The sequence below is a fragment of the Phyllobates terribilis genome, unplaced genomic scaffold (genome assembly GCF_046119375.1).
Source record: "Phyllobates terribilis strain yellow unplaced genomic scaffold, ASM4611937v1 Scaffold_2__4_contigs__length_985480577, whole genome shotgun sequence".
Classification (NCBI taxonomy): Eukaryota; Metazoa; Chordata; class Amphibia; order Anura; family Dendrobatidae; genus Phyllobates; species Phyllobates terribilis.
In genome coordinates this window covers 539,680,041-539,968,398 of record NW_027362762.1, presented here as the reverse complement: position 1 = coordinate 539,968,398, position 288,358 = coordinate 539,680,041, and the positions used below count along the sequence as shown (strand labels likewise).

Genomic DNA, 288,358 nt, shown 5'->3' with positions numbered 1-288,358 from the left:
CTGATGAGTCTTCCATGAGTTCGTCCTCCACTTCTCCACTTTAGTGCTGACGATAATGGCATCGTCAGCACTAAACATCTTCGTCGCCATTTCAAAACTGTGCAGAAGGGTGCATAGGTCCCTGATCTGAGACCACTCCTCCAGCGTGATTTGCCCCACCTCCGGATCTCGTTGGCCCAGGCTATACGTCAGAACGTATTGCACCAGGGCTTGTCGGTGCTGCCACAGTCGCTGCAACATGTGCAGAGTTGAATTCCACCGGGCAGGCACATCGCATTTTAGCCGGTGAAGTGGCAGGCCCAACGACTTCTGTAGAGATGTAAGTCGCTGAGCTGCGGGATGCGAACGGCGGAAGTGAGCACACAGCGACCGAGCCCTCTGCAGAAGGCCATCTAGTCTGGGATAGTGGGCTAAAAATTGCTGGACAACCAGGTTCAACACGTGAGCCATACAAGGCACGTGTGTGACATTGCCCCGGCGAAGGGCCGCACCCAGGTTTGCAGCATTGTCGCACACGGCCTTCCCTGGTTTCAGGTCCAGTGGAGACAACCATTCATGAAATTGGTTCTCCAGAGCTGACCACAACTCCTCAGCTGTGTGACTCACATTTCCCAGACATTTCAAAGTAAAAACCGCCTGATGACGTTGAGCCCTACTGCCAGCATAGTAAGGAGGTGTGCAGGATCCCTTCTGCGCAGTTAGAAAGCTTGTGGCATGACCAGACAGGCTTTGGGTGCAGGTGGAAGACCGAGAGGAGGTTGAGGAGGCAGAAGCAGTGGAGGAACTTTGACATAAAGAGGATTGACGCACAACTTGTGGGGACGGCAAGACTTGGACAGCAGCCCCTTGTCCTGCTGTCACCATAGTTACCCAGTGCCCAGTCAGCGACATGTAACGCCCCTGTCCATGCCTACTCGTCCAAGTGTCTGTGGTGAAATGCACCCTGTCACACACAGAGTTTCTCAAAGAAGTGGTGATGTTGTGTGCGACATGCTGGTGGAGCGCAGGCACACCTTTCTTTGAGAAGTAGTGCCGACTGGGCATCTGGTACTGGGGTACTGCGACGGACATAAGGTCTCGAAAATCCTCTGTGTCCACCAGGCGGAAAGGCAGCATTTCTGTAGCCAAGAGCTTGCAGATGGTGAAATTCAACCTCTTAGCTTTCTCATGGCTAGGAGGAAAAGGTCTTTCACTTGTCCACATCTGAGGGACCGAGGGCTGGCTATTGTGCTTAGACGGGGTTGATAAGGGTGTCCCCGGCAAACTGCCGATCTGTGAGGAAGATGCAGGCGGACATGTTAGGTTGCCTTGATCCAAAGGTGGTGCTATCGATGTCGGACAGCGCTCAACACCAGCTGGTGTTACCACCTCCAAAGAAAATGATGACCTGCCAATCACGCTGGCTGTTGCGGGTAAAGAGGTGGCAGGTCTGCGCCCCAAAACAGGTGTGACTGCTGTCCCCCCAGTCACAGAGGATGAAGAGGCCGCGGATGCACAAGATATGGCAGACGGTGGTTGGCCCGGCCGGCTAGGCCGCATTGTAGCACACTGAGCTTCCCACTGCAACTTATGCTTCATGTCCATGTGCCGGTTCATGCATGAAGTACTCAAACTATGTATTTTTTGGCCTCTACTTAACTTTTGCTGACAAATGTTACAGATAACACGAGTTGGGTCATCTTTATCGATCTGAAAAAATGCCCAGGCTATGCAAGGCTTAGCACCCATGCGACCTGAAGAGCCACCACGACTTGTGGTGAGAGGCAGAGTTGTGTTTGAGGATGCAGTTGTTGACGTGCTTCCAGTACTACGTCTCTGTCCAGGAAGGCGCAACCTGACCTCGTCATCACTAGCATCTTCCTCCACCTCCTCTGCTGACCTCATCTCTTGGCTGACTGTGGGTTGACAGTAAGTGGGATCTCCAACCTCATCATCATCACCCTGTGCGTTATCACACCCGTCGTCCTCAGAGCCAACCTGTTCCTGCCCTGACAAAAAACTAAAGTTGTCGCTCCAATCAGGTATTTGAGTCTCATCATCGTCTTCCTCATTGTCTCCACCACCAGGAGTTACAGTTTGGGAATGAGGGTCTACATTATGGTCAGAACCTTCTGCGTCTGGTCCTGGATCCGATTCATAAAGATTCTGGGCATCAGTGCAGATCATTTCCTCGTCTGGATTCACAGAAGCGCTGGAGTCGACCTCTGATTCCCAGGCTATAGTATGAGTAAACAGCTCTGCAGACTCAACCATCTGTTCTACCTCATACTCAGATGGGCAGCTGGAGATTTGGGAGCTGTGAGGAAGCAAGTGCGATTGGGGTGACACCTTTGAGGACTGGAGTATTTGTGATGTTGAAGTTGATGTGGAGGAGAGCCCACTTAAAGGAGCACTTGATATCCGTTGAAGCACCTGCTGTTTTTGTGCCTCATCTGGAATTTGTAGCGATTGGCGTGGCCGTAAGAAAGGGATCTTATCACATTGTCCGCTAAAAGAAGTAGACATTTTAGTTTGGCTGGAAGATGGTCTTTCTTCTGCAGATGTTACTGTTGCTTTAACACCTACCCCACGGACACAACCTTTTTTCCCCTTCCCAACACGCCTATTCCCCTTTCCACCAGCAGCAGGCCTTTTTCCACTCATTTTGGTGGTTAACTAATTCACAACTCTGGAGTTGTTTGCACAAAAAAACAATGGATGGGAACCGAGCAGAGCTGAGTGGCCAAACTGTGGTATTAGGCCAAAACTATTGGCTGGGTTAGATGCAGAAAAAAATTATATTCAATTTGCAACCTGATGGAGGTCAGTATAGATGGACTAATAGAACAAGTCCCACACACAGCTAGAAGGCCAAATATTTTTTCAGAGCTAGATGCAGACAAAAAATTATTTTTAATTTGCAACCTGATGGAGGTCAGTATAGATGGACTAATAGAGAAAGTCCCACACACTGCTAGAAGGCCAAATATTTTTTCAGAGCTAGATGCAGACAAAAAATTATTTTTAATTTGCAACCTGATGGAGGTCAGTATAGATGGACTAATAGAGAAAGTCCCACACACTGCTAGAAGGCCAAATATTTTTTCAGAGCAAGATGCAGATAAAAATTATTTTTAATTTGCAACCTGATGGAGGTCAGTATAGATGAACTAATAGAGAAAGTCCCACACACTGCTAGAAGGCCAAATATTTTTTCAGAGCTGGATGCAGATAAAAATTATTTTTAATTTGCAACCTGATGGAGGTCAGTATAGATGGACTAATAGAGAAAGTCCCACACACTGCTAGAAGGCCAAATATTTTTTCAGAGCTAGATGCAGAAAAAAATTATATTCAGTTTGCAACCTGATGGAGGTCAGTATAGATGGATTAATAGAACAAGTCCCACACACAGCTAGAAGCCCAATATTTTTTCAGAGGTAGATGCAGAAAAAAAATATATTCAGTTTGCAACCTGATGGAGGTCAGTATAGATGGACTAATAGAACAAGTCCCACACACTGCTAGAAGCCCAAATATTTTTTCAGAGGTAGATGCAGAAAAAAATTATATTCAGTTTGCAACCTGATGGAGGTCAGTATAGATGGACTAATAGAGAAAGTCCCACACACTGCTAGAAGCCCAAATATTTTTTCAGAGGTAGATGCAGAAAAAAATTATATTCAGTTTGCAACCTGATGGAGGTCTGTATAGATGGATTAATAGAACAAGTCCCACACACAGCTAGAAGCCCAATATTTTTTCAGAGGTAGATGCAGAAAAAAAATATATTCAGTTTGCAACCTGATGGAGGTCAGTATAGATGGACAAATAGAACAAGTCCCACACACTGCTAGAAGCCCAAATATTTTTTCAGAGGTAGATGCAGAAAAAAATTATATTCAGTTTGCAACCTGATGGAGGTCTGTATAGATGGATTAATAGAACAAGTCCCACACACAGCTAGAAGCCCAATATTTTTTTAGAGGTAGATGCAGAAAAAAAATATATTCAGTTTGCAACCTGATGGAGGTCTGTATAGATGGATTAATAGAACAAGTCCCACACACAGCTAGAAGCCCAATATTTTTTCAGAGGTAGATGCAGAAAAAAAATATATTCAGTTTGCAACCTGATGGAGGTCAGTATAGATGGACTAATAGAACAAGTCCCACACACTGCTAGAAGCCCAAATATTTTTTCAGAGGTAGATGCAGAAAAAAATTCTTTTTAATTTGCAATCTGATGGAGGTCAGTATAGATGGACTAATAGAGAAAGTCCCACACACTGCTAGAAGGCCAAATATTTTTTCAGAGCTAGATGCAGAAAAAAATTATATTCAGTTTGCAACCTGATGGAGGTCAGTATAGATGGACTAATAGAACAAGTCCCACACACAGCTAGAAGCCCAAATATTTTTTCAGAGGTAGATTCAGATAAAAATTATTTTTAATTTGCAACCTGATGGAGGTCAGTATAGATGGACTAATAGAGAAAGTCCCACACACTGCTAGAAGGCCAAATATTTTTTCAGAGCTAGATGCAGAAAAAAATTATATTCAGTTTGCAACCTGATGGAGGTCTGTATAGATGGATTAATAGAACAAGTCCCACACACAGCTAGAAGCCCAATATTTTTTCAGAGGTAGATGCAGAAAAAAAATATATTCAGTTTGCAACCTGATGGAGGTCAGTATAGATGGACTAATAGAACAAGTCCCACACACTGCTAGAAGCCCAAATATTTTTTCAGAGGTAGATGCAGAAAAAAATTATATTCAGTTTGCAACCTGATGGAGGTCAGTATAGATGGACTAATAGAACAAGTCCCACACACTGCTAGAAGCCCAAATATTTTTTCAGAGGTAGATGCAGAAAAAAATTATATTCAGTTTGCAACCTGATGGAGGTCTGTATAGATGGATTAATAGAACAAGTCCCACACACAGCTAGAAGCCCAATATTTTTTCATAGGTAGATGCAGAAAAAAAATATATTCAGTTTGCAACCTGATGGAGGTCTGTATAGATGGATTAATAGAACAAGTCCCACACACAGCTAGAAGCCCAATATTTTTTCAGAGGTAGATGCAGAAAAAAAATATATTCAGTTTGCAACCTGATGGAGGTCAGTATAGATGGACTAATAGAACAAGTCCCACACACTGCTAGAAGCCCAAATATTTTTTCAGAGGTAGATGCAGAAAAAAATTATATTCAGTTTGCAACCTGATGGAGGTCAGTATAGATGGACTAATAGAGAAAGTCCCACACACTGCTAGAAGGCCAAATATTTTTTCAGAGCTAGATGCAGACAAAAAAATTATTTTTAATTTGCAACCTGATGGAGGTCAGTATAGATGGACTAATAGAGAAAGTCCCACACACTGCTAGAAGGCCAAATATTTTTTCAGAGCAAGATGCAGATAAAAATTATTTTTAATTTGCAACCTGATGGAGGTCAGTATAGATGAACTAATAGAGAAAGTCCCACACACTGCTAGAAGGCCAAATATTTTTTCAGAGCTGGATGCAGATAAAAATTATTTTTAATTTGCAACCTGATGGAGGTCAGTATAGATGGACTAATAGAGAAAGTCCCACACACTGCTAGAAGGCCAAATATTTTTTCAGAGCTAGATGCAGAAAAAAATTATATTCAGTTTGCAACCTGATGGAGGTCAGTATAGATGGATTAATAGAACAAGTCCCACACACAGCTAGAAGCCCAATATTTTTTCAGAGGTAGATGCAGAAAAAAAATATATTCAGTTTGCAACCTGATGGAGGTCAGTATAGATGGACTAATAGAACAAGTCCCACACACTGCTAGAAGCCCAAATATTTTTTCAGAGGTAGATGCAGAAAAAAATTATATTCAGTTTGCAACCTGATGGAGGTCAGTATAGATGGACTAATAGAGAAAGTCCCACACACTGCTAGAAGCCCAAATATTTTTTCAGAGGTAGATGCAGAAAAAAATTATATTCAGTTTGCAACCTGATGGAGGTCTGTATAGATGGATTAATAGAACAAGTCCCACACACAGCTAGAAGCCCAATATTTTTTCAGAGGTAGATGCAGAAAAAAAATATATTCAGTTTGCAACCTGATGGAGGTCAGTATAGATGGACAAATAGAACAAGTCCCACACACTGCTAGAAGCCCAAATATTTTTTCAGAGGTAGATGCAGAAAAAAATTATATTCAGTTTGCAACCTGATGGAGGTCTGTATAGATGGATTAATAGAACAAGTCCCACACACAGCTAGAAGCCCAATATTTTTTTAGAGGTAGATGCAGAAAAAAAATATATTCAGTTTGCAACCTGATGGAGGTCTGTATAGATGGATTAATAGAACAAGTCCCACACACAGCTAGAAGCCCAATATTTTTTCAGAGGTAGATGCAGAAAAAAAATATATTCAGTTTGCAACCTGATGGAGGTCAGTATAGATGGACTAATAGAACAAGTCCCACACACTGCTAGAAGCCCAAATATTTTTTCAGAGGTAGATGCAGAAAAAAATTCTTTTTAATTTGCAATCTGATGGAGGTCAGTATAGATGGACTAATAGAGAAAGTCCCACACACTGCTAGAAGGCCAAATATTTTTTCAGAGCTAGATGCAGAAAAAAATTATATTCAGTTTGCAACCTGATGGAGGTCAGTATAGATGGACTAATAGAACAAGTCCCACACACAGCTAGAAGCCCAAATATTTTTTCAGAGGTAGATTCAGATAAAAATTATTTTTAATTTGCAACCTGATGGAGGTCAGTATAGATGGACTAATAGAGAAAGTCCCACACACTGCTAGAAGGCCAAATATTTTTTCAGAGCTAGATGCAGAAAAAAATTATATTCAGTTTGCAACCTGATGGAGGTCTGTATAGATGGATTAATAGAACAAGTCCCACACACAGCTAGAAGCCCAATATTTTTTCAGAGGTAGATGCAGAAAAAAAATATATTCAGTTTGCAACCTGATGGAGGTCAGTATAGATGGACTAATAGAACAAGTCCCACACACTGCTAGAAGCCCAAATATTTTTTCAGAGGTAGATGCAGAAAAAAATTATATTCAGTTTGCAACCTGATGGAGGTCAGTATAGATGGACTAATAGAACAAGTCCCACACACTGCTAGAAGCCCAAATATTTTTTCAGAGGTAGATGCAGAAAAAAATTATATTCAGTTTGCAACCTGATGGAGGTCTGTATAGATGGATTAATAGAACAAGTCCCACACACAGCTAGAAGCCCAATATTTTTTCAGAGGTAGATGCAGAAAAAAAATATATTCAGTTTGCAACCTGATGGAGGTCTGTATAGATGGATTAATAGAACAAGTCCCACACACAGCTAGAAGCCCAATATTTTTTCAGAGGTAGATGCAGAAAAAAAATATATTCAGTTTGCAACCTGATGGAGGTCAGTATAGATGGACTAATAGAACAAGTCCCACACACTGCTAGAAGCCCAAATATTTTTTCAGAGGTAGACGCAGAAAAAAATTATATTCAGTTTGCAACCTGATGGAGGTCTGTATAGATGGATTAATAGAACAAGTCCCACACACAGCTAGTAGCCCAATATTTTTTCAGAGGTAGATGCAGAAAAAAATATATTCAGTTTGCAACCTGATGGAGGTCAGTATAGATGGACTAATAGAATGATGCTATGCCCAAAAGATTTTACTTCACTAGGTGCAGTAAAAAAATTGGTATTCTATACACAGGTGGTATATCTTGCAACACAGATAGGCTACTCCACTGACTAACACACTCTGCAATAGGCCAAAAAGGATTAGCTTTGCTAGATTCAGCCAAATGCTGTGAAAAAAACTTGCACAGCACTGGCACAGACCTGCCTGGCAAAAACTGATAGGAACTGATCTAACTTAGTCCTGAAAGGACTGCAATTACAATTAGTCTTTACTCCCAACCTATCTATTTAAGAGCACAGACCTGCCTGATAAAAGTCATAGGAAATGCTGTAACCTAGTCCTTAAAAGGACTGCAATCACAACTATTCCCTACTCCCAAGCTATCTGTAGATTTGTGCAAAAATTGGCTTGAAATTAACAAGGTATAGCGCACACAGCAACAGCGGTGCCGTCTAACACGCAGCTGCAGCAGTGAGAAAATGGTGGCGACGGGGAAAATGGCTTGGTCTTATAGGGCAAGGACATGTGACATACACTGCCAATGACACATGCCCAAAACAGCTCGAATTTGAGATTGGCTTACAGTTCGAGTAGAACAACGCTCATCTCTAATTAGGAGGATAATATTCTCACCAGCCTTACATGTCAGTGAAGGTTGATTTCATGTCCTCATTATTCAAAGTACTAGCAACCCTGTCGGGCCTGATAGTAACTGTGACCCCTTTAGCTATGTTACTAATGTTGTTTTGGTAGTTTTAATTTCAATCAGTTATTCATAAAACTGACATTAGGCTCGAATCACACCAAAACCAGAAGTGGATTCAGAAGAAGTAGAAGTCCTTTCTCTATATCCATTTCTTTGAATCCACTTCTTTCTGCTAAATAAACTTCTGATTAATGTCTCAAAAACTGTATCACAAAGTTTTAAAAAAATGAATGTGTGATTCCAGCCTTATAATATTTTTAAAAAAGATTATTTTGATAAATTGTTAAGCATGTGTAAAAAATAAACATTTCCAGTAAAGTGAAACATTTCTGTATTTATTACACAATAATGTTATGTGGTTCACAGGAAACATACATAAAAATCTTACATGTTATGTTTTAAAATTTGCAAAAGCAAATTACACACACTATAGAATTGACTTAAGTCTGACCTTGTCTTGTGTCAGATGGCAAGCTTAAAAAAATCCAATATCCAACATAATCAATTCCAGTTGCGTAGGTTTGATATGAATAGGTTTCAAGTGGTTGTCACAAAATAAATGTTTTGGCACAGATTTCAAGAAAGTAATAAGTCCTACATGGAGTTATATAATTACTAATAAAAACAGCATAAGTGACATAATCTCCCTGACAACCATATTATTTCCAAAAAACTTCTGACAAACTGTCACAGATGGTTGTCATCAAATATGTCACTTTTTTAAGGGAGTATTCACAAAGCCCAAAGACATTTTGTAGGCAGAAATTTAGTCTCTGCTCACATCTGATCATTGTTTCCATATAATGACAATAATGTTCATCCAGGCCAAATGCGCTCCCAAGAAGCCAGTGAATACTGTGGTTATATATTCTTCAAACAATCTTTATTACTCAAGTAAATACAACGCGTTTCGACAAGATTATGTCTTCCTCAGGTATATTCTCAGAAATTTTTAAGATGCAACCGCTTCTTAAAGGAAGCAAAGGCATAGTTTTGGATGGGGGCTGTGTTCCACATAAACCAAATTCAATAATCAACTTCTTAGTAGAGATGAGCGTTGTTCGACTCGAACTGTTCGCCAATCTCAAATTCGAGCTGTTTTGGGCGGTGTTCGAGCCGTTCGGCGAACACGAACGATTTGAAAAAAATCCGGCTGTTCGAGGTTATGTTCGATAACTGTTCGTGCACCCAAATCATAACTGGATTTTTTCACAGTAATGCTGATAATCAATGTTAATACGCAGTTTGAGTGTACAGCGGGGCGGGGGAGGGGCAGGGGATGGATCTCTGCAGGAACAATGAAGATCTCCATTTTTTTTTCTCTTTCCCGCATTTGCAGTGGGGAGGTGCAATCTGTCAGCCTATCAGCAGTACACACATGCAGCGAAGTGCTATTTTTCACACAAGCAATGGCATGTGTCATTGGCAGTGTATGTCACATGTCCTTGCCCTATAAGACCCAGCCATTTTCCCCGTCGCCACCATTTTCTCACTGCTGCAGCTGCGTGTTAGACGGCACCGCTGTTGCTGTGTGCGCTATACTTTCAGTGTTAATTTCAAGCCAATTTTCTCTGAAATATACAGATAGCTTGGGAGTAGGGAATAGTTGTGATTGTAGTCCTTTTGAGGGCTAGATTACAGCATTTCCTACGACTTTTAGCAGGCAGGTCTGTGCTCTGAAATAGATAGGTTGGGAGTAGGGACTAATTGTAATTGCAGTCCTTTTGAGGACTAGGTTACAGCATTTCCTACGACTTTTAGCAGGCAGGTCTGTGCTCTGAAATAGATAGGTTGGGAGTAGGTACTAATTGTAATTGCAGTCCTTTTGAGGACTATTTTACAGCATTTCCTAGGACTTTTTGCCAGGCAGGTCTATGCCAGTGCTGTGCAAGTGTTTTTCACAGCATTTGGCTAAATCTAGCTAAGCAAATCCTTTTTGGCCTCTTGCAGTGTGTGTTAGTCAGTGGAGTAGCGTATCTGTGATGCAAGCTACACCACCTGTGTATAGAATACAATTTTTTTTTACTACACCTAGCCAAGTAAAACCTTTTGGGCATAGCATCATTCTATTAGGCCATCAATACTAAGCTCCACCAGCTTTCAAATTAGTAATAATTTTTATCTGCATCTAGCTCGGAAAAAAATGTTGGGCTTGTAGCAGTGTGTGGGACTTATTCTTAGTCCATCTATACAAAGCTCCTCCAGCTTGCAAATTACAAATAATTTTTATCTGCATCTAGCCTGGAAAATAATTGTGGGCATAGTAGTAGTGTGTGGTACGCATTGTATTAGGCCATCTATACCAAGCTCCACCAGTTTTGAAATTAATAATAATTTTTAGCTGCATCTTGCCTGGAAAATAATTTTGGGCATAGTAGCAGTGTGTGGTACTCATTGTATTAGGCCATCTATACCAAGCTCCACCAGTTTTGAAATTACTAATAATTTTTATCTGCATCTTGCCTGGAAAATAATTTTGGGCATAGTAGCAGTGTGTGGTACTCATTGTATTAGGCCATCTATACCAAGCTCCTCCAGTTTTGAAATTACTAATAATTTTTAGCTGCATCTTGCCTGGAAAATAATTTTGGGCATAGTAGCAGTGTGTGGTACTCATTATATTAGGCCATCTATACCAAGCTCCACCAGTTTTGAAATTAATAATAATTTTTAGCTGCATCTTGCCTGGAAAATAATTTTGGGCATAGTAGCAGTGTGTGGTACTCATTGCATTAGGCCATCTATACCAAGCTCCACCAGTTTTGAAATGAATAATAATTTTTAGCTGCATCTTGCCTGGAAAATAATTTTGGGCATAGTAGCAGTGTGTGGTACTCATTGTATTAGGCCATCTATACCAAGCTCCACCAGTTTTGAAATGAATAATAATTTTTAGCTGCATCTGGCCTGGAAAATAATTTTGGGCATAGTAGCAGTGTGTGGTACTCATTCTAACCAACCGTTTTAAGCAACTCTGGGGCAATTGATGCCACTTAAGTGGTGTCTGTGCCACAAATTTTTGGAAAAAATGGAGACTCTTTTTGGAGTCCCCTTGCTTCGTTTTACGTGACGTTGCCATCGTCAATTAGAGGTGGGTTGGGTCCCCCCCCCCCTTTTAACCGTAAGAAAATACATACACTATGGCTTGGGGTAACACAGATGGTTGAGTCTGAAGAGCTGTTTACTCAGAGGTGTGCTCCAAAGCTTCAGTGTCTGCTAGTCAGCATAGTAACCCAGCTGCGAAGCAAGCTGCACCGCCTGTGTATCTAATAATGATTTTTAAATGCATCTAGCCTAGGCAGACTGTGGGGACCCCTAACCAAACCCAGACGCTCAGCCCCCTAACGCCCCCCTTTCATTGACAATACAATCATGTAACTCTTACAACTGGATGGGTGAGGATCGGTCACAGCTTTATTAACTGTTTATACTCATTCCATTAGAAATGCATTTTATTTCTAAAATAATTCAGCTTGTTGCAGCATGCCCTGTGTCTCCAGTCTCCACAACGGCAAGTTGGCCAACAAGTGTAACTCTCCAACATGTCCTTTCTATTTTCAGGCCACGGAGGATCCTGCTTACTCGTATGCAGGACTCCGACCCCCATCCATCACTCTTAACGCTTGTTCCACTCCATCCTGGAGTTCTGACAGGAATGTGTCCAGTCCAATATCCATTAAGTGAACACCGTCGGGCCGTATGAGGCCTGCTTTATCTCCTTCCAGTTGTCGGTGTCGTATCACTACACAGCCTCTGTCTCTTATAAATTTTGCCATCCGAATATTTATTACCTGCCTTGTCCGTTCGATGGCCGTGATGTCTCACGCACCTTGCCATACCGTTCTCTGCACAATCTCTGACCATACTATAGTCAGTTTTGTGAAAAATTCTCTGAAGCGCTCAGTGTCTAGTTTCATTATTGCCATTAGTTATGCGCTCTTGTGATAAGCTATGTCGTTTCCCCCGGCCTGTATAACTAAGATGACCGGACCTCTTGCCTCTCTCCCTACCTTGATTACCTCCATTAGTACCTGTGGCCATTGCAGGCCTCTAATACCTCTCCAGTTCAAATATGTGTTATGAAACTCCAATTTCCTCCCGCCTGGGCGGACTTTCACCCTTCTTTCTGCACAATATATATACGAGTTTGCATAGCAAAAAAACAGCAAGGAAGTGGTATTTATATATCATGTCCTGCTATGCACCTGTTCAAGGCTGAGTTAATCAGAAATTTAAACACACATACCATGTTAAAATCGTATAGCATAGAAACAATGCATATAAATGTAAATAATCAAAAAGAAAAGAAGAAAAAAGTAACATATATAATAATAATCTATAAATGATCACTCATAATGATACATCAAATCATGTCTGATGTTTAAACCCGCTGGTACACGTGTATTTAAAGTATAAATCCACCAACTTTCTCTATTAAGGAGCTTTCTCCTATAATCATCCACCAAATCTCCACCAATCGCCACGGCCCACGGAGGGGCCACCACAGTCAGTGAATCCTTCCTTATTTAGTATAGAGTCTACCAATACTTTGGGCGTATTAGCCCAGCTGCGAAGCAAGCGGCACCGCCTGTGTATCTAATGAGAATTTTTAACTGCATCTAGCCTAGTCAGACTGTGGGGACCCCCAACCAAACCCAGACGCTCTGCATGTAACCCAGCCAATCATTTGATAGTATTGCTAGTAGCAGAGTCGCATGGGCTCTAAACCTTGCATAGCCTGTGCATTTTTTCCGATCGCTAAGGATGACCCAACTCGTGTTATCTGTAACATTTGTCACCAAAAGCTAAGTAGAGGCCAAAAAATCCATAGTTTGAGCACTTCATGCATGAACCATCACATGGATATGAAGCATAAGTTGCAGTGCGAAGCTCACTGTGCTACAATGCGGCCTAGCGGGCCGGGACAACCACCATCTGCCCCACCTATGTCATCCTGGGGAGACTAAAAGCTACTGCGTAGTCTTTTCCAAAAATTTGAGGGAATTACCACGGGAATGGTTTGGAAGAGGTATAAGGATGTTCATTTTTAGTATACTTATTCTGCCGAACCAGGAAAAATCCTTCACCGTCCAAAAAGTAAGATCTTTATGGAGTTGTTCAATAAAGGGCCCAAAATTAAGATAAAATAGACAGGAGAGGTCTCTATGAATACGAATTCCTAAGTATTTGATACCCTGTGAGGGCCAGGCAAAGGGAAAGTTGGACTGGATGGAAACCTGTATGGATTTGGGGAGGGAGACATCGAGGGCCTCAGACTTCGCTGCATTGATTTTAAAATTTGACCATGTAACAAAGTGATCTATTTCAGCCATAACAGCAGGGATGGATATATGTGATTGAGTGATATATACTAGGACATCATCAGCAAATGCAGAGCACTTGTACTCGGTGCCTCCCACCTCAATCCACCTAATATTGGGGTTATCGCGAATTGATGAGAGCAGGTGCTCCATCACTAGGATGTATAAGAGAGGGGACAGAGGACATCCCTGCCTTGTCCCATTGGTGATTATGAAAGGTGATGAAAATGTTCCATTTATCTTCAGCCTAGCTGACGGATTGCGATACAGGGCCATGATTTTGGCTATAAAAGGGTCCCCTAGACCCCTACCCCAAGCTTTTTAAGAGAATAATATATGGCGTGCCAGGAGACTCTATGGAATGCTTTCTCAGCATCCAATGAGAGTATCTAATTACAAATTTTTAACTGCATCTAGCCCAGGCAATACTTTGGGCCTAGAAGCAGTGTCTGCTAGTCAGCGAAGTAGCCACCGCCTGTAGATCTAATTACAAATTTTTAACTGCATCTAGCCCAGGAAATAATTTGGACCTAGCAGCAGTGTCTGCTAGTCAGCGGATTATCCCACCTGTTAAGCAAGCTACACCACCTGTAGTTTGGACACTTAATTTTTTCAAAGGAAATGCTTCGGGCCCCTGGGACACTCAGTGAAGAGCATCGGGGAGGCACCCCAAGGCACAGGGGCTGGGACTGGCGGTAGGACACCTTGCGGTGGACCGTCAAGCTCGATCCTTATAAAAGCTTTTTAACTGCAGCAGCTTTAGTGGACGCTACTGGAGCTGGAATTCCCACGGCTGCTGGCATCAGACTTGCCCTCCAATAGATCCTTGTAAAAGAATTTAAAGTGTACTCATTCAAATTACAGAGACAATTTAAATTAAAAAGCTTAGACCTGCCTCCACCGCAGGGGGTCTCGCTCGACCCACCAGCGGACAGGCACCAGTATTGGGAGAGGAGGGCTGGCCGTCAGGGTCTACCGCAGCTCTGGCACAAACCCGGCGACACAGAGGTCGCACGGGCAGGAACGGACTGGCCGTGTCAGCTTCGCACTTTTTTGGTTTTAGAAGGGCATGACATGCCTATATCTGTGTCTCCCCCTCCTTTTACTCCTCCACCTCTTTTCTTTTCGCATGACTATATGTACTTGTCACTTTTCCATGTGGAGAAATGGCAAAAAGCAATTAAGTATATTTATACTTCCACTATCAATGAATACTGTCACACCATGAATCTTATTTTAAACTAATATCTAGATGGTATTACTCTCTTACTAGACTACATTTGGTTTACTCTAACCATTCAGATTTATGTTGGTGGGGTTGTGGAATAAGAGCAAACCTTTATCATTTCTTTTGGGATTGTCCCAAAATTCGAGGTATATGGAAAGATGTTCATGATTTACTAATAAAAATTATAAATTCAACCATTCCGTTTGCTCCACATCTGCTTTTGCTATCTCTAGATAGATGGCTTTCCACCTAAGTCTAGATATATCATAATTCATATATCACAAGTTTTAAAAATTTTATTAGCTACTAATTGGAAATATATTAATATACCATCTATTGAAGATGTAACTGATAGAATTTCAACTCGCAACACCTTTGAACTCCCATTTGTGATAAGAAATAATTTGCTTCAGCATTATAACTGATGGTACTTGTGGAACAAAGAATTTCTCTCTAAGGGCACTTCCTCTGCCATACAAAATATGTAATCAAACTGGAAAACAATATGTATTGTTTTAATAGTCTTTTCAGCTTTATAACAGTTACATCTGTAAGGTAGCGCTATATACCCAGGTTTATATATTCTTTTGTGCACACAGGACCTGTGATGATGTCACAGTCACGTGATCAGTCACCTGAGGGGGGAGGTAAATGGTCAGCTAGAGCACACCCCCCGGACATTATAGCAATGCAGCAAGCCGCTTGTCACGGTCTCCACACTTTCCTTGTCTCTAGGTTACTATTGTGTGAAGGCTGTCAGTCTGATTTGGGTGTGCTGGGTTGTTTCTGCAATCATCTGTGTTCACTTCCCTTGATTAGTCTTCTACTTAACCATGCTAGCTCCTTCACCCAGTGTCAATTGTACACTTGGTATTGCCTGTGTAGGACTGATCTCTCTGTGCTCTGTGCCTGACCCAGTCTGACTATTTCCCTTACCTGGATTTTGACCATTTGCTTGTTATCAGACTACTCTTTTGTCTGCTCCCTTTGTACTGCGCCATCTTCCTGGACTTGACTTTGGATTGTTTGACCACCCTATATTTGTCTAGTAAGTAGCACTTACATTATATTTCTTTCAGTAATATTAGTCTCTTCTCTCCTCTTCTGAGACTGTTATTTCTGTAGTGACTCACGTCACACCGCTGCATTACATATCCCCCCACTCTGTTCAAACTTGTGGGGTTGAACACATAGCATACACAATCACATTATAACCCACGGTTCACACAGAGACAATGTACTTGACAATTGCGCTGCTCAGCCCCTGGAGCATTAGTCATTAACATTATCCCATTCCTTAGGGACCTACCATCTGTCATTGTCACTAACTTCGTCAAGTCACATTTCCAAGTAGTAACCTTGTCAGACCTATCCCGCTCCCAGCGGTCAGTCGTAACCTTGTCAGACCTCCCCCGCTCCCAGCGGTCAATACAGCAGTGTGACTTACTTGCCCTTGTATCTACGGTCAGGTCTGACTTCGTGCTCTCCCGTACTCTATTGGGTCATTTGTATGGGCCTCTCAGACCTGAGTTACTGGAGGGCTCACTACCTCTAAACCCATGGCAACTATCCTCAGGACATCTTGAAAGGTCTCTAACTTCTACTGTAGCCGTCCTATTATTTGAAGGGCCCTTTCTCTGTCTGGTCTCACAATTTATAGATGGCTGCCATCTTCTGCTGCTCAGACGATGCTGTCTTTCCATTCGCAGTCTGGCGAGATTCAACTGTTCTACCTCTCGCAGGTAGGTCACTCGGTACTCCATCAGCATGCGTATATATGCAAGATTTTCTTCCTTTCATACAGCGGAGAATGACACATGCCATCTTCATCTGGTATCCAGTCCTGATGATCACGTGGACTGCTTACTTTCATCACACCAGACTTCTTTATCATCATTTGCATGGCTTGGCCATTTCTACCAATGAGCTTTCTTACCAGACAATGAGGCACCCGGATGACTTCTTCCCGCAGACTTTGAGCTTTTCTTATAAGCTCCAATTGTCTAATGGCTTGTTCCGTCTTCAATCGGACAAACCGCTTCGTATGAATACATCGCCAGTGCATGTCACTTAGGATAGCCACCCTCTTCACTGTGACTTCGGTTGTGGACAGGACCACCAGCTGTTTAGCTTCTGAGGTCGAGTACACCTTACAGGCTCCCATGGCCTTCTTGAACTCTTCATGCACTGACTCTCTGGTGCATTCTTCTCTCAAATCTTTGGGTTCATCTATGAGACACTTGTACCGAGACGTTTCTGTCTCACCAGTGGTCTCCAAATGATCATCTGGCTCAGGTTTCAGGGACAACTGACTTTCAGCTTCTTCACCCTGTATGCTTCCCCTGAGCTAACTCACAGCTATGAACTCAAGAATTCTCATCTTGACCACCCCCATTTCATACTTATTTTCTTTCAACACTTTCTCAGCTCTCCTCAGGTCCACCTTCTCATGGCCCAAAGGACTGAGTGCATCTTGTTTGCCCTTCTCCTTCTCCAAGGAGGCCTCGTTCACTGATTGGTACTTTGCCAGGCAACCTTTGAGCTCGACAACTTCTTTCTCTAGCTCAGCTATTCGCCTCTCAGCAGCCCATCTCTGAAGCTCTTCTGGCTTCAACTGCTCCTTTATCAGCAGAATTTTCTCAGAGCTCTCTGTCTCCAATGCGCCCACTCGGCTCTCGACAGCCAGTCTCTCAAACTTCTCTTGCTTCAAATGGGCTTTTAGCGTCTCCTTGAGCTCCTTGATCTCGGCTCTTACATCCACCGAATCATCCAAGCTCACATTATTCGAAGAGGCATTTACTTCATACCTCCCTTCTCCGATGGACTCCTTCATCCTGCAGATTCTATCCTTAAGGCACATCTCTGCCCTCTGGAGAATCCCCAACAGAACGTCTGCAGCTCCTTCACCTGAGCTTCCAGACCTGGGATCTTTCTGCGGAGATCATCATTCTCATCACGAGTGTCCTGTAGAGTAGTCTCAATCACTAGGCGCATGTGCTCTGCATCAGTTTTATCATCCTCTAGTTTTTCCTTAACCTTGAGGAGATCCTCATAGTTTCTCTTGATTTGTTGCAGTCATTCTAGGTTTTGGTCACGTCCAGAAACTTCATCCTGCAGCGCCTCTTTTAAGGCAGATAGCTCCCTATCCCTCTGGCGTAGTCCCTCATCCAGCTTTTGCTTCACCTGCATCAGTTCTAAGTGTACCAGGGAGAACCGATCTTTCAACTCGCACAGCTCATCTTCAAACTCCGCTTTGTCAAGCTCCAACTGAAAAACCTCCTTTATTTTTCTGGAACTTTTCCTTCCAATTGTTGACTTCCTTGCTGCTTTCCTACAGTTCTTAACAACCTGGTTTATTTTCTGCCGTTCAGACTCCAGGCTCAGCTGGTTTGAGGACACATTCTCCAGGTTTTTCCTTAGTTGCTGCACGTCACTCTTATACTGCTGCCTGATAGGCTCCAGCTCTTGGTCATGACTGGCCGCCTCCTCTTTCAGGGCTGTCGGATCCTGATCCTTCTGTCTCAGTACTGTACCGGAGGTTGCTACTGGCAACGTCACCTCCTCTTCTGCTTCTAAAGGAGCTAACAGCATTGCATTTTCTTTATTTGCCCTTTCAGCAAAGGCTACAGGAGCAGTTTTTTTGTGGCCCTTGCGCCGTTGACGACGAGAGGGGGACTTTCTCACCTCGTCTAGCTCCTCCTGACTGAACTCTCTTTCTACTTTCGTAGTGTCACCGTCAGCTATGGGGTCTGTGTCACTCCCCATGGTGTTGTGGACCAACAAGTCACCTCCCACTTTGACGTCAACCACTTCTACTGGAGCTACCCCGTTATCAACGGTCAAATTGTCATTTTTAGGTGGTACCAACCCACACCCAGTAACCAATTTTGGTTTTCTATACTCCATGCTCTTTTGACACTCCGGCCCTTTTGAGACTCCGCGCCCTTTTGGACACCCACACCAGTAGGGGGATTTTTTTTAAAAAAACACCCAGTTCACAACATCTCTTACCACCTCCCCGGGCACTCTGGGACAATACCGGTGCCCCAGGAGAACTCACAGAATGGTCCGCTGCCGCCATTCTATACGGGGCCAACAGCTCCTGCCATTCCTGCACCATGTCCTGTTGCTATAAATTTAACAGGTACCTTTAACCGCTCAGCAGCTTCAGTCTCATCTGCTGCTCCCTTCACAGCCATTTTCATCTGCTCCTGCACCTCTTCAGAAAACTCTATTTTGCTGAAGCATGTTTGCAGCTGGTCATATAACCACTTCTCCATTCAGTCTGGGGCTACTGCTCCATTCATAGCCATCGCGGTACGCTGTTCACACTAGACACTTCACACTGCTCTCCCCGGAAAATTTTCATGGCCCCACCAAGCCACAGCAAACCAGGTTTGAGTGAGACGACAATTTTCGTAACCCCACCGAGTTACAGCCAGATGCTTTAATCTTCGTGACCCCGCCGAGCCACAGCAAGATGCTTGCATCCACAATCGTCGTCCTGTGCCGTTACCCCTAGCAACCAGGCTGACGTTGCCCGCATTCTCCAACCACATGTAAGGTAGCGCTATTCATCACTCTGGGGTACTCGCTTCACCGGGTCAATTAAAGCACACATGCAACGTTTTTCCGGTAATTCACAGTCCAGCAGTTTATTACATATCATAAACCGCTCATAACATAGTCCACCTCAGTGGCTCTCCGACATGTTACACATATAATATCCAAGAGCCTTTCTAGTGACAGATATGCCCACTTGGCTCCAGATACAGCCTTCAGCAAGGTAACAATATCAATGTCCACATCAAGCAGCGTTTTTACCTTTGCCGGGTCGTAGCTGCTTCAGTCAGCTCGGTTCTGCCCAGCTGTGGCTTTAAGGCTGTTAGAACTCTCCTGTTAGTATTTTTCTATTTTGGTCACGTGACCTGCTGCCTATTTATTCCAGCTCCGCCCTTCTGGCTTTGCTGGACTTCAGTGTTATTTTACTCTCTATCTAGCCAGGTGCTTTTGTACCTATCTCTCTAGTTCGTTTGGTCCTTTGGACCTCTAAGTACTTTTTGTCTGTTTGTCTTTTTGCTCCGCTGCAACATCTGCTAGGAGGTGTCCAATTTTGTCCCAGTCCTTAGTTCTTTTAGGGACACCTCCCTTTATTCTATAGGTCTGCGTTCAGACTAGCTGAGGACGAAGGCGGGTCTGTTCACAAGGAACAGATCGCCCGCTACAACGTAGGGAATAAGCTTAGTCTTATTGTAGGGACAGATTCCCTTTCTTTTCTTAGTTCTTGTAGCAGATCATAACAAAGGCTTCCCAGATGGGGCCTCCGGGCCACGTACCTTCCAAGGCTACTGGTATCTCAAACACAGGGGATCCAGCCTCTGCCTTCCAGGCTAGTGGAGTCCCACACAGGGACCAGGCCTCTCGCCCTCCAAGGCTACTGGTATCTCAAACACCGGGGATCCAGCCTCTGCCTTCCAGGCTTCACCAGTCCTCTCTCTCTAGGCCTCACCAGGCCACTCTTTCTCTCCCTGTTTCAAAACTACCCAGGTTTATATATCCTTTTGTGCACACAGGACCTGTGATGATGTCACACTCACGTGATCAGTCACCTGAGGGGGAGGTAAATGGTCAGCTGAAGCACACCCCCTGGACATTATAGCAATGCAGCAAGCCGCTGCATTACACATCTTATACAAGTTAGTAATGTAATTGAAGTAAACGTGCATTCTTAGTGACCTATATATCACCCTTTGCTCCTCTTTCCCTTTACATATCCTTCCTTCACCGGTTCCCCCTTCTTCCCCACTTACCTAACTTTTCCTCTCATTCCTCCCTTTCTATATATATTGTTTGCTTGATATATGCTGTTTTTTTGTTTTGTCTTTTGTCCCCCTTCACCTATTATTGTAAAATTTCCTTAATAAAAATAATCTGATGAAATGGTTAAATCAATCCAAGCACTATGCATTTTATGAATCTATGACTTCTATATATATATGCCCTTATAATATTGTACTTGAAGTGACTTTTTTGAGACATTTGTACATTATTTCAGACCTGATAAGCCTGTTAGCTACAAACAGAGATACCTGTATGCTAGAATTTTAATTCTATTTTATATATTTTGAAATATTAGTAAAGTTTATATTTTAATGATTTTAGTGTTGGTACCTTCCTATACAGGGACCTATTGTCTCTGGAAGTGTCATCCTATATACATATACATGCTATATACACTCATTGTTCCCTGATGTATGGTGTGTAGTGTTGAGCATTCCGATACTGAAATATCGGGTATCGGCCGATATTCGCGGTATCGGAATTCCAATACTTAATTCCAATACTTTTAGCATATCGTATACTGGAATCGGAAGTTCCCATAATGCAATGAGCCAGTTTCATTTTATTCAGCCAATGAGGATCCTAAGAAGTGTGGGCACATCCTGTTAGGCATGTAGGCATGTTGACTAATGGCATGGCTGTGATTGGCTGCTGAAATGATGTCATGATGCACTATAAAAGCCGCCGCCGCCATTTTGAGCTCACTCTGCTGTGAATTCAGTTAGGGATAGGACGCTGTTGTTCTGAGGGACAGTTTTAGCTACCTATTTGCTCTATTCTGCTTTACCCAAGCAACTTTATAAATCGCTGTGACTTGCAGCGCTAGTGCTCAGTTCTCTGTGCTGTTCACCGCTTTCTGCAAGGTCTGTGTGTGTGAGTGCAGCTCACCCTGTAGTGTGTGCTTCAGCCACGTCTGGTTGTAGTGCACTCAGTGTGCATCACTGCCTCATACATTATCCTTTTTTGCTAATTGATAATTTTTCCTGATTTCTCCTATTAGTGTGGTGGTTCCATCCGTATTCAGCTAAATTGGTTCCAAACACACTATATAGGAGTAGATAGAGATTTTTTTTTTTGTCTTGCAGCGCTAGTGCACAGTGCTCTGCATCTGCACTGTTCACCGCTGTCTGCAAGGTCTGTGTGTGTGAATGCAGCTCACGCTGTAGTGTGTGCTTCAGCCACGTCTGGTTGTAGTGCGCTCAGCGTGCGTCACTGCCTCATACATTATCCTTTTTTGCTAATTGATCATTTTTCCTGATTTCTCCTATTAGTGTGGTGGTTCCATCTGTATTCAGCTACATTGGTTCCAAACACACTATATAGGAGTAGATAGAGGAGCCTTTCTGCAGCATTGTGCCCTGCAGCCCCAGACAGATTAGTATTAGCCTATTTTTTGTAGCCTCATCTATTGCATTGTAGGTTACCTTCCTGCATTGTAATAGCTGCAAAAAGTTTGTGATACTATTGGTAATACATCTTTGGGCACATCCAGTGTCTTTTTGTGACAAAAAAAACATAAATAAAGTTCACCAAACACTCCACTTTACAGTTGTGTAGGCCACATTAGCTCATATTAAAGTCTAGTCCACACTTTATAAAATTAGTGTTTCTTATACCTGTTAGCAGCTGTTCAGGAATAAGCACACTAAGCCCTTAGTACTTTTCTGCCTATCTTTATCAGTCTACCAAGATGAAGAAGGCAGGGAGTAAGGCATGTGGGCGTGGGCGTGGAGTTTCTGCAGGGAGAGGACGTGAGGATTCTGTGCCTGCAGGGAGAGGACGTGGGGATTCTGTGCCTGCTGCGGGCACCAGTGACTCAGCATCCCCCAGTTTTACCAGGGAACAGTCCTTTATGCGCAGCTTTGTAGGAGCTAGCCGTACCCCACTGCTGCGGGAGGACCAAATTGAAGCCGTTGTCGGATGGATGGCCGCTAACGCATCGACTTCAATTAGTTACAGATCCTCTCAGGTCCTGAGCACTGAAGAGCACCCATCTGTCTCTTCACCACCTGCCAAATTGCCCAGGCAGTCAGAGAGCCCTGGACAGGAGCCATCTCTACTTCTGTTCTCTGAATCTCTTGGCTTGGAAAGAGGGGCCAACCAAGCAGAATTCGAGAATTTGAAGAAGAGGTAGTATGCAGTGATGTGCAACCGTTTTGTCTCTCTGAAGCTGAAGAGGCGGGTGGGCCAGTGCCTATGGTCAGCAGCACACCTCAGTACGCATCTGATATGAGACTCAGGTGCCACTTTCTGGTGCGTACTGTGCTGTCGAGACTACCCAGGAGAAGCAGTTGTTTGAAGAGGGTGGTGTAGATGATGAGGTCCTTGACCCATCATGGCGTGAGGGACAGGAAGGTGGTGGGAGCAGCTCTGAGGAAGAGATTCCCCGAACGGCCCAAAAAGGAGGGAGAGGGAGGGGGCAGACTTTGTTGCCTGTAGCCTCCACTTCGGCACCTATTAGGAGCATGGCTCTTCCAAAATCCAAAGCGGGCGCACCCAAGACTTGCAGTGCCTGGTCCTTTTTTGACACAGTTGCAGATGACATTTGCTTTGTCAAATGCAATCTGTGTAATCAGAAGGTGAAAAGAGGGAAAAGTGTCAGCAACCTCAATACCACAAATATGTGGAAACATGTGCAGACCAAGCACGTGGTGGAGTTACAAAAACACACTGAAGACCTAGGCCAACCTACAGCGCCACCTACCACCTTTTCAGCTCGTGTTGTAGCCTCTTCCTCCAGCTCACACACAGCTGGTTCGACTTCCTCACAGGATCGCCATGGAAGAACCTCTGGCACTGTTGTACAGAGACACAGTGTAATTCCACCCACAGCACCACTTTCCCTGTCATCCTCACACTCCCAGGCCAGTCTACAGCCATCATTAGCACAGGCATGGAAGAAAAGGCGCCCATACTCGGCAAACCACCCCCGAGCACAGGCTCTGAATGCTGGCATTGCTAAACTGCTGGCCCTTGAAATGCTATCATTCAGGCTGGTGGAGACTGACACCTTCCGTAACTTTATGACATTGGCAGTCCCACAATACAACGTGCCCAGCCGCGTTTATTTCAGCAGGCAAGCAGTCCCTGCCCTGCAACAGCATGTGGAGGGAAAAATTAAACATGCGCTACAAAACGCCGTCAGTAGCAAGGTCCACCTGACCACCGATGCATGGACAGGGACGATACCTTTCCCTCACTGCCCATTGGGTAAATGTTGTAGAGCCGGGTACAGATCTTGAGAGTGGCGCTGTACGTGTTCTGCCAACTCCAAGGATTGCAGGAATCCAGTCTGTACACATTGCCTCCTCCTCATACTCCAGTTCCTCTGAATCAGCGCTGCAGGAGCCGTCACGGTCTACCTCCACATCGACCCGTGAACGGTTACTTGTTATGATGACCGATATGAGCACAGCCGTGGCCAAACATCAACAGGCAGTATTAAAATTAATTTCTTTGGGGAATCGAAGCCACACAGCGCAGGAGCTCTGGAATGCCATCAAGCAGCAGAGCGACGTGTGGTTTGTGCCAGCGAATCTCCAGCCAGGCATGGTAGTGTGTGACAATGGCCGAAATCTGGTGGCAGCTCTGGGCCTAGGCAACCTCACTCACATCCCATGTCTGGCACATGTGCTCAACTTGGTCGTGCAGAGTTTTTTGAGGGACTATCCGGATCTTGATGCACTGCTTCTCAAGGTCCACATAGAGTGCGCTCACTTGCGGCTTTCCAGCAACGCAAGATCGCGCATTGCAGCTCTGCAGCACCGGTTACGTCTTCCGGAACATCGCATCATATGTGACCTACCCACCAGGTGGAATTCAACGTTACATATGTTGGAGAGGTTGTGTGAGCAGCAGGCAGCAGTAATGGAGTACCAGCTGCAGCAGGCGCAAACAAGTCGCAGTGCGCGCCGTTCACACTTCACCGGCACTGAATGGGCCTCTATGAAGGACATTTGCCACGTTTTGCGTGCCTTCGATTATTCCACGCGGATGGCGATTGCAGATGATGCACTAGTCAGCATGACTATCCCCCTTATCTGCCTGCTTGAAAAAACACTGCAAGCACTAAGGGACGAGGTTTTGGAAGAGGTGGAGGATGAGGGGTCACAAATGCCATCTGCTTCTGTACAGTCTGCGCAACGTGGTTCCTCACAAAGGCCTAGGCAGGGGACACTTTGTGAGGAGGATGAGGAGGAGTCAATGGAGGAGGAAGACATCTGTCCAGAGGAGGGAGGTACACAATGCTCTAGTAGTCAGTATCTAGAGCGAGGGTGGTGTGATGCAGAGCAGGCAGAGATCACGCCTCAAGCAGGGGACAGCGTTTCTTGGCCAGTTGGCAGTCTTCAGCACATGGTTGATTTCATGCTGCAGTGCCTGAGAAATGACCGCCGCATCGCCAACATTCTCAACACGGCTGATTATTCGGTGTCCACCCTCCTAGATCCTCGCTACAGGGACAACTTACAAAGCCTCATAACATCGTTGAACCGGGAGCGTAAAATGCAGGAGTACCAAGACGCACTGGTGCATTCCATCATGTTCTCCATTCCAACCGAGAGCAGTGCTGCTAGTGCTTTACAAAGCAGCTCAGTGCGTCGAGGCAGTGGAGGAAGCTCTGCACAAAGAGGGAGCAGAAGCAGCGCCTCAGCACAAGGCAAGACCAGTATGGCCCAAATGTGGCAAAGTTTTGTGTCCCCGCCGCCACAAATGTCTACACCATCACAGACGGCTCCAGTCAGCAGAAGGCAACGTTTCCGTCAGATGGTGACAGACTACATGTCTTGCCCTCTCAGTGTACTCCCAGACGGCTCTTCCCCCTTCAAGTTTTGGGTCTCTAAGCTGGATACATGGCCAGAGCTTAGCCAGTATGCATTGGAGGTGCTAGCTTGCCCTGCTGCTAGTGTATTATCGGAACGCGTCTTTAGTGCCGCAGGTGGTGTACTAACAGCCCGTCGCATGCGACTATCCTCCGATAACGTTGACCGACTTACTTTTCTTAAAAAATGAACAAGGCCTGGATCTCACATGAATTTGCCAGTCCTCTTCCAGAATAAATAATTGGTTGGCAACAGTATCCAGGTCTCCTGTTGTGTTCATGTTTCTACCACCTGAACTGTAATCCCTGAGCTCAAACACCGCCAGTTGCTGCTCAGAAGTGCCGTCTGCACAGTCAATGCTTGCTGCCATGTTATTGGGGTTCAGTAACGTCAGCTGTTCCCCTGCTGTGTGTCCGGTAAATTCTCCTGCTCTGTCCACATCCACTGTACTACAGATTTAAAACTTGCTCCGATTACACCTCTGGCTCCTCTGTTTTTAGTATTTACCCTGGGCTCCAACACCGCTAGTTGCTGCTCAGAAGTGCAGTCTGCACAGTCAATGCTTGTTCCAGTGTTATTGGGGTTCAGTAACGTCAGCTGATCCCCAGCTGTGTGTCCAGCAAATTCTCCTGCTCCATCCACATCCACTGTACTACAGATTTAAAACTTGCTCCAATTACACCTCTGGCTCCTCTGCTTTTAGTATTTACCCTAGGCTCCAACACCGCTAGTTGCTGCTCAGAAGTGCCGCCTGCACAGTCAACACTTGCTGCCGTGTTATTGGGGTTCAGTAACGTCAGCTGATCCCCTGCTGTGTGTCCGGCAAATTCTCCTGCTCTGTCCACATTCACACTACTACTGATTTTAAACTTGCTCCAATTAGGCCTCTGGCTCCACTCTGTTTTTAGTATTTACCCTGGGTTCCAGCACCGCCAGCTGTTTCCCAGCAGTGTCTTTGGCATGGGTACTCCCTCCTGCCCAGCCTGGTTCAAGCACGCTAGCTGTTTCCGGGTAGTGTCAACGTCACTTTGCCTCTAATGCGTTGTCCTGTCGTGTTGTGGTCGGGTTAGCCGACTCTATGGTGCCTGCAGTTTAGGTGACTCCTATGTGGGCTGCGGGATCTGGCAATGAAGGCTGGTTCCATAGTGCCAATAAGACAAGCACCCCCTATAGGACTGTGGGTTTCGGTAACTGTGGCCGGCTTGCGGCATTGCAACTTTTTTTTACATGGGTACCTTCTGCTACCCATCCTGGTTCCAGTAGCATCAGCTGGTTCTCGGCAGTGCCTTTGGCTTAGGTGCCTCCTTCTCGGTATCCAAGTTCCACCAACGTCTGTTGGTCCTTGGTAGTGCTTTCTGGAACAGGTACCTCCTGCTTAGTAACCGAGTTCCAGTACCGTCAGCTGGTCCTCGGTAGTTCCATTGGCTCTTGTACCTTCTGCTACCCATCCGAGTTCCAGTACCGTCAGCTGGTTCTCGGCAGTGTATTTGGCACGGGTGCTCCCTCCTGTCCAGCCTGGTTCCAGCATGCCAGCTGTTTCCGGGTAGTGTCAACGTCACTTTGCCTCTAATGCGTTGTCCTGTCGTGTTGCGGTCGGGTTAGCCGACTCTATGGTGCCTGCAGTTTAGGTGACTCCTATGTGGGCTGCGGGATCTGGCAATGAAGGCTGGTTCCATAGTGCCAATAAGACAAGCACCCCCTGTAGGACTGTGGGTTTCGGTGACTGCGGCCGGCTCGCGGCCTTGCAACTTTTTTTTACATGGGTACCTTCTGCTACCCATCCGGGTTCCAGTACCGTCAGCTGGCTCTCGGCAGTGCCTTTGGCTTAGGTGCCTCCTTCTCGGTATCCAAGTTCCACCAACGTCTGTTGGTCCTTGGTAGTGCTTTCTGGCACAGGTACCTCCTGCTTAGTAACCGAGTTCCAGTACCGTCAGCTGGTCCTCGGTAGTTCCATTGGCTCTTGTACCTTCTGCTACCCATCCAGGTTCTAGTACCGTCACCTGGTCCTCGGTAGTTCCATTTGCTCTTGTATCTTCTGCTACCCATCCGGGTTCCAGTACCGTCAGCTGTTTCTCGGCAGTGCCTTTGGCTTAGGTGCCTCCTTCTCGGTATCCAAGTTTCACCAACGTCTGCTGGTCCTTGGTAGTGCTTTCTGGCACAGGTACCTCCTGCTTAGTAACCGAGTTCCAGTACCGTCAGCTGGTCCTCGGTAGTTCCATTGGCTCTTGTACCTTCTGCTACCCATCCGGGTTCCAGTACCATCAGCTGGTTCTCGGCAGTTCCTCAGCCTTCTTGTACCTTCTGCTACATTTCCAAGTTCAAGCTTTTTGAAATGGTTCTTGGTAATCACTCTGGATCTCCCTGACGAGGACCCTGAAGACGAGGACCCTGAAGACCACCCCGAAGAAGAGGACCCCGAAGACGAGGACCCTGAAGACGAGGACCCTGAAGACCAACCCGAAGAAAACGACGACCCTGAAGACGACGACCCTGAAGACGACGACCCTGAAGACCACCCCGAAGAAGACGAGGACCCCAAAGACAAGGACCCTAAAGAAGAGGACCCTGAAGACCACCCCGAAGAAAACGAGTACCCCGAAGACGACGACCCTGAAGACGACGACCTTGAAGACCACCCCAAAGAAGACCAAGAAGATGACCCTGAAGAAGTTGACAAAGAACAAGAAGACAACCACCAAGATACAGAAGAACAAGAGACAGAAAACCAAGAAGCAGAAGTACAAGAAGCTGCAGAACAAAAAGCGGAAGAACATTAAGCATAAGACTAAAAATCAGAGCAAAAGATATTATCTAAATTATAAGCAGAAGATGACTAAGCAGTGTATGGGGGTGAGTCCGTTCCTCCTCGTGGTTCTCCTGGAAAAGACCTGCTGCTGCAGGCCAAACTGAATGCGGACAAATCCTGTTGTAAATCTTTTGTGACGAGCAGAACGAAAGGTGTAATGTTCAAACTTTTATAGATAACAACTACAGGAATGCCTGTCACAAATAAGAATATGATGAAGAAGAAGAATATGAAGAAGATGAAGAAGTAGAATATGGAGAAGAATAATAGTTGAATAAGAAGAATATGAAGAATGTAAAAAAAAAAGAATACGAAGAAGGTGAAGAAGAAGAAGATGAAGAAGGTGAAGAAGAAGTTGATGAAAAAGATGCTGAAGCTGAGGATGATGAAGGAGAAAGTGTGGGAGAAGTAAAAAAGAAGGTGAAGAGCATGGAAGTAGTGAAACATAAATATCTGACAAAATATAAAAAAACTTAACATAGTCAATATTTCCGTAACTCAGAACGTCTTAAAAAAAATATTAATTCCTGCTATTCCATTTGATTGGGCTAAACCTCTATGCCTTTATTGTCTCCCCCACCTCCCCCAATACATTCTACATTATTCTTAGTTGTTTTCCTTCATGTAGAATTAACCTACAAGGAAAGAAAGGGTTTATTTTTATTCCGATATTTCTGTCCCATTGACTTGCATTTGTTTCCGGTATCGGAATCGGCGATATCCGATACTTTTTGGGTATCGTTCCGATCCAATCCGATCCGATATTTCCCGATATCGGAAGGTATCGCTCAACACTAGTGGTGTGCCTGTAGTGCGGTGTGCCTGTAGTGCCACGTTCATACGTTCAGTATTTGTTCAGTATTTTACATAAGTATCTGTAAGCCAAAACCAGGAGTGGGTGAAAAATACAGAAGTGGTGACACGTTTCGTGTTTCATTCCTGATTTTGTCTTACATATACTGATGTAAAGTACTGACCAAATACTGAATATGTGAGCATGGCCTAAAAGACCTCATTCAGATATCAGTTTTTTTGACATATAAGAAAAACATACCAAGTTTCATCAGTGATTTTCATCAAAGTGTCATCAGAGTATCATCAGTTTCATCAGAGTGTCATTAGTGTTTGGTCAGAGTTTCATCTTTTTTTTTTCATTGATGAAAAAAAGAAAAAGTTTGTCTACCTTTTCCTGTTAGTGAAAAACAGATAACACATGGATGGCAAACAAATGCTGTCAGATTGGTTTACGGGTCCATAGACTTGCATTACTGGTATTGATCTGACACTCAGATCAATATTGGACATGCCTATATGATTTTGCACGGACCACTCTGTCCGAGGAAAAAATCTCACAAGTGAATAGCCCCATAAACTTTTATAGGTATAAATGCTAACCATGGAAAAAAAAACATATAGCACTCATACATGAAAAACTAATGTGTGGATGAGCCTGGGGGCTTTCTCACACTAGCGAATAACACAGCTGAGTACTTTATGATGTTTTATTCGATAGCACTCTGACCAATGTTATACTATGGGACGGTGCAGATCTGCGATTTTTTTTTTTCTCTTGCCAATACGGCAGAATCTAAACGTCCATTTATCACCGTTTCAGTAAAGACCGTAATGCGTGGACTGGCTGTAGAGTTTGGGTCAGGAGAATAACGACCAGCGTGTGCATCTCAGTCAATATATAGACTTCTGAGTTTGGCCAAAAACTTCAATTGCCTGTATACAAGGCACCCAGAGTGGTCTATGTAGCAAAACTCCATCCACTAACTTAAGCCTAATTGGCTTGTAGCTGCACTCTATTGTCTTCTGCTCCTCTGATCATTCGAAGGGTATATTACCACCCATGTTTGTAACAGCCAGTAGATTTTTCATCCTTCTGCCCACTACTTCATAACTGATATCCCCAGGGTCGGACTAGGGTGCCTAGGGCCCACCAGGGGAATTAACTCTAGGGGCCCACACGATAGCTACCATAAACAGTATTATTACTTGTTCATTTTTTTGCCTCTCTCAGTAAAACGTGGGCCTTTTATAAACTATGCAGTGTGAAAAAGAAGTGTAATGTGCACTGCACTATATCAAAGTGTTTCTTATTAAAATGGGAGAAACGTCAGATGACTGTCAATCTTCCTTGGTCTGGGGCTCCATGCAAGATCTCGCCTTGTGGGGTAAGGATGATTCTGAGAAAGGTCAGGAATCAGCCCGAACTACATGGGAGGACCTGGTCAATGACCTGAAGAGAGCTGGGACCATAATCTCAAACATTACCGTTAGTAAGACACTATGCCTTCAAGGATTAAAATCCTACAGGGCACGCAAAGTCCCCTTGCTCACACCAGCACATGTCAAGGCCTGTTTGAAGTTCACCAATGACCATCTGGATAATCCAGAGGAGGCATGGGAGAAGGTCATGTGGTCAGATGAGACCAAAAAAGAACTTTTTGGTATAAATTCCATTCGCCGTGTTTGGAGGAAAAAGGATGGGTACAACCCCAAGAACGCCACCCCAAACATGAAGCAAGGTGGGGGAAACAATACTTTAGAGGTGCTTTTCTGCAAAGGGGACAGGGCGACTGCACCGTATTGAAGGGAGGATGGATGGGGTCATGTATCGCAAAATTTTGGCCAACAACCTCCTTCCCTCAGAGCATTGAAGATGGGGATACAATAATCAAGATATTTAGATAGAACATAATATATATTTATTGGAATACAACTTTAGAACACAAAAAACTGTAATAAATTGTAAATATGTAATACACTATGTAATATCGATTATATATGTATATATATAACACTATGTAATAAACTATGTAAGTGGCAAAAAACAGTTTTCAACAAAAACATACTAAATAACATTTGTGCAATCTATGAATTTGTTCTAAGAAATAAAATTGCCTCCATCAGATCCTCCTTCGTAGATGACCTCAAATCTGACCTAATAATTTTAAGGCTAGAGAACAACCTCTCTACACTAACTAGGGTTGGAGGCAAAGCCGTAACCACATGGGCAACATCTCTAACAATTTCCGGGTATAAAGGAATTGCCTCATGCACAGTCAGTTTTGATGGACGGTTGAAATTTTCTATTTCTTTGAGAGCAAGTGAAACATTTTGCTGAAATATGGCCAATCTGCTTGCTACAGGAGACAGAGTGAAATCTTTTTCCTTGCGGCAATGCTTTGCCTGCTCCATGTCATCCAAATACTTGTCAAAGTCAAACTCCTCATCTGATGAGGATGAAGATATGGCAGCAGTAGCACTGTCAGGGCCCAAGTCCGCTTGCGCCTGGCAGTCCTCCTGTAGGCCACTCATCCTAACTGCTACCTCAGTCAGAGCTTCTTTTCCTTTAGTAAGCCGTTGATCATCAAGCAGTATACGATGACTTGGGTCCACATAAACAGCTGCCAAAATTTTTTTATTTTCCTATAGCTGTATCTCTCTCCGTTTCATAGAAGCAGAAAGGCCATCTGCGATTAAACCTCCTCTTTGGGACAGGCAAAATAACAAGTTCTTCCACTACCTTATGAAGATGCCAGGAGTTAAATCCTCAGCTTGTAATTTTTTAGTCACGGTAAATTCAGCCACCCGTGTCCATTGACCTTCATTTAGGGTTACCTGAGGGTTCGCCATATATATAAGAAACAGTTTTAGTTCAAGCAATCGCTCAATCATTAAATAAGTGCTGCCCCACCGAGTAGCTTGATCGACAATTGTCCCTTTTCCAGAGTGTCTCTTCAAGATGGAATCAATTTTAGGGGTTCTGGCGGCAATAACCAGTTTCCTCACTTTTCCAATCAGATTTCCAGCATGTCCCTCTTGCAGACTATCTGTCATTGCCAGCTGCAGCGTGTGCACAACACAGCGCATGTGATGAATAGGAAAGTGTTTTGAAGCAGCTTCAACAAAATCATCTATTTCTAAAGTATAATTTTGCTGTTCTTCTGTTGTAATATTGTTCCTCAGTTACATGAACAGCACTGTGGCCCTCCATCTCAAACATACTGAATCCTAAATTTTCTTCTAGCTGTTGTTCATTACTCTCATTCATCAGTTTAATTGTACTTATCATGTTTGAAGCATTGTCCATTACAATAGCAAGAACCTGTTCTTTTTTGAGTTCCTAATCTTGCAGAACTTTTTCCACTAAGGCCTGGAGAAACTCACTGGTGTGATGAGCTTTGGTGTCTTTTACTGCCAGTGTCTTGGTAACAATTTCTTTGTTGTCACAAACATATCGAACATTGATGGCAAAATAGTTCACTCTGTGACGTGTGCATCCCTCCCCCTCCTCTCTCTGGTGAAGACGGCAGAAGACAGAACAGAGGAGGGGAGATTGCCCCCTGCAGTCTGGACCCGGTGCAGGATGGGAGTGTAGCACCCTGAGGATTCGGCTGCTACAGGGGTATTGCACCTCAACCCAGAGGTGTGATATTCCACTCCCGGGTAAGGAAGGAGTGTGGAACTGAGCTCAGATAGACTGCATGCACTACATACATCCCATTCCAGAGGAGCAGGCCGACGGTACTCCCACTTAGAAATGTGCAGGTACAACCGAGCCTGTTCCTGGCTGGAGTGGGAGGGGGGTGGTACATCCCATGTAGTGTAGGGGCAGATAGGGGGAGCAGTCTGGGTAGTGATAGGAGCTCATTGGGTGCTGGTCACCTGAGCTCACACATAGAGGGTGTATATAAGGAGGGCACCAACTTAGATCAGGGTCAGACGCTGAGAACAAGTCAGTTGGAGAGGAGAGAGAAGGAAACAGCAGCCCTGGAGAGAGAGAGAGTGGAGCAGAGAAAGACCCAGAGGGGGAAGACTGAAGGGACCCAAGAACCCAAATTAGAGCACCGGGTGAGGAGTCAGCAAGAGGGTACCGGAACCCAAGCTGGTGGGGGCAAAGACATTCCCCAGCCAGAGACCGGAGACCGTGGGCAGTGTCTGTCACGGTCACCCACCACATTCACCCCGAAGGCACACCACATGAAGGGTCAGGGAACCCAGGGCCAAGGGTGTCCCAAAAGAAGGCCCGAGGGAGCTGGACCTAGGTGAATCACTGGTGGGGACGGCTGAAGAAAGGACAGAGGGAGAGCTCAGGGCCACGCTCTGGACTTGTTTGGGGGTTGGCCGGATCCAGGACCTGGTGGACGCAGCACGGCTCGGGTGGTCACTAGCAGCTGGAGTGACCAGTACAACATCAGCAGTAAGTAAACACCCTTAACTGCACAACCCGAGTCTGTCTTCATTGCCGGCTGCATCGCACCACCACAACCCCCATCCTCTGCGCCTGTCCCCTCTGAGGCTATACCCCTCCCGTTGGGGGTTATCTCACCAAGCTGCGCACCCACCATCAGCCTCAGCGGACCCTGCTGCAGCGGCGGCCACAGTGACCGCATCACAACGGGTGGCGTAGTCGACACAAAAGAACTTTAGTAACATCTGTAAAGCTGCCACATAACACTTAGTTTGACGCCCTGGGCACGGGACCGGGTCACAGCCGCTCGGAGACTACAACCCCCCCCATCTGATCCGGTGCCGGGTATTCCCCTCAAAAAGGAATATGTCCCAGGGGGCGCGTCAATTTTGGCGTAGTCGGCAGGATTACGTGCCCGCAACACCCGGGTACTGCGTGCCTGAAGAAAAGTGCAAGTTTACCTCAGAAAGAAGTCTCCCGCCGGTTCCGGAGGGTCCACGCCATCGGACTCCATCACCAGTCGTTTCCCGCCGATTGTCCGCCATTTCCAACTTGTTCCCGCCATCTGCAGAGTTTCCCGCCACTGGGCGACGCTTCCCGCCAAAACCGCAGATTTCCCGCCTTGGAAGAGCAGCGGACGCCATTATGGGCGTGCCAAAGGAGGGCAAGAGGCCACCTCCCATCGTGGGCCAGGACAGAAAATGGCGCCAAAAGTGGAAACCGCCCCCACCAACAGAGACTGTGATGCTGGAGGTGTCTGTCAGCGTGAAAGAACTCCCCCTGGAGCTGACAGTCACCGAGTTGCCCCGGGACCGCCCTCGAAGTGGGAGGAGACGAAAGAGAAGAACAAAGATGGGTGTCGCTTGGAGCAGTCTGGAGCGAGCGCACCCGGAGGCAAGAGGTCTAATGAGGAGTAGCGAAGGAGCTCACCCGGAGATGGAGAGAAAGCAGAACAGCACCGGCCCGCTGGCCAGGAGTCTGCTAGAGACCGAGGAAGGAGGGCAGAGCAGCACCGGCCCGCTGGCCAGGAGCCTGCCGGAAGCCGAGCAGAGCAGCACCGACCCGATGGTCAGGAGCCTGCTAGAGTCCACAACCCCGCTAGGTCTAGCGGAGATCTTAGCGCAGCTCCCCCGAGACCGGGAGTGTGCACAAACTGCCCTGGAGGGCCTCGCAAGGAGGATGGCCCGGGTACAGCGTGAGATACTGGCGGAGTGGAGCCGGGAGATGACCCAGCAAGCTGAGACCAGTCAACGGAGCACGCTACCCTGGAAGAGGAAGCAGACCGCCTCTGAGGATGGCGCGGGAGGACCCAAGGCCGGAGACGGCGCCGAGGAGGGAGCCGAACGCATGGAGGCAGGTAAAGGGGATGCCTATACCCCAAGCCGTGACACCGCTTACCTGCCCCAGCTCCCCGTCGCAGAGCCCGAAAGTCCCCCTGCTGTGCCCGTAGCCGCCATGTCACCGCTATGGACTAGGCCCCGACCGGAAGCCGCCGCAGCGACCCCTGTGACGTCACGCGCCTCGACCCGGAGCGTGACAAAGCAGGAAATACCACCAGCCTGGTCGCAAGGCCTAGTACCCCCGGGCGCCGCATCACCAACAGCGCCCCCTACCTCCGCGGAGCCTCCGGCCTGGCCGCAAGGCCAGGTAACCCAGGGCGCCGCCGTCCTAACGGTGCCCTTCACCTTCCAGGTGCCCCAGGCCTGGCCGCAAGGCCTGGGCAACCCGGGCACCATCACCACCGCGCCCGCGCCCGCAATACCAAGGGTGCCACACCTGGGGGAGGACCTCTTCAGCCAGCTCACATGGCCGGACGGGCAGCCCTTCATCTGGCCCGAAGGATACCATGAGCTGGGGCGGCAACAGAGACGAGGGCCCTTGTGTGAGCCCCTGATCCCGGCTCCGAAGCCCGTGACTCGGGTCTCGCCTCCTTTGGAAGACGCACAGTTTGAGTGGGACCCCACGGGAGAAGATTTGATGGGGTTCACCGGAGAAACTCGGGCAGCCGCAGCTGAACGTACAGAGTGTTGCCGTCAACAGCTGGCAGAGTTTAAGAGAGAACGGGAGGAGAGGCGGGTCAGAGAACAACAGGCCCAAATCCAGAGCGCGGAGCAGAAGAGCCGGACTAGGAGGAACCCCCGTGCAGCGCATTGTCCCCGCACCATCGGGACAGTGATAAAGTTCAACCCGCAGCATGGGTGGGGCTTTATTCGGGACCGTAACAACCGCGGTGACGTTTTTGTGACCCGCAGAGACGTCGAGTCCCACCTGCCGGAAGGTCACAAAGGCCGTGACCTCTACGTCGGAGACGAGGTCACTTTCACCCGGCACAAGTGTGCCAAAGGACCTTACGCCCTCCACGTACACCGCTTGACGGAGGAGGAGTTGCGGTACGGGGAGGAGGAGCCAGAGGACCCGGACGGGTCTGAAGAAACATCATATCAAGAAAGAGCAGGAGGAAGACGCCGTTGAGTGCGGCAGAGCAGGAGCTGTAAATAGTTACCCAATCGGGGTATATAGAAACTGAAACTGTTGCTGCTAAAATAGTCCCCGTTGGGACCAGTGAACTGTGTACCCGTTAACCCCTTCATCCTACAGGCTGAGGACTGTGAGCAGCCATTCCCTTTCCTCTAACTGGCCGAGGACTGAGAGCGGCCAACTTTCAACTTCCCCTGTATATAGTTGCGCGTCCTAAAGCGCCCCCTACCGGTTTTATAAGAAAACCAGAGTTTTTCTAAGAGACTGTCGCACTTTTCCCGGACACACGTTGCACAGTGTCCGGAGGAGGAACCAGAGACAAGAGAAGTCTACGAGAATGTTTATATAAAAAGTTTTATATATATATAATGTTTATATGTTTTATATGTTCATATAAAAATTTTGTATGTTTTGGTGTTTTATGTCTTACAGCCCGAGGACGTGCTGTGATTTACCAGGGGGGAATGTAGCACCCTGAGGATTCGGCTGCTACAGGGGTATTGCACCTCAACCCAGAGGTGTGATATTCCACTCCCGGGTAAGGAAGGAGTGTGGAACTGAGCTCAGATAGACTGCATGCACTACATACATCCCATTCCAGAGGAGCAGGCCGACGGTACTCCCACTTAGAAATGTGCAGGTACAACCGAGCCTGTTCCTGGCTGGAGTGGGAGGGGGGTGGTACATCCCATGTAGTGTAGGGGCAGATAGGGGGAGCAGTCTGGGTAGTGATAGGAGCTCATTGGGTGCTGGTCACCTGAGCTCACACATAGAGGGTGTATATAAGGAGGGCACCAACTTAGATCAGGGTCAGACGCTGAGAACAAGTCAGTTGGAGAGGAGAGAGAAGGAAACAGCAGCCCTGGAGAGAGAGAGAGTGGAGCAGAGAAAGACCCAGAGGGGGAAGACTGAAGGGACCCAAGAACCCAAATTAGAGCACCGGGTGAGGAGTCAGCAAGAGGGTACCGGAACCCAAGCTGGTGGGGGCAAAGACATTCCCCAGCCAGAGACCGGAGACCGTGGGCAGTGTCTGTCACGGTCACCCACCACATTCACCCCGAAGGCACACCACATGAAGGGTCAGGGAACCCAGGGCCAAGGGTGTCCCAAAAGAAGGCCCGAGGGAGCTGGACCTAGGTGAATCACTGGTGGGGACGGCTGAAGAAAGGACAGAGGGAGAGCTCAGGGCCACGCTCTGGACTTGTTTGGGGGTTGGCCGGATCCAGGACCTGGTGGACGCAGCACGGCTCGGGTGGTCACTAGCAGCTGGAGTGACCAGTACAACATCAGCAGTAAGTAAACACCCTTAACTGCACAACCCGAGTCTGTCTTCATTGCCGGCTGCATCGCACCACCACAACCCCCATCCTCTGCGCCTGTCCCCTCTGAGGCTATACCCCTCCCGTTGGGGGTTATCTCACCAAGCTGCGCACCCACCATCAGCCTCAGCGGACCCTGCTGCAGCGGCGGCCACAGTGACCGCATCACAACGGGTGGCGTAGTCGACACAAAAGAACTTTAGTAACATCTGTAAAGCTGCCACATAACACTTAGTTTGACGCCCTGGGCACGGGACCGGGTCACAGCCGCTCGGAGACTACAACCCCCCCCATCTGATCCGGTGCCGGGTATTCCCCTCAAAAAGGAATATGTCCCAGGGGGCGCGTCAGGAGCACTGCAGCATACAAGTGAGTTTTGATAGGTGCGTGCCCCTGCTTCTAGGGGGGCAGCTGCCCCCCCTGCCCCTCGCTGGCTAAGGCCATGATTCCCACACAGCGTTTTTGCGGTTCCGTTTTTTGCAGTAAAATGCAGTGTCTCTGGGCATCCCAGCTAAGTTAATAGGTTTCAAGATATGACATTCAGACACATCGTTTTGTGAGGATCCGTTTTTGGGCTCAAAAACGGATCCTCACAAAGAATGAGCATGTCAGTTTGTGCGGCGTTTTTCTAATCTGCTTTTGCTATTGAAAACATTATCTATGAGCTCAAAAACCTTTCAGGTGATGCAGTTTTTTAAAAAGCTGATTTGCATTTGCAGCTGAAAAACGTATCCTCAAAAAACGCAGCAAAAACGCTGAGTGTGAATGTAGCCTTAGATCAGGAATAGAACAGACATTTATAGGACATTTCATAACTTTCCCAAATTCCTATGAAAAAATATTCAGCACATTCTGCATTGAACTACTATACCCAATTTATTATATATTTTAGGAGTTGGAGTCGGTCCATTTTATACGGACTCCGACTCCACCAAAATGAGCACTGACTCCGACTCCGCAGCCCTGGTAATAATGTCCTGTCACCTTGATTGTGACATCGTCCAAGGAGTCCAACCTCAGGCTGCGCTTCATTGAATGACTAACATGGCAGCAACTCATGAAAACCCAGCAACAACCCGCAACTGCGTCACAGATGGCTGATGGGAGCAGGTGAGTGCATGCACCGACCATCTTGTTATCTAAATGCCGCTGTCAGAGATTGACCAGGGTTTTTAAATGCTTAAAACAGCAGCAATGAAAGCGCGCCCTCATTACTGCTGCTACAGGCAGACGCCAGCTACAGTGCTGGCCAAAAGTATTGGCACCCCAACAATTCTGTCAGGTAATACTCAGTTTCTTCCTGAAAATGATTGCAATCACAAATTCTTTGGTATTATCTTCATTTAATTTGTCTTCAATGAAAAAAACACAAAAATTGGCCTAAAGCCAAATTGGATATAATTCCATACCAAACCTAAAAAAGGGGGTGGACAAAAGTATTGGCACCCTTTGAAAAATCATGTGATGCTTTTCTAATTCGTGTAATTAACAGCACCTGTAACTTACCTGTGGCACCTAACAGGTGTTGGCAATAACTAAATCACACTTGCAGCCAGTTAACATGGATTAAAGTTTACTCAACCTCTGTCCTGTGTCCTTGTGTGTACCACATTGAGCATGGAGAAAAGAAAGACCAAAGAACTGTCTGAGGACTTGAGAAACCAAATTGTGAGGAAGCATGAGCAATCTCAAGGCTACAAGTCCATCTCCAAAGACCTGAATGTTCCTGTGTCTTCCGTGCGCAGTGTCATCAAGAAGTTTAAAGCCCATGGCACTGTGGTTAACCTCCCTAGATGTGGATGGAAAAGAAAAATTGACGAGAGATTTCAATGCAAGATTGTGCGGATGGTGGATAAAAAACCTCGACTAACATCCAAACAAGTTCAAGCTGCCCTGCAGTCCGAGGGTACAACAGTTTCAACCCGTACTATCCGTTGGCGTCCGAATGAAAAGGGACTGTATGGTAGGATACCCAGGAAGACCCCACTTCTTACCCCGAGACATAAAAAAGCCAGGCTGGAGTTTGCCAAAACTTACCTGAGAAAGCCAAAAACGTTTTGGAAGAATGTTCTGTGGTCAGATGAGACAAAAGTAGAGCTTCTTGGGCAAAAGCATCAACATAGAGTGTACAGGAAAAAAAGAGGCATTCAAAGAAAAGAACACGGTCCCTACAGTCAAACATGGTGGAGGTTCCCTGATGTTTTAGGGTTGCTTTGCTGCCTCTGGCACTGGACTGCTTGACCGTGTGCATGGCATTATGAAGTCTGAAGACTACCAACAAATTTGGCAGCATAATGTAGGGCCCAGTGTGAGAAAGCTGGGTCTCCCTCAGAGGTCATGGGTCTTCCAGCAGGACAATGATCCAAAGCACACTTCCAAAAGCACTATAAAATGGTTTTAGAGAAAGCACTGGAGACTTCTAAGGTGGCCAGCAATGAGTCCAGACCTGAATCCCATTGAACACCTGTGGAGAGATCTCAAAATGGCAGTTTGGAGAAGGCACCCTTCAAATATCAGGGACCTGGAGCAGTTTGCCAAAGAAGAATGGTCTACAATTCCAGCAGAGCATTGTAAGAAACTCATTGATGGTTACCGGAAGCGGTTGTTCGCAGTTATTTTGGCTAAAGGTTGTGCAACCAAGTATTAGGCTGAGGGTGCCAATACTTTTGCCGGCCCTTTTTTGGAGTTTTGTGTGAAATGATAAATGATTTGATTTTTGCTTCATTCTCTTTTGTGTTTTTTTCCTTGCAAGCAAATTAAATGAAGAGAATAATACCAAAGAATTTGTGATTGCAATCATTTTCAGGAAGAAACTGAGTATTATCTGACAGAATTGCAGGGGTGCCAATACTTTTGGCCAGCACTGTATGTATCACAGCCTCATCTGCCCAGTATGGAGCGGGCTCAGCTCCTGATCCAGCTCCATAAAAGCACACCCTAAGGTGACAGTTATGTCAAGGTTAGCAAATTTCACTTGTCTGTTCCTAAATGTGGAAAGACAAATGGAATTCCCTAACAATTTGGAATTCCCTTTCTTTGTGAAAGAAAATCTAATATATTTAGTAACTATGCCCCAATATGAATGTTATTACACACAACAATGCCCTATTACATGCACGCAAAGTACAAAAATACATATAATTCCAGATACGCAGACATGCACGCACACACACGCAGGCACGCACACACACACACGCAGCCATGCACACGCAGGCACACACACCAGTACATGAATACATCACATGAACCACCATCAGTACCTGGTACATCAATTGTAATGTCAGGTCAACCCCATATACCTTTGTATAGCATGAACCTACAACTCCCAGTATGTCCTTAAAAATGGAGATACTAGAAGTTGTTGTTACCACTCATCATCAGACTGCGGACTATAGAGAAACTACAGAACTGATGAGGCGCAGGCAGTATCACAAATAAAATTTACACCAATGTTTCTTACCGGAGAAATCTTCTTTGATTAGAGTCTTTCTCTTTCTTTTTGTCTCCATCTTGTCCAGACACCATGATGACTTTTTTCATCTACAGCTCGCCTCTGTAGCAGTACCGTAACTATAAACTTCGGGGCCCCGGGGCAAAACTTCATAGTGGGGCCCCTCAACATTTCAATCACTAGAGGTTGTGCGGAACGTGATGAAGCCTGCTACGCTTCACCACGTTCCACAAGAACTTTAATAGATTTTGTTGTTTATGATGCAAGTTTTAGAAGTTAAATATTCAGTGAATATGTTTGGAAAATTAATAAGGTGAATAATTCCAAATATTGCACAATTTTCAAATAACTGTATATGTTTATTAAATAGCAGGGCTTCTCACAGTTTGTCCCAGAGATATTTCTGTCTGCTGAGACTGTCTCCTCTCAATGATGGTGAGAGTTTGTTACAGTCAGTGTGCACTGTGCCTGCCTTGCCAACTCTCTGTGATCTCCAAACTAACATATTGTTACAAATCTTGTGCTATGAGACTCTCCAGGACAGTGCAGGTTTCCAGTCATTGACAGCTGGCAGAGCTCCTGGAAATTATTGAAATGATAGTCTCTCCTGTCCTCCCGGTGACATTGTCTGACAGGAATATAGGAGCTGGGTATTTTATGAGAAATTAAAGTATTAAAATACAATTTTTTACCATCAGTTTGGGGCCCCTTGGATGGTTGGGGCCCCGGGGCAGTGCCCCAGCTGCCCCGGTAGTAGTTACAGCCCTGCTCTGTAGACTTCCATCTTCTCCGGTCTTCTGCAGCACATCCCGACATGATGCCCTTAAAGATAGCAGTGCTCCCAAATAAAAATATCTGCCCCATGCTGAGCCCCTTAATACAATATTCACTCTCACAATGCTCCCTGCACAAAATATGACCCTCACACTCTACCCCTTTTATGGTACATGGCCTCCACACTGCCCTCATTTTCATAATGGGTCTCCTCTCCACACTGTCCTCTCACACGGTGTCCCCCCTATTCTGCCCAGTCTCTATACTGTGCCCCTTCATCACACTACACCACCTCAGCATACTGTTCTCTCCTTGCTGTGCCCTCACACTGTACCCCCATACTGACCTCTCTATACCTCCCCCCACACTACCTAGTCTCTGTTCTGTGTCCTCTCACACTTTTCTCCCCCCATGCTGTCTCCTCAAATCATTCTCCTCAAAAGTGTCCTCATACATCCCCCATCCCCATTCTGTTCCCTCACACATTCTTCCCACTTATAATAGATCTTCAGAAGAGCATGCAGACATGCACAAAGACACACACACAGACACACATAAGCACGCGTAAACGCATGTACACATACAAGTGTGTGCTGATAAGCACACACGCAGCGCAAACACACACGCACAGAAATGCAAACGCAGTCATGCACAGACACACGCCGCGCAGACAAACACATACACGTGCAGACACGCATACACATACAGACGCAGACAAGCACACACACAGAAATGCAAACGCAGTCATGCACACTCAGATACGCACATACATACACCGAAATGCATACGTAAACATAAACAGACATGCACACACACAGATAAATGTGCACGTGCACACACAAGCAGATATGCACACACAAGCAGATATACACATACACGCAGATATGCACATACATGCAGATATGCACACACACAGAAATGCACATGCACACCCAAGCAGACATGCACATACACAGACATGAAAGCGCAGACACACGCACGCAAGCGCACACTGAAATGCACACGTAAACACACGCAGACGTGTGCGTGTACACACTACACACATGCACATGACATTCACACCCAGGTAGATGCACACACACACACACACACAGACATGCACTGGCAAACATATATACGAAAACATACAGATTCATATAAACATATACAAATATTAGGGGTGTTAATATTATGACACTACCTTGGCTTGTTTCTTCTAGGGTGGGAAGCAGCAGTGCAGGGCGCACGGCGTGACATCACTTTTTGCAGACATGTACAGTCTGCTAACTGTGACGCGGCCGTGCGCCCAGGCGCTTCAAAAGGGCCCATGGTCGTGCGCACTCCCCCTGGCACCCCCGATTGTTGTGCTCTGTGCATGCACACAATCCCTGCTCCCCTGCCCATCCCACCACTGTCCTGAGGGTAACGCGCACCCCTGTATAAAGTATATACTTTATATAGGAGGTTGGCCGAGTGCGTTATATACATCATGTAGGCCCACACTCTAGGCCTCATATATGATGTATACCGCACTCTTGGCCTCCTATATGACATATACGTATATTATATAAGAGGCCAAGAGTGTAATCTATATTACATATAGGAGGCCTAGAGTGTGACGCATAATGTATAATTGATATTGTTGTTGGCCAATGCTGAGAACACTCACCCAGAAAAACTTTATTGCACTTTAGCAGCAGGGAGAGCTGTAGGTCTGCAGCCTTGTTTCCTGGGTGAGAAAGCAGAGTGCGTGTCACATCACCACATACCCGACCCAGGAGCCAGCGTTACAAGGCTAAGACACAAGAGAGCAGGAGTCGCCGAGCCTGGAGGGGAGAGAGCGGCATGTCACCTCCTGTCACCACTGCCAGCCAGCGTTACAGGCAGCAGGAAAGAAAGCACGGTACGTGCGTTCCTGCCCACAAAGAACACATTAACTTCCGTCCTCCTGTCCTGGCAGCTGATCATGTGAGAGCGTGCGACCCTGCATTTGCTTCGGCCGCGTTTGTAAAGGGCCCGCACTTCTAAAGGGCCTGCGCATCCAATTTTCTTCCTCTCTCATCGGGGTCCACCGGGGATTTCTCTGATATTCCGCCAGGCAAATCCGACCCTGGATATCCCATATATTGAGGGAGTGGAATGCAAAAAGCTAAACTGGGATCACTTCAGCTGCATCAAAAATCCTTACAAATTGGCAACATCTGCACTGCAAGTGTATTACAAAATGACTGTTTTTGAACATGGTTAGAACGGGCTTGGAATTAAAAGTTGGTCAATGTGCTCTCTGTATGCGATCGGTTTTGCATATGGATGGCATACGGACGATTAATAAGCTTGATATATTTCAGCACCTGTATTACAGTCATACGTTCTGGCCTGTTACATGGCACATTAATGAGGTGGATCAATTTATCATCAACAATAAATTGATTGCAAATCCATTGGCTATACTGTAACTGCTGACTCGGGTAGGATCGGTTCAAGGATCTTTTTTCTATAACTCACTAATGGTTTGAAGTGCACATATTTGAAACTTTTAACTATAGTTGTTGGGGAACTACATGAAGGCAAACATCCCCGAATTCCCACAGAGGTCTTACTGTACAGTATTTTTTTTACTGTGCTGTTGAATGATTATTTTTCATGCAGTTTATATTAAAAAAAAAACATTTTGCATATGAATGGAGATTGGACCTTGCTTGTCTGGCAGGTTAAGTTACCAATTTTTCTCTCATTTCCTCCATTAAAGATATCCTGTCGGCACGATTTAGCAATGTATAGTAAAGGTATGGCTATAATGTGACTGTTCTACTGAAAAAAATGATACCTTTGGTGAAGAAATACGCATGGTGATTCTTGTTTGATCAGCATTTGAAGTTTTCTTCTAATGAGATTTCTGTGCACAAAGACAGGACTAAGCATTGGGTCTACTCCTGCTCCGGCCCCCGCCTGCCTCCGGGGTTTTGATGACAGATTACTGATTTTTCAGCGACCTGACTCCTGTTTGAAATTTTGCATCGTACTTAGGGATGAATAGTTACTTAGGGATGAATGAGGGCACTATTCCCTCATCGCTCCTTTCACCCTTGACTGACTTCAACTCATCCCCCTTATCACTCCTGACTGAGCCTTTTCCCCTAAATCACCCCCCTGACCTGACAACAGCTCCTCCCCCATATCACCCCTGACTGCACCCCCTATCTGATCCCCATCCCCTATATTACCTGACTACACCCCTTCCCCCGTATCACCCCTGACTGCACCCCCTCCCTCATATCACCCCTGACAGCAACTCCTCTCTCATATCTCCCCTGGCTGCACCCCCCTCCATGTATCACCCCCTAACTGATCCCCATTCCACTATATTCCATCAACTGTAGCCCCTCCCTCGTATCACATCTAACTGCACCCCCTCCCCTATATCACACCTGACTGCACCCCCTCCCCCCTATATAACCAGACTGCACCCCTTTCCTGTATCACCCCTGACTGCACACCCTCCCTGTACCACCCCTGACTGCACTCCCTCTCCCATATCACCCCTAACTGATCCCCATCCCCTCTATATCACCCCTGACTGCACCCCCTTTGCACCCCCTTTCTGTATCACCCCTGACCTGAACCTCTCCCTGTATCATCCTCTACTGACTAAGCCCCCTCTACCTGTATCACCCTCTACTGACTGAGCCCCCTCTCTGTATCACCCCTGACTGCACCCTCTCTCCCTGTATCACTCCCGACTGACTGAGCATCTTCTCCCTGTATCACACCTGACTGGCTGAGCATCTTTTCCCTGTATCACCCCTAACTGCGCCCCCTCTCTATGTATCACCCCTGACTGGCTGAGCATCTTCTCCCTGTATCACCCCTGATTGGCTGAGCCCCCTCTCCCTGTATCACACTTGACTGACTGAACATCTTCTCCCTGTATCACCCCTGATCTGAACCCCTCTCCCTGCATCACCCCTCACTGACTGAGCTTCGGTCCCCTTTATCATCCCTCACTGAACCCCCTCACCCTGTATAACCCCTGACTGAGTTCGCTCCCCATGTATCACCCCTAACTTACTAAAAGTTTTCTTCCCCCACTACTAACAAAATGAGGCCCTTCATAAAAAGTTATGGCCTTAAATGTGGCAGAGTGAGTTCTGTAAAAAGTGTATGGGGGAATGTGAGGGAAAGCTCTTTTATGATATCACTAATAACGCCATACATACGTTATTTAGGGCCCCACATAATGCATTTGCTGCAAAATTTCTACAATGGAAATCCCACAGCAAATTAACAGCTTTAATATCCACACCGATATTGCTGTCTTTCCTGCTGGTGCACCTTTACCACTGAGGCTATGTTTCCATGTTCAGGATTCGCTGTGGTTTTGATGCTGTGTATTTATACAGCGTCAAACCCACAGTGGCCAGATGTTACAGGATAGTGGATGGGATTTCTAGAAATCCCATGTCCACTATGCGTACCTGGGCACCTGTGGATCACCAGCCGAACTGACATGCGGTGCGTCTTTCAGGAACGCAGCATGTCAATTTCTCTTGCAGGTCTGCATATGGACTTTCCCCATAGACTAACATCTAGTCTAGCATAATGAGGGCGAAAGTGCTGCGGCTCTTCTGCAGCGTCAGGGCCGCAGTGGTTTCACTCCGTGGGAACGTAGCCTGACTTGATACTTTTGAATTGCAAAGGATGAAATCGGTGGTGAATAGCCACAGCATAAATTGACACATTGTTCATGTGAAATCCACATCATCGGTCAGTTCATGCTGTGGATTTTCTCAGCGTACGGATGAGATGTCTCAAAATCTCATCCACTATGCTGGTGCTATAAAACATTGATTTAGTGGTTAATACACATCAGGGGACATTTATCATTGAATTTGCACCAAAATGTGGGCACCACCTCTTTCTATAACAAGAAGTGTGCTGCCTTATAATATACCCTGATATCCGTATGTGTTACCACACAATTGGTGGTCTTGTATTTATTTCTATGTAGCTACATAGTGGGCCCCAAGTATGATTTTCTCTGGTAGGCCCAAAGTACTCCAGTCCGACGCTGCTTGCAGCTGGTCTTTTGTTCTTCAATAAAATGGTGCCGAAGTGGCAGATTGAAATCTTGGCTCAATGAAGACGTCATTGAGCCGAGATTTTAATCTGTGCATGTGCCGCCTCCAGTATCTTTCGATTGAAGACCAGCCATGAAATCAAACAACGCATGTGCCACCCACACCAATGACGTCGGTTCAAAATTTCAAACAGGAGGCAGGTAACTGAAAAATTAGTAACCTGTCATTGAAGCACCAGAGGCAGGCAGGGGCCAGAGCAGGAGGAGACCAAGTGCACAGTTCCACCCTTGTGAACACAGATATCATTACAAGAAAGTTAACTGCAAATGCCAACTAAACAATAACCAGAGCGGATTTCTTCACAAAAGGTATCAATTTAATCTGTATAACAGCGCCATTATGGGCATGTCCTTACTGTATATTGCTAAAACCTGCTGACAGGATCTCTTTAAAAACCGCAATAGAGACATAGGATTCTTGTTATCATGATCAATGGAGGCTCCAGCAGTCAGACCCCTTAGATCAGGTGTAGAGTATATATTTTTCCAGCAACTCTAAAGGCCCCGTCACACTTAGTGACGCTGCAACGATCCCGACAACGATATGACCTGTCAGGGATCGTTGCTGCGTCGCTATGTGGTCGCTGGTGAGCTGTCAAACAGGCAGGCTCACCAACGATCAGGGGAGCAGCGACATCGTGGAAAGAATCTTTCCACGATGTCTTGCTCCTGGTTACCGGCCTGCTGAAGCAAGAGCAGGCTGGTAACCATGATAAACATCGGGTTACTAGGGGCACACGCGCACCTAGTAACCCGTTGTTTATCATGGTTACCACTCTGCTACGGTGAGCGGGAGATTACCGCTCACTTTAGCAGGCTCGTAACCATGATAAACAACGGGTTACTAGGGGCGCGTGTGCCCCTAGTAACCCGATGTTTATCATGGTTACCAGCCTGATCGCTGCTCCCGCTGGTCACACACAGCGATGTGTGCTGACCAGCGGGAGGGCAACGACCAAAAAATGGTCCAGGACACTTTGCAGCGATCAGCGACCTCACAGCAGGGGCCTGATCGCTGCAAAGTGTCACACATAGCGACATCGCTGGTGAGGTCGCTGTTGCGTCACCAAAACCGTGACACAGCAGCGATCTCGCTAGCGATCTCGCTATGTGAGACGGGGGCTTAAGGCTAGGTTCCCATGATGAGCTTTTAGTCCGTTTTTGATGTTGCAGAATTTATGCACCATTTCTGCACCTATTATTTAAATTAGTAGAGACAAGAGGAATTCCAGCAGCAGGCAGATCCGGTAAAAAATTCCAAAACTTTTCGGATACATATCCTTAATTATTGCACTGATTAAAGACATGTATCCGAAACACATCTGCCAGGCCTTTTAACCTTATAACCTTATAAGAGGTGGTGGGTGATGTTTGTTTGTGAATTTTATTGATTGACTGAATACATTTTTGGAATCTTTTAACGGATCTGCCTACTGCTGGAATTTCTCTCGTCTCTACTGAACTGACTTTAGAGTTTTCTCTGATGTTTTTTTATTATATAAATAAGGTTGCTAGCGTTTTTTCATTGCGTTTTTCTGTGCGTTTTTTCAACATGCATTTTTATCGCGTTTTTGACTCTGCGTTTTTTCTCTATTTGGTGTGTCATTCTTTAAATAAAGCTGCTTTATTTTTGATAGTTCTTGGTTTTTTACTTTGACAAAACTTTATTGCTATACTTAGGTGCAGCTTACATAATTTTTTTTATATGTTTCCGAGGCGGAAATGCACTAACAATGCATGTTTTGTTTTTTTTCGCAGCTGATTTTCCGCATCTAATGCAAGTCTATGGGGAAAATCCGCACAAAAAACTCAGCGTACCTGAAAGAGAAATTGACATGCTTCAAATTTGAAAACTGCAGGTCAATTTATGAAGTGTTAACAATCACAGAAGGCATGAGATTGCTATAGTTCCCATGCACTTTGCAAAAACTCGCAGCATCAAAAACTCACCAAAAATTTATTGTGGAAACATAGCCTCCGAGTTTATTCATATGTTGTAATTATGATGCATTTTCTGCTGTAATTTTTCATTGCAAATCACCACAAACATTTAAGAAATACTGTATGGCAAAACCATGAGAATAAACCTTTACATACATAGTTCCCTGTGTGTTTTTTCAGAAAAGCTACTTTCCATAAACAGGATATGTGTGATACATTTATACAGGGCAATATACCAGTACGTATTTAAAGTTTCAACAAAACATACAGGCAATGCATGTAAAAAAACACATCTCAACCTCAGAATTTTCACACAAATTATAGTGCGCCATGAACTTATTTTTAAAAAATGGACAATACCTATAAGTTAAGTCTATCCACAATTGAAAATAAAATAGTATCTATTTTTTACTCTACGGACCATATGACTGATTATGGCATTTCAAGCATCATTGGCTTACCCCTACTGTTTACAACATGCCAGTAGAGACCATATGTTTGCCAATTTATCATACCATGGTCAACCTTGCACAAATGTTGACTGAAAATGTACTTTCACAATGTCTAAACACACACGCATTTCATAAAGCTAAGAAGAAATGAGTATGGACTATGTGGAAAAAAATCAGAGATTTGCATAATGTAACAATCTCTCCTCTGTTATTATGTGATATGCTGTATATACGTGACACATGTAAAGCTAAGCATGAAAAAAGGACAAAAACGTAGAAATATATAATAATTTTTTATTCCTAATTTGTTATATGTTAAAAGACTAATTGGGGAATTTTATTAGCAGATTGGCTCTAATTTGATATGTGGGTATGTACACACAGTGATCCACATCAAAATAATAGCATGCTCGGCATATGGAGTGGCGTTATAAAAACAGTGGCCTGTTTCAAATATTTTTTATTCTATTCTAATCTCTCCTTTAAAGAGAATCTGTCACCAGGTTTTTGTTATCTAATCTGAGAGCAGCATAATGTAAAGACCCTGATTCAAGTGATGCATCAATTACTGGCCTTATTTGTGTAGTTTTCATAAAGTCACTATTTTATTAGTGTTACATCTGTCAGCGGCTACAGAATCAAAAAGTCTTCTTTGTACAGACTTGGCACGAACCAATCTGTCTGGCAGATTCTAGAGAAACCCAGACCTTCAGCCTTAAAGCCTTGTACAGGGATCTGGTCTTACAATGGGGTCCAGTGGATTGCTTCCATGGAAGGGCTGCAGTCTAGAAGAGAGAACCAGAAGCAGGAAGGGTTGCCAAGCATGGTCAAAGCCAAGAGTTTACCTCTGGAACAGAATTGAAAAACAAGAGGATAGTCAAAATTCACGCCGAAGTCCTAAAACAGGAGGAATCAGAAAAATACACCACAAGCAAGGACAGGAGCATAAGTCAGTAGCAAAACTAATTGACTGGAAGTGGAAGTCAGAGACCCAGGGGTTTAAATAGCAGGCAGCTTTACCCAAGGCTCTCAGATATAATTAATCAAAAAACAGACAATCCTATAGCTCCCTGATCTAGCGGCACCAAAAGTCCATGGAATTAAACAGGACTGATGCTGTAATGCATCCCCCGCAACAAAGGCGGGGCGCCGCCTAACAGCTGGAGCAGGAACAGAAGAGACAGGAACCGGCACATATGTTACTGTACATAGTAACATAGGGTGAATAAAGACCTAGGTCCATCAAGTTCAACCTTCCTTCCCCAATTCTACATTTTGTCTAATTCCAAAGTCTGACTGCTCTGACTGTAAAGAACCCTTTCCTGTTAAGGTGCTGGAATCATCTTTCTTCCACCCGTAATGAGTGCCCCCTGGTCCTTAGTATGGTCTTTGGAAGGAATAAGTCATGTGCCAGTCATTTGAACCGACCACACATATTTATACCCTCTGAGGCGTCATTTTTCTAAGCTAAACAAGCTCAACTTTTTCAACCTGTCATCATACGAGAGGCCTTCCAGCCATTGCAATTATCTAGTTGCCTGCCTTTGAACAGACTAACTTCTGAATATGCTTTCCAAAATGTGGAGCCCAAAACTGGATCCCATATTCTAGATGTGGCCTCACCAGTGATTTATAAATAGGTAGCAGTACGTTGGGCTCGCGGGATTTTATCTCTCTTTTTATACATCCTAAAATCTTGTTTGCTTTTGCGGCTGCTGCTTGACATGGAGTACTGCTGCTCAGCTTACTTGTAACTAGAATACCTAAGTCCTTCTCCTGTTACCGAGTATACTCCCATTTAATGTATATGCAGTAATAGGATTACTCCGTCCTAGGTGCATTACTCTACATTTATCTACATGAAACCTCATGTGCCAAGTGTTTGCCCATTCAGTCATGTTATCCAGATTGTTCTGCAATATCGTAATGTCAAGATCAGATTTTAATATCTTACATAGTTTGGTATCATCGGCAGAGACTGACACTTTACTCTCAATCCCATCCCCAAGGTCATTAATAAAGAGGTTAAAAAGAATCAGTCCTAGCACAGATCCCTGCGGCACCCCACTGCTGAATATACCCCATTTAGAGAATGTACTGACGCGCCCCCTGGGTCGTGGGGTACTCGGTGGCGGGCCGGTCGTTGCTTGGGGAGATGTCACAGTGGCGGTGACCGGTCCGTGACCCAGGGCGGTCAGTAAAAGGGGGATTTTATAGTTTTTATGTATGCAATTCGTGACGCCACCTGTAGTATGCGGCTATAGGTAGCCGCCGCTGCAGCACAGGTCCTCTGAAGCTGGTGTTTAATGCAGCAGAGTTGGTTTGGCTCTCCACAGGTAGAGCTTAGCTCCAGGGCAGTGTAGATGTTGTAATGAAGTAGGTGATGCTGGGCGGTGTAGTGCAAGGGTGATGGCACAGTTAATAATCAGTCCACAACTCAATGGCGGTTTCCTCTTATGTTTACTTGGTGATTAGGCATACCAGGACTTGGGTGCTGGCTAGAAGTGGAAGTCTGGGAAGCCTGGAAGGAAGTAAGGAATCCACCTCGCCAGGTGGAGTTGTGGGCCTTCCCTTTTGCACTAATCTCTCTCTTGCCCTGCTGCTTGTAGCTGTGCTGTGGCCCTCGTCTCTGAGTACAACGTCCTTGTGCTCACCCGTATGGCAGGCAGCTCGGGCCTTGCTGATGCGTCGCTCCCACGTGGTGGTGCTAGGCCCTGCGGTGCTGCTGAGCCTCCAGGCGTCTGGTGGGGCCAGGAGACCTGCAGTCTCCTGCCCTCCGGTTTCTGCTGCTGGGCATTCGGTGCCCCACAACCTCGGACTCTGGTGTCCGGTTCCTCTGTGCTGATTCCTTCTGGGGTGAACTGCCGCGCAGCTCCACTCCCCAGCTCCTCTCTCGTCGACGTCCTGACTTCAACTCCTCACACTAAGTCTCACTATCCCCGCCTCCAGATCCCAGTTGCCAAGGGGAGGAGCTCCTCTTGCTGGTCTGGAGCCAGGAAAGTGTTGCATGCTTAGCAAAACCTGATTAGGGGACCCCTGCTTGCTTCCAGGCATGGCATCACCTCTTGTGAGGGAGGCAATGCCACTGTGGCAACCGGACCCCTGGGGTGCCACAGTACCATTTATGATGACTCTTTGTTTCCTATCATTTAGCCAATTCCTTACCCATCTGCATATAGTTCACCCAAGTCCTTGCTTCTGTAGCTTCAGTATAAGGCTGCTATGTGGTATAGTATAAAGTGCCTTTGCAAAGTCCAGATAAATCACATCAACCGCATTACCAACATCCATATTTGCACTTACCTCCTTATAGAACCCCAAAATGTTGGTTAGACACAATCTATTTTTCATGAATCCGTGCTGATTATCATTTATATATTATTCTCTGCAATATATCTCTGCAGGTCATCTCTTATGATGCCCTCAAAAACTTTGCAGACCACCGAAGTCAGTCTTACTGTAGTTACCTGGATCCACCTTCTTACCTTTCTTAAATATCGGAACCACATCAGCTATTCTCCAATCCTGTGGCACCACCCCTGTTACAAGAGAGTCTAAGAACATCAGATACAGCGGTCTGTCAATTACTGAACTCAATTCCCTCAGTATTCGTGGATGAATGCAATCTGGACTGGGGGATTTGTCAATGTTTAATTTGCTCAGACGCAGGCATACTTCTTTTTGTAATACCTACAATATGACACCAAAGAGTCATGATAAGATCCAAAAAGAGTCAGTAGTTTTAAAGATATGCACAATTTTATTAAATATTAAACATACAAATACAGTAAGAGAACTGTGATCATTTGAACATCAGAGCAGGAGTAAAGTTACCCATAAAGTTTTAAAACCAGGTCCGGATAAAGGTTCCACAGAAAATGCAGTGCAAGTCTCAGTTGAGCAGGGAGGAAAGAGGAAAGGGGATTCAAAAGGCCTGATAAGTCACACAGTACTCAATATCTGCCATATACCCCACATCACAGTTGTGCCTATAAATTGCATATTGCATATATAATATTAAAGGGACTCAGAATATAGGCAGAAAACAGTTTCTATTAATAAAACATGAGTTACATACAGCATGCTATAAATGCCGGGTCCCAAACTCAAACTCAAAGATAGTTAAACATAATGCTAATCACTGGATGGAGAAATCTCCATATCACGTTTACCTACCCTGCGTGTCTGCACTGCTGATTCAAAATCCCATGCCCCTACGCACGTTTCGGTGCATATAGCACCATTTTCAAGGGGAAAGTGACCTGGTAGTGTTAGTGAAATGTGTTCATTATATGCTGCTAGCGCAGCTGTATAATCAATAGCCGGACCAAATTAGCGCGTGCGCGCCATCACAGACGCCGCATCGCGCACAGCATCCAGGATATCACAACGACGCGCGGGGGTCAGAGGGTGCACTTCCCCCGACCCCGTGTGCGCGCATCACGTGAACGCCGGAGACTGAACAGCGGCAAGAATGTACAGGCGCGCACGCGCAGGTCCAGCAATGACGGAGGACAAAACAAGGATCCACATATAACGCTATAGTAAGTGTGTACGTATGAAGAGTTTGAAGACTGTATTCAATCCACAGAGCAGAGTAAGGACAGGAGACAGGTATATCATGAAAGGAGGACAAAAGGAGTATAACATTATAACAGGTCATTGGTGAACAATGGCAATCAAAGTAGTAGTATGTGAATGGAATATGATTCCAGTAATAATAAAATGGATGCTAAATACACATCCAACCCATAAGGATTCCATTCATCACCAACAGTACCTAATTCAAACAGCCCCGAGTATGGTAACAGTCACAGACATGTGACAGAGACATAAGCTCCATATAGAAGGTCATACATGTGTATCAGAGCATAGATATATAGGCATCAACATGCACAATTGCACATGTCAAATTAAGATACCCTCATGTGTTAAATATTCATGCATTAATCACATATCCACTATGGAAATTAATATTCAAATAATCACACATCAGGACAATATGAGTCAGAATCTTCATTTCATTTTTCTGCGTCTGCCTCCCAGGATGAAAGGAAATACTGTTTATAGGTGTCTCTGCTCCACATCAACTCTTCAAATAATACATCACAAATAGCGTGTAGGGATACACCAATGTAGGTGTCACTCCGACATAGAGTGTAAAGAACTAAAATGAGAACAAAAAACACAACAATTAAAAATAAGAATGTTAAAAAGTCCAATGGGAGAGGAGGGATCATATTAAATGAAGGATGAGAAACTAAGTTTCTCATTCAGTCCCATGGGTGTCACTGTGTCAAGTGTGACAATCCAGCGACACTCCATTTGGGCAGGAGGCGTTTCATGTCGCCTCCCCTGATGCCACAGCGGACACGGTCAATGCCCCGGACCCTGAACGAAGAGGGATCACAGCCATGAAGGGCTCGGAAATGTCTGGGTATAGTCTTGAGACCCGACACATCCAGGGCATCCCTGGCTGCCAAGATGTCACGTATGTGCTCCCTTGTACAGATCCTGAGCTCCCTAGACGTGAGGCCAACATAGATTAAATTACAGGCACAAGTGGCGTAATACATCACATAAGTGGTACTGCATGAAATATGGTGAGTAATCTTAAATTGTTTAGTGCCATCCGATGATTGAAAATCGTGTGCCCTAATCATATTCCGGCAGCCTACACAATCGCCGCACGGAAAAAAGCCCCATCTGGGACCCCTGGATCCAAAAGGGGGAGCAGGTTGAGCCACATAGTGGCTCCTGACCAGCATGTCCCTGATGTTTCTATTGCGCCTTGAAGTCAAACATGGTCGGTCAGACAGAGTGGCGGCCAACGTGGAGTCAGTCCTCAAAATGTTCCAATGTCTTTCCAGGATACGGCAGATAATGTTCCTTTCGGAATTATATGTCGATATAAAACGTATGGAACTGTCCATCGATTTCCTTTCCATCTTTTTACTCAATAAGTGCACTCTGGGAGTATTCTTGGCTCTAATGTAACCCCTGTTGACGCATCTCCTGCTATAGCCCCGAGAGAGAAAACGTTCACTTAAATCAGAGGCCTGGTTCTCAAACCCGGCGTCAGAGGAACAATTTCTCCTCATCCGTAAAAACTGGCCAGTGGGTATGGCCCTAACAGTAGAGGGGTCATGTGCAGAGGATGCGTGCAACAGGGAATTTACAGACGTTTCTTTACGAAAAACGTCTGTTACAATATAGCCATCCGGTGCAGTACTGAGTTGTATATCCAGGAAATCGATGGATTTTTTGTGATATCGATGTGTGAGCCTAATGTTGGAATCATTGAGGTTCAGCCCGGCCATGAATTCACTGATCCCGGACTCAGGGCCCTGCCATATAATCAGTAGATCATCAATAAATCTATACCACCACTGCACATGGGAAGCGGCAGGAGCGCCGACGCCGAAAATCTCCCTCTCCCAGAAACCCAGGAAGAGATTAGCGTACGACGGCGCACATGCCGTGCCCATGGCAGTGCCACGTTTCTGAAGGTAGAAACGATCGTTGAAGGTAAAGAAATTATGTGTTAGAATGAACCGCAATAACTCCAAGAGAAGGTCACACAAGGATTGATCTAATCCACTCATACCCGGAAAGAATTGGGTGGCTCTAAGGCCATCGTTGTGATCAATACAGGTATAGAGGGACTCCACGTCGGCAACCACAAAGTACATGTCCGACTCCATACATATCCCATCCATTTTGGCCAAGACATCCATGGTGTCTCTGACATAGGAGGGCAAAGTCTCAACCATGGGGTGCAGATAATGTTCAAGGAACTTACATATTGGATCACAAAGCCCTCCAATGCCAGAGACAATAGGATGCCCTGGTGGTTCGTGCACACTCTTATGGACCTTTGGCAACAAGTAAAAAGTAGGTATCTTGGGTTGATTTGCCAAAAGTCCATCCAGAATGCGTCTTGGAATGGTGCCTCGCTCAACAGCTGTCTCAAGAATGTTGAGTAGCTCCCTGGTATAGACCAAAAGTGGATTATTAGGGAGTATGGTATATGTTTCTTTGTTCCTTAGTTGTTTAAATGCCTCCTTTTCATACAGGTGGGTGGGCCAGATAACGATGTTTCCCCCCTTGTCAGCTGGTTTTATAACAACATCCTTCATTGCTTGTAATTCCTTTAAGGCCTTCCGTTGTAATTTAGATAGATTATCCCCCCTCATTTTATTGGGGATTTGCCGAAATTCCTCCGTTACCATCCTAGTAAAGATCTCAATTTGTGGACACAGTGATAAGGGGGGAAAAGTCGTAGATCTGGGAAGGGCTGATCTTGGAAACCCACCTGCATGATCCAGGGTTTGCTCCTTCAACAAATCCTCAAGGGCCGATAAAGCCTCAAATTCCTCCCTTGTAGTAAAGCCCTGTTCAGTCCTTGATTTGTTATGGAGTTTGTGCAAAAGCAATTTTCTGGAAAAAAGATGTAAGTCCTTCATGGCTGTGAAAAAATTAAACCTATTAGTAGGAACAAAGTTCAGGCCCAGGCACAACAGCTCCCGCTGTGCATCAGACAAGACATGGGACGACAAATTAATTACCTCCATATTACTCCGTGTTTTCCTCTCGCGTTGCTGGGGTATGGGATTTTTTACTTTGCTAGTACTCTTTCCTTGTTTAGGTTTGAGATGTTTTAAAATTTGGCTAGTTTCTTGTAAATCACCTCCTCTCAGGCTCTCATCACATGATGAGGTAGAGGAAAAGGAACCGGATCTACTCATGGCTGGCCCTGTTTTTAAGTTTGGCCTTCTCCACTTATAGACGTGTTTATTCTGAAAATCAGTTACGACTCGCTGATATTTTTTAGTTTTAAAAGACAAAATTTCCTTCTCCCATTTCTTGATATCTCTATCTATTTCCATATTTAATGCTGCCAATGATTCAGTGGTAGATAACTTCTGAAGTTCCTCTTGTATTGAGTCAATCTCCCCATCTAGATCACTTATGGAGCCCTCATTCGATTTGATGAGGAGTTCCATATATCCTCTAGAGCAAGCTGATGATAGGGCCTCCCAATTAGTCCTAAAAACCTCATAATAGCCTGAAAGGAGGGAAAAACCTGAACATGTAAACCACGTGGTATCAAGCCTTTCACAACATATTTTTCAAGGAAAGATTTATTCCACCATAGGTGGATGCGTTTGTTCAATAATTCCTTCAATTTAGTGGTAAGATCCCTCATCTCCACATTGTTAGAATTTAAAACCAGGTTGGAACCGTCATTGAAGACCTCGTTGATTTGTTCAGCCCACGCTAATTCACGTGTTTTGAAGTCCATGAAGCCCAAAAACCTAACTGTGAAAACACACAGAATAATTAAATAGAACCAAAAATAGTTGAGGGCAACAGCTTTCATTGTGGATCAAGACTAGAGATGAGCGGTGTTCGACTTGAACTGTTCGCCAATCTCAAATTCGAGCTGTTTTGGGCGGTGTTCGAGCCGTTCGGCGAACACGAACGATTTGAAAAAAATTCGGCTGTTCGAGGTTATGTTCGATAACTGTTCGTGCACCAAAATCATAACTGGATTTTTTCTCAGTAATGATGAAAATTAATGTTAATACGCAGTTTGAGTGTACAGCGGGGCGGGGGGAGGGGCAGGGGTTGGATCTCTGCAGGAATAATGAAGATCTCCATTTTTTTTTCTCTTTCCCCCATTTACAGTGGGGAGGTGCAATCTGTCAGCCTATCAGCAGCGCACACACGGAGAGAAGTGCTTTTTTTCACACAAGCAAGGGCATGTGTCATTGGCAGTGTATGTCACATGTCCTTGCCCTATAAGACCCAGCCATTTTCCCCGTCGCCACCATTTTCTCACTGCTGCAGCTGCGTGTTAGACGGCACCGCTGTTGCTGTGTGCGCAATACCTTGTTAATTTCAAGCCAATTTTTGCACAAATCTACAGATAGCTTGGGAGTAGGGAATAGTTGTGATTGCAGTCCTTTTAAGGACTAAGTTACAGCATTTCCTACGACTTTTATCAGGCAGGTCTGTGCTCTTAAATAGATAGGTTGGGAGTAAAGACTAATTGTAATTGCAGTCCTTTCAGGACTAAGTTAGATCAGTTCCTATCAGTTTTTGCCAGGCAGGTCTGTGCCAGTGCTGTGCAAGTTTTTTTCACAGCATTTGACTAAATCTAGCAAAGCTAATCCTTTTTGGCCTATTGCAGAGTGTGTTACTCAGTGGAGTAGCCTATCTGTGTTGCAAGCTACACCACCTGTGTATAGAATACCAATTTTTTTACTGCACCTAGTGAAGTAAAACCTTTTGGGCATAGCATCATTCTATTAGTCCATCTATACTGACCTCCATAAGGTTGCAAATTGAATATAATTTTTTTCTGCATCTAGCTCTGAAAAAATATTTGGCCTTCTAGCAGTGTGTGGTACTTGTTCTATTAGTCCATCTATACTGACCTCCATAAGATTGCAAATTGAATATAATTTTTTTCTGCATCTACCTCTGAAAAAATATTTGGCCTTCTAGCACTGTGTGGGACTTGTTCTATTAATCCATCTATACTGACCTCCATCAGGTTGCAAATTAAATATAATTTTTTTCTGCATCTAGCTCTGAAAAAATATTTGGGCTTCTAGCAGTGTGTGGGACTTGTTCTATTAGTCCATCTATACTGACCTCCATCAGGTTGCAAATTGAATATTATTTTTTTATGCATCTAGCTCTGAAAAAATATTTGGGCTTCTAGCTGTGTGTGGGACTTGTTCTATTAGTCCATCTATACTGACCACCATCAGGTTGCAAACTGAATATAATTTTTTTCTGCATCTAGCTCTGAAAAAATATTTGGGCTTCTAGCTGTGTGTGGGACTTGTTCTATTAGTCCATCTATACTGACCTCCATCAGGTTGCAAATTGAATATAATTTTTTTCTGCATCTAGCTCTGAAAAAATATTTGGGCTTCTAGCTGTGTGTGGGACTTGTTTTATTAGTCCATCTATACTGACCTCCATCACGTTGCAAATTGAATATTATTTTTTTCTGCATCTAGCTCTGAAAAAATATTTGGGCTTCTAGCTGTGTGTGGGACTTGTTCTATTAGTCCATCTATACTGACCTCCATCAGGTTGCAAATTGAATATTATTTTTTTATGCATCTAGCTCTGAAAAAATATTTGGGCTTCTAGCTGTGTGTGGGACTTGTTCTATTAGTCCATCTATACTGACCACCATCAGGTTGCAAACTGAATATAATTTTTTTCTGCATCTAGCTCTGAAAAAATATTTGGGCTTCTAGCAGTGTGTGGGACTTGTTCTATTAGTCCATCTATACTGACCTCCATCAGGTTGCAAATTGAATATAATTTTTTTCTGCATCTACCTCTGAAAAAATATTTGGGCTTCTAGCTGTGTGTGGGACTTGTTCTATTAGTCCATCTATACTGACCTCCATCAGGTTGCAAATTGAATATAATATGTTTCTGCATCTAGCTCTGAAAAAATATTTGGCCTTCTAGCAGTGTGTGGGACTTGTTCTATTAGTCCATCTATACTGACCTCCATCAGGTTGCAAACTGAATATAATTTTTTTCTGCATCTACCTCTGAAAAAATATTTGGGCTTCTAGCTGTGTGTGGGACTTGTTCTATTAGTCCATCTATACTCACCTCCATCAGGTTGCAAATTGAATATAATTTTTTTCTGCATCTAGCTCTGAAAAAATATTTGGCCTTCTAGCAGTGTGTGGGACTTTTTCTATTAGTCCATCTATACTGACCTCCATCAGGTTGCAAATTGAATATAATTTTTTTCTGCATCTACCTCTGAAAAAATATTTGGGCTTCTAGCTGTGTGTGGGACTTGTTCTATTAGTCCATCTATACTGACCTCCATCAGGTTGCAAATTGAATATAATTTTTTTCTGCATCTACCTCTGAAAAAATATTTGGCCTTCAAGCAGTGTGTGGGACTTGTTCTATTAGTCCATCTATACTGGCCTCCATCAGGTTGCAAATTGAATATAATTTTTTTCTGCATCTAGCTCTGAAAAAATATTTGGCCTTCTAGCAGTGTGTGGGACTTGTTCTATTAGTCCATCTATACTGACCTCCATCAGGTTGCAAATTGAATATAATATTTTTCTGCATCTAGCTCTGAAAAAATATTTGGCCTTCTAGCAGTGTGTGGGACTTGTTCTATTAGTCCATCTATACTGACCTCCATCAGGTTGCAAATTGAATATAATTTTTTTCTGCATCTACCTCTGAAAAAATATTTGGGCTTCTAGCTGTGTGTGGGACTTGTTCTATTAGTCCATCTATACTGACCTCCATCAGGTTGCAAACTGAATATAATTTTTTTCTGCATCTAACCCCGACAATAGTTTTGGCCTAATACCACAGTTTGGCCACTCAGCTCTGCTCGGTTCCCATCCATTGTTTTTTTGTGCAAACAACTCCAGAGTTGTGAATTAGCTAACGACCAAAATGAGTGGAAAAAGGCCTGCTGCTGGTCGAAAGGGGAATAGGCGTGTCGGGAAGGGGTAAAAAGGTTGTGTCCGTGGGGTAGGTGTTAAAGCAACAGTAACATCTGCAGAAGAAAGACCATCTTCCAGCCAAACTAAAATGTCTACTTCTTTTAGCGGACAATGTGATAAGATCCCTTTCTTACGGCCACGCCAATCGCTACAAATTCCAGATGAGGCACAAAAACAGCAGGTGCTTCAACGGATATCAAGTGCTCCTTTAAGTGGGCTCTCCTCCACATCAACTTCAACATCACAAATACTCCAGTCCTCAGAGGTGTCACCCCAATCGCACTTGCTTCCTCACAGCTCCCAAATCTCCAGCTGCCCGTCTGAGTATGAGGTAGAACAGATGGTTGAGTCTGCAGAGCTGTTTACTCATACTATAGCCTGGGAATCAGAGGTCGGCTCCAGCGCTTCTGTGAATCCAGACGAGGAAATGATCTGCACTGATGCCCAGAATCTTTATGTGTCAGATCCAGGACCAGAAGCAGAAGGTTCTGACCATAATGTAGACCCTCATTCCCAAACTGTAACTCCTGTTGGTAGAGACAATGAGGAAGAAGATGAGGAGACTCAAATACCTGATTGGAGCAACAACTTTAGTTTTTTGTCTGGGCAGGAACAGGTTGGCTCTGAGGACGACAGGTGTGATAACACACAGGGTGATGATGATGAGGTTGGAGATCCCACTTACTGTCAACCCACAGTCAGCCAAGAGATGAGGTCAGCAGAGGAGGTGGAGGAGGATGCTAGTGATGACGAGGTCAGGTTGCGCCTTCCTTGACAGAGACGTAGTACTGGAAGCACGTCAACAACTGCATCCTCAAACACAACTCTGCCTCTGACCACAAGTCGTGGTGGCTCTTCAGGTCGCATGGGTGCTAAGCCTTGCATAGCCTGGGCATTTTTTCAGATCGATAAAGATGACCCAACTCGTGTTATCTGTAACATTTGTCAGCAAAAGCTAAGTAGAGGCCAAAAAATACATAGTTTGAGTGCTTCATGCATGAACCGGCACATGGACATGAAGCATAAGTTACAGTGGGAAGCTCACTGTGCTACAATGCGGCCTAGCCGGCCGGGCCAACCACCGTCTGCCACATCTTGTGCATCTGCGGCCTCTTCATCCTCTGTGACTGGGGGAACAGCAGTCACACCTGTTTTGGGACGCAGACCTGCCACCTCTTTACCCGCAACAGCCAGCGTGATTGGCAGGTCATCATTTTCTTTGGAGGTGGTAACACCAGCTGGTGTTCAGCGCTGTCCGACATCGATAGCACCACCTTTGGATCAAGGCAACCTAACATGTCTGCCTGCATCTTCCTCACAGACCGGCAGTTTGCCGGGGACACCCTTCTCAACCCCGTCTAAGCACAACAGCCAGCCCTCGGTCCCTCAGATGTGGACAAGTAAAAGACCATTTCCTCCTAGCCATAAGAAAGCTAAGAGGTTGAATTTCACCATCTGCAAGCTCTTGGCTACAGAAATGCTGCCTTTCCGCCTGGTGGACACAGAGGATTTTCGAGACCTTATGTCCGTCACAGTGCCCCAGTACCAGATGCCCAGTCGGTACTACTTCTCAAAGAAAGGTGTGCCTGCGCTCCACCAGCATGTCGCACACAACATCACCACTTCTTTGAGAAACTCTGTGTGTGACAGGGTGCATTTCACCACAGACACTTGGACGAGTAGACATGGACAGGGGCGTTACATGTCGCTGACTAGGCACTGGGTAACCATGGTGACAGCAGGACAAGGGGCTGCTGTCCAAGTCTTGCCGTCCCCACGAGTAGTGCGTCAATCCTCTTTATCTCAAAGTTCCTCCACTGCTTCTGCCTCCTCAACCTCCTCTCGGTCCTCCACCTGCACCCAAAGCCTGTCTGGTCATGCCACAAGCTTTCTAACTGCGCAGAAGGGATCCTGCACACCTCCTTACTATGCTGGCAGTAGGGCTCAACGTCATCAGGCGGTTTTTACTTTGAAATGTCTGGGAAATGTGAGTCACACAGCTGAGGAGTTGTGGTCAGCTCTGGAGAACCAATTTCATGAATGGTTGTCTCCACTGGACCTGAAACCAGGGAAGGCCATGTGCGACAATGCTGCAAACCTGGGTGCGGCCCTTCGCCGGGGCAATGTCACACACGTGCCTTGTATGGCTCACGTGTTGAACCTGGTTGTCCAGCAATTTTTAGCCCACTATCCCGGACTAGATGGCCTTCTGCAGAGGGCACGGTCGCTGTGTGCTCACTTCCGCCGTTCGCATCCCGCAGCTCAGCGACTTACATCTCTACAGAAGTCGTTGGGCCTGCCACTTCACTGGCTAAAATGCGATGTGCCTACCTGGTGGAATTCAACTCTGCACATGTTGCAGCGACTGTGGCAGCACCGACAAGCCCTGGTGCAATACATTCTGACGTATAGCCTGGGCCAACGGGATCCAAAGGTGGGGCAAATCACGCTGGAGGAGTGGTCTCAGATCAGGGACCTATGCACCCTTCTGCACAGTTTTGAAATGGCGACGAAGATGTTTAGTGGTGACGATGAGATTATCAGCATGACTATTCCGGTGATTTACATGCTGGAGCACATGTTAAACAGAATTCGGAGTTAGGTGGTGGCACAAGAGGAGGTGGAGGAAGTAGAGGAGGAGGAGTTGTATGCGGAAGGGCTTACATCTGCAAGGTCCAGACGGTCGGCAGCACCAAGGCGGCAGGCATGTGAGGGTGGGGGAGATGGTTTTACCAGGGCGCATGGTAGCAGCCAAACTAGTGAGGAAGGTGCAGGAGCCCAGGAAGGAGTGGAGGACGAACTGATGGAAGACTCATCAGATGAGGGAGACCTTGATCACATTTCTGTTGTGCGAGGTTGGGGGGAGAGGACAGCGGAAGGAAGCATGATTGTTACCTCGCCACCAACACAACAGGGACTTCGTGCTCCTGGATGCGCAAGACACATGAGTGCCTTCTTGCTGCACTACCTGCAACATGACCCTCGAATTGGGAGAATTAGAAATAATCCTGACTACTGGGTTGCCACACTGTTAGATCCCCAGTACAAAAGTAAATTTGCAGAAATAATTCCTGCCATAGAAAGGGATGCACGCATGCAGGAGTATCAGCAGAGACTGTTGCAGAATCTTACATGTGCTTTTCCACAAAAGACCAGTGGTGCACGTAGTGAATCTCACAGTTCCAACTTGCCAACCGTGGGACTGTCGAGTGTTCAGCACTCAAACCATAACAGAAACACAGTATCTGCTGGTAACATCAATTTTGCGGAATCATTTCACCACTTTTTTAGCTCATCCTTTGCAAGGCCACAGGAGACAAGAAGTCTGACACATAGTTAACGCCTAGAGACGATGGTACAGGAGTATCTCCAAGTAAACATTGAAGCCATGACTGTGTCTCTGGACCCTTGCTCCTTTTGGGCTTCCAATCTGGATAAATGGCCGGAGCTCGCCACTTACACCTTGGAGATCTTGTCATGCCCCGCAGCCAGCGTTCTGTCTGAACGTGTGTTCAGCGCTGCTGGTGGTGTGCTGACAGATAAGCGCACGCGGCTCTCCACTGATAATGTAGACAGACTCACGTTCATAAAGATGAACAAATCATGGATCCGAAACGACTTTTCTACCCCTGTGTCATCCTGGGGAGAGTAAAAGCTTGATGATTGGTTAAAATCACCTCACCAACCGTTTTAAGCTTTCAAATTACTAATCATGTTTATCTGTATCTTGGCTGGAAAATAATTTGGGCTTTGTAGCAGTGTGCAGTACTGATTCTATTAGGCCATCTATACTAAGCTCCACCAGATTTAAAATTAATAATAATTTTTAGCTGCATCTAGCCCGGAAAATAATTTTGGGGCTCCGAGATGCGCAAGACACATAAGTGCCTTCTTGCTGCACTACCTGCAATATGACCCTCAGATTGTCAGAATTCGAAGTAATCCTGACTACTGGGTTGCCACACTCTTAGATCCCCCACACTCTTCGATCAACCTTTTCATTTTAACAAAGACCAAAAAAATGGTCATTTTTGAAATTATAAGCATTAGCAGGTTATTAGAAACTGAAATCAAACAGTTTTCAACTCAAAACTTTATTCTAGGTGATGTTACATTTGCACATAGGACCCCTTGTTCGAAAGGAGCTTCTGAACTCTCTCGTCCATTGAATTTGTCAGGTTTTGGATGGTTTCTGCTTCAATTGTTTTGCATGAGGACAGAATACCCTCCCAGAGCTGTTGCTTAGATGTGAACTGCCTCCCGCCATCATAGACACTCCTTTTGATGATGCTCCAGAGGTTCTGAATGGGGTAGAGGTCAGGGGAGCATGGGGGTCACACCATAAGTTTGTCCCCTTTTATGCCCATATCAGCCAGAGATGCAGATGTGTTATGTGCAGCATGAGACGGTGCATTATCATGCATGAAAATGATCTTGCTGCGGAATACACGGTTCTTCTTCTTGAACCATGGCAGGAAGTGCTGTTTGAGAAACTCCACATACATTATGGAGTTCATCTTTACCCCTTCAGGGATCCTAAAGGGGCTGACAATCTCTCTCCCCATGATTCCAGCCCAAAACATTACTCCACCTCCTCCTTGTTGGCGCTGTAGCCATGTTTGCGTGGGGTGTCCATCAACCAGCCATCCTCCACTCCATCCATCTGGACCATCGAGCGTTGCACGGCACTCATCCGTGAACAAAACAGTTTTGAAATCAGTCTTCATGTAATGTTTGGCCCACTGGAGCCGTTTCTGCTTGTGTGCAGTGGATAGAGGAGGTCAACAGGATGGCGTACGCACAGCTGCAAACCTCTGAAGGACCCTGCATCTTGTTGTTCGGGGGACGTTGGAGGCACCAGCAGCTTCAAAAACTTGTCTGCTGCTATGACAAGGCTTTTTTGCCGCTGCTCTTTTAACCTGACGTAATTGCCTGTAGGAAAGAGTCCTCAATTTGCCCTTATCAGCTACATACTTCTTGATTGCCAAGACACTTCATCCTGATCATCGCACAATGATGATTGTAGTCATGCCTTGACCTAAACACTCCACAATTTGTTGCTTCTCAGCAGCCGACACATCCTTTTTCTTTCCCATTTTGGCAGAAAATGTAGGCTGCTTAATAATGTGGGACAGCCTTCTTAAGTAGTCTTGCCATTCATTGGACACACCTGCCAAACTAATTAGCACAGGTGTCTGCAATTGCTTACAGTGATATAAAGAGCCCTGACACACATTACCATTAATGAGTTTAACTGACAGACAAACAAATTCTTCCCTTATCACTCCTAAACACTTTTTGCATAATAATTTGGAACACAGTGTACATGTGCTTTTCCACAAAACACCAGTGGTTCACGTAGTGAATCTTACAGTTCTAACTTGCCAACCGTGGTCTGTATGTAGTTGTTCAATAAAGGGCCCAAAATTAAGATAACAGACGGGAGAGGTCTCTATGAATAGGAATTCCTAAGAATTTGATACCCTGTGAGGGCCAGGCAAAGGGAAAGTTGGACTGGATGGAATCCTGTATGGATTTGGGGAGGGAGACATCGAGGGCCTCAGACTTCGCTGTATTGATTTTAAAATTTGACCATGTAACAAAGTGATCTATTTCAGCCATAACAGCAGGGATGGATAAATGTGATTGAGTGATATATACTAGGACATCATCAGTAAATAGAGAGCACTTGTACTCGGTGCCTCCCACCTCAATCCACCTAATATTGGGGTTATGGCGAATTGATGAGAGCAGGTGCTCCGTCACTAGGATGTATAAGAGAGGGGACACAGGACATCCCTGCCTTGTCCCATTGGTGATTATGAAAGGTGATGAAAATGTTCTGACGCGCCCCCTGGGCCTTGGGACATCCGGAGCCGGACCCTTTTTGGTGGATGCTGGTGGTTGTAGTCCCCGTGGCGGCGACCCGGTTCCGTGGCTCAGGGCGGTCAAACCAGTGGCGGAACTATTTATGTGATTTTGATGTTTAAATGTCCGACTACGCCACCCATGGATTGCGGTCAGAGTGAACCGCCGCTGCAGGGCAGACCGCTGAGGCTGGTGTTGTGGGTGCAGCAGAGCGTAGCATAACTCCCCACGGGAGGAGTATAGCCTCAGGGCAGTGTATGCGGAGGATGGGGGTGATGGTGCAGGGCAGCAGCAGTAACGACACGGAGTCAGTGATGCAGTCCAGGGCCTTTACTCACAGTTTTTATTATCCAGACCACTTCTGCAGGTAACGGCTGCCCACGTCGTACTGTGCTCACCAGGTGAGGGGCTCAGACAACTCCCAGATAACTTTGGAGCGCTTCACAGGACCCCCTTTGTGTGTCCTTTGTCTGGCCTTTCTTACCAACCCTTCTGTCCGGCTTCCTCGGGCCTCCTCTTGGTAAACTTGGCGCCAGTTTCCCTGACCCTATGTGCTGCCCTCCTAGTGGGTGTAGCGAGGGGCTGCGCCACATAAAATGTCACAGCCTCCGGTTTCTAGCTGAGGGTCATTTCCCGCCTCCACTAGTTTCGGGGACCGGTCTCCCCCTTTGGCCTGACCCCTCCACGCAGGTGGATTCGGGCGTGCGGTGGCGACTCGCCCGTCCACACCCCTGGGATCCCTTCGTTCCTCGTTCCAGGAGCCTTCTCCGCTCCTCTTCCTTCCTTCTCCCTCTTCCAGGCCTGGGCCTCTGTTACTAGGCCTGCCTCTGGAGCAGAGCTCATGCAGAGCCCCTGCTCCCTGTCACTTCTGCTCAGACTTCTCTGCACTGAACTAAGATGGTGCCCACCTTTTATACTCCCTTCTCAATGCACCCAGGAACTGCTTCCTCCCTGCTCCTGAACTACAGGGTTCCCCTTCCTCAGTGTTCCCTCCCCCCACTCCAGCGAGGGACAGGGACTGTCGTGCCCATCTCAGGGGCATATTGGTCGCCCTGCCCCATGGCAATGTGGTGTAATGCATGCAGGTGTCGGGGTCCTGATCCACACTCCATCCTTACCTGAGAGTGAGATATCACACCTCTGGGTGAGGTGCAATACCTCTGCAGCAACCAAGCCCTCTGGGTGCTACAGTTCCATTTATATTCAGCCTAGGTGACGCATTGCGATACAGGGCCGTGATTTTGGCTATAAAAGGGTCCCCTAGACCCCTACCCCAAGCTTTTTAAGAGAATAATATATGGCGTGCCAGGAGACTCTATGGAATGCTTTCTGAGCATCCAACGAGAGTATCTAATTACAAATTTTTAACTGCATCTAGCCCAGGAAATACTTTGTGCCTAGTAGCAGTGTCTGCTAGTCAGCGGATTATCCCGGCTGTTAAGCAAGCTACACCACCTGTAGTTTGGACACTTAATTTTTTCAAAGGAAATGCTTCGGGACCACGGGATACTCAGTGAAGAGCATCTGGAGGCACCCCAAGGCATAGGGGCTGGGACTGGCGGTAGGACGCCTTGCGTTCCTTATGAAAGCTTTTTAACTGCAGCAGCTTTAGTGGACGCTACTGGAGCTGGAATTACGCGGCTGCTGGCATGAGACTTGCCCTTCAATAGATCCTTGTAAAAGGATTTAAAGTGTATTCATTCAAATTAGAGACAATTTAAATTAAAAAGCTTAGAGCTGCCTCCACCACAGGGGGGCTCGCTGGACCCACCAGCGGACAGGCACCAGTATTGGGAGAGGGGGGCTGGCCGTCAGGGTCCACCGCGGCTCTGGCACAAACGGAGGTGGCACGGGCAGGAACGGACTGGCCGTGTCGGCTTCTCACTTTTTGGATTTTAGAAGGGCATGACATGCCTATATCTGTGTCTCCCCCTCCTTTTACTCCTCCACCTCTTTTCTTTTCGGATGACTATATGTACTTGTCACTTTTCCATGTGTTAGTTATGTCTTCTGAGCAGTTTGTCAGCTTTTGGACACCTTTGAAGGTGTTTTCTATGTGTTTCTATGTGTTTTTGTTTGCCTGCCATTGGTTTTAACGGTGTTCGAAGGTGTTCAACAAACAGTTCGACGAACAGTTCGGCGAACACAAGCGTGTTCGACGAACCGAACTCGAGCACTACGGGGGTGGCTCAACACTAATCAAGACTCATAAATTCTAATACCTACAATATGACACCAAAGAGTCATGATAAGATCCAAAAAGAGTCAGTAGTTTTAAAGATATGCACAATTTTATTAAATATTAAACATACAAATACAGTAAGGGAACTGTGATCATTTGAACATCAGAGCAGGAGTAAAGTTACCCATAAAGTTTCAAAATGAGGTCCGGATAAAGGTTCCACAGAAAATGCAGTGCAAGACACAGTTGAGCAGGGAGGAAAGAGGAAAGGGGATTCAAAAGGCCTGATAAGTCACACAGTACTCAATATCTGCCATATACCCCACATCATAGTTGTGCCTATAAATTGCATATTGCATATATAATATTAAAGGGACTCAGGATATAGGCAGAAAACAGTTTCTATTAATAAAACATGAGTTACATACAGCATGCTATAAATGCCAGGTCCCAAATTCAAACTCAAAGATAGTTAAACATAATGCTAATCACTGGATGGAGAAATCTCCATATCATGTTTACCTACCCGGCGTGTCTGCACTGCTGATTCAAAATCCCGTGCCCCTACGCACGTTTCGGTGCATATAGCACCTTTTTCAAGGGGAAAGTGACCTGGTAGTGTTAGTGAAATGTGTTCATTATATGCTGCTAACGCAGCTGTATAATCAATAGCCGGACCAAATTAGCGCGTGCGCGCCATCACAGACGCCGCATCGCGCACAGCATCCGGGATATCACAATGACGCGCGGGGGTCAGAGGGTGCACTTCCCCCAACCCCGTGTGCGCGCATCGCGTGAACGCCGGAGACTGAACAGCGGCAAGAATGTGCAGGCGCGCACGCGCAGGTCCAGCAATGATGGAGGACAAAACAAGGATCCCCATAGAACGCTATAGTAAGTGTGTACGTATGAAGAGTTTGAAGACTGTATTCAATCCACAGAGCAGTTGAACTAGTTATATCAGGTGGTGAACTTTGATTTTTTCCTTGTTGAAAGATCCCTGGAACAGACGGTTCGTTCATGGTGAAAATTGCCTGTTTAATATCTCATCCTTTTCTTTGTCCTCCATAATTATTTTGTTATTATTGTCTTTTAAGGAGCCGATACCTTCTGTTTTTTATTTTTGGTATTGATGTATTTTATAACTTTTTTGGGAATTTATTTTAATGTCACTGGTGATTTTTTTTCTCTGTAGAAAACTTTTCTAGCTTGATTTCTTTTTTTACATTTCTTCTTTAGGTCTTTATACTACTAAAATGCTATTTCTGTATTCTCGGCCTTCAAGATTTTGAATGCCCTTTCTTTTTGTCTTATTAAACCTTGTACTCTCTTATTTATCCATAATGGTTTCTTTTTATTCCTGGACATTTTATTACCAGAAGGTATACATTTTCTACAGGATTCTAGTAGTATTTCCTTAAACATGCCCCATTTATGTTTATGTTCGTTATCCCCAGTTACCATGACATGGTCCCAGTCAATGCGATTAAGTTCTTCCCTTAATTTGTTGAAATCAGCTTTCCTAAAGTTCCAAGTTTTTGCCTTTGCCTTTTGAAATGTTTTATTGAATATTACATTGAAACTTTCCATATTATGGTTGCTGCCTTCCAACAGATCCCTGACCTGTAGATCTGAAATTGTATCTGGTCTATTTGACAAAACCAGATCCAGCAAATTATCTCCCCTGGTTGGTTCATCTACCAGCTGAGAGAGGTAATTGTGCTGAATTGTGGATAAGAACTTGCAGCTTTTAGCACAACTAGAAGATTGTATGTCCCATTGAATATCTGGATAGTTAAAGTCCCCCATAATAAAAACCCTATTACTAATTGCTGTCTTTTTAATTTGTTGCAGCATTTCATCCTCTACCTGTTCAGCTATATTATGAGGCTTGTAACAAATGCCAATTCCCATGTACATTTACCCATATTGACTCTACAGCTCCCCTTAATGTCATCATTGAGCACAAGTTTTAAGTAGAATCTTACGAAAATACACAACCCTTCACCTTTTTTGTCTTTCCTGTCCTTTCTAAATGTAGTGTATCCCTCTATGTTTGTCGCCCAGTCATGACTTTCATCCAGCCAGGTTTCCGTAATGCCCACCACATCGTATTCTGTGACAGACATAAGAGTCTCCAGTTCATTCATTTTGTTTGCCAGCAGTCATTTGTTACATCTGTTACTCATACTCAGCTCCCTACTTTCCTTGCATATCACAGCCCCCTAAATCCTCATTAACCCCTATCTGTCTACTGTATCTATTCCCTTATTAGCACGACTACCCTCCCTCCCACCAGATTCCAGTTTAAAAGCTCCTCCATCCATCTGACCATTTTTTCCCCCAGCATAGTTGCAACCTCCCCATTGAGGTGCAGCCCATAAATAATGTAGAACCTGTTCTCAATGACCCCAAACCCCTCCTTCCTGCACCAATTTCTAAGCCACCTATTTATCTCCCTAAGCTCCCGCTGTCTTTCTAGTGATGCTCGTGGCGCCGGCAGTATTTCTGAAACCACTTTGGAGGTTTTTTTAATTTTTAAGGACCTTCCACCTCCCTCTAACTTTGTCACTGGTACCGATGTGTACTATGACCGCTAGGTTTTCCCCAGCCCCAACCAGCAATCTGTCTATCCGATCCGCAATATGTCGAACCTGAGGACCCAGCAGACAACATACTATTCGGCATTCACTGTCTCGGCAGCAGATGACGCCGTCTATCCTTCTAATTATAGAGTCCCCTACCACCATCTGTCTGGCCTTTGCTTCACTCATATTTCCATCCTTCCTGGTTGCTAGGAGCAATGCTCTGCTATAATGATCCCAGTCCTGGGATTGCAATCCTAATATCAGCTAAACAGGCATATTTACTAGGTTGTGCCAGATCAGGACTGGGCTCCCTGACACTTTTCCGCCTACCCCTTCTTGTAACATTTACCCAGTTATGTACTTCTCTGTCCTGATCTTCCCCACCTCCACCCTCTTCCATATCACTGGCCCCAGCTAGTGCAAGCTCAGTGAGCTCTAAACTCCTCTCCAGGTTTGCAATGCTCCTGAGTGTTGCTAGCTGCAAATTTAGATCCAGTATCGGGACTTCTAAATATGTAACTCGCTCACATCGACCACAGACCTATTCACCCTCAAAGTTCAAGGCATGCATGCATGTGCATGCATCTCACAAGACGCATACCTGGTAGCATTGCCCATGGAGCACATATTAAATGGGGATAAACAATAGAGGTGAAAGCAGAAAAACTAATAGAAGGCTAGTGAGGAAAACACCAAACTATGTTCTTGTGTTAAACTATGATATTGCATTTAACTATGTACTTATCTGCCTCCTCTGTGCTTAATGCAGCCTCTGGGACATGTATTAACTGGAAAAGTTTTCCCTTTTACATTTCATACTTGCTATAATTATGCTGGTGTACACCAGTGAATGGAAGTCAAATGAGATATGACCTTTATTTCTAAGCCTCTGGGACACTCAGCAGCCTCGCTAGGTCTCTCTATACTTCTAGTACTTCCAGCCAGCTAGGTAGTACTTCTAGTCAGCTATGAGCAGGAGATTATCACTAGAGAATTAGTAAACCTGCTGCCATGTAGTCCAACCACATCCCCATTACTGACTGGCAGTTTTCTGCCTATGTACAGTGCACCAAGAAAGCTGTCAATCAATGGTATGGGCAGAGTTATACAGAACTCAGCTCTGATAGATCTGCAGCAGATAAAACAGCTTTAATCAAAACTGTTGCACCCAGTAAAGTAAGTGATACATTGTTGTAGTCTCTTTCCCTACTTTATGCTGCTTTAAAGTGAGGTAGCAAACACCTGGTGACAGATTCAATTTAAATACTGTAAAGCATAATTTTTTTTGCGGTGGCCCTTTGTATAGTAACACAATTATTGTACTTTTCTATCCACATGTAAAAGTGATATGTAGGCACATTCCTATCTGATAGAATCCAAAAAGGACGTTCTTTTTGTCTCCATCTCGTGAACATAGGCATACATAAATTTTAATGTATATGTTTTTTCCTCAAAAATTGTAGTGTTAAAGAGGATCTTTCACCAGGCCGAGCATGTTAAAAGGAATCTGTCAGCAAGTTTTTGCTATGTGGTCTGAGGACAGCACGATGGGCTGAGACACTGAATACAGTAATGTGTGCTGCTTTAGGCTATGTGCTGTTTCAATACAATGAGTGTTTTATCAGCAGCAGATTATCACTGCCTGGACTGACATCCACATGACACCTTGGCCAACCATGTTCTCCACACTGCTTAGCAGCTTACTGTCAATATACAAAGAAAGCTGTGATGTGGGCGTGGTTTGATTTGTGTGCTTTGCTACGTGGGACACCTAAATACTCTGTGTCACAACTGCTGCAACCAGTAAATTAAGTGATACATTGCTGGAATCAAGGTCGCTTTTCCTACATTATGTTGCTCTCAGAAGAGATAACAAAAACCTGGTGAAAGATTTCCTTTAAACTGGATTGGAATAGAAGCTGCAAAGCTGAGTAAAATATAGGGGCTGATACATTAAAGTGTTTACTTCAGAAAACTGACATAAAACACCTTGAATATTTGTACAATTTTAGCACAATTCAGAGTTGTGCAAAAATGTTATGACTTTTCGTGTTTTCACGCCAGTTTGAAGCAGCTCTGCCAAAATGGGCAGAGTTAAAAAGGAGCCAGAACAGGACGGGGCACGGCTAAACTCGCCCGTTAAATTCAGCATAAGTACCAGTGTCTCTTATCTCAGAAATATTACTCAAATTCCTGACTGAAGTATGTTAGTGTAGGGATCTGAGGTTGTGGGTTGTAAGTAATCACCTAGGCAGGTTAACGATGCAACAATATTTTATTAGTCACAGTCATGGTAATAAAGTAATTCCAGGTAAATGGCCAAAATACAGTTCTCCCAGTCTTTAAGTTCCCAACCTGGGATCATTTGTTCCACTTGCTTAATATCAGGCCATACTCACTGTCTCCCAACTTTTGGTTGGCCCACAGATTTCATATCTCCAGCCAGTATAGTCTGTAGCCACAGTCCATGATCCTCTATACGGCAGATAAAACGATGAAAGCACAGGTATCCAGTAGCAGCAGTCCTTTTAAGAAAGTTTAAATCCAAACGACATAATCCATAATGGCAACATGTTTAGCCATCCATCCTTCCAAGTCCACGGTCTCAATCCTCTTCCTTCAATGTCCTTCCACACAACTCACTAAAAGCATGTGTCTATTTTCCTCCCTGGAGTCAGCCCCCTCCAAAGATCAGAAGTGATGACACCCTCCCCCTTAAGCATTTACTTTAACATGAGACTGCATGTAAGACCTACTGTGGTGACGGCTCCACTGTGTCCACTCTTTCCATCTAGATAAGGGGTCCATTGGCTGAAATTACAATGGCCCAAGGCCCCTAAGATAATGTCACTTAATGGAATTGATACCTGAGGTTGAACTGATGAGCAAACAAATAACTAACAAAACAAAGCATGCAAATTTTTAACAAAATACAAAAATAAGATCGACGAAAATGGGTGCTCAGTGCTGGAAAAGTATTTAGTAAGTGGCCAGGTCCTTACAGTTAGTATTTCTAGTGAGGCACACGCCTCTGATAAGATGCGCTGAATTCTCTTAGTCACATGCGCCTCTTAATTTGGTGCATCGTATTCCAATATACTCCTTCATTAAAACTAGTGTCTATAAAGCCAATCTTAATGAATTGGACCCATATATTTTATTTTTTAATTTCTCATCTCTGTTGCGGAGATATTAGCTTGTAAAATTTAAGTTAAAAGTTATGATAAACTCAACTCGGCATTACCATTGATTCTTCTATGGTGGCATGTACTTCTTCCCCTGCATGAAGTTGACCAATCATAAGCAAGCTGCAACAATACAGTGGAAGAAAGAACACGCTCCCACAATAGCTCAGGCATTCTCCTGTTGGAGACGTGTAAAAACAGACATCCTTGCTCTCACTGCTACAGAGCTCTATGCGATTACAAAATACCCGTAATAGAGCAGAGCTGAGTATGATTATACACTTTATCTCACCGCAGTAAGTGTGGGGTGAGGGGGGGTATACTACAACTGACAGCAATGTGAGAGGAGAGCTGCAGCTGTAGACGTGTTTGTAATGAGGCAAAGCTCTACTCTATTGCCCCTCCTCCCACTCTGACTGCTGTGAGATGAAAGCTGAAAGGTGTTAGTAATGTCTGCTCTACTCTTGGCAGTATGTAATCACACACAGCTCTGCTCAGCTTAGACCGGCTGGCAATACATATTACACACTGGAGAAAGCCTGTTCTAAGCTATTGTGGGGGCTTGTTCTTTTTTTAGCAGGACATACAGTCCTGGATGGAAGGTATGTGTCACCAAGGTGGCTGGCCACGATAATGTAGGTCCCAGAAAAGAGTGCTCCGGTAACAATAAGATACTGGGTTGAATTTTAGTGGACTGGATTTTGGGTCCGGAATTTAAGAGTGACCAAAACAGGTTGGGTGGGTAAGGTCACTCCTGTACATTCTAGCTGAGGGCTTGCAGGTCCTATACAAGGCAGCTGGGGTTGGGTCCGTTGGGGTCTATAATATTGGAGAGGAAAAGATCCTTAATGGTGGACAGACTGAGCCTGTGGACATGCCTGAACTGCTCTGTGGGTGAGACCATGCTAAACTATTGTGCCTACCATGAGAAAGGACTGATTTTTTAATATTGATCATTTTGGCTTAAGAGATGCAGTTTACTTCATGTTGAAGGTTTATGCCAGAAAATAAACTTTTTGCAATTTGACATGGACACTTGTCCATGTGTGTGCCTCTTCTAGTCTCTCTGTATCTGTGTTGCAACCTGCCTGCTGATTACACTCTGTGACACTCTAAGCTCAGTGATGACTTTCGTCTGAAAACATCTTGCTTGAAGCCTCGCAATGGCGAGGTACTGTTGATCAATTGTTATGTGTTGTCTTGGTCTCATGATGCCAAGTGAACAGCATGATGAGGAGGACTGTTTAAATACCAATTCAAATTGAACCCTGAATTTTATTGAGGGATCCATGGATCTAACGCCTGTTTTGAATTTTGCCATTAAGCTCTTTGTTAGAGAACAGCAAGTTGTGCAAAAAGTACTGAAACATTGACCATTTCTAGACGGTCACATTAAGTTCACCTGAAAAGGTTAGAGTGCATTTTAGGATCATCCTGAAATTTCACGAGAAAGCCAAATATCCCTAACGTTTGTGAGTAGTGTATATACTCACTGCTGTTTTGGCACCTCAGGGACTCCTAAAATCAAATAGCACTTCTTCCCTTCCGAGCCTTGCTGTGCGCTCAAATAGTACTTTTGGACCTGAGGTATTGCTGTGTTAAAGAAAAATTCCATACCAATTCTGGGATCCATTTTCTTTTATTACTCCTTGTAAAAATGAAAAATGTGGGGTTAAAGGGAACCGGTCATGTTAGTTGGAGCATGTAAACTGCCCCCAGGTTGTGGTTAGTGATTTATTATGCATCAATAACACACTTTTTGCATTAAAATAGCGCTGTAATCTTTTGTAAAATCCACTTTATAGATTTATATCTTACTTGCTTGTTTAGTCATTGGGGTGGTCCTTTCTTTATTCAGTCTGGCTTGTCGCCGCCCACTTAATTTGAATTGTCCCCGGTTGGCGCCGACGTCACATGAATAGGCTTGTTGTGGTCCCACGCTTGCGCACTGTATGCTGTCACCCACGCTTGCACAATGAGTATTGTAAACCGCGTGTCGTACGCCGTGACGATTGGCTTTCGTGCGTGCGCAGTGATGAGCGGCTCGCAATTGCGTGCACGGAATGAAGCACGAGATGAAGAACCGGTGAAGCACTTGAAGTGTTAACAAGTTTTCTGACTGAAGTTTTGAATACAATATACAGACCCTTCAAACTCACTTCAAAACTGAATAGTTTGAAACTTTCCTTGAAAAAATGAAAAATTACTGCAAAACTTTTAAGCCTTTTAACATCCTAACAAAATAAAAGGACGTTTGCAAAATTATGCGGATGTAAAGTAGACATGAGGTAACTGTTGTTTATAAATGTTTTGTGTGGTATGACTATCTGGTTTAAGGGTATAAACATTCAAAGTTTTCAAATTGTATATTTTTCCAAATGTTCCTAAAATTTCAGATATTTGCATAAATAAGTGAAAAACATATCAACTTAACTTAATTCACAAAGTACAATGTGTCACACAAATAAAACATTCTCAGAATCAATGGGATATGTGTCAATCCCTTCACTGGCTGCCCATTGCCGAGAGACTCCAGTTCAAAACCCTAGCCATGGAATACAAAGACATCCACAACCTGTCTCCTCCATATATCTGTGACCTAGTCTCCCGATACTTACTGACACGCAACCTCCGATCCTCACAAGATCTCCTTCTCTACTCCCCTCTTATTTCCTCTTCCCACAATTGCATACAAGATTTCTCCCGTGCATCCCCCCTACTCTGGAACTCCCTACCAAAACACATCAGACTTTCGCCTACCGTGGAAACCTTCAAAAGGAACCTAAAGACCCACCTCTTCCGACAAGCCTACAACCTGTAGCAACCCTCGCCCCACTATACCGCTGCACGACCAGTTCTCCCCCTGACCTACTGTATCCTCACCCATCCCTTGTAGATTCTGAGCCCTCGTGGGCAGGATTCTCTCTCCTCCTGTACCAGTCGCTGACTTGTATTGTTCAAAATGTATTGTAATTGTTGGTGCTATGTATATCCCTTTCACATGTAAAGTGCCATGAAATAAATAGTGCTATAATAGTAAATAATAAAAATAATATGTAGTAGCATTCCGAAGTTATTGGCACATAAATTGACAAGTCAGATTTGAAACATGGGGGTTGGTCACAAAGGCCAATATTGGCTCCGCTACTAAATTGGATCTGCTACTAAAGGGCTAATGCAGTAATCAAAAGATGTTTTTGTATTGTTTTTTGTTTCTTGATAATCATCACAAACTAGAGGTTACATAAAAGACCACAATCATATATGAAATGAACTTGGGGAAACCTATCTTTAAATAAGAAAATAAAATGCATCTTCACAGAAGAAAACTTGAGGTGCAGCAAGAATGGAGAAAACATGGCTGGCTTTGCCTCACAGTTAACATCCAAAGATATTTGCATAGAAAAAACATACAAGAACCTGCAATTAACTCGTTACACATAATATCAAAACATATAAACTCATTAGCAAAGTGTCATGAAAGTGATCAACAGAACATACTTCTGTACACCTACTCCATTTCAATGGCATTTGCTTATTTTTTTCTTTACACTCGGCTTGTCTTAATATCACATTATGCTACTGAAACAGCATCTTGCCAACATAAAGGAGAAAATTGGATTTCTTTTTCATAAAACATTAAGATTCAAGCAAGCAAAACTGCTCCAATTCCGCAACGAGTTCATTATGTACTGGGATATATAATGACTGTTAAAGTCTTAAATTATGCACAGACAGGAATGAGTCATCTTTGTGCAATGTAATATGTTAAACTATAGCAGAGCCCAGTATAATGTATGTGTGTATGTATATATATATATGTATATGTCTGTGTGTGTGTGTGTACGCACACATATACACACAGTGGTGTGAAAAAGTGTTTGCCCCCCTCCTGATTTCTTATTCTTTTGCATACAAAATGCTAATTTTACATGAAATTCTTTATTAAGGAATAAAGAAATCCAACCTACAGGGCCCTGTGTAACAAGGTGATTGCCCCTTAAACCTAATAACTGGTTGGGCCACTCTTAGCAGCAGCAACTGCAATCAAGCCTTTGTGATAACTGGCACTTAGTATTTTACAACGCTTTGAAGGAATTTTATCCCACTCATCTTTGCAAAATTGTTGTAATTCAGCCACATTGGAGGGTTTCCAAGCATGAACCGCCTTTTTAAGGTCATGCCACAGCATCTCAATCAGATCAAGGTCAGAACTTTGACTAGGCCACGCCAAAGTCTTAATTTTGTTTTTCCTAAGCCATTCAGAGGTGGACATGCTGGTGTGTTTTGGATCATTACCCTGCTGCATAAACCAAGTGCGCTGCAGCTTGAGGTCACAAACAGATGACCGGACATTTTCCTTCAGGATTTTTTGGTCGACAGTAGAATTCATTGTTTCATTTACCACAGCAAGTCTTCAAGGTCCTGATGCAGCAAAACTGCCCCAGACCATCACACCACCATCACCATATTTTACTGTTGGTATGATGTTCTTTTTCTGAAATGCTGTGTCCAAAAAGTTCAACTTTTGTATAGTTAGTACACAGAGTATTCCCCCAAAAGTCTTGGCAATCATCAAGATGATTTCTGGCAAAACTGAGATGAGCCTTTATGTTCTTTTTGCTCAGCAGTGGTTTTCGGCTTGGAACTCTGCCATGCATGCCATTTTTGTCCAGTCTCTTTCTTATGTTGGAGTCATGAACACTGACCTTAACTGAGGCAAATGAGGCCTGCAGTTGTTTGGATGTTGTTGTGGGATCTTTTGTGACCTCTTACTTGAGTCCTCGCTGCGCTCTTGGGGTAATTTTGGTTGCCGGTCACTTCTGGGAAAGTTCACCACTGTTCTATGTTTTCGCCATTTGTGGATAATGGCTCTCACTGTGGTTCGCTGAAGTCACAAAGCTTTAGAAATGGCTTTATAACCTTTTTTCAGATGGATAGATCTCAAATACTTTGTTTCTCATTTGTTCCTGAAATTCTTTTGTTGGCTACATGATGTCTAGCTTTTCTAGCTTTTGAAGATCTTTTGGTCTACTTCACTTGGTCAGCCAGGTCCTATTTAAGTGATCTCTTGATTGAGAACAGGTGTGGCAGTAATCAAGTCTATGTGTTGCTAAGGAAATTGAACTCAGCTTCCCAAAGATGTGACAAACCACAGTTAATATATGTTTTAAGGGGATGGGGGGCAATCACTTTTTCACACAGGCCCTGTAGGTTTGAATTTTTTTCCATTAAAAATAAATAAAGACCTTCATTTAAAAACTGCATTTTGTGTTTACTTGTGTTATCTTTGTCTAATATTTAAATTTGTTTTGTGATCTGAAACATTTAAGTGTGACAAACATGCAAAAGAATAAGAAATCAGGAAGGGGCAATCACTTTTTCACATCACTGTATATATATATATATATATATATATATATATATATATATATATATATATATATACACATACATACACACACAGTACAGACAAAAAGTTTGGACACACCTTCTCATTTTAAGATTTTTCTGTATTTTCATGACTATGAAAATTGTACATTCACACTGAAGGCATCAAAACTATGAACACATGTGGAATTATATACTTAACAAAAAAGTGTGAAACAACTGAAAATATGTCTTATATTCTAGGTTCTTCAAAGTAGCCACCTTTTGCTTTGATGACTGCTTTGCACACTCTTGGCATTCTCTTGATGAGCTTCAAGAGGTAGTCACCGGAAATGGTTTTCACTTCACAGGTGTGCCCTGTCAGGTTTAATAAGTGGGATTTCTTCCCTTATAAATGGGGTTGGGACCATCAGTTGTGTTGTGCAGAAGTCTGGTGGATACACAGCTGATAGTCCTACTGAATAGACTGTTAGAATTTGTATTATGGCAAGAAAAAAGCAGCTAAGTAAATAAAAACGAGTGGCCATCATTACTTTAAGAAATGAAGGTCAGTCAGTGCGAAAAATTGGGAAAACTTTGAAAGTTTCCCAAGACATATTTTCAGTTGTTTCACACTTTTTTTGTTAAGTATATAATTCCACATGTGTTAATTCATAGTTTTGATGCCTTCAGTGTGAATGTACAATTTTCATAGTCATGAAAATACAGAAAAATATTTAAATGAGAAGGTGTCCAAACTTTTGGTCTGTACTGTATATATGTATATATACACACACACACACACATGTATATATACATACCTATATAAATATATATATGTATATATACAAAGTTTGGACTTAATGGTTCATGCAATTGGTTTTCTTTGCTCTAATTGAAATGTGCACATTGTACATTCAGATTGAAGGCAGCAAAACATTAAAAGATTAATGGAACACATATGGAAAAAAAGGAGTAAAGACATAAACTAAGATATGTGTTAAAGGGAACCTGTCAGCGGATTGATGCTGCCCAAATCGCGGACAGCATGAATCAAAGCCTGGCTGCAGAATTGAAGCCAAGTTTATCTTTTTCTGAAATGCTCCGGAGTTTCAGAGAAAATTTACTTGAAAGATCCAGCCAAGGACCATAGCCGACTAGACTAGTCGGGTGCCACCCCCCAGGAGGCTCTCTTGAGCACGTTTTTAGGTAATCAACAGGTTTCTCCCATATGTGTAAAAAGCGCTGGGAGAAGCCTGCTGGGGGTAGCTGATATTTAAAATATAACTTCTTTAAAACGCTATAGCATTTCAGAGACAAATATGCAATCATGCAGCCAGGATCTGATTCATGCTGCTCACTGTTTGGGTAGCACGAATAAGGGTACAGGCTTCTTTAAATCTTAAATTCCTCAAAGCACCCCCCTTTTATTATGATATCAGATTTACACAACCTCAAAAACTGCAAATTGACAGCATTACAAATAATAGCCATCATAAATGATGAACAGACATCAAGTAGCAAACACTTCTGATGTCCAGAGTAGATTATGAGATGCAAGCTTTTATGGTCGAATTGCTCCAAATAAGTCACTAATGAGGACTGCAAACAAGAAGAGATTTGTTTGGGCTAAACAACCAAAGGACTGGACATTACATGAGTGGAAATCTGTACTATGGACTGATAAGTCAAAATGTTAGACTTTTGGTACCCACCGCCAGGTCTGATCAAAAAAGATGATCAGATGATTTCTACATGTGAAATGGTCACTATTAGGGCTCATACTCATTTGTGAGAAAAACGGACAAGTGCAATCCGATAAAAAATCGGATTGCACTCTGACCAATGTTATTCTGAGTTACAGCTCATCTGCAATTTTTTTTCTCAGCAGAAATCGAACTGAGAAAAAAATCGCAGCATGCTGCGATTTGCCATGTATATCGGACGACACTCGCCAATGCAAGTCAATGGGTGCGAGAAAAAAAAACAGACGGCATGCGGACCATTCAGATGCCATCCGATTTTTACGACTGCATTACCATTATGTAGCATAGAACACTGTAAATGGTCCTGTAAATGATTGCAGAATAATAGTTGCAGAGAAAAAAAACGCATTGCATACGGATTTCATATGGATGCTAGGTGTGAAAAATTGCATTGTTCTCTCATGAAAATCGCATGACACTCGTCCGATTTTTCGGTCCAGCTATCGGAACGTTTTTTTCACACATACAGTGGGGAAAAAAAGTATTTAGTCAGCCACCAATTGTGCAAGTTCTTCCACTTAAAAAGATGAGAGAGGCCTGTAAATGACATCATACGTAGACCTCAACTATGAGAGACAAAATGAGAAAACAAATCCGCAAAATCACATTGTCTGATTTGGAAAGAAATTTTTTTCAAATTTTGGTTATGTATCCTTTGTTGGCAATGACAGAGGTCAAACGTTTTCTGTAAGTCTTCACAAGGTTGGCACACACTGTTGCTGGTATGTTGACCCATTCCTCCATGCAGATCTCCTCTAGAGCAGTGATGTTTTGGGGCTGTTGCTGGGCAACATGGACATGGACTCCCTCCAAAGGTTTTCTATAGGGTTTAGATCCGGAGACTGGCTAGGCCACTCCAGGACCTTGAAATGCTTCTTACAAAGGCACTCCTTCGTTGCCCTGCGGTGTGCTTGGGATCATTGTCATGCTGAAAGACCCAGCCACGTTTCATCTTCAATGCCCTTGCTGATAGAAGAAGGTTTGCACTCAAAATCTCTTGATACATGGCCCCATTTATTCTTTCATGTACATGGATCAGTCGTCCTGGTACCTTGGCAGAGAAACAGCCTCAAAGCATGATGTTGCCACCCCCATGCTTCACAGTAGGTATGGTGTTCTTTGGATGCAACTCAGCATTCTTTCTCCTCCAAACACGACGAGTTGTGTTTCTACCAAACAGTTCTACTTTAGTTTTATCTGACCATATGACATTCTCCCAATACTCTTCTGGATCATCCAAATGCTCTCTAGCAAACTTCAGACGGGCCCAGACATGTAATGGCTTAAGCTGGGGGACACGTCTGGCATTGCAGGATCTGAGTCCCTGGCGGCATAGTGTGTTACTGATAGTAGCCTGTGTAACGTTGGTCCCAGCTCTCTGCAGGTCATTCACTAGGCTCCCCCCTGTGGTTCTGGGATTTTTTCTCACCGTTCTTGAGATCATTTTGACACCACGGGGTGATATCTTGTGTGAAGCCCCAGATCGAGGGAGATTATCAGTGGTCTTGTATGTCTTCCATTTTCTAATTATTGCTCCCACATTTGATTTATTCACACCAAGCTGCTTGTCTATTGCAGATTCATTCTTCCCAGCCTGGTGCAGGGCTACAATTTTGTTTCTGTGTCCTTCGACTGTCTTCACCATAGTGGATTTTGGAGTGTGACTGTTTGAGGTTGCGGACTGGTGTCTTTTATACTGATAACAAGTTCAAATAGGTGCCAGTACTACAGGTAATGAATGGAGGACAGAGGAGCCTCTTAAAGAAGAATTTACAGGTCTGTAAGAGACAGAAATCTTGCTTGTTTGTAATTGACCAAATACTTATTTTCCACCAAAATTTGAAAAATAATTATTTCCAAATCAAACAATGTGATTTTCAGGGTTTGTTTTCTCATTTTGTCTCTCATAGTTGAGGTCTACCTATGATGTCAATTATAGGCCTCTCTCATCTTTTTAAGTGGGAGAACTTGCACAATTGGTGGCTGACTAAATACTTTTTTTCCTCACTGTATGAGCCCTTAAAGGGAACCTGTCAGTAGGTTTTCCAAACATAAACTAAAGCCACCACTTTTAACTACTCTCGTACCGCAGTCCAGCAATCGGTATATAAGCCCCCAACTCCCCCCGCATATCCAAAAAATACCTTAAAATTCTATAATGGAAAACAGGAAAAAAATTCCATGTCTGGTGAAATTGCAAAAAAAAGTGCAATTCCAGAATTGCTTTTTTTATTTTTTTTATTTGCGATGTTCACTAATTGCTAAAACTGATCTGGCAATATGATTCCCCAGGTCAGAATGAGTACGCAGATACTAAACATATATAGGTTCTTTTTTATTCAAGTGGTGAAAAAACAATCTGAAATTTGTAAGAAAAAAAAGTGCTTATGTCACCATTTTGTGAGATCCGTAGCATCTCCAATTTTCGTGATCTGGAGCTGCGTGAGGGCTTATTTTTTGAGCCCCGAGCTAACATTTTTATTGATAGTATTTTGGGGTAGATACGATGTTTTTATTGACCGTTATTGCATTTTATTGCAATGTTACGGTGGCAAAAAAAACGCAATTCTGGCGTTTCGATTTTTTTCTCGTTATGCCGTTTACCGATCTGATTAATTTACTTTATATTTTGATAGATTGGACATCTCAGAATGCAGCAATACCAAATGTGTATTTTTTTTAAATTATTTTACTTTTAATGGGGCAAAAGGTTTGTGATTTGAACTTTTGTGTTTTTTCAACTTTTTTTTTTACTGGCTTCAATTGTCCCCTTAGGAGACTTGAAGCTGCAATCATCTGATCGCCTGTGCTATACATAGCAGAAGATTCACAATGACAGGCACAGGGGTCTTCTGCAGACCCCCAGATGTCATGAAAACCATCGGTGCCCAACGATCACGTGACTGGGGTGCAGATAGGCGGGACTTGTGACACGCTTCCAGACGGTGCGTGTTAAATGTAGCTGTCAGTGATTGACAGCGGCATTTAACTGGTTAACCTGTGGCTGCTAAAGTCACATGACTGCTGATCGGATTAGCTGTCATGTGCAAGGAAAGATGTGGGTTCTTGATCGCGCATGAAAGGCAGGGATATGACCTTTGACACATCTATACGTCAAAGACCGTGAAGGGGTTAAGTATAGGAGGGGGAGATGTGATGGTGTTAGGGTGTTCTGCTGGTTACACTGTTGGTGATTTATGCCAAATTCAAGGCACACTTACCCAGCATGGCTACCACAGCATTTTGCAACAATATGCCGTTCTATCTGGTTTGCACTTACAGGGACCAGCATTTGTGATACAAGAGAACAATGACCCAAACACATCTCCTGGCTATATAAGGATTATGTGACTAAGAAAGAGAGGGATGAAGTGCTGCATCAGATGACATGGCCTCCACAATCACCCAACCTCAATCCAACTGAGATTGTTTGAGATTGAGTTGAATCACAGATTGAAGGCAATGTAGACATGTGCTCAGCACCTCTTGGAACTACTTCAAAGTTGTTGGAAAGCCATTCAAGCTCACTACCTGATTAAGCTGATTGAGGGAATGTCAAGGAAATGTAAAGCATCTTCAGTTAGAATCTACAATATGTACATTCCAATAGGAACAAAGAAAACCACTGCATGAACAGGTATTAATATATATATATATATATATATATATAAATACAAACATATACAGTATACAGATATACACTGCTCAAAAAAATAAAGGGAACACTTAAACAACAGAATATAACTCCAAGTAAATCAAACTTCTGTGAAATCAGACTGTCCAGCAACACTGATCAACAATCAATTTCACATGCTGTTGTGCAAATGGAATAGACAATAGATGGAAATTATTGGCAATTATCAAGACACCCTCAATAAAGGAGTGATTCTGCAGGTGGGGACCACTGACCACATCTCAGTACCAATGCTTTCTGGCTGATGTTTTGGTCACTTTTGAATGTTGGTTGTGCTTTCACACTCGTGGTAGCATGAGACGGACTCTACAACCCACAGAAGTTGCTCAGGTAGTGCAGCTCATCCAGGATGGCACATCAATGCGAGCTGTGGCAAGAAGGTTTGCTGTGTCTGTCAGCGTAGTGTTCAGAGGCTGGAGGCGCTACCAGGAGACAGGCCAGTACACCAGGAGACGTGGAGGGGGCGTAGGAGGGCAACAACCCAGCAGCAGGACTGCTGCCTCCGCCTTTGTGCAAGGAGGAGCACTGCCAGAGCCCTGCAAAATGACCTCCAGCAGGCCACAAATGTGCATGTGTCTGCACAAACGGTTAGAAACTGACTCCATGAGGGTGGTATAAGGGCCCGACGTCCACAGATGGGGGTTGTGCTCACAGCCCAACACCGTGCAGGATGCTTGGCATTTGCCACTGAACACCAGGATTGGCAAAGTTGCCACTGGCACCCTGTGCTCTTCACAGATGAAAGCAGGTTCACACTGAGCACATGTGACAAACGTGACAGAGTCTGGAGACGCCGTGGAGAGCGATCTGCTGCCTGCAACATCCTTCAGCATGACCGGTTTGACAGTGGGTCAGTAATGGTGTGGGGTGGCATTTCTTTGCAGGACCGCACAGCCCTCCATGTGCTCGCCAGAGGTAGCCTGACTGCCATTAGGTACCGAGATGAGATCCTCAGACCCCTTGTGAGACTATATGCTGGTGCGGTTGGCCCTGGGTTCCTCCTAATGCAGGACAATGCCAGACCTCATGTGGCTGGATGGTGTCAGCAGTTCCTGCAAGATGAAGGCATTGAAGCTATGGACTGGCCTGTCCATTCCACAGACCTGAATCCGATTGAGCACAAAACTGGGACATCATGTCTCGCTCCATCCACCAAAGTCATGTTGCACCACAGACTGTACAGGAGTTGGCGGATGCTTTAGTCCAGGTCTGGAAGGAGATACCACAGGAGACCATCTGCAACCTCATCAGGAGCATGCTCAGGCGTTGTAGGGAGATCATACAGGCATGTGGAGGCCACACACAATACTGAGCCTCATTTTGACTTGTTGTAAGGACATTACATAAAAGTTGCATCAGCTTGTAGTGTGTTTTTCCACTTTAATTTCGGGGGTGACTCCAAATCCACGCCTCCATTGGTTAATAAATTTGATTTCCATTGATGATTTTTGTGTGATTTTGTTGTCAGCACATTCAACTTTGTACAGAACAAAGTATTCAATGAGAATATTTCATTCATTCAGATCTAGGATGTGTTATTTGAGTGTTCCCTTTATTTTTTTGACCAGTGTATATATATATATACATACACACACACATACATACATTCCCCAAACATCTACAGTGGGGAAAATAAGTATTCGATTCATTGCAGATTTTGCAAGTTTCCCACCTACAAAGAGTGGAGAGGTCTGTAATTTTTATCATATTCAATTACTTCAACTGTGAGAGGCAGAATCTTAAAAAAAATGCAGAAAATCACATTGTATGAGTTTTACATAATCAATTTGCATTTTATTGCATGAAATAAGTATTTGATACAATAAAAAAACAGAACTTAATATTTGGTATTGAAACCTTTGTTTGCAATTACAGAGGTCAGACTTTTCTTGTAGTTCTTGACCAAGTTTACACACATTGCAGCAGGGAGTGTGGCCAGCTCCTCCATACAGATCTTCTCCAGAACTTTCAGATTTTGGGGCTGTCGCTGGGCAACATTGAGTTTCAGCTCCCTCCAAAGATTTTCTATTGGGTTCAGGTCTAGAGACTGGCAAGGCCACTCCAGGACCTTGAAATGCTTCTTACGGAGCCACTCCTTAGTTGTCCTGGCTGTGTGTTTCGGGTCATTGTCATGGTGGAAGACATAGATACGACCCATCTTCAATGCTCTTACTGAGGGAAGGAGGTTGTTGGCCAAAATCTTGTGATACATGACCCTATCCATCCTCCCTTCAATACAGTGAAGTCATCCTGTCCCCTTTGCAGAAAAGCACCCCCAAAGTATGATGCTTCCCCCACCATGCTTCACAGTTGGGACTGTTCTTGGGGTTATACTCATCCATAACATGACCTTCTCCCATGCCTCCTCTGGATCATTCAGATGGCCATTGGTGAACATTAAATAGGCCTGGACATGTGCTGGTGTAAGTAGGGAGACCTTGCGTGCCCTGCAGGATTTTAATCCATGACAGCATAGTGTGTTGCTAATGGTAATATTTTAGACTGTGGTCCCAGCTTTCTTCAGGTCATTGACAAGGTCCTCCCATGTAGTTCTGGACTGATTCCTGACTTTTCTCAGAATCACCCTTACCCCATGAGGCGAGATCTTGCATCGAGCCCCAGACCAAGGAAGATTGACAGTCATCTTGTGTTTCTTCCATTTTCTAATAATTATCCCAACAGTTGTTGCCTTCTCACCAAGCTGCTTGCCTATTCCAGCCTTGTGTAGGTCTACAATTTTGTCCCTGGTATCCTTAGACAGCTCTTTGGTCTTGGCCATGGTGGAGAGGTTGGAGTGTGATTGATTGAGTGAGTGGACAGGTGTCTTTTACACAGGTAATGAGTTCAAACAGGTGCAATTAATACAGGTAATACGTGCAGAGTAGGAGGGCTTCTTAAAGAAAAAGCTAACAGGTCTGTGAGAGCCAGAATCCTTGCTGGCTGGTAGGTGATCAAATATTTATTTCATGCAATAAAATGCAATTTAATTATTTAAAAAATCATACAATGTGATTTTCTGGTTTTTATTTTTAGATTCTGTGTCTCACAGTTGAAGTGTACCTACAATAAAACTTACAGATCTCTCCATTCTTTGTAGGTAGGAAAACTTTCAAAATCGGCAGTCTATCAAATACTTATTTTCTCCACTGTATATATATTCAGTTGGAGACAAAGCTGCCATCAGGGCTTATCTCCCTCAGAAACAAATGGATAAGGCATTAAAATTCAAAACACACCGAGCCCTTTATCTTGACATCATGTTTTGATGGAGCATCGGGTTGCCCAATATAGATTTGATGATTGCCCAGTCGAGCCAAAATCATCAAATTCAGTTGACAATAATCAAGTGTGTATGGGGGCCTCCTGACTGGCCCATGACAGATTTTGTCAGGTGACATAAAGCTTGTGGTTAGAATTCTTTCAGAAAATCTTTTTGTTTGGTGGGGAGTTAAGCCACTTCCAGATCTTTTCGCAATGGCAATTAGAGGGCACAGGAACGCTAGTGCGAGTCACGTGTTCCATTGTATAGAGGAGTCAAGAGAGATAACAGTCTGCCAAACAATAGTCTGAGAGCTTACTAATTTGTATGACCTGCTTCAATTTCCTTTCGGTCACAAAAAATTCATAAGAGCGTCTTAAAGGGGTTTTCACACGAACGAAAGTTAATTTTAATCAATAGATCTTGGAATAATAATAACTTCCACAATTGGTTGTGTTTAAATAAAATGTTCCTGTGCTGATATAATCTTATATATGTGCCCCTGCTGTATACTGTGTAATGGCTGTGTCTGATCGTACAGGAACATGGTCTGATCATACCACATCTCCTGGCCAGGGGAGGAAGCAAAAGATTATACAGATATTACAGCACAGGATCACAGCTAATTCTTTTTTTCAGGTAAAACATATCACTGCCTGCTTTTAAACAATGTTTCACTTCAAAGAAAGAATCAGCTGCAATCCCCTACTGTAATGTCTGTATACGCTTTTGCGCCCCCCCCCCCCTGCCCAGGAGATGTGGTACGATCAGACCATGTTCCTGCACAGTCACACAGCCATTACACAGTACATAGCAGGGGCACATTTATAAGATTATCTCAGCGCAGGAACATTTTATTTAAATACATCCAATTGTGGAACTTATTATCATTTCAAGAACTATTGATTAAAATTAACTTTTGTTTGTGAGACAACCCCTTTAAGAAGTAAAATTACAGACCTTAAATAGTGTTTGGTCAATAGTCATCATCCCCAATCACTCTCCACATTTAAGCATGCTAGTATATTGCTGTGAGGAAAATAGGATAATTAACTACTAAACACATATGTTTCCACTTATCTCCAGGGAACAAAAGATCTTTTGCATAAAAAATCCAATCCTTCTTTGACAAGATTTCAGCTGATTGGGGACAGTTGAGCCATTGTTGGACAACAAATGCACAGGGAGCTGAAAGTTAAAATAATTTTTAGGCTTACAAAATACTCATAAGAAAAGAGTTCCATCAAATCAACATTCCACATTACCCTTTTCAGAAATATTAGAATTATTTTAGAGATCTCATGATGTGATGGGGACGACTTAAAATCTCTCAAAATAATAGCTGGTTACAAAACTGAGTTTTTTGATTTAGGTGAAGGCTCCACTTTACCTAAACTGATTTGCTTAAGACACAATTTTGTTCTACAACAGTTGAAACATGAGCCGCATGTGCCATATTGAAATACCTCTTTACAGCTGACAATTTTTTCACATTTCAGCTCTAGGTTCACAATAGTCCATCTTATCATAAGAAATTGTGTTTTAAGTCATCATCCACATATTTAGGATTGTAACATTTAATTCAATGAGAGCACTGTCCGCACAAATCAGAGTCTGTGTCCATAAAGTACATATATGTATACTGCATGTAGACAGATATCAGTTGGTACTTTAAATCCACAGCCAAGATAAAAAGTAAGAATAAAAAAAAAAATCAAAACAGCCAGTATGCTATTTTGTAAGCTTGTTAGTCTGTATGAAACATCTTGTACGGATTAGGAGTGTATATACTCTTTTTATCCATTTAGGTGTCTTAAATTTGAATATGCTTTTTAAGAAAGTGTCTATTTTCCAATGTCTGAGAAATGGTTGCAGCATATAAAAAAGGATAATAATAATTTTCCCCAGGTATACATATCTTATTCTCCACTCGAGCATAGTGTTCTCCGTGGTAATGATAAGCTGATATCTTCATGAAGGCTATCCTAAGAAGCTGCAACTGAACTCATAAAAAATATTCATATAATGTGGTAAAAGCAACATGCAGGAGATATAAAAAAGATTACAGCAAAAAAATGCATATATCAGATGCTTTGAGATACTCACAATTCCTTTATCCAAATTTATTTTTATGAGTACCAAATGAGTATCATTTTTGTCCATATTCTACAAATGCACGAATGGGAATATCAACTAGCATAAAATAGCTTTTTGTCAGTTTTTATACTGTACAGATGTAGAACTGAATAGGGGGTTCTTTTACATCCATTCCATTCCAACACTCCATTTTACATCCCCATACCAATCACATCTGTGCAATGTCCCAGATACTGAAAGAAAATTATGTCTATGGTAATGGAGGTCTTGCTTGTGAGGAACTTTCCAAATTCTGAGAACATTTCACTCTTCGGTACGACTTGACTCCATCCATGCTTAAACTAGAAACAAAAAACAGTGAAATCAAATACCAATGAAATCATCCTATAACTATAACAACAATTTTGATGGTAACAGTCTTACCTATTACGCGTTTGGCTATGAGAATGTTCAGCTGTATATCGTGCAGGCTCAGATGACCTACGCTGCAATCCAACTTCTGAAACTTCTTCCCAATCCTCTCCAGTAGGAGAACAAGAGGAAATACTCAGAGGGCGGTCCAAAATGACAGGTGTGTGCATAGAAAACTCATGAACTTCTTTATAGGGTGAAAAATGACATGGCAAAAGTCATGAGAAAATGGGGATGCAGAACCAGTATGCAATAATTATAAAATTACATATAATAATTATACAATTCATTAGGATTTCCACTAACATTTAGTTAATATGCAAGCCCTGCTTAATGATTGTGCTGGTAGGTGACCCTGAAAACAGCTGATCAGTGTGTTGAGGAAGCGGTTCACTCTGAATGCCAGAAAATAGCTAATTTTACTGGGGAACAGCAATTTTTTTTTCTAAAATGACTCTTTGAAAAATGTATTTTTAGCATAAGAAAAAAATGTCAAAATTCATATAAATCCTTTCCTTTATATATTCCGTTTATGTGCTATACCACCCATTGATCTTCGCTGCACTGTCTATGCTTCCCTTTTACGGCTTTACTTCTGCTTGACTCCTCTTGTTCTTAAATGTAATCATATCACAACTTCACTAGTAAAAAACTGGAACTTAGACTTCCTTCTGCTGATTTCAACAGAATTTATCACCAATCTAATGGCTATAGGGTAGAAAACTCTCCATACAAACTGCATTAAAGTAGACTAAAACCCACTCATATCGGCAAGTTCAGCTAGCAACCTATATGGGGGCCTTCAACTTTCCCTGAGAGATTATGTCATGGCAGATAAGGTTCAGGCAGTTTAAACTCATAGGTGTCAGCAGTAGTTTTTTCCCCTCTCTCAATTGAAATCTGTATGGAGAATTCGGGAGAGATAGCAGTCAGCCAAAGAAGCGCTTGGCTACGGCTATCTAAATTTTAGGGGCATTTTTTGAATCCTAGTGTCCGCTATAAAACCTTATAATAATAAAAGGTACGCACTACGATGTGTTTTGGCAGGTAGTGGTGGTGGTGGCATCTCCTCACTCCAGGATCTTTGAGGGGGTTGTGGTTTGGAGGGAATAACAAAGGTCTCATAAGTTCTGTTACTGATGTCCACTCCCATCGAAGTTTGTCTCTGGTATGATCTCACTGTTGAAGGCAAAACTGGATTCTGGGATAATGGGCTCAGCTACAAGAAAACAGCAGAGAATAGATTACTCCACTACTTTAGCATCCTCATAATTCAGTACAAAAAGAAACACAAACATTGCAGGTGGTGCCATTCCCACTTGACTACACAGAATTGCTCTAATTTAAATGTCACTTATTAATACCACCACTGTCACAAAAATTGACCATCATTCTCATACCACTGCCACCGGAAGTACTCAGTTCTATGCATGATAAAAACAGAGGTGCTACTGTACCATCTTCTAACGGGATGTTTCAGACTTTGCTTTAAAATTAAATAATGGCAATGATTTTAGCATAATATACACAAACAGTTTTTTTAAATACCATGAAAATGTTCACAAAGGACAATGTGATTATTTTCTCAGCGCTTCGAAAGCCTTGAACCATGCAGACATTAGCAGCAAACATTCATTTCCATTATTACACAGAAAAACATAAAACAGTAACCACATACATGACGTAGCTATCAATCAAGCTAACAATTATCAAGATTCTAAGGATGTTAGGATTTATGGAAGTCTTTTCATAAATTTTTATTACTAACACAAGCCATGATCAACAGATCATAGTTTTTTTGTATGGCTTTCTCTCCATTTAAAAAAAAATAATCACCTAACCATCATTCAAGCATCAAATGTGTGTGACGCCTCCTTACTCAAATATGATGTTATATGGGTCTGCTGAATATTGCCAACAATGTGCTATTACTAGTTAGTGGTATGTACAGTAAGGGTTCTTATATGCTATGGGAATGTTTTATCTGATGTGTGACATATGTACAATATATTTGTGAAACACCACAAAAGTGATGTGATTGATGATATGTAAGTCAATGCATGATATATGAGAAATGCCCTAGGTCTAATAATGCAGGATTCCATTGAGTGGTGAGGTCTACAGGGCCTCTCATTAGCTGAGCTAGTTGCACTGTGTTTCAACCTGTTTCAGGTGGAGGAGACCAGCCAACCAGCATATAGTACCAGCATTACTGAGAGTATGATGGTTACCATTACAGGGTGAGGAATAACTGTCATAAAAGCAGATATCTGACACACTAGAAGGCAGCATATTGGCTTATTCTTGACATTGTTGACTGTCACATCAGATATGTCTGAGTGCTGATTCCTGAGTGTGAAGAAGATTGCAACACTAAAAACAGCTGTAGACTGGTGTACGAGTGTCAGGAATGTATACGTGGTAACTGAAAGAGTATGCCACAAGCGTGTGCTTATTGCCAGACAAAGCGGAGGGCTTTACTCCCAGAAGATGTGACTTTGAGGAGGGCCTGGGTCAAGTACTGTAAGTGTATGTGCTACTGCGCTGTGAGAGACATGGAGACTGTACCAGAGTGAAAGAGATGCTGCTAAGAAGTTTGCATATGGCCTGTAACAAACACAAAAAATAAGTTGCAAGTAGCAGTATAGTGACACATGTACAAGTAACATTGGCCCCTGAGGAAGCCACAGTGGGAACAACCCCTTTCCCCGTCTAGCTTTGCTTACCATGTTGTTTTCCAGGATTTTGTGCTGTATCTAGCAGGTTACAGGTTTGTAGGCATTGCTCCCTACCCCTATTAGCTTACCATGCTTCATTCAGGGTTTCCCAGCTGTATTTAGCCCGACACAGATTTGAATGGATTGTGTGCTGATAACATTCTTTATATAGCACACGTTTCATACCTATCACCTAAATCCTTTTGTCGCTGGTGTATTAGTGTTTCTTGGTGCTGTCAATATATAAGTGCATGATACCCGTGAGAGTGTATGTACATATAAATATATGTTTAGAGCACATCTCACCCGTTGTATTTCCTAATAGTATACATATAGCTACCATGATTGTGAATTACAATATTCTTATATAATACAGGTTATTTTATTCCGTTTATTGTGTAGTGAGCCTTTTGGATATGGAATTTGTCGCAATACTTCATTGCTTTTTACGGTATATATTTTGCATATTGGTGCATATAATCAATTGTGCCTATAGACACTGTGCTTTTTTTCTGATATCTGCTATTGTGCACGCTGAGATTTGATATAGATATAGTCTGAAAAATGCGGTATATAAGATGCACAACAAATTTTGAGGTGGAAAATAGGAAAAAAATATTTTCTATAAGATGGGGGTCCATCTTATAGTCTGAATAGGTACGGTATCTTACCTGGGGGGCGGTGGAGCGAGGGTCACAGGAGGTAGTGTCCTTCAGGAAGCTGACGCAAGAGGAGGAATGCTGCGGACCCTGGATGCAAGAAGGCAGTGCTCCAGCAGCAGGGAGTTGCGGTGGTGGTGGAGCAAGATCACACAGCCCACCGTTCCCTCCCTTAGGAACCCGGCAGCTGCAGCAGAAGAGGTGAAATGCTGCAGGGCCAGTGTCTGCCCGATGCCTGTGCCTGGCTGGGGCTGGTACCTGTGCCTGGCTGGGGCCGGTGCCTGTGCCTGGCCGGGGCCGGTGTCGGGCCGTGAGCTGCTTTCCGGTGGCCGCGGCCATCTTCTTGAAGCTGTGATCTACAGGATAGATCACGGCTTGAAAAAGATGGCCGCGGTAGCCGGAAAGCAGAGCGCACGGCGCTCGACAGCCAGACACCAGCCCCGCAGCATCTCACCTCTTCTTCTGCTGCCGCCACCGCGTTCCTGAAGGAAGGAGGGAAAGGAGGGCCCTGCGATCCCGCTCCACCACCACCGCAACTATCCGGTAAGCTATGTTCAGAGCATAAGACGCACCCCGATTTTCCTCGGAAAAAGTGCATCTTATGGTCGGAAATATACGGTATAATATATATATAGGATTATTTTGTATTGACCACACATGCAAATACTTCATATTTATGCCCATTTTTTGCTGCTATTTATTGTAGACGGTTCATGTACATTGTTGCTTGCTAGGCAGGGTTTAGCCTTATTATAGGCTATTGTCAATTATGTAATTTATTAACCTTTTTAAATGTTTTTAATTTTTTGCTGCATTTTCCAATAAAGATTTGCTATAATAACATAGTAGTAACATAGTAAAGTAGGTTGAATAAAGACCTAGGTCCATTAAATTCAACCTTCCTCCCCCAATTGTACATTTTGTGTAATTTAACTGTAACCCACAATGTTATGTGTATCGAGGAAATCTTCCAACCCTTTTTTGAAAGCTGTTGTAGTGTCTGCCATTACTAGCTCTTGTGGTAGGGCATTCCATTGTCTGACTGCTCTGACTGTAAGGTTAAGCTCACACGATGCGTTTTTGAGACGGTTTCCCCGCTGCGGAAACGCTGCGAAAACGCTTGTTAATAGGTCTGCCATGATGCGGAAATTTCCACTCCGGATTCGCATTGTGTTAAAAAACGCAGCAGGACCATTTCTACCGTGATCCAACAGTGAATTTGCGCCGATTGTGGTCCATTGAAACGCAGCAAACCAGCAGGTATATGTGGATTTGCTGCATTTCAATTAAAGTCAATGGCCGCAAATTCACTTCAGTAACGCGGTGCGGGTGGTACCCGGGTTGGAGAGGAGGACTACTGCTCCTCTCATCCTGACCGCCGCTCCCGCTGATAACAGCGTGGATGGGAGGAGCAGTAGTCTTCCCAGCCAAGCCAGCTACCACGCGCTGCAAAAAGAAAAAAAAAGCATAAAATTAAAAAATAAACCTCTATACTCACCTGTCCGGAGGCCCCCAGCGGCAATCTTCTCCCGGCGGCCGGGGGTATACTGCGGGGCGAGGGCTCGCACCCCGCAGTATACTGTTCTTCCAGGACCTGCGCTGATGTCACAGATCAGCTGAGCGGTCTCGTGACCATCAGCTGATCGGTGACATCAGCGATCAGCTGATGGTCACGAGACCACTCAGCTGAGCTGTGACGTCATTGATCAGCTGATGGTCACGAGACCGCTCAGCTGCTCTGTGACGTCAGCGATCAGCTGATGGTCACGTGACCGCTCAGCTGATCGGTGACGTCAGCGATCATCTGATGGTCACGTGACCATCAGTTGATCGTAAGCTCGCCGGGGCTTATCAGCTGATCTTCAGCTGATCAACCCCACTGACCTCCTGCAGCATGTATACTGATAGGGATGATTTTACACTCCTGTCAGTATGCAATGCTGTCTTCTACAGCAGTGACATCATTGAAGGCTGATGTCACCGCTGTAGAAGTGACACGGATCGTCGTGGGAGATAATAAAAAAATTGTAGAACCGTGTGTTTTTTATTTTATTAATATACTTTATTCTGGCTGTGTCTTTTACTGAAAAAGTGACGACCATTTTACTACGCGGTTAGTAATGGGGGCGTCTTATAAGACGCCCTCCATTACTAACCTGGGCTTCACGTCAGCTGCCAATATAAGGCTGACGTGAACCCCAACCCCATTACCCCACTCGCCACCGCTACAGGGCAGTGGGAACAGCGGAGGCTAAGCGCCAGATTTGGCACATCTTATGGATGCGCCATTTCTGGGACTTCTCAGGGGTGATATTAATAGCCGCAGAGGGGGCTACTATCCATGGCCCCTTCCCTGGCTATTAATATCAGCAAGCAGCTGTCTAGTTTAGACTTTGCAGGTTAGATTTTATAGGGGAACCTCACGTCAATTTTTTTCTCTGGTCCCCCTGTAATCTAGCCAGTAAAGGCTAAACCAGCAGCTATGGGCTGATATTAATACCCAGGGAACATTGTTGGCTAATGGCCCCTTCCCCGGCTAGTAATATCAGCCCCCAGCGGTCGGCTTTCCCTCTGCTGGTTATAAAACTGATGCGGGAGCCCACGCCATTTTTTTTTTTACATTTTAGGCTCTGTGCCCACGATCTGGACGTAGAAGCGCTTTGGACACATTTTTTGCGGCATCCAAAATGTTGCATTCTATTGAATGCAGGTAAATTCACATGTGTTCACTGAACCATGTGGATTTATCGCATTCAATACATTCTAATGGCCAAAATTCTCTTGCAGAGACTAGCAACTCAGCAAGAGAATTTGCCATGCTGCGGTCCTGAAAGACACGCCATATGTCAGTGTCCATGGGTGATTCACACCCTCTGATGCACGCATAGTGGACATGGGATTTCAAGAGATCTCATCCACTATGCTGTAACATCTGGACGCTGGGGGTTTGATGCTGTATAAACACGCAGCGTCAAACCTGCAGCAGCTCATGACCGTGGCCATGTACCCAAACTCACCCACAGCATGTCAATTTCTGTAGCGGACATGCTAGTCTCTGCTTCAGATTTTGACTGATTGAAGTGTCATTATATGCTGTGGATTCCCATGTACCAACAACAAAAGTGCGGCATTAGAACACAGCGTTTTGGACGCAAAAAAAATATTCTGCATCCAAAGCGCTGCTTGTTGCTGTTCATGGGGAATGAACCAGCTTTGAGATGTTAATTATGGCCAGGGAAAAATGTTTGCAAATGACACCTTCCCAGGCTAAAAATACCAGCTCACAGCAGCCGCATAAATTACATGAATAGAAATGCTAATGAAGATTGGGTGAATGGGACTAGCTGACACCCAGCTCTTTTGTTTGGTGATGACAAGGTGTCAATCAGACCTTTTCATGACCAAACCTACTTTAAGTAAAGAGTTAAATAAACACACAGACACAGAGTATACAGTTTATTTGAAATACAACAGACATTCTTTAACCTATATACTCACCCCAGTTCTGATGGTAATCCAAGGTTTAAGCAATGTCCCACCAAATAACTTTATTTAGCTCCAAAAAGCATTTATTGATGTACAAAAACGCTTAAAAAAAGCATGTAAAAAATGCATCAAAAACGCACCAAAAAACGCATGCGTTTTTCCTGCCAAGGAGATGCAGAAACTCTCAGGAAATTTCTGCTTCAAATACGCACAGTGCGCACATAGCCTTAGGAACCTTCCCTGTTTAGGTGCCGGAATCATCTTTCTTCTACCCGTAATGAGTGACCCCTGGTCCTTAGTATGATCTTTGGAAGAAATAAGTCATGTGTTAGTCCTTTGTACTGACCACACATATATTTATACATACAAATGAGATCTCCTCTGAGGCGATACTTTTTCTAAGCTAAACAAGCTCAACTTATTCAACCTCTCATATGAGAGGCCTTCCATCCCTTGTAATAATCTAGTTGCCCGCCTTTGAAGTGACTTTAGCTTCTGAATATCCTTTTTAAAATGTACTTGTGACCCGAATATCCAAGTCCTTCTCTTGTTCTGTAGTCCCGAGTATGATCCCATTTAATGTATATGCAGCAATAGGATTACTCCATCCTAGGTGCATTACTCTACATTTATCTACATTAAAACTCATCTACCAAGTGTTTGCCCATTCAGTCATCTTATCCAGATCGTTCTGCAATATCATAATGTCAAGATCAGTTTTTAATATCCTACATAGTTTGGTGTCGTCAGCAGAGACTGACACTTAACTCTCAATCCCATCCCCAAGGTCATTAATAAAGAGATTAAAAAGAATTGGTCCTAGCACAGATCCCTGCGGCACCCCACGGCTGACTAAGTCCCATTTAGAGAACCTACCATTAATGACAACTCTTTGTTTCCTATCATTTAACCAATTCCTTACCCATCTGCATATAGTTCCCCCAAGTCCTTGCTTCTGTAGCTTCAGTATAAGGCTGTTATGTGGTACAGTATCAAATGCCTTTGCAAGGTTCAGATAAATAACATTAGCTGCATTACCAACATCCAAATTTGCACTTACCTCCTCATAGAAACCCAACATGTTGGTTAGACACAACCTATTTTTCATGAATCTGTGCTTATTATCATTTATTATAATATTCTCTGCAATATATCTCTGCAGGTCATCTCTTATGATGCCCTCAAATTCTTTGCATGCTACCGATGTCAGACTTACTGGACGGTAGTTACCTGGATCCACCTTCTTACCTTTTTTAAATATACAGTGGGTACAGAAAGTATTCAGACCCCTTTAAATTTTTCACTTTTTATTTCATTGCAGCCATTTGGTAAATTCTAAAAAGTTCATTTTTTTTCTCATTAAAGTAAACTCTGCACCCCATCTTGACTGAAAAAAACAGAAATGTAGAAATTTTTGCAAATTTATTAAAAAATAAAAACTGAAATATCACATGTATTCAGTAAGTATTCAGACCCTTTGCTCAGTATTGAGTAGAAACATCCTTTTGACCTAGTAGAGCCATGAGTCTTCTTGGGAATGATGCACCAAGTTTTTCACACCTGGTTTTGGGGATCCTCTGCCATTCTTCCTTGCAGTTCCGTCAGGTTGGATGGTGAACGTTGGTGGACAGTCATTTTCAGGTCTCTCCAGAGTTGCTCAATTTGGTTTAGGTCAGGGCTCTGGCTGGGCCAGTCAAGAATAGTCACAGAGTTGTTCTGAAGCCACTCCTTTGTTATTTTAGCTGTGTGCTTATTGGTCATTGTCTTGTTGGAAGGTGAACCTTCGGCCAAGTCGGAAGTCCAGAGCACTCTGGAAGAGATTTTCATTCAGAATATCTCTGTACTTGGCCGCATTCATGTTTCCTTCAATTGCAATCAGTCTTCCAGTACCTGCAGCTGAAAGACACCCCCATAGCATGATGCTGCCACCACGTTTTACTGTTGGGATTGTATTGGGCAGGTGATGAGCAGTGCCTGGTTTTCTACACACACAGAATTATTACCAAAAAGTTCTATCTTCATCTCATCAGACCAGAGAATCTTATTTCTCATAGTCTGGGAGACATTCATGTGTTTTTAAGCAAACTCTATGCAGGCTTTCATATGTCTTGCACTGAGGAGATGCTTCCATCAGGCCACTCTGCCATAAAGGCCCAACTGGTGCAGGGCTGCAGTGATAGTTGACTTTGTGGAACTTTCTCCCATCTCCCTACTGCATCTCTGGAGCTCAGCCATAGTGATCTTGGGGTTCTTCTTTAACTCTCTCACCAAGGCTCTTCTACCATGATTGCTCAGTTTTGCTGGATGGCCAGATCTAGGAAGACTTCTGGTGGTCCCAAACTTCTTCCATTTAAGGATTATGGAGGCCACTGTGCTCTTAGGAACCTTGAGTAATGCAGAAATTCTTTTGTAACCTTGGCCAGATCTGTGCCTTGCCACAATTCTGTCTCTGAGCGCCTTGGGCCGTTCCTTTGAGCTCATGATTCTCATTTGGTCTGAAATGCACTGTGAGCTGTGAAATCTTATATAGACAGGACTTGATTTGGAAAGGCACACACCTATCAGTTTAATTAAACACAGATGGACTCCAATGAAGGAGTAGAACCATCTCAAGGAGGATCACAAGGAAATGGACAGCATGTGACTTAAATATGAGTGTCTGAGCAAAGGGTCTGAATACTTATATACGCGGCGATACCAAATATGTGTATGTGGTTTTTTTTTTATTATTATTTTATTTTGAATGGGGCGAAAGGGGGTGATTTAAATTTTTAGATTTTTTTAATTTTTTTAAATATTTTTTTACATTTTTTTTTACACTTTTTGCATGCTTCAATAGTCTCCATAGGAGACTAGAAGCAGCAACTGTCCAATCGCCTCTGCTACATAGAGGTGATGAGCAAATCACCTCTATGTAGCAGAAATGCTCCTGTGCTATGAGCGCCGAACACTAGGTAGCGCTCATAGCGATCAGTACATGACAACCACTGGGGTCTGCTGCAGACCTAGGGTTGTCATGCCCACCCATCAGTGACCCGCGATCACGTGACGGGGTCACCGATGGGCGGGGTAAGTGACACGCTTCCGGCGCGGCGCTGTTAAATGCCGCTGTCAAAGATTGACAGCGGCATTTAACATGTTAACAGCCGCGGGTGAATCGTGATTCTACCCGCGGCTGTTGCGGGCACATGTCATCTGTATAAATCAGCTGACATGTGCCCGGTTCAGTCTGGGCTCAGCGCTGGAGCCCGTGCTGAACAGGGGGTGACAGCCTGGTGCGTACTATTACGCCCCAGGCTGTAAAGGGGTTAAAAAGTACAAGTAACATGTTGTAAATGTCAGCCCACTACAGCAAATCAACTCTGTTCCTGTCTGTTGCCACTTGTGAGATTCAGTAACACCTAAGCATGTTATATAATGGAACACTCTGTAACCATTATAGGGTTGTCCAGGCTTATGATATTGATGACCCGTCATCAGAATAAGTCATCATTATCATACTGGTGGAGGTCCAACACCGGCATCCACACCAATCCGATAATTTCAGCTACAGCGGTGGCCTGATGTAAACAATGAAAAAAGCTGAAAATGCACAGCTTCACTGTTTTGTGGTAGCTGCTGTGAGCTTCAATTAAATAGGAGATGAGCTTCAGTTCTTGGCATCGGATACTGCTCATTAAATGGATCCGAGACATCCCATATCAATTTATGGTGTACATCAGGCTGCACCGGAACTGAAAACAGGGGTGCTGATCAGATATTACTGACCAATGGCCAACAATATCATAGGCCTAGACAAAGATTTTAAAGGGGTTTTCCACTTTTAGAAAACTGGTTCCCCAAATGATCACTTATTACTATTATTATTAAAAATCAAATATATTACACAGTAAAAAAGAAATTCATATACAGTAGTGTTCAAAATAATAGCAGTCTAATATGACTAACCAGATTAATCACTGTTTTTGGTATACATTATATGACCACATGTCAAACAATTTACCAGTTGGTGCAGTAGATTCTAAGAAAACCAACAGACTCCGCATTCATGATCTGCATGTTTTTGAGTCTGTGTATTTGAATAATTAATTGAAAGGGGGTGTGTTCAAAATAAGAGCAGTGTGGAGTTAAATTTGTGAGGTCAATCATTCTGTGAAGAAACAGGTGTGAATTAGGTGGCCCTTATTTAAGGGTGAAGCCAGCACATGTTGCACATGCATTTCTCCTTGAAAGCTTGAGACACATGGGTCGTTCGAGACATTGTTCAGAAGAAAAGTGTACTTTGATTAAAAAGTTGATTGGAGAGGGTAAAACTTATAAAGAAGTGCAGACAATGGTAGGCTGTTCAGCTAAAATGATCTCCAATGCTTTAAAATGGAAAGCAAAACCAGAGAGACGTGGAAGAAAACGGAAGACTACCATTCGAATGGATCGAAGAATAGCCACAATGGCAAAGGTTCAGCCAATGATCAGCTCCAGGATGATCAAAGACAGTCTCAAGTTACCTGTGAGTACTGTGACAGTTAGAAAACGCCAGTGTGAAGCTAATCTCTTAGCAAGATGTCTCCGCAAAGGCCCACTGTAAAAAAAAAAAAGACATGTACTGAAGCGGATACAATTTGCAAAAGAACACATGAACTAGCCTAAAGAGAAATGGAGAAACATTTTGTGGACTGATGAAAGTAAAATTGTTCTTTTAGGGTCCAAGGACTGCAGACAGTCCGTCAGATGACCCCCAATCTCTGCATTCAAACCATAGTACACTCTGAAGACAGTGAAGAATGGTGGTGAAAGCATCATGATATGGTCATGTTTCTCTTACTATGATGCCGAACCTACAGTGCTGGCCAAAATAATTGGCACCCCTGCAATTCTGTCAGATAATACTCAGTTTCTTCCTGAAAATGATTGCAATCACAAATTCTTTGGTATTATTCTCTTCATTTAATTTGCTTGCAAGGATAAAACACAAAAGAGAATGAAGCAAAAATCAAATCATTGATCATTTCACACAAAACTCCAAAAAAGGGTCGGACAAAAGTATTGGCACCCTCAGCCTAATACTTGGTTGCACAACCTTTAGCCAAAATAACTGTGAACAACCACTTCCGGTAACCATCAATGAGTTTCTTACAATGCTCTGCTGGAATTGTAGACCATTCTTCTTTGGCAAACTGCTCCAGGTCCCTGATATTTGAAGGGTGCCTTCTCCAAACTGCCATTTTGAGATCTCTCCACAGGTGTTCTATGGGATTCATGTCTGGACTCATTGCTGGCCACCTTAGAAGTCTCCAGTGCTTTCTCTCAAACCATTTTACAGTGCTTTTGGAAGTGTGTTTTGGGTCATTGTCCTGCTGGAAGACCCATGACCTCTGAGGGAGACCCAGCTTTCTCACACTGGGCCATACATTATGCTGCAAAATTTGTTGGTAGTCTTCAGACTTCATAATGCCATGCACACAGTCAAGCAGTCCAGTGCCAGAGGCAGCAAAGCAACCCCAAAACAACAGGGAACCTTCGCCATGTTTGACTGTAGGGACCGTGTTCTTTTCTTTGAATGCGTCTTTTTTTTCCTGTACACTCTATGTTGATGCTTTTTCCCAAAAAGCTCTACTTTTGTCTCATCTGACCAGAGAACATTCTTCCAAAACGTTTTAGGCTTTTTCAGGTAAGTTTTGGCAAACTCCAGCCTGGCTTTTTTATATCTCGGGGTAAGAAGTGGGGTCTTCCTGGGTATCTTACCATACAGTCCCTTTTCATTCAGATGCCGACGGATAGTACGGGTTGACTGCAGGGCAGCTTGAACTTGTTTGGATGTTAGTCGAGGTTCTTTATCCACCATCCGCACAATCTTGCATTGAAATCTCTCGTCAATTTTTCTTTTCCGTCCACATCTAGGGAGGTTAGCCACAGTGCCATGGGCTTTAAACTTCTTGATGACACTGCGCACGGAAGACACAGGAACATTCAGGTCTTTGGAGATGGACTTGTAGCCTTGAGATTGCTCATGCTTCCTCACAATTTGGTTTCTCAAGTCCTCAGACAGTTCTTTGGTCTTCTTTCTTTTCTCCATGCTCAATGTGGTACACACAAGGACACAGGACAGAGGTTGAGTCAACTTTAATCCTTGTTAACTGGCTGCAAGTGTGATTTAGTTATTGCCAACACCTGTTAGGTGCCTCAGGTAAGTTACAGGTGCTGTTAATTACACGAATTAGAGAAGCATCACATGATTTTTCAAACAGTGCCAATACTTTTTTCCACCCCATTTTTTAGGTTTGGTGTGGAATTATATCCAATTTGGCTTTAGGACAATTCTTTTTGTGTTTTTTCATTGAAGACAAATTAAATGAAGAGAATAATACCAAAGAATTTATGATTGCAATCATTTTCAGGAAGAAACCGAGTATTATCTGACAGAATTGCAGGGGTGCCAATACTTTTGGCCAGCACTGTATTTACTGCATACCAGGGATCATGGACCAGTTTTTATATTAAAATACTTGAAGAGGTCATGTTGCTTTACGCTGAAGAGGATATGCACTTGAAATGGGTGTTTCAGCAAGACAACGACCCTAAACACACCAGTAAACGAGCAGAATCTTGGTTCCAGTCCAACAAAATTGAGGTTATGGAGTGGCCAGCCCAATCCCCGGATCTTAATCCGGGGTGATATCAAAAATGCCGTTTCTGATGCAAAACCAACAAATGGTCGAAAAAACTGTGATGCAGTCCAGGATGTAGTCAAAGCATCCTGGACTGCAATAACAGTTGACAGGTGCCAGAAGTTGGCTGACTCTATGCAACATAGATGTGAAACAGTTCTAAAAAACTGTGCGTATACAACTAAATATTAGGTTAGTGATTCACAGGAATGCTAAATCCTCCAAAAAATAGACCATATTGTGAGTTTGTAAAGACAAATGCAGACACTACTATTTTTTAGAACAGCTCAATGTTCATTTTTTTATTTTCTGTAAAGTAGTTAAAAATTATATACATTTCTCTTCATGTTTTGAATTATAAAACAGTGTGCAATGTTCTCAATGCATGGAAATAAAACTAGTATAAAGATTTTGTGCTTAACTCATGATTTTGAACACACTGCTATTATTTTGAACACTACTGTAGTACAACTCACTCACTCTGGGTCAAGCTCCCTGCTTCTACTCTTGTCTCTGTGTTCTGGCTGCAGCGGTTATGTCACATCAACAGTGAACATCATCGCTGCAGCTAATCGCACCATCAACATCTGTATTTGTTTTTTTACTTGTATCCAATTGTTTGGGGACCATTTTCCTAAAGGTGGAAAACCCCCTCAAGCTTGTTTGCTCCCTGTGGGTACAATTCTTACCTGTGCGCACCACATTGCTTTTGCTATCAATGCTCTGTCAACAAGGGCTATTTATACATATATCCATATTCTTATAGGTGCATAACGTCACAACATCTGCTGCGCTGCTGATCCATGCTCTACTCCTGCAAAACAGCCAATAGAAATGGATAGGGCAAAAGGCTCTGCAATGGCATGGATGTATTACAGAGGAATCCTTTTGCAGGGAAAGTAAGAAGGTAAGCAAGTACACTGTCAGCGAGGAATGGAGAATGATTCCGCAGGTTTAAAAGGGTAAAATTGTTTGAAAAGAGATGATTTTTATATAGAGAAAAGGGAGGTACATCCAGCACTGGGTCCTCATAAAAAATTCTTCTTTATTGCAAATCCATAAAAGACTCCAGACAGTGTAATCGCATACGCGTTTTAGACAGTTAAGTCATTAGTCATTGAATACATACTCTAAACTAAAACTAGACAAACTATATACAGGTCTTGTCCTGGAGGAATGCAGCTCTAATTACTCATTCACCATCTGTTCACCATTTAACCCTTTTGGGTGAAGTTTTCTCATGGTCAAAATCTCCATAATGTGGAATCACTACAAACAACATACATTTATGTATAAGGACATGTATATAGAACTAGATCCAATAAAAACGTACAAAATATACAAATAAAAATATATCTACAATCAAAGAGTCCTATATACAGATCTTACACATAATGGTGTATAATATCTTGCCGCATGTTCATACCTTGCGGTACCTGTGTTTTCAACACATATATCCACCAAGACTCCCTATTGATGTTTCCTTTTATGATCACCCCCACGAGCAGGTCTATGGACTTTTCAATAGTAACAATTTTAAATGTGCTGGTATCACCATTGTGGTGGTCAATAAAGTGTTTAGAACCTGCAGAACTTTTAAACCTTAATTTGTTATTGGCGTCAGAGATATGCCTTCTCGTGCATATTTTTAATGCCCCTGTCGTGCACCCCACATACTGTAGGTTGCATGCCGTACATGTGATCAGATAAACCACAAATGCAGTATGATTTAATGTTATATTCCTTGTTAGTGACTAGGGAGATGAATTTATCAGTTCTGAGTACAAAGTTACAACACGTGCACCTCGTATGGCCGCATTTATGGAAGCCCACGTTTCTTAGCCAAGTACAGGGGATTTATTAGTGGAGAATAATGTGGGAGAGAGCACATCACCTAGTGAAGGGGCTTTTTTTGGCTACATAGTTGATAGGTGTTTTTAATATCTCATTTAATTATTTATCCTGCAACAGCATTGGGATATTTGTTTGTATGATGTTTTTAATCTCTTTGAATTCAATGAAATTCTGTCTATGTCTTGTGCAGTAAATTCCTTCTTTCTGCCCTTATTATCCGCTAGCATGTCTTCTCTATCTATATTACCCACTATTGCATCCACCCGATCCAGCATCCATTTTGGATAATTCTTGCGACGCAATTTATTGCACATATTCACAGATTCCCGCTTCCATAATGTGGTGTCTGAAGTATTCCTTTTGACTCTGATCATTTCTCCCACTGGCACATTCCTGACTACGTGAGGGGGGTGGCGCGAAGTTGCCAACAAGGTGGCGTTAACATCAGTATTTTTGGTATATGGAGAGATCTGTATCCCCCGCATGAGGTGTCCTTCTAAAGTGATGTCCAAAAAATTGATACCATGAGTATTCATATTTGAGGTGAATTTCAAGTTCATATCATTACTATTAATATATGAGACTAATTCATTGACCTCCACCATGTTCCCATCCCATATCAAGACCAGGTCATCAATAAAGTGACCATACCACCTGATATAGGATGAGAACGGACTGTCTGCAAACAAAAATAACTCCTCCCATTGGGACATATACAAGTTTGCTAGACAAGGGGAAAAACTGGCCCCCATTGGGGCTCCCCGGTTTTGGAGAAAAAACTTTTTATTGAACGTGAAATAATTGTGTTTCAGTAAATACTCCACAGCCAGTATAAGAAATTGTTTAATGGCTGTGGTATATGCGCTGTACTTGTCTAGATGTCTGGACAACACATTTAATGCCTGATTGTAGGGAATGCACAGATATAAGGAAACCACATCACATATGATCCATATGAAATTAGATTCTCAATTTTGTCCATCCAAGGAGGAGATGACGTGTTTGGTGTCCCTTATGTAACTGGGCAACTCTCTAACCAGGGGCTGTAAGTACATGTCCACCCACTGGCTCAGTCTCTCTCCTAAGCTTCCTTTTCCCGCTACTATTGGTCTTAGAGGAGGGGGGAAAACATTTTTTTGTGCTTTCGGTAAGGAATGAAAGGCAGCCACCACTGGAAATTCCACCATAAGATCATTTTTTAAGTCCTCTGTGATGGCCCCTATGCTGTGATGTACCTTCCTTTTCTCTTCATTGCTCCTTGCTATACTACAAGATGTTTCTCTGCATAGCACAAGAGATGTCATGCCCCCCTCTTCTCAAGCTGACTGTTACAGCGGGGACATATTGTACCAGATGGGAGGGGGAAGCAGTGAGGAGCAGCTGCTGTCACATGGAATTAAAAGTGTTATAAAGATAATAGAAGTGCACTGGGCATCTCATATTTATAATTTATGAGGGCAGGGACAGTACAAAAAAGAAGCAGAGAAAAGGAATTCCTTCCATACTTTCCTCTAGACGGTGCTCTAGTCTATTGCTTTGTTCCTAGGCTGATGGAAAAACTTAACATTAAATACAATGTGAGCGAGTGGAGACTCTTTATTGATTCATCCAAAAAACATCTGAAAGCTGTGCTACTGCACAATGGCAGCAAGTATGGTTCAGTGCCTGTAGGGAATTCTGTTCACTTGAAGTAAAGCTATGAAAATTTAGACTTTATTCTCAAGAAACTTATTTACAAGGATCAAGGATGGTTAATATTTGGTGATCTGAAAGTTTTCTCATTGTTCTTTTTTTGCAGCAAGGAGGATACATGATATACCCATGCTTTTTGTGTGAATGGGACAGCTAGGATAGGACACATAACTGGAGCCAAAAAAGTTGGCCAACGAGAACATCTTTGCAACCTGGAGTCAAAAAACTAGTTGTGTAAAGGTTAGTTTATCCCACTAAAGTTCTCCTGCCACCACTCCACATTAAGCTTGGACCGATGAAGCAGTTTATGAAAGCTCTACCAAAAGAAGGAGAGCTTTTTAAGTATCTGTGTACCAAGTTTCAGGGACTGTTCAAAGCAAAACGGAAGGAAGGCATTTTTGTGGTTCCAGATATGGAAACTCATGAAGGACGACGTGTTCGAAACAAAAATGAAAGCTATTGAGAAAGGGGCTTGGGATTCTTTAACAGAAGTCGTGAAGAAATTTCTAAGTAACAACACAGATCCAAAATTGAAGTCCATCATGCTGAACATGCTGAAATGTTTCAAAGCCTTGGTTAGTCTGATGAATTTGAAGTTACATTTTTTACATTCCCATTTGGACTACTTTCCTGAAAACCTTGGTGCTGTCACCAAAGAGCAAGGAGAAAGATTTCATTAGGCTATCAAGTAGATGGAGCGACAATACCAAGGTAGTTGGAAAGTGATCATGATGGGGTACTACTGCTGGATGCTTCACAGAGAAGATCTACAGGACTTCTATAAGAGAAAAGGTATCAAGAGAAGATTTGAGGAGAAAAGGAAAAGGCACAAGAAATAATTTCTAATAAACTTGCTGAATAAATGTTTAATACATTTTTATATATAATATTGTGTATATTTTTGGCTACAATAAAGATTTTTCTTGCTCATCTCTCTTGTATGTAGTTTCACGTGTGTTTTGTGCAAAATCCATACACGATTGTTAAAAATAGAAGTGTTTCTTTAAATCAGTGCATAAGAATCAGTTTTTGGATTTGTACCAATTTTCATAAACCCAAATTTTGCATACTTGTGTTATTTTCAGAACTCACTTACCAGTATAAATTAGCAGCAGCTCCAAGGAGGAGACAAGAAAAAAAAATGATAAAGATATTTTTCATGCTAGAAACACTGTAAATCACTTTAAAACAGCTATTAACTGCCTTTCAGTACTTTTTCCTATGACAGATACTATATTGAATATCTTATAAATACCGTACAGAATATCTAGCATAAGAAAGCTGGTTGATGTGGCAGCAAAACAGACGTTTTTAAGGCTGACAAGCAGAGGCGTAACTTGGAGCGTCAGGACACCAATGCAAAGTGTGTAACAAGGATGGGGTTGTTGGGTCCTCTCAGACACCAGAGCCCCTTACGTAGGTGATAAAAATATATTTAGGCTGTGTGCCCACGATGCGTTTTTTAAGCATTTCCGCAGCGACAAAAACGCTGCAGAAACGCTTAAAAAACGCATGGGAGAAGGCCTGCCATGTTCCCCAATGATAATCCGCAAATGCTGTGCACATGCTGCAGAAATTTCTGCTGCGGATTATCATTGCGGAAAAAAACGCAGCACTACCAATTATTTTGCGGAAGCGCTGCGTTTTCGCCGCCATTGACTTGCATTGAAACGCATGGATTACTCATCACTGCATATGTAGATGCAGATTCCAAGCGTTTCAATGTGCGGATGGTACCCGGGTGTGGAGGACAGGAGACTCTCCTCCGGACCCGGGTACCATAGAACCTGTGAAAAAAAGGATAAAATAAAAAATAAATGTTATATTTACCTTCTGATGGCCCCCGATGTGCTTGTCTTCGCTTGCCGGCAACTCACGGTGGACTGAAGGACCTGCGCTGACGTCATAGTCATGTGACGGCAGGTCCTTCAGTGCAGTGTACCGCGAGCTGCCGGCAAGGGATAACGGAGCGAAGCAAGACTGCGGGGGCCATCGGAAGGTAAGTACAGATTTATTTTTTTATTTTTAAACATTCTTTAAGGTCACACTATATAAATCCATGCCGTTTGTGACCAAGTTGTCAACCACTTTCCAAGTGATGCTAAAATCGCTTGGAAAGCGCTTGTCAACCCGTATGCGGAAATGCAAGTGAAGAACGCTTCGCATCCGCATTTCCCTTGCAGGAAAAACACATGTACAATCTGCATGCGTTTTTTCTGCCAGGGAGATGCAGAAACGCTCAGGAAAAAATCCTAAGCATTTCCGCATCGTGGGCACATAGCCTTACAGTGCTCAGCATAAATGAGTACACCCACTTTGGAAAGTAACATTTTAATTAATATCTCACTGAAGACAAGAACAATTTCCAACATTTTCACAAGACTGAGTTTCATAGAACATTTTAACTCATAACATGAAAGCAAGGTTAATAAGATAACTTTCATTATAAAATCTTCAGTTTTGCTCAAATTAGTTGATGCAAAATGAATACTACCCACTTCAAAAACTATTACATCTTGTATTTTGTATGACCCCACTTACATCTCTTCCCTTATCTCTGTGTACCACCTTAACCATGCTCTATGTCTGCTAATGATTTAAGAATATTGCACTACACTGGACAATCAGGTAAATTCCTAGGGTACACAGTTTTAATGTCACCCTAAAACACATCATTTTAGGCAAGCCTACCACATTTGCTAATCTAACCTTTCTCCATTTCCCCTTTATTAAATTTTTCCTCCTAGTCCAGTGATGGCAAACCTTTTACAAACCGAGTGCCCAAACTGCAACCCAAAACCCACTTAGTATTCAGCTTAAATTGCCATTTTGCTACTTTGTAATAAATTAGGGTTTTGTTCCCATTCTGGTATATCTTCCCCCATCTTGGTATAGTGTAACCCATGATAGTACAGGATGGGCCATTTATATGGATACACCTAAATTAAATGGGAATGGTTGGTGATATCAACTTCCTGTTTGTGGCACATTAGTATATGGGAGAGGGAAAACTTTTCCAGAAGGGTGGTGACCATGGTGGCCATTTTGAAGTCGGCCATTTTGGAACCAACTTTATTTTTTTTCAATGGGAAGAGGGTCATGTGACACATCAAACTTATTGAGAATTTCATAAGAAAAACAATGGTGCACTTGGTTTTAACGTAACTTTATTCTTTCATGAGTTTTTTACAAGTTTATGACCACTTATAAAATGTCTTCAAAGTGCTGTCCATTGTGCTGGATTGTGAATGCAATCCTCTTCTCCCACTCTTGACACACTGAAAGCAACACCGCAGAAGAAATGCTAGCACAGGCTTCCAGTATCTGTTGTTTCAAATGCTGCACATCTCGTATCTTGATGGTATGGTGTGGTATTTACTGAATTCACTGTTTTAACCTGGCTAGTGACTGGTTCATACAGCTTTATATGAAAACTCTTATTTACTAAAAATATATAATTTTATAAAGTTTCCGAGCAGGGAAACGAGATCTCAATCTGAGCATGCGCCGCCTCTGGTGGCCATTTTCCCAGAGTCCATCGCATTTGAAAGTATGGAAGGTGCGGGGCTCTGGCTTTCACAAAATGTTGGTGGAGTCCCTGCACCACCAAACACCTCATCCTACCAGCATGGGGCCCGCAGCCATCTCCCAACACCTGCCTCCGAACACTCCGTCCTGCCTCCACAATATCTCTTGCCTCCGCCAACCAGCGACCCTGCTACCTGGGACCCCGCTCCACCAACTCTGCCACCCCACAGGTAAGCTGATTATAACACGCACCGGTTTATTAAAAAACATTTTTTTCCTATTTTCGTCCCCAAAATTTGTGATGTGTCTTATAATCCGCAAAATACAGTACTCATCCGCAATTGTGTAATTTGAGAAAATCTGTTTATTTAGTATAGCACTTGCTACTTACCTTTTCTCCTTCTTCCTCATCACTATTGCTTACTTCCTCTTCGATATGGAACCAGTCAAAATCCAGTTGAAGATTAAAGCTCCCATCTCCTGCTCTTTTCAGCTGTGATCAATTAAAACAGAATGTAATGTGAGACTTATTCCAGACAGAAATAACAAAAATTACCTTTTTTGGCAACGTACCAGTTCTTCACATTCTATGTGTTTGAGACTCTGTGCCAACATCAAAGGGGTTAATCCTGCATGATTGACTGTCAAAAGACAAGGGGCATCTGAGTTACATCATTTAGGAAGCATTTCAGCGAAATAACAATTACTATTTAATATTTGTATTCTCTGAAATCAACATACTAGTTTACTATTCTTTAACTCTACTCCATTGTACATCCCATCAATATTAGTGTGCTTAACCTTTTGCAGCATTACCAACTTCAAACTGGAAGTTCGATACGACAAAGTTGCTCAACAAGTTGCCAAATCTTTCTTTTAAATAGTCTTTCTGGCTTCCAGCCTTTCTGGAAGTTCCCAACACTTTGGACTGAAAACTCGAGTTGAAGTTCAGGCCTGAATATTGTAATTCTTGGAAATCACTGATATACCATCTTATTATCTAACATATTTCTGTAACTGTATGAACTTCCTTTCAACAAGAAAGAATAGTGAAAATCTTGAATACATAATGACTATATATCATTTAGCTTGTGTTTCTTTAAAACTGTAAGACAAAGACAGCGCTACTGTTCCTCAGTCAACATTGGGGTAATACATTACTCAATTACATATTGCCAAAGGGAAAAAGCCTAAACTAAAGACCTAAATTAAAAATGAGCTTTTATTCTATTAATAGATAATTTGCCCCCAACAATAAAAATTTGATTTATTTTGTAAATTGGCAGCAATTGTTAAAGAAATATTTATAATTCACGTATATTAACCCCTTAACAACATTAGACGTACTAATACGCGTCTGTGCCCTGGGACTTAAGAGCCAGACCCGTATTAGTACGTCATGGCGATCGCACGCGCACACAGGCTGTGCGTGCGCGATCGCCGCCGGGTGTCAGCTGATTGTCACAGCTGACACCCGGTACTATGTGCAGGGAGCGGTCACGCACCGCTCCCAGCACATTAACCCCCGCGATGCTGCGATCGAAGTCGATCGCAGCATTGCGGTGGCAAGGGGAGGTGATCGCAGATACTCACCTCCTCTTCCGGCTTCCAGCGCTGTCTGCCGTGGCTTCCAGGATGTTGCCATGACGACCCGATGTCGTCATGACAACATCCGGATCACCAGACAGCAGGAAGATTTTTTGGACATGCGCAGTGCATCTCCAAACAATCTTCTCCCTGTCCAGCGCTGACAGCCTGCATGGCACAGGGATTTTGCTGCATTCCTGTGCCATGCAGGCGATCAGAGAAAAAAAAGTGAAAGTCCCATAGTGGGACAAAGTAATAAAGTATAAAAACTATCAGAAAGTGAAAAAAAAAAAAAAAAAAAAATTGTAAAAATATTAAAAAAAAAAATAAAAAAAATAATCCACCAAAAATAAAAATATAATGTACCCATCAATAAATATTATTATAAAAAAAACAAAAACAATAAAAGTACACATATTTGGTATCGCCGCGTCCGAAACAACCTGACCTATAAAACTGTCCCACTAGTTAACCCCTTCAGTAAACACGGTAAAAAATAAAAATAAAAAACGAAGCAAAAAACAATGCTTTATCACCATACCGCCAAACAAAAAATGGAATAACACGCGATCAAAAAGACAAATATAAATAAAAATGGTACCGCTGAAAACGTTATGGTACCGCTGAAAACAAGCCACCATACAGCTCCATCAGCCGAAAAATAAAAAAGTTATAGCTCTCAGAATAAAGCTATGCTAAAAAATATTTTTTTCTATAAAATTGCTTTTATTATGTAAAAGTGCAAAACATAAAAATACGATATAAATGTGGAACCGCTGTAAACGTACTGACCCGAAGAATAAAGCTGCCTTATCAATTTTACCACACGCGGAACAGAATAAAAAAACAAAAAACACAATTCCTGAATTGTTGGTTTTTGTTTATTCTGCCTCCCAAAAATCGGAATAGAAAGCGATCAAAAAATGTCACGTGCCTGAAAATGGCACCAATAACAACGTCAACTCATCCCGCAAAAAACAAGCCGTCAAATGACTGTCTGCCAAAATCTGGAAAAATTATAGCTCTCAAAATATGGCGATGCAAAAACTAGATTTTACAAAAAATGCGTCTTTTAGTGTGTGACAGCTGTCAGTCATAAAAACCCCATATGATTCTGGTATCGCTGTAGTCCCACCGACCCGAAGAATAAGGTCGTCTAATCACTTATACCGCATGAGGAACGGCGTAAAAAATAAACTCTCAGGTTAGGGTTGTGCTAGGGTTAGGGTTGTGCTAGGGTTAGGGTTGTGCTAGGGTTAGAGTTGTGTTAGGGTTAGGGCTGGGGTTGGGGTTAGGGTTGTGATGGGGTTGGGATTTTTTTCAAAAGTAAGAAAAAAAGATGACGATATAGCGACTAGTGTTGAGCGCAAGTGCTCGCTACTTGAGTTTGCATCGGGTGTTCTGGTATGCATTGAGTATCGTGGGTATTTGAGTGACATGCTTGAGTCTCCGCCCCATATGCTTCACGGACCAAAAAACTTTGCGGGGATTGCCTGCCATGCACGAGCGATCCCCGCATGTTTTTTTTTGGGTGTCTAATAACCGTGAAACATCTGGGCGGGGACTCGAGCATGTCACTTGAGCACACGCAGTACATGGTGCATACCGGAGTACCAGATACAAACTCAAGTAGCGAGCACTTGCGCTCAAGACTAATGACAACTTATTCAATATGATGACCTAATGTTATCAAATTCTGTGTCGTACCTCTGGGTTCAAAATGTTCACTATACACCTTAATAAAATCCTTGAGGGGTATAGTTTCCAAAATGGGGTCACCTGTGGGGGAGCTCCACTGTTTAGGCACATCAGGGGCTCTCCAAACGCGACATGGTGTCCGCTAACAAATTGAATGGAAAATCGGCTCAAATTGTTAGCGGACGCCATGTTGCGTTTGGAGAGCCCCTGCGTGCCTAAACTTTGGAGCTCCCCCACAAGTGACCCCATTTTGGAAACTAGACCACCCAAGGCACCTATCTAGATGCATAATGAGCACTTGGAACCCCCATGTGCTTCACAAATTGATTCGTAAAAATGAAAAAGTGGAAAAAAAAATACTTTTTCATTTTTACGAATCAATTTGTGAAGCACCTGGGGGTTCCAAGTGCTCACTATGCATCTAGATAGGTGCCTTGGGTGGTCTAGTTTCCAAAATGGGGTCAATTGTGTGGGAGCTCCAATGTTTAGGCACACAGGAGCTCTCCAAACGCGACATGGTGTCCGCTAACAAATTGGAACCATGTCGCGTTTGGAGAGGCCCTGTGTGACTAAACATTGGAGCTCCCCCACAAGTGACCCCATTTTGGAAACTAGACCACCCAAGGCACCTATCTAGATGCATAATGAGCACTTGGAACCCCCAGGTGCTTCACAAATTGATTCGTAAAAATGAAAAAGTGAAAAAAAAAAACACTTTTTCATTTTTATGAATCAATTTGTGAAGCACCTGGGGGTTCCAAGTGCTCACTATGCATCTAGATAGGTGCCTTGGGGGGTCTAGTTTCCAAAATGGGGTCACTTGTGGGGGAGCTCCAATGTTTGGGCACACAGGGGCTCTCCAAACGCAACATGGTGTCCGCTAATTATTCAAGGAAATTTTACAAACAAAAAGTCAAATGGCGCTCCTTCCCTTCCGAGCCCTGCCGTACACCCAAAAAGTGTTTTTTCCCCACATATGGGGTATCTGCGTGCCCAGGGGAAATTGCACAACAAATTTTGGGGTCCATTTTTTCTTGTTACCCCTGCGAAAATAAAAAAAATTGGGTCTAAAGTAACATTTTTGTGAAAAAAGTTAAATGTTCATTTTTTTCTTCCACATTCCAAAAATTCCTGTGAAGCACCTGAAGGGTTAATAAAGATCTTGAATGTGGTTTTGAGCACCTTGAGGGTGCAGTTTTTAGAATGGTGTCACTTTTGGGTATTTTCTGTCATAAAGACCTCTCAAAGTGACTTCAAATGTGATGTGGTCCCTAAAAAAAATGGCTTTGTAAATTTTGTTGGAAAAATGAGAAATCGCTGGTCAAATTTTAACCCCTATAGCTCCCTAACAAAAAAAAATTTTGGATCCAAAATTGTGCTGATGTAAAGTAGACATGTGGGAAATGTTATTTATTAACTTTTGTGTGACATATCCCTCTGATTTAAGGGCATAAAAATTCAAATTTTGAAAATTGCAAAATTTTCAAAATTTTTGCCAAATTTCCGTTTTTTTCACAAATAAACGCAAGTGATATCGAAGAAATTTTACCACAATCATGAAGTACAATATGTCACGAAAAAACAAACTCAGAATCAGGGGGATCCGTTGAAGCGTTCCAGAGTAATTACCTCATAAAGTGACAGTGGTCAGAATTGTAAAAATTGGCCTGGTCATTAACATGCAAACCACCCTCGGGGGTTAAGGGGTTAAACATTCTGAATTCTTTACGCATTTTCTGCCCTCTCAGTAGAGAAATGGAAGCGCTCTACTTTTTTTGTCTCAATATAACAGGAAACAAATCAAATCACTTCAGGATTCACTGCCTATACTTAGAATGAATGAACTGCCAGGTATAGCCACAAAATGGCAATGTGATGCACCTGGTGAGAGGATAGAACAAAAATAAATTTGGAAGGATTTGTAGACATTTACTTATTCTGATTTCTGGTTGGGAAATAAAAGTGTAAGAATCAGGGGTTTCCCAGAACCCTACTACAACAAGACCTGTTACTTTTAAACCCTTCACCCCCGAGCCTGTTTTACACCTTCCTGACCAGGCCAAATTTCATAATTCTGAATCAGTGTCACTTTATGAGGTAATAACTCTGGAAGGTTTCAATAGATCCCATTAATTCTGACAATGTTTTTACCTGACATATTGTATTTCATGATAGTGGTAAAATTTGTTCAATATAACTTGCGTGTATTTGTAAAAATATCGGACATTTCGAGAAAATTGTAAAAATTTCACAATTTTCATCAGATTATTTTTATTGAGGAAATTTTACAATAGGGGAAGGGAGAAAAAAAGACAAAACATAAAAACACCATATATGAAACAAACAATATATATAGAAAGGGAGGAATGGGAGGAAAAGTTAGGTAAGTGGGGAAGAAGGGGGAACCGGTGAAAAAATGTCACAATTTTCAAACTTTTAATTTTTAAGCTCTTAAACCAGAGAATTGTATCGCACAAAATAGTTAATAAATAACATTTACCACATGTCTACTTTACATCTGCATAATTTTTTAAACATATTTGATAAAAATTTCTAATTTCTCCAAAAAATTTACCAAACCATTTTTTGGGGACCTCTTCACATTTGAAGGGAATTTCAGAGGTCTATGTGACAGAAAATACCCCAGAGTGACATTCTAAAAACTGCACCTCTCAAAGTGGTTAAAACCACATTCAAAAAGTATATTAACCCTTTATATGCATTACAGGAATTAAGGAAAAAACTTTTCAGTCTTTTTCACAAAAATGTTACTTTAGCCCCGAAATTTTTATTTTCACAAGGGAACAGCAGAAAATGGACCACAAAATTTGGTGTGCAATTTCCACGGAGTACGCTGATACTCCATATGTGGTTGAAAACTACTGTTTGGGAGCATGGCAGAGGTCGGAAGGGAAGGAGTACCGTTTGACTTTTTGAAAAAACAAAAACTGTCTGGAATCGAGAGCGGATGCCATGTCGCATTATGAGAGCCCCCGATATGTCTAAACAATGGAACCCCCCCACAAGTGACCCCATTTTGGAAACTAGACCCCACAGGGAATTTATCTAGATGTGTGGTGAGCACTTTAAACCCACAGGAGTGATGTTTTGGAACGCAGATTTTGATGGAATTCTTTGCGGTCACCATGATGCATTTGCACAGCCTTTGAGGTGCCAAAACAATAGAAACCCCCACAGGTGACCCTATGTTGAAATCGATCTACTGTTTTCCTGGTATGTGAATTTCATAATATGGTGTCATGTGAATTTTGTAGAGTGCATCAGGTTGGCATATGTAAGTTGTGTAGTGTGCATCAGGTTTGCATATGTGAGTTGTGTAGAGTGCATCAGGTTAGAATATGTGAGTGGTGTAGAGTACATCAGGTTGACATATGAGAGTTGTGTAGAGTGCATCAGGTTGGCATATATAAGTTGTGTAGACTACATCAAGTCGTATAGAAATAAATTCAGTAGTCCATGCATGAGTGGTAGACTTTGAAAGAGCCTTTCATACACAGGCCAGATTTGTCGGGGCAGGTGTCGCATTGATAAGTGGTGTTCTTTCATATCCCCCTTCTGTAACACACTTTGCACCTATATTGGGACCTTCCTCTCTTTGAATAAAGACCTAATTCCATCAAGTACAACCTTTCTCCACCAATTGTACATTTTATCACTAAATTAATTATAACCCACAATGATATGTGTACTGAGGAAATCACCCAGCCCTTTTTTAAAAGCTGCTGCTCAGCTTACTTGTAACCAGAATACCCAAGTCCTTCTCCTCAACATGGACACCTTCAGTTCCAGAGGTACTTGGCTCTTCCCCTTACTGACTTCCAAATATTAGGGCCTTGATTACTACCTTCTGGAACTGAAGGAAGGTCCTGGTCTGGCCTGCACATCGTGATAACACGTAAGAGTTATATATTGCCATCTGTACGATGTACACGGCCAGCTTTTTGCACCACACCTTAGCTTTCTGCATGGCACTGTAGGACTTAATCAGAGAGATCAGCTTCCCCCATGTGTTTAATAATCTATAAGAAAGGGAAGCGGACACCACTAAAATTTAAATAAATATTTATTGACAAATATGTAGACAAATAACACAAAAATTAAAATGGGGAGAATCAATCCAGATATTGCTGCACTCACGGACTATATAAACCAACCTTTCCCATAGCAACTGACCTGGTAAAAAAACGTTATTTAAATTTTGTAACAAAATGTGAAAAAGTCCTTAAGCTACTTGGCAATATATGTGACTCATTTAATTGGTTGTGTTCATGGCACTTAGATCCTTTATTAATGTTGTTCTCTTGTGCATGTGTTAGCCAGTGTGGCTTGTTTTGAGAACAAACCATAATAGTGTATTGATCCTGGTGTGCTACACCGTGATAATGCACCGTCTCATGCTGCACATAACACATCTGCATCTCTGGCTGCTGTGGGCATAAAAGGGGACAAACTTATGGTGTGGCCCCCATGCTCCCCTGACCTCAACCCCATTGTGAACCTCTGGAGCATCATCAAAAGGAGTGTCTATGATGGCGGGAGGCAGTTCACATCTAAGCAACAGCTCTGGGAGGGTATTCTGTCCTCATGCAAAACAATTGAAGCAGAAACCATCCAAAACCTGACAAATTCAATGGACGAGAGTTCAAAAGCTCCTTTTGAACAAGGGGTCCTATGTGCAAATGTTACATCACCTAGAATAAAGTTTTGAGTTGAAAACTGTTTGATTTCCGTTTGTAATAACCTGCTAATGCTTATAATTTCAAAAATGACCATTTTTTTGTTCTTTATTAAAATGAAAAGGTTGAAAACTCTGCTGTGCATAATAATTTGGAACATGCATTTTGAGTGCAATTTGAGTTTTTTATTTTTTTAAAAATATACTGTTATCATAGGCTGTTTGTACAAAAACCTTTCAATTGTACTCTAATAGTTATTTGACTGGAAAATTACAATGACTGCAATTCATATAGGTAATTTAGGAAAATCTGAGAAAATATTATTTGGATAATAATTTGGAACACAGTGTATATATATAATTTTTTAGGACTCCGTCCTTTTTCACATTTTGTTACAAGATTTAAATAATGTTTTTTTACCAGGTCAATTGCTATGGGAAAAATTGGTTTATATAGTCCATGAGTGCAGCAATATCTTCATTGATTCCCCCTATTCTAACTTTTGTGCGAATAGGCTGGGGTCCATGTTCTGGTGCTAATCCCCACAGTCGAGAGCAAGTTCCTGGTCAAGTGGCAAGTCCTGTATGAGGTGGTGGAGAAACTCAGTGAAGTTAATTATAAAGTCCGCCAGCCAGGCCGAAGCAAGCCGCACCAGATATATCATGTAAACTTACTCAAGCCGTGGCGAGATCGGGAACCCGTGGGAGCTCCTTGCCTGGGAGCCGGTCCCAAAGCCAAGGTGGAAGATATCACGATAGCGGAAACTCTATCGCCGACCGAGAGTCAGTGTCAAGAACTGCTGCAGCGAAATCGTGACCTGTTCTCAGAGTTGCCGGGGCATACACAGGTGGTAGAGCATGATGTGTTAACAGAGTCGCATATAAGAGTGAACCTGAAGCCCTATAGGATTCCTGAAGCACGCCGGGAGGTAATTTCAACCAAAGTGAAAAGGATTTTAGACCCCGGCGTGATAGAGGAGTCAAATAGTGGATGGTCGAGTACCATTGTTCTCATGCCAAAACCCAATGGGGATTGGAGGTTTTTCAATGACTACCGCCGGCTGAATGAGGTATCCAACTGTGACGCATACCCGATGCCCCGCGTCAATGAACTCATCGAGAGGCTTGGACCTGCGAGGTATATCACCACCTTTGACCTGACGAAGGGCTACTGGCAGATCCCCATGTCCCAGAGGGCAAAGGAGAAGGCGGCTTTTTCAACACCTGATGGGTGTTTCCAATACACCCGAATGCCTTTCGTACTGCAGGGGGCCCCAGCCACCTTCTAGAGGGCCATCGATCGGATCCTAGCACCACATAAGAGGTATGCCGCAGTCTACCTTGATGGCATTGTAGTCTTTAGCCCAGACTGGGCTAGTCATCTACCAAAGATACAGGCGATTCTGGATGCTCTGAGGTTGGATTTACTATAAACCATTCGAAAGGAGGAGGCCAAGTACTTAGGCTATTTCATCGATAGAGACAAAATTAAGTCGCAAGTCAATAAAGTCGAGGCAATACAGAATTGGCCGCAACCGTTCTCCAAGAAGCAAGTGAGAGCGTTTCTTGGAATTATGGGATATTACCGGCGGTTTATCCCAAATTTTGGCATGATGGCCGCGCCATTTATGGATCGTCTCAAAGGCACAAGATCAACGATGGCAAAATAGACGGATGAAACGAAGACGGCGTTCCAACAGCTGAAGCTGGCGCTGTGTAAGAAGCCAGTCCTGGTCGCACCAGACTTTAATAAAGAATTTGTGGTCCAGACAGACGCTTCTGAATTTGACCTAGGAGCAGCGCTCTCCCAGGAGATAAATGGGGAGGAACATCCCATCCTGTATCTGAGCCGGAAGCTCTCATCCTGCAAGAAAAACTACGCTATAGTAGAAAAAGAGTGCTTAGCCATAAAATGGGCCATAGATACACTGAGATATTACCTACTAGGCCGGAAGTTTAAACAAGTGTCGGACCATGCCTCTTTAAGGGAGAATGCCCAGGTGACTAGGTGGTTCTTAGGTCTCCAGGACTTTTGTTTTCATGTGGAGCATAGGCCCGGGAAGTTACACAGTAACGCTGATGCCCTCTCTAGAATTCCCTGTCTGGTGTCTGAAGGTACCCAAACCTCTGGCTTTGGGCAGACGGGGGCAATATGTGACAGAGTCACTGGTGATGTATGTGAGGGGAGATATATTTCACTGCAGCTACTAGCCTCAGTGAACTGAACCTCGAAGTTTCTTCAGCATGTTAGGTGCGGAAGAGGTTAATCAGCCATCTTGGGTCTAGTTCTGTGTGAATGACTGGAGAGCAGGAAGGAGGTCATTCACCATATCTACACCTCGAGGGTGTGGCTGAGGAAGTTAAATGCTCTGTCACTGTTCCTCTGTTGTGAGTTTAGAGAAGGAAGTCTCCAGACTGTGTGGAACTTCCGCTCAGGAGGAGCTGAAGTGTGCCGCAACTTAAGTAGGCGAATCCCGCATGCATATGGACTGTGCTATCGCTTATCTTTTGTTTTAGTGTTATGCCAGCAAGGCTGTTTATTTTGTGAAACCTGCAGTGTTTTTTGCCATTGTAAATAAACCTGGAGACGAAAACATTCCTGTGTCTACTTCTAGATGCAGCCAAGTGAGTCGTCTTACCACACTACATATTTGTCAATACAGATTTGTTTAAATTTTGGTGGTGTCAGCTTTCCTATTTAGGCTAATATTTAGGTATCCCCCCATGTTATTGTTGTACCCCAGGACACACTCTGGTTTGGGGACCTGTGTAGATATACCTCGTACAGCGGTGGGGGGTACTGTCATTACCATGTATATTGGTTGAGAAAAGGACATTCCTCTTGTCCTTGTACTTGACCACCAGCATATTGTAGTTACATTGGGGCCTGCTTTCACCCTGAGCAGCTGCCCAAATAGCATCCTAGGGAGTCATCTCTGATTTCTGAGAACAGTCCTGCAAGCTGCGGTAGCTCTGGCAGAGAGAGATTTAAAAGTTGGATGCTGGTGTAGAAGTTATCTAAATAGAGGTGATAAGCCTGATCCAGCAGTGGGTGCACTAATTACCACACAATTTTTCCACTCATTCCCAGGAGGTTGAATCCGTATGTCCTTCTCTTCATAAACCCTAAGTCTGTGGGTGTACCCTGAGATATTTTCACACACCTTGTAGAGTTTAATTCCGAACCTGGCCCTCTTATTGGGCAGGTATTACTGGAATTTGAGCCTCCCCTTAAAATGTATTAGGGACTCATCTACGCAGATGTCCCTTTGGGGAAGGTACACCTCATCAAATTTGTTGTTGAAGTGATGAATGACTAGCATAACTTTGAAAAGTCAGTGAGAGTTGGGGTCATCTCGAGGTCCAAAGGGAATCACTAACGGTGGGCGCTGGTTCATTTGCTGTCCTTGGGTGTCTGAATGGGGGTTCATTATCACTAGAGGAAGAAGAGGAGGAGAAAAAATAGAGGAAGGTGCCATTCTCTCCCTCACTATCAGTGTCAGAGATAAGGAAGGAGTATGCCTCCTCGGCTGAATACCATGTTTGGGAAGAGCAGGACATTTTTTCACGTGTGTGTGTGTGTGTGTGTGTGTGTGTGTGTGTGTGTGTGTGTGTGTGTGTGTGTGTGTACCAAATTTTATTTAGGTGTGTATTTGGTGTAAACTTTTTTTATTCAATTTAAAATAGAAGTAAGGAAAAAAATTATACAGAATAGAAGAAAAGAATCTAGAAAAAGATAATAAAAAGGAGAATATAAAAATTTGGTAAAATAAAAAAAACGTACTAAATGGACGACAGTAAAAACTATTTCTGGGCGCCCGCAACTAAATTACACTAATCATAATTCTATGCAGCAGAAAAAAACTAGCAGTAAATAAATACCATAAATAGAAATAGTGCATGAAAATAATATAGGGTATTTAGTTAACATATTATTTAACTAAGTACTCTATTATTTTCATGCACTACTGCTATTTATTTATTTACTGCAGGGTATGTGCTTATTTTGTTTTTATCTTAGGCTTTGTCTGTTTAAAAGCCAGTGTGAACATGCGCCTACATGCAGAATGCACACCAACTTATATTCCAGTTCATCTCTTCAATTATTTTGCGCTTTGTGCAATTAAGTGTGTGGCCTCCCTTTTCCTTGAGCTGGACATTACATACATGTCGTTCCCCGTGTGTAGCTGTCCATTAGCCGGGTCTCAGTCCATCTCAGCCCGGTGCCCTGCTGCCAGAAACAGTTGGCACCTTCATGTGATCACCTTGTGTTCAGTCAAGTGGCTGCATGAATGCTATGACATACAGTGCATTGTGAAAGTATTTGGCCCCCTTGAACTTTTCTACCTTTTGCCACATTTCTGGCTTCAAACATAAACATTAGTGATGAGCGAGCACTAAAATGCTCGGGTGCTCGAAGCTCGGGTCGAGCACATTGGGATACTCGGGTGCTCGACCCAAGCAACGAGCCCAATGTAAGTCTATGGGAAACTCGAGCAGTTTTCTGGCGGTCCCCCCCGGCGGTCTGCAAAAGGTCAAAAATTGCCCAAATCAATGGGAACAGTGCTCAATTAAACGTCAGGCAGGCAGAATATATAGGAAGGTGCATGAAAAACATAGCAGGGCACTTGGAACACACTAGTGCCCTCCGATTTTCATGCACCCGTCTCTTTAAAAAAGCGGGCCGGCAATTCATCAGCGGCATACACCGGTACCCGACAATTTAGAACAGAAAGAATAGAGCATCACACATGGATTAGATATATATTATATATGTGACTGACATGTTTCTAAGTACAGTGACAGTGTTGGTTACTGTACTTGTTATTTAGTGTTTAAAATAAAGGGTTTATTAAAAAAAAAATAGTGTTTTTGTCTCTTTACAAAAGCCGGCCGGCAATTCATCAGCGGCATACATCGGTACCTGACCATTTAGAACAGAAAGAATACAGCATCACCCATAGATTAGATAGATAGAAACATGTCAGCCACATATATAATAAGTACAGTGACAGTGTTGTTTACTGTACTTGTCATTTAGGGTATGTGCCAACTATGCGTTTTTCAAGCGTTTATGCTGCGGAATTTCCGCAGCGTAAACGCTTGGGAAATGCTTGGTAATCCGTCAAGCCGCACTGTCAATGCCCATGCTGCGGATTTTTCCGCAGCGTTTATGCTGCGCTCAAAAATCCGCAGCATGTCCATTAATTTTGCGGACACGCAGCGTAATCGCCGCCATTGACTTGCATTGAAATGCATATATAAATGCCAGAAGATTGCGCTTCTATGAACGCGCCATTTTCTGGGGTGGCTGCGGAATGCATATCGCAGCAGGGGGGGCACAGAAAGCTTGGGCCACCCTGCGCTGCGGATTCCAGCCCCCAGCTGCTTAGTTGTACCTGGCTGGACACAAAAATAGGGCGCAGCCCCACGTCAAATTTTTTAAAATTATTTTATGAAATAATTAAAAAAAGGGCTTCCCTGTAATTTTGTTTCCAGCCAGGTACAAATAGGCATCTGGGGGTTGGGGGCAGCCCATTCCCGCCTGCTGTACCTGGCTGGACACAAAAATATGGCGAAGGCCATGTCAAAATTTTTGTTGAAAAATTCCTAAAAAAAAAAAACACATTTAGGGACTGCATTTTTATTAACCCCTCCACTTGAGGGGTTAATAAAGATGCAGTCCCTAAATTATTTTTTTTTCATTTTTTAATTAATTTTTCCCAAAAATTTTGACGTGGGCTTCACCATATTTTTGTATGCCAGCCAGGTACAGTATCCAGGAACGGGCTGCCCCCAACCCCCAGCTGCCTATTTGTACCTGGCCGGACACAACAATATAGGGAAGCCCTTTTTTTTTTATTATTTCATGAAATAATTATAAAAAAAAATACGTGGGGCTTCGCCCTATTTTTGTGTCCAGCCAGGTACAACTAAGCAGCTGGGGGCTGGAATCCGCAGCGCAGGGTGGCCCAAGCTTTCTGGGCCCCTCCTGCTGCGAATTGCAGTCCGCAGCCACCCCAGAAAATGGCGCGTTCATAAAAGCGCCATCTTCTGGCGCTGTACCCAACTCATCCAGGGCCCTGGTGCGGTGGCTCACTGGGTAATAAAGGGGTCAGGGCCAGCTTGGTATTATCAGCTGGCCCTAAGCCCGAAATTCATGGGGTCACGCCAATATTACACATGACCGCCATGAATTTCTAGTAAAGTCTTTAAAAAAAACACAACACCCAGAATAAAGTCCTTTAATTGAAATAAAGACACATTCCTTTAATATTCTAAATTAAACCCTACTTACCATATCGCCCATTACAGCTGAAGCCAACGATCTCCTGCAATAAAAATTAAAATAATAAATCAACCTCACCCTTACCTTTCCATGGTTCCCAGGACAGCTTCAGCTCTGCTACATTGACATGACAGGCTGGATCATAGCAGAACGCTGCCATCCAGCTTGCCATGCCGCAGACACCGAGAAGCGCCTCATGTCTAATGAACTCAGCTCACCTCATGCACGTCACTGACAGCGTGGGAGAATTCTCCTGCGCTCAGCGCTTGAGCAGGAGAATTCTCCCATGCTGGGATGGCATTCTAATGACAGGCTGGATCGCAGCTGAGTGCTGCCATCCAGCTTGTCATCCTTCAGAGACCCTGCAGAGAGCAAGCATGCCTGTGCTCTGCAGTGTCTATGAAGGATGACAAGCTGGATGGCAGCGTTCAGCTGCGATCCAGCCTGTCATCTCAATGCCATCCCAGCGTGGGAGAATTCTCCTGCTCAAGCGCTGAGCGCAGGAGAATTCTCCCACGCTGGGATGGCATTGAGATGGCAGGCTGGATGGTAGCAGAACGCTGCCATCCAGCATGCCATCCTTCAGAGACACAGAAGAGCGCAGGCATTGAGATGGCAGGCTGGATGGTAGCAGAACGCTGCCATCCAGCTTGTCATCCTTCAGAGACACTGAGGAGCGCAGGCATTGAGATGGCAGGCTGGATGGTAGCAGAACGCTGCCATCCAGCATGCCATCCTTCAGAGACACTGAGGAGCACAGGCATGCTTGCGCTCTGCAATGTCTCTGAAGGATAACAAGCTTGATGGCAGCGTTCTGCTACCATCCAGCCTGCCATCTCAATGCCGTCCCAGCGTGGGAGAATTCTCCTGCTCAAGCGGTGACGTCATTTGCCAGCATAGCATGCGCAGGAGAATTCTCCCACGCTGCCAGTGACGTGCATGAGGTGAGCTGAGTTCATTGGACATGAACTCGGGTCATCTGGATGCCGTCACAGCCCGACACTGAGGAGCATCTCAGTGTCTGTGGCATGGCAAGCTGGATGGCAGCATTCTGCTGCGATCCAGCCTGTCATGTCAATGTAGCAGAGCTGAAGCCGTCCTGGGAACCATGGAAAGGTAAGGATGAGGGTGGTTTATTATTTTACTTTTATTGCAGGAGATCGTTGGCTTCAGCTGGAATGGTTGTGACGGTAAGTAGAGTTTAATTTAGAACATTAAAGGAATGTGTCTTTATTTCAATTAAGGGACTTTATTCTGGGTGTTTGTGTTTTTTTTTAACTTTCACTATGGGGTTAGTAATGGGGGTGTCTTATAGACGCCTCTCCATTACTAACCTGGGCTTGATGTCAGCTGGCATTATAAGCTGACATCAACCCCAACCCTATTACCCCACTGCCACCGCTACAGGGCAGTGGGAAGAGCGAGGCTAAGTGCCAGAATTGGCGCATCCTATGGGGCGGCTGACGGCTGGTATTTCTAGCCTGGGAGGGGGCCAATATTCATGGCACCCTTCCTGGGCTATTAATATCAGCCCCCAGCTGTCTGCCTAGCCTTTGCTAGCTATTAAAATAGGGGGGACCGCACGTCATTTTTTTTTGGGGTCCCCCATTTTAATAGCTAGTAAAGGCTAGGCACTCAGCTGGGGGCTGATATTAGTAGCCTGGGAAGCTCCGTGGGTATTACCCCCTTCCCAGGCTTCAAACATCTGCCCCAGCCGTCTGCTTAACCTCCGCTAGAGACTAAAATTACGGGGAACCCCACGCCAATTTTTTTTTTAATCCTTTATTTTAACACTAAATGACAAGTACAGTAACCATCATTGTCACTGTACTTATTATATATGTGACTGACATGTTTCTATCTATCTAATCTATGTGTGATGCTCTATTCTTTCTGTTCTAAATTGTCGGGTACCGGTGTATGCCGCTGATGATTTGCCGGCTTTTCGTGTTTCACTGTGAGCACTGTTCCCATCGATTTGGGCAATCACTGTAAAGCCATAACCACCATGGCTGTGATATTGCAGTGAGTGGCAGAGAATCCCTGCATGATTAGTGCTCTAAATAGCGCCAAACATGCAAGACGGGGACCCGAGCTCCCGCCTGAGCATCTCGAAAGTACTCGGCGAGCTCCGAGCATCTCGAGTACTGAGATGCTCGGGCGAGTACTGAGCAGTTCACTAATAAACATATAAAATTCTAATTTTTTGGGGAAGAATCAACAACAAGTGGGCCACAATCGTGAAGTGGAACAAAATTTATTGGATATTTTACACTTTTTAAAAAAAATAAAAAATGAAAAGTGGGGAGTGCAATATTATTTGGCCCCTTTACTTTCAGTGCAGCAAATTCACTCCAGAAGTTCAGTGAGGATCTCTGAATGATCCAATGTTGTCCTAAATGACTGTTAATGATAAATAGAATCCACCTGTGTGTAATCAAGTCTCCGTATAAATGCACCTGCTCTGTGATAGTCTCAGGGTTTTGTTTCAAGTGCAGAGAGCATCATGAAGACCAAGGAACACACCAGGCAGGTCTGAGATACTGTTGTGGCAAAGTTTAAAGCCGGATTTGGATACAAAAAGATTTCCCAAGTTTTAAACATCTCAAGGAGCACTGTGCAAGCGATCATATTGAAATGGAAGGAGTATCAGACCACTGCAAATCTACCAAGACCCGGCCGTCCCTCTAAACTTTCATCTCGAACAAGGAGAAGACTGATCAGAGATGCAGCTAAAAGGCCCATGATCACTCTGGATTAACTGCAGAGATCTACAGATGAGGTGGGAGAGTCTGTCCATAGGACAACAATCAGTCGTACACTTCACAAATCTGGCCTTTATGGAAGAGTGGCAAGAAGAAAGCCATTTCTCAAAGATATCCATAAAAAGTCTCGTTTGAAGTTTGCCACAAGCCACCTGGGAGACACACCAAACATGTGGAATAAGGTGCTCTGGTCAGATGAAACCAAAATCAAATTTTTTGCCCAGAATGCAAAACGATATGTTTGGCGTAAAAGCAACAGAGCTCATCACCCTCAAAACACCATCCCCACTGTCAAACATGGTGGTGGCAGCATCATGGTTTGGGCCTGCTTTTCTTCAGCAGGGACAGGGAAGATGGTTAAAATTGATGGGAAGATGGATGGAGCCAAATACAGGACCATTCTGGAAGAAAATCTGTTGGAGTCTGCAAAAGACCTGAGACTGGGACAGGGATTTATCTTCCAACAAGACAATGATCCCAAACATAAAGCAAAATCTACAATGGAATGGTTAAAAAATAAATGTATCCAGGTGTTAGAATGGCCAAGTCAAAGTCCAGACCTGAATCCAATCGAGAATCTGTGGAAAGAGCTGAAAACTACTGTTCACAAACGCCCTCCATCCAACCTCAATGAGCTCGAGCTGTTTTGCAATGAAGAATGGGCAAGAATTTCAGCCTCTCGATGTGCAAAACTGATAGAGACATACCCCAAGCGACTTGCAGCTGTAATCGCAGCAAAAGGTGGCGCTACAAATTATTAACTCAAGGGGGCCGAATAATATTGCACGCCCCACTTTTCAGTTTTTAATTTGTTAAAAAAGTTTAAAATATCCAATAAATTTTGTTCCACTTCACGATTGTGTCCCACTTGTTGTTGATTCTTCCCAAAAAAATTAGAATTTTATATCTTTATGTTTGAAGCCAGAAATGTGGCAAAAGGTAGAAAAGTTCAAGGGGGCCAAATACTTCACAATGCACTGTACCTATACTTCATCGGTCAGGAACTCCTTTCCTTCCATGACGCATAGGTATGTCAAATGTCATGAAGAGGTTAAAGCAGAGAAGGCAAACAGATTTCAATATGCTCAATGATGCATAGCGAAACCAAATTACAGCACCGACAAAAATTACAGAATGTTTTATTTGCCCCTACCCAAAATTTCCTTTAGAGGGTAAAAAGTGGAGAAACATTTTTAAATGCAATAATTGAACTGGTTAGACCTAAGAAAACCTAGATGTTCTGGACTTTATTTCCTTTCATATTGTCTCCCTCTGAGCTAAATATTGTTAATTAAACAGCAAAACTCACATCTGTGCCTACATAACAGATTCCGTCACATTGACATTAATAGTGCAGTATTTAGGGCTGTTGCTCTTCCCAGCAAAATTATGCAAGCCACGATGGAACCCAAAGGGCACCATTATAAGTCAAATAGGGTCTGTCAAGCGCAAGTATTCCATCACTTGTCTTCTTCTGCTCCTATGATGGCACAGAATCAAAGAAATTACAACGCACATGTGAAATCAGCCTAAGGATGAGCATATCAACTAGACTGTTAAACTAGACAGCTTAAGTGCCCAGTATAAAGGGCTCAGGGCCGTATTCAGTTGATGTCAAGCTACAGAAATGTATGGCCATTGATGTACTACCAATTTTTATTTTTCTGACAAGATATCTTCTCCATTGGTTTCACAGAGCTTTATTTGATTCATTATAGACTTAGTCAAATGGGAAATTTTAGCAAGATACAGAATTCTCAAAACTGTAACATTTTCTACTTTTTTTTCTTTCCCTCTGGCAGTCAGCTTTGAACACCAAGGAAAGCTATTCATCGTCATCTCGCAGTCAGCGAATGAAAACAGTCTTGCTTACATCCAGAGGCAGAAAACTCATACCCACCCAATACTATTTTCATCTAAGAATCTGTAATTTGCCCAAGTTAAAAGGGTTCCCTGAGAAGTAATCCAAGATGGCTTCTGTCACCTCTTTCAGGCTGCATGAAGAATCGTCTCTGGGATACTGTATAGTAGAGCAAATTCGTATCAGGCTGAGGAGCATCGTGAACGACCATAACTGATCTGCTCACAAATACTAACAAAGTTTCAATGGGGAACGAAGCAGGATGAGAAGAGCCTGCTCTGTTCAGTGAGTCTCCGTGCTCTGATGTAAAATGCAACATGACAGTTTACAGCAGAGTATGGAGGCTGCTCCTCAGCCTGACAGGGTCTTGCTCTATTATACAGTCGCTCAGAAACATCTGTCTTGAGCAGCGCTTCTTTACGCTGAAAACCGTCCTAGTAAGTGCCTAGGATGGATAGCAGCCTGAAATAGTTGATGGCGGACGTCTTGTATTACTTTTCAGACAATAGTTTTAATCAAACCCTTCGTGAGCTAATTACAAGAGCGGCACTTTTCCAATAGATTGCTACAGTTTGTCAGATTAGATTTCAGACTGTTTAGATAACAAAGGATTGTTTCAATTTTCTAACAGTAAGGATACCTCTCTTACAAAGCTTTGTCAGTGGTCGCCTGGCAGCTCTAAAATGACTACCATGGACAGGCTTAGCACCACTGTTTACAAAATCTCAGGGATTACCCTAGCCTTCGCCCTTTACCATTTGTACCCTCTGGGTTGGGCAATGAAGTCAGACACTGGCCAATGTTGCAGGCTGGTAGGAATGGTCAGGAGGCCAAGTTAGAACGGGATAGCAGTAAAGGTACAAAATTAGAAGGCAAAAGAATGGTCAAGAAACTGGCTGATAACAGGAATACAAAGCAGGAGCTGAAAGCAGAAGACTGAACCAGAGTAAATAAACTTTTAACAGGCAATGGGAGTCAGAGGTTCAGGAGTTTAAATATAAGACAGTCCTGTCCAAGGTTCACATAAGTCTAAGCAACAAGGAATTAACCCCAAAGTACCCTAACTGAGCAGCACCAAACGTCACAGAAATTAAACAGGACTGATGCGTTGCTGCCCCGAGTCCCCCATAACAAAGATGCGGCACCGCCTATTGACTGAAATGTAAACAGAGGGAAACATCTTGACAAATAGTGAAATTAAAAGTTGGAGAGATTTTTTATTTTAATTAATGAAAATCTGTCAAAATGATCACGCCCCACACCCCTCTAAACTGTTTATATGGTCATGGTGCTCTCTAAAATATGATGTCATGCATACCTTTACCACTGCAATATGTTATTCCCTATCTGAAAAATCTGTTTTAATAATATGTAAATGATGCTTAGAGGGAATCAGTGAGGAGGATTTTACACCCAAACTATTTACTATATATCTCCATCTAGCTCTTTTAAAGGCAGGTTCAGCAATACATTTACATGGCCAGTGCATTCCTCAGTTACTGAGAAATCAGCGTTTGAATTGATATGCAAATAAGGCCGTAGATCTGAAGCCTCTGTCACTCCAGCTCTATTCTCCGCCCCTCCTGCATGACTGATGGCTCCTTTGCCTGAAGTTATACAGCATAGAGGCTGTCAGGAAAACAGAAGGAGATGAAGCTAGGTGGAGAATACAGCTGCAGTGACAGAGGCTTCAGATATACAGCCTCATTTGCATATCAATTCAAATGCTGATTTCTTTGTAATGTAGAAATGTACTGGCCATGTAAAGGTATTGCTAGACTTGTCTTTGAAAGGACTACATGTGTATATAAATAGTTTGTAGGATGAAAAACTCCTTATAAATTCCCTTTGAGTGCTCTGGGCATGTCAAAACATTTCCCATGCCTCTGCCACCTAGCTCAATTGCCACCTAGCCCCACCTTTCTATGCTTGACTGATATCTCGGTGCATTTTCTACACAACCAGTGAAGAGAACATATGAAAAATTGTAAATGTGTTACAGATAGAAGTTACTGAGAATGAACCACATTATATATATATATATATATATATATATATATATATATATATATATATATATATATATATATATGTGTCATTCTAATGTGTAGCAAATATAAAAAATATTTTCAGTGAACGGGGCATCTGTATTTGCTTACAGTATTAAAATACAATCCGTCCAAGATAAGATACTCAAACACCCATACAGAATACACTTATTTACATAGGTTCAATGGCAATTGCCTTGTCTTTACACACAGGTATACAGTGCCTACAAGTAGTATTCAACCCCCTGCAGATTTAGCTGGTTGACACATGCGGAATTAACTTGGCATTGTGACATTTGTACTGTAGATCAGCCTGGAAGTGGGAAATGCACTGCAGCAAATTTTGTTTTTGTTTTGTTTTGTTTTTTAAAACGTTAAAAGTTAATTCAGAGTGTCATTTATTATTCAACCCCTCAAACCACAAGAATTCTGTTTGGTCCCCCTAAAGTATTAAGAAGTAGTTCAGGCACCAAGAATAATGAGCTTCACATGTGTGGATTAAAGATCTCTTTTGCCAGCCTTTTCTGACTATTTAAGACCCTCCCCAAACTTGTGAACAGCACTCAGACATGGTCAACATGGGAAAGACAAAGGAGCATTCCAAGGCCATCAGAGACAAGATCGTGGAGGGTCACAAGGCTGGCAAGGGGTACAAAACCTTTTCCAAGGAGTTGGGCCTACCTGTCTCCACTGTTGGGAGCATCATCCGTAAGTGGAAGGCTTATGGAACTACTGTTAGCCTTCCACGGCCAGGATAGCCTTTGAAAGTGTCCTCCCGTGCCGAGGCCAGGCTTGTCCGAAGAGTCAAGGCTAACCCAAGGACAACAAGGAAGGAGCTCCGGGAAGATCTCATGGCAGTGGGGACATTGGTTTCAGTCAATACCATAAGTAACGTACTCCACCGCAATGGTCTCCGTTCCAGACGAGCCCGTAAGGTACCTTTACTTTCAAAGCGTCATGTCAAGGCTCGTCTACAGTTTGCTCATGATCACTTGGAGGACTCTGAGACAGACTGGTTCAAGGTTCTATGGTCTGATGAGACCAAGATCAAGATCTTTGGTGCCAACCACACACGTGACGTTTGGAGACTGGATGGCACTGCATACGACCCCAAGAATACCATCCCTACAGTCAAGCATGGTGGTGGCAGCATCATGCTGTGGGGCTGTTTCTCTGCCAAGGGGCCTGGCCATCTGGTCCGCATCCATGGGAAGATGGATAGCACGGCCTACCTGGAGATTTTGGCCAAGAACCTCCGCTCCTCCATCAAGGATCTTAAGATGGGTCGTAATTTCATCTTCCAACAAGACAACGACCCAAAGCACACAGCCAAGAAAACCAAGGCCTGGTTCAATAGGGAAAAAGTCAAGGTGTTGGAGTGGCCTAGTCAGTCTCCTGATCTTAACCCAATTGAAAACTTGTGGAAGGAGCTCAAGAAAAAAGTCCACATGAGACACCCAAAGAACCTAGATAACTTGGAGAAATCTGCATGGAGGAGTGGGCCAAGATAACTCCACAGACCTGTGCCGGCCTGATCAGGTCTTATAAAAGACGATTATTAGCTGTAATTGCAAACAAGGGTTATTCCACAAAATATTAAACATAGGGGTTGTATAATAATTGACCCACACTTTTATGTTTAAAATTTAATAAAATTCAACTGAGCAACATAACTTTTTGGTTTGTAAGATTTATGCTTCTGTTCATAAAACCTACTCTCGTTTGCAGTTTGAAGGCTCTAACTTATTTGCATCTTATCAAACCAGCTAAATCTGCAGGGGGTTGAATACTACTTGTAGGCACTGTAAGTACACACTGTGGGTATAGCATATAGTTAATCTAAAAAGAAATTGATATTATATGTCTCTATAATTGTCACAGTAATTGGTGATTTCAGTATTTAAAAGGATTGTGCAACAGTAGAATATTTTTTGTAAGCATTGATTGATTAAAAATAACAAACAGAGGCATATTCACCCTCCAGCACCCCCAGGATACAGTTCAGGTGCCCCGGAGGTCTGCACTGGCTCAGCAAGTTATAGCTCCAATTCCAGGCTACAGTGATCAGGTGACTAAAGAGTGCGCCATCAGATGTTTCTCCAATGACGCACTCATATAGTCACCTGACAATTGCAGCAGCTTCTGAATGGGACAGACATCACTTTCTAAACCAGTGCAGACCTCAGGAGCGACCTGGCCTGCGTTGCATCCCAGGTGTTCCCAGAAGGTGAGTATGCCTCCCTTCATTATTTTTAATTAATTCATGCCTAAAATTGATTATACTGTGGGAGAACCCCTTTAAGTTTTCATTAAACAATTGTAGTCCAGGACAAATTTAGTGGACTACAACTACTATATCCTAACTGGACAAAGAAACACAGATATGCGATTTCTAACAGGCAAGCTTTCATTAAGCTTTAAGCTTTAACTAAGAATAAAACTAAAAATAAAAACAAAGATATTTTGCAAAAACTAAATGATCTTCGAATTTCTATAAATTTTAACAAAAATCACTACAATTAAAGCAATTGTGATGCATTGCAGAGCTGGCTGTCAGTCAGTGTCGGGATGTGGTTATAGCTGCAGCTCTTAGTGCTGTGAGCGGTGACTGTAATTGCTCCGGGCACACCTGCATGACTGAAAGTCAGCAGCTCCTAGGAGAAATAAAGTTCATTTTCTCCCAGGTGCATCACTTTTAGTATGGCGACTGGTTACCTTCCTAACGCTATTAACCGGCAGATTAACGCTATGTCTGCTGGTTAATAGCTTAATTGGACTTTACTGGTTTCCTTTATTGCAGGATTATTTTATTTGATGCCTTGTATGAGAACAGCATGAGTTTCAATAGAAAGTGTAAAGAATGTATCTGGACATTGGAAGGGAGAAGAGACATGTGCTTACCAGTATTCACAGATGCCTTTGCTCTCAGGAGAAGCCGTATGCAATCTGGTTTATTATATTTGACAGCATAATGCAGAGCTGTTTGTCCATCTGCTGTAACTTTATCCAAAGCTCCCCTGTGAAAGCAGAGCCATCCATCCAGTAACACAGAAAAGCTCAATATATACAAACAGTACTTAAACACTATACTAATGAAATTATAGACTTCAGTGCTGTGCTTACCCGTTTTGAATGAGGAAATCTACTATCGGGAGAGAATTTCTCTCACTCATATAAACAGCTAAGTGAAGGGGATACTCCACATGATCCTTTAAAATACAAAAAATAAAACACAAAATTAGGAGAGACACATCACAAGGCTGTAGAATTCTTTTAAGAATATATTGCCATTATTAACTTAGGAAGCTGTATTTGATCACGTATATTTAAAAATGATGGTGTATAATAAAGGATGCCACACAGACTTAAAATACGGAATGAAAATCGTCCAAGTTTCCTGAATAAAACTCGGACAATTTTTTATGTGTTGGTCTGATACTGGCATTAGTGTGATCAATACCTGATTATCGAGAGGATGAAGGGGTTTACTCAGATCTGCCCCATTTGCCATGCTCTGTAGTAATGCCATTAAGTCACGCCCTTGAATAGCCTCTCTAATTCCAAGCAAAGCATTGCTTCTTTCTCTGTCCACAAAATTGTGTTCAACATATTTTGCTGTGATGTAATCTTTTCTGGAAGCCCTGAGGAGACACAGTGATCACAACACCAATGATCCATATACACACGTCTAAGAGAGAGCCTTTAAAGCATTTATAGCATCAGTGGAGTATCTTTCACATTAAACAGTTTTTGTAGTCCTCACTTTGCAACAGAAATAAAAGTAATAACCTCTATACTTTATAAAAAAAATTTCCCATATGCAGAAATCAGAACATGGTGCAAATTTTCAGTATAAACCTTGCTCCTTTTGTTGGGCAGTAGTGGACAGATATCAAAATTGTAATACAGAATATGCTCCTCTACAGCATTCCATGGGCAAGATACTTTCGAAATGCTCTCCTACATCTCCACCTTTATCCTTGATCACTACTGGGCAACTTCAACTTTTTTTTGCTAATGTGTAAACAAACTAAAGTACCTCCATTCGGTTTTATTCTCTAATCCTCTGACATACCAACTTAGTTCCTTCCTGCATGTATCACGCAGTTGATTTATCCCTTTATTCCTATTATCATTTTCAAGAGAAAATTTAGAATGTGTGTATCCACAAGGCTATGTGCCCACAATGAGTTTTTGGTGAGTTTTGATGCTGCATATTTTCACTACGTCAAAAACGCAATGTCTTACAGTTCTAGCAAAATGGATGGGATGTATAGAAATCTCATTCACCTGTCACTATTGCTGATTAGGAAGTGGGGCAGCTCGAGAGTTATAAATATTTGGGGGTCCACTTGGACAGCAAACTGAACTGGAGGTGCCACACTCAGAAGATTTACAAGAAGGGGATGAACTTCCTATGGAAACGAAGGTCATTCAATGTTTGCAGCAAAATGTTCTACCAGCCCGTAGTGGCAAATGCCATCTTTTTTGGAATCATATGCTGGGGAAGTAGTGTGCGGGTGTCTGATGCCAATAAGCTAAATAAGATTATCAAGAAGGTAAGCTCTACTGTTGGCTGCCATCTTGCCGCTTTTGAGGAGGTAGTAGAGAAAAGAATTCAGAAGAAGTGTTTGGCGATAATGAACAATAATGCACATCCATTATATGAGCTGTTCATGAGGCAGAGGAGCACCTTCAGCAACCGTCTAATCCTACTAAGATGTAAGAAGGAAAGATACAAGAAATCGTTCGTGCTGACTGCTATGGGAATGTACAACAACTACCTAAGTGTGAAATTCTCCAGGTGACTGGGGTATTATTGTCGTTCTAATGGTATATTGTACTGACCGGTCATGAATAGGAATGTATGAGATTATACCTGCAAAATTCTACTGTTATGTTGTAATTCAAGTCTATTTTCTGCTGCTGTGATACTGTAATTTCCCTCGGGATCAATAAAGTGTCTCGTATCGTATGCCCTGTGCTTTTTTACTTAGAGTAAACTGACTTGTGGTTCGTGTTTCAAATCCGTAACATGTTAAATTCTCTTGCAGGTACACTGAGTTTTATGCGCAGACTTTTTCCATAAACTTGCATTACATGCAGAAAATCTGCGGGTAAAAAAAACGCACATGTTTTAAGTGCGTTTCCGAAGCTGAAACACATCAAAGACACACGTAATCCGCACATGACTACAGAAATAAAGTTTTGTCAAAACCAAATACCAGGAAGTATAAAAAACAAAGCTGCTTTATTCATAACATAATAAAAAACAAAAAGATACAAAAGCAACAGTGTGAAAAAGGCAATAAAAATGCATGAAAAAACACAAGTAACCTAATTTACTTAATAGGTACAGAAATGGTGCAGAAAATCAAAAACTCACTAAAAGCTTATCGTCGGAACGTAGCCTTAAAGGGGTATTCATGTGCTATTCAATTGCTTTAGTTAGAAAGCATTAAAATAAGCAAGTTTTCAATTGTCATGCTTTTTCTATCTGCTGCTGATTCTCCAGAATCCGACCTTTTCTCACCTTTGAAACTGCTAAAACTCTAAGGCTATGTGCCCACGTTGCATTTATGAAGCAGAAAAATTCTGCTGCATAAATGCAAGTCCTCTCCCGGAAAAACGCATGCGGAATTCCGCACGCGTTTATCGCGCATTTTTCGCGCGTTTATCACGCGTTTTCCACATGCGGAATTGCCTTGCGTTTTTTATGCATTGGACAAAGGCAATTCCGCTTGCGGAAACGCAAAATTAAATGACATGCTGCGGATTTTTGAACGCGGCATAAACGCTGCGGAAAAATCCGCAGCATGTGCATAGAACTTGCGGAATCCCATTGGGGACCATGGGGTGCGGATATACATGCGTTTTTCAAGCGTTTACGCTGCGGAAATTCCGCAGCATATACGCTTGAAAAATGCTACGTGGGCACACAGCCTTACTGTCGCTCTTATTCACTCTCGTCTGGATTACTGCAACTCTCTTCTGATCTGTCTCCCTCTTACCAAACTTTCTCCTCTCCAATACGTCCTGAATGCGGCAGCCAGGGTCGCTTCACCGATGCCTCCATCTTGTGCCAGTCATTACACTGGTTACCCATTCGCTACAGGGTCCAATATAAACTCACTCTCACCCACAAAGCTCTCCACAGTTCTGCACTGCCTTACAGCTCTGGCAAAAATTAAGAGACCACTACAAAATTTTCAGTTTCTCTAATTTTTCTCTTTATAGGTATATTTTTGAGTAAAATGTACATTGTTGTTTTAGTCTATAAACTACTGACAACCTGTCTCCAAAATTCAAAGCTAAAAATGTATTTATTTGCAGCAAATGATAAAGCGTCAAAATACTAAAAAAGAAACAGTGCTTTCAGACCTCAAATTACTCATGTTTTAACTCAGGAACAGTTCAGAAATCAATATTTTGTGGACTAACCATTATTTTTAATCACAACTTTCATGTGTCTTGGCATGCTTTCCACCAGTCTTTCCATGCTTTCCAATAGAAAACTGTTCAGTGGTCTCTTAATTTTGCCAGAGCTGTATATCTCCTGTACAACTCTGTCTATCGCCCTACACGTGCCCTCCATTCTACAAATGACCTAAGACTAACATCCCCCATAATCGGAACCTCGCACCTACGTCTCCAAGACTTCTCTCGTGCTGCACCAGTTCTCTGGAATGCATTATCCCCAGACGATCCCACTGATACCTAGCCCCCATGTCTTCAAGCGCGCTTTAAAAACCCATCTCTTTAAACAAGCCTTCCACCTCAACTACTCAATAAACCAACTTTCCCCTGTTCCCTCCTTCTAAATATTATTCAGAATCTGCACCCTACTATTCATCCGTCTCCACACCCTCCATGCACACGATAACTGCACTCAATACTTGATTATTGCACTTAAACATACTGGCTGATGACCGGATCATGCAGCCTTATATGAAAATCACTATTTATTAGAATTGCTAGACCTGAAATACCAAGCAGTTTTCATCTGTCTCCCGCCATTTCCTTGTAGAATGTAAGCTTGCGAACAGGGACCTCACTCCTGATGTAACTGTTTAGACTGTCTCACCTTGTATTGAATTTATTGTATGTACATGTCCCCACTTATTTGTAAAGTGCTGCGGATTTTGGTGGCGCTATATAAATAAACATTATTATTATTAGTAGACAGTTTGTTACCAAGGAGACTGATCACCAGAGCATGGCCTATTGTGCATATTAGCCCCATTTCAGACAGAAAACTTAACTCCTTAGATACCAGACACCTCTCTGCAGCCCATTGATTTCAACACAGCTGTGAGCTGTTCACCTCCCTCGCCCTCTGCAGTTTCAAGTGCAATTATCCTAATCAGGGCTCTCAGTTTCCCTTAGCCAAGTGCTTGTTCGAAGACCTTTTGCATCCCTACATATAACTATAACAATAAAGGTGTAGACTTCAGAACAATGACAAACCATTAATGTGTCAGCAATATGATGAAACTACTGAGCATAATTGTCACTCATGAGTGCCCAGCCCCCAGCAACCAGGAAGTAAGGAGATATCAGAGAAGGGAGCTGCTCAAGAGACACAGAGGATGTGAATGCAGCCTTAATCTGGATATTGTAGCTCTAAACCACTAGTTTCTTTTCTCCAGTAATTAATGTATGTGGATTAAAGGGGCTGTCCCTACTCGGACAACCCCTTCTCAATCAGCATGTTTCCCCCCGGTAAAATAATAACACTTAGACTCACCTCCGATGCTGGCATCCCATTGATACTGCAGTTAACCTCATGCTGTACATCATTGACATGACTGCTGCAGTCGATCACAGACAATTTTAATATCTCTTTTTCCTGTTTAAGGGTTTCTACTGTCAGCTGTATCTTATATGTCTGCATATCTTAAAAAAATAAAACAAAAATACGGTATACAAGAAAAGTTCCAAAATACTTACATGTCACTGCTGGGTTTGGGTTTAGAACTTGATGCTGGAACTACTATTTCAAAAATATCATTGAATTTATTATTTCCAATTGAAACGGCAATCTAAAAAAAAACCACATGGTAATAATGGGATATAATGACATTCAGGTATATGATATATGTGACTAAACTGATATTTTGATAGATATAATGTGATGCCTACCAAGAGTTCAGAACTGCTAAGTAAGTCAAGAGTCAAGGATTGGACTCGCGAGTAGCGCACTCCTAGATCTCGATGAATCCCAGAGCACTCAATGCAGATGAGAATTCCTAGGTTTGTAGATACCCAGGAAGGTTCTGTAAAAGTCCATTAGAATTAAAAAGGCAAGGAATGAAAAAAATAGACAAAATAAGTAAACCGTGAAATAGTAAAGATAACAAGGTGAAGAAAGTATGGAGGGACAACATGACATATTACCGGGGGCTCCACAGTCACAGCACACTTGATTTCCAGGTAAGGACCTAATCTCATTGATAATCTGCTTTGTCAGTTGGTTAGAGTTGTCATTGGACCCAGTGTCTCCCATGAAAGCTGCGTTCAAAGACTCATCTTTGCTGTTCTGAAGCACTGATACCCATCTATATATAAAGGAAAGATGAATAAGGAGCATATAAATCTTAGCTGATGCTCATTTGGCACCAAAATGTATCCATTATGAATTTGATTGTTCATAATATCAGTGTGTTTGCAATGCCTTATTTTCTTTTAAAAAGTGATTTATTAAACAGTTTATGAATTGTAATAAATCAAAAAGTAAAGCACAAAACACAATTATTCTATTAGTGTATCACCTGATGAATGGTCTGCAAAATAAATATACAAAATGTAGATGTATTAACAAAATTTAAAATTTTGCAATCATTTAGAAAGGGCTAGACAACCACTGTACCATAGAAAAAAATGATATATAAGCTTAGACTTTATTGGTAAAGCCCTAATTGGCCCTGATTTTATTTAGCCCAAACCAAGAGAAAACATTTTTTTAAAAGAAAATCTGTCAGCAGAATTTCACAACCCAAACTATTTATATGCACATGTGGTCCTGTACTTTATTTGGTTGGGCTGCACCACTGATTTAAGAGATAGGATGTAAAAGTGACACAGACTATATTCAGATGTTATAAAACATTGTACACTTGTAGGTTTTTGTTCCGGATTTGTATCTTCCCCACCCATGTAAGTGGGCAGGCATGTCTTTTTCTGTACCCAAATTATGCTAATCACCTGTCTGTTATTTTATTATTTAATTGTATGCCACAATGAATTGTTTAAATAAAGTTTTTTATATTTGATTATGGACTAGTTTACTCCATTATTATTTCTTTTTGTTTCTAATACCTTTACATGGCTGGTCTGTTCCTCCATTACTGAGAAATCAGCATTTAAAATGATAAGCAAATGAGGCTGAAGAGTTCCAGTAGATCTGAAGAATCTGTCACTGCAGCTCTTATTCCCTGCCCAGCAATGCCTCCTCCTGTACGACTGACAACTCTTTTGCCTAACATTACATATTCTCATTAGGTTGTGTTCTGTTGTTTCCATACAATGAAGGTTTTATTACTAGGATTTACAGCGGAGACTGATGATTATGTGAGCCCTGGTTCGACCCCGCCCCCTCCTGTGATAAGCAGCTCATTGTCAATAGACAATGGACACGGAGAGCCTGTTTTGAGCGGGGTCATCCTTCTGAGCTTTTCTGCTTTCTACATGTAAGAACTCTGATTATGTCACAACTATTGAACCAGGTAAACTAAGAGATACATCATTGGAATAAGGGAAGCTTTTCCTTTATTATGCTGATCTCAGATGAGGTAGAAAAAAACCTGGTGACAGATTCCCTTTAAGGATTTACACAAAACAAAAAGGAGTTGCTCTAATTAAACTAGTGGGAACTTTGACATTTAGGCTAAGTGCAGAAATGCTGCAGATTTTTTCCGCATCTCGCTGGCAGGAAAAACGCATGCAGATTTTACATGCGTTTTTCCTGCCAGGTAGAAGCGTTTGTCAAGCGTTTTTGCATGCATTTCCGCATGCGGGTTATCAAGCGCTTTTCCAAGCGATTTTAGCATCACTTGGAAAAGTACTTGACAACTTGATCACACTATATAAATCCATGCAACCGGCATGGATTTATATAGTGTGACCAAGTTAATAGTTTAAAAAAAAAAGAATAAAAATGGTAAAAAATAAAGATTATACTTACTTAGTCATGTGACAGGTCACGCGAGACATGTCACATGACTAAATGACGTCATGGAAGGTCCTTTTAGGCCATCACGAGCAGTACAAGACACCGGACGCATCGCTAAGGAGACCGGGGGCCATCAGAAGGTAAGTATAATCTTTATTTTTTATTTTAATTATTTTTTTTTACAGGTACTATGGTCTCCTCATCTCCAGACCCTTGTATCATCCGCACATTGAATCGCTTAATATTCGCATGTGCACATGCGCATATTAAGCGATTCAATGCAAGTCAATGGCTGCAATTACGCTGCGTGTCCGCAAAATTAATGGACATGCTGTGTATTTTTCCGCAATGATAATCCGCAGCAGAAATCTCCGCAGCATGTGCACAGCACATGCGAATTATCATTGGGGACCATGGAGCACGTATTACCAAGCGTTTTTTAAGCGTTTTTGCTGTGGAAATTCCGTGGCAAAAAAGCTTGAACAATGCATAGTGGGCACGCAGCTTAACTGTTTGTAAATAGGAGCAAAGGGGGAAAGCATGACCTTCGGCTTTACTCCTCCCCTCCTTCCCACTGGATAATGACACTGAAAATGTCACACAAACGTGGACACATCACTAACTCAAAAAGGTAAGCAAACGCTATATTCAATATTTTCTTCCTCTTTCATTTAAAAGTGATATCTATTTGTGATCAGATAGAAAAGTTTCAAATGTGTCAGACTTCAGCTATTCATGTGTCAGATAAAAGGTCACTCAGATGACAGGCACTGCAGGGAAAAATCTGGCAGAGGGAATGTTTGTTTGGAGCCGCATCAAGAGACATAAGCTGATCAATGCCATGTCTCACATTTTAAAAGAAGTTGTTGGTAATGAAGCAATTCCTTTAAAATTTCTTCCTCAATATCAGGAAATACCTGGCAAGGTCAGCTTTACATTGTGGGTTGAGTAAATGAACATCATCTGGCTCTTAGATGCAGGGGATTCTCCAAATTCATACTTTGAAAACATGTACAGTTAGGTCCATATATATTTGGACAGAGACAACATTTTTCTAACTTTGGTTCTAGACATTACCACAATGAATTTTAAACAAAACAATTCAGATGCAGTTGAAGTTCAGACTTTCAGCTTTCATTTGAGGGTATCCACATTAAAATTGGATGAAGGGTTTAGGAGTTTCAGCTCCTTAACATGTGCCACCCTGTTTTTAAAGGGACCAAAAGTAATTGGACAGATTAAATGTAAATATAATGTTCACTTCTAGTACTTGGTTGAAAACCCTTTGTTGGCAATGACTGCCTGAAGTCTTGAACTCATGGACATCACCAGATGCTGTGTTTCCTCCTTTTTGATGCTCTGCCAGGCGTTCACTGCGGTGGTTTTCAGTTGCTGTTTGTTTGTGGGCCTTTCTGTCTGAAGTTTAGTCTTTAACAAGTGAAATGCATGCTCAATTGGGTTGAGATCAGGTGACTGACTTGGCCATTCAAGAATATTCCACTTCTTTGCTTTAATAAACTCCTGGGTTGCTTTGACTTTATGTTTTGGGTCATTGTCCATCTGTAGTATGACACAATGACCAATCAGTTTGGCTGCATTTGGCTGGATCTGAGCACACAGTATGGCTCTGAATACATCAAAATTCATTTGGCTGCTTCTGTCCTGTGTCACATCATCAATAAACACTAGTGACCCAGTGCCACTGGCAGCCATGCATGCCCAAGCCATCACACTGCCTCCGCCGTGTTTTACAGATGATGTGGTATGCTTTGGATCATGAGCTGTACCACACCTTTGCCATACTTTTCTCTTTCCATCATTCTGGTAGAGGTTGATCTTGCTTTCATCTGTCCAAAGAATGTTCTTCCAGAACTGTGCTGGCTTTTTTAGACGTTTTTTAGCAAAGTCCAGTCTAGCCTTTTTATTCTTGTTGCTTATGAGTGACTTGCACCGTGCAGTGAACCCTCTGTATTTACTTTCATGCAGTCTTCTCTTTATGGTGGATTTGGATATTGATACGCCTACCTCCTGGAGAGTGTTGTTCACTTGGTTGGCTGTTGTGAAGGGGTTTCTCTTCACCATGGAGATTATTCTGCAATCATCCACCACTGTTGTCTTCCGTGGGCGCCCAGGTCTTTTTGCATTGATGCGTTCACCAGTACTTTCTTTCTTTCTCAGGATGTACCAAACTGTAGAATTTGCCACTCCTAGTATTGTAGCAATTTCTCGGATGGGCTTTTTCTGTTTTTGCATCTTAAGGATGGCTTGTTTCACCAGCATGGAGAGCTCCTTTGACCGCATGTTTACTTCACAGCAAAACCTTCCAAATGCAAGCACCACACCTCAAATCAACTCCAGGCCTTTTATCTGCTTAATTGAGACTGACATAACGAAGGGATTGCCCACAGCTGTCCATGAAATAGCCTTGGAGTCAATTTTCCAATTACTTTTGGTCCCTTTAAAAACAGGTCGGCACATGTTAAGGAGCTGAAACTCCTAAACCCTTCATCCAATTTTAATGTGGATACCCTCAAATGAAAGCTGAAAGTCTGAACTTCAACTGCATCTGAATTGTTTTGTTTAAAATTCATTGTGGTAATGTCTAGAACCAAAATTAGAAAAATGTTGTCTCTGTCCAAATATATATGGACCTAACTGTACGTATGCAAATTAAGGAAAGGGTCACAATAAGGAATGAGGTATGTAGGCTCATTCAGCGAGCGTATTATACATACATGTGCTATCCGTGTTTAAAGGAAACCTGTCAGCAAAATTTTGTAATGTAAAGATATGGCTGTAATGTCTCTGTAATACAGAATAAATTGATACCTTTGGTGAAGAAATCCACTTTGTTGCTGTTCTTTAACACCTTTCCAACCTTGGACGTACCCAGTTCATCATGGAAGGGAATGACTTCCCGACTTTGGATGTACTGGGTAAGTCACATCAATTTTGCACGCACAGGAGCTGTGCACGCGCGATCGCTGCCAGGTGTTCAGCTAACATCATAGTGGGCACCCAGCTCTCACTGCCAGGAGTGGTGCCCTCACCGCTCCCAAGCAGTTTAACCCCCTAGGTGCTGCAATCGATATCGACCGCAGTATTTAGAAGGCAGGGAGAGGGAGCTCCCTCTCCCCTCCGATCAGTGCCTCCGTGACGTCATCGCGGGGGCCCGATCATTGCTATTGTGACCGAGGTTGTCATGATGACATCCGGGTCCCCAGGCTAAAGCAAGCTCCTTAGACCATGCGCAGAGTATGGTCTAAGAGACTTCTGTCAGTGCAGGACTGACAGTTATAAAGCATTGCAATGCTTGTGCATTGCAATGGTTTATAACAGCGATCAGACACATTAGAGCAAAGGTCTCATAGCGGGACTAAGTAAAAAAGTAAAAAAAAAAAGATTGTAAGAATATTTTAAAAAGAATCATAAAACAATAATGAAAAAAATATAAAATATATATATAGGAGTCAGCCTAATTTACGGCTGCATGTCTCCAGAAGAACGAGCTGGGCACTACAACGTACTGGGCACTACAGGAAGTGGGAGGAGGCCTGACAGGAAGTGGTGGAGGCGGAGCCTGCCGTGTGCTGCAAGAGTTGTGCTGTGTGTGGAGAGAGCTCCTGGGAAGGGAGGAGAGCCAGGCGGAGGTGACCGAGCGGACCGGGAGGACCAGTAGGAGGCGACCGGAGGGACGAGCGCAAGAGAGCGCTGTGGCAGCGTGCAGTGCCGGCCAGCGGAGGGTGCCAGGTGGTGGTGACCAGGAGGTGATCAGGAGGACCGGTAAGAGGCGACCGGAGGGACAAGCGCGCTGTGATAGCGTGCAGCGTCCCTAGAGGAGGTGAGTGAGGGGCAGGAGGCCGCGATAAGCGGCCCTACTGAACCCAAGTGTGTACTGTACTGTATTGTATTTGTATCTGTATTGTAATTGTATTGTATTGTATTCCCTAGTCCATATTTAATTGATTACCCCCCCGTCCATATTTAAATTGATTCCCCTGAACACCCCCGTCCATATTTAACTGATCCCTCTGACCACATTAAATTGACCCCCCCGTCCTCATTTAATTGATCCCCGACCACCCCCGTCCATATTAAAGTGATTAAAGTGATCCCCCTGACCACATTTAAATGATTGACCCCCCCAGCCCATAATTGATTGATCCCCCTTGTCCTATTTAATAGATTCCCCTTGTCCACTTTTACTCATCCCCAGTCCCTATCTATTTGCCTTATCCCCCACCATATTTAATTAACCCCTGTCCATAATTAATTGATTGATTCCCCAGACCACAATTAATTATTTCCCCAGTCCATATTTATTGATATTATTGATACTTATTGATCCCCAGTCCTTAGTTAATTGACCCACCGTCCATACCTATTTATTTGCTTTACCCCCCATCCTATTTAATTAAACCCCCTGTCCATAATTAATTGATTGATTCCCTAGTCCACAATTAATTATTTCCCCAGTTCATACTTATTGATCCCAGTCCATAGTTAATTGACACACCGTCCATACTTAATTAATCCACCTGACCCACTCAGCTGATCCCCCGTCCATACTTAACTGATCCCGCGCCGATATCTAATCGATACACTTGCACATCCCTAATTGATCCCCGTCCATACACCTATATATAAATAATTGTGTTTTGTACTTGTACATATATACTGACTGTATCCTCATATTTAGAATGACGTCCATGTTGGCCGGAGCCGTGCAGTGTACATCTTGCGCAATGTATGCATTCCCTGAGCTACCGCTCAGGGATCCATACTGCTGCGAGAGATGTGAGCATATCGTGCACTTGGAAGCCCAAATCCTGGATCTAAGTGCTCAGATAGCGGTACTGAGGAGCATCGACAACATGGAACGGAGTTTGCTGCTCACCGAGCAGACACTCAATGGGTCAACACTGGGGGTGTAGCTTAGTGGGGAAGCGCAGGCTGAACAGGCAGGGAGCTGGGTAACAGTTAGAAGGGATAGAGGGAAGAAGTATAGGAAGGCTGGTTCAGAACCGGCATTATTGGAGCACGACAGATCCTCTGACCACCGGGGGAGTGTATGCTCCAGTAATGAGGGGGAGGGGGGAAGTGTAGGGCAGGCTAGACAGGTCCTGGTAGTGGGTAACTCTATTATTAGGGGGACAGACAGGGCAATCTGTCACAAAGACCGGGATCACCGAACGGTGTGCTGCCTCCCTGGCGCTCGAGTCCGGCACATCGTGGATCGGGTTGACAGGTTACTGGGTGGGGCTGGCGAAGACCCAGGGGTCATGGTCCACATTGGCACCAATGACAAAGTGAGTGGTAGATGGAGGGTCCTTAAAAATGATTTCAGGGATCTAGGTAGGAAGCTTAGGGCAAGGACCTCCAAGGTAGTTTTCTCAGAAATACTACCAATCCCGCGAGCCACACAGGAGCGCCAACGGGAGGTTAGGGAGGTGAATAAGTGGCTAAAGAGTTGGTGCAAGGCAGAAGGGTTTGGGTTCATGGAGAACTGGGCCGACTTCGCTGTCGGCTACAGGCTCTACCGTAGGGACGGGCTGCACCTCAATGGGGAGGGTGCAGCGGTGCTGGGGAAGAAGATGGCTAATAGGTTGGAGGAGTTTTTAAACTAGAGACGGGGGGGGGAACCAAGGAAATAGGTGGGATGTGAGGCAAGCAAGGGGGAAGGGGAGAAGTGAATATAATGAGGGTGGAGAGGGGGGTGGGGATAGTACAGTTAGATCGTTAGAGAAGAATAGGATGCTAAATAACCCCAAAGTTTTATCTTGCATGCTGACCAACGCAAGAAGCCTGACCAATAAGGCGGATGAGCTGCGGGCGCTTATATCGGAGGAGAGGTATGACATCGTAGGTATAACAGAGACTTGGCTAGACGACAGCTACGACTGGGCGGTAAATTTAACAGATTATAGTTTATTTAGAAGGGACCGGAAACAGGGGAAGGGCGGAGGAGTCTGCTTATATGTAAAGTCACGTCTAAAGCCCAGACTAAGGGAAGATATAGGAGAGGGAGAAGAGGGGGTCGAGTCCATGTGGGTAGAGATAGAGGGGGCAAAAAATAATAATAAAATATTACTGGGGGTCTGCTATAAGCCACCCAATATAACAGAGGAGAATGAGAAACTGCTATTAGGACAAATAGACAAAGTAGCAAAACATAATGAGGTGATTGTAATGGGGGACTTCAACTACCCGGATATTGACTGGGAAACAGAAACCTGTAGATCGCAGAAAGGAAAAAGGTTCTTGACAAATATCAAGGATAATTATCTCTCCCAACTAGTGCAGGAACCAACGAGAGGGAAGGCAGTGTTGGACTTAATATTGACTAATAGGCCTGATAGAATAACTGAGGTACAGATAGGGGGGCACCTAGGTAATAGCGATCATAATATTATCAATTTCAAAATGCCCTTCAGTAGGGTTATCAATAAGGGAACAACTAAAACATTAAACTTTAGGAGGGCGAAGTTTGATCAGCTGAAAGAAAACCTTCAACTTATAGACTGGGACAAAGTTCTTAATCAAGGAAATACGAATAGTAAATGGGAAACCTTCAAAAGAATTCTGAATACTCAGTGCGAGAGGTATATACCGTATGGGAATAAAAGGGCCAGAAATAAGAGGAAACCACTATGGTTGAATAAGAACGTAAAAGGGGCGTTAAATAGCAAAAAAGAGGCATTCAAGAGATTAAAACAGGAAAACAGCAAGGAGGCACTAATGTGTTACAAGGAAAAAACGAGAACCTGCAAAAAACAAATAAAAATAGCAAAGGAGGAAACAGAGAGACGTATTGCTAGGGAAAGTAGATCAAATCCCAAACTGTTCTTTACGTATATAAATAGTAAAAGGATTAAATCGAATAATATTGGACCGATAAAAAGTGATGAAGGCAAAACCATAGAGAAAGATGAGGATAAAGCTAATCTATTAAATACATTTTTTTCGTCAACTTTCACAAAGGAAAAAGAACTAACAGGCGAAATGAGAAGTGACAAGCTTAATCCTCCACTAAGTATGACAAATCTAACCCAAGCTGGGGTACAGAAACGCCTCAGTAACATTAAAATAAACAAATCACCAGGACCTGATGGCATACACCCACGGGTACTAAGGGAACTAAGTAATGTGATAGACAGACCGTTATATCTTATATTTAAGGACTCTGTTGAGACTGGGTCTGTACCACTTGATTGGCGACAGGCGAATGTAGTGCCAATATTCAAAAAGGGAGCAAAAAGTAACACCGGAAACTATCGGCCGGTGAGTCTGACGTCCGTTGTGGGCAAAATTTTTGAAGGCTTCATTAATGAGGCAATCATGGAGCATCTTGATGCTAATAATCTATTAACCCCGAACCAACATGGATTCATGAGGAATCGCTCCTGCCAAACAAACCTGATTGACTTCTACGAGGAGGTTAGCTCTCGAGTAGATCAGGGGGAACCAGTGGATGTCGTGTATCTCGACTTCTCAAAAGCGTTCGATAGCGTGCCACATAATAGGTTGGTATACAAAATGAGAATGATGGGGCTGGGGGAAAATGTCTGCAAGTGGGTAGCTAACTGGCTAAAGGATAGAAGGCAGAGGGTGGTTATAAATGGAATATACTCAGATTGGGTAAGCGTCACTAGTGGGGTACCACAGGGGTCTGTACTAGGCCCAATGTTATTTAATATCTTTATTAACGACATAGTCAACGGGATAAATAGTAAATTATCAATATTTGCAGATGACACAAAGTTATGTAAAACAATTAATACAAAAGAGGATAGTGAAGACCTACAGAGGGATTTGGATAAGCTGGGTAGGTGGAGCATTAAATGGCAAATGAGGTTTAACGAGGAGAAATGTAAGGTCATACATATGGGAAGGAAAAATGGAAGTCACCAGTACTCACTGAATGGGAAATCATTGGGGAATTCAGAGATGGAGAAGGACTTGGGCATCTTGATTGATAGCAAACTAAATTGGAGTGCCCAAAGTCAGGCCGCTGCTGTAAGGGCAAACAGGGTAATGGGATGTATCAGAAGAGGTATAGCTGCAAAGGATGAGAACATTGTTCTTCCACTGTACAAAGCTCTGGTCAGACCACACTTGGAATACTGTGCTCAGTTATGGGCCCCAATATATAGAAAGGATATAAATGAGCTTGAAAAGGTACAAAGGAGGGCAACAAAATTAATAAGGGGAATGGAGGGACTGCAATACCCAGAGAGGTTGGCAAAACTAGGACTATTCAGCCTGGAAAAGAGAAGGTTGAGGGGGGACATAATAAATGTGTACAAATATGTTAGGGGACAGTATAGAGACCTTGCCAGGGATTTGTTCAAAAGGAGGGATATTACGGTAACAAGAGGGCATTCACTAAGACTGGAAGAGAAAAGGTTTCAGCACCAGCATAGGAAGGGGTTCTTTACGGTAAGAGCAGTGAGAATATGGAATTCACTGAGTGAGGAGACGGTAATGTCGGATTCACTAAACCAGTTCAAGCGGGGACTGGATGCTTTTCTAGATACCAGGCAGATTTCTGCATATACTTAACAATAGAATAAAATAGTAGGTTGATACAGGGATTTATTCTGACTGCTGGTTTCAGAGTTGGGAGGGAATTTTTCCTCAGGTGAAGATTGGCTAAATCATTTGGGGTTTTTGCCCTCCTCTGGATCAACTTTAGCAATTACAGAACTAACAGGTCGAACTTGATGGACGCAAGTCTTTATTCGGCTTTACTAACTATGTAACTATGTAACAATGTCAGTTTGCAATTTTCAATAAGCAACATCTACTGCTTCTTGTTTCTGGAAAATACCCATGGAGTCAAAATTGTCACTACACCTGTAGATAAATTCAAAAGGGGGTATAATTTATTAAAAAAAGGAGTCACTTGAAGGGGGATTCTGCTCTTCTAGCACTTAGGGGCTCTGTATATGGAGTCTGCAAACTATTTGAGGAAAATCTGTGCACCAGGAGGCAAATAGCGCTCATTCCCACCCAAGTCTCGCTGTATGGCTAAGCAGTACTGTACAGTCACATATGGGGTATTTCCACATTCAGCAGAAATTGTGGGACAAATTTTGGTGCCATTTTTATCCATTTCTCTGTTTGCAAATGAGAAATCTGGGGCTAAAACAAAATTTTGGTGGTAAAAATGTAATTATATAAAACACAGGTGCATCTCACAAAATTAGAATATCATCACTTTGTTTGTAATGACTCTACATAATATATGAGTTTCACTTTTTGTATTGAAGAACTGAAATAAAATAACTTTTTGATGATGTTCTAATTTTGTGACATGCACCTGTATATACATATATATATTGTACCCACAATCCTGTAAAAAAAAAAAAGTACACGCTTGGTCCGGAACGACCCGTCCCATAAAACTGTCACATTAGTTAACCCCTTCAGTGAATACCATAAAAAAATATAAAAATGGGGCAAAAAACTATGCTTTTTAATCATACCACCGAACAAAAAGTGGAATAAAACGCGATCAAAAAGATGAATGAAAATAAAAATGGTATAGCTGAAAAAGTCATCTTGACCCGCAAAAAACAAGATGCCGCACAGTAGAAAGCGATTAAAAAACCTTGTGCCAGAAAATGGTACCAATTAAAACGTCAACTTGTCCCGCAAAAAAAAATGCCCTCACATGACTGTCTGCCAAAATATGGAAAAATTATAGCTCTCAAAATATGGCAATGCAAAATAAAAAGCATTTGTTAGTGTGTGACAGCCAAACAGAAAAAACTATAAATCTGGTATCGCTGTAATCACACCAGCCCGAAGAATAAAGTCGTTTAATCAATTATACTCCACGAGGAACGGTGTTAAAAATAAATAAAGCCAATTCATCACCTGCTGTTGATTTTTCAATTCTGCTTCCCAAAGGTAGCAGTAAGGCTTGGCTCACACTTATCTTGCGCTCTACGCTGAGCTCTTACACAGGGTTTTCCGTGAACAATAGATTTCCTAAAAGAGAAAAAAGTGGTGCTATCTAAGCTCAGTAAGATTTGATCAATTAAAGGGTGAGTATCTACAGGAAATTGCTCACCTGATGCGGTTGTGCAAACAGAGGCACAACTCCCGCTTTAAGTATGGATGAACTTGCAAAAGACTGCGGCCGACCTGGTGAGGTGAGATTGAACCCTGAGACAGGAGTATCCCACAACGAGGATGCCAAAAAAGAGAACCAGGTGATGGCGCTGTCTTTGCCACTGAGTGAGATCAAGGTGCAGCAACTTCAGGTTGCTTGTAAGTAAAATTGTTTTATTCACACTAATATAAAACAAATAAAAACTATATATACAACGCGTTTCGTCTGTTTGCACCCTTCTTTAGGTGTATGGAAAAAAATAATTTGACCCTTCTTTTATAGTCCTTTGCCAGAGTGAGAGAGGGAGGGGATACAAAAGAGGAAGAGGAGGAGTGCTTCATCCTGCATTATTCTAATTTTCTTTCATATATATATAAAAAAACATAAAAACATATAAATATTATACACTGCTCAAAAAAATCACACAAAAATCATCAAAGGAAATCAAATTTATTAACCAATGGAGGCCTAGATTTGAAGTCACCCCAAAAATTAAAGTGGAAAAACACACTACAGGCTGATCCAACTTTGATGTAATGTCCTTAAAACAAGTCAAAATGAGGCTCAGTATTGTGTGTGGCCTCCACGTGCCTGTATGACCTCCCTACAACACCTGGGCATGCTTCCAGATGAGGTTGCGGATGGTCTCCTGTGGGATCTCCTCCCAGACCTGGACTAAAGCACCCGCCAACTCCTGGACAGTTTGTGGTGCAACGTGACGTTGGTGGATGGAGCGAGACATGATGTCCCAGACGTGCTCAATCGGATTCAGGTCTGGGGAACAGGCGGGCCAGTCCATAGCTTCAATGCCTTCATCTTGCAGGAACTGTTGACACATCCCAGCCACATGAGGTCTGGCATTGTCCTGCATTAGGAGGAACCCAGGGCCAACCGCACCAGTATATTTTCCCCCAAGGGGTCTGAGGATCTCATCATAGTACCTAATGGCAGTCAGGCTACCTCTGGCGAGCACATGGAGGGCTGTGAAATGTCACCCCACACCATTACTGACCCACTGCCAAACCGGTCATGCTGAAGGATGTTTCAGGCAGCAGATCGCTCTCCACGGTGTAGTCTGCCACGTCTGTCACATATGCTCAGTGTGAACCTGCTTACATCTGTGAAGAGCACAGGGCGGCAGTGGCGACTTTGCCAATCCTGGGGTTCTGTGGCAAATGCCAAGCGTCCTGCATGGTGTTGGGCTGTGAGCACAACCCCCATCTGTGGACGTCGGGCCCTCATGCCACCCTCATGGAGTCGGTTTCTAACTGTTTGTGCAGACACATGCACATTTGTGGCCTACTGGAGGTCATTTTGCAGGGCTCTGGCTGCACAAAGGCGGAGGTAGCGGTCCTGCTGCTGGGTTGTTGCCCTCCTACGGCCCTCTCCACGTCTCCTGGTGTACTGGCCTGTCTCCTGGTAGCGCCTCCAGCCTCTGTAAACTACGCTGAAAGACACAGCAAACCTTCTTGCCACAGCTCGCATTGATGTGCCATCCTGGATGAGCTGCACTACCTGAGCAACTTCTGTGGGTTGTAGAGTCCGTCTCATGCTACCACGAGTGTGAAAGCACAACCAACATTCAAAAGTGACCAAAACATCAGCCAGAAAGCATTGGTAGTGAGATGTGGTCTGTGGTCCCCACCTGCAGAATCACTCCTTTATTGAGGGTGTCTTGATAATTGCCAATAATTTCCATCTATTGTCTATTCCACTTCCACAACAGCATGTGAAATTGATTGTCAATCAGTGTTGCTTCCTAAGTGGACAGTTTAATTTCACAGAAGTTTGATTTACTTATAGCTATATTCTGTTGTGTAAGTGTTCCCTTCATTTTTTTGAGCAGTGTATATAAAAATTATGTATAAAAAATTATTATTGTTATTTGTTATATAATATTTATATATTTTATTTTTTTTAATACATATGAAAAAAAATGCTAACAATGCAGGATGAAGCACTCCTCCTCTTCCTCTTTTGTAGCCCCTTCCTCTCTCACTCTAGCAAACGGCTATAAAAGAAGGGTCAAATTCATTTTTCCCATACACCTGAAGAAGGCTGCAAACAGCCGAAACGAGTTGTGTATATAGTTTTTATTTGTTTTATATTAGTGTGAATAAAACAATTTTACTTACAAGCAACATAAAGTTCCTGCACCTTGATCTCACAAGGTAGCAAAGACAGAGCCATCACATGGTTCTTCTTTTTGACAGGGTTTTCCGTGTAAATCTCTGAAATAAGGGATTCAGAGGGAACCTCCGGCGGAAGATTCCTCATAATGAGGCGAATGGAGACACTTTGGACGTTGTCTGGCCTATGATCGGGAGGTGTCCGTATTTTTAGGCATGCATAAAAGTGCGATCCACCACAGTTTTGTGCACTTCTGAAAAGGATAATGCTGAACAAAGGCAAGATGGAGTCCAGAGTAACTCTGATGCCTCATTATAAGGAATGGATCCCTCGGGGGTTTAATCTGAATCACATCACTCTGAGATTTAGATGGAAACCCTAAAGTAAGTGCTCATCGTAGAGCGCAGGATAAATGTGATCCAAAATGGTATGAAAAATATTCCCAACAAAAGCTTCAAATCAATCCACAAAAAAAGGAAGTCCCCACGTACGTCAGTCATCTGTTAACGGAAATATAGGGGGCTACCATGTTACTGGTAATACAAAGGCTTTGGAAAAGTTAAATGGCTCCTCGCCCCCAAAAGAAATTCATCAAATTATGCACTTCCAAATCCAAATGCCTCCCTCCCCCCTGAGCCCCAATGTGCCTAATCCACATTTCTGTAGCGATGAGAGTCAGCCTAATTTATGGCTGCATGTCTCCAGAAGAACGAGCTGGGTAATACAACGTACTGGGCACTACAATGGCAGTTTGCAATTTTCACTAAGCAACATCTACTGCTGCTTGTGTCTGGAGAACACCCATAGAGTCAAAATAGTCACTGCACCTGTAGATAAATTCGAAAGGGGGTATAATTTCCAAAATGGGGTCACTTGAAGGGGGATTCTGCTCTTCTTGCTGTTAGGGGCTCTGTATATGGAGTCTGCAAACCATTCTAGGAAAATCTGCGCTCCAGGAGGCAAATAGCGCTCAATGCCTCCCAAGTCTCGCCATATGGCTAAGAAGTACTGTACAGTCACGTATGGGGTATTTCCACATTCAGCAGAAATTGTGGGACAAATTTTGGTGCCATTTTTATCCATTTCTCTGTGTGCAAATGAGAAATCTGGGGCTAAAACAAAATTTTGGTGGTAAAAATGTAATTATTTTTTCTTCACTGCCCAATGGTATAAAATTCTGTGACACACCTGTGGTGTCAATATGATCACTGCACTCCTAGATGAATTCATTGAGAGAAGTAGTTTGTAAAATGGGGTCACTCATTGGGGCTTCCGCTGTTCTGGCACATCAGGGGCTCTCCCAGTGGGTCATGGCACCTGCAAACCATAACAATATATTCTGCACTATAATATTGTTCTCCTTTCCTTCTAAGCTTTGCACTGTGCCTGACAGTACTTCCCGATTACTTGTAGAGTATTGACGCACTCAGTAGAAATTTTTACAACAAACAAAGGTTAATTTTTTCTACTAGCCCTTAGAAAAATTAAAAACTTGGAGCCGAAAAAATTTAATTATTCTTTCTTCACTGCCCAATGATCTAAAATGTTGAGAAGCACATGTGGTGTCAATATGATCACTACCCCCGTAGATTAATTCATTGGGGGCTGTAGTTTGTAAAATGAGGTCAATTATAGGAGATTTCTGCTGTTCTGGCACCTCAGGGGCTCTGTGACATGGCACCCTCACACCATTCCAGCAAAATCTGAACTCCAATTTGGCACTTCTTCCTTTCTGAGCTTTGCACTGTGCCTCAAAAGTAGTTTTCGATCACATATGGGGTATCGGTGTACTCAGGAAAAATGGCACAACAAATTTTGGGGTACATTTTCTCCTGCTGTCCTTGTGAAAATGAAAACATTTTGGGCTAATCAACATTTTTGTGGGAATAATATATATATTTTTCATTTTCACAGATCAACGTTGTAAAATTCTGTGAAGGTGCTCACCACAACGTCTAGATAAATTCCTTAAAGGGGGATCGTTTCCAAAATGGGGTCACATGTGGGGGATTTCCAATGCTTAGGCATATTAGGGGCTCGCCAAACGTGCAATGATGCCCGCCAATTATTCCAGCCAATTTTTCATTCCAAAAGTCAAATGGTGCTCCTTCCCTTCCGAGTCCTGCCGTGCGCCCAAACAGTAGTTTCCCTCTACATACAGGGTATTGGCGAACTCAGAAGAAATTGCACAACATATTTTGGGGTCTATTTTCTCCTATTACCTTTGTGAAAATAAAAAAATGGGTCTAAAAGTTGGAAAAAATTGATTTTTTATTTTCATGGCTCTACATTATAAACTTCTGTGAAGTACCTGAGGCTTCAAGGTGTTCACAACACATCTAGATACATTCCTTGAGGGGTATAGTTTCCAAAATGGGGTCACCTGTGCTGGATTTCCACTGTTTAAGCACTTCAGGGGCTCTCCAAACGCGACATGTTGTTCGCTCTTGATTCCAGCCAATTTTGGATTCGAAAAGTCAAACGGTGCTCCTTCCCTTCCGAGCCCTGCTGTGTGCCCAAACACTAGTTTTTCCCCACATATGAGGTACCAGCGTACTCAAATTTTGAGGTCCATATTCTGCTGTTACCCTTATTAAAATAAAATAAAAATTGTCTGAAGTAAAATTTTTGTGAAAAAGGGTTAAATGTTAATTTTTTCCTTCCACATTGCTTCAGTTCGTGTGAAGCACCTGCTGACAGGTGCGCTTTAAACATGAGCCATGTATGAGGGAGTTGGAGTCAGAGTCGTAGTAGGAGTCGGTGTCATGGAAATTGAGGAGTCAGAGGTTTGGCTTACCGACTCCACAGCCCTGCTGACAACAGCTATGTCATGTTTACTATCTATGGAAAGGTAAAATTCAGATGGAAAATATGGCGGAAATCTGTGACCATCAGGAGTGAAGTTATTGCAGAAGTTGGGATTTCATAAAATCCTGAAGGGCTGAGGACAGCCCCCAACCTGCCCATGTGAGGTCATCATGGGGGCTGTGTGTGTGTGGAACTCAGGGGCTGATAAAAGAACAAGTTGAATTATGATCTGTGTTCTTGTAGAGAGATACATTTCGGTGTATGCATGATTCCCGTCCGCTGGATGTTCTTCAAACCAAGCGCTCTCATTTGCTATGGCGAAGCATATCTGTGATCGTTGTAGTAAGTTTCCTTTCTTTTATTCATTTTATTTTATGTAACTGTATATGCTGTATTGTTTTCTCCCCTTTGCAAAATCTTTTGTATATTTTTCCTGAACACCACCTCCCTTTGGATTAAATATAAAATGTAATAGTTCTGTTCGTTTTGTTCTGTAACCAAACTTCAAAACCATATGCTACCTATCAGGCATCCAACCAGTATGAACTATTGTTGGTGGCAGCGAGTAGTCTGGGGTTATCGTGGAGTTAGCGGTGATCATACGAGGGTATATACACATATTCCAAGGGGTGGAATCCGCAGTTGTATATACCATATGCTCACTGTTAGTGCAAACAGCCTGCTGCCTTCTCCGTTTATCGTTGGCCAATCGTCTAATTTTCCGGACGATAGGGGGCAGCAGAGTGCAGTTTGACACAAAGATTACAGCGAGTGGTTCTGCATGACCTTCCCGGGCTGTGATATTTGTGATATCCTTGACATCATTTATTAACTATTTTGCGTGACATAACTCTCTGGGTTAAGGGCATAAAAATTCAAAGTTTGAAAAATGCTACATTTTCAAAATTTTCGCCAAATTTCCGATTTTTCCACAAATAAACGCAAGTCATAACGAACAAATTATACCAATATCATAAAGTACAATATGTCACAAAAAAACTGAATCAGAATCCGTGGGATGGGTTGAAGCGTTCCAGAGTTATTACCACATAAAGTAACACTGGTCAGAAATGTAAAATTTGGCCTGGTCATGAAGGTCAAAATAGGCTTGAGGGGTAAAGAGTAGTGATGAGCGAACATGCTCGCCACTGCTCGGTACTTGCCCAAGCATCACGTTGCTCGACAGGCTCAGCGAGTATTTCCGGGTTGCTCGGGTGGGAACTCTGGTTCCTGCCCTGCATGTTTGGCGCTCTTTAGAGAGCCAATGAACATGCAGGGATTGCTTGCCACACACTGTGAAGCCATAGCCATGTTGGTTGTGGGCATTACAGTGATTGGCTGGTCGTACAGCGTCATCAGGTTTATATAAGACCTGGCACCGCTATGCTTGTCACAGTCTACCTCGGAATCAGGCAGACTAGGGAGAGATGGTGCTGAGTCTGGGAGATATTTGCTTGTTTAGAGTTTATATAGTTACTTCACAACATATATCTATATATCCAACTGAACTAACATTCCTTCTGAGGACTAATCCAGGTGCATATTTTCAGTGGTGAAGGTGATAGCAGGAGTTAGGCAGGCAGTGTATGTGGCAGACTGCAGTGCATATAGTGCAAGAGGGTCCATAGTACATTCCTGCTGCTGCGGTTCTTACAGATATTTGTAGACATAGCCCCAGGTATCAGGGGCCAGGGTAAAAAAAATTTTTATCTTAATCCTGGTTATTTGCTTAAAAACCAAGGCAGGCAGGGTATGTGACAGACTGCAGTGCATGATAAAGCACAAGAGGGTCCATTGCATGTTCAACTTCTCAGTGATCCTGCTGTGACAAATATTTGAAGACAGAGCCCCAGGTATCAGGGGCCAGGGCATTTTTTTTTATCTTAATCCTGGTTATTTGCTTAAAAAGCAATCCAGAGTACACCATTTTTCTGCTCTATTTGCTTGTTAGCACTGCAGAATACAGCCAGATCTGTTCCATATTTCAGCAATAAAAATCCTGAAATTTGAACTGAACCTGGAAAATATTGGCCTCCTTTTCCATTCTGTTGCAGTGTGTCGGTTAAGCTATTCACACTAGGTCTCTGTGTAGAATAATATTAGTAAATTACCGGCCTGCTATTTAAAACCAGGGCTGTGGAGTCAGTAAGCCAAACCTCCGACTCAGACTCCTCAATTTCCACGACTCCGACTCCCTCATACATGGCTCATATTTAAGTGATAAATTTACTGTAGTACAGATTCATCTCGGCTAAGTCTAGACCCTTATATCAGGAATAGGACAGACATTTATACGACATTTCATAACTTTCCCAAACTGTTCTAAAAAAATATTCCCCACAAACTGCATTGAACAACTGTACCCAATTTATTATATATTTTAGGAGTCGGAGTCGGTACATTTTATACCGACACTGACTCCACCAAAATGGACACCGAATCCGACTCCACGACTCTGACTCCACAGCCCTGTTTAAAACCGTGGTTCTCTGTCAGACATATCACATATAACAGTGTTCCAAAATCAGCCATTTCTGCCTTCCATTTCGTTGCAGTGTGTCGGTCAAGCTATTCACACTAGGTCTCTGTGTAGAATAATATTAGTAAATTACAGCCTGCTATTTAAAACCATGGTTCTCTTTCAGACATATCACATATAAGAGTGTTCCTGTCACGCCAGGTGTAAGTGCAACACAGAGGGAAAAGGGAGAGGGAGCCCAGACACTAGGGAAAGGGGGAAGTGGAGACCTCCTAGTCTGGTCTAGCGTCACCCTGTCTCAACTAACGTCCCTATATATCGTCTTCAGTTATCGCCGATCTCGTGTCTCGCCCTACTTTCCCTGGTGTATAGCTACGGCTAGTGATGGAAGGAGATGAGCACTAATCAACCACCACTAAAACTCTAAAGGCAACAAGGGTAGACAAAACAGGGGAAAATGGCTTAGATTTAGATGAACTCCAAATGTGCACACGGCCTCAAGCTCCAGAGAGGACGAGGTACTGCTCCTGCTAAGCTTCACAATTAGAAATGAATATAACCGGCGACGCCCTCTCAGACACACCAGGTATATATACACCCAGGCCAGAGAGCAAATTAGCAAGAGAGAGGCATCACTCGGTCCTAAAGACAGCCTCCTATCTAAGCAGCTGTCTGCAATGCCAAACGTGAAGATCTCCTGCAAACCACTGCAGGGAGACTGTCTGTCAGCTATGACACACCCGTGACAGTTACAAAATCAGCCATTTCTGCCTTCCATTTCATTGCACTGTGTCAGTCAAGCTATTCACACTAGGTCTCTGTGAAGAATAATATTATGAAATTATAGGCCTGCTATTTAAAACCATGGTTCTCTGTCAGAAGTATCACAAAATAACTGCGTTCCAAAATCAGCCATTTCTAGTGAATGTGGAAAATATTGTCCTCCATTTAAAATGGGCAAGGTGCGTGGCAAGGGACAGGGAAGTGGACGTGATTGTGATGGTGCATGCAGAGGCCGAGGCCGTGGGCAAGCTGAAATTGTGCCACAACAAACAGCCACATTTTGTCGCCCGACTTTCCTGTCCCAATTGCTAGGGGACCGCAGCAACACCACTATTGAACCCAGAGTAATGTCAAAAGGTTGTTGGTTGGATAACAGATAATTCTTCCAGTCACTTTGCCACCACTACTACCATCCTGTCTTCCACATGGTCAAGTCTCAGTAGCCGTGAGTCTGGACCGCATATTCCTCACCCTGATCCTCCTTCCTCCCACCATTCCGAATGCCCGGAAACAACTGATCCCACACTTGGACACTCAGAAGAGCTGTTCATTTTTTCCATTTGAAGATTGGGCCTCTTGCTCGGCCAGATGCAAGCGAGTTAAAGGAGAACACGTGTAGCGATGCCCAAATATTTGAGCAGCCACGGTCACATGAAGGCAACGGTTACTGTCGCAATAGGTGGTTGATGATGAGACACAATTGCCAGAAAGTCAGGAGGAGGACCAGGGAGCGAAAGTGGAAAAGAAGGTGGTGGATGATATAGTAACTGACCCAACCTGGCAGGGGGACATGCAGAGCAAAGACGGCAGCACACAGGGGGAGGGAGGCGTAGCACCACAACAGGCAGGAAGAAGCAGTGTGCTGGCCACAGACACAAGATGGGAAAGTGTTCCCCATAACACCAACATGACAGAAGTTGCCAGTACAACTGTTAGGTTTCCAGAGTCTGGTTGTTTTTTAAAGATTCTGCAGATAACCCCAAAAAGGCCATGTGCACCACCTGCCAGGCCAGCATCAGCAGGGGTAGCAAAACTAGCAGCCTGACCACCACCAGCATGATCAGGCACATGGCAGCAAAGCACCCTACTAAGTGGGCCGAACCCCAGGGTCCAGCAACAGTGTCTGCAGTTGACACCACTGCTTGTTCCTCTGTTGTGCGTGCACGCCAATCCCCTGTCCATGGCGCATGCCAAGATGCCTCCCGCCCTGCACCTGGCAATGCACACTCTCAACTAGCACGATCAGCAAGCACGTCCACTTCCTTGTCTCAGCACAGCGTTCAGTTGTCCCTACCCCAGTCCTTGGAAAGCAAGCGCAAATACGCAGCTAATGCCCCACCAGCCACACTACTAAATTCACACATTTTGCGACTGCTTGCGCTCAACATGTTACCTTTTAGGCTCGTGGAGATGGCAGCTTTCCGCAACCTGATGGTGGCGGCTGTCCCTCGGTACTCGGTCCCCAGTTGCCACTATTTCTCCCGGTGAGTCGTACCCGCATTACACAAGCACGTGTCCCACAACATTAGTCGTGCCCTCAACAACGCAGTTACTGGGAAAGTCCACCTAACCACGGAAAAGTGCTTGTGGGCAGGGACGGTACATCTCGCTGACGGCAGATTGGGTTAATATAGTGGAAGCCAGGACCCAGTCGGACCTTGGGACAGAACACGTCTTCCCGACGCCAAGGATTGCGGCCCTGGGTCAATCAGGGTTGCCCCCACATTCTACAGCTCTTGCACCTCCTCCTCCTCCTCTTCAGCCTCCATCTCTGAAATGAGCAAATCAGTCAGAAGCTGGAAGCACTGCCTAGGCCAAGCAACAACAGGCTGTGCTGAAGCTAATATGCTTAGGTGACAAACCACACACCACTGAAGAGTTGTGGACAGCTCTAAAAGAGCAGGCAGATCTGTGGCTTACACCGCTGAACCTAAAGCGTGTGTGACAATGGCCGGAACCTGGTGGCGGCTCTGAAGAGAGGCGAGCTCACACACGTACCATGCCTGGTCCATGTGCTTAACCTCGTGGTTCAGCGTTTTTTTAAAACCTACCCAGATCTGTTGCATCTGCTTGTCAAAGTACGCCGCGTGTGTGCCCATTTTAAAAAGTCAGCTACAGCTTCCGCCGCCCTTGCTGTGCTTCAGCAGCGTTTGCAGATTCCAGCTCACCGACTGATGTCCCTACGCGTTGGAAATCTACATTGCAGATGTTGGGAAGGATTTGTGAGCAGAAGAGGGCAGTTGTTGACTACCAGCATCAACATGGCTGTCGGTATTCAGGTCAGACTCCACACATAAGACCTCAGGAGTGAACATGGATATTAGACCATCTGTACCATACTCCAAAACTTTGAGGAGTCCACCAAGATGGTGAGTGGCGATGACGCCATAATTAGCGTCATCATCCCGCTTCTCTGTCTTCTGAAACGCTCTCTGCTCACAATTAAAGAGGATGCATTGCAGGCGGAGCACGATGAGATGGAGCAAGTAACCATACAGGGTGATTCCACACAGCCCAGCCTCATCTCATCCCAACGTGGATTGGGTGACAATGACGAGAAGGAGGAGGAAGAACAGGAGCTAGTTTCCTGCGCTATAGACGGTACTATCTGCACAACTGTCATACCGTCTGTTCAGCGTGGATGGTCTGAGGACAGGAAGGAGGAGGAAGTGGAGGAGGAAGAAGAGGAGAGCATGGTCAGTCGTCCTCTTGGTGAGGACACAGAAGTCTTGCCTCTTTGCAGTCTGGAACACATGGCTGAATTTATGTTACGCTGCCTTTCCCGTGACTCTCGCGTTGTCCAAATTTTGGGTGACAGTCATTACTAGTTGGTGACTCTTCTAGACTCACGCTACAAGGAGAACCTTCTGTCTCTTATTCCCTTGCCGGACAGGCCTAATAAAATGGGGCAGTACCAGAATGTTGCGAAATTATTAAAAAAAATTCCCATCTGAAAACGCTGGCTGCAGAGGTCACAGTTTGTTGGACAACCAAGGAGTACAGGCGAGAGAGACATAAATGCAATCCAGCAGAGGCAGGGGAACACTGTCAAAGTTCTGGGACAGTTTTCTCAGACCCTCCCATCGCACAGGCCCTGAGGCACAGGGTACTCTCCCAAGGAGGGAGAAATTTCGGAAAATGCTGAGGGAGTACCTTGCCGACCATACTAATATCCTCTGTGATTCCTCTGTGCCTTATAATTATTGGGTATCCAAGTTGGACACATGCCATGAACTGTTTCTCTACGCCTTGAAGGTCCTGGCCTGCCCTACCGCTAGCGTTTTGTCACAGCAGGTTTTTAGTGTCGCTGGTGGAATTATAACCGATAGGCGCATCCGCCTGTCAACTGAAAATGCTGACAGGCTGACTCTTATAAAAATGAACAAGGGCTGGATTGGGCCAGACTTCTCAACACTACCGAATGATAGCAGCGTAACATAAACTCAAATACAGTGTCTTTTTTTGGGAGGTCTAACTTTATTCGCATGCACCTGTGTCTTCACACCCAGACATGGGTATACGCTTCCTGATTTTGTCTATTTGCTCTTGTCCTCCTCCTCCTCCTCCGCGTCCTCATCCTCCACCACCATATCACCACAATATCTACCATATCACCATACAGTGGCATGTAAAAGTTTGGGCACCCCTGGTCAAAGTTAGTGTTATTGTGAACAGTTAAGCAAGTTGAAGATGAAATGATCTCTAAAAGGCCTGAAGTTAAAGATAACAGATTTCCATTGTATTTTAGGAAAAAATATATATTTTTTAATCTTTTACATTTTAAAAATGACGAAAAAGGAAAATGGACCAATGCAAAAGTTTGGGCATCCTGCATGGTTAGTACCTAGTAGCACCCCCTTTTGAAAGTATCACAGCTTGTAAAAACTTTTTGTAGCAAGACAAGAGTCTTTCAATTCATGTTTGAGGGATTTTCATCCATTCTTCCTTGGAAAATCCTTCCAGTTCTGTGAGATTCCTCGGTCTTCTTGCATGCACTGCTATTTTGAGGTCTAGCCACAGATTTTCATTGATGTTCAGAAGAGGGGACTGTGAGAGCCATTGTAAAACCTTCAGCTTGCACCTTTTGAGGTAGCCTATTGTGGATTTTGATGTTTGTTTAGGATCATTAACCATTTGTAGAAGCCATCCTCTTTTCAACTTCAGCTTTTTTACAGATGGTGTTATGTTTGCATCAAGAATTTGTTGAAATTTCATTGAATCCATTGTTCCCTCTACCTGTGAAATGTCCCCTGCGCCATCGGCTGCAACACAACCCCAAAGCATGACTGATCCACCCCCATGCTTAATAGTTGGTGAGATGTTATTTTCCTGAAATGTGGTGCCCTTTTTTCTCCACACATACCTTTGATCATTGTGGCCAAAGACTTCTATTTTAACCTTTTCGGTCGACAGAACTTGTTTCCAAAATGTATCAGGCTTGTTTAGATGTTCTTTTGCATACTTCTGATGCTGAATTTTATGGTGAGGCTGCAGGAGAGGTTTTCTTCTGATGACTCTTCCATGAAGGTCATATTTGTGCAGGTGTCTCTGAACAGTAGAACAATGAACCACAAAGCTAGAGTCTGCTAAATCTTTCTGTAGGTCTTTTGAGGTTAAGCGGGGGTTCTGATTTGCCTCTCTAGCAATCGTACGAACAGCTCTCACTGAAATTTTGCTTGGTCTTCCAGACCTTATCTTGCCCTTCAATGTTCCTGTTAACTGCCATTTCTTAATTACATTTCAAACTGAGGAAAGGGCAACTTGAAAACACTTTGCTATCTTCTTTTTGCCTTCTCCTGCTTTATGGGCCTCCACCATTTTCATTTTCAGAGTGCTAGGCAGCTGCTTAGAATAACCCATGGCTGCTGATTTTTTGGCATAAAGTTAGAGGAGGCTTGGTTTTTATAAAGATGGGAAATTTTCATCACCTGGCATTTCCTAACGATGGTAGTGAACAAGCCATAACCCTAACAGGCTAATTAAGGTCAGAAACCTTGGTCAAAATTATCAAAGCACACAAATCTCCAAGCGTGCCCAAACTTTTGCATAGGCCCATTTCCCTTATTGTAATTTTTTAAAATGAAAAAAAAGACTATATATATTTATTTGCCTAAAGTACAACTGAAATATGTCATCTTTAACAATATGCCTTTTAGAGATCATTTCATCTTCAACTTGCTTAACTGTTCACAATAACAGTGATTTTGACCAGGGGTGCCCAAACTTTTACATGCCACTGTATATACGTCTTTTGCAAGGGGCAGACCCACTTCCTAAAAATGGGAACATTGTTTTCAGGAGGCCCACTGACCTCTACGTCTCTTGCAAGGGACATTGGAGCTCCTCAAAATTTTTGGCAGCTGTTGCATTCACTGCATAGACAAACAGTATGGGAGACCCACTTCCTAAAAATAGGAACAATGTTTTCAGGAGGCCCTAAGACCTCTACGTCTCTTGCAAGGGACAATGGAGTTCCTCCAAATTTTTGGCAGCTGTAGCATTCACTGCACAGCCAAACAGTATGGGAGACCCACTCCTTTCTAATGGGAACATGTTGTTACTGTGGCCCAGCTCTATGTGTCTTTAAATTGTTATTGGGGTATTTCCTAAATTTTGGCAGCCATTGGACTCACTGCATACCCTATAACTGTATAGCACACCCGCTCCTTTCTAATGGGAACATGTCTTTACTGTGGCCCAGCTCTATGTTTCTTTACATTGTTATTTGGGTTTTTCCAAAATTTTGGCAGCCCTTGCAATCACTGAATTGGGATTACCACTATTGGAAACCCACTCCTTTATAATGGGAAAAAATTTTTTTTACTGAGACCCTCCTCTATGTCTTTTCAAATGGGTATTGGGGTGCGTCCAAATTTTTGGCAGCACTTGTAGTCACTGCATACACAATAACAGTATAGGAAACACACACTTTAATAATGGGAACAACAAAGCATAGCCGACTGCTGGCCCTTTAAGAATAGTAAGGGCCGCCTGATTGCCTTATAAAAATAGTGTTTGTGACTTTCAGAGTCCCTCCTTCATAAATGAAACAGGATGTGTCTGATCATGTCTCACACACCACATGGCCAGATAAGGCAGTAAAATGTTAAAATGACATTTCCTGGTGAATGCATTTTTCACCGTTGAAAGCAATGCAAACGTGCAAAAACGCATCAAAAACGCTATGTGTGAACATAGCCCAAGGTGTGGAGGAGCATTTTTGGTTTTGGTTATTTATTTTGCCCTATATACAAGTAATTACCCTGGAAAGGATGTTCCTTAACATTTTTCCCAGGAAAATCCATTTTGGTTTAGTTTTTGTATGTTTTATTGTGAGTCCGTAAAAGTGGCGTAATACTCTGATAACGTTGTTGACAGAAGTGACCTGGGAGTCAGAGATGCTTCCATGGGTCTTCCCCATGCTGTTCTCATGTCATTTGAGCACTGTTCCCATCATTTTGGGCAATTTTTTTTAGTCTCTCTGCAGACCGCCGGGGGCACCGGAAAAATGCTTGAGTTTCCCATAGACTTACATTACTGATGTTACTCGGACCGAGCGCTCAAGCATTCCAATTTGCTCGACCCGAGCAACGATTACCCGAACATTTTAGTGCTCGTTCATCACTAGTAAGGAGGTTAATCAGCATTTGAAATGTTCAGCTACTTAAATTTGGGTGCACAGGGGATGGACTGTGCACTTGGTCTTCCCGGTCTGCGCTTCCCTAGCCCCCCTGGTTGCCTACCTTCTTTAAATAACAGGTCAATGCTTTTTCAGTGTCCGGCCTCCTCTGAAATCTCCTCTTCAAACAGAAGAGGCAGGCGGGAAGGAGAAGAACCAGTGCACAGTCCAGTAACTAACATAAATTTCAAATGGTGATTAAAGAAGAATCACAAAAACGGATTTCTTGGCCAAATGTATCAATTTATTCAGTATTACAGCACTAGTACAGCCATGTCTATACTGTACATTACAAAATGGTGCTGACAGCTGCTCTTTAAATCAGTTGTCACATGGACAACACGCTGACCAATGGTATTGAATAGGGCAGTTCAGACGAGTTTTTTCAGACGGACCACGTTTCCATGTGAAAAAAAATTGAAGAATGGACTATTCTCTTCCATTTTTCAGATGAGACTCACCCATTCAATTCTATGGGTGTGCAAAAAAATATGGATTCCATACGGATCAATCTTATTGCTTCTGTTTTTTTTACATACAATTACCATTACAATTATTAACATAAGAAACAGTATTTAGTCTTGTAAATTACATATAGACATACAGATGTAAATAACAAACAAAAGAATGACAATTCAGATAAAAAGTACATTTTTGTGCATGAAAATGGACATTTTTTTCATACACTCATGTGAACCTGGCCTAAAGCTTAGCATTTAACCAGGGCTGTATTTAGCACTATATTACCATACAGTATAGCGGCATGGCCCTGGTTTAGACACTTGAGCCATCTTCACACGTTCAGTATTTGGTCAGTATTTTACCTCAGTATTTGTAAACCAGGAGTGGGTGATAAATACAGAATTGGTGACGTGTTTCTATTATACTTTTCCTCTGATTGTTCCTCACCTGGTTTTGGCTTATAAATACTGAGGTAAAAAACTCACCAAATACTGAATGTGTGCACGTGGCCTTACAGGGAACTTGACAGTGGATACTTGCATGTAGAAAGAGACACATCACTCAAAGGAAGCAGGCAGGGGGAAGCTGCAGGGAGCGGCCTTTCCAACTCTTAGCTTGTATGGCTTGGTCACAGTGACTTTAAAGTATATTTTTTCCTCGGAAACAACACAGCTTTTCAGAGTCAAAGATACCTGGCTGAAATCACATAGCCAGTGTCTGATACAAGCTGCCTGTGGATCAGGTAGGATGTATCAGCTGTCTCATTCCCTTTAATCAGCCTAACAGGTTCCCTTTAAAAGTGTCTTGCATAATAATCTAAAAAAAGAGTAAACATTTAAGTGGAGAAAAGCTCTACGTTTATTACTCACATAAACGCCTCAGCCTCATCCTCTGCTTGAAAATGATATGTTCTGCTGTCTGGAAGAGAAGTGGAAACTGTGTAAAGGAATGCATGGGGTATTAGATCATTTACTCTGCATCTCCAGGAGAATTTGTGCTAGAATTCTGCATTTTCATGCACTGTGTGTTAACATGACAACATTTTCCACTAAAGCACATGATTTCCAGACCACGCAGACAGTGTCTGTTAGGAACTGACCACAAACAGTGGTAGGGCTCGCTCACAGGGGCGTATATCACAGCCGAGTACTATATGATGTTTTATCGGATAGCACTCGGCCCTGTACTATACTATGGGGCAGCTCAGATCTGCGATTTTTTTTTTTCTCATGACAATTCGGCATGAGAGAACAATGGCAGCATGCTGCGAGTGGCTACAAGACATACAAGTCTATGGGTGCATGTGAAACATCAGACTGCACTGGGATGTCATCCAAGTGCAGTGTGACTACCACGGACGCCGGCAATGGAGATGGAGAAATTACCTTCTCCGTCTCCTCCACAGCTGTGCTGTGATCCTCTCATAAGACAGAATCAGAGCACAGACACTCAGATCAATCTCTGACAGAGTTTGAGCAGAGTGTCATTTGCACAATCAGCTCGTGTGTCCCCGGCCGTAGAGTTCATGGTTTCTTTATTAAGTTTGCTGTAAAAAAAAAAAAAGACTTTGCTTTTTGAAGGAAAAGTCACCGTGGCCACAATGCAGCTGCTACATATGAACACACCCTAAGAGCATACGCCTCTTAAAGGGAACCTATCATCAATAAAAGACATTATTTTCCTGCAGCCACAGAGCTAATCGGCAGCTAAATACCATTTCACACATAGTCAACAATCTAACATAATGTTTGGCTGCAAGAAGAAAATTAAGTCATAGTCTCCCTGCAGCCGCTCGATTCCATTTATCGGGGCGCTGTCAGGGATGCAAGCCATCCTCATACACTACAGACGGAGCGCACTATGATCCCTCCCACTGTTCCATGACTGACATCCTGTTCTGCAAACACACGCTACAGAGCAGTCTGCCGCTGAAGGTGCAAGGGTAGTGATTGCAGTTTGCTCTCTGTAGCGCCTTATTCACACATCGGATTTTTGCATATGAGTGCTTTCTGTGGTTTTCACAGATAGCACTCGAACCCATGATATTCTATGGGACCATTCACATGTCTAATTTTTTTCCTTGGACCAAGAGGTCTGCGGAAATATCGGAGACATGTCTGATTTTGATCTGAGGGTTGGATCAAAAGCGACAATGCAACTCAATGATCCATGAAAAAAAATCAGACTACACACAGATGACATTCGAGTGCAGTCCGATTTTCACGGACTCTCAGAATGGAGAAGGTGGAGAGATTGTTGGGTTTTTTTTAAATTTCTCCACGTATGAGAAAATCGAATGACACTCGTACCACACTCTGATCAAACTCATCAATCCGATTTTCTCGTACACGAAAAAATCAGACATGTGAATGAGGCCTTAAGAGCGGTGACTACTTATGGGATGGGCCTGCCTCTGACTGGAAGCGAGAATATACATTAATTTTCTCCCTGCAGCCAAACATCATATTAGATTTCTGATAATGTTTGAAACTATATTTTCCAGCAGATTAGCTCTATGGCTTATCCATTCTTTCTGATGACAGAATCCCTTACATGAAATTGGTGCATCATTTAGATGCCTCTGGAGCACATTTCTGTTATAATTTTAGCCAATTTTGTGGCCTCAATTATAGCTAATCTATCAGGCTCTGAAAGACCATGTAATGGCACCAAAAATCACAACATTTTTGCCTAACTACACATTAGGCAAAAAATTTGCAGTTTTCTCTGAAAATTTCTCATTGAATACTTTTGGCCCAATACAACATTTGCATATTTCATTTCATTTTTCTTTTTTTGTCTTCTGCAATTTGTTGACGTTTTTTTGCCCCAAATTCTTCAATTGGCACATTTAATTCATGAATTTTGAACAAAATCAAAATGTTAATTTTTTTGCCCTTAACCGTTTAAAACAAATTTTTTTTAGCAAAAAGTTGTATGTTCTGCTGAAATTTGCATAAATATTCCAGAAGATGTACGGTACATACATTTGTGCAAAAATATTATGAATCAGTTGAAAACATCTGGAAACCCCAAATACTATCTACAATAGTGAACATTAAAAAACATAGGTGAACACCTACAAAATAACTTTTAAAAGAAGTATAAAACATGTAAAAAAAACAGGCAAAAAAGAACAAGAACCAGACAAAAAAAAGGCGCAAATAATGAATCGGGCGCCATTACTCAATACCTTATAGTTTTTAGGATCTCTGTTTGCTGTTAGTAAATGAAAAGCAAAACTCATTAAAAAGATCTGGTAAACAATTATGTGGCCAAGTTATAAAGAAAAGTCTATAAACCTACAAATACATACAAATTGTCTCTTCAGAAAGGAAGAGAACTATACAAATATATATATTATATATATATATATATATATATATATATATATATATATATATATATATATATACACATACATACACACGTATATGTCAAGGTAACACCTGATAAAAAAAAAATTTTTGATTTGAGGTGTTAACTTGGCTTATGTATCTTTTTTTTCTTTTTTGAGGTTTACAGTAAAGGAAGGCGGTAAAGCAAGTAATTAGAAACATCAATAGCAGAGCATACTTAAAACATGAGCAAGGCTGATGTAATGTCACAGTTATTATCAACGAAGGTGATGCATGTAAGCAGTGAAATTGCTCCTAATTCACTATATGTGCGTGAGAATGGTCAATTCACCCAAACTGGTTGAAACCCTAAACCAAGCACAGTCATTTCAACAAACTAGAAATACTTCTAGATCATGTTTTCTTCTAGATCATATTGCTAAACACAAACATATTCTCTACTGCATGAAATGTAAAAAAGTAAGAAGTTGTCATTGTCTTTTTATTTTGAACAACTTGCAGAGATCACAACACAAATTTGATTATGTTTCATTAATTAGGTTAAATAGAAATAATAAAGAAAATGTACTTTTGTTTTAAGTGTGCCTCAACTTTCGAGGTAATGTGGCAAACTTTGGTGTATTTTGATGCAAACTGTTGAAAACACGTGGACATTAGGTTCGCTTGTATGTGTCATTTTGCGATCGCCGTCCTCCTTCCCGGCTTCGCGTGGATGATGTGTCCTACGTCATCCACACATTTATCCCCATCGCACTCCTGCGCAGTCGTACTTCTCTCTGCCCTGCTGAGGGCAAAGCAAAGAACTGTTCTGTGCATGCCCGGGGAAAGGCCAAAGAGTGCCGGTGCATGTGCACTACAGTACTTTGCTCTGCCCTCAGCAGGGCAGAGAGAAGTACGACTGCGCAGGCGTTCCGAAGGGCAATTTGTTTTAAAAACAAACTGAGATTTACTCACCCTCCGTGGGTCCAGTGCAAGTCTCCACCTTTGCTGCCAGTGTCTATTATTGTCTGTAGATATACCAACAGCGCTGCAGCCAATAACTGAGCTCATCCTGAATAGGCAGCGTAAGCAGCTCACTAATTGGCTGCAGCTCTCTCAATGTGATAGCAGACACTGGGAGCAGCGGCTGAGACATCTGGACCCGAGGAGGGTGAGTAAAGAACACCTTGTTTTTTAAAGTGATTCTGATTAACTCCATATAAAGCTTAGGTGTTCTAGCAGGTTTTTCCTGACATTTTCTAGTTGCATTTTACAGCAAAAACCATGGTCCATAAACAGCTTACAACACACAGATCTCATTGTTGAAAGATATCAGTCAGGAGAAGGATACAAAAAAAATCCAAGGCATTACATATCCCATAGAACACTATGCTGATGGTCATCAAGAAGTAGCTTAATTTGACACAACATTGATATTACCTAGAACTGGATGTTCTTAAAAAATGTATGAAAATACTAGAACATTGGTCCAGGAGGCTGCCAAGAGGTCTACAGCAACATTAAAGCAGCTGCAGGAATTTCTGGCAAGTATTGGTTATGAACTGCATATGACAACAATCTCTCGTACTATTGAGATGTCTGGCCTGTGGGGTAGGGTGTCAAGCTGGAATCCTTTTGTTACAAAAAAGAAAAAAAGATCAGGGCCCAGCTATGTTTTGCCAAATCTACAGCTCATTTGTCAAAATAATATGGGAAAACATTTAATGGTCTGATAAGACCAAGATTGAACTTTTTGACCATAATTTCAAAACGCATGTTTGGAACAAAGCCAACACTGCACTTCACACCCACTGTGAAGCATGAAGGAGGCAGCATTATGCTTTGGCGTTGTTTTACAGGCAGCTGGAATTAGGACTTAAATCAAGGTAGGGGCAGTTGAGAACTCTATAAATCAATTTTGGATCAAAACTTTAGGTCTCTGCTAAAAAACTGAAGATTTAATCACAACAATAACAACCTTAAGCATACCTCCAAATCAACAAAAGGATGGCTTCACCGTAATGGTATGTGCACACGATCAGTAATTGCTGCGGATTGGACGCAGCACACTTGCACTGCGTGCAATCCGCAGCGGCCAGATGTTAGAGCATAGTGGATGGGATTTCAAGAAATCCCATGCCCACTATGCGTTCCCGTGCACCTGCGGCTCACCCGTGAACACGGACATGCGGCGTGTCTTTCCAGAATGCAGCATGTCAATTTCTCTTGCAGAGACCCTAGTCTCCGCAAGAGAAATTAGATCAATACAATGTATAGGCTGAAGTGAATCCGCATGGTTCAATGAACACATGCGTATTCACCTGGGTGCAGCACTTTGGACGCAGCATAAAGTACGCTGTCTGTCTGCACATACCCTAAGAAGATCAAAATTTTGGAATGGCCACAAGCCCAAGCTCGGACCTGAATCAAATTGAAAATCTGTGCGTTGACCTGAAGAGAGCTCTATACAGGAGATGCCCTCATAATCTGACAGATCTGGAGGCTACTGCAAGGAAGAGCAGGCAAAGATTGCCAATTCAAGACGTGCTATGCTGATATACTCCTACCTAAAAACACTGAATATTGTCATAAATTCAAAAAGTATTTCAACAAAGCATTAGGTTAAAGGGAAAGTGTCACCCTCCTGGGCGATATCAGACCTCTACTATGGGCATACAGGTGATAGAAAAGTAAATCTATACTTCCCTGTATGGCCCATAGCAGAGGTCTGATTGCAGAGAAATCTGGTTTCATAAAGTCTGTTTTCCATGGGAGCGACACTTTGCGCATGCACGGGAGGGGAGGCAGAGCAGGGCCTGGCACAGGGTCCTGTGACGTGCAGGGGAGGGGGGAATATGGTAATTTAGCACAGAGGCAGCGATTTAGAGGAATAGTAAGCAGAAAAGTGGGGTTTGCTTGGCGTCCCCCGAACGCCAAGCCTCTGGAAAACAGACTTTATAAAACCAGATTTCTCTGCAATCAGACCTCTGCTATGGGCCATACAGGTAAGTATAGAATTACTTTATGGCCATAGTAGAGGTCTGATATTGCCCAGGGGGTGACAGATTCCCTTTAAAGGTGTGAATATTTATGCAACAACATTAGTTTAGTTGTTTATTTTTCTTTTTCCAGCCATAAAAGATTTCAGTTTACTTTTTAATTGGAAACAAATTCTGTAATAATTCTTCTTGGTATGATTTTTTTACATCACAGAAACCTGGTATTTTAATGTGGATGTGTAGACTTTTTATATCCACTGTCAATAGAAGTTGCAACGCAGTGAGTGATATATATAAAATTGTTCGCCAAAAGTCATTTGGGTGGTGCCAATGTGGTAAAGAGTCATGCAGTCTTGGCTGAAATCACACCTACTGTGTTCTGCGCTGACTGATATGCTGGTGGGCATATGACTTCATAAATCAACCACACAGGAACAGCCCAGCAAACGTTTGGTGAACAATTTACATACATAGTGTATGCAGTGGTAAAGCCACTTTTTATACATGATCCTGAAATAAATTATTTTATCAGCAGTATCTTTAGAAAAGTATTACTCAGCTTTATAGCAACATAATGGTGGTATAATTTCCTAAAATATAGTGAGGCTGTGTGCCCACGATGCGTTTTTTAAGCGTTTCCATAGCGGCAAAAACGCTGCAGAAATGCTTAAAAAACGCATGGTAGAAGGCCTGCCATGTTCCCCAATGATAATCCGCATGTGCTGTGCACATGCTGCGGAAATTTCCGCTGCATATTATCATTGCGGAAAAAAACACAGCACTACCAATTATTTTGCGGAAGTGCTGCGTTTTCGCCGCCATTGACTTGCATTAGATCGCATGGATTACGCATCACTGCATATGTAGATGCGCATTCCATGCGTTCTAATGTGCGGATGGTACCCGGGTGTAGAGGACAGGAGACTCTCCTCCGGACCAGGGTACCATAGAAAACTGTAAAAAAAAAATTAAATTAAAAAATAAGTATATACTTACCTTCTGGCGGCCCCCGATGCGCTCCTCCTAGCATGCCGACAGTTCGCGATGGACTGAATGACCTGCGCTGACGTCATAGTCATGTGACGGGTCACGCGACGCTGACGTCGGCAGGTCCTTCAGTGTACCGCTGCCAGCAGCCGGGATGGTGAAGAAAGACAGCGGGGGCCAACGGAAGGTAAGTATAGATTTATTTTTTATTTTTTGACATTCTCTCGGGTCACACTATATAAATCTATGCTGTTTGCATGGATTTATATAGTGTGACCAAGTTGACAAGCACTTTCCAAGTGATGCTAAAATCGCTTGGAAAGAACTTGTCAACCCGCATGCAGAAATGCATGTGAAGAACGCTTCACATCCGCATGTCCCTGGCTGGAAAACGCATGTACAATCCGCATGTACAATCCGCATGTACAATCCGCATGTACAATCCACATGTACAATCCGCATGCGTTTTTTCTGCCAGGGAGATGCAGAAACGCTCAGGAAAAAATCCAAAGCATTTCTGTATCGTGGGCACATAGCCTGACAGTTCCTATAACAAGAACAAAAAGTTTCAATTCAGAGAATGGTGAATATCAGGGGTTTGCCTGGGATACTTAAAGTCTAATGTGATACAGAATCTAAACATTATTAGCCTTACTAACGTAGTTTATACATGAACTGTATAAGGACCCTGCACAAGAAATCACTGCATATTACAGTGATGAGGAGTCAGGAATTTAAAAATGCGGTTAATTGGTCAACGCGTTTCAAAAGTGTCACACTTCTTCATCAGGACAAACCACGGGATATGCTGTGGTTTGTCCTGATGAAGAAGTATGACACTTCAAAACGTGTTGACCAATAAACCGCATTCTTGGATTCCTGATTCCATATCATTTTTCCACCGGCAGATTTAAACCATTTTACTTCAATTCTTGATGTTTTCATAGCCGTGCCTTTGCAGCAGCGTAAGCCTTTTTAGCGGTTGTGATCACACAACCCGACCAGGTGAGCACCATTGCCCAGATTCTATTAATTTTATCGGAAATATCCTATTGCGCTTATTGTGCTTTCAGCTCCATATTCTACGAAAAAGTGCTAGCAATTTCTTCATCTCTTTATGTAGATCAGAAAATGTATGTAAAAAGTCAGAAAACACCAGAAAAAAAATGCAAAAAATGCTCAACCACTAAAAAATGCTTGCAAAAGACACTACTCCAGAGAGAAGGAGAGCTTGCTGAACAATTTTCTACTTGAAAATCAGATACTTTTAAAACTCACACTAGGACCAAAACTCAGAACACAATCACTGTTCTTCTCCAATGCTTAATAGTTTATAGGGGAGGGTTGGAAACCACATAACTACACCTTCTTTTTGTTGAGCTTACATCACAGTAATGGAGACAAAACATGTTCTCTCTTGCTGCTACTATCCTATCATGTGTATAAACTTCAGGGCACAGCATCATACACATGTCCGTACAAGCTGAAATGAATTATCTGAGTTCCATAACTCACGTGTGATTAAGTAGAAGCTTCTTTTGTCCTCCACATTTGGCCGCACTTGACATGTCAGCAACTTAATTTTAGTTGGAGGTCGATTAATCTGCAAGCAGGAAGCAGAACAATTAGTTTTCTCAATGTAAACTCATGAAAATGCATAGGTAATTTACTACTGGGAAAACTTTAAGTATAAAAAGTATAGGTTCTTTATATGTAGAGAAAATGTCTTTATTGCTGCCTTCCTGGCGCCATCATTGGATTACAAGCATCCAAGAACTCACTGTTTCAGTCCTCCTTCTCACTCCATTCAGAGGATAGATGTAAACTCAATAAAATAGTATGCTAGTGGGACCATAAAGGGTTTATTCCCATGTGTGTGCCTGATTCTTGCAACTGAAATGGAGTTCCATACATCTGAGTGAGGCTGCATTTTGCAGATTATGTAAAGACTTCTGCAAGTTACATTCAGATAAATGGGACATGCATGGAAATTTCTGCAACAAAGCCGCCATTTTTTTTGCAAAGAAAACAAATGATTTTAAAACAGATCAGTCAACAGATCCCATGAATTTGCTCCTATTAGTCAGCCTCTCAGTAAACCGAGAAACACATCTGATTTTAGACAACAATAAAAAAATATAACCCATCGATACCTTTGGAACCTCCTACTTCCAATGTGACAAGAGAGAAAGTGTTTGTTTTTCGTATTGGACAATGACTCATGTCACAAGAAGTCTTGGTCTCCAGCAAGGTTGACATCAGCATTGAGGGGACCCTTGGAATCAGCAGTACTCTGCCCTTCAAATACAGTGTTGTTTTTCTATAGATGGACAATACACTGAGGTGAGCCTCTCTAACCGTAAGACCGCTTAGCTTCTCTGTGCGGCACGTAGTCACCCTACGTAGAGGCTTTCTTTATCATTTTCTATAGCCTGTTGCAGCATCATCTATGGCCTCAAGCTTTGCAAATTTATGTTTATTTGTTGTATGCCATGAACAATGCATTTGTGAATATAAGCAACCAACTACTAATGAATAATGGAATTAGAACAAGCATACACCTGCATTTTTCCTCTGGCTATAGATTATAAATAGCATATAAGTAATTTGCATACAATGCCATATTTTGCTAAGTATTATACATCTGTATTTGTAAGGGTGTGCTCACATATTTCCATTGCACCAGGCTCAACATTATTTTCCACAAAGCAAATGCACACTTATTATTAAAATACAGACATAGCCCTACATAAAGATTTTTTCTTGTAGCTTTGTGTCTCTTTTCATCTCCATCTGCCCCTCTGTGCATCCAGCTTCACACAGATGAATACACTGCTAAAAACACATTTTCTTGCAGCATCCTGCTTCTGTGCTATCAAGCCCTCCCTCTCCTGTTTGTTCCAGATTCATACCTGGATTAGATGCAGGACAGGGTGTGTGACGAATGCTGCCGCTCTGCTCTGCCAGCACTGTCATGTCATTCATAATGTAATGATATGACAGTGCCAGGATAGGAAAGCTGCAGAGTGCAAGCAGTGTTTGCCATATACACCATCATCCTGCATCTATTCCAGGTACCAGGGCATTATTCCCCAATGCCTGGGATAGATCCAGAGCAATGTATATATTGACATTACAGTACAGCTCTCCTCTCCACCTGGAGTGAAGAGATGTCAGGGTTATAAAACACATTTTGGGCTCTGCATGCAAATATTTATTATTTAAAATGAAACCACTGAGATGCAGACCATCATAATGTATCGGGGCTGTGGGAGGACCATCATGCTGTATTGCGTCTGTGGAGGAACAATCATACTGTATTGGGGCTGTGTGAGATCATCATACTGTATTGGGGCTGTGGGGGACATCATATATTGGGACAATCATACTGTATTGGGGCTGTGTGAGATCAGCATACTGTATTGGGGCTGTGGGGGACATCATATATTGGGACAATCATACTGTATTGGGGCTGTGTGAAATCATCATACTGTATTGGGGCTGTGGGAGACATCATACAATATGAAGGGATGTGACATCATACTATATGAAGGGATGTGGGAGACCATCATAATGTATCAAGGCTGTGAGGGGACCATCCTACTATATTTAGCTGTGGGTGACCATCATACTATATAGGGCTGTGGGGGGACAGTCATACTGAACTGGGGCTGTGAGGGGACCATCATACGGTATTGGGGTTATAGGGGACCATCATACTGCATTGGCGTTATAGGGGTCTATCATATTGTATTGGCACTGTGAGGGACCATCATACTATATTGGGGCTGTGGAGTGACCATCATACTGTTTGGGGCTATGGGGGACCATCATACTGTACTGGAGCTGTGGGTGGACCATCATAATGTATTGGGACTGTGGGGAGACCATTATACTGTATTGGGGCTGTGAGGGACCATCGTACTTTATTGGGGATGTTGAGGGACCATCATACTGTATTGAGGCTTTGGGGGAACATCATACTATATGGAGGCTGCAGGGGACCATCATACTGTATTGGGGCTGTGGGAGACCATCATACTACATGGAGGGCTGTGGGGGTACATCATACTATATGGAGTCTGTGGGGGATCTATCATAGTGTATTGGGGCTGGGGTGACCATCATACTGTGTGGGGGACTGTGGATGAACCATTAAAATGTGTGGAAGGCTGTGGAGGCTATCATGCTTTGGGGGAACTATAATTCTATGTGGGGTCAGTTTAGACCATCATGCTGTGGGGGAACCACCATACTGTGGGGGAACCACCATACTGTGGGGGGAGCAGTGGTGACGGTCATACTGTTTGGGGACAGTGGTGATCATCATATTGGGTGGGGCAGTGGTGACCTTCATCTGTGTGGTGGACAGTGGAGGGACCATTAAACGGTGTGGGGTCTATGGTGACCAGCATACTGTGAGGGGTGCTCTGGGGTGAACATCATGCTGTGTGTGGTTTGTGAGGCCATCTCGCTGTGTAGGTGGAATAATATAGGAACATCATTCTGTGTGGTGGCATTTTTGAAGCCATCACACTCTACGGGAGCGATGGAAGGGATATCATAGTGGGTGAGAACGCTGAGGGGCTACAGTAGAGGCAAAATAACTGTTAGTATCTCAATACATATCGCTCTTTGTATCTTGAAATGTTGCAAGATATAGCCTTCTATTACAGCACCTGTGTGCCGTGAAAGGACTTTTGCTATGGAGTCCCGTGAGTTCTATGTATGCTCCTGCTCAGGAGCATTATTATATGGAAGCACAATAGGTGGGGGGCATTATTATAATGAGACACAATGGGGGGGGGGCATTACTATAAGGAGGGCTACTGGGGTATCCGTAACATTATAGAGAGAACAGGCATTATTATTATAAGAAAGCACAGTGATGTGTTTCCATTATTATAAGGAGGTACAGACTCATTGTTATTATAAAGAGTCAAGGGGATTTAGTATAAGGAGGCACATGGGGACATTATTTCTATAGGGTGATGTATAACTTTAAGAGGCACAGGGGAGCATTATTACTATGAGAAAGTACAGTAGAGTTCAAAATAATAGCAGTCCAATATGACTAACCAGATTAATCACTGTTTTTGGTATAAATTCTATTACCACATGTCAAACAATTTACCAGTTGGTGCAGTAGATTCTAAGAAAACCAACAGACTCAGCATTCATGATCTGCATGTTTTTGAGTTTGTGTATTTGAATAATTAATTGTGTGTGGGGTGTGTTCAAAATAATAGCAGTGTGGAGTTCAATTAGTGAGGACAATCATTCTGTGAAACAGGTATGAATCAGGTGGCCCTTATTTAAGGGTGAAGCCAGCACATGTTGTACATGTGTGAGAGGGGAATGTTTGGACATTGTTGCAGTATCGGACTCCGGCCACAAGAGGTCTCTGTTGTCTCTGAAAGGGACTCTATGGTGGACTAGATGGTGTTTTAGTCAGTAAAAGCAGGAAGTAGACAGAGCAGGGGAATCGTGTTGCATCCTGAAGTTCTGTATGCGTGTGGTGTGCTGACTCCTGCCAGAAAGGAAGAATTACTTTGAGGGGACAACTACGGTTGGATGCAGAGTTGGATTCCCCCCCAAAGCATCTTTTGTGACGTGAATGGCCTTCTGCTAGCCTGTCAGGCTAAAATTGCACTGTGACAAGTTCTGGATCCACTCCTTGGTCTCCCAGCTAAGCGGCCGATTGGACTATCAGGCAGCCTCTTCAGAGATCAGTTAATGGCCGGTAAGTCCTGAGCTCAGGCCCCACCACAGGGATCTCGGTGGGAGCGTGCACACAGACTATAGAGAGAGTTTGGTGCCAAACATAGATTCTCAGTTAGAGACCTTGTTTGCTAATACGGCTGTGTGAACCTTAGCTAGATCCTCCCCTCAGTGGGTGAGCTTGTGTATTATAACAGTATTGTAATCTTAGAGAATTGTTAAGTTTGTAAATATCTGTGATGCACCACTACAGGGGGCACCCATCTGATTACATCCTTGCTCTGAGTAACACTCGGTTACCGCATTAGGCGGAACCACAGGTCAGGCAAATTATAGTTTATCTTAAAGTACATCCTGGGCCTATTGGTTGTGCAGCGCAGGGGTCCTAGCTGTCCTGGGCTAGGTGTGTGAAATTTATCTGTGTTCCTTTCTTGCGTTGCCAAAGTAACCCAGCTTCCATTCTTAGTAAAAAAAAAAAAAAGGTGGTTCCCTAACAAATTGTCTGTTGTTGTCCTTTGTCCTCGGCCTGCTGTATTCTGAGAGAGACCACCCCGGTACACTGTCTGCACATGCATTTCTCCTTGTAAATCTGAGAAACATGGGTCGTTCGAGACATTGTTCAGAAGAAAAGCGTACTTTGATTAAAAAGTTGATTGGAGAGGGTAAAACTTATAAAGAAGTGCAGACAATGATAGGCTGTTCATCTAAAATGATCCCCAATGCTTTAAAATGGAAAGCAAAACCAGAGAGGAATGGAAGAAAACTGAAGACTACCATTCGAATGGATCGAAGAATAGCCAGAATGGCAAAGGCTCAGCCAATGATCAAAGACAGTCTCAAGTTACCTGTGAGTACTGTGACAGTTAGAAGATGCCTGTGTGAAGCTAATCTCTTAGCAAGAAGTCCCCGCAAAGTCCCACTGTTAAAAAAAACTAATTGTACTGAAGTGGATGCAATTTGCCAAAGAACACATCAACTGACCTAAAGAAAAATGGAGAAACATTTTGTGGACTGAAAAAAGTAAAATTGCTCTTTTTGAGTCCAAGGGCCGCAGATAGTTTGTCAGACGACCCCCAAACTCTGCATTCAAGCCAAAGTACACTCTGAAGACAGTGAAGCATGGTGGTGCAAGCATCATGATATGGGCATGTTTCTCTTATTATGGTGCCAGTTTGCATATATTAAAATACTTGAAGAGGGCATATTGCTTTACGCTGAAGAGGATATGCCCTTGAAATGGGTGTTGAAACAAGACAAAGAACCTAAATACACCAGTAAAGGAGCAAAATCTTGATTCCAGTCCAACAAAATTGAGGTTATGGAGTGGCCAGCCCAATCCCCGGACCTTAATCTGATAGAACACTTGTGGGATTACATAAAAAAATGCAGTTTCTGAGGCAAATCCAACAAATGCCAAAAAATTGTGGGATGTAGTCAAAGTATCCTGGGCTGGAATAACAGTTGACAGGTGCCATAAGTTGGTTGACTCTATGCAACGTAGATGTAAAGCAGTTCTAAAAAACTGTGGGTATACAACTAAATAATAGGTTAGTGACTCACAAGAATGCTAAATCCTCATAAAAAAATAGTACATATTGTGAGTTTGTAAAGACAAATGCAGACAGTGCTATTTTTTAGAACAGCCCCATGTTCATTTTTTGTTATTTTCTGTAGTAGTTAAAAATTATAGACATTTCTCTTCATGTTTTGAATTAGAAAACAGTGTGCAATGTTCCCAATGCATGGAAATAAAAACTAGTATAAAGATTTTGTGCTTAATTCATGTTTTTGAACACATTGCTACACTACTGTATAGCCGGAACATCATTGTGTGGGGCACAGCAAGAGGGTACTAATACTGTGCAGGGCACAGAAGGGTCATTGTTAATATCTAGGGTAATGTTAATAGTACTATATGGTTTGTGTAGAGGTGTGGGAATGTGAGGAGGGTGCTGAAAAAGCACAAAATGGTCTCTGTGTTACATTTTGTAGGGACAAGTTACAGATGGAAAAAGTGGTCATGGCGGTCTGGGACGTATGGAAAAGGGGAAAATGAATGACTACGATCATCGAGAACAAGCTGTGACTGTATTTTAGGCTTGAGAAAGGCCATGTGGCCGAAACATTGCTCTATTTTTGTCTTCTCACTGATGTGATGTTTTAAATATTCTGAAATAAAAATTGGATTTTTATTAGGAACTCTATGATGCCTCGTATATCTTTGGATTTGTTATGTTCATTGAGAACATTACTGGTGAGAACCTGTACAGTATATGCTATTAGCCTCAGTGATGTGAAACCTAGAAGTCTTCTCCTGCATGGTATGTGCTGAGAGGGTTAATCAGCCATACTTAAATGGGCCAGTTAATTTGTGAATGACTATAGAGCGGGTAGGAGGCCGTTCACCATATCTCCACCCCAGGGTGTGGTCTGGGGCTTAAATACTCGGCCTGTTGAGGCATTCAGAGTTCAGTAAGGCTGGAGAGAGGAACTCCAGTGTTTTGTGTCCTGAGAAGGAAAAAGCTGAACCACTGTATGGTTTTCCTCCTGAGCAGGCGGATCACTGCAACTATATGGACTGTGCTTTATGTTATGTTTGGTTTTTCCTTAGGTCTGAAAGGCCGTGTTTGTTTTTGTCAACTCTGAACTGGTTTATGTTGCATACCAATATACCAAGCAGAGACTTAAAGAGACAGCATACCTGTGTCTACCTCCGTGTGTAGCTGAGTGAGCGATCTACCACAGGTGGCCGTAGAAGTGCGGGCAAAATCCCCAGGAAGCACGTGTAGCGGCTGAGGACATGTACCTCCATGTTAAGCCGAGTGAGCGATCTACGACAATGGTCACAGCATGGTGGTAATATCAGTCCCAGTACAGTGGTTTTGGTTAATGGTCAATATGGTGGTATTAACCCTGCTTTATATGCAGCTAATATTTGGTTATAGTCGGCTTCTATTTGTTTGTTATATTGTAATATTACATCAGTAGCATTATTACATCTTATATAGTGAAATTATTGGAAATATAAGTCTTGTAGTAAATCTTGTTTCCCCAAGGCAGGATAATATTTGTAATAGAGACCCTAATTTGGGGAAAGGAATGGAGCTGGCCTGGACCTGTGTGCTTTCAAATGCCAGGGCTGAATTTTAATTCCACGCGTTACTGTTTGCTTGGGTATTATTGATTACAAAATAAAAATGATGGTTACTCTTTAAGGTTAATTTAAATGAACCATGTGGCAGCATTACACAACCACCAATGGGAAAATATGTACCGATCAGCAGTTAATAGTCTGTTCCTACAGGCTGCATATACCGATGCGCACTAGAAATCAGTAATCGATTGTGTAGTGCATACGGGCTGCTATTGTCCTCACCAGCGCAAGTCCTATTTTGCTCGTTCATTGAATGATCATCAGCCTATTTAGATAGCAAGATTATCATGAAACTATTGTTTCTAGAAATGCTCATTCTCAATAATCTTGCACGTCAAGTGGACACTTAAGACTAGATATTTTTAAAATGCAACACAATGTGTTTGAACAAGATATTGGCGCAATTTTTGTGCATGCTGTCACATTTCAGGCCATGCCTCATTTCCGGTCAATCCACACCTCCTTTATTGTAGGCCACACATATTGTCAAGCAAGTTGGAAAAAGTGCCCAAAAAACACGTAACAGTAATACACAGCTTGATCTACAGTTTTCTCATACAGAGTTTAGTAACTCTCCCCCATGCTTCCCGTTCATTTGTAATGAATCATAAACTTCTATGGATGAAATCACTCTGAATAAATATTTTTGAACTTTAAACACAGCTGGTTCTAATTTCAACATTATCCATAGATATTGCCATAGTCAATACATTTACATGTACAGCTGTCTGCAAATATTAACCATATGTTTCAAACATTCTAGTAGTAAACACAAGCGGCACAAGCCACAAAAAGTAGGATCTGAACCACATATAAGGAGGAAGTTATTAAAATGGTTGCTGCTATTATCTGCGCCAAGTTTATCAAATTGTCGCACAATGTCTGTTAAATTTGGCACATCTTAAGATGTAATATTTCTAGACAGAAGTGTTACATTTATATTCCATTTTTATGCTATATCCTACTGGAGTGAGTTTAAAAACAAAAAAGTCACAATTCATAAATCTGGCTAAAACCTCATTTGCCTAGCAAACCATGCACATTTTTGAAAAGTGGCGAGAGTGGTGTTAAATCACACCAAGTCAAACACTTTTGAGCAAAAATGGTGTGGACCAAAATTTGTGACTTTTTCATGCCAAAAAACTGTCACTATAACCTTGATACATGCCCCCCCCATAATGTTACTATAAGGATCACTCCAAGTCTAAATGTAGTTCCATGTGGTGTCCCTGACCTACAACACTTTTAGGTTATCTTGCCAAATGTTCTTATACAGCCTTTATTTTCACAAACAAACATCTGCTCCATCTACATTAGTATATGTCCTGGATTCTATCTCCAGACCACAGACAAGTTAGGCTATGTGCCCATGATGCAGAAATTAAGTGGAAAATTACAGCTTCATTTCTGCATGTCCTTGCCCGGAAAAACGCATGCGGAATTTCACACGCGTTTTTCGCGTGTTTTTGAAGCTTTTCGGACATGCGGAAATGTCTTGCGTTTTTCTAATGCATTGAGAAGGCAATTCTGCATGTGTAAACGCACAAATAATGGACATGCTGCGGATTTTTCCGCATATCAAAAACGCTGCGGAAAATTCCACAGCATGGGCATTGAACTTGTGGATTGACATTGGGGACCATGGGGGACGGATTACCAAGCATTTTACAAGCCTTTATGCTGCGCAAATTCCGCAGCAAAAACGCTTGAAAAACGCATTGTGGGCACGCAGCCTTACCATTTGCTTTAGGCATTCTGCATATGACGTTATTTTGAACAGGGCTGGACTGGGACTGAAAATCAGCCCTGGCACACAAACCAAAGCATCCCACATGCAAATCGCTGTTTTCAAATAGGAGTGTATATTTTCTTTGCAATCTTTTGTATACAGTTTGTGGGTGAGAACACTAAGGGAGTTCAATATGGGAAAAATGACAGTACATGTCCCTCTCCCTATCTTTAAAAGTTGGGAGATCCGCCATTCTGTGACTGCGCCTCTTCGCTGTGACCCTGCTGAGAATTTTTACTTTTGGAAAGGTGAACCAGAATTAGGACTTCTGCTATGGGGCCCAATGCCTTCTATATATGCCCCTAGCTGCAGGAGGACCTAAGGTCAGTGCATATCATAATAATTATAATTTATACACTCAGTCCATCCTCCCACCTCGTTAAAGGGGTTTTTCACCCATTGCACATTTTTAGTATTCAGCGAGCTGCACTGCTGACTAACAGAGTGTAATGTTGGGGTTTGGCTTTACCAGGCGGTTCAGGCAGTTGTCACGTAACCATAAGTAGGTGATCTGCCAAACACATTCTCATCACTTCTCATCCGCTTCTCTTACTTTTCTATTGAGGGGAGCAGATGAGAATGTGTATGGCACAGTGAGGCCTCGCTCACACTAGTGTAAAACACGGCTGAGTGCTATCCAATGTTTTATCAGATAGCATTCGGACCAATGTTATACTATGAGCAGTGCAGATCTGCGTTGTTTACTACAGACCAAATCGATCTGCGGAAAAAAAAAGCATTTGCAGCAATCTGTAAGAGGCTCCTAGTGCAAAACTGGATGGAGGACAGGGTGTTTTTAGTAGGGAGAAAACGTAATTATCATCAGCCCCAAAAGTCAGCCACCAGCCAGTTCTGGACCAGAGGAGAGAAACATGAATATTTAAAGGGGTTGTGCACTACTTTAACACTGATTACCTATCCTTAGGATAGGTCATCAATGTCTGATTGGTGTTGGTGCGACACCTGTTACCCCAACAGATCAGCTGTTTTCGGTGCCGGCAGGAACTGCTCAGTAGAGATGAGCGGTGTTCGACCAGAACTGTTCGCCAATCTCAAATTCGAGCTGTTTTGGGCGGTGTTCGAGTTGTTCGACGAACCCGAACGATTTGCAAAAAATTCGGCTGTTCGAGGTTATGTTCGATAACTGTTCGTGCACCAAAAGCGTGTCCTGCATGTCTGGCGCTATTTAGAGCACCAATCATGCAGGGATTGTCTGCCACTCACTGTAATGCCACAGCCATGGTGGTTGTGGCATTACAGTGATTGCCCAAATCGATGGGAACAGTGCCAACAGTGAAACATGAAAAGCCGGCAATTCAGCAGCGGCATACACCTGTACCCGACAATTTAGAACCGAAAGAATAGAGCTTCACACATAGATTAGATAGATATAAACATGTCAGCCACATATATACGAAGTACAGTGAAAGTGCTGCTTACTGTACTTGTCATTTAGCGTAAAGGATTTATCAAAAAAAATAATAGTGTTTTCATGCACCGTCTCTTTAAAAAAGCCGGCCGGCAATTCAGCAGCGGTACCCGACAATTTAGAATAGAAAGAATAGAGAATCACACATAGATTAGATAGATAGAAACATGTCAGTCACATATATATGAAGTACAGTGACAGTGCTGCTTACTGTACTTGTCATTTAGCGTAAAGGATTTATCAAAAAAAATAATAGTGTTTTCATGCACCGTCTCTTTAAAAAAGCCGGCCGGCAATTCAGCAGCGGTACCCGACAATTTATAACAGACAGAATAGAGCTTCACACATAGATTAGATAGATAGAAACATGTCAGTCACATATATATGAAGTACTGTGATAGTGTTGGTTACTGTACTTGTCATTTAGTATTAAAACAAAGGATTTATTATTAAAAAAATTGGCGTGGGGTTCCCCTTAATTTTAGGCTCTAGCGGAGGTTAAGCAGACGGCTGGGGCAGATGTTTGAAGCCTGGGAAGGGGGTAATACCCACGGAGCTTCCCAGGCTACTAATATCAGCCCCCAGCTGAATACATAGCCTTTACTAGCTATTAAAATGGGGGACCCCCCCAAAAAAATGACGTGGGGTCCCCCCTAATTTAATAGCTAGCAAAGGCTAGGCAGACAGCTGGGGGCTGATATTAATAGCCCAGGAAGGGAGCCATGAATATTGGCCCCCTCCCAGGCTAGAAACACCAGCCGTCAGCCGCCCCAGAAATGGCGCATTCATAGGATGCGCCAATTCTGGCACTTAGCCTCGCTCTTCCACGCTGCCCTGGTGCGGTGGCAGGGGGTAATAGGGTTGGGGTTGATGTCAGCTTATAATGCCAGCTGACATCAAGCCCAGGTTAGTAATGGAGAGGCGTCTATAAGACACCCCCATTACTAACCCCATAGTCAAAGTTAAAAAAAACACAAACACCCAGAATAAAGTCCTTTAATTGAAATAAAGACACAATCCTTTATTGTTCTAAATTAAACCATACTTACCGTCACGCCCATTCCAGCTGAAGCCAACGATCTCCTGCAATAAAAGAAAAATAATAAAGCAACCTCATCCTTACCTTTCCATGGTTCCCACGACAGCTTCAGCTCTGCTACATCGAGATGACAGGCTGGACCGCAGCAGAACGCTGCCATCCAGCCTCTCATCCCGCAGACACTGAGAAGCGCAGGCTTGCTTGCGCTGCTCAGCGTCTCTCTGTGACGACATCCAGATGAGCCGAGTTCATGTCCAATGAACTCGGCTCACCTCATGCACGTCACTGACAGCGTGGGAAAATTCTCACGCTGAAGCGGTGAGTGCAGGAGAATTCTCCCACGCTGTCAGTGACGTGCATAAGGTGAGCTCATGTCCAATGAACTCAGCTCACCTCCTGCACGTCACTGACAGCGTGGGAGAATTCTCCTGCACTCAGCGCTTCAGTGTGAGAATTCTCCCACGCTGAAGCGCTGAGTGCAGGAGAATTTTCCCACGCTGTCAGTGACGTGCATGAGGTGAGCCGAGTTCATTGGACATTAACTCGGCTCATCTGGATGCCCTCACAGAGAGACACTGTGGAGCGCAAGCAAGCCTGCGCTTCTCAGTGTCTGCAGGATGACAGGCTGGATGGCAGCGTTCTGCTGCGGTCCAGCCTGTCATCTCGATGTAGCAGAGCTGAAGCTGTCATGGGAACCATGGAAAGGTAAGGATGATGTTGCTTTATTATTTTTCTTTTATTTCAGGAGATCGTTGGCTTCAGCTGGAATGGGCGTGACGGTAAGTATGGTTTAATTTAGAACAATAAAGAATTGTGTCTTTATTTCAATTAAAGGACTTTATTCTGGGTGTTTGTGTTTTTTTTAACTTTGACTATGGGGTTAGTAATGGGGGTGTCTTATAGACGCCTCTCCATTACTAACCTGGGCTTGATGTCAGCTGGCATTATAAGCTGACATCAACCCCAACCCTATTACCCCCTGCCACCGCACCAGGGCAGCGTGGAAGAGCGAGGCTAAGTGCCAGAATTGGCGCATCCTATGGATGCGCCATTTCTGGGGCGGCTGACGGCTGGTGTTTCTAGCCTGGGAGGGGGCCAATATTCATGGCTCCCTTCCTGGGCTATTAATATCAGCCCCCAGCTGTCTGCCTAGCCTTTGCTAGCTATTAAATTAGGGGGGACCCCACGTCATTTTTTTTGGGGGGTCCCCCATTTTAATAGCTAGTAAAGGCTATGTATTCAGCTGGGGGCTGATATTAGTAGCCTGGGAAGCTCCGTGGGTATTACCCCCTTCCCAGGCTTCAAACATCTGCCCCAGCCGTCTGCTTAACCTCCGCTAGAGCCTAAAATTAAGGGGAACCCCACGCCAATTTTTTTAATAATAAATCCTTTATTTTAATACTAAATGACAAGTACAGTAACCAACACTATCACTGTACTTCATATATATGTGACTGACATGTTTCTATCTATCTAATCTATGTGTGATGCTCTATCTTTCTGTTCTAAATTGTCGGGTACCGCTGCTGAATTGCCGGCCGGCTTTTTTAAAGAGACAGTGCATGAAAACACTATTATTTTTTTAAATAAATCCTTTACACTAAATGACAAGTACAGTAAGCAACACTATCACTGTACTTATTATATATGTGACTGACATGTTTCTATCTATCTAATCTATGTGTGAAGCTCTATTCTTTCTGTTCTAAATTGTCGGGTACCGCTGCTGAATTGCCGGCCGGCTTTTTTAAAGAGACGGTGCATGAAAACACTAATATTTTTTTTAATAAATCCTTTACACTAAATGACAAGTGCAGTAACCAACACTGTCACTGTGCTTCTTATATGTGTGACTGACATGTTTCTATCTATCTAATCTATGTGTGATGCTCTATTCCTTCTTGTCTAAATTGTCGGGTACCGGTGTATGCCGCTGCTGAATTTGCCGGCCGGCTTTTTTAAAGAGAGTGTCTTCTGAGCAGTTTGTCAGCTTTTGGACACCTTTGCAGGTGTTTTCTATGTGTTTCTATGTGTTTTTGTTTGCCTGCCATTGGTTTTAACGGTGTTCGACGGTGTTCTAAGGTGTTCGACGAACAGTTCGACGAACAGTTCCTCGAACATCCCGGTGTTCGACGAACCGAACCGAACCCGAACACTACGGGGGTGGCTCAACACTACTGCTCAGTTACAGAACTGCACAGCTCCGTCTACTGTACAGTGCCCTCAACCGGGTACTGCACATCCGCCCCTTATTGATTTGAATAGGTGACGAATGTGCAGTACCCGGCTGCGGCCACTATACAGTAGGCGGAGCTGTGCCGTGCCAAAACTGAGCAGTTCTCACCGACACCGAAAACAGCTGATCTGCGGTGGTGCCAGGTGTCACAGCCACACAGATCAGACATTGATGCCCTATGCTAAGGATAAGTCATCATTGTTAAAGCAGTGGACAACCTGTCTAAAATTTACTATATGTGACACTGGGCTGGGATAGAACACAAACTCACCCAGTGACCCAGACTGCAGCAGATTGGGGCAGGAACGACAACACACTGTGGATGACTGCTGGTCTGGAGCAGATTAGGTGGCGGCCAGGGGCGTACAAAGAAATCATGGGGCCCCATAGCAAAAGTCCTAATACTCCTGCACATAGTATGATGGCCCCACATATAGTCCTGCACACAGTATGATGACCCCACATACACTCCTACACATAGTATGATGGCTCCACATACAGCCCTGTACATAGTATGATGGTCCCACTTATAATACTACACATAATATGATGGCCCCACATACAGTTCTGCACATAATATGATGGCCCCTCATACAGTCCTGCACATAATATGATGGCCCCTCATACAGTCCTGCACATAATATGATGGCCCCTCATACAGTCCTGCACATAATATGATGGCTCCGCATACAGTCCTGCACATAATATGATGGCCCCGCATACAGTCCTGCACATAATATGATGGCCCCACATACAATACTACACATAATATGATGGCCCCACATACAGTACTGCAAACAGTATGATGGTCCCACACAGTCCTACACATAGTATGAAGGCCCCACATACAGTACTGCACACAATATGAAGGCCCCACTTATAGTCCTGTACACAGTATGATAGCCTCACATACAGTCCTGCACATAATAAGATGGTCTCATATACAATCCTGCAAACAGTATAATACTCCCACATACAGCCCTGCAATACAGTATGATGGCCCCACATACAGTCCTGCACATAGTATGATGGTCCCACATACAGTCCTGCACATAGTATGATGGTCCCACATACAGTCCTGCAAACAGTATAATACTCCCACATACAGTCCTGCACACAGTATGATGGTCCCACATACAGTCCTGCACATAGTATGATGGTCACACATACAGTCCTGCACCTATAATCCCCAATATAATATGATGGCCCCCACATATAATCCCCCATGTAGTATGATGGCCTCCAAATATAATCTCCCATGTAGTCTGATGGCCCCCACATATAATCCCCCATATAGTCTGATGACCCCTACATATAATCCCCCATATAGTCTGATGGCCCCCACAAAGTACTGATTGGTTAAAAAAAAAATACCTCCCCTCATTCCCCGCTATCCTGGGAGGGCCGCGGGGGCACGAGAGCAGACCGCGCTGACATATGACAGTGTCACTGTCAGCACATGTGCGTTGCAGCATTCAGTTGATGAACGCTGCGCGTGCGCGGCCCGTCCCGCCACAGTGACAATGAGCCACCACTGCAGGCACCGAGAAAATTTAAGGCGTCGGCACCCGGAAAAACGGGCTGGCGGCCCCGCAAACTGTGCCACCTGACGGCCCACCGGGAAAGTGCCCAAGAGGGTAGATTAGCAGTCCGGGCATGATATTGAGGAATTTTGAAAGTCAGCCTGTACTGTACATAATATGATATTTAAGGATTGTTGTTATAAGGAGCTTATGGAAAGTGAAACCACAAGCTAGAGGTGAGCAATTGCAGTGCTGAACAGCACAACTCTGTTAGCTCTTAAGTAATTGCTGTTATTCGAATAGGGGCGGATCTACAGTGGCTAATACACAGTTGACAGAGCTGTGCTGTTTGGATCCACAAGTGATAACCTCCGGTAAGTAGTGGCATTGAGATTGGCTGATCAGTGGTGAAGAGCTACTTTACCAAAGGGACGGTGCTCATAATAATGTAAAACCGTCTAAAGACACCCAGAGAATTCTGTGAGCAATGGCCCTTTGGCACATAAAAATACCCATATCTGTGGAACCATATGGCAGTTTTAAAAACAAAATCAAAATCTGAATCTGCAAAGGAACAGCGGGAATCAGGGCTGTGGAGTCGGAGTCAGTATAAAATGAGGGGACCATGCATACCAGGATTGGGGGATGAGGGGTGCCACGCATACCAGGATTGAGGTATGAGGGGTGCCATGCATACCAGGATTGGGGATGAGGGGTGCCATGCATACCAGGATTGGGGATGAGGGGTGCCATGCATACCAGGATTGGGGATGAGGGGTGCCATGCATACCAGGATTGTGGATGAGGGGTGCCATGCATACCAGGATTGGGGATGAGGGGTGCCATGCATACCAGGATTGGGGATGAGGAGTGCCATGCAAACCAGGATTGGGGATGAGGAGTGCCATGCATACCAGGATTGGGGATGAGGGGTGCCATGCATACCAAGATTGGGGATCAGGGGTGCCATGCATACCAGGATTGGGAATGAGGGGTGCCATGCAAACCAGGATTGGGGATGAGGGGTGCCATGCAAACCAGGATTGGGGATGAGGGGTGCCATGCAAACCAGGATTGGGGATGAGGGGTGCCATGCAAACCAGGACTGGTCATGAGGGGTGCCATGCAAACCAGGATTGGGGATGAGGGGTGCCATGCAAACCAGGATAGGGATCTGGGGGGGCCATGCATACCAGGATAGGGATGAGGGGTACCATGTATATCAGGATGAGGGATGGGATGCCATGCATACCAGGATAAGGATGAGGGGTACCATACATACCAGGATAGGGATGAGGGATGGGATACTATGCATACCAGGATTGTTTATGAGGAGTACCATGCATACCAGGATGAGGGGTACCATACATACCAGGATAGGGATGAGGGATGGGATACCATGCATACCAGGATTAGGTATGAGGAGTACCAGGCATACCAGGATGAGGGGTACCATACATACCAGGATAGGGATGAGGGATGGGATACCATGCATACCAGGATTGGGTATGAGGGAGCCATGCATACCAGAATGAGGGGCGCCATGCATACCAGGATTGGGGGTGAGAGGTGCCAAGCATACCAGGATTGGGGATGAGGGGTGCCATGCATACAAGGATTGGGGGTGAGGGGTGCCATGCATGCCAGGATTGGGGGTGAGGGGTGCCATGCATGCCAGGATTGGGGGTGAGGGGTGCCATGCATACCAGGATTAGTGGTGAGGGGTGCCATGCATACCAGGATAGGGATGAGGGCAGCACATAACAGGATGAAGGAACAGGATTGGGGAGCACAAATGCCAGGATGGAGGCAGCACAAATACCAGGATGGGGGCAGCACATACCAGCATGGGAGACCATATACCAATAAAAATGCTCGCCGCCCGGGCGTAGAATGGGCTCAATAGCTAGTATATATGTGTATATATATATATATATATATATATATATATATATATATAAAACATCACAGTTATCCATGCAGCAGCATCATAATCATTTGGAGAAAACAGTTTAAACTCACCGTACTATGAGATATTGTCAGATATCCATATTTAACTCCACATTTCCTTTTCTGCCAAACTTTTCGGATTCTAAATAAAGGAAAAGTTGGATAAATAGATGGGCGATACAAAAATAAAATGTATAGATTTTCGAGCAGTCTTATGAGAAGAAATAGGAAAATGTTAAAATGTAAACTGATGAACTCAATGAAGTCCACTCAGAGAATTTAAAAGGAATGTGTCATGTATTTGATTTTAGTTTCATTAATTGCATCTGTAGAAGAGAATAAATGTTCTGGTTAAAAGTGTTGTAGCCATTTTTTTTTCTAATTGCAAAAACATTCACGGTGGCAACCATATATTAATGGCATGTGCTTCCTTCCTCGATTGCTTGTGTAGACAGTAAAGCAGGATGTGTGCATTAATGCCAGCTGAAATTAATGGGATGCAACTGATAATAGATATGGTATAGATAATTACAACGTTAAAAGGATTGTTCACTTTATTTCTACATTGTCAAACGAGTTGTGGACATGATTTTATGGCATTTACTAATATATAAGTATTACCAGTTCTCCTCCTACACTTGTTAGTTCAGCTTAAATTATAGACTGCACAGCTCTCCTCTCAAAAATGGTTGCTGATGGAGGATAATGTGACCATACCTGTCCATCAGCCTCCTCAAAAACACTTCACAGGGGAAAGTTATTTTTTATTTGGTGAAGACTGATCACACGGTCATCCATCAGCAGCGATTCAGTATAACCTGTGTTTTCATCATTTAATCCTCTGCTCTTTCCAGGATTTTAGATCCAGTGTGTGGTCCCATCAGTGATTGACAGCTTTTGTTAGGAACTGACCTGGGTTGGAGTAGTAGTATTGCAACCACAAGGTGACCGCAGGTAACGTAGTACGGCAAAGCCAGAAGTCGGTACACAGGATCAGTAGTATAGTCTTGAAGGATTTAGCAGGTTGCATAGTCAGGAAACGCTAGAGGTCGGTACACAGAACAGCAGTATAATCTTGGTTGAGGCAGCAGATGAAGGGAGAGCTTGACTAAAGGCTGGGAGCTCAATAATCTCGCCATGAAGAAGGTGCCAGGCCAGATTTATATAGGGTGTTCAATCAGGAACTCACAGGGTGGAGCCACTCAGGAACAACACAGGTACTGGAATCTGGCTTAGCCAGGAACTGTCTCGCGAGCTGAATAGCTCAGAGAGAAAAGCTGCTGCCAGGTGCCCAAGAGCAGCTGGGTTCAAGTCCTGACAGTAGTCCCCTCCTTTCAGGATGGCCTCTGGACATCTCAGGTGATGGCTTCTCTGGATGTCTTTGATGAAAGTCTCTTGAAAGCCTGGGTGCATGGACGTTGCACTCCAGCTCCCATTAATTATCTCCTGGTCTGTAACCCTTCCATTGTACTAAATATTGTAATCTTCCTCTAAATCTTCCAGAGTCCAGAATTTTATCCAAAATGTACTCTTCTTCACCATGGATTATTTCTGGTGGAGGAATTGACTGTGTTCTTCCGGGAAACGGGTTCTCACTGAATGGTTTGAGCAAGGATACATGGAACACAGGATGAATTTTCAGGCTGTTAGGAAGTTTTAAACGGAAATCAACTTGGTTAATTTGTGCAGAAATGATCTGAATAGCTCAGAGGGAAGAGCTGCCGCCTGGTGCACAAGAGCTGCTGGGTTCGAGTCCTGACAGCTTTCTATGCATAAATGTGTATACAGCGATAGCTGTCAGTCATTGATAGGACTGACCTCTGGATCGAAAATCCCAGAAAGAGCAGAGGATTTTATGACTAAAACTCAGGTTATATTGAATATTTTCCTGCAGTTTGAACTGCAATCTCATGGTGACAGGTTTCTTTTAAACTGGTTCAAAGCCCAAACATAATTGTCTGACTTTACATTATCAAAGATCTGAAATATCCTATCAAATATTGATTTAAAAAATTCAAGTGACAGAGGCATTTTACTATATTTAAAGAAGAAAGAAAATGTATGAGTTAGTTGCTTAATATAAGATAGAAATAGAAAGTGTCCACACAGTGCAGTTTTGGTTCAGTTTATGGCCCTCACCAAAAAAAGGCAATGGTTGCTATGTGTGGAAACATTCTTACTCATAGAAGTTAGGATAGCTTGGAAAAATTGTAAAAATCTGTAGGGCAGTGACAGTAATTGACTAAAGACAGAAGAATTAATGATTCACACCCTTCACTCTTTTTATATAGAAATCCAGATTTTTCTGTTCCATGCTGCTTATCCCCTTGATGTTGATGTAAGCTATATCCAGCATCCTTCCTGTTTGGTGAATCCTGAGACAACAAAGGTAAATGACACTCAGAATACATTGTAACATTATGTGATCAGCTGGTTACACCTTTTCTTGAAAGCTAAGATCTCTTCACAGCCATGGAGGGGACCAAGAGAGAAAGAAGTGTAGCTAATGTGCATGGGATATGCTAGGTCTTTTACTAACGGGATGGGGGGATAACTATGTGTTCAGAGTACAGGGGGTCACACAACGTGGAGATAAAGCCCAGCAGCATGTTCTTGTAGCTGCCTGTGATAATGGCTTACACATGCATCTTAGCTGCAGACACTGCATAAGTAAATCGCTAATCAGGCTGCATATAAACCACACATTTTTTAAAGGAAATCTATAATATTGAAAATATCGTGTAATCTGTGGGATGTATGTAATGGAGCTGGAAAAAAACCTATTCATATTCTCGCATGCTCTGATTTTTTTCACAGACAGAAGACATACTATGGGCTTGTGCACAAGTTGCAGAATTTTTTCTGTGCAGATTTGTCACAAACCTGAAGGGTTTCCTGATGCCAGCAAAGTGAATAAGATTCCTGAAATCTCATGCACACATTGCTTATTTTTGACTGGCAGATTTGGTGCAGATATAAATCTGTAGCATGTCAATTCTTTTAGTGTTTTTTGATGCAGATTTCACTCATGGGGCACATTCACACGTTCAGTATTTGTTCATTACTTTACCTCAGTATTTGTCAGCCAAAACCAGGAGTGGGTGATAAATACAGAAGTGGTGACGTGTTTCTATTATACTTTTCCTCTGATTGCTCCACTCCTGGTTTTGGCTTACAAATACTGAGGTAAAAAATTCACCAAATACTGAAAAAAAATCCATTCAGTGATTTAACCGTTATCTGTTTAAGTACACGCAGACAGGGAGAGCGGACAGTCACTGAGCAGGACCATCCACTTGACTCCTTCGTACAGAAGGAGCAGAGAGTTAAATGAGAATATATCTAGTTTAGATAAACACTGTACAAATACTTATGTAAACTACTGACCCAATACTCAATGTAAAGGTATGTGCACATGATCAGGATTTGCTTGCAGAAATTTCTGCAGCGTTTCTGCAAGGTTCTGCACCTCTTGGCAGCAAAAACGCTGCGGAAAATCTGCAGCATTTTTGATGCGTTTTATGCTTTTTTGCCTGAAGATTTGCTGTGCATTTTTTCCAATACATTGTATAGGGAAAACACACAAAGAATGGACATGCTGCTTCTTTTAAATTCTGTAAGGAAAAATCCTGATCATGAGCATAGATCTTGCAAAATCTCATAGGAAATGCTGGGATTAAGTGCTGACTTGCCGTATCAAAAACGCACCTTAAGGCCCCGTCACACTTAGCGACGCTGCAACGATCCCGACAACGATATGACCTGTCAGGGATCGTTGCTGCGACGCTATGTGGTCGCTGGTGAGCTGTCAAACAGGCAGGCTCACCAACGATCAGGGGAGCAGCGACATCGTGGAAAGAATCTTTCCACAATGTCCTGCTCCTGGTTACCAGCCTGCTGAAGCAGGAGCAGGCTGGTAACTATGGTAAACATCGGGTTATCATGGTTACCACTCTGCTACAGTGAGTGGGAGGTTACCGCTCACTTTAGCAGGCTCGTAACCATGATAAACAACGGGTTACTAGGTGCGCGTGTGCCCCTAGTAACCCGATGTTTATCATGGTTACCAGCCTGATCGCTGCTCCCGCTGGTCACACACAGCGATGTGTGCTGACCAGCGGGAGAGCAACGACCAAAAAATGGTCCAGGACACTTTGCAGCGATCAGCGACCTCACAGCAGGGGCCTGATCGCTGCAAAGTGTCACACATAGCGACATCGCTGGTGAGGTCGCTGTTGCGTCACCAAAACCGTGACTCAGCAGCGATCTTCGCTATGTGAGACGGGGGCTTTAGTCTTCCAGTAAAGCCCAGACTGTGATTGTGCTTGATAAGAGAATGTAATTTTGAGTATGTACTGCAATAGGTGTATTCCAGCATGTAGCTCCACTGACAAAAGGTGTGTTCACTTTTATGGTCTTTACTAAGGGGGCATTGTTCACAGGGTAAAAACACAGAACAGCCTAAAGACACAGCCTCAGAGAATACTGTGAGCAATGACCACTTGGTGAAGAAAACCGTATAGCTGATTAAAAAAAAAGCAGATTAACTCAGAAGAGCAGTGGGAGAAAAATAAAGGCACAAATTCCCACTTTTAACCTTATAACAGATCCTTTTTAAATAATAAAAAATATACAATTTTCTTAAAAAAATCATCATGTTGCCAAGTCATTTTTAACTCACAATGAACACCAAAAAATAAGACCGAAAAAACAATGGTGGAATTGTGTTTTTATTACCATGTCACCGCACTGGGTTTCTTTTTTCAGTTTCTAGTAAAAATAACAGGTTATTCAAAAATATAAGTTGTCCAGCAAAAACAAACCTTCGTACAGCTACCTAAATGGAAGTATAGAAACGTTATGGCTATTGGAAGAAAGGGAGGGAAAAATGAAAGCGAAAAACAAAAGTTGGGAGCAGTGGGAAGAGGTTAAAGTGTAACTGCCATTTCAGAAGAACTTGGAGCAGGATGTCTGTATCGGCCTCTAGATCCTCCCATTCCCTCTTCCCAGAACTTTATAAGCACCGACTGTCATCTCCTATCTCAGTAATGTGAAAATCTGTCTTCAGTGAACACAGATTTTACCCATAAATTAAGAGTGAAAGATTAGTCCAGGAGGAGAAAGATGCAAATTTTTCTGATAAGACATGTTGCAAAGTTTCTTACTTTCATGTGTACTAGAAATTTATGAAATAAACATTAAAATGATGGTTACTGTTTAAGTTTAGCTGATCAAAGTGATTCTGTTTATGAGAAAGTAGGGAGAGAGCTATCAACTGGACTAGTGGTAAGGCAACAATTACCTGAAGTGTATGTATAACTCAAAGCTCTTTAACAATGATATTTTCATCTACAGTACAGTACAGTACAGTATCCCGCCCCCTCCAACCTGGAATTTTACTGTTTTTTTTTTGGAGAGTTTGCATCACTTCATGTAAAGAACATGCCTACAAATGTGAACATTTGGTTTTCTTTTTTTTGTGTGCAGCAAACAACAAATAGGAAAAAATAACTGAAAAATTCAGTGTGCATAACTATTCACCTCCCTAAACTCAGTACTTTGCAGAGCCTTCTTTTGCAGCAATTACAGCTGCAAGTCACTTTGCATAAGTTTCTATGAGCTTTCCACATCTTGTCACTGGGATTTTTGCCTATTTATCAAGGCAAAACTCCTCCAGCTCCTTCAAGTTAGATGGTTTCCTCTAGTGAACAGCAATCTTCAAGTCAGACCACAGATTTTCATTTGGATTAAGGTCTGGGCTTTGACTAGTCCACTCCAAAAGATTTACACGTTTCCCCTTAAATAACTTGAGTGCTGCTTTAGCAATATGCTTTGGGTCATTGTCTTGTTGGAAGATGAACCTCCGTCCCAGTCTCAAATCACTGAGAGACTGAAAAAGGTTTTGCTCAAGAACATCCCTGTATTTCACACCATTCATCTTCCCCTTGACTTGGACCATTTTACCTGTCCCTACTGCTGAAAAACATCCCCACAGCATGATGCTGCCACCACATTTCACTGTAGGAATGGTGTTCTTGGGGTGATGACCTGTGTTGGTTTGGCGCCATAGTGTTTACCTTGGTGGACAAATAGTTCAATTGGTCTCATCTGATCACATCACCTTCCTCTATACATTTGGGGAGTCTCCCACGTGTCTTTTGGCAAACTCAAAATGAGCCTTACAATTTTTGTGTTTAAGTAAAGCCTTTTTTCTGCCCACTCTTCCATAAAGGCCACTTCTATGGAGTGAACAGCTCATTGTGGTTGTATGGACAGATACTCCAGTCTCTGCTTGGGAACTCTGCAGCTCCTTCAGGGTTACTTTTGGTCTCTGTGCTGCCTCTCTAATTAATGCCCTCCTTGCTTGGGCTGAGAGTTTTGGTAGTCTGCCCTCTCTTGGCAGGTTTGTTGTGGTACCATGTTCTTTACATTTGATGGTGCTTCGGGGAATCATCAGAGATTGGGATTTTTTTTAGAACCCAACCTTCACTTGTACTTCTTAAAAACTTTGTGCCTGACTTGTTTAGAGACCTCCTTGGTCTTCCTGATATTGTTGGTTAGTGGTGTTGCAGCCTCTGTGGCCTTTCAGAAAAGGTGTGTATATACTGACAGACCATGTGACACCTAGATTGCACACAGGTGGGCTTCCTTTCACTAAGCATATGACTTATGAAGGTAATTGCTTGTACCACAATTTTTTAGGCGTTTCATAGCAAAAGCGGTGAATACAAATGCACATGCCAATTTTTAGTTATGTGATCCCATAAATGTAATTTATGTCTATATTTTTCTCACTTCATTTCACCAACTTAGACTATTTAGTGATGATGCATCACACACAAATCTGATTACAAAAATATTTAAACAGAGGTTGTAATGTAACAAAATAGGTTAAAATGTATGATGGATGAATACTTTCGCAAGCCACTGTATGTAACCTGCCAATTTATATGGAATCTGCTGATCATCTTATATCTACAAAGTCGGACAGACGCTCAGCCAAGTTGATAATCTGCAGTGGCCAGCTATAGCCACAAAACAGTGTACATAGTTCCTCTCTGCACATTGATTACATGCAGTCACCCCTGGAGAGGATAACAGTTGGGTGTCAGGTGTCATCAATAAATAAAACAGTGGAGAACCCTTCAAAGGGTAGCCTCACTTTCAAGTAACTTTTCAAACTAAGCTGTTCTGTGAGAGTACATGAGGAACAGCACAATATCTGGGCAATTTATGACTTGTGGCCTTCCTTTTCATTAGTTTTCCCCTATGCAGGATCTATTTGCAATTTGCAATGCCCTGGGAGGTGATGAAGGAGGTGAGCTGCAGTGATCTCTCCCATAAACTGCATCCGCCACAGAGAGGGATTCCTGCTCTTTATTTATTAGTATACGGAGACAAGCACCAGCATGGAGGACATTATATAGCAGTGCTGAGTTGTCTGGATGTGACTCAGCTCTGGAGTAAGGTAAAAGACTTGTTAGAAAGCTCACCTCAATCTTTCTATTTCTCCCTCTGTCTGATTCCTCCAGCTGTTCCTAACTCCTCCTTTCTCTTCATATAATACAGTCATGGTCGAAAGTGTCATCACCCTTGAAATTGTTCCAGAAAATGAAGTATTTCTCCCAGAAAATTAATGTAACATGTTTTGTTATAGACATGTTTATTTCCTGTGTGTTTTGGAACAACATAAGATAACAAAGAAAAAAAGGCAAACTGGACATCACTTCACACAAAACCCCAAAAACGGGCTGGACAAAATTGTTGGCAAAATTGTGGGTAAACAACTTTGTTTCAAGCATGTGATGCTTGTTGAAACTCACCTGTGGCAAGTAACAGGTAAATATGAAAATCACACCTGAAACCAGATTAAATAGAGAGAAGTTAACTAAGAGTTTGCACTGTATGTGCCACACTAAGCATGGAGAACAGAAAGAGGAGAAGAGAAGTGTCAGAGGACTTGAGAACCAAAATTGTTGAAAACTATCAACAATCTCAATGTTACAAGTCCATCTCCAAAGATTTTGATGTTTATTTGTCCACGGTGCACAACATAAATCAAGAAGTTTACAACCCATGGCACCGTAGCTAATGTACAAGGACGCAGGATAGTCCGGATGGTGGATAAGAAGCCCCAATCAAGTTCCAAAGAAATTCAAGGTGTCCTGCAGGCTCAGGGTGCATCAGTGTCAGGGCGTACTATCTGTTGACATTTGAATGAAATGAAACGCTATGGCAAGAAACCCACAAGAACCCCACTGCTGACCCAGGGACATAAAAAGCTAGACTGCAGTCTGCCAAAATGAAAGTAAATAAGCCAAAATCCTTCTGGGAAAACGTCATGTGGACAGATGAGACCAAAATAAAGCTTTTTGGTAAAACACATCATTCCACTGTTTACCAAAAACTGAATGAGGCTTACAAAGAAAAGAACGCAGTGCCTACAGTCAAATATGGTGGAAGTTCAAAGATGTTTTGGAGTTGTTTTGCTGCCTCTGACACTTGGTGCTTTGACTGAGTGCAAGGAATCATGAAATCTGGAGATTACCAAAGGATTTTGGGTAGCAATGTAGTGCCTACTGTCAGAAAGCTGGGTTTGCGTCCTAGGTCATGGGTCTTCCAGTAGGACACTGACTTCAAACATACTTCAAGAAGCACCCAAAAATGAATGGAAAAAAAGTGGTGGAGAGTTCTGAAGTAGCCAGTAATGAGTCCGGATCTAAATCCCTGTGGAGAGATCTTAAAATTGATGTTGGGAGAAGGCACTCTTCAAATATGAGAGACCTGATGCAGTTCGCAAAAGAAAAGTGATCCAAAATTCCAGTTGAGAGGTGTAAAGAAGCTTGCTGATAGTTACATGAAGCCATTGATTGCAGTTATTTGTTACAAAGGGTGAGCACCCAAATATTAAGCAAAGGGTGCCGACAATGTTATCTGGCCCATTTTGGGGGTTTTGTGTGACATTATGTCCAATTTGCCTTTTATCTCTGTTTTTTTGTGTTGTTCCAATACACACAAATGAAATAAACATGTGTATGACAGAACATGTGTAATTGCAGTAATTTTCTGGGAAAAATATTTCATTTTCTGGAACAATTTCAAGGGTGCCAACACTTTCAGCCATAACTGTATAATGAGCTGTGTAACAAGGCACCACAGTGAGCCTGCAGTCCATCATGTCTGAAAAAACAGCTCAAATCTGTCTTTCTCAGAGTGGATTACAAGTTCAGGAGGCAGGGGGTGGGGGAAGGGTAGAAGTGGGGAAGGAAGCTGATTTATTTGATAAGATATACTGTATAGCAAAATGTATTATATTCTCCTGTACTATTGATTTGTGCAAAGTTTATTGAAAGTACAATTTGATTTTAAACTAGTATAATGTTGTTCTCACCTCTTTATTTTCTATATGTAACTGTTTTTGCAGATTATCCCGAGCTTCTGAAAGTTGTTTAAGGTCGTCATCTTGAGTCTGATGTATCTAATCAACATATAAAATAAACAATTCTACGTTGCTGTGTTTGCAGAGAGTAGAGATGTAGAGTGTTATTGCTGTCAAGATTTTACTGATATGTAACATGATATAGGCGGTGATGCTCACAGTATGCAGGGATGAGGACAGCTTCTCAATGAAAGGAAGGAGACTTTGTGTAGCATTCAATCCATCCTGAAAAAAACTGAACCACAATTATTAGTAGTTCACCTTATACAACTATTAGTATTAACAATCAACAAATAGTTCAGAACCAAAGACGAGACATATGCATAAGGATAAAACATTACATTTTTATTTCAATAACGATCAAAAAAATCACACAATAAAAAATACTAATAAATAGAGAGGGAAACCGTTAACCAGTCCACATGTAGGTTAACCAAATGTATACAAATAGAAGAGCTATGGCTCAGATAGTCAACAGTAACAGAGTTAATATGCAAAAAATCACATAGTAATGGTATCCTGTGCTCCTGAGGAGCATTACAGTGTATTCAGCAAATTGTATGTAAAGGAACTGCAAGAGGCTATGACATTATCTTAATGAACAGAATGGGTGATAATATACACTAGAATGGTCCTGGCCCATATATAAAGTGTATAGTGCAAATATTAAAGAGCTTCAATACCCAGAAATTCATAATTGTAAAAATTGATGCTTACATAGTAGACAATCATGTTAACAATGTAGATGCAGTCTTCACCTAATTTACCTTTAATATTTGCACTATGCCCTCCTCATGGAAAGCAACATATTAAGCATGTTACGGTGAAGAGACTTTTAAAGCTGTAATGCTCCTCTGGGAAATATGCAAATTGTCTCTTCAGAGAGAAAGAGGACTAGAACTCTAGTGCCACCTACAGGAAGTAGCAATCCTAAAAGTCAATAGTGACCCTTTAACGAGCTTTATCACATGACTTAGGATATAAGCCAGAACCAGAAACTCAATTTGCAGACACTGGTTTGGCTCGGTGAGAGGCATCAGACCGGTCTTAGATACCGGTCTGACGCCTCTCACCCAGCCAAACCAGAACTCACACTTTGCACTGACGAGGAGCAGTACCCTGATATACAGTGTCTGGACGTTTTTGAGCAATGGAAAAAGAAGGAGTGTGAACGTACTCCAAGGCTGTGTGCAGACGTTGAGTATTTAATTGCAGAAATTTCTGCAACATTTCTGCATCTCCTGGCAGCAAAAATGGAAAAACACGTGTGTTTGTATGCGTTTTTTGTATGCGTTTCTTTATGTGTTTTTGTACAGCAATGAATGCTTTTTGGAGCTAAATTAAGATATTTGAAAAAAGAAACATGGGACATCGCTTTAACCCTTGGATTACCGTCATACCTGGGGTGAGTATATTGGATTAATTTAAATGATTAAACAATGTGTCTGTTTTATTTCAAATAAAGTGTTTTATTCTTGGTGTGTGTGTTTATTTAACGCTTTACTACCAGGTTTAGTAATGAGGGTGTCTGGCTGACACTTCTTCTTTACTAAACTTAAGGCTTGATGTCAGCGTCACCTAATTCCATTACCCTGATGCAACTGCACCAGGGCATCAGGAAGAGCCTGGGCTAAGTGTCAGAACTGGCACTTCAAATATGAATTGCCATTTCTGGGGCAGCTAAGGGCTGGTATTTTTAGCCTAGGAACTGGCCATTAGGTCAAGATGTTCCCTAGCTACTAATAACAGCTCACAGCTCTTTGGTTTGCCTTTAGGGTATGTTTTCTCGATCAGGATCCAGCAGCGCTTTGGACGCAGTGTATTTACGATGCATCTAAAACACTGCGTTCTAATCCCGCACTTGTTTTATCAGTACATGTGGATCCACTGCATGTAATGATATTTCAATCGGTCAAAATCTGCAGCGGAGATACAGAAATCGAAATGCTGCGGCTCTTAAACCCACACCGCGGGTGAGTTTACACAGCGTCGAAAATAAGCACAGTGGGCATGAGATTTTTTATAAATCCCATCCACTACTCTTGTACAGCAGAACGCAGCGTTTTGGACGCAGCTCAGGTGAGCTGCGTCCAAAACGCTGCTATTCCTGATTGTGAAAGTCTGAATGCAAGCTTATTAGGGATACAATAGTATTCATAAGCTTAGTTATGAATAACAGTTTTTTTTTCTAGTAACTATACCTGCATGCTGTATCTGATAACAGCATTTCATATGGCAGCATGGTTAAAGGCAACCAGTCTTCTGAAAAAAAACTCTATTAACCTGCAGATATGGGGTTTAATAACATTCTGAACCTGCCCGGTGCCGGCACTTAGACCCACGTTGCCGGGAGCAAATGAACTATATTTTCCCCAGCAGCATTTGGGTTTCAGACATAGGGGAGGCACCATCACGGGTTCAGTCACTACTCTGTGTATAGAGAGCAGCGGCTGTAACTGAACCCCCAGACTGACTGACAACCGGCCCATATGCTGAGCCTGCTGTCAGTCAGTGCTGGGAATGCGATTACAGCTGCTGCTCTTTATACACAGAGTAGTGACTGAAACCGTGCCGGTACCTTCCCTTTGACTGTAACCCAAATGCTCCAAGGAGGAATAAAGTTAATTTCCACCTGACAGCGGCACTCTAAGTGCTAGCGTCTGGCAGGTTCAGAATGTTATTAACCTGCAGATTAACCCAATATCTGCAGGTTAATAGCATTTTTTCAGGTGACAGGTTCCCTTTAACTATCATGCTTAAAAAGGGTCAGAAAATAGGTTTCCCAATAATAATAAAAATAATGTACTTATAATAATAATATATTATTAAAATAATGTCTCTATACAGAGAATACACTTACATACAAAATTTACATTTTAAAATGATAATAAAGAAGCATAAATACATACTTGTGCTGAGCATGGAATGCTTTGATGAGACACTCCAGGAAGTCAGGACCTTGTTTTACTTGCATCTCTCCTAATTTGATCAGGTACTAGTGAAGGAATCATAAAATGAGAGCATGTAAAAAAAAGTTCTAAATATTTTATGTATATTTTCTATCCATAATCAATTGTCTTCTATTTATCTATATTTGTACCTCGCATAAGTTAAGTTGAAATTGCTTTTTATCTCTCTCAGAATCCTCTGTACTGTCAGATTCTGTTCGGGTCCCTACAGAGCGAGCTTTCTTTGCCCTACAGGGGAGGAACACAGAGCATATGTAATTGTCACCATTTTTTTCACAGAAGATAGTAGTCGTACAGATAGGGCCCATCCCATTCACGCCACAAAGTCTTATAATATGTACCCTGCACAGCATCACAGGGTCCATATTAGTCAGTATTCTGCATCCATAGGAACTCTATTGTACCTTGATGCCTTCATGACAAACTGAATTCACCTTAGGGTGCATTCCCACAAGTAGATAAGTGAACGCAGGAGCTCGTTCCTGATTATCTGCTGGTGTAAGCATGCCAGTGATTATTGCTGGCAAAAAAAAATATTATCGGCAGCACATTACCACATGTAGTCAGGGGAGGCACTGCTGATAACATGATACTGTATGGGGATAAGACAAGCATATTAATGATCATTCTATTGCGTCAATGCTTCTCATCTTGTGTAAACAGGCAAAATTGTCTAAAAATGTAAAAATGCATGCATTCATGTTAAAAAAAAACATATTACTATTACTTACTTTGGTAGTCTACCTGTATCTGCCGCACTTCTGCCATGTCTTTTGCATACAAAAGTACACAAACTGTACCCAATATTTCATGTGCACTGTGACTCAATAACTTATAACCGCTTTAAAGGGGTTTTCCCACAAACAATGCACATTTTAATTAATTGATCTTGGAATAATAAGAAGTTCCACAATTGGATGTGGTTAAATAAAATATTCCTGTGCTGAGATAATCTTATAAATGTGCCCCTACTGTGTACTGTGTAATGGCTGTGTCTGATCGTACAGGAACATGGTCTGATCGTACCACATCTCCTGGGCAGGGGTGGAAGCAAAAGAGTATGCAGACATTACAGCAGGGGTTTTAAACAATATTTTACCTGAATGAAAGAATCAGCTGTGATCCCATGCTGTAATGTCTGTATATTCTTTTGCTTCCCCTCCTGCTCAGGAGCTGTGGTATGATCAGACCATGTTCCTGTACTGTCAGACACAGCCATTACACAGTATACAGCAGGGGCACATTTATAAGATTATCTCAGCACAGGAACATTTTTTTAAACACATCCAATTGTAGAACTTATTATTCAAAGATCTATTAATTAACGTATTGATTAAAATTAAGTTTGTTCGTGGGAAAACCCCTTTAAGATCTCCCCTTTTAGAGTCGCATGGCCAGACACCGGATTACATACAGTATTTAGAACAGAAGTCAGTACCACCAGGAACATTACGATCCATAACCTAAATCTTCCTAAAAGTTCATAGCAACTAAAATACTTAATCTATCAGGCCACCTAAGCAACAATGACTCTCACTAAGCGACTATGGACACAAATACCAAAATGTCCTGAGGTTTTTTTTATCAGAATTTCTATTCTCATATTGGATATCACCTTCAACCCAAATGAAGTCATCATCATCACCTCTTTAGATCAAGAGAAAAGTCAATTAATATTTATAAACAAACAATATCGTTGTGCTAAATGTATTTCTTTCCATACCTATATTTAATCAGCAATAACGACAGAAACAAGTAATTGATAAACTACACCGATTTGCAGTTAAGCAGATGCCATTCTTGAACAAATCGATACAACACTATTAATGAGAAAAAAGTTGTTAAACTATATTTAAAAACCAAAATAGGATGTGCGTTTCCAAACCTTCATCTTATCATATTTCCATCTTTTCAACCAATAATTTAGTTTTTATAAAACCTGGCCTTCAACAACAGTTAAATAACTTACATTGTACTATAGTCACTACATCCACTAATAAATAAATCCAGAGATATTAGAACATCAGACATAGCTGAAAGCATCAAAAGCACATAGTTCTCCCCCAAGAAGCAGTAATCTTACATTCTTATCTCACATTCCTTCCAGCTCCTGTCTGCCTGTTTCCTCAGTTCCTGTAGTGACATATAAAGAGGCGTTAGGCAGATAAAAACTAGTGCCCTACAATTCAACAAGAAAAATCATATCAACTCACCATTCGTCCATCTCTTAAATCTCCACGTAGTAAAGAGTCCACAGGAAAAGAGAGGATGCTGTTCAGGTTGTGTATCTAGCGAATTGCATTACATTGTTAAAGGAATGTACATTTTTTCTTGTTTTGTTTTTGTTTAAATGTACAGATGATGCCAAAAAACCTATCAGGAGCTTCCAAACACATGACATCATACGGGCAGTCCAGAATGGTGTAAAGGCATAGTAATCTTAGTGTATGGAAACTTTTGACTTTGCAGTAAGTAATAAAAATGCCTTAAAACATTCTCTCTCTCTCTCATTATTCTGGCATTTGGCAAATATTAATAATTATGGTAATCCTAATTTACCTAAAATGGGAAAGGTTTATTCTGATTTCATGTCAGATATTGAGAAAAACATGCATATGTGTATTTTTATATAGTGTATGTAAACTTCTGGTTTCAACTGTACTTTCCTACTAAAAAGCATTTCTGCTAAAGATATGTAATTGAACAGATAACCATTGTGCATACTGTCCCCATCTGGAGCTTTACGCTAATACTTCCACATCTGCTGATATCAGCAAAATGTGCTTCAAGGGTTGGCAAAAGTATGACATGTACTATATAGCCAACAGTTGTGGCTTCACTTGGCAACTAAAGAATCAGAGGGTGAATGAGTTAATACACAAAATATTTTACTATGAGAGCAATTGCTTTTTATATGAAAATCTCTCCGTACTGAAACTAGCATAGTTTATTGCATTGCCCTTTGCTTTCATGTTTGAAATACTTCCTTTTTCACCCTCTGACACTCTAGTCTGCATACTCCCACAAGTTCCATGGGTGTTTCTCTTTAATTGGAGCCATATGAAGAGGAAAATGTGCTGTCAGCACAGCAGTTACATACAGGGGTGGGGAGCTAATGTTGAAGATTCATAAAGTGAGAATTTATGAGAGTTGTGTCATAAATATACACTCACCATGTTACTGAAAAGTGCACCCAGCTCCCTCGAAAGGACAGACAAGTTCAGGAAGCCTGTGGTTAGTTCATGGTTGCTGGATGAGAGCTGGTTGGAACCCAAAGCCTGCAGAGCTTCCACAAAACTTTCCTGAGCTTCCACAAAAGCTGGAATTTCATGAGAGAGATTATCTGAGATTCATACACACAGAAGAGGGAAAACAGCTACTTCTAAATGATCATTTCGTCTCCAAAAGTGTCAATACATTTAGGCAAATCCACTGTCAGACAAACTATCCCCCACATACACATGAAAGCTAGACCGAGCCAAGCATTCATGTGTTTTCAATGGGGAAAGCAGAGTACACTGATGCCAGACTCCAATAGAAGAGCACTATCTAGCTAGAGAGCAAAAGGATCAGGCATTAAAAGACAATCTGCAGATTCTTCTGTCCCCTGACATCATCATTTGGGGAAGAGCTGCAAGACCCTCATACACATTGGATGGCGGGTTGGTCCTGCCAAAATCATGTACCGATGATGACTTTTATACAATGTGAATGAATGCCTTTAAGCAGTGCTCTGGTAGTCTCTTCAATCTAGATTATGCCATCGATGTGTAATCTGTTTCCCCATCAATCAAATATTATTGACTTATCCTATTAATACACTTCAAAATTTGTGGTGGGAAAAAAAACATTTTAAGCAAAACTCAAATTTTGTAAATGTTATGATTGGATGTCCATAATACTGAATAGACTGAACATTGGTGGCTACAACTCTGGCAGAGTAAACTCACTCAAGTAGTACATGGACCGCCAGACATCTGAGTGGCTGCTATGTAAATGCTGGCTGCAACTTTTCCACAAAGACTTCAGTTCAGCTTTGCATGGTAAATAAACCTAGTCTCTTACTATAGGTTCCAGTGTGGGATTCTGTGGGGTTAAGAACTCAGAGTCTCTTTTTCAACTTCCTTAGGATCGTGAACCTGAAGGGCCAATACAATGTATTTTCTTTTGAGTCTCCACTTTGTGGATAAATATTACTTTATAGTTTATGTAATGATCATCACTCTATGCTGTTATTTTAAAAGTGTTGACCACTAATCGGACAAACCCTTGTCAATTTCCATTTTACCCTGTGTAAAAAAAAAACAACCTACGCTGTTTCAGCGATTTGTGTGCTGGGTCTCCCGGGGCTCACATAACATTATTACGCCATGTAAGCCCTGCAGCCAATAAGCGTCCACTTCACTCTCACTTCCTTTGGACAAAACCGATAATCTGAAAAAGTGAGTGCTGAGGCACTGAGTGTCAGTTATGCTTAAAGTAAATGAGAATGAAAAAGCTGTTGATTGGCTGCAGGGTTGGCTGCAGGGTTCACAGCCAAAACAAAGTCTCATGAGCCTGCAACACACCGCAGTAACAGCTCTGACCACGGAGGTGAGTATAGGCTGTTTTTATTTTCTAATGAAGAACATAGCAATTGAGAAGGGGTTCTCTGAGTAGTTGACACCCCTTTAAGTTGGCAGTACACATTTAGGTTCATTTAGATGCTCGGATTTTTACTCATAAATGCAAAAGTCAATCAGCTCAAGCTTTTTGATCATTCTCATGAGGCAGTTTCAAACTTTATGGTGAGAAAACAATCTTTAATACAATTGTTTAGTCCCCATACAGCATGCATATTCACTGTTTACATGAGATGATGTGCTGCCAACAACAATGAATTAATGGCTTAAATTAGCGATTCAATCAGCAATGAAACTAGCTAATTTGTAGGCTAATCAGAAACTTGTTTACAAGAGCTGATGACGAACACTCATTTTCCAATTATCAGGCCATGTAAATGGGCCTTTAGATTAAACGGGTTGTCTCAAGTTCTTCAATAAGTAAAATTGCAAAGTGTTTGTAAAAACAATCAACATTACAAGTTACCTCCGATTAAAAATACTCAAGAACAGAGAGATTTTATAATTTTATAGTGTTCCACTAGTTTCCCGAGGTAAGGAGTATGTGCTGTTAGCAGGCTCTATGCTTTAGAACTCTGAAGCTCTCTGGCTTGCTGAATTCAGCCAGCCCCTACAGTGCCCCTGTACCTCTCCCATGCCTCAGAGACAAAGGTGGGACAGCATTCAGTTTGGATCAATGGCAAAAACCATTTCACTGGTCTGAACTGTCCATCTTCAGGAGATTACCGCCCCCGGAGGGATAGAAGCGATCCACTCCTAAAGAACCAATAATAGAACAACCCTTCAATTTCAACCCGATCGTCTGCTCCAGGGCTGGTGAGATCCACCAGAGATGTCTAGCAGTGGCTTACAGTCCTTCTCATCGTTATTGGCACCCATGAAGTTTAAGTACATAATGTGGAATATCTCCTGAAAAAAATGAATCAAGTGAAACAGTTTTTTGTATAGAGCCCTCGTGTTAAATACAAAACAGCAAATGATAAACAAGGATTTAAAACCAAAAACAATGGGAGGGAAAAATAGAAAAACCTAAAGCTTGCTGTAACACTGGTATTGGCATTCTTTACATTAATTTAGTATAGAAACACATTTTGACTCGCCTGTGGTAAATCACAAAAGAGATTCACCTGTGACGCGAAGGGTGACTTCAGTGTTTTAAAAAGCGACATGCTAGGCCCAGCTCCTTTGTCACGAAGGTGAAGACAAAGGAGCTGTCTGAGGACATTAGAACTTCTATTATTTGCAAACACAAGACTTCCAAAGCTTATAAGACCATCTCCAAAAACCTTGGTATCCCAGTTTCAACGGTGCGAAATGTTATTAAGAAGTTTGCTAAGCATGGAACAGCCAAGAACCTCCCTGGATGTGGGGGAAAGAGGAAAATTTACAAGAGATGTCTTCCAAGGTTGGAGTAAATGGTAGAAAAACCACCACGTCAAACATCCAAAGACCTGAAAGCCAACCTGGAACAGTCTGGGTCATGGTTTCAACAAGTACCATATGCCGCACACTAAACCAAGCAGAGCTTTATGAGCAAAGGCCAAGGAAGAAACCATTGCTGAAGAAAAGACATAAAAAGGAACGACTGATCTCTGTCAAACAGTACCTTGACAAACCACAATCCTTCTGGGAAAATGTTCTGTGGACAGATGAAACAAAAATAGAACTCTTTGGCAATGCAAAGCAACAGTTTGTTTAAAGATGGTGTAATGAAGCTCATAAGGAAAAGAACACCTTATCGACAGTGGTGGAGGACCCATATTGCTATGAGGTTGCTTTGCTGTGTCTGGTACTGGAGGCCTTGACCGTATCACAAGAATCATGAAATCAGAGAATTATCAAGTGATTTTAGAGCAAAACATCCTACCAAGTGTAAGAAAACTTGATTTGAGTTGAAGATCATGGGTCCTCCAGCAAGACAATGACCCAAAGCACGCATCCAAAAGTACACAGGAATTGTTGAAAAATATAAAAAGGAAAATTTTAGCATGGCCAGCAATGAGTCCTGACCTCAATCACATTGAATAATCTTTGGGGGGACCTGAAATCTGCCATTGGAAAAAATGCCCTTGCAAACATTCAAGAGCTTGAACAAACTGCCAAGGAAGAGTGGGAGAAAATTCCAGCTGAGAAGTGCAAGAAGCTTATGCAAGTGCTTCTCACTAAATTAGAACATCCTCAAAAAGTTAAAATTCTTCAATACAAAAAGTGAAACTCATATTATATTGAGTCATTACAAACAGAGTGATCTATTTCAAGTGTTTATTTCTGTTAATGTTGATGATTATGGCTTCCAGCCAATGAAAACTCTAAAGTCATTATCTCAGTAAATTAGAATACTTTATAACAGCAGCTTGAACAAGGTTTTTAAAATCCGAAATGTTGGCCTACTGAAATGTATGTTCAGTAAATGCACTCAATACTTGGTCGGGGCTCCTTTTGCATCAATTACTGCATCAATGCGGCGTGGCGTGGAGGCGATCAGCCTGTGCTGAGGTGTTATGGAAGCCCAGGTTGCTTTGATAGTAGCCTTCAGCTCGTCTGCACTGTTGGGTCCGGTGTCTCTCATTTTCCTCTTGACAATACCGAATCTATGGGGTTAAGGTCAGGCGAGTTTGCTGGCCAATCAAGCACAGTGATACTGTTGTTTTTAAACCAGGTATTGGTACTTTTGGCAGTGTGGACAGATGCCAAGTCTTGCTGGAGAATGAAATTTCCATCTCCAAAACGTTTGTCGGCAGAGGGAAGCATGAAGTGCTCTAAAATTTCCTAGTAGACTTTGGTCTTGATGAAACACAGTGGACCTACACCAGCAGATGACATGGCTCCCCCAAACCATCCTGATTGTGGAAACTTCACACTAGACCTCAAGCAGCTTGGATTGTGTGCCTTTCCACTCTTCCTCAAGACTCTGGGACCTTGATTTCTAAATGAAATGCAAAATTTTACTTTCATCTGAAAACAACACCTTGGACCACTGAGCAACAGTCCAGGTCTTTTTCTCCTTGGCCCAGGTAAGACGCTTCTGGCGTTGTCTATTGCTCATGAGTAGCTTGACACAAGGAATGCGACACTTGTAGCCCATGTCCTGGATACTACTGTGTGTGGTGACTCTTGAAGCACTGACTCCAGCAGCAGTCCACTCCTTGTGAATCTCCCCCAAATTTTTGAATGACTTTTTCTTAACAATCCTTTCAAGGCTGCGGTTATCCCAGTCCCTTGTGCACCTTTTTCTACCAGACTTTTTCCTTCCACTCAACTTTCCATTAATATGATTGGATACAGCACTCTGTGAACAGCCAGCTTCTTTAGCAATGACCTTTTGTGGCTTACCCTCCTTGTGGAGTGTTGTCAATGACTACCTTCTGTACATCTGTCATGTCAGCAGTCTTCCCCATGATTGTGGAGCCTACTGATACAAACTAAGGAACCTTTTTAAATGCATCAAAAGCCTTTGCAGGTGTTTTTTGTTAATTATTCTAATTTACTGAGATAATGACTTTGTGTTTTCATTGGCTGTAAGCCATAATCATCAACATTAACAGAAATAAACACTTGAAATAGATCACTGTTTGTAATGACTCTATATAATGTATGAGTTTCACTTTTTGTATTGAAGAAATGAAATAAATTAACTTTTTGATGATATTCTAATTTAGTGAGAAGCAATTGTAGATGGCTACAAGAAACGTTTGGAGGCTGTCAGCAATGCCAAAGGGTGTGTAACCATGTATTAATTAGGGGTGCTTTTATTGCTGCACATGCTGTTTATTCTGTTTGTTCTTTGTTTTTGAACTTCCATGTTGCAATTTCAATGTTTTATTATTGTATTACTTTGGACCACTAATTAAAAAATCCCGAGGATATAACTTTGGTACATTTCCACTTATTTCTGAAGATATTCAACAGTCTATGAAAAAAATGAAGGGGTGCCAATAATGGTGAGCAGCACTGTGTCACACGCTCACTGTGGTCAAAAGCTGGAACTTAGTGAGATTATTATCTGAGATTCATACATATAGAAAATGGAAACCATCTTCTGCAGTCACACAAATACTCATATGCTTCCAATATACTCACAGAGACCTGAAGTATAGATGGATCTAACACTCTTCCGGATCAAGCCCAGAACCTGTAGGTCTGTCTCTAAACTCTATTAGTAACAAAAAAATCAAACATCAGAAAATAATATTAAGAGTAAATCAAGGTACTCAGGAGCAGATCAAGTTTGAGAAATTTTATAGACATATTGGGCAGCACTAAATTGCCATCAACCTCAATATTAAAGGGAATCTGTCACCCCTGGGACTTTTCAGACCGCTAATATGGGCATACAGGTGATAGAACTGTGAATCTATACTTACCTGTATGGCCCATATTAGAGGTCTGGTTGCTGTGTAATAGCAGAAATAATTTAATAAAAAAGCCAATCTTCGCGTCCCCCGGACGCCAAGAAATGCCCGCCTACTAGCCCTATTTCCATACTCACCCCACCTTCCCTGCACGCCACAGGGCCCTGTAATGTGCAGGGGAGGTGGGGTGAGTATGGAAATAGGGCTAGTAGGTGGGCATTTCTTGGCGTCCAGGGAACGCGAAGCTTAGCAGAAATAATTTAATAAAAAAGCTATTACACAGCAACCAGACCGTTAATATGGGCCATACAGGTAAGTATAGATTCACATTTCTATCACCTGTATGCCCAGATTAGAGGTTTGATATCGCCCGGGGGGTGACAGATTCCCTTTAACCTACAGGCAAAACAAGTCACAAGACAACCTGTAATATATTTTATCTCAGCACAAGCTGGACTATGAGGGTGCATCAGGCTACCCCTCCATCTATGTTTTATGATTAGCAGTAGTAGCCTAAAGTCTTCTGCAGCCTAATTACACCAAACCTCACCCCTTCTCTGCCATGAGTCTCGGTGACATCTTTCTAGTACAAAGTTAAATGCTAATTGTTATGGGCATCAAGGACAGTTTCTGTCTACATACATTAATGTTCAATAAATGTCCAAAAGGGAATAGATGGAGCAACAACCATATTATGTAAGTAAGATAGCTACATACCAGTAAGGCCACAGCTGAATGATAACTTTGCAGAATTACTGGCGCAGGACTGGCACATGACATGGCATTTTGGCCATTTCACAACCTTTTTATTTCAATAGGATGGGGACTTAAACAATGTCTATTGGGTGACCAGATTGAAAACGCTATGTTTGGTGGCTGTTACATCCCAATGACAATAATGTGACAGTGTGTGGAAGTTCCTGACCACAGATGTTGCTGTCTAGCAGTGTGGCAAGAAAGGAGAGGTATATAAAGGGTTATACCAGGGGAGGGGGAAGGGAGTTGCAGGAATTAAAGAAGCAAACTATTTTATGGCCACTGACATGAGGAAATAAAGCCCCCTTTCATATCAGCCACATCATCTTCAGGGCTCACCCTGACCGAACACACCCTTCTCTCCCACAAGGTGTGATGACATAATGACACCCATCGAAGACCACAACCAAAACCAAACAAAGAACTGCAATAAACAAAGCACTGTATTGAAGATGGTGACAAGCATGGCAAACATGAATTGTGAAACTCCCTTAGAATACAGATCTATGTCTATGGATATAAATATATGTCCCCCCTACAGGTAACTGGCATTGCACCCACCTCTTCCAGGGCACTCACTCCCTGCCTGCACTTCTGTACTCTGCCCAGGATAGTGGGTAATGGTCCTTGGAGATAGTCCGAGGAGACCTCATGGAATAGTGACATTGGAGTAGAATCCAGCATGGTGCCCACCTCCTTCAGTAACCTGGCTTGCTGAGAGGTGTCCTTAGCATTGGGCACGGTGCCCCCGAGATCCGGTGCGGTGCCCTCTCAGGACAAGGCTCACACAGCTGCAGGACACTTTCCACACACTTGGACGGCTTCACACTGTGCGGTGACCTCCTGCATTCCCTGCAGAGGTAGTGACTTCTGAGTGCAGTGGATCCGAGGTTAGATGCCCGGTGAGGTTGGCATCATAACGCTGTGCCCAGCACCTCTGCCGCCTCCTAGATGTCACTTTCTGTTATTTGAGTGTCTGTTTCCTATAATCCAGATTATGTGTTGCTTTTCCCCCTGCGTTGGAATTAGCAGTGCTCCCATCAAAAGGGCTGTCTTCAAGCGTCACTTCACAGGAGAGGGGTCTCTGGTCTCGTCCTACCTACTTCTCCCCCTCCTCCTTCCCTCCTCTCCCCAGGCCTAACCCAGTCGTCACATGACCAGTCGGTCTAAGGAGCAGAGTCTGAGCATGCCTTCTGCTGTAAGTGGAGCCTGCAGAACTATGTGACCTGTAGTGTGTGCTCACCTGTGCAAGGAGCCGGAGCAGGAGAGCTTCCCAGGACAGAGCTGCTCTGGGATCATCTACTCCACTGAGCACTATAATTTAGGCGGTGTGCCCACTATGCGTTTTCTAAGGCTGCGTGCCCACTATGCCTTTTTCAAGCATTTTTGGCGCGGAATTTCCACAGCGAAAACGCTTAAAAAACACTTGGTAATACGTGCCCCATGGTCCCCAATGATAATCCGCATGTGCTGTGCACATGCTGCGCAAATCTCCGCTGCGGATTATCATTGCGGAAAAATCCGCAGCATGTCCATTAATTTTGCGGACACGCAGCGTAATCGCCGCCATTGACTTGCATTGGACCGCGTGACATCCGCATGACTATATGTGCACAAGCGGATATCACACGGTTCAATGTGCGGATGGTACCCAAGTCTGGAGGAGAGGAGACTCTCATCCAGACCTGGGTACCATAGAAACTGTAAAAAAAAGAATTTAAAATAAAAAATAAAGATTATACTTGCCTTCCGATGTTCTCCCGGTGTTTTCTCCCCTCCGTCTGGTCTGCTGTATGGGTCGCGGTGTTGTGAAGGACCTGCCATGACATCATTGAGTCATGTGACCTGTCACATGACTCAATGACGTCACCACAGGTCCTTCACACCACTGCGAGCCGCCCAAGACACCGGACGGAGCAGAGAAAACACCGGGAGGACATCGGAAGGTAAGTATAATCTTTATTTTTTATTTTTTACTATTCTTATTCTTTTTTTTTAACTAACTTTGTCACACTATATAAATCCATACTGGTTGCATGGATTTATATAGTGTGAGCAAGTTGTCAAGCACTTTCCAAGTGATGCTAAAATCGCTTGGAAAGCGCTTGTCAACCCGCATGCAGAAACGCTTGACAAACACTTCTACCTGGCGGGAATAATGCATGTACAATCCGCATGCGTTTTTCCTGCCAGGGAGAAGCGGAAAAAATATGCAGCATTTCTACATCGTGGGCACATAGCCTTAGTGTTTCTGCAGCGGCAATTAGTAGAAGGCCTGCCATGTTCCCCAATGATAATCCCCATGTGCTGTGCACATGCTGCGGAAATTTCCGCTGCGGATTATCATTGTGGAAAAATACACAGCACTACCAATTATTTTGCGGAAGCGCTGCGTTTTCGCCGCCATTGGCTTGCATTGAATCGCTTGGATTCCGCATCACTGCATCTGTACATGCGGAATCCATGCGTTTTAATGTGTGGATGGTACCCAGGTCTGGAGAAGAGGAGACTCTCATCCAGACCCGGGTACCATAGTACCTGTAAAAAAAAGAATAAAATAAAAAGTAAATATTATACTTACCTTCTGATGTCCCCCGATCACCATAGTGATGCGTCTCGGCTTGCCGGCAACTCGCGATGGTCTGAAAAGGACCTGCCGTGACATCATTTAGTCATGTGACGAGTCACGCGACTGCTGACGTTGGCAGGTCCTTAAGTGTACCGCGAGCTGCCGGCAAGCTGAGATGCATCGGATAAAGACTCCGAGGGCCATCAGAAGGTAAGTATATATTTATTTTTTTACCATTCTTTACGGTCACACTATATAAATCCATGCCGTTTGCATGGTTTTATATAGTGTGACCAAGTTATCAAGCACTTTCCAAGTCATGCTAAAATCACTTGGAAAGCGCTTGACAACCCTCATGCAGAAATGCATGTAAAGAACGATTCCCTTCCGCATGTCCCTGATAGGAAAAACACATGTACAATCCGCATGCGTTTTTTCTGCCAGGGAGATGCAGAAACGCTCAGGAAAAATGCGGAGCATTTCTGCATCGTGGGCACATAGCCTTATGGTATAATCTAAAGGATTCCACCAGGGGCGTACATAGAAATCATGGGGCCCCATAGCAGAAGTTCTAATTGGGCCCCCATCCCCCGCCAAAAAAAATAAATAATTGTCGAGGTCACAGAAGAGCAGATCTCACAACTTTCCAGCCTTTACATAGTAATTTTCCTCCTGCTGAAGTATTAGATTCCTCTTTCATTACCCCCATGAAGTATTATGCATACAAAAGTGCTCCCCAAACACAGTAGGATACCCCCATGGTGAATTCCTCCACACGCAGAGTATAATGACCCTACTGTACCCCACCTCAATTCCCAAGGCAAAGTATTGTGACCCCAACACAGTGTGATCCCCCAACTGTGACCCCCACACAGCCTTCCATGCAGTATAATGGGCATCTACATACAGTAGAATGGCCTGCATTAGCCCTCCAAACAGTATAAAGAATCCAACACAAACTTTCACACTATAATTGCTTGCATACAGTATAATGGACACCCACATATTATAATGGCCCCACATAACCTTCTATATAGTATAATGCACCCCCCCACAATCCTCCATAAAGTATAATGCGCTCCTCATGGTCCTCCATAGAATATAATGTACCCCCCCATGGTCCACTCCTCTATACAAGTATAATGAACCCCCCCATGATCCTCTATACAGTATAATGCACCCCCATGGTCCTTCACACAGTATAATGTGCCCTCCACACAGTATAATGCAACCCCATGGGCCTCCATGCAGCATAATGCACCCCCATGGTCCTCCATGCAGCATAATGCACCCCATAGTCCTCCATGCAGCATAATGGACCCCCATGGTCCTCCATACAGTATAATGCACCCCCCATGGTGCTCCATACAATATAATGCACCCCCATGGTGCTCCATACAATATAATGCACCCTCATGGTCCTCCATACAATATAATGCACTCCCAATGGTCCTTCATACAGTATAATGCACCCCCCATGGTCCTCCATACAGCATAATGCACCCCCCATGGTTCTCCATACAGCATAATGCACCCCCCATGGTCCTCCACACAGTATAATGCACCCCCCATGGTCCTCCATATAGTATAATGCACCCCCCATGGTCTTCCATACAGTATAATGCACCCCCCATGGTCCTCCATACAACATAATGTGACATACCGAAGTAGTGCCGTTGCTTCAAAAGCATCCAGTAACTATTACAAATAACATAAGCACAGGAGACAGGAAGTGTTGTGCTTCAGAAGCATCCAGCAACTAGAGGGGTTAACAGAGTCACAGGAGACAGGGAGTGTTTTAGCAGAGCCCCAGGGGGATTGTGGAGAACTTGTTATTGTAGTCTGGCTGAAGCCGAAGAGAAAGGTAGTGTGTTATCTGGATCTGACAGAAGGCAACTGAACAGGATTCTGATCAGGAGACAAACTAAACACAGGTCAGATAAACTCCCTGAACTAACAGTGCAGAGTATTATTGGGCAGGAAGATAAGGACTGGAAGGAATTGTGTTACAGTGATCATCTGCCTCACCAAACTCCCCCCCTCCTCCATCTCCATGCAGGATAAAGAATGCTGTGTACTATTGTGTCCTTGTGAAAGAAAAGCCTGTGGTTGTGTATGCATAGAAGTATGCTGCTAAGAGATCTAATCTATGCTGAATTATGCTACTGAAGAGACTATAATACTGTGCCTTGAGAAGAAAGTACTGTATTGTTACTGGAGCCTTTTGCTCAAGAAACTCAGACTTTACTGTAATGAGGATTGTTGCTGTAATATCCCTGAATTGCACTGGCCGTGCTTCAGATTAAATTCCACTGTTAAACTGTTGAAAAAGACTCTTGTAAGAGTCAGCAATTGAATCTATCGTGTGCCTGAGAGAAGCTGCCGCCTATGGTCGCCCTGAGTAAAGGTTCCCCCAGGATGCCAAAGAATTCATGAAACCCGTCTCACCCTATCTGAACCTAGCGGTGTGCGTGTAACATTGGTGGCCCGTACGGGGAATCCTGAGCGGGAATTATCGTGTAGAGGGAGAAGAGGAAAAGTGTCTGGAAAAACACAGCAGCACGGCACCTCAATTCAACTCTGTTACACCAATTAAAGGGGACCAGCCCTAAAGAAAACTCACTAGCAGCAATGGATGTGGAAATACAAATGGACAGAATTAGTGAGCTGCTTCTTCAGTTAACCTGTGAAGAACTGAGAACAGTAGCAGAACATATAAAGATATCAGAAGAACATATTTCTAAAGCACACAACTGCAGGCAACTGTTAGCTGCCATTAATTCAAAAATGGATGAGCTGGGGGAGAAAGAAGCTGAAGACGTCATAGGGATGTTCCTCCAGGAGCTAATGACTCGCCCCCTGGGCCGTGGGGCACCCGGGACCGGGCTTCTGTGCGATGCTGGGGGTAGTAGTGGCAACCCGATCCCGTGGCTCAGGGTGGTCAGACCAAATGCTGTGGCAGTCTATTTATAGATTTGGGAATGTCCGACTACGCCACCCGTGGATTGCGGTCAGAGATAACCGCCGCTGCGAGGCAGACCACTGAGGCTGGTGTTGGTGTGCAGCACAGGGGTAGGACAACTCCCCACGGGAAGAGTGTAGCCTCAGGGCAGTATAGGTGAATGCTGGGGGTGATAGTGTAGGCTGCAATAGTAAGAGTTCAGAGTCCGCTTCAAACAGTACAGGGTCTTTATTGCAGATGTTATTACTGACCCAACAGGAGTACCGGTTAGGAGTGGGCCTGGGTATCTGAGAGCATTCGGGTGAGCCCCACTGGTCAGGGTGAGTGTGTAGGCCTACCGCTCTCTCTCTATGCTCTTGCTGACTATCCCCCTTTTCGTGGTGTAATAGCCCACGTCCCTGAGCTGGCCGTGTACTTTGCCTGTATGGCTTGCGACTCGGGCCTTGGGTACCTTTTGCTTCTCCTTGCTGTACTGGTCCCTCTGTGTGGCGGAGCCTCCAGGCTTCTTAGGCCAAGGGACCTGAAATCCCTCGCAGGTTGGTTCTCTGCTGCTGGGCTTGCAACCCTGACAGCCTCGGACCCCAATTTCCGGTTGATTGGTTCTCTGCCAGGACCGGCTCTCGTCGCCTCTGTCCCTGGCTCGCAGTCTCTCCTCTGCCTCATGGACTCCTCAGCTGCTGCTGACCTGTCCCTCTTCTCTGAGAACCCTTCTGGACACTTCAAAAGTGGGTTCTGGTCTCCCTAACCCTGCCCCAGTTCCAGCTTTTATAGGGGCAGCCTGCTCCCCCTACTGGCCTGGGACAGGAGGTGCTACATGCTAATGGTCCCTGACCAGGGAACCTCCCTCCTGCTCTCAGACACAGCCTTTACTATTTGTGACATCCAGGCCTGGGGTGACACATTCCCCCCTAGTAAAGTTTAGTACTCCTGGACTAAGCCTTTTTGGCCAAAAACAAACAGGTAACATATGCATGACCAATAACCATCAGCAAATACCAGCACAATTTGAGTTCTTAAGGTCACAGTGTGATCTGTGACCGGGTGTCCATATCACCAACAAAAGAAGAGGGTCACAGTATGATCTGTGACCTGGTGTCCATTTCACCAACACAAGGGGAGCCTTAACCAGGTGGGTTGTCTGTCCTTGCCCCGAGTCCTTGACAGTCTTTATTCCTTCCTTTGGTTAAGCTTCGAACATATTTTACAAGAAAAGTCCCAGTTACTCAAAGTTCATAACCTGTTAGTCCATATAGTCAACTGAAAGAAACTGAAAAAGCATAATTACTGGTCATGCAATTAACTGTTTAAACATTAGACAATTATTTACAAGGGTTATTCACAGTTCTTTATACACCCTATATTTTCCAGCGAGCGGGTATCTGCCCCCTAGTGCTCCGGGTTGACCTACGTAACCCACTGTCTGGTGGTGGTCTAACCTGGCTTTCCCCACTAGCATTAAGGGTACAGCTACTAGCTTGGTTTACAGGCAGTGCAGGCAGCTGTCTGCGGGTCCTTTGGCTTACCGCAGGCATGGCAGGCTCGCTGTCAGCAGAGGGTTGACTCTCCTGGGCTGCTGGCATGGGTTCTTCTGCCTCCGGGGCTGCTTGTTCCTCTTGTTCTTCCTGCTCTCCTGTAGGCTCCTGCTGGGTAGGTTGAAGGAAGTGTAGGACGGGTACCACTATTGCGTCGTTTATCCGAGTCCAGGACCGGGGGAACTCTCCAAGAACTGTGCTGACCATTTCTTCCTTGTCCACTGCGGGTTCAAGGTCATCTTGATCTTCACTTGGACTCTGCAGTTGCTCGGGGCACCGTTTTAGGTTGTCTCTGGAGACAGTGCTAGTGGTTTCTCCTCCATCCTTGGTAATTACACATACCTTCGGGTTGTCGTGGTTGGACGGCAGTATTGTGTACGGGTCGCTCTCTCAGTGGTCATCTAGCTTGTGAAGCCTTCTCTTCCGCTTCAGGACCTGCTCACCAGGTTCCAGGGGACCAGCAGGGGCGTGTTGGTGGAAGAGCCTCTCTTGCTTTTCTCTCGCTTGAGCCAGACTCCTCTCCACACTCTCCTGTACCTTCTTGTACTGTAGCCGCCGTTCCGTATCCCAGTCCGCATCTGGGGAGGTGTCCTCGGGTGTCAGGACTCCCATCTCCAGGTCCATAGGGAGCTTACCTGGTCTTGCTCGCATCAGGTAAGCCGGGGTGCAGTTGGTAGCATTCACCGGGATATGGTTGTACAAGTCTATCAGGTCTGGCAGCCTCTGCGGCCACAGGCTGCGTTCTTCCAGGGGCAACATCTTGAGGAGATCAATGACGATATTATTCATTTTCTCACACAGCCCATTGGTTTGCGGGTGGTAAGGCGTTGTCCGAACCTTCCTACAGCCGTAGAGGTTGCAGAACTCCTGGAAGACTTCCACCTCAAACGCTGAACCTTGATCTGTCAAGACCTGTTCCGGATACCCGTGTGGACGGCAGAAGTGTTGTTGGAAGGCTCTGGCCGCCGTTTGGGCCGTCAAGTCTTTAACCGGGACCACCACCAAGAACCGGGAGTAATGGTCCACAATCGTGAGGGCATAGATATAGGCGGACCGGCTTGGAGCCAACTTCACATGGTCCAGAGCTACCAGCTCAAGAGGCTGCCTGGTGACGATGGGCCTCAAGGGTGTCTTCTGGCTGGTACGGTCCTTCCTTCTGAGGTGACATGGGCCGCAGTCCCTGCTCCACTTCTCTATGGCCCCTCTCATACCGATCCAGTAGAACCGCTCTCTCAGTAGGAACTCCAGTTTCTTCCACCCGAAGTGTCCCGCTCTGTCATGGTAGGCTTCCAGGACAATTGCTGCATCCCGTCTTGGGACCACTACCTGCCAGGTCAGCTCGTGCGTCCGGTGGTTGACAAGCCTTCTGCACAGCTTACCTTCATAGAGGAATAGCCTGCTTTTCTCCTTCCATAACTGCTTGGCTTCCTCTGGAGCGTCCGGGCCAGGGCTAACGTCTGCCTGGGTTAACAGGTCTTTCACCAGGCGAACTGCAGGGTCACTATCTTGCGTTTCAGCCCAGCCGTGGTGGGGTAAGTGGTTGAACATGACGGTGGTTAGGTCTTTGTCTCTTACCCAGTGAGAATACTGAGTGGCCCCATACCGGTGGAACGCAGGGAGCTCTACTTCCTCCAGCTCTTCTGAGTCTTCTTCTCCTTCGGGTAGGTGGGGCATTCTTGATAGGGCGCCTGCGTTGGCGTTGGTTCTGCCTGCCCGGTATTTGATTGTGAAGTCATAATTTGATAGCCGGGCCATCCACCGCTGTTCTATGGCACCTAGTCTTGCATTGCCCAGGTGTGTCAACGGGTTGTTGTCCGTGTACACAGTGAACTTTGCGGAGGCCAGGTAATGTTTAAACCGTTCTGTGCCAGCCCACACCACTGCTAAGAATTCTAGCTTGAAGGAGCTGTAATTCTCCGGGTTCCTTTCAGTGGGCCTCAGCTTCCGGCTGGCGTACGCGATCACCCTTTCTCTGTCCTGTTGGTTTTGGGACAGTACGGCTCCTAACCCCACATTACTGGCGTCTGTGTGGAGGATAAAAGGCTGGCCATAATCGGGGTAGGCCAGGATCTCATCCCCCGTGAGGGCCATCTTCAGCTGGTGGAAGGACTCCTCTTCCGGCTTGTCCCACTTGAAGGGTGGCTTTTGACTTCTGGATTTAGACTGATCTATCAGGAGGTCCTGCATTGGAGCCATCATCTTTGTGAACCCGGGGATGAACCTTCGGTAGTAGCCTACCAACCCGAGGAACTGCCTCACTTCTTTGATGTTAGAGGGGCTTGGCCAGCTCTTGATTACTGTGACCTTGTCGGGGTCGGGGGCTACTCCTTCTGCACTCACCACGTGCCCCAGGTACTGTACCTTCGGCTTTAACAGATGGCACTTGGAGGGTTTCACTTTCATGCCAAAGCCTGCCAGGGCCTCGAACACCTCGGCCAGGTGCTTTAGATGGTCCTCGTAAGTCTTTGAATAGACAATCACATCGTCCAGGTAAAGTAGGACCGTCTCGAAGTTTCGGTGCCCTAGACTGCATTCCATCAGCCTCTGAAAGGTCCCGGGTGCGTTGCAGAGCCCGAATGGCATACAGTTGAATTCGCTCAATCCCATCGGGGTGGTGAAGGCGGTCTTCTCCTTGTCAGCCTCTGCCACAGGAACCTGCCAGTACCCGCTAGTAAGGTCCAAAGTAGAGAAGAAATTAGTTGATTTTAGTGCGGCTAAAGACTCCTCTATCCTAGGTAACGGGTACGCGTCTTTATGGGTGATACGATTGATTTGTCTATAGTCCACGCACATTCTCATGGTACCGTCTTTCTTTTTTACCAGAACCAAGGTGGCTGCCCAGGGGCTACAGCTGTCTCTAATGACCCCGGCTTCTTTCATTTCTCTCAGCATGCCCTTTGCGTTCTGATAGTGTGCAGGGTGTACCGGTCTGTATCTCTCTTTTATTGGTGGGTGGCTCCCCGTGGGGATGTGGTGTTCCACTCCCTTTACTCGGCCGAAGTCTAGCGGGTGCTTACTAAAGATTCTCTCGTACTCCTGAACCACCAGGTAGACTCCTTGTTTTTGGTGCAAGGGAGTGGAGTCAGCACCCACGTGGAGTTTCTGGCACCAGTCCTCCTTGGGTTTCTGGGAGCCATTACCCTCCGCCTGGGGAGATGGAGGCAAGGGTTCCACGGCCCTGACAGCATTGTGTTCAACAGTATACAATTTGGCTAGTGTAGCGTACCGTGGCAAGTGTACTTCCCTTTCCCCAATGTTTAAGATCCGGACGGGCACCCTTCCATGGCGGACATCAACCACCCCCCGGGTTGTCAAAATGGTGGGCCTGCTGTCTGAGTACACGGGTTCTACCATGGCTTGGTAGTCTCTCCCTCTTAACCCGATTGCAGTCTGACACCAAATCATCATTTCACTTTTGGGAGGCATGGCAATGGGGAACGGGTCGCTCATCCTCACGCTACCGATCTCACCACCAGACAGTTCTACCTGTTGCCGTCTCATCAGGACTCTTATCTCCTTCTGGAGGACCCTCTGTTGGCTGGAGCTCGCATTCATCGCCACCTGCTGCAAAATTACAATCACTTCTGAAAGACAATTTTTAATCACGTTAGTACCCAAGGTTATTTTAGGGTGACTTTCTCGACGGTCAATGTCCACAATGATCACTCCCTGTGCCAGCAGTTCAACTTTACCAATCTTAATGGTCATCTCTCTGAACCCCACCTGCGGCACGGGCTGGCCATTGCTGGCGATGATGCTCAAGTCACTGTCTGGATAGCGGGTTATGTCAGTGTCACTCCAGTACTGCTTGAAAAGTACTCGGTGTCCAGCAGTGCACTCATGGGGATACCGTCCAGCACTACGGGTAAAACCGGGCGTCCCCCTATGTACTTATCACGCCAATTAGACTTGCCTAGTGACCTTATGCCTGGGGTTGGCCCTCTGCCCCAGGTCAGACCCATTTAAAGTACAGTACCCGGCTACGTGTCCCGGCTGGCTGCAACGGCGGCAAATCGGCTGTCCATCCTCAGTGTAACGATCGGCGGGCCTCCCTCTGAACGACGGGATCCTCCTCCGTCGACGCCACGGGACATCCTCCGGACTGGAAGCCAGCTTGATTGGTCCTGACGGGTCCATCTGTAATGACTGTACGGTCCTAGTCAAAGCAGCAACACTCTTTGCCAGTTCTTGGACCTGATGGTGCTGGTTTGCAGGCGGGGATGGATTTAGGGCCTGCGCATCAGCCCCCGCAAGGTCTGCAGGGTAGGGCGCTGCCTCCTGGTGGTAAGTGATGGCAGGGCGCCAGGAAACCACAGCGCCACCTGGTGCGGGTTCTCGGAGCACCCGGATGGCCCTATCTTTGAACTGTGCAAAAGTCAAATCGGGGTTCTGTAGGGCCATGAGGCGCAGCTGGGTTCTGTGGGCGCTGGACAGCAGACCTTCTATGAACTGATCAGTCAACAGTTTATCGGTATCCTGCACGCTGCCAGGGTCAGCTTGCTTAATTGCCCCCAAGGCTTCCTGTAAATTTAGGGCATAGTCTCTGATGCTATCTTGAGCTCGCTGCTTACATCCATAGAACCGCATTTTGATTTCTGCTGAGGTACGGGTATCAAAGGTGTCCCGTAGACGGGTCAGAACCCCCCTTACAGTCCTTTTCTCCTCAGCTGTCCAAGACTTTACCTCCCGCTGGGCCGCACCAGTAAACTGCCCTATCAGTATGCTTACTTTCTGTTCTTCTGTCAGGGGATAAACTTTGAACAGGCTATACAGCCTTTCTTTAAAGTCGCCCAAGGTATGCGACTCGCCGGCATACTGTGGCAGCCAGGCCGCTCCGAGGATATAGGGCATGGAAAACGGCATCACAGCTGCAGCGGCTATGCTGGTGGTAGAGGGTCCCTCCGCATCCGACATCTTCCTCCCCCGTAGTTAACCGTGGCCTACCTTCCAGCGATCCGCTTCTGTAGGCCTTGGCTCCGCTCGCGATGCTCTGGGCGAGGACCTTGCGTCGCTCGGTGATGACGTCGGCGTCCGCTGGATCTCCTTCTAGGACCTTGCGCAGCATCTCAGCGTAGGGAGGGGCTTCAGGTCTCGCGCGTTTTTGACGTCCACACCCCTCTTCTTCCCGCGCGGCGTCCCGAAGATGGCGCCCGATGGCGGGAAACGGCTCCGATTGGCGGGAAATGGCCCCGAATGGCGGGAAACTTCACTCAGGTAAGTATAAAGTCTTTTTCAGGCACGCAATACCCGTTTGTGGCGGGTTGGTCACAATCCTGCCTAATACGCCAAAGCTGACTCGCCTCCTGGGCCGTGGGGCACCCGGGACCGGGCTTCTGTGCGATGCTGGGGGTAGTAGTGGCAACCCGATCCCGTGGCTCAGGGTGGTCAGACCAAATGCCGTGGCAGTCTATTTATAGATTTGGGAATGTCCGACTACGCCACCCGTGGATTGCGGTCAGAGATAACCGCCGCTGCGAGGCAGACCACTGAGGCTGGTGTTGGTGTGCAGCACAGGGGTAGGACAACTCCCCACGGAAAGAGTGTAGCCTCAGGGCAGTGTAGGTGAATGCTGGGGGTGATAGTGCAGGCCGCAATAGTAAGAGTTCAGAGTCCGCTTCAAACAGTACAGGGTCTTTATTGCAGATCTTATTACTGACCCAACAGGAGTACCGGTTAGGAGTGGGCCTTGGTATCTGAGAGCATTCGGGCGAGCCCCACTGGTCAGGGTGAGTGTGTAGGCCTACCGCTCTCTCTCTATGCTCTTGCTGACTATCCCCCTTTTCTTGGTGTAATAGCCCACGTCCCTGAGCTGGCCGTGTACTTTGTCTGTATGGCTTGCGACTCGGGCCTTGGGTACCTTTTGCTTCTCCTTGCTGTACTGGTCCCTCTGTGTGGCGGAGCCTCCAGGCTTCTTAGTCCAAGGGACCTGAATCCCTCGCGGGTTGGTTCTCTGCTGCTGGGCTTGCAACCCTGACAGCCTCGGACCCCAATATCCGGTTGATTGGTTCTCTGCCAGGACCGGCTCTCGTCGCCTCTGTCCCTGGCTCGCAGTCTCTCCTCTGCCTCACGGACTCCTCAGCTGCTGCTGACCTGTCCCTCTTCTCTGAGAACCCTTCTGGACACTTCAGAAGTGGGTTCTGGTCTCCCTAACCCTGCCCCAGTTCCAGCTTTTATAGGGGCAGCCTGCTCCCCCTACTGGCCTGGGACAGGAGGTGCTGCATGCTAATGGTCCCTGACCAGGGAACCTCCCTCCTGCTCTCAGACACAGCCTTTAATATTTGTGGCATCCAGGCCTGGGGTGACACACTAACACAGTTTCTAACCAGGTTGAAGTTGGAGGATGGAGGGGCAGCACCAATTACCAAAAGCAGGAATCTCCGTCCGCAGACAGAACTACAGGAATTGAAAGAACAATTCAAAGCCCTAACAACAGCCCTGCAGGAATCGACCAAAACCTCTGAACGGGTGACAGACTCAGACAGAATCTTTACCCTGCTCGGGTTAGATAAATCAGGAAGACAGTCCTCTCTAACACCATAAATCACCATAAGGAAATAATTCAAGATCCTAGGACAGATTGGAGAGTGCGAACAGAAAGAGAAACTGTCTTATATGAACTTGTTGCACCAGATCGATGCAGGCTTACAGAAAGGCTACCAGCCAGATGAGATCGTCATGGCGATGGTGAAAGCGATCAGCCCAGGACTGAGCCTCCGTAGTATGCTAGAAATGAAGAGTCAATTGACCTTGCAACCGCTGAAGATGATTTTAAAAGGGCACTATAAAGAAGAGTGTACTTCAGAATTTTTCCACCGACTCATTAACCTCTCACAGAAAAATAATGAATCACCCCAATGTTTTTTGTTCAGAGCAATTGAACTGAAGAATAGACTGTTGTTTGAATCCAGATATGTAGAAGCGGAAGAGAAGTTTGATGCGGGACTAGTCCAGAAGAAGTTCTTGAGATCATTGGGAACGGGGTTAATCAGCAAAGACATCAAGTTGTAGCTGAAACAGTACCTAGAAGATCCTGGCATTCTGGACGAAGTCCTAATTGAAAAAAATGAATGAGGCAGCTAGCTTGGAGTCAGAGAGCATACAGAAGTTAAAGAAAGGCTCTGCTCCTAAAATCACCAAAATGAGTTGGAGACCCCCGGTGGCCAGTCCAAAGATCATCATGGAGACCCTCCAGTGCCACCTTCAAGAGGGAACCTTAAATCATCAACAAAAGAGAGGACCGCCAGCGCTGACTGTGAGGAAGTAATATTAGAACTGCGAGCCGAGTTGATTGAGGTGAAAAAGTTGATTCGTTCCAGGCCAGAACCTGTATCCATCAGACCAAGGAGTGGGTCCCAAAACAGAAGATACCTGGCTTGTGAAGCGTTCCAGTCGTCAAATCAGAGTACGGTGTGTGTCCACTGTCTAAGGTGTGGTGAGGAAGGACATTATGCCATGGAATGCCAATGGTCACGGTCGTTTGGGTTAAAAGACAGGAGGTTGCCAGTGCAGGGCGACTGGTAACCGCGACACAGAGGTGGTCCCAGAAGCAAACCCAAATCTCACCAAACACCAGAACGGCGCATGAGGTTAAAAGGCTGCGTCAGTACAATCCCCAAGTGTGTTCCCATCTACAACAGCTGCAAGAGAGACAGGAGCATCATTACTTAATGCCCAGTGCAGAGGTCAAACGATGTACTCCTGGGAGGAAAATTTCTCAGTCAGTAAAGATAGCCTCATCAGCCTAATCGGTGAAAGGTGCTTTATACAGTGCCAGCTAGATGGACTCCTGGTAAAAGCACTGTGGGACACAGGAGCCCAAGCGAGCCTTTTAAATGTAGAATGGAGAAGGCGCTACCTGCCACATACCTGCCTTAGGTCGCTAAAAGAACTCTTAGGACCAGTGGAACTTCACGGTAAAGCTGTCAACCAGATCGAAATCCCTTTCATAGGCTGGGTGGAAGTCACTTTCCAACTGAGGGCTATGAAGAACAGCAACACCTTTGAGCTTTTGGTTCCTTTTCTCGTGACCAGTGATCAGAACGTGGCAGAGGATCCTATCCTGGGTTATAATGTAATCAGTGAGGTCATCACGTAACACAAGTCAGGGACGCTGGTGGTGGATGCAATTGCCACATCACTTGCCATACCCAACGCCATGGCAGAAAATATGATTCATAGAGTAAAGAAAGCACAGAATACAATTGACCTAAAAGAAGTCAAGGTAGGCTGGTGCCCAACAATCTTCCCTACAAACCAAATGGTGGGGGTAAGGTGTGGATTCCGGGTAGGACCGGGAAGAAAAGTCCAGAAAAGACTGTTCGTGCCAAAAGACTCCTCAGAACTTCCGGAAGGTCTAGTTCAAGGTGAGACTGTGCTTACGATTGCTAATGGTGGGTTTGCTCAAGTGACAGTATGAATACTACAAAACACGAAATTAGACTGGATCCAAAGACTGTGTTAAGTCACATTGAAACCGTTAAAACGGTATATCAGGCCAGTGTGAGACCCACCCAGGGGTCTACCGTGAATTCAGTCTCCCCACAAAGGAACAGGAGTTGCTCAGTTGAGGAAATTGCATGACCCATCTAGGGTCCTGGGATCCCCCAGTATACCTGGAACACTTGTGTGCTGAAGATATAGCGATAGCAAAACAGATGCTGAGAGAACAGTGTCATGCATTCTCTAAAGATGACTCTGATATAGGCTGCATCCCGTTGTTGCAATTGAAAATCAATTTGAAAGACACAACCCCAGTAACCAAAAGTTACATGTCTGTGCCGAAACCATTACATCGTGAAGTGAAAGAGTATTTACAAGATCTTACCATCAGAGATTTGGTCCAAAAGTCGAAGTTGTCTTATTCCTCTCCTATTGTTTGTATTAGGAAGAAGGACGGTACGTTGAGACTTTGCTGTGATTACCGGGAACTAAACCGAAAGTCATTACTTGATCGGCACCCAATACCAAAGATTCAAGATATGCTGGATAACCTATCAGGAAGTACCTAGTTCTCTGTCCTCGATAAGGGTAAAGTATACCATCAAGGGTTTATTGACCCTTGACAGCATTTATCACACCGTGGGGGTTATATGAGTGGATCCACATACAGTTTGGGCTCAGTTCAGCTCCAGCAGAATTTCAGAGGAGCATGGAGACCTGTTGGAAGGATTGAGGGACAATATCTGCCAGCCGTACTTGGATGACAATGTGGTATACAGCAAAACCTTCCGGGAGCATGTTGAACACGTGAGGACCGTATTACAGCGGTATCAACAACACAAAGTTAAGTTGACCCCAAAGAAGTTTGAACTGTTCAAAAGGCAAGTCCGATTTCAAGGGAAAATTGTGTCCGGAGAAGGATATACCATGGACCCATCAGAAATCGCTCCGGTACTGGCCTTAAAAGACAAGAGGCCCTCTACTGTCGGGGAGTTGAGGCAGATATTAGGATTCCTCTCCTACTATCGTACTTACGCTCGGAACTTCTCCAGGATTGCCGCCCCGCTATACCTCCTCTTAGGGGGGACAAAAGAGTCAACAACACCCATGGAAAAAAAGAAGAACGTGGGTAGGACCAGGCTTAAAAGAAACAACGCTGTTTCGTCCCAACAGCCCATTCTCTGGACAGCAGAGCACCAGGAGGTATTGGAAGAACTAGTAGACTACCTGGTAAAACCAACCAACTTGGAATATCCTGATTTCAGCTTACCATTTGTTCTTCATTGTGACGCTTCTCAAGTTGCACTGGGAGCTGCCCTGTATCAGCATCAAGATGGAAAATTGAGAGTAATCGATTACGGTTCTAGAACGTTGACAGATGCCTAGAAGAATTACCATTTACATTACGGAAAAATGGAGTTCCTGGCATTGAAATGGGCTATCTGTGAACGATTTAGAGATTATCTCTACTACAGCAAAGAGTTTGAGGTATACACTGACAACAACCCTTTTACCTATGACCTCAATACAGCCAAACTGAATGCAACGGTCAGAGATGGGTCGCTGAACTAGCTGACTTCAATTTCAGCATCAAGTACAGGCCAGAAAAATGCAATGCAGATGCTGACGGATTGTCGAGAATGCCACTAGAGCCTGAGGAGTTCATGCAAGAATGCTCAGAGGAAGTCAGTCTGGAAGCAATTGAGAGCTATACCCAAACAGTGCAAGCTTATCAAGAGGAAGACACACCATTGTGGTGTCCGTTGAAGGTGGAAACCACCATAAAAGCGAGAGAACAAGATCACCCCCTGTCCACTCAACAACTACCAAAAAGAAAAATCCATAGAGCACAACAGGAAGATCAGATAATTGGTAGAATACTACTATATGTGGACCAAAATCGGTTTCCAAGTAAATGGGAGAGAGATAATGAGTCACCAGCAGTATCTGTTTTAGTTAAAGAATGGACGAAGCTCTACCTCAGTGAAGATGGTATCCTGTATCGTAAAGGAGGACAAAACCGGCAATTGGTACTACCCAGAGTATTCCATAGGTTGGTCTTCAAAGAACTCCATTAAAAAATAGGACACCTGGGAATGGAAATGACAACCAACTTGATCCGTGAACCTTTCTTCTGGCCGTACATGCTGAGAGATATTGAGAGGTACGTGACCAGGGAGTGTGGGCGTCTGAAAGATAAACGTCCCAACACATCAACCCGGGCACCTATGGGCAACATCCAAACTACTTATCCGTTTGAAATGGTCTCAATAGACTTTCTACATCTCGAGACGTGCAAGGGTGGTTACTAGTGATGAGCGAGCACTAAAATGCTCGGGTACTCGTTGCTCGGGTCGAGCAAATTGGAATACTCGGGCGCTCGACCTGAGCAACGAGTCCAATGTAAGTCTATGGGAAACTCGAGTATTTTTCAGACGGCTGCCCCCGGCGGTCTGCAGAGGGCCTAAAAATTGCCCAACTCGACGCGAACAGTGCTCAAATGACATGGGAACTGCATGTGGAAGACCCCTGGAGCATTACTGACTCCCAGGTCACTGCTGTCAACAACGTTGTCAGAGTATTACGCCACTTTTACGAACTCACAATAAAACATACAAAAACGAAACCAAAATGGATTTTCCTGGGAAAAATGTTAAGGAACATCCTTTCCAGGGTAATGACTTGTATATAGGGCAAAATAAATAACAAAAAACAAAAATACTCCTCCACACCTTGGGCTATGTTGGCACGTAGCATTTTTGATGCGTCTTTGCACTTTTGCATTGCTTTCAACCAAGACAAATGCATTCACTGGGAAATGTCATTTTAACATTTTACAACCTTATCTGGCCATGTGGTGTGTGACACATCATCAGACACATGCATACAGTGCTGAAAAGACATGGGAACAGCATGGGGAAGACCTCTGGTAGCATCTCTGACTCCTAGGTAACCGCCTAAAAGTGTGCCCATCATAAGTGATCTTTGGCGCATGCGAAGATGCCTCCCGCCATGCACCTGTCATTGCAGACTTGCAACAATCACCGTCCACATCCTTGTCCCAGTGCAGCATTCAGTTGTCCCTACCCCATTCCTTGGAATGCAAGCGCAAGTATGCAGCCAGCCACCCACCCACAGGCTGCAATACTATACTGCCAAATTTTTGACAGCTGCTTGCACTTGAAATGCAACCCTTTAGGCTCGTGGAGGCGGAAGCTGTCCACAATCTTATGGCGGCGGCGACAGGGTATCCATACTCGGTCCCCAGCCGCCACTATTTCTCCCGGTATCGTCTCCGCCTTCCACAAGCACGGGTTCCACAACATTACCCTGCCCTCCCCAGTGCACTTACGGGGAAGGACCGCCTAACCACACGTGGTCAACTGAATGTGGCCAGGGACGGTGGAGAGCCAGTCCATAGCTTTTTTTGCTGAGTTGTATTTCACCACAGCCATATTCTTTAGCTTGGTGAAAGGACTTGGGAAACCATATCTACCCAGCTGTCATTTCTCCCAGGAAGTCCTCTAAAGCTGCTTTCACTTGAAATGTGGCCTTTTAGGCTCGTGGAGGCGGAAGCTTTTCATAACCTCATGCCGGCGGCGGCCGGGTGTCCATGCTCGGTCCCCAGCCGCCACTTTTTCTCCCGGTATTGTCTCCGCCTTCCACAAGCACGGGTCCCACAACATTACCCATGCCCCCCCAGTGCACTTACTGGGAAGGACCACCTAACCACAAACACGTGGACAGGTGAATGTGGCCAGGGACAGTACGGAGCCAGTCCACAGCTTTTTTTGCTGAGAGTTGTATTTAGCTCGGTGAAAGGACTGGCATAGAGGGAAACCATATTTACTCTGGATGTCATTTCACCCAGGAAGTCTTCTAATGCAGCTTGTTGCAGAAGCAATGGCAGCCCGTCCAACATCAACTCGCACTTGTCAGTGGTGCTTTAATTTCATGACTACAGAGTTGGACAATGGCCTGATCTGCCATGCGGTTTGAGAAATAAAATACATAAGCACGTCCGATCCACATTAAAAAAGCAGTCATAGAATGTCCGGGAACCTTCCCCCACACTTTTCTTAGCCAGGGCTGCTTCTCGGCAGGGATAGACGGACCCACCAGAAAACCGGATACCTCTCCGGTGGTCCCTGGCTTCTCCTTCAGGAGAGTTCATAGTGCCGAAGTGAGGTCATGATGATGATAGAGACCACCATCTGCTTAGTTTTCTGTTACTTGGAATGCAAGCGCAAGTATGCAGCCAGCCGCCCACCCACTCACCCACAGGCCGCAATACTAAACTGCCAGATTTCTGGGCAGCTGCTTGCACTTGAAATGTGGCCTTTTAGGCTCGTGGAGGCGGCAGCTTTTCACAACCTCATGCCTCATGTCCATACTCGGTCCCCAGCCGTCACTGTTTCTCCCAATGTTGTCTTCGCCTTCTACAAGCGCGGGTCCCTGATCTTTACTGCTGGTACTTTTCTGTGGGAATTTGTTTGCCTCCTACCAGCCTGGAATATTTCCAGTAAACTATGGTACGACGCCATGATATTAGCACTGCCCCCAGTACCAGTAGCGAAGCCATCCCCAGCGGCTGCTCAAATACATTAGTTTCTCACAAAGGAGCTGAAGTTAGAGTGGCAGTAGGTGCAAGTTTCTCCAGCCTGTTAGATTTTAGAGGGTGAACGGCAGCACATTGGATCAGTGGTTAGCACTCAAGCCTTGCAGCGCTGGGATCCTGGGTTCAAATCCCAGCAAGGACAACATCTGCAAGGACTTTGTATGTTCTCCCCGTGTTTGCGTGTGTTTCCACCTCAGTAAAAAAGCATCCATAGAGTGTCCGGGAACCTTCCCACACACTTTTCTTAGCCAGGACTGCTTCTCGGCAGGGTTGGACAGTCCCACCAGAGAATCCCCTGGTGTGCCCTGGCTTCTGCCTCAGGAGAGTTCATGATAGCGCTAACTTTGCAGCTGCTATGGGGCTCTTGAGCGGGGGAGAAAAGTGAGCCCTCAGAATCAAATCCTCTGGTGGGCATAATGTTTTTCAATCTGAAACAGCTTCTCAGTGGGAGTTGTATTTCACCACAGCCATATTCTTTAGCTCAGTGAAAGGACTGGCATAGAGGGAAACCGTATCGACTCCGGCTGTCATTTCATCGTCACCAGGTTGGCCAAGGCAGTGCTGCAGTGCTTTCAGTTTGTGACTGACGTGGTCATTTCGGAGATGGAGGAGGAGGTGCAGGAGCTGAACAATGTGATTACATTGAGGTTACATTGGCGACTCTGTTTTTTATACTAAAGAAAGATCCTACTGTTTTTTTTTTCTTACGTTATTTTTTAAGACAAATGCATTCACGGCAAAATGTCATTTTAACATTTTACAACCTTATCTGGCAATGTAGTGTGTGACACATCATCAGACACATCCTGCTTGATTTATGATGGAGGGACTCTGAAAGTCACAAAGCCTATTTTTATAGGGCCATCAGGCGGCCCTTACTATTCTTAAAAGGCCAGCAGTCGGCCCTTGCTATTGTTAGAGAGCCATCAGCCGGCTATGCTTTGTTGTTCCCATTATTAACAAGTGGGTCTCCTATACTGTTATTGCGTATGCTGTGACTGCAAGGGCTGCCAAAAATTCGGACGCAACCCAATACCCCTTTGAAGAGACATAGAGGAGGGTCTCAGTAAAAAAAATGTTCCCATTATAAAGGAGTGGGTACCCTATAGTGGTAATGCCCATTCTTTGACTGCAAGGGCTGCCAAAGTTTGGGAAAAACCCCACTAACAATTTAAAGACACATAGAGCTGGGCCACAGTAACAAATACGACATGTTCCCATTAGAAAGGAGAGGGTCTGCTATACAGTTATAGGGTATGCAGTGAGTCCAACGGCTGACCAATTTTAGGAAAAACCCCACTAAGAATTTAAAGACACATAGAGCAGGGCCACAGTAACGACAAATTCCCATTAGAAAGGAGAGAGTCTGTTATACAGTTATAGGGTATGCAGTGAGTCCAACGGCTGACCAAATTTAGGAAAAACCCCTCTAAGAATTTAAAGACACATAGCTCAGGACCACAGTAAAGACAAATTCCTATTAGAAAGGAGAGAGTCTGCTATACAGTTATAAGGTATGCAGTGAGTCCAACGGCTGACCAAATTTAGGAAAAACCCCACTAAGAAATTAAAGACACATAGAGCAGGGCCACAGTAACGACAAATTCCCATTATTGCACTGAATGCAAGGGCTACCAAAAATTGGGAGGCACTCCAATGCCCCTTGGAAGAGACGTAGAGGGCCTCATGAAAAAATGTTCCCATTATTAGGAAGTGGGTCTCCCATAGTGTTAGCCTATGCAGTGAATGCAAGGGCTGCCAAAAATTGGGAGGCGCTCCAATGCACCTTGGAAAAGACGTGGAGGAGGGCCTTATAAAAAATGTTCCCATTAGAAAGGAGCAGGTCTCCTATACTTGTAATGCCCATGCACTAAGTGTATGGGCTGACAAACATTTACCCCTGGGGGGTATAAATGAACATACTGTATAAAAAATTTTTTTACGGGTATCATAAACACCCTTTAAAAAAATTATGTGGGTGTTGCATCATGGCCCACGGTCACTCTGGTGATATGGTGGTGGAGGATGAGGATGAGGAGAAGGAGGAGGACAAGAGCAAATAGCCAAAATCAGGAAGCGTATACCCATGTGTCGGTGTGAAGAGGTGCATGGGAATACACCTCCCAAGAAAAGACACTGGATTTCAGTTTATGTTATGCTGCTATCGTTCGGTGGTGTTCAGAAGTCTGGCCCAATCCAGCCCTTGTTCATTTTTATAAGAGTCAGCCTGTCAGCATTTTCAGTTGACAGGCGGATGCGCTTATCAGTTATAATTCCTCCAGCGGCACTAAAAACCCGCTCTGATAAAACGCTAGCGGCAGGGCAGCCCAGGACCTCCAAGGCGTAGAGAGCCAGTTCATTCCACGTATCCAGCTTGGATACCCAATAATTAAAAGGCACAGAGGAATCACGGAGGACGTTGGTATGGTCGGCAAGGTACTCTCTCAGCATCTTCCCAAACTTAGCACTCTTTGTGAGAGTACCCCTCGCCTCAGGGCCTGTGCGATGGGAGGGTCTGAGAAAACTGTCCCAGAACTTTGACAGTGTTCCCCTGCCTCTTCTGGATTGCATTTGTGTCTCTCTCGCCTGTACTCCATGGTTGTCCAATGAACTGTGACCTCTGCCGCCAGCGTTTTCAGATGGGAGTTTTTTTAATAGTTCCGCAACAAGAGCCTTCTGGTACTGCCCCATTTTTGTAGACCTATCCTCCTCAGGAATAAGAGATATAAAGCTCTCCTTGTAGCGTGGGTCTAGAAGTGTCACCAACCAGTAATGACTGTCACCCAAAATTTTGAAAACGCGAGGTCATGGGAAAGGCAGCGTAACATAAACTCAGCCATGCGTGCCAGACTGCTAACAGGCAAGACTTCCGTGTCTTCACCAAGAGGATGACTGACCATGCTCTCCTCCTCCTCCTCCTCTCTGTCCTCTGGCCATCCACGCTGAACAGACGGTATGACAGTTGTGCAGGTAGTACCGTCTATAGCGCATGAAACTAGCTCCTGTTCTTCCTCCTCCTCCTCTTCTTCATTGTCACCCAATCCACATTGGGATGAGTTGAGGCTGGGCTGTGTGGAATCACCCTGTATGGTTGCTTGCTCAATCTCATCGTGCTCTGCCTGCAATGCATCCTCTTTGATTGTGAGCAGAGAGCGTTTCAGACGACAGAGAAGCGGGATGGTGATGCTAATTATGGCGTCATCACCACTCACCATCTTGGTAGAGTCCTCAAAGTTTTGGAGGAAGGTATATATGTCTGACATCCATGTCCACTCTTGAGGTCTTATGTGTGGAGTCTGAATTGAATACCGATGGCCTTGTTGATGCTGGTACTCAACAACTGCCCTCTTCTGCTCACAAATCCTTCCCAGCATCTGAAGTGTAGAGTTCCAATGCGTGGGGACATCACATACCAGTCTGTGAGCTGGAAGCAGCAAACGCTGCTGAAACACGGCAAGGGCGGCGGAAGCTGTAGGTAACTTTCTAAAATGGGCACACAGGCGGTGTACTTTAACAAGCACATCCAGCAGCTCCAGGTAGGATTTGATAAACTGCTCAACCACGAGGTTAAGCACATGGGCCAGGCATGGTACGTGTGTGAGCTCGCCTCAGAGCCGCCACCAGGTTCCGGCCATTGTCACACTTGACCATGCCTGGCTGTAGGTTCAGCGGTCTCAGCCACAGATCTGCCTGCTCTTTCACAGCTGTCCAAAACTCTTCAGCATTGTGCGGTTTGTCACCTAAGCATATTAGCTTCAGCACAGCCTGTTGCCGCTTGGCCGAGGCAGTGCTTCGAGCTTGTGACAGATGTGGTCATTTCGGAGATGGAGGCTGAAGAAGAAGAGGAGGCTGAGAAGGATAAGGTGCAGCAGCTGTAGACTGTGGGGGCAACCCTGATTGACCTAGGGCTTGCAATCCTCGGGAGGACATGTTCCGTCCCAAGGTTTGACTGGGTCCCGGCTTCCACTATGTTAACCCAGTGTGCCGTCAGCAAGATGTACCGTCCCTGCCCACAAGCACTTGTCCACGTGTCAGTGGTTAGGTGGACTTTTCCGGTAACTGCTTTGTTGAGGGCACAGCTAATGTTTTGGGACACATGCTTGCATAATGCGGGGACAGCACACCGGGAGAAATAGTGCTGGCTGGGGACCGAGGAACGCCCGCCGCCATCAGGTTGCGGAATCCTTTCGTCTCCACGAGCCTAAAAGGCAACATTTCGAGCGCAAGCAGTCATGAAATGTGGGAATTTATTACTGTGGCCTGTGGGGCGTTGGCTGCGTATTTGCGCTTGCTTTCCAAGGACTGGGGTATGGACAACTGAACGCTGCGCTGGGACAAGGACGTGCTTCCTGATGCTGCTACTTGAGAGTGTGCAATCACAGGTCCAGGGCAGGAGGCATCTTCGCATGCACCATGGACAGGGGATTGGCTTGCATGCACAACAGCGGAGGAAGCAATGGTGCCACCCGCAGACACTGTTCCTGGACCCTGGGGTTCGGCCCACAAAGTCGGGTGCTTTGCTGCCATGTGCCTGATCATGCTGGTGGTGGTCAGGCTGGTCGTTTTGCCACCCCTGCTGATGCTGGCCTGTCAGGTGGTGCAAATGGACTTTTTGGAGTTATCGGCAGTGTCTTTAAAAAACAACCAGACTAGGGAAGACTTAAGAGTTGTACTGGCAACTTCCTTCGTGTTGGTGTTACGGGGAATGGTTGCCTGCCTTCTTTCTGCGGCCACCACACTGTTTCTTCCTGCCTGTTGGGGTGCTCTGCCTCCCTCCCCCTGTGTGCTGCTCTCCTCGCTCTGCATGTCCTCCTGCCAGGTTGGGTCAATTACAATATCATCCACCAACTCGGCTTCCACTTCCAAACTCTGGTCCTCCTCCTGACTTTCTGGCAATTGTGTCTCATCATCGTCCACCTCTTGAGACACTTTCCCACCGTCGCCTTCGTGTGACCGTGGCTTCTGAAATATTTGGGCATTGCTACATGCGATCTCCTCTTGCTCCGCTTCAAGTGGACCGGGCGAGAGGCCCGAATCTATAAATGGAAAAGTGAACAGCTCTTCGGAGTGTCCAAGTGTGGGTTCAGTTGTCTCAAGTGTGGGCACTGGTCATGGTGGGAGGAAGGAGGTTCAGAGTGAGGAATATGTGGTCCAGACTCACAGCTACTGAGACTTGACCATGTGGAAGACAAGGTGGTGGTGGTGGCTAAGTGACTGGAAGCATTATCTGCTATCCAACCAATAACATTTTCACACTGCTCTTTGTTCAATAGTGGTGTTCTGCGGTCCCTTATTAATTGGGACAGGAAGGTCGAGCGAGAAGATGTGGGTGTTTGTTGTGGCACAATTTCAGCTTGCCCACGGCCTCGACCTCTGCATGCACCATCATCACCATCACGTCCAGTTCCCCGTCCCTTGCCACGTGCCTTGCCCATTTTAAATGGAGGACAATATCTTCCACACTCAAACAAATGACTCAATTTGGACAGAACTTATATGTGATCCGTGTGACGGACAAACCACAGTTTTAAATGCCTGGCCTGTAGGTAACTATTTTGAACAGGAAACTGGTGTCAATTGCTTCACTGACACACTGAAACAAATTTTTAATGGAGGTCAGAAATGGCAGTATTTTCTGAAAACGTATATGTGATCCGTGTGAAGGAGAAAACACAGTTTTAAATACCTGGCCTGTAGGTAACTATTTTGAACAGAAAACCGGTGTCAAAAACTTTGCTGACACAGTGAAAAAAAAAAATTAATGGAGGCCAGAAATGGCAGTATTTTCTGAAAATGTATATGTGATCCGTGTGACGGAGAAAACACAGTTTTAAATACCTGGCCTGTAGGTAACTATTTTGAACAGCAATCTGGTGTCAATTGCTTCACTGACATACTGAAACAAATTTTTTATGGATGTCAGAAATGGCAGTATTTTCTGAAAACGTATATGTGATCCGTGTGACGAAGAAAACACAGTTTTAAATACCTGACCTGTAGGTAACTATTTTGAACAGCAATCTGGTGTCAATTGCTTCACTGACACACTGAAACAAATTTTTATTGGAGGTCAGAAATGGCAGTATTCTCTGAAAACGTATATGTGATTCGTGTGACGGAGAAAACACATTTTTAAATACCTGGCCTGTAGGTAACTATTTTGAACAGCAATCTGGTGTCAATTGCTTCACTGACACACTGAAACAAATTGTTTATGGATGTCAGAAATGGCAGTATTTTCTGAAAACGTGTATGTGATCCGTGTGACGGAGAATACACTGTTTTAGATACCTGGCCGGTGGGTAACTAGTAACTATTTTGAACAGCAAACTGGTGTCAGTTGCTTCACTGACACACTGAAAAAAATTGTAATGGAGTTCAGAAATGGCAGTATTCTCTGAAAACGTATATGTGTTATGAACTGCTACAAACACTAAGGAAAGATAGGAAAACTGTCCCTACAATAGGACTAAGCTGATTCCCTACGATGCAGTGGGGGACCTGTTCCTTGTGAACAGACCCGCCTAAGTCCTCAGCTAGCCTGAACGCAGACCTATAGATATAAGGGAGGGGTCCCTACAAGAACTAAGGACTGGGATATAGTTGGACACCTCCTAGCAGAAATTATAGCAGAGCAAAGACAAACAAACAAGCAGAAGTACTAGTGGTCAAAAGACCAAGCAAACTACAGAGTAAGGTACAAGGCACCTGGCTAGCTTAAGAGTAAACGTAACACTGAAGTCCAGCAAGGCCAGGAGGGCGGAGCTGGATTAAATAGGCAAAAAGTCATGTGACCAGCAAAATAGAAAAAACTAACAGGAGGGTTCTAACAGTACCCCCTCTTCTATGAGGATCCTCCAGGCCCAGGTCTATCAGGAAACCTCCTGTGAAACGCTCCGACAAGTCTAGGAGCAGAGACATCATCCGCCCTTACCCAGGAGTTATCCTCGGGACCGAAACCTTTTCAAGCGACGAGATACTGCAATCTCCCTCTAAGCCATCTAGAATTAAGAATACGAGAAATTTCATATTCACCGTCTTCCTCCACCGGAGGAACAGAGACAGTGGCGTCCCTATCAGAAACATCAGCTTTTTTCAATAAGGAAACATGAAACACCGGATTAATCTTCCAGGAGGTAGGAACCTCCAACCTAACAGCAGATTGGTTAACTACCTGAAGCACCTTAAACGGACCCACAAACTTTGGGCCCAGTTTCTTAGAAGAAATCCTCAACCGCAGATTCCTAGAGGACAACCAAACCATGTCACCAACAGTAAACAAAACCTCTTGACGTTTCCTGTCAAAGTACCTCTTGAATTTTTTGTTAGCCTCTTGAAGGTTATGACGTACATCAGTCCAAACTCTCTCCAAATCACCGGAAAAATTCTCCTCCTCCGGCACAGCCGATACCAATTTGGAGAATGACCCAAACGACGGATGTCTCCCAGTACAACCAAAAAAAGGAGAACACCCAGCAGAAGAGGATGTATGGTTGTTAAGAGCAAATTCAGCCAGTGGCAGAAACTCAGACCACCTCTCTTGATTGTCAGCCACAAAACAATGCAAAAACTGTTCAACATCCTGGTTCTTTCTTTCTGTCTGTCCATTAGACTCAGGATGATAACCAGATGAAAATGACAAATGGACTCCCAACCTGTCACAAAAGGCACGCCAAAAACGAGCCACGAACTGAGGTCCCCTATCGGAAACAATGTTGGTAGGAACGCCATGGAGCCTGACAATTTCTTTAACAAAAGCCTTAGTGAGTGTCTTGGCGCAGGGCAGTTTGATGAAGGGAACCAAGTGACACATCTTGCTAAAACGGTCCACGACCACCCAGATAACAGTGAAACCCTCAGAGGCAGGAAGGTCAGTAATAAAATCCATAGCAAGATGCGTCCAAGGTGCACTAGGAACCTCCAGAGGGCAAAGCAACCCCGCAGCAGGAGCATGTGAAGACTTAGATCTAGCACACACAGTACATTGACGCACCCACTTAATGACTTCCTTCTGCCACCCAGGCCACCAAAAACTGCGACCTACAAGTCTCTTAGTCTCCGAAATTCCTGGATGACCTGCCAACCGAGACTCATGACACTCCACAAACAAATCTCTCCTAAAGTTCCTAGGCACAAACAACCTCCCATGGGGAGTGTTAGATGGGGCATCCTCCTGGGCTTTCAGAATCTCATCTTCCAAAACGGAGTCCAATGCTGCTATTACAACACCTTCCTGTAAAATGCTCTCCTCCTCCTCGGTACCAACCATGGGAGAAAAACTGCGAGATAAAGCATCAGCTTTTACATTCTTGGTACCCGGAATGTAAGTAACAGAAAAATTAAACCACGAAAAAAAAAGTGCCCACCTAGCTTGACGGGCATTCAAGCGCTTGGCAGCATCAAGATAGATCAGATTCTTATGATCAGTAAAAACCTGAATGGGAAATTTAGCAACTTCCAAGAGATGACGCCAATGTTCAAATGCGAGTTTAATCGCCAGCAATTCCCGATTACCGACATTGTAATTAAGTTCGGTCTCAGAAAATATTTTTGAAAAAAAAGCACAGGGATGTACTCCATCCTTGTTTTCCTGAGACAAAACAGCACCGACCCCCACCGAAGAAGCATCAACCTCGACCAAAAAAGGCTTGGTCTCATCAGGCTGCATAAGGATGGGGGCAGAACTGAACCTCTCCTTGAGATACACAAAACCTTCAATGGCCTCAGTAGTCCACTGGACCGTATTCGCACCTTTCCTGGTGAGATCAGTCAGCGGCTTAACAATTATAGAAAAATTCTTAATGAATTTTCTGTAATAATTGGCGAAACCCAAAAATCTCTGTATTGGTTTCAAACCAATAGGCCTAGGCCATTCCTGAACCGCCTGAACCTTCACTGGGTCCATCTCAAAGCCCTCGCTGGAGATAATGTAGCCCAAAAAACTAATCTCTGCACAGCGAACTCACATTTCTCCAGCTTAGCAAAAAGTGAATTGTCGCTTAACAACTGCAATACCTCACGTACGCTCTGCCAATGAGACTCCAGATCCGGCGCAAAAATCAAAATGTCATCCAAATACACCACCACATTCTTACCGATCAACGGTCTCAGGATGTCATTAATAAGGTTCTGAAAAAACGCTGGTGCATTGGTAAGACCAAAGGGCATTACCAGATTCTCAAAATGACCCACTGGAGTGTTAAAAGCAGTTTTCCACTCATCACCTTCCTTCATACCTAACAAATTGTATGCCCCCCGGAGATCAATCTCAGAGAACCACTTGGCCCCCACTAACTGGTTGAACAAGTCAGGAATTAATGGCTGTGGGAAGGAATTGCGTACTGTAATTTTATTAATTTCGCGAAAGTCCAGACATGGACGTAAACCGCCGTCCTTTTTTTTTACAAAAAAGAATCCAACAGCCACAGGTGACTTAGAAGGTCTAATGTGACCGTCGGAAAAGCTTGTCTGTATGTATTCCTCCAAGGCCCTTCTCTCAGGGATAGTAAGATTAAATAAGCGACTCTTGGGAAGAGTTGCTCTAGGTACAAACTCAATAGTACAATCATAGTCCCTATGAGGAGGCAAAACTTTCGACTCCTCCTCAGAAAAAACCTTCCAAAAATCCTGAATAGGTACAGGTAATTCCCCTCTTTCCACAGCAGCAATGCGACCGTTGCAACATCTATCATAACACTTAGGACTCCAAGACTTAATTTCATTGGTAGACCAGTCCAGTACAGGATTGTACAATTTTAACCAAGGTAACCCCAAAACCACTGGAGCAGGCAAATTATTTAATACCGCCAAAACCAAATTCTCTTGGTGGATACCATTAATGGTGAGGGGAAATTCAAAAACCTTGTGAGTAATACCTTTCAAGGGAGAGCCATCAACAGCAACCACAGAAATAGAAGATGACAAAAGTTTGGATTCTAATTTAAATTTTTCCAAAAAACCCTCATCAATCACATTGAGTGTAGAACCACAATCCAGAAATACCCGAAATTCAATCAACTCCTCCTGGAATGAGGTGCTTCCAGAAAAAAAATACTCCTTTTGAGTTTAAACAAGCTATGCGGGCGTAACTGACCTCTTTTTTTTTTTCTTTGTTCAAACGAAGCACACAGTTCTTAATAAAGTGGTCAGATTTACCGCAATAAAAACACAATCCTTTAGCAAACCTGCGGTCTTTTTCCTGAGGGTGGGGTGACATCGCCCCAATCTCCATTGGTTCTCCACCCTCCGAACAGACCCTCTGAAAACTAGGAGCTGCCATAGCAGTAGATTTCTCTTCATTACTCCTAGCACACAGTCTCCTGTCCACACTTATGGCTAATTGCATTGCCTCCTGCAAGGTTCCAGGTTTTGGGAAGGCAATCAGCAGATCCTTAACCCTTTCACCTAGACCATCAAGAAACAAACATTTTAATGCTGAGTCATTCCATTCCACTTCAGCCGACCATCTTCTGAAGTATGTACAATAATTTTCCACATCACCTGATCCCTGCTTCAAACGTCTTAATTCAGTTTCAGCAGATGAGACTCGATCAGGATCATCATGCAACAACCCCATAGCAGAAAAAAAATCTTCCACAGATCTAAAACACGGATCATTAGGTTGTAGAGAAAAGGCCCATCCCTGTGGTTCTTTGCGCAAAAGTGACATTATAAACCCAATGCGCTGTGATTCATTCCCCGAGGATCTGGATCTTAAACGAAAATATAATAAACAAGCGTTTTTAAAGGAAAAAAAATCTTGCCGTTTACCATAAAAAAAAATCTGGTAGTCCTACCAGACAAAATGCGCTCCAGGACAGCTACTCACGTGTTGCTGGAGCTCGGCCACCTCCAAAGACAGTCCCTGCAGGCTTTGAGCCAACTCCTGAACCGACACCATGCTGAAATCAGGATTTCTTTCCTTAGAGTGTTTCATATTTTGGCTGAACTTACTGTTATGAACTGCTACAAACACTAAGGAAAGATAGGAAAACTGTCCCTACAATAGGACTAAGCTGATTCCCTACAATGCAGCGGGGGACCTGTTCCTTGTGAACAGACCCGCCTAAGTCCTCAGCTAGTCTGAACGCAGACCTATAGATATAAGGGAGGGGTCCCTACAAGAACTAAGGACTGGGATATAGTTGGACACCTCCTAGCAGAAATTGTAGCAGAGCAAAGACAAATAAACAAACAGAAGTACTAGTGGTCAAAAGACCAAGCAAACTACAGAGTAAGGTACAAGGCACCTGGCTAGCTTAAGAGTAAACGTAACACTGAAGTCCAGCAAGGCCAGGAGGGCGGAGCTGGATTAAATAGGCAAAAAGTCATGTGACCAGCAAAATAGAAAAAACTAACAGGAGGGTTCTAACAATATGTGATCCGTGTGACGGAGAAAACACAGTTTTAAATACCAGGCCTGTAGGTAACTATTTTGAACAGCAAACCGGTGTCAAAACCTTTGCTGACACACTGAAAAAAAATTAATGGAGGGCAGAAATTGCAGTATTTTCTGAAAATGTATGTGTGATCCGTGTGACGGAGAAAACACAGTTTTAAATACCTAGCCTGTAAGTAACTATTTTGAACAGCAATCTGGTGTCAATTGCTTCACTGACACACTGAAACAAATTTTTTATGTAGGTCAGAAATGGAAGTATTTTCTGAAAACGTATATGTGATCCGTGTGACGGAGAAAACACTGTTTTAAATACCTGGCCGGTAGGTAACTATTTTGAACAGCAAACTGGTGTCAATTGCTTCACTGACACACTGAAAAAAATTGTAATGGAGGCCAGAAATGGCAGTATTTTCAGCGCAATTATATGTGATCCGTGTGACGGACAAACCACAGTTTTGGCTGTATTCTGCATTGCCAACAAGCAAATGGGGCAGAAAAACTGTGTTCTCTGGATTGCTTTTTAAGCAAATAATGTCGATTAAGATCCAAAAAAAATTATTCCTGGCCCTTGAGACCTGGGCCTATTTCTAGAAATATCTAACCGCTGCAGCAGCAGACAAAACTGGAATGGAGCCTCTTGTCCTATGTGCACTGCAGTCTGCTATATACCTTGCCTGCCTGCCTATATACACTGCCTGCCTGATATGTCTGCAGATGGATTAGTCCTCAGAAAGACTGTTTGTTGAGATGGATATGTGTCTCTAATACAGTTAGATACACCTACACTAACTAGAAACAAGCAAATCTCTCCCTGTCTCAGCAGCACCTCTCCCTACACTGTCTGGTTCCGGAGGGACTGTGACGAGCATGGCGGCGCTAGGTCTGATATAGACCTGATGATGCTGTGTGGCCAGCCAATCACTGTAATGCCACAACCAACATGGCTACGGCATTACAGTGAGTGGCAAGCAATCCCTGCATGTTCATTGGCGCTCCAGCCGAACAACCCCAGAAATACTCGGCGAGCGCCGAGCATGTCAAGCAGTGAGATGCTCGGGTGAGCACCGAGCAGTAGCGAACATGCTCGCTCATCACTAGTGGTTACGAATACATATTGGTGGTGATGGACATTTTACTCGATTTGCCCAAGCATATGCCACCACCAATAAAGCTGGTCGAACAGTGGCAGAGAAGATCTTCAATGATTTTTTTCTTTGAGGTTTGGCTTCCCTACGAGGTTACACCATGACCAAGGAAGAGAATTTGAGAACCAGCTCTTTGCCAATCTACGAAAGTACAGCAGAATTCAGAGATCCCACACAACGCCCTATCACCCAGAGGGTAATGGACAAGTGGAATGTTTTAACCAGACATTATAGTCGATGTTGCGCACTTTAACAGCTGACGAGAAGAAAGACTGGAAGAGTTCTCTGTCAAAAGTGGTACATGCATATAACTGTACAAAGAGTGATGCAACGGGTTACTCACCTTTCTTCCTATTGTATGGATGATCGCCAAGACTGCCAATTGACATCATGTTCGATACTCCGGTGTCAGAGACTTACAGAACGTATCCGGAGTATGTTCGGAAATGGAAGGAACGGATGGCAGAGGCATACAAATAGCGTCCAAAGTGGTTACGCAATGACAGAGCAAGAGTAAGGAGTACTATGATCGAAAATGTTATGGAGCACATTTGGTGATGGGAAGCCGGGTGCTAGTCGAGAACATATGTGAGAAAGGTGGTCCAGGAAAACTTTGTTCGTACTGGGAAGACAAGGTGTATGTGGTCGTAAAGAGGAAAGCCTATGACAGTCCAGTGTATGAAATCTGATTGGAAATAGGGGACTAGAAAACCAAAATAGTCCATCGGAATTTATTACTACCCTGTGATTATCTCCCACCACAACAAGGCTTCCCAGAAGCAGACCGACATCGACCGAGATCAACTAAGAGAACCACCACAGATTGAAGCTCCGGTGGTGGATAGTGACCTTGAAAGTTCCGATGAAGAAGAGCACACCGTTGTATTTCTCGGACCAGCAAAGAGAGGGATGTACCATCCTCAAGAGAGTGAACGAAGTCCCGAGGCTCTAGAGTTTGTACCCTGGAGTACAGATGAAGTCCAATTCAGATCTGATGATTGAACACCGGTCACTGGAGAGAACAATTGACGCTCAGGAGAAACAGAATTATCAGACCGTGTGGAACCAGGCGATTCCGGAGAAGTACAGGAACTTACAGAGGCAGTTCCAGGAGCATCTGAGGAAGCATGGGAAATGAGTGCGGCGGAAGAAACTCCTGTGACCGAAGAACCCGTGGTATCTGAGGAACAACCCACCAGGAGGATGTCGACTCGAGAAGTGAGGAGGCCCATGATGCTGACGTATGAGACACTTGGCGAACCGAGTCAAGTGCCAAGGACTGTCGACTGGAAGTGGTATTCACCACCGAGAGGCAGTATGGAAGATGTTGCCTGGTGGAAAGACTTGTTTTCATGCTTTGATTTCCCTTAATAGACTTTGTAGAAATAAAGAACTGTTAAGGCCTAGTGAGAGAGAGAGAGCTGGTTGAAGACATACGAAAAGCTCCAGCTGAAGGGACACTGATTGTGTTAATTGTTTATTTTTTACAGGAGTCCTACAAGGAAAAGGTCGTAGAATAGGTTGTTATAAATGTTTATAAATGTTATGCCATTTGGTCAGATTGACCAATTAAGACGAATGTCGAGAACAGCGCCGGACTGGAGTACCTGGGGCCCACCAGGAAAAAATCAATCTTAGGGCCCACCAGCACCATGCAGTTACCGTATATAGGAATAACATAAGTCCACAAACTCTTTCAAAATGAATCAGCTTTATTAACCAATAAATAACCAATATAATGAATAAATAACAAACTAAAGAAACACTCCTGGCAAAAGAGGAACACTGTTATCTTATTCACACCAGTGTGTGATAGAGTGCCATAACAGAACAATAACAATAAATACTTTCAAGGTATATTCTCTTAAAGTATAAGTGCCACAAATTGAACCAGCATCTATCTAGCATCCCAGCAGCCAGCATCATTGTAGCAGCACCAAACTTGGCCCACTGGGAAAACTTAAAGAATTCTGTAAGCATTTTGGAAGTTTGTATTGCATGTTTTCCTCTCCTCTATAATACAATACCATTCATTTGTTAGTGAAAGGCCCAAAACAACAAATAAACACACACTAACACTAATTCAGCAGCAAAATTACAAAAGTTTTTTTTCAGAACAGAAGATGACATTGCATGCTTATTAATAATGTCATCATAGTCTAAGTTCCTTGAAATGTCATACTCAATGTTCAACAGAAGGCGTGACTCTAAAAGCTCCTGTCCAATCGAAGACCTCAGACGATTTTTTAAAATTTTCAGCTTTGAGAACTCTCTTTCACATGAAACCTGGGTGCAAGCAAGTGTAAGAAATTTCTTATAAACTGCAAAAATGTTTGCATAAGCAGCCGAATGTAAATTGTAGTCATATAAAAGTCTGTAGCAGCAGGAAAGACAGTTTTTTTGCGGGACGAGTTGTACTTTCAGATGCAATCATTTATTTTACCATATAGTGTACAGGGAAATGGCAACAAAATTTCCAAGTGCAGTAAAATTGCAAAAAAAGTGCAATTACACGTTTGTTTATTGGGTTTTTTAGTCACCATGTTCACTATATGGAAAAACCGACGTGACAGGGTGATGCCTCGGGTCAGTACGAGTTTGTAGATACCAAACATGTATACCTTTACTGGTATCTAAGTGGTGAAAACAAATTCATAAGTTTTAAAAAAAAAATCACACTTTTCACGCCATGTTCTGTGCACCGTAGTGTTCTCATTTTTTTGGATCTGGGGCTGTGTGATGGCTTATTTTTTGCGTCTTGAGCTGACGTGCATCTCTGCTGCTGTGTAGTAGTCACAACACAGGGAGAGGTTAAACATCCAAGTATTTAATATGTATTGCAAATAAAGAATGTTCCCATTCTTAATATCCGAAAAAACAAATGACTGACAACCATCCCTAGACTAATTACCATATAGAAGAGAGAAATACCGCCACACCATGACCAGAACACATACCACCACATAGTGATCAAATACTACCAAGTACAAGGTATATATACTGCCACACCATGAGAAGACCACATATCACCACCACATAGTGACTGTCCGAATAATACCACATACAAGGGACAAATTCCGCCACGCCATGACCATGGCACATAATGGCACCAGATAGTGACTGATAATGAAAATGTAAAAAAGCTCTGTATATAGAGTCAGTGTACAGATAATGTAGAGATTATCAGTGACATTATGCACAGAAGCTCTGTGTATAGTGTCAGTGTAGATGTAATACAGTGATCACCAGTGACATTATGCACAGGAGCTCTGTATATAGTGTCAGTGTGTGTGTATAGGTAATACAGTGATCACCAGTGACATTACACACAGGAGCTCTGTATATAGTGTCAGTGTGTGTGTATAGGTAATACAGTGATCACCAGTGACATTATGCACAGGAGCTCTGCATATAGTGTCAGTGTGTGTGTATAGGTAATACACATACTCACCAGTGATGTCTCTAGGTGAAGTTCTTTATCTGCCGCAGACCGATATATCACATCTTCTATGCAGGACTTATCTCTGCAGAAAATAACATAGTTAGCTATAACTGTTCACTTCCAGAGCACAATCCACACTTTTCCCAAGATTTCTACACTGCATGAAATGACAAAAAAAGAAACCTAGTGCCGCACTACACAGTAACATTGCTCCAGTGTCATTCTGTGCCGGCTCATCTCTGTCAGCAGACATATTTGTCTGATGGCAAAGATGTAGCAGAGCTAAAGACAGAAGACCTATGGAATACATTGGAGTGAGGATTTTTCTTTATTAAAGATGGAGTCCCTAAATGTGTTTTATTTTTAATAAAAAAAAATAATTCTGTCTCTTTTTTTTTTGTTTACTAGAAATTCATGGTGGCTATGTCTAATTTGGCGTGACACCATGAATTTCGGGCTTAGTACCAGCTGATAATACAAAGCTGGCCTGGTACTAACCCTATTATTGCCCAGGGTGCCACTCACCACCAGGGCCGCTGGAAGAGCCGGGTAAAGCACCTAGAAATGGTGCTATGATGAATGCGCCATTTTCAGGGGTGGCTGCGGGCTGCGATTTTCAGCGTGGGGGGCCAAGAACGGTCGGGCCTTACCATGCTGCGAATCCCAGCCCCCAGCTGCCTTGTTTTATCTGTCTGGCGATCAACATATGGCGGGAGCTGGGCAATGGGCATGATTATCAAATAATATATATCTGACAGGAGCCCATAGATTCTGCTGGCTCCAATAATATATACCTGACAGGAGCCCATAGATTTTGCTGCTTCCAATAATATATACCTGACAGGAGCCCATAGATTCGGCTGCCTCCAATAATATATACCTGACAGGACCCATATATTCTGCTGCCTCCAATAATATATACCTGACAGGAGCCCATACATTCTCCTGCCTCCAATAATTTATACCTGACAGGAGCCCATAGATTCTGCTGCCTCCAATAATATATACCTGACAGGAGCCCATACATTCTCCTGCCTCCAATAATATATACCTGACAGGAGCCCATAGATTCTGCTGCCTCCAATAATATATACCTGACAGGAGCCCATAGATTCTGCTGCCTCCAATACTATATACCTGACAGGAGCCCATAGATTCTGATGCCTCCAATACTATATACCTGACAAGAGTCCATGGATTCTGCTGCCTCCAATAATACATACCTGACAGGAGCCCATGGATTCTGCTGCCGCTGCCTGGGGCGATGCCGGGTCCATCCTCCACAGCGCGCACAGGAAGCAGTCCCAGGGCGATGACATCATCGCCCTGAGACTGACTTCCAGCGCACACGCCGGCAGTGTCGCGCTGCGCAGAGGAGGCAGAGGGGCACTGCGGCAGCAGGCAGAGCAGGGAGATCACTCTCCCTGCTTTGCCGCTGCACAGGGCCCATCACTAATCATATCAGCAGTGCTGTCGATATGATTAGCGAACCTGGGGGCCCTCTGTTCTCTGTACAGGATCCAGGGGGCATGGCCAATGGGACCCGGGGCCCACCGGGGGTTTTCCCGATCCTCCGGTGGGCCAGTCAAAACCCCCGGTGGGCCAGTCCACCCCTGGTCGAGAACGACATTCAAAAAGGAGGGAAGAGGGGGCATGGCGATGCCGTGGTGCTGAGAGGACGCAGGAGACCTGAGCTCCCACTCTCCGGCGCATAATCCTGTCTTACCGGACCCTGCTTTTTACTTCTGTGCCCTGCGGCACAGCACCGGAGAAGCGGGGAGCAGCGGGGCTTGAAATAATACATCTTTTATAGTGGAACTGATCTACACCGCGTGCAGAATTATTAGGCATGGAGAATTATTATCTGACATGGAGAAGGACCTGGGCGTCTTGGTTAATAGCAAATTAAATTGGAGTGCCCAGTGTCAGGCAGCAGCTGCAAAGGCAAATAGAGTCATGGCATGCATCAGAAGAGGAATAGGGGCATATGATGAGAACATTGTTCTTCCTCTGTATAAAGCGCTGGTAAGGCCGCACTTAGAATATTGTGCACAGTTCTGGGCTCCGGTGCTCAGGAAAGACATATTGGAGCTAGAGAGGGTACAAAGGAGGGCGACTAAGGTAATAAAGGGAATGGAGGGACTAGAATACCCAGAGAGGGTGTCAAAATTAGGCCTATTTACGTTGGAAAAGAGAAGGCTTAGGGGAGACCTCATAAACATGTATAAATACATCAGGGGGCAGTACAGAGATCTCTCCCATGACCTGTTTATACCAAGGATGGTGACAAAGACGAGGGGGCACACTATCCGTCTGGAGGAAAGGAGGTTCCTGCACCAGCATAGAAGGGGATTCTTTACGGTCAGAGCCGTGAGACTCTGGAACTCTCTGGGAGAGGAAGTGGTGATGTCCAACTCGCTTAATGAGTTCCAGAGAGGCCTGGACGCCTTTCTTGAGAACAATAAAATTACATCTTATGCTTAGTGATAGTTAATTAATCCAGGGATTTAATCTGACTGCCAGATTGGTGTCGGGAAGTGAATTTTTCCTCAATGATGTAAATTGGCCTATACCGCATGTTTTTTTTTTTACTTCCCCTGGATCAACGCTGCGGAATAGCTGCAGTGCACAAGAAATAGGCTGAACTGGATGGACGCTTGTCTTTTTTCGGCCTTATAAACTATGTAACTATGTAACTATGTAGGCAAATGAGTATTTTGATCACATGATATTTTTTATACATGTTGTCCTACTCCAAGCTGCATAGGCTTGAGAACCAACTACCAATTAAGTAAATCTGGTGATCTGCATCTCTGTAATGAGGAGGGGTGTTGACTAATGACATCAACACCCTATATAAGGTGTGCTTAATTATTAGGCAACTTCCTTTCCTTTGGCAAAATGGGTCAGAAGAGAGATTTGACGGGCTCTGAAAAGTCCAAAATTGTGAGATGTCTTGCAGAGGGATGCAGCAGTCTTGAAATTTCCAAATTTTTGAAGCGTGGTCACCGAACAATCAAGCGTTTCATGGCAAATAAACAACAGGGTCGCAAGAAGCATGTTGGCCAAAAAAGGCGCAAAATAACTGCCCATGAATTGAGGAAAATCAAGCGTGAAGCTGCCAAGATGCCATTCGCCACCAGTTTTGCCATATTTCAGAGCTGCAACGTTACTGGAGTATCAAAAAGCACAAGGTGTGCGATACTCAGGGACATGGCCAAGGTAAGGAAGGCTGAAAAACGACCACCTTTGAATAAGAAACATAAGATAAAACGTCAAGAATGGGACAAGAAATATCTTAAGACTGATTTTTCAAAGGTTTTATGGACTGATGAAATTAGAGTGACTCTTGATGGGCCAGATGGATGGACCAGAGGCTGGATCAGTAAAGGGCAGAGAGCTCCACTCCGACTCAGACGCCAGCAAGGTGGAGGTGGGGTACTGGTATGGGCTGGTATCATCAAAGATGAACTTGTGGGACCTTTTCGGGTTGAGGATGGAGTGAAGCTCAACTCCCAGACCTACAGCCAGTTTCTGGAAGACAACTTCTTCAAGCAGTGGTACAGGAAGAAGTCGGTATCGTTCAAGAAAAACATGATTTTCATGCAGGACAATGCTCCATCACATGCATCCAACTACTCCACAGCGTGGCTGGCCAGTAAAGTTCTAAAAGAAGAAAAAATAATGACATGGCCCCCTTGTTCACCTGATCTGAACCCCATAGAGAACCTGTGGTCCATCATAAAATGTGAGATCTACAGGGAGGGAAAACAGTACACCTCTCGGAACAGTGTCTGGGAGGCTGTGGTGGCTGCTGCACGCAATGTTGATTGAAAACAGATCCAGCAACTGACAGAATCTATGGATGGAAGGCTGTTGAGTGTCATCGTAAAGAAAGGTGGCTATATTCAGCACTAATTTTTTTTGTTTTGGTTTTTGCATGTCAGAAATTTTTATTTCTAAATTTTGTGCACTGATATTGGCTTACCTGGTGAAAATAAACAAGTGAGATGGGATTATATTTGGTTTTTATTAAGTTGCCTAATAATTTTGCACAGTAATAGTTACCTGCACAAACAGATATCCTCCTAAGATAGCCAAATCGAAAAAAAAGCCCACTCCAACTTCCAAAAATATTAAGCTTGGATATTTATGAGTCTTTTGGGTTGATTGAGAACATAGTTGTTGATCAATAATAAAAATAATCCTCTAAAATACAACTTGCCTTATAATTCTGCACACAGTGTATAACGTATAAAATATATTACTGAGACACCGCTGCAGCAAAGACACCAGGTGGCAGCATTGTCCAGTCTTTAACTTCTACATAACAAGTCTGCATAATATACTATCCGAGTAACCATAAGATAAAATATAATATACTCTGCTTATAACGCTACAAAATGAGCCGAGGGAAAAACTCTAGTATAGCTGTTACGCTCGCGCCCGGACTGACTGGCGTGAGCGTGATTAGTGATCCCACTGTACCATGAACCAAGGAGTGCTTGGAGGGGCGTAACTAAGTATCAACCCGATCTGACCAAGGTCGCACGGCGGCTAGACAACTCCGTGGACCAAGGAGGAACCGAGCAGAGGGACCAGGTGCGACTCCAGGTCAAACCCCGGTCACAGTTGTTGACCCACACCGGGGAATGCAGGAACAGGCAGGTTAGACTGGCATACAGGCAGGTGGGTATTGGCAAGTACGGCTGGTATGCAGACAGGTGGGTACTGGTAAGTACGGCTGGTATGCAGAAAGGTGGGCACTGGCAAGCACGACTGGTATGCAGACAGGTGGCCACTGGCAAGCACGGCTGGTATGCAGACAGGTGGGCACTGGCAAGCACGGCAGGAATGCAGACCAGGAGGTACTAGCAGATTGGAGCGCAGGCTGGATAGGGTCCAGTACAGACTGGGAGACAGGTACAGAGCCGCAGATGCGGTAGACAAGCAGAGGACAAGGCAGAGCGGAGGACAAGGCAGAGCAGAGAGGAACTGCTGGTGCAGTGAGCAAGCAGAGCGGAGCGAAAACCGCAGGTGCGGTGGGCAAGGCAGAGCAGAGCGGAACCGCCGGAGCGGTGGACAAGGCAGAGCAGAGAGAAGCCACCGGAGCGGTGTGCAAGGCAGAGCAGAGAAAAGCCGCCGGAGCGGTGGGCAAGGCAAAGCAGAGAGAAGCCGCTGGTGCGGTGAGCAAGGCAGAGCAGAGAGAAGCCGCCGGAGAGGTGGGCAAGTCAGAGCAGAGAGAAACCGCTGGTGCGGTGAGCAAGGCAGAGCAGAAAGAAGCCGCCGGAGCGGTGGGCAAGTCAGAACAGAGAGACGCCGCCGGAGTGGTGGGCAAGTCAGAGCAGAGAGAAGCCGCCGGAGCGGTGGGTAAGGCAGAGCAGAGAGAAGCCGCCGGAGCGGTGGGTAAGGCAGAGCAGAGGGAAGCCGCTGGAGCGGTGGGCATGTCAGAGCGGAGAGAAACCGCCAGAGCGGTGGGTAAGGCAGAGCAGAGGGAAGCCGCCGGAGCGGTGGGCAAGTCAGAGCAGAGAGAAACCGCTGGAGCGGTGGGCAAGTCAGGGCAGAGAGAAAACGCAGGTGCGGTGGACAAGGCAGAGAGGACAGGGCTCTGTTCACATGGAACAGACTGGAAAATACAGGAAGATACGGAGGAAGGGAAAAGGGACAAGCAGAACCAGATACACACAAGGTACTTCCTATGAAGTAGCGAGTGGACACAAAACTCAAAAACAGAAGTACAGAGACAAGGAGTTGGAGTTAGGTGCAAGTTCAGATGCTGCAGGAAAAGGGAAGGTACGGACATAGAGACAAACAGGTAACCTGCTAAGATACAGTTCAGACAGGAACTGCTACTGCAATGAGATACAAGAATGAGCCTAGGTATACAGCCCCCAGAGAGGCGGGACAGACTAGAAGTCAGAGATAACAGGCCTGGGTATACAGCCCCCAGAGAAGGCGGAAACGGACAAGAAGTCACAGATAACAGGTCTGGGAATGCAGCCCCCAGAGATGGTGGAAACAGACAAGAAGCAGAACTGGACCTGGTAACTTCAGAGTCAAGGAGCAGACTGAATGTTAGTGTTGCTCAGGCACCTACTACTGGGTGGAGGGGGTTTAAATATCCAGTGACTCACAGCAATAGGCTGGAGACGCATTAGGGGTGCGCCCACAGCAGCTTTAAGAATCAGGAAGTAACCGGGCCGCCGCTCTAAGCAGTCAGTCAAGAGACATGCACACAGCATGAACTGGAGCACGGTTTGCAGGCTGAACTGACATGTAAGATTGCGGTCTTGCATAGTGGGAGGTGGTGCACTATGCAAGCAAGCCACCAGGGATGTTACAGTAGCAGACAAATTGAAGGACTTTGCCAGAGGGGACATCCAGGAAAATTCTCGTTTAAGGAAGGGACAGACATCCTTATCAAATAAAATAACGGATCAACGTAAAAACCATGTATCTGATGAGGAGGAGGGGGAGGGACATGAAAAAATGACCTTGAAGCAAGTTGCTGATCAACTCTTAGAAGCTATATCTACTTGCAAGAACTCCCTGACCGGGAAGATAGAGGAGGTTCATTCTGATGTGGGCCTACTCTGTCAAAAACATGCAAAACATGAAGAAACGTGTCACTGAGGCTGAGACAAGGGTATCAGAACTGGAAGATAAAATGCTGCCTATTGTTAACAAATTGACCAAAGTGGCTGGTTCCATAAACGCCTGGCGCCAAAAAGCTGATGACCTTGAAAATCAAATGCGAAGAAATAATATACAAATTATTGGCCTACCAGAGCGAACAGAGGGTCAACATCCTGAAATTTATTTGGAAAACTGTCTTAAATCTACCCTAGGAGATGAATACTCTCCGGTCTTTGCGGTGGAAAGGGCCCACAGAGTTCCAGCCAAACCCCCCCCCCTCCTGGAGCCCCTCCTAGACCGCTTCTTGCTAGACTGATGAACTCTAAGGACAGAGATACTACCTTGAGGCTGGCAAGACAAAAAGGCCCTATTAAATGCAACAACTCTACAATTTCTATCTTCCCTGATTTTTCTGTGGAACTACAGAAACAGCACAGTTCATGGATGTTAAGAAGAAACTCAAGGACAAAGGGATTATCTACGCAATGGCTTATCCTGCTCATCTCTGAATTATTTCTGTAAACTCTTCTACTTTTTTTGCTACCTCGGAGGAAGTGTTGGAGTGGCTCTGGTTGCACCCAGAGCCTGGAAAGGGGTGACCGACAACCTCTATACCGCCTTTTCTAGATTATACATTGGGTTTGATGTAATTTGATACACCTTTTTCATATGCGGGAGCTCAGATTTTGCATCGTCAAAGACAACATAATACCTCAAACTGGGATCAGTGAAGGTATTCCCCGGAAGGATGCCTCACAAGAAAAGTTTAAGTTTACTTCTTATTTTGGTTGTGTTTTGGGTTATTGTTTACAAGTTGAATGCTGTCAAAGTGCTTGTTTTTTTTTGCTCTGCCTCTATGCATTTTGAAATGTTGGGTTCTATAGAGGCGATAAATCAACCTGGTGAGCCCCATAAATATCTAAATTGGGAAGAAATGTTTAGATACGTTAAAAGGGAAATAATGCCTATGAACAGTAATAGAGTAATGATCCTCGTCTATTTTCATTATTCTTATATTAGATAAATGGCGTCACAACTGAAATGTATGACATGGAATATAAGAGGTCTCAAATCCCCTAAGAAGAGGGTTAAAGTGTTCTCGCAAATCAAAAATTACCAGCCACATATCCTGGCTTTAGTTCAAACACACCTCACTAGAGAGTCAGCTAGGTGGTTAAATAAACCATGGGTACAATGGTCGATACACTCTTATCATACGAGCTATTCAAGAGGAGTATCGCTTTTAATCCATAAGGCCATTAGATGGGAGGTTAGGGAGGCCCATAGAGATTTAGAGGGAAAATTCGTCTTTATAAATGCTATAATAGATTCCAGAGAATACGTAATAGTCTGTATATATAATCCACCTCCTGCTAATCTAACTATTATCCAAAAGGCAGTAAGCTTTGCACTAAACCATCCAGATGCTCAAATCTTGTGTATGGGAGATTTCAACTTGATTATGGATAGTGTTGAGCGAGCATGCTCGACACTGCTCAGTACTCGCCCGAGCATCTCACTACTCGGGATGTTCGGCGAGCACCGAGCATTTCCGGGTTACTCGGGCGGGAGCTCGGGTCTCCGCCCTGCATGTTTGGCGCTCTTTACAGAGCCAATGAACATGCAGGGATTGCCAGCCAGTCACTGTAATAACGCAGCCATGTTGGTTGTGGGCATTACAGTGATTGGCCGGCCGCACAGCGTCACCTCGAGTATTTAAAACCGGGTGCCGCCATCTTGGACACAGTCGCTCCGGATCAGACAGTGTAGGGAGAGTGCTGCTGAGCTAGGGAGAGATTTATACTGTGAAATAGGTAGTGTAGGGTCTCTAAAGCCTGCAAAATCAAACAAACAGTCCTTCTGAGGACTAATATCCATCCCAGATATTAGGCAGGCTGTATAGGAGACACAGTGGTTATACCAACAAACACTGCATTACAGTCCTGTGTGCTGCTGCTGCTCAAATTGTTCAGACACAAATATATCTGTTTAAAAGAGTCTGGTTTCGGCCAGATAACTAGAACTGTGGCTTTGCAGTTCCACGGTTCAAATCTCTGTATTTTCCACTTTTTTGACCTTTTTCCATAAAAAAAACAGTTTGAGTGGCTCATTGACTGTTCAGACACAAATATATCTATTTAAAAAAGTCTGGTATATGCCAGGAAATTAGAACTGTGGATTTCCTCTTCCACGGTTCAAATCTGGGTGTTATCCACCTTTTTGCCTTTTTTTCCATAAAAAAAACAGTTTGAGTGTCTCGCTGACTGTTCAGACACAAATATATCTGTTTAAAAGATTCTGGTGTAGACCAGAGAAATAGAACTGTGGTTTTCCTCTTCCACGGTTCAAATCTGGGTGTAATCCACCTTTTTGCCTTTTTTTACATAAAAAAAAACTGTTTGAGTGTCTCGCTGACTGTTCAGACACAAATATATCTGTCTAAAAGATTCTGGTGTAGGCCAGAGAACTAGATCTGTGGTTTTCCTCTTCCACGGTTCTAATCTCCTTTTTATTACCCTTTTGCCATTGATAGTGCGAGTGTAAGCTATTTTACTTCATTTACAATGGGCAAGGCGCGTGTCAAGGGACGTGGAACTGGACATACTGGTGATGGTGCGTGCAGAGGACGGGGCCGTGGTCAAGGTGAAAATGTGCCACAACCAACAGCCACATCTTCTCGCTTCCAGTTCTTGACCGAATTACTAGGGAAGCACACAACAACACCACTATTGCAAACTGATCAGTGTGAACAGGTTATTAATTGGATAGCAGATAATACTTCCAGTCACCTGGGCACCACCACCTCCGGTCTGTCTTCCACATGGTCAAGTTTTAGTAGCTGTGAGTCTCAATCGCATACTCCTCCTCACCCTGATGCTCCTTCCTCCCACCATGCCGAGTGTCGTCAGACAGCAACTGATCCCACAGTTGGACACTCTGAAGAGCTGTTCACTGGTCCATTTCCCCTCGCCTGCTCCGCTTGAAGTGGTGGAAGAGGAGATCCCATGTAGCGATGGCCAAATATTTGAACAGCCACGGCCACAGGAAGGTGACGCTGGCAATTTGTCACAAGAGGTGGACGATGACGAGACACAATTGCCACGTAGTGAGGAGGAGGACCGTGGTGCGGAAGTGGAAGAGGAGGAGGTGGTGGATGATCTAGTAACTGACCGAACGTGGCAGAAGGCGGGCAACCGTTCCCCGTAACACCAACACGAGGGACGTTGCCAGTACAACCAGTAGGTCTTCCAGAGTCTGGAATTTTTTTAAAGACTCTGCTGATAACTTCAAAAAGGCCATTTGTACCACCTGCCAGGCCAGCATCAGCAGGGGTGACAAAACTACCAGCATGATCAGGCACATGTCAGCAAAGCACCCGACTTTGTGGGGCGAACCCCAGGATCCACGACCAGTGTCAGCGGGTGTCACCACTGCTTCTTCCGCTGTTGTGCATGTAAGAGAACCCCCTGTTGTGTGTGCAAGGCAATCCCATGTCCATACTGCATGCAAAAATGTCCCCTCCTCTCAGTCTTCACTTGTTATGGCAGTTTCTCAAGAAACAGCATCAAAGTCCACGTCCACGTCCCACCGCAGCGTTCAGTAGTCCATATCCCAGACCTTTGAACGAAAGCGCAAATTCACAGCCAACGCCCCACAGGCCACAGTCCTAAATTCTCACATTTCACGACTGCTTGCGTTGGAAATGCTGCCTTTTAGGCTGGTGGAGACGGAATCCTTCCGCAACCTTATGGCGGTGGCCGTCCCTCGGTACTCGGTCCCCAGCCGACACTATTTTGCCTGGTGTGCCATCCCCGCACTACACAAGCACGTGTCCCAAAACATCTGCCGTGCCCTCAACAACGCAGTTACTGGGAGAGTCCACCAGACAACGGACACGTGGACAAGTGCTTGTGGCCAGGGACGGTACATCTCCCTGACGGCACACTGGGTAAACATAGTGGAAGCCGGGACCCAGTCGGACCTTGGGACGGAACACATCCTCCCCACACCGAGGATTGCGGGTCCTATGTCAGTCAGAGTTGCCCCCACAGTGTACAGCTCCTGCGCATCATCCTCCTCCTCATGTTCAGCCTCCATCTCAGATATCACCACATCAGTTACAAGCTGGAAGCACTGCATTACTGCCTCAGCCAAGCGGAAACAGGCTGTGCTGAAACTCATAAGCTTAGGTGATAAACCTCACACTGCTTGTGAGTTTTGGACAGCTGTGAAAGAGCAGGCAGATCTGTGGCTGAGACCGCTGAACCTACATCCAGACATGGTCGTGTGTGACAATGGCCGTAACCTGGTGGCGGCTCTGAGGCGAGGCGAGATCACACACGTACCATACCTGGCTCATGTGCTTAACGTTGTGGTTCAGCGGTTTCTTAAATCGTACCCCGAGTTGCCAGATCTGCTCGTCAAAGTACGCCGCCTGTCAGCTCATTTTCGGAAGTCGGCTACAGCTTCTGCCGCCCTTGCTGTGCTGCAGCAGCGGTTGCAGCTTCCGGCACACCGACTGGTGTGTGATGTCCCCACACATTGAAACTCTACCCTCCACATGTTGCAAAGGATTTGTGAGTAGAAGAGAGCAGTTGTGGAGTACCTGCTGCAACAAGGCCATCGATATTCAGGTCAGACTCCACACATAAGACCTCAGGAGTGGACCTAGATGTCTGACATATGTACCATCCTGACAAAGTTTGAGGAGTCCACCAAGATGGTGAGTGGCGATGACGCCATCATTAGCGTCAGCATCCCACTTGTCTGTCTTTTGCAATGCTCTCTGCTGAGAATTAAAGTGGAGGCATTTCAGCCAGAGTATGATAAGATGGATCAAGAAGCCGTAGCGGGTGATTACACACAGCCCAGCCTCATCTCATCCCAACGTGCAGTGGGGGACAATGAGGAAGAGGAGGAGGAGGAGGAAGAACAGGAGCTGGTATCATGCGCTGTAGACGGTAGTACCTGTACAACTGTCATACCGTTAGTTCAGCATGGGTGGCCTGAGGACAGGGGGGAGGAGGAGGAGAGCATGGTCAGTCGTCATCTTGGTGAGGACACGGAAGTCTTGCCCGTTACCAGTCTGGCACGCATGGTTGACTTTATGTTACACTGCCTTAACGGTGACCCTCGCGTTGTCAAAATGTTGGGTGACAGTCATTACTGGTTGGTGACACTTTTAGACCCCCACTACAAGGAGAACTTTCACTCTCTTATTCCTGAGGTGGAGAGGTCTACAAAAATGGGGCAGTACCAGAAGGCCCTTGCTGCAGAACTGTTAAAAAAATTCCCATCTGAACACGCTAGCGGCAGAGGTCACAGTTCGTTGCCCAGCCAAGGCGTACAGGCGAGAGAGACGCAACTCCAATCCAGCAGAGGCAGGGGAACACTGTCAACGTTCTGGGACAGTTTTCTGAGACCCGCCCAGCTTACAGGCCCTGAGGCGCGAGGTACTCTCACAAGGAGTGGAAAGTTTCAAAAGATGGTGAGGGAGTACCTTGCCGACCGTACCAGTGTCCTCTGTGATTCCTCTGTGACTTTTAATTATTGGGTATCAAAGCTCGACACTTGGAATGAACTCGCTCTGCACGCCTTGGAGGTCCTGGCCTGCCCTGCCGCTAGCGTGTTATCGGAGCGTGTTTTTAGTGCCGCTGGGGGAATTATAACTGATAAGCGCACTCGCCTGTCAACTGACAATGCTGACAAGCTGACCCTTATCAAAATGAACAAGGGCTGGATTGGGCCAGACTTCTCATCACCACCAAATGACAGCAGAGTAACATAAAGTCAAATCCACTGTGTTATTTCGGGAGGTGTATTCCCATGCACCGCTTCACACCCACACATGTTTTTTTGCTCTTCTCTTTATCCTCAGCCTCCACCACCACTATACCACCAGGGTGACCGTGGTCCGTTTTGCCAGCATTGCAAGTTCCTCCGTCCTAATTTTTGGCAGCTTTTGCTTGGAAGGCATAGGCAAAGACTATGGGAGACCCAATCCCCAATAATAGGAATAATGTTTTAAATATGCTGTACTGCATGGCTCTTGTAAGGGGCATTAAAATCGTCTTGTTAAGCTACTGTGACCTCCACGTCTCTTCCAAGGGGCATTGATATTGTCTTTTTATTCCACTGCGACCTCCACCACTCTTCCAAGGGGCATTGATATTATCTTTTTATTCCACTGTAACCTCCACCACTCTTCCAAGGGGCATTGATATTGTCTTTTTATTCCACTGGGACCTCCACCACTCTTCCAAGGGGCATTGATATTGTCTTTTTATTCCACTGGGACCTCCACGTCTCTTCCGAGGGGCATTAAAACCGTCTTGTTAAACCACTCTGAACTCCACGTCTCTTCCAAGGGGCATTAACCACCATCTTGTTAAGCTACTGTGACCTCCAAGTCTCTTCCAAGGGGCATTAAAACCGTCTTGTTAAACCACTCTGAACTCCACAGCTCTTCCAAGGGGCATTGAAATGTTGTTTTTAATTACCTCTAACCTCCACGACTCTTCCAACTGGCATTGCATTTCCTCCTAATTTTAGTCAGCTTTTGCTTTTCAATGCATAGGCGAACACTAAGGGAGACCCACTCCCCAGTAATGGGTAGACGGTTTTTAGTACGCTGTAATCCACGTCTGTTTCAAGGGGCATTGCAGTTCCTCATAATTTTTGGAAAGCCTTCCATTCACTGCTTAGTTCAACAGTGCATAGGAGACCCAGTTGCTATAAATGGAGAAAACTGTTTAGTTAAGGCCCTCTGACCTCCATGTCACTTCCAAGGGGCATTTGAGTGCCTCTAAATTTTTGGTAGGCATTGCACTCACTGTATGCCCTATAACTGTGTAGCCGAACTGCTCCTTTTGGTACAGAAACATATCCTACAAGACATGTGTGGTTGACTGGCCTGATATTGATGTGAATGGTCCCTGTTCCTCCTGCTCTTTCTCCTTTGCCACCACCTCATTCATCATTCATCACCTGAAGCTTTGTTTTAATGGGAGTCATAGAACTGGGATAGTAGCAGGAAAACATCCAGCAATCCTTGGAGGAGGTAGGATATGCACCAAAATGCTGACCACCTCAGGCCTAGCCGCTACTACATACATGCGCTTGCATTCCAAGGAACAGAAAGCTAAGGAGATGGATGGCCTCATGATCATGAATAATTTAGTCGTTGTGTAGGAGGCCGACCACTGCTGCTGTCTACCTTCTGAACTTTGTGTTGAAGCCTGATTGACCCAGGACCCGCAATCCTCTATGTCTGGAGGACGTGTTGCATCCCAGTGTCCAACTGTGTCCCGGCTTCCACAATATTAACCCAGTGTGAAGGCGTCAGTGAGATGGACCATCCCTGGCCACATTCACTTGTCCACGTGTTTGTGGTTAGGCTGTCCTTCCCGCTAAATGCACTGGGGAGGGCACAGGTAATGTTTCGGTATCCGCGCTTGTGTAAAAGGCGAACCGGGACAAATAGGGGCGGCTGGGGACCATTTATGGACACCCGGCCGCCCCCTGGCGGCTGGGGACCAAGCGTGGACACCCGGCCGCCGGGCGGCTGGGGACTGAGTATGGATACCAGGCCGCCGACGCAGCCATGACGTGGTGGCCAGATTCCGCCTCCACATGCCTAAACGGCCCAATTTCAAGTGCAAGCAAGCAGTATGGTATTGCAGCCTGGGGGTGGGTGGGTGGCAGGCTGCACACTTACGCTTGCATTCCAAGAAAACAAAGCAGATGCTAACTTCTATCATCATCATCAAGCTCCTCACCTTGGCACTCTCAACTCCCCTGATGGAGAAGCCAGGGCCCACCGGAGGAGTCTCTGGTTGTCTGATGGGCTCGTCCAATGCTGCCCTAAAGCAGGCCAGGCTAAGAAAAGTGTGGGGAAGGTTCCCGGGACAAATAGTGGTGGGTGGGGACTGAGTATGGAGACCTCGTCGCCAATGCAGCCATGAGGTAGTGGCCAGCTTCGGCCTCCTCCAAACTAAAAGGCCCCATTTCAAGTGCAAGCTGTTACGGGTCAGGGTGGTGGAACCTCTGTGCCGCGGTGCAAGGAGGGACCCAGAGGGGCGTAACTAACTATCAACTCAGACCGACCATGATCGTACGGCGGCTAACGACTCCGTGACCAGGGAGGGACCGAGCAGAGGGACCAGGTGCTACTCTGGGAACGACCTTGTAAGAGAGCAGGTGACTCCCACGGGTCAGATGACTGGGACTGACCGGTATAGCGGATGGGCACAACAAGCAGGCAGAAGTCTCTGGGTTAGTAGACGGGTGGTTACGGCACGTGACGGCTGAGCAGGCTGAAGTCTCTAGGTTAGCAGACGAGTGGTCACGGCAAGTGACAGCAGGAGCCTCCAGGTAGGCTGGCAGGTAACAGGCAGGTAACAGGCGGGTAACAGGCGAGTGCTCCCAGGTGAGCGGGCTAGCAGGCACGGCAGGTAGCAGGCAGGTAACTGGCAGGTGCTTCCTGGTAAGCAGGCGGACTTGCCCATAGACAGACTGGTGGGTTGAATGGAAGGCAGACTGTCGGGCTGGAGAGTAGTCAGACTGGCGGACTAGAACAGTAGTCAGTAGGAAAAGAAAATCCCGGCACTCACGTGTTGATAATCAGTTGATTTATTCCACAACTCACACAAGACGTTTCAGCCTGTCCAAGGCTTTTTTCAATTGTGGTTAAATACATTCAGTCAAAATATTTATAAACAAATCCCCGGAAATGACATAATTCTCATTAACATAAAAAAAGAGTAGACCAATAAAAAAATTATATATAACAGAATTTACAACAACTGTTGTTGTAAATTCTGTTATATATAATTTTTTTATTGGTCTACTCTTTTTTTATGTTAATGAGAATTATGTCATTTCCGGGGATTTGTTTATAAATATTTTGACTGAATGTATTTAACCACAATTGAAAAAAGCCTTGGACAGGCTGAAACGTCTTGTGTGAGTTGTGGAATAAATCAACTGATTATCAACACGTGAGTGCCGGGATTTTCTTTTCCTACAGACATTGTTTTCCACGTGCACCACCCTAGCTATACGGAGTGCCGACTATTCCTTTTTGATATAGAACAGTAGTCAGGCTGGCAACTGGACCTGAGGGCTGAAGCAGAGATAAGTATACTGTGCATCAACTATTGCTCGGGCACCTCCATTTCGGAGGAGGTGCCTTATATATGGGAGGTCCTCCGGCTATTGGCTGGGGACTCCTTAGGACAGCGCGCGCGGCCCCTTTAAGAGAGAGGGAGCACGCGCGCGCCCTAAGCACAGTGCCCGGGAAGCTGCGCGCGCCGGCAGCAGCAGGAAGAGGAGCGCAGGAGGACGTCGCGCAGGGAGCGGGGAGGTGAGAGGGACGGTGTCTCTGCCTGGCAGGGGGCAGAGACGCCGATGCTACAGTACCCCCCCCCTTTACGCCCCCTCTTTTTTATGCCAGAAAGAAATTTTTCAAGGAGAAGCGGGGCATGGATGTTCTCCCTGGGTTCCCAAGTTCTCTCCTCTGGGCCAAACCCCTTCCAATCCACCAGAAAAAAGGTTTTTCCTCTTACCCTTTTGGTGGCCAGAATATTCTCTACCTCAAAAACGTCCTCAGCGGAAACCAGAGCAGGGGAAGAACCTGGATTGTTGGAAGAAGAATTAAAGACAACTGGTTTGAGGAGAGATACGTGGAAGGAGTTGGGAATCCGTAAGGTGGCAGGGAGTTTCAACTTGTAGGCTACTGGATTGATTTGTTTAAGGACTTTGAATGGACCGATGAACCGAGGACCCAACTTGTAGGAGGGTATTTTGAGCCGAACGTGTTTGGAGGAGAGTCAAACCTTGTCTCCCGGACGGAATTGAGGCGGATCTAGACGTCCCTTGTCAGCATGTCTCTTCATCCGCTCGGAGGACTGAAGAAGTGCGGACCTAGTATTCTCCGAAATGGTGGAAAACTCGCTGACCAGAGACTCCGCGGCAGGCTTGTCCACAGAAGCGGAGACGGGAAACGGAATCCGGGGATGTTGACCATAGACTATAAAGAACGGAGACTTGGAAGACGATTCGCTCTCATGGTTGTTGTAAGAGAATTCGGCCCATGGCAGGAGATCCACCCAATCAGAATGGTGAGCGTTAACAAGGTGCCGGAGGTAGCTGGTAAGGATCTGGTTGATCCGCTCCACTTGACCATTGGACTGTGGATGGTAAGTGGAGGAGAAATCCAGGGTGACATCCAGCAGATTACACGTAGCTCTCCAGAAACGTGAAGTGAACTGAACCCCTCGATCCGACACGATGTGGAGGGGTAGGCCATGGAGATGGAAGATGTGAAGGAAGAAGTCCTTAGCTAGCTCTGATGCAGATGGGAGACCAGGCCGAGGGATGAAGTGGGCCATTTTAGAGAAGCGGTCGGTGACCACCCAAATGACTGTACAACCGGCAGAGACAGGGAGATCTGTGATAAAGTCCATAGCAATGTGTTGCCACGGGGCATCAGGTACGGGAAGAGGCAGGAGATGACCGGCTGGTAGATGTCTGGGAACTTTGTTGCGGGCACAGGACGAACAGGCTGAGACGAAGTCTACCACATCCTTGCGCAGTGTAGGCCACCAGTAATGCCGGGTGATGAGCAGGAAGGTCTTCTTTTGGCCAGCATAGCCGGCTAGTTTAGATTAATGACCCCAGCTAAGAACCTTCTCACGATCAGGTACTGCTACAAACGTCTTACCGGGTGGAAGACGAGTCAGATCCAAGGGGGCCGCCTTCATCACCTTGGAGGGATCGATGATGTGCATAGGCTCCTCCTCTTGATTGGAGGACAGGAAGGATCGGGACAAGGCGTCGGCTTTGACATTCTTGTCCGCCGGGTGGAAATGTAGAACGAAGTCAAAGCGGGCGAAGAAAAAAGACCACCGGGCCTGACGCGGATTGAGTCTTTGGGCATTTTGGAGATATGCCAGATTTTTGTGATCCGTATAGATGATCACCGGGTATAGAGCCCCTTCAAGCAGGTAGCGCCACTCCTCCAGCGCCAATTTAACAGCTAACAATTCTCGGTTTCCAATGGAGTAGTTGCGCTCAGACGAGGAGAAGAGTTTGGAGAAGAAGCTGCAGGTTACCATTCTCCCGGAAGAAGACTTTGGGTGAGCACCGCTCCGGCTCCGGAGGAGGAAGCATCAACCTCCAGGTAGAATTGTTTGTTGCAGTCCGGACGGTGCAGTACCGGGGCAGAGGAGAAGGCTTGCTTTAAGGAGAGGAAGGCCTCCTCAGCTTCGGGCGGCCATACCTTAGGATTTGCTCCCTTACGGGTGAGCGCAGATATGGGAGCAGTCCGGGAAGAGAAATGCGGAATGAAGAGACGATAGTAGTTGGCGAAGCCCAGGAACCGCTGAATCGCCTTCAACCCCTCCGGACGGGGCCACTTTAGGACAGCAGAGAGCTTCTCGGGATCCATTCGTAAGCCTGTCTGGGAGATAACGTAGCCCAGGAATGGAAGAGAGGTCTGCCCGAAGAGGCACTTCTCGTATTTTGCATAGAGGTGGTTCTGCCTGAGCCTAAGCAGGACCTGACGAACATCCCTCCGGTGTGTAGGAAGATCCAGAGAGAAGACCTAGATATCGTCCAGGTATACCACCACGCAGGAGTAAAGAAGATCACGGAAGATGTCGCTGACCAATTCTTGGAAGACAGCGGGAGCATTGCAGAGACCGAAGGGCATCACATGGTATTTATAGTGACAGTCCCGGGTATTGAATGCCGTCTTCCACTCATCTCCTTGACGGATTCGGACCAGGTTATACGCTCCATGTAGATCCAACTTGGAGAAGATCCTGGCGCCCTTAAGGCGATCAAACAACTCGGAGATGAGCGGCAGGAGATATTTGTTTTTTACCGTGATCTGATTGAGTCCTCTATAATCAATACAGGGGCATAGCGAGCCATCCTTCTTCTTGACAAAGAAGAATCCGGCTCCAGCCGGGGAGGTAGATTTCCGGATGAATCACCTAGCCAGATTCTCCTCTATGTACTCAGACATGGCCTGGGTTTCGGCCGCCGACAACGGGTAAATACGCCCACGGGGTGGAGTGGCGCCAGGTACCAGGTCGATCGGGCAATCATATGACCTATGAGGTGGCAGTGTCTCTGCTTCCTTTTTACCGAAGACATCCGCGTAGGACCAGTAAGGAGCCGGTAGACCGGGTAAATTAGCTGGAGTAGGTGGTGGACGAGTCGGGCGAACCGGAACCAGGCAGGTCCTATGGCAGTCCTGCCCCCACCGGAGTACTTCACCGAATTGCCAGTTCAGTACGGGTTCATGTATCTGGAGCCAGGGTAGACCTAGCAATAGGGAGTGAGAGAGTCCGGACAGCACATGGAAGGAGATTTTCTCCGAGTGCAGCATTCCCACCTGCAGGGTAAGGGGCTCAGTGACGAGCAGGATGGTCACCGGAAGGAGTCTTCCATCCACGGAGGCGACGGACAATGGTTCAGCCAGAGGTTTGGTGGGAATTCGGTATCTCTCTACCAGGGACTGGGAAATGAGGTTTCCAGCAGCTCTAGAATCCAGATGAGCAATTTCAAAGAGACGGTTCTCTCCCCAGGAGATAGAGACAGACAAAGTCAGGGATGGAGAGGGCTTACTTTTGCCTAGGACGACCTCTCCAAGCGGTCCTAGACACTTGAAGTTTCCCAGCCTCTCCGGGCAGGAACGGATCAGGTGCTCTTTACTGCCACAATAGAAACAGCTCCCCTCGGCTCGACGTGACTCTTGGCGAGATTTGACCATCTTGGTCTGGTCGATCTGCATGGGTGCAGGCGAGTGCGCCCGGGGAGTGACTGGTTGAGAGGCAGGTCTCTGGAAAGTGGAAGCAAGGCGGGGGAGCTTTCTCTCCCGGGTGGTCTCTTTGGTGCGTTCTTGGAACCGGATGTCAATCTGGGTAGCGAGTGACACCAGGTCATCCAGAGTGGTAGGAATGTCCCGACCGGCTAGCTCATCCTTAATCCGACCGGAAAGACCCTCCCAGAAGACGGACACTAGAGCCTCGTTATCCCAGGCAAGCTCAGAAGCGAGGATACGGAACCGTATGGCATATTGGCCCACGGTGAGACTCCCTTGGCGGAGACGTAGCAGAGAGGAGGCTGAAGAGGTTTTTCGCCCTGGTTCATCAAAGACTTTCCGGAAAGCAGCGAGGAAAGACGACAGGTTGGACACCAGGGGATCCCCTCTCTCCCACAGGGGATTTAGCCATGCCAGTGCTTCCCCAGTGAGATGGGACATGATGAATGCCACTTTGGCCCGGTCGGAGATGAACTGATGTGCCAAGAGTTCAAAGTGCAAGGTGCACTAGTTTATGAAACCTCGAGCTAAGGCGGGGTTGCCGGCAAAACGGGGAGGTGCCGAGAGCCGGGGTCCATAGCCGGATGCCATAATAGGACTAAGTTGTGGTGCCGCGGAAGCAGGTGCTGCCTGGCCAGAGATGGACACAGACGGATCGGACAATGCCCCTAGGCGAGAGTTTAACAGACCGCAGGAAGGACAGGACCGACTCCTGTTGAGTCCTCTGACGTAAGACCTCCTGGTGCAGGTCGAAGATTGCGGGGGTCTGGGGGCCACCGGGTTCCATGGCCCGAGCAAACTGTTACGGGTCAGGGTGGTGGAACCTCTGTGCCGCAGTGCAAGGAGGGACCCAGAGGGGCGTAACTAAGTATCAACTCAGACCGACCCTGATCGTACGGCGGCTAACGACTCCGTGACCAGGGAGGGACCGAGCAGAGGGACCAGGTGCTACTCTGGGAACGACCTTGTAAGAGAGCAGGTGGCTCCAACGGGTCAGATGACTGGGACTGACCGGTATAGCGGATGGGCACAACAAGCAGGCAGAAGTCTCTGGGTTAGTAGACGGGTGGTCACGGCACGTGACGGCTGAGCAGGCTGAAGTCTCTAGGTTAGCAGACGGGTGGTCACGGCAAGTGACAGCAGGAGCCTCCAGGTAGGCTATCAGGTGGTCACGGCAAGTGACGGCCAAGCAGGCTGAAGTCTCTAGGTAGCAGGCAGGTGGTCACGGCAAGTGACAGCAGAGCTTCCAGGTAGGCTGGCAGGTAACAGGCGGGTAACAGGCGAGTGCTTCCAGGTGAGTGGGCTAGCAGGCACGGCAGGTAGCAGGCAGGTAACTGGCAGGTGCTTCCTGGTAAGCCGGCGGACTTGCCCATAGACCGGCCGGCGGGTTGAACGGAAGGCAGACTGTCGGGCTGGAGAGTAGTCAGACTGGCGGACTGGAACAGTAGTCAGGCTGGCAACTGGACCTGAGGGCTGAAGCAGAGATAAGTATACTGTGCATCAACTACTGCTCGGGCACCTCCATTTTGGAGGAGGTGCCTTATATATGGGAGGTCCTCCGGCTATTGGCCGGGGACTCCTTAGAACGGCGTGCGCTGCTCCTTTAAAAAAGAGGGAGCGCGCGCGCACCCTAAGCACAGTGCCAGGGAAGCGGTGTGCGCCGGCAGCAGCAGGAAGAGGAGCGCAGGAGGACGCCGCGCGGGGATCGGGGAGGTGAGAGGGACGGCGTCTCTGCCTGGCAGGGGGCCGAGACGCCAATGCTACACAAGCTAGCAGAATAGTATTGCAGCCTGCGGGTGGGTGGGTGGTTAGCTGCATATTTGCGCTTGCATTGCAAGGAATGGGGGAGGTACAATTGAACACTGCCCTGGGACAAGGACTTGCACGGGGATAGTTGCAAGTCTGCATCTTCTGATGCGGCAAGGATCACTTCTGATGGGCACACTTTTAGGCAGTGACCTGGGTGTCAGAGATGCTTCCAGGGGTCTTCCCCATGCTGTTCCCATGTCTTTTCAGCACTGTATGTATGTGTCACACAGCACATGGCCAGATAAGATTGTAAAATGTTAAAATGACATTTCCCGGTGAATGCATTTGTCACGGTTGAAAGCAATACAAAAGTGCAAAAACTCATAAAAAATGCTACTTGCGAACATAGCCCAAGGTGTGGAGGAGTATTTTTGTTTTTGGTGATTTATTTTACCTTATACACAAGTCTTTACCCTGGAAAGGATGTTCCTTAACATATTTCACGGGAAAACAGTTTCAGTTTCGTTTTTGAACGTTTTATTGTGAGCCCGTAACAGTGGCTTAATACCTCTGACCACGTTGTTGACAGCAGTGACCTGGGGGCAGAAATGCTTCCTGGGGCGATCCCCATGCTGTCCCCATGTCATTTGGGCACTGTCACTATCATTTTGGGCACTTTTTAGGCTTTCTACAGACTGCCGGGGGTGCCACCGCAAAAATGCTCGGGTCTCCCATAGACTAATGACTCGCCCCCTGGGCCGTGGGGTACCCGGAGCCGGGCAACAGGAAGACGATGGGGGTAGTGGTGGCGACCCGGTTCCGTGGCTCAGGGTGGTCAGATCAATGGTAGTCTGCTATGTGCTGTTCATGTTGTCTGACTACGCCACCCGTGGATTGCGGTTATTATGAACCGCCGCTGCAAGGTAATCCCCTGAGGCTGATGGTGTACGCAGCTGAGGTTGTTTAACTCCCCACGGGAAGAGTATAGCCTCAGGGTTGTGCAATGGATGATGGGGGTGATGGTGAGGAGAGTCCCGGTACCGTTAGTGCTGGAGGAGCGAAGAAGTACACAGACAACGTACTGCAATCCAATGTCTTTTACTCACAGTTCATATGCTCCGGGTCACTTCAGTACGGGTAGTGACCGCCCGAGCTGTGCTGCGTCCACCAGGTGTGGGGCTCGGTCAACTCCCAGGCAGTTTAGAAGTCTGGCTCAGGACCCCCTTTTGTCCTTTCTCTGGCCTGCCTCACCAGTGACCCACTTTTGTCCAGCTGCCGTGGATCTGCGCGGGTAAACGTGGGCCCCGTTCCCCGCTGTCCTATATGGTGCCTTCCTAGCAGGTTTGATGAGGTGTCGCACCAATAAATGATCACGACCTCCGGTCTTTGGCTGAGGGTAGTTTCTCCTCCACCAACTTGGGATCCGGTACCCTTAATCTGCCTGACCCTTCACCCGGTATTCTCATGGGTTCTTAGGGTCCCTTCCACCTTCTTGTTCCTGAGCCCTTCTGCTTCTCTATCTCTCCTTCTTCTTCTCCTGTTCCTTCTTCTCCTGTTCCTTCTTCTCCTGTTCCTTCTTTGGCCTCTTCTCTAGGCCCACTTCTGAGCGGAGCTCCTACAGAGCCTCTGCTCCCTGTCTTCTCCTCTGACTGAACAGACTCTGCTCTCACTCTCACTCTCCTGCATCTAAGATGGTGCCCACCTTTTATACTTCCCTCTAAAGCATGAGCCCAGGTGACCAGCAACCAACGGGCTCCTACCTACGCTCAGGAACCGTCCTCTTCTGCTCCTACATCACTGGGTTTTCCTCCCCCCTCCCCACTCCAGCCAGGGACATAGTCTGTCGTGCCTGCATTACTGTCTAATGGGAGCACCGTTGAGCTGTTCCTCGGAAATGGGGTGTGTGTGCTGCATGCAGCTACCTGAGCCCTGGTCCATACTCCACCCTTACCCGGGAGTGGAATATCACACCTCTGGCAGAGGTGCAATACCCCTGTAGCGGCCGAACCCTCGGGGCGCTACACTAACATTGGGCTCGTTGCTCGGGTCGAGTACCTGAGCATCACGGTGAGCTCGGCCCCAGCTTCGAGCACCCGAGCATTTTTTATTGCTCGCTCAACACTAATTATGGATGAGAATTTAGATAGATTAAGAACTGGTGACAACACCAGAATGTCACTAATACCATCTTCTAATTAATTTTCAACGTATATGGAGAGTATTGGTTGGATAGATCCATGGAGATTACATCACCCAGGAACTAAGGAATACACATGTCACTCCTCAACCAAGTCTACGTTATCACGGTTAGACTATATTTTCAGCTCCAGTAATATTGCAATGCGGGTACATAGTATTGAACATGGGGTAAGAGGGATCTCGGACCATAGCCCGGTGACGCTAACACTTAAATTTGATCAGGTACGAGTCAGACCTACTTGGAAACTTAATTGCTTTTGGTTAAAGTTGATTGGCCCTGACGATAGAATACCAGATCAAATAGACTGTTTCGTGGAGGTGCATCCACTACCAAGGAATACTAAGATTTTTTGGGATACAATGAAGACATACCTTAGAGGATGCCTCTCCTCTGCTATTTCTCACATAAAGAAATCGACTGCACAGGCTGATGCCGAATTGGAAATTAGATTAAAAGAAGCTGAACAGTCTTATATTTCTGACCCGTCTGATGAGAATAGAGTAAACTGGTTACACTCATATAGATTATATACACAAAATGTTGACACTAAATCCAAACGTAAACTATTTTTCACCAGAGAATCATATTATGAATTGGGAAACCAATCAAGTAAATTGTTGGCCTTTATGGTCCGCAAACATAATGACTCTAGTGCTATACTCAGGATTCGGACACCAGGGGGCCAGATAGTTACTTCGGCGGAAGAAATTCTAAATGGCTTTCATAATTTTTATGAATCTCTATATAAATCCCAAAATACCCATAATAAACTAGAATGTCTCTCCTATTTAGCAGATCTTGACTTTCCCAAATTAAGTAACACACAACAATCCCTTTTAGATGCTGATATCACTGTAGAGGAAATAAATGCCGCCCTGGCAGATATGGCTTTGGGTAATGCTTCGGGCCCGGATGGCCTACCTCTAGATCTCTATCTTAAATATCAAAGGGGCTTGGTGCAACATCTTTTGGAGACTTTCTTAGAGACGATGCTAAGTGGTACTCTGCCTGAATCCTTTTATGATGCCAATATTATTGTTCTTATAAAGGAGGGGAAGGATCCTTTGGAGTGCGGATCATATCGTCCTATTTCACTATTAAATGTGGATTACAAAATTCTCACAAAAATTCTAGCTTTGAGACTTAATAAGGTGATACTCTCAGTTGTCCACCCGGACCAAACAGGCTTTATGCCAGGAAAAAATACATCTATTAATATTAGAAGGGTGCAATCAATAACTCAATATAGTTCTTTGATACCAGAAAATGAGTGGGCCTTGGCCTCACTGGATGCGGCCAAGGCTTTTGATTCACTAGAGTGGCCGATTTTATTTGCTTGCCTAGAGAAATTTGGATTTGGCCCTAAGTTTCGGGCCTGGATTCAAATATTGTACAAGGCCCCTAAAGCTAAAATGACGATAAATAATTTATCATCCACATCTTTCTCATTGGAAAGGGAAACCCGACAGGGATGCCCTTTGTCTCCGGCTTTATTCGCTCTGGCAATAGAAGCTCTGGCTATAAGAATACGATCATCTGAGGATATCAGTGGAATTACAATTGCCGACAGAACTGATAAAATTGGTTTATATGCAGATGACATGATAATTTTTATGGACAAGGTTAAAGATACCCTCCCATCTGTTATTTCCACTATTGATAAATTTAGTGAATACTCGGGCCTCTTTATAAATTGTGATAAATCGTATCTTATGTCTTTGTCGCCCTCTCCCAATACTGACTTGGAAACATTATCTCCTCTACCTGTAGTGTCATGTTTCAAATACCTGGGAATTATAATTGTAAGGAATGATAGAGAGGACCTATCGAGCAATATTCTTCCTTTATTGGAATACGCTAAGTGTAAATTTTCCTTGTGGGGGAGATTACCCCTATCAGTATCAGGAAGGATTAACTTAATTAAGATGATTTTACTCCCTAAATTTAATTACATATTACAACACAGTGCAGTACCGGTTTCTAAAAAATTTTTTACATCTCTTAATTCTCTGATGTCTACATTTATTTGGGGGAAGCTCCAGACCAAAACTGAGGTTATCTACCCTTCAAAGGCCTAAAGATATGGGAGGAGCAGCTTTGCCTGACTTCCACCTATACTATTTAGCAGGTCAGCTTAAAGCGATCCGTAGTTGGATGCCTGGCTCCCAATTACCAAATTCTGAGAATCACTTGGCACAAGTATTAGGCACGGGTTGTTTATTGGGTTTTCTAGAATTAAATAAATCAACTCCCATTAAGTTGCTACCCTTACATAGATTAGCGAGAACGGTATGGAAACAGGCAAAGAAAAGAACCGACTTTACATATGTTATAGCTGAAATGCCTATATGGGGGGAATCCGTTTTTTGAGACATTATTGGAACATCCATCTGCCCCCTTTTGGATAGCTAATGGGGTCTGTGTGTTGAGAGATATTTATGAAAGATCTATACTGATGACTTTTGAACAGATGCAAAATAAATTCAAGGTTCCAAGATCTCAATTCTTTAGGTATCTTCAACTTAGGAATGGGCTCAGATTTCACTTACAAAACTGTGAAATAAACCAAACTATTTCCTCATTTCCCTTAATAGGAATACTTAAATCTCAAGGCCCACAAGGTCTTTTATGCGGCTTGTATACATATTTGCTATCAACAGGCTTTGACCGTATCCCTTTGCCAGCAAAAAATAAATGGAGACTTCTAATTCCGAATATGGGGGAGGAGGAATGGGATGAAATTTTGGAATCTCCGTCATTTGTCTCTCCATCTGTTAATAATAAGATGATTCAGCTTTATATTATTCATCAGTCATATCTTACACCCCACAGACTATATCAAATGGGACGTTCCTCTAATTCAGAATGTCTACGTTGTCATACCATAGATGCCGACTTTGTCCATTTAATTTGGGACTGCTCCATTATTAGGTCCTTCTCGCAAGAAGTTACCTCCCTATTGTCCTCTTTAATATCCATTCCAATTCCATGTGATCCCCTGATTTGCCTTTTTGGGGTAATGGAGGATGATGCCTGGGACCATCACATTAAGATTTTTTTGAGAGAGACCTTGTTTTTGGCCAGGAAATTATTGGCTCTGAGATGGATGGGTAACACACAGACAACATTGTGTTCCTGGATTGCTCTGGTTAACTCAGTAATTCCATTTGAAAAGATTATAGACCAAAATAGAGGCTGTCCATTAAAATTCTCCAAAATATGGGACAATTGGAATTCTTCACATCTTACAATCTCTACTTAGGAGAAAGGTTTGAGCTTGAAAGTAACTATACAGGAGATGTGTGTATGAATAGTAAATCATGTGCTACAAGCGACAAATGTTACTTATGGAGGCAGACATCTAGATCCTTATACATTATGTTGTGAGATATTTTAAGCATGGAAAAGACAGCATAAGTTTGATAAGTTGTGGTTAAGAGTTTGGGTTGCATCCTAATCAGGAAAATATCCTAATTTTTATTTTTTTTTCATCTTTTTCTCTGCATATAATTTCAGAAGATGTGACATTCCTAAGACAAGGAAACTATATATATGTATGTGGTAACACATTTGACATGTTTACTTGGATATGTTTTTCTTGATGTATATCTATGTCGATATGCTATATTTGGATGTTTTACGATACCAAATACAATGTATAATTGTTTATAAAATTGTTTAATAAGCAAATCAAGTTTAAAAAAAGAGGAGGGAAGAGTGTGACATGCTGAAGTAGTGCTGTTGCTTCAAAAGCATCCAGTAACTGTTACAAATAACACAAGCACAGGAGACAGGAAGTGTTGTGCTTCAGAAGCATCCAGCAACTAGAGGGGTTAACAGAGTCACAGGAGACAGGGAGTGTTTTAGCAGGGCCCCAGGGGGGTTGTGGGGAACTTGCTATTGTGGTCTGGCTGAAGCCAAAGAGAAAGGTGGTGTATTATCTGGATCTGATAGAAGGCAAGGAAACAGGATTCAGATCAGGAGACAAACTAAACACAGGTCAGATAAACTCCCTGAACTAACAGTGCAGAGTATTATGAGGCAGGAAGATAAGGACTGAAAGTAATTGTGTCACAGGGATTATGTCCCTCATCAAACCCTCCCATCCTCCATCTCTATTCAGGATAAAGAATGCTGTGTACTATTGTGTCCTTGTGAAGGGAAAGCCTGTGGTTGTGTATGCATAGAAGTGTGCTGCTAAGAGATCTAATCTATGCTGAATTATGCTACTGAAGAGACTATAATACTGTGCCTTGTCAAGAACCTACTGTATTGTTACTGGAGCCGGTTGCTCAAGAAACTCAGACTGTACTGTAATGAAGATTGTTGCTGTAATATCCCTGAAATGCACTGGCCGTGCTTCAAATTAAATTCCATTGTTAAACTGTTGAAAAAGACTCTTGTCAGATGTGTCTGGTCAGCTATTGAATCTATCATGTGGCTGAGAGAAGCTGCAGCCTATGGTCGCCTGAGTAAAGGTTCCCCCAGGATTCCAAGGAATTCATGAAACCCGTCTCCCTTATCTGAACCTAGCGGCGTGCGTGTAACAATAATGCACCCCCATGGTCCTCCATACAGCATAATGCAGCCCCATGGTCCTCCATACAGTATAATGCACTCCCATGGTCCTCCACACAGCATAATGCACCCCCATGATCCTCCACACAGTATAATGCACCCCCATACTGTATTATGTCCCCCGGTCACTAATTTTAAAAAAATAAATGCAGTATTCACCTCTCCTTGTTCCAGCTGATGCAACAGTCCCCTCAGAATGTGGTGTGAAGCGTTGGACATCTCAGAGCTGCGAGCATCCTGTAATGACATCATACGCTCCATCCTCCATCATCATTGCTCTCACTGGGCTTTCCCTCCGGCCGTCAGCGCGAGCAATGATGATAGAGGAGGAAGTGTCAGACGTTTCCATTTCCATCATTCTGCGCAGGCATGTGGCACGGGCGGAGGCGGGTTCACGGGTCCCATAGCAGTGGCGTGGCCTGCCGCCATTGGCGGTACACCACTGTATGTATGCACACACATATATACACACATATGCATACACATATATGCACACACATCTATGCATACACATACAGGCGCATCTCACAAAATTAGAATATCATCAAAAAGTTAATTCTTCAATACAAAAAGTGAAACTCATATATCATATAGAGTCATTATTATATAGAGTCATTACAAACAGAGTGATCTATTTCAAGTGTTTATTTCTGTTAATGCTGATGATTATGGCTTACAGCCAATGAAAACACAAAAGTCATTATCTCAGTAAAATAAAATAATTAGCAAAAAACACCTGCAAAGGCTTCCTCAGCATGTAAAAAGGTCCCTTAGTCTGTTTCAGTAGCCTCCACAATCATGGGGAAGACTACTGAGTTGACAGATGTCCAGAAGGCAGTCATTGACACACTCCACAAGGTCCCAGAGTTCTATTTTTTATTTGGAAATCAAGGTCCCAGAGTCTGGAGGAAGAGTGGAGAGGCACACAATCCTAGCTGCTTGAGGTCTAGTGTGAAGTTTCCACAATCAATGATGGTTTGGGGAGCCATGCCATCTGCTGGTATAGTTCCACAGCGCAGCCTTCATGCTTTCCTCTACCGACAAACTTTTTTGGAGATGTAAATTTCATTCTCCAGAAGGACTTGCCACCTGTCCACACTGTCAAAAGTACCTGGTTTAAAAACAACAGTATCACTGTGCTTGATTGGCCAGCAAACTCGCCTGACCTTAACCCCATAGATTCGGTATTGTCAAGAGGAAAATGAGAGACACCAGACCCAACAGTGCAGATGTGCTGAAGGCTACTATCAAAGCAACCTGGGCTTCCATAACACCTCAGCACAGGCTGATTGCCTTCATGCCACACAGCATTGATGCAGTAATTGATGCAAAAGAAGCCCCGACCAAGTGTTGAGTGCATTTACTGAACATACATTTCAGTAGGCCAACATTTCAGATTTTAAAAACATTTCGTCATTTTCATGAACATTTTTCAAGCTGTTGTTATAAAGTTTTCTAATTTACTGAGATAATGACTTTTGTATTTTCATTGGCTGTAAGCCATAATCATCAATATTAACAGTGACAAGGTCTTTTACCTGTGATGTTCCAGTGGCTTACTGGGTTAATGCGCCCATCTTGTAAACAGGAGATCATGAGATCAAATCCATTTTTTCACAATAAAGCTTTCTATCCAGCCAAGGGAATTTTGTATTACCTTCGGGCTTGAAGTAAGCAGAAGGTTGTGGGTTCGAATACATAGAGTGCCTTTTTCCATTTACTCACAATAAAGCTTTATATCCAGCATTCACTCTTGAGATGCTATTGTGAGATATAGAATCTGTATTAAGTGTTCATAAAGAACATAATGTCATCATACGCTGTATAGATTGGAATTAAGAATGACATGGTAAAACCAATCAATTTCTATTTGAACATACCAAATAGCGATTCAATGTTCACTGCCCTTCTTGACAAAACCTTCCACCTGTGATGTTTCAGTGGCTTACTGGTCTAATGCACCAGTCTTGTAATCAGAAGGTCATGAGCTCATCTCCACGCAGTGCCTTTTTCTATTTAATCACAATAAAGCTTTCTATCTAGCCATTGCATTTGCATTACCTTCGGGCTTGAGTTAGTGCAATTGAGAGATATAGAATCTGTATTTAGTGTTCATAAATAACATAATGTCATCATACACTGTATAGATTGGCATTAAGAATGACATAGTAAAACCAATGGATTTCTATTTGAACATACTAAATAGCGATTCAATGTTCACTGCCCTTCTCGACAAGATCTTTCACCTGTGATGTCTCAGTGGCTTGCTGGGTTTATGTGCTTGTCTTGTTATCAGGAGGTCATAAGTTCAAATCAACATAGTTCTTTTTTTTTCCATTTACTCACAATAAAGCTTTCTATCCAGCCAAGGGAATTTTGCATTACCTTCGGGCTTGAGATATAGAATCTGTATCAAGTGTTCATAAAGAACATAATTAGTGATGGGCGAGCACTAAAATGCTTGGGTTGAGCAAATTGGAATACTCGGGTGCTCGACCCGAGCAACGAGCCCAATGTAAGTCTATGGGAAACTCGAGCATTTTTCAGGCGGCTCCCCCCGGCGGTCTGCAGAGGGCCTAAAATGACATGGGAACAGCATGGGGAAGACCCCTGGAAGCATTTCAGGTCACTGCTGTCAACAACGTTGTCAGAGGTATTACGCCACTTTTACGGACATAAAACATACAAAAGCGAATCCAAAATGGATTTTCCTGGGAAATATGTTAAGGAATATCCTTTCCAGGGTAATGACTTGTATATAAGGCAAAATAAATAACCAAAACCAAAAATACTCCTCCACACCTTGGGCAATGTTGACACGTAGCGTTTTTGATGCGTTTTTGCACTTTTGCATTGCTTTCAACCAAGACAAATGCATTCACTGGGAAATGTCATTTTAGCATTTTACAACCTTATCTGGCCATGTGGTGTGTGACACATCATCAGACACATGCATATAGTGCTGAAAAGACATGGGAAGAGCATGGGAAAGACCCCTGGAAGCATCTCTGACTCCCAGGTCACTGCCTAAAAGTGTGCCCATCATAAGTGATCCTTGGTGCATGCGAAGATGCCTCCCGCCATGCACCTGTCATTGCCTACTTGCAACAATCAGCATCCACATCCTTGTCCCAGTGCAGCGTTCAGTTGTCCCTACCCAATTCCTTGGAATGCAAGCACAAGTATGCAGCCAGCCACCCACCCACCCACAGGCTGCAATACTATACTGCCAAATTTTTGACAGCTGTGTGCACTTGAAATGTGGCCTTTTAAGCTCGTGGAGGTGGAAGCTGTCCACAATCTTATGGCGGCAGCGACTGGGTATCCATCCTCGGTCCCCAGCTGCCACTATTTGTCCCGGTGTCGTCTCCGCCTTCCACAAGCACGGGTCCTACAACATTACCCGTGCCCTCCCCAGTGAGCGTACTGGGAAGGACCGCCTACCCACAAACATGTGGTCAAGTGAATGTGGCCAGGGAAGGTATGGAGCCAGTCCACAGCTTTATTTGCTGAGAGTTGTATTTCACCACAGCTATATTCTTTAGCTCGGTGAAAGGACTGGCATAGAGGGAAACCGTTTCTACTCTGGGTGTCATTTCTCCCAGGAAGTCCTCTAAAGCTGCTTTCACTTGAAATGTGGCCTTTTAGGCTCGTGGAGGTGGAAGTTTTTCACAACCTTATGCTGGCGGAGGCCGGGTGTCCATACTCGGCCCCCAGCCGCCAGTATTTGTCCCGGTATTGTCTCCGCCTTCCACAAGCACGCGTCCCACAACATTACCCGTGCCCTCCCCAGTGCACTAACTGGAAAGGACCGCCTAACCACAAACACGTGGACAGGTGAATGTGGCCAGGGATGGTACGGAGCCAGTCCACAGATTTTTTTGCTGAAAGTTGTATTTCGCCGCAGCCATATTCTTTAGCTCGGTGAAAGGACTGGCATAGAGGGAAACCGTATCTACTCTGGGTGTCATTTATCCCAGGAAGTCCTCTAATGCTGCTTGTTGCAGAAGCAATGGCAGCACGTCCAACATCAGCTCGCACTTGTCGGTGGTGCTTCGACACACAAACATCTTTCTTTGCGCCTTTAATTTCATGACTACAGAGTTGGGCAATGGCCTGATCTGCAATGCGGTTTGAGAAATAACATGCATAAGCACGTCCAATCCACATTAAAAAAGCAGTCATAGAGTGCCCGGGAACCTTCCCATACACTTTTCTTAGCCAGGGCTGCTTCTCGGCAGGGTTGGACGGTCCCACCAGAGAACCGGAGACTCCTCCGGTGGGCCCTGGCTCCTCCTTCAGGAGAGCTCATAGTGCCGAGGTGAGGCCATGATGATGATAGAGGCCACCATCTGCTTAGTTTTCTGTTACTTGGAATGCAAGCGCAAGTATGCAGCCAGCCACCCACCCACCGACAGGCCGCAATACTAAACTGCCAGATTTCTGGGCAGCTGCTTGCATTTGAAATGTGGCCTTTTAGGCTCGTGGAGGTGGAAGCTTTTCACAACCTCATGCTGGCGGCAGCTGGGTGTCCATACTCGGTCCCCAGCCGCCACTATTTCTCCCGGTATCGTCTCCGGCTTCTACAAGCGCGGGTACCTGAACATTACTGCTGGTACTTTTCTGTGGGAATCTGCTTGCCTCCTACCACCCTGGAATATTTCCAGTAAACTATGGTACGATGCCATGGTATTAGCACTGCCCCCAGTACCAGTAGCGAAGCCATCCCAAATTTCCTTCTCAGGAGTTTTATTTGGTAGACTGAGTGCCTGCACAAATACATTAGTTTCTCACAAAGGAGCTGAAGATAGAGTGGCAGTAGGTACAAGTGAGGGTGAACGGCAGCACATTGGATCAGTGGTTAGCACTGAAGTCTTGCACCACTGGGATCCTGGGTTCAAATGCCAGCAAGGACAGCCTCTGCAAGGATTTTGTACATTCTCCCCATGTTTGTGTGTGTTTCCACCTCAGTAAAAAAGCAGCCATAGAGTGTCCGGGAACCTTCCCACACACTTTTCCTAGCCATTACTGCTTCTCGGCAGGGTTGGACGGTCCCACCAGAGAATCCTCTGCTGTGCCCTGGCCTCTACATCAGGAAAGTTCATGATAGCGCTAACTTTGCAGCTGCTATGGGGCTCTTGAGCGGGGGAGAAAGGTGAGTCCTCAGAATCAAATCCTCTGGTGGGCACAATGTTTTTCAATCTAAAACAGCTTCTCAGTGGGAGTTGTATTTCATCACAGCCATATTCTATAGCTCGTTGAAAGGACTGACATATAGGAAAAACGTATCTACTCCGGCTGTCATTTTTCCGTCACCAGGTTCCGCCCATTGTCACACATGATCATGCATGGCTTTATGTTCAGCGGTGAGATCCACAGATCAGGCTGCTGTGCTACAGCTTTCAACAACTCTGCAGCGCTGGGCGGTTTGTCACCTAAGCATTAAGCATGTTATCTTCAGCACAGCCCATTGCCGCTTGGCTAAGGCAGTGCTGCAGTGCTTTCAGCTTGTGACTGCTGTGGTCATTTCGGAGATGGAGGAGGAGGTGCAGGAGCTGAACAATGTGAGTACATTGAGGTTACGTTGGCGACTTTGTTTTCTATACTAAAGAAAGATCCTACTGTTTTTTCTTTTTACGTTATTTTTTAAGAGAAACGCATTCACCGGGAAATGTCATTTTAACATTTTACAACCTTATCTGGCAATTTGATGTGTGACACATCTTCAGACACATCCTGTTTCATTTATGATGGAGGGATTCTGAAAGTCACAAAGCCTATTTTTATAGGGCCATCAGGCGGCCCTTACTATTCTTAAAAGGCCAGCATTCGGCCCTCGCTATTGTTAGAGAGCCATCAGCCGGCTATGCTTTGTTGTTCCCATTATTAATGAGTGTGTCTACTATACTGTTATTGCGTATGCAGTGACTGCAAGGGCTGCCAAAAATTTGGACGCAACCCAATACCCCTTTGAAGAGACATAGAGGAGGGTCTCATTAAAAAATGTTCCCATTAGAAAGGATCGGGTCTCCTATACTGTTATTGCGTATGCAGTGACTGCAAGGGTTGCCAAAATTTGCGAAAAACTCCACTAACAATTTAAAGACACATAGAGCAGGGCCACAGTAATGAGTACGACATGTTCCCATTAGAAAGGAGCAGGTGTGCTATACAGTTATAGAGTATGCAGTGAGTCCAACGGCTGACCATATTTAGGAAAAACCCCACTAAGAATTTAAAGACACATAGAGCAGGGCCACAGTAACGACAAATTCCCATTAGAATTGACCCAGCTTTCCCATCTTGACTTCCATGCAGATTTCTCTATACCTCTCTGCTCCTATTTACTAATGGTATGTGACCCAGCTTTCCCATCTTGACTTCCATGCAGATTTCTCTATACCTCTCTGCTCTTATTTACTAATGGTATGTGACCCAGCTTTCCCATCTTGACTTCCATGCAGATTTCTCTATACCTCTCTGCTCCTATTTACTAATGGTATGTTCTCCAAGCTACACCAGCTACCCCCCACTTTCATTTATGACCTTGTTTACTTAACTTTTGACTATCCAGCATCTGTTTGAGCCTTAATCAGCTGATCAAGATGAGCACAGACCACTCCCATATGGTTTACAGCTGAATGCATTCTGTTACAAATATATTGTGGGCCAGGAGTCTGTGTCAGACTTTAGTCTGTGGCCATTACCTTAAGTGTGAGAAATTTGAATTAATCCAGAATTTAACTTGAAGGGAACTGAAGGTAACTGGATACTTTGTCACAGTAAACAATTTTTGTCTTTGTTTTCACTCTCACCCCCTTAATCCTTCACTTCTTACAACCACCCCTACACCACACCTACACCTAGTAAGGAACTCTTCATCTCTCCCTCCATTCTCCCCATCCATCTCACCTCTTCCTCAGAGCTATTCCTCAACATACAATCCTTTGTTTCCAAACACAGACAGCCACCTCATGCCCTCTCCTGCTCCCACCTACTAACGCTTTCTCTGCCCCTACTTACTGCCGGAGACATCTCTCCACATCCCGGCCCTCCTTACCACATCCCTACTGTCACTTCCACCTCCTACCCATGATCTATCCCAAACTCTCGTAACCCTTCTAACCTTATACCCATCCGCCCAGCCCCTGCTTCCCCAGTCCCCCTAACAGGAGCTCTATGGAACGCTCTCTCCGTCTGCAACAAACTTTCCTACATTCACAATCTCTTCATCACTAACAAGCTTTCCTTCCTCGGCATCACTGAAACCTGGCTCACCCCCTCTGACACGGCCTCTCCTGCTGCACTTTCGTATGGCGGATTCCACCTCTCCCATACCCCCCGCCCCACCGGCAAGCACGGTGGAGGAACAGGTTTCCTCCTCTCAGATAACTGCTCCTTCACCCATATCCCACTGCCGCCCTCAATTACTCTCCCCTCTTTTGAAGTGCACTGCGTGCGTATCTACTCCCCCTCCAACCTCCAACTGGCTGTCATCTACCGCCCCCCAGGACCAACCACCACTTTCTTTGACCACTTCACCACTTGGCTACTTCATTTCCTCTCCGTTGACATCCCCACTATCCTCATGGGCGACTTTAACATCCCCATTAACACTTCCCTCTCAGCTGCCTCTAAGCTTCGATCCCTCACTTCATCCTTCGGTCTTACTCAGTGGTCTTCCACACCCACCCACAAAGACGGCCACACACTGGACCTCATCTTCACCC

General features: G+C 44.1%; 1 protein-coding gene across 2 annotated transcripts; it reads right to left on the bottom strand.

Annotated features, from left to right (window-relative positions):
- Positions 1-90,649: 90,649 nt before the first annotated feature.
- LOC141220338 (arf-GAP with SH3 domain, ANK repeat and PH domain-containing protein 3-like) lies at positions 90,650-217,705 on the bottom strand. 2 transcript variants are annotated; one of them, XR_012288658.1, is made up of 25 exons: positions 217,087-217,705; positions 215,498-215,570; positions 209,969-210,114; positions 209,009-209,083; positions 208,879-208,928; positions 206,927-207,023; positions 206,736-206,821; positions 203,986-204,061; positions 203,779-203,865; positions 196,659-196,762; positions 194,460-194,529; positions 177,062-177,149; positions 169,092-169,140; positions 140,988-141,148; positions 140,733-140,866; positions 140,541-140,632; positions 136,051-136,231; positions 135,714-135,799; positions 135,492-135,607; positions 112,220-112,287; positions 112,038-112,139; positions 109,215-109,233; positions 105,262-105,386; positions 102,413-102,486; positions 92,205-92,264 (listed from the first exon to the last, which is right to left on the bottom strand). XR_012288658.1 is itself a non-coding variant. In XM_073666280.1 (24 exons), exons 1-24 carry the CDS (start codon positions 217,207-217,209, stop codon positions 90,885-90,887), a joined length of 2,520 nt encoding a protein of 839 aa, XP_073522381.1. In that variant the 5' UTR covers positions 217,210-217,704; the 3' UTR covers positions 90,650-90,884. The 2 variants fall into 2 exon arrangements, 1 of the variants encoding a protein (XP_073522381.1); XM_073666280.1 differs by lacking the exons at positions 102,413-102,486; positions 105,262-105,386; positions 109,215-109,233 and adding exons at positions 90,650-90,975; positions 91,058-91,232 and having other exon boundaries at positions 92,075-92,264; positions 217,087-217,704.
- Between the last annotated feature and the right edge of the window lie 70,653 nt (positions 217,706-288,358).

What these genes read in the sequence shown, in the direction of transcription:
- LOC141220338 (XM_073666280.1), bottom strand. Translation starts at nt 217,209, where the DNA reads ATGCTGGATTCTACTCCAATGTCACTATTCCATGAGGTCTCCTCGGAC. An exon ending in AAGGAATGTGAGATAAGAAT is followed by an intron (nt 207,024 to 208,878) that starts GTAAGATTACTG and finishes CCTCCCCTGTAG; the next exon opens with GGCAAAGAAAGCTCGCTCTG. An exon ending in GATGAGGCTGAGGCGTTTAT is followed by an intron (nt 141,149 to 169,091) that starts GTGAGTAATAAA and finishes CTTTATATATAG; the next exon opens with ATGGGTATCAGTGCTTCAGA.